Below are 288,358 nucleotides of genomic sequence, written 5' to 3'. Positions count from 1 at the left end.
TGACTAAGAGAAAATATATACAGGCAAATAAACCCCAGATACTATCTCAATATAGCTACACACTCCACTTGGCAAACTTTTATCCCTCTATACACGTGGTGCAGACACAGCCCTCAAGGCGACTCTACTCTTTAATGACTCAATAGAATGGTCGATATCCTACAGGAACATGTAAACTCAGGTGAGCTGAGCTGGCAAACTGAACATAGAGTTTCGTTTATAGCCCTCATTGTGATAGTTAAGGTAGCAAAACCTGAGGTAAAATGCTGCAAAAAATCACCTCTACAATTTAGAGATCAAGTGCACACTATGACACTTGAATCAGCATACAGTCATAGCTTTTTTTAAAATGATACACAAGGAAATATTTTACGTATGTACTAAATGGTTATCCACAATGTCTCAACGTACAACCAAAAGTGAGGCTCTAACCCCAAGTAGTACCAACTATACCCTGGGATTCTCTGTGTCATCCAAAATATCAGTACAGTGCCAGACATCCACACTTCTCACTAAAGGAATGAGAATAAAATGTAACTGAAAAATACAAACACTAAAGAGCAGCAAGTGAATACTGGAACCAGAGGAAGATCTTTTGTCTTGCATGCCTTTGATTCCTTGGAAGTAAAGAAACACAGACCAGCCAAGGGCCAAATATAGCCTACGTGCCTACATAAAAAGACTGCATGCACCGTATTGTACAAAGAAAGCTATTTTTAAAAGAACTATGTGAATGTGGATACCTCTGAGCATGCTTTTCTCTAGGCTTTTTTCACTCTGTCCAATATCAGCAACGAGAAAGCCATTTTTCCCCCTCTGCAGTCAGGTTTAGATTGCTTTCAATTCATTTTCTTATCACTATATTCAGTGGCTGGGTCTTTGATCTGTGCTAGCGTCTAAGATTAGCAAGCTAACAGCATGTCAAAATAATTTTTTACATTGCTTCATCACTCCTGTGAACTGAACCCTGATTTTCATGTATCTGGCCTACATTAGGATGACGGATCTGAGATGACATCCATCGAAGGGGTTCAGTAAAACGTCATGGTGACGGTGGTATATTGCACTAAGTGCAAATCCGTGAAAATGCAGTGTGACTACAAGGAAAGCAGTACACTGTGTTCATAGTTACAGTTAATTTTGTGAATCTTATGTTGTGAATCTTGCATTGCATCTTTACATCTTTTACATATTGACACATTTCTTTTAAAAGTAAGGGGAATCTGCAGAAAGTACAACTTGTTGTAGAATCAAGATTTGTGTTTAATAGTTGTTGATAGCTAGATCAAAAGCCTTGACTATTCCTTCATTTAATGGGTATTTTGTTTCAAAATTTCAGATAATTTATTTAGAAATATTTATCCTCTCAGTTTGGAAATCCAACATTGGACACATAACCTTCTTGTGATCTGTCAAATACTCATGCTGGCATTTACTAGCAAAGCTCCAAAGTCCAGCATTCTCGGGACAGCTAAATGTTTTAACACTAGAACCACAAACATTCCACAAAACCTTCACCTCTGCTGCTCAGACCTGAAACTGATCCAGCTACTCTGGTCCGAATTTCACTCTTTAATTGCTCAGTGACTTTACCACAGCCCAAACTCTGTCCATTCACACACTCTGTCCCGCTGTTGTCCGACTCAGTATTCCAATTATACCGCAACATCCCCGACCCATTCATCCCAGCTATAATTCTTCATGGAGTTGAACTCTACATGCTAAATATTTACTTATAAATTACATCTAGCTGGCTATGGTTCACGATATAGCTGTGTTCATATCAATTATCTATATAAACAATCATACAGAGTATAACAGATGGTCTTAGCAGTCAGTCTAACACAGAAATGCCTTAAACCTGCTTTCTTTTTAATGGCCACAAAGGGAGTGGGGGATGAAAGGGTGGGGGTGGGGATACTGGTGTTGCAAGACTTCTGGTTCTTTATACATTAAGTCTATTGGAAAATATCCCTCGGATTTGACCTCCAGAAACATTTTCATGATTAATTTATGGGTTATGTCATTCATTTTGGGTCATACTGAATAATTTTGTAAATTCTAAGATTCAGAAGGAGGATTATCAGGGGTATGGCCACTGGCTAAAGAGTTGTCAATCACAAGTCCTTAGTCTGTGACCACACCCCCTGATAATCCTCCAATGACAGTTTCACAGTCAGATCTGCTACTCTTTTGTTACATCTGGTTTAAGAACACCAAGATGATGATAGTGAAAACCTGCATCTCAAGGCTTCAAAACAGGAGTTCACAAACCAACAGGTTACATCACAGCTACAACCATTTTTTATACTTTTCAAACAAAATGTCTTCCTAGGGAGCGAGACATATCATAATTGTTGAGCATAGCATTTTTATATTTATTTCTATGTGGGTCAAAATGCTCCAGCTTGGCAGATGTAGGTATAAATGGTCTTTGTTTTTTATCCCACATATTCTAAAATACACTATACAGTGGCTAAGCTCATTTTAGAAGAAGTCATGAAAGAAGAGATTGCCAGAGATTGTCTCATTTTAACAGATCTTAAGTGCAAAATAGCAGTAGAGTTATCGAAATCGACAGAATTGCAATCAGCAAGCGATTATAAATTAACTGTAATGTTCTTAACTATGAGGACTTCGATAAAAGACAGACAGTCATCTCCATATTGGCTTAGCCTAACAGCAGGAAGATAGCTATTCGCTGATAAAGGCTTGCAGTAATAAGAATCTCCATTACAGCAGGCTTTTCTCTCCAGGAGGTTAATGACAATTAGATGTATACTACTGTCCATCCATCTATCACGCGGCATGAAGTCAAACAGTTAACCTTAAGAGCTCTATGAGTGTGTCCTCTTTTTTAAGACACAGAGAAACACAAAATCTCAAAGTCATTTACGTGGTATGGTGTGCAGATCAAGGCAGGCAAATTTGATGGTTATACACATACAGCGATCCTAGGATTGCTGATGTGCACATATAAAAAGTATACATCCCGGGTAATATCTTTTGATGACCAAGGCTTCGTCTTTTCTATGGATTTATGCTGAACTTACATATTCAGCCCTACCAATCTTTTTTTTTTTATTGCAATGAACTGTAATAAGCATCCATAAACACAGCATCTTATACTTGAAGCCAGAACTCTTGTGAACTTCTATTTTGATGCTAATTACATAGGAAGTCTCAGGTTTCTCTGCAGCAGCCAGTCATTATTCCACTCAATACTGCACATCCAAAGGCCATCACTCACAAAAGTCACAACACTCACTAGCAAATTAACTTCCTGATGAACGCAGTCACTGGACAAGCTAATTCACCCGTCATCTAAAGGAATCACAATTTCTCCCCCTCTACTCCTTTCTTTTTTCTTTTTTTTATCTACAATTTCCTCAACTTCCCAGCATCAAACTGGAGCATTCAGCTTCAGACTGTTCCATTTTTTTGGAGCACAGACAAGGTTCGAGGTTCATTACACTTCGAGTAACAGATAGTTAAATGCATGTTATTGTAGTTAATTAAGTACATTTGTATGGTTTTAATTGTTAGACAATTGGCAGAGGGGAAGGAAAATCTGGGGAAATATGAAGAAACATAAAAGATTTGATTGTTCATATTGCTCAGCATCACCCACTTGGGCTGTTGTTTCATATTGCACAATCTGAGATGCAACTCCAGGGCGCAATGCCTATTGAGTGAGAACATATTACAAACCAGCATGGTGGCACACTGTTTACTGAGGAAATTACACATTATGCCGCTGTGTCCCATAAGAAAATTATTCAATTACACTTCCATTGCATTTGTTGATTCGAGTTTGCCTGAAAATGAATCTTAATGGCAGTTGGGAATAAAGCATTAATAGAAGTAAAGAGAGGAAAAAGGAAAAGGAGAAGAAAATGCACAGATGGAGGTCAAGTATCTTTATTTTTATGTTGACTTACAAAATGTGACTAGCGAGGGGAGATTTACAGAGTGGTGAAAGATGTGGAAAAATAAGTGATGCATACACTTGCGGAGGGGGCTAAGGGATGATAAGGAAAGATGGATGGATGATAAGGAAGATGAGCAAAAGTGTGAAAGAGTAAATAAATGGAGGGGGGGCCTTATTGATGATGTTTGTGCTGTGTGACAAGCCATGGAGCTCCTGTTCTCAGCACTTCACTGAAATATTACACTCGACTATGAACTGGATCTGCATCGCTATGGGAATATTAACTATCTCTCAGGTTTTTCAGGAAAGAATTACAGAGTTTTTAGCTTCATGCCTTAAAGCAAGCAAGATGAGCTACTATGCACTTAGAAAACTTTCAGAACTTTTAACATTTTAATGTTTAAACAGTTCTCATTTAAGAATCTAGGTCAAAATAAGGCTGCTGGTTTGGCCACTGAAATGAGATACACAGCAGTTAAAGCTAAGAATGTACTTCACCATTCTTAGTTGTTTTATTATATATGATTTTATTTTTATATCTATCAGCTGCAAAATAACCTGTACAAGAAATGCCTTATCTAGTTTAATAAGGCCCTTTTCTCAAGCTAACAAATAAAGAGTTCACCTGCTATTGCAGACTCTGGAAATAAGTATAACCTTATATTTTGTTGGTAGTGAAAACCTTTGTGGTACACTACGTCCTTCACTAATAATCATTAAGCTGACACAAGCTGATCTTTGGCTACGTCCACACTAGACTGGATAGATTTGAAAACGGCGTTTTCGTCTGAAAACGCTCCGCGTCCACACTAGCGTTTTCAGAGTTGTGTGTCCACATTGTAATGGCCGAAAACGCTTACGTTCCAGTCCTGCGCATGCGTGAAACGTAAGACGATTCGGCCTGCCTCATTTCTGTCTGCCGTTTATTTACTTTCCGGCTCTTTGAAACATTGCGGCAAAATGTCGAGGAAAATCACAGAGTTTTTTAAATGGACTAACAATGAGCTGGAGTTGTTGCTGCGAGTAACACAAAAGTACAAAGTTGCAAAAGCGAGTGAGAATGAAAGAATTTGAAGAAAAGCTATCTGGAGCATGTACAAACTGATATTAATCTTTAATAGGGCTGCCAAAATTGAGAGCAAACAAAACAACTGCTATATAATGCCCTCCGCTATCTTAGTTTAATTGGTCACTTGACTGCATCACATGACTAAAATGTGTCATCGTTTTCAAAAAGCCTCAGTTTTTGCTGTCCACACTGTGACGCGAAAGCACCGTTTCCAAATGTATGCGTTTTCGAGAGCGTTTTCAAAACGCTGCGTTTTCCTTCGGGGAAAACGCCATCTCAGTGTGGACAGGAGGCCAAAACGGAGAGAAAACGATGTGTTTTCAAATGAAAATCCATTAGTGTGGACGTAGCCTTTGTCATCCTAAACCAGGTTTGCCGACTCTCACATTTCTGGCGTGCAACATATGCTTTTGGCCTGCAGCTGTTATGCTGTCTAAACAAATCGCACACCAAATAAGGGGAAGCTACAGAACCACTCCTTTATTTGGAAACTATTAGGTTTGGATTTCCTTTCCCAACCCCACAGGGATTCATGTCTACACCTGGAGAGGGAACCAACGACCTTTTGCTTGTTAGCCAAATGTGTAAGCCACTACACTATTCACACATACTTACTAAAAGTGTGAATTTCTTTATAAAAAAAAAAAAAGTATGGAGGGAGGCCAGGTTGGGGTGCCTGAACAGTGCAATCAAAAGTAAAGAAAAAAATGATTGTTTTTGTTCAGCCAAAGTGATAAGTAGCACAGAAAACATGATTACCATTTCTAATGTGGGACTGGATGGCCTCTAGACACCCGTCCACTCTCTTAACACATACAAACACGCAGAGATTCCCATATATTTGCTAATATTTTTCTGCAACACATAAAAAAAAAAAGACTTATAATATGTAATTTTCATTTAATCAGTTGTTAGAAATACCAACACTGCCAGACTGGCAAATAACTAATATCAGCCTGTCAGTAAATCAGACGGACTAACAGAAATCAGAGGAAACATAGTCCTTGAGCTGAACTGTTCAGCTATGAACAATTCAAACACATGTGTATTCCTTCTGTTTGTTACTTGTTTATAACTAATGTAAAACCTCCTCCAACTTGTGTAAATGAATCAGTATTTATGGTACTTTTATTCTCTGTATCTAAATTTGTCTTTACAATCACTACTTTTGTTACATCCAAAGACTCGAGCCTGCAACCTACAAGTTACTGATCAGCTGCTCTAACCCACAGTCTTTTATTTTTTTACTCAAGTAACCATGTATTATTTTCAGCTGCTCTTCCAGATATAATACACTAGATCTGATCCTTGTAGGGAACCACCAACCACCTGCAAATCCACAGCTGTTTGCAAGATTTTCTTCAACTACAATATGCTGCCACAATGAAAACTTGTCTTTGTGACACAATATACCTTGGTAAGACTAAAAATATACCATTACCACACAATTTTGGATTTGGGGAGGTGAGGTAAGGATTTTAAAAACTTTCTGGGATTGACTGAGGGGCTGATTGCTCCTGAAAACAACTAAATGCTTGTTTAAAACCTGACTGGCTAACCTGAAAAGTTTACCCTGGCACGCTACTGGCTTGAGTGTTGCAGCAATTTACTGTTGTACTTAGTGTAAGTGATTTAGTACCATAGACACGCTGAAATGGCCCAATTTGTTTGGCTTTAAGAGTATACCCACCACTTAAGCCTTGGCTGAACTGTGCATTGTACTGTGAACGTAGCGGTTTGTTGCAGCCTAGGAAATGTTGCAATAAATCCATTCTTCTCCTTCTCGTGGCTCTTGCCCAGATATCTGGATGTTGCTAAGCTTTAACAAACAGGCTCCCTCTGCTATCAGCCCTAGTTATCAGCCCGTCACACTGTATGGGGAAGATAAATCTAGGCAATTAAAATTTAAATTGCTATGTGCAGTGCCGTGACTTCCTTCTTTCTGTGTATCTCCAGATCTCCCTCTCTCTCTCCGGCACTTGGCTGGAGTGGTTCAGACTGCTTATGTCAGGTACAAAAACCAGGTGTAATCCTGGAAACTGCATGTCAAACACAGAAACATCTCACTTGAGAGGAAAGATTTCTATTTAAACCTGAAGCAAGATTTTGGGGTTAAAAACCTAATAAAAATCTAATGACAAAAATGTAACTAAATTGCATAAATAAAATAACTAGTAACACCTCAGTGCAACTAATATTAGATCAAAGATGCTCTGGAGGCAAGAGACTTTTTTTTTTCCCCCAGACAGCTTTTAAAAAGAAGTCCCACAAGGCTCTTCAGTCAACTTAATGGAGCAGTTTTCCCAACTGGCCAGAGTAACCAGCCAGTCCTCATTTGGTTAGAGAAGCTCTGAGACGGGTCAGAGGATGAAAATAGCAATAGCATGTAGGGTAATTCAGTACCTCTGGCAACATCAGAGCAACACCTTTCCCTTTTCTGAAAACCTGGATCACAGCAGTGGAGAGAAGAAAGGTATAAGTGATAGAGACAACAGGGTTTTGAGAACAAAGAAGACAGCTCCATGTGACAAGTGCTCCTTAGTGGTTCTTGTGTAAATGATAGGTTGAGACAACTCACTTGTGTAGGGACATGAGTGAAGGTAACTGCTGGAGCCAAAGACGAAAGGACACTTTTTTTTTTTATCATATCTGAATTTAAGCTACAAAAAACTGACTCGCACTTGTTTTACCTCACCTAATCCAAAGTTTAAAGATGACTGACTGTAATGAGTCCTTCTTTTAAATAGTTTATTATTCATCTCACTCCACTGATTAAATAACTGATTCAATTTGTCACGAATCATCTGCCGGTTGATTTTAGCCCTAGTAATAAAAATCTGAAATCCATAGTTGTTAACAATATTTTAAAGTGAAATATTGTTAAAATCTACCTCCTGGCTGAGTGATATTAGTTGGAAAGCTACAGGGTACAAAACGGATTCCCGACTGTGGTTCATCCTGCTTCCCAAAGCAGATGTGTCTCTATCTAACTCGCTGATCAATTGCAATGGATCTAACACCAGGGGTGCTTTCACTGATATCAGTGCACATATTGACAAGGTGGTGGATCAGCATCGGGAGCCAATTCGGGCACAAGAGTCAACACTATTAAATGGTTGAGGGTCATGCACATGTACTTTGGTGAGGGTATTAGAGTTACTTAGAGTACTTGAATAAATAGGTCTGAATGGTTTTAATGGGTGTGAATTCTGCCTTTTTAAACCAGTCTGCTTTGAAATTGTCTATTTGCTCCTTTGTAAATAGGCCAGAGGAATAAAACCCAAGTTAGATATTACAGCATTTTTAGAACCCATACTCATCTCTCTCTCTCTTTCTCTCTCTCTCTCTCTCACACACACACACACACACACACACACACACATACGCAAACACACAAATTGCCTAAAAGCCTCAGGGAAGGCAAAGCTGCTCCCAGAATTTTCATGCGTCCATTTGCTTTAACTGCTACTCCATCATCACAAAGACAATCTTTGATCTTTGATCCATGACAATGGTTTGGCCTTTCCTTGTCCCTCCTCCTCCACCCTGCCCCTTTACACTGTATCCATCTATGTGGAACAACAACAGTAACATCTCCCTGCCAGAAAATAGCAAATCCAACACAATGCAGTAGCTGTGCCCAGATAATGCAAATGACCAGATAAGAATTAGAGTGATAACCTCACACCCATATGAGCACACACACACACACACACGCACACTACTGCCGGACGGTTTGCATCTTTAAGATAGGTGCACCACACAGGGCCGTGCGAGGCCCACATGAGGCAGAAGATATGAGGATGAGTCTCAGACATGTGGTGGGGCTCTGTTATAATTGAAGATCTTGTCCATCAGCTGGAGGAAGGGCTGAGAGCGCAGGCATGACTCAGCTGCAAAGCCCACGCCCAGGAAGAAAAAGCATATGCAAACACAAGAGATTCATTGAATGAATGGAAGCATGCTGATCAGAAAAGAGACATCCCTCATTTTTCACACATTGCTCTGGCTTCGTGATAAATCCTCATCCAGTTTGCAACAATCCATCTTTCTAATGGTACTACTCTCTTATCCAAACTGCTATGGAAATATAATCCATTATATCAGTTAGGTAGCAGAGGCAACAGTGTGTTTGTACTGCTGTGTATGTGCATGTTCACGTATGTGTCGGATGATGTGTACTCGGTGTGTGTCTTTGTTTGCACAATAAAGCAGAGCAGTAAAGCAGAGCAAATGGTTTCATAAAGGCCACTGTGGTTCAGATCTCTTCCACCTGATTTAGTTTACAGGCGCAGATGATACATACCACCATTACCGTTAATATACAATAAAACGCAGATCATCTAAAGTGGCCCAGAGGAAAATGAATCAAACCTGAAAAACAATTTGAATGTATATTTTCCTTTGTCCACTAATCCTTCAGAGGAGGTCTCTGCACTGCACTATACAGCACTCTTGCCAATCAGTGAGCTACTGAATGCTAATTGAAAACACAGTGTGTGCTTTTTGTCACAGGGGCAAACCTGTCTAGGCGTGACTGCCTGTGTGGTACCCTCAATTTAAACATGCAGAACTCCCAGCTTGAGTTCCCTTATCTTATCAGAGCAAAAAAAAAAAAAAATATAGGAATCGAGCCCACTCCTTCGCAGATATTTCACTCCTGCTAGAAGAGTTCGGGTTAATGTTGTTTTATTTTTTTCTGCTTTGCTGAATAACAATCACTCAAAGCTTTCTGTTCTTAATAAAGTGGTCACACATAAAAGGTCATTATCATGAAAAACTTAAACAAAAAACTAGTAATACTGTCAGCAAAAAAAAAAAGAAAAAGGAAAAACTAAATGAAAATCCAGGCAGTTCAAACAACCTCAGCTACAGAGAGGGGGTTTTCCCATGAGCAAGCAATGCAAAGTTTTACAGGCATAGTTCCTGTATACCAGCTACAGTTGAAAAGAAATGAGTAAAATGAGCCACTACCCGAGACACAAAATCAGTTGTGAAGCTTCCTCTGGCTGTTAGTCCACAGAGACAGAGAGGGGAAAGACCTCCCTGCCTTATAAATAAACAGCACTCTGTCCTGACTTCCTCTGCACTCATGCAAAAGAACCATTACAAAAGCCTGTCTGCAGTGCTGAAACTCATGGCTGACCAATAAACTTGCATAACGATAGGGATAAGCTTGGTTAATCATGTCTGAAAATAAGTTCTGAGAGCAAAGAACACCACAAGTTGGACTGCTGTCAACAAGCTGACAATCTGTCCTCACTTCTGTGATACAGGCACGAGGCCTGGGTAAGACTGAATTAAAAATAAGTTCTAAAATATGAGGTCAAATAATCACTAATTTAATTTAAAATGCGGCAACCACCCAAAAATCACTGTAAAATAACTGAAACATCATAATATTTCAATACTATAACTTTTATTGATTGGGGTGGCTTGCTTCAAAGAACCTACTCAAACACAAAGATTAAACACAAACACAAAGAATTTCAAACTCGTGCAGCTAATCTGTTTGTTTTTGATTTGTTTGTTTTTAATGATCTTATTTCTGTGTTAATCTGTTAATTCTAATAGTCTCTTTTAACCAAAGGAAATATCAAGTTTAGATGCACGAACATTTCTTATCCCATCCATTAGGCTTCATACCAGAGTTACATCACAACTTCCTCCCAGTGGGGTTAACAGTTCCCTTGGTCACTCAGGGGAGTGACAGTGTGTTTGTGTGTGTGTGTGTGTGTGTGTGCGTGCGTGCGTGCGTGCATGCATGTTGTTGGGGAGGTAGGACACATCCCTTCCAGATTCCAACCCCATAGTTCAGCACGTCAACCTCTGCATCCCTACCAAACCGGAAACTGCCCCTCACCCCTATTCCTCCTCCCTGTTCCGGATTATTTTAGGATTACTTTAGAGGCTCAGCCATTAGATGCTGTTTTTCCTCCATATCCATTAAGAGCCTTGTGCCTGCAGCAAGGGGACATGACTGGCAAGGAGGGACTAACAGCCCCCAGCTTTAAATCACAGCAGTCACTCAGATAAAAGAAGAAAGGCACACTGTGGGAACTCACTTATTTATAGCTTATAATAGAATAAAGAGGGCTTCTTAACAAAAATGAGCAGATCTGCCTAATTACCTGCAGTGAAGTTACTGTAAAAAAAAAGTAGCAGTGATGCAAGGTTCAAGAACCTTGTCTGATTACTCCAATATTTGGTCATCAACAAAAAAGCAAGGATTTTTGTTAACATTATTTATCTTCTGACTATAGTTTTAATTGAATAGCAAGTCCTGGCTTTATAAGTACCTAAATAACATCTTCTGCTGCCTAAATAGTTAAATGTTTCAAAACCCAAAGATACAAAATACTAAATGTTGAATGCCTTCAGAAAACAATCAAACAATAAAAAAAAGTTATCAAATTGTACTTCATTTACATGATGTTGATCTAAACATTTCCACAGCCGGTACGCAGCAGAAAACCTATTTTCCCTGAACATTATAACAAGCAAGAAACAAGAAGATGTTATGTTCATTTCCAACTCCATAATTGTATTCTTTGACTCTACAAGCGTACCTTTGCAATATTCACTGTTCAAAATAATCCTTATTCATCCTCTCCTGAGCGAAAATGCAGTGTCTCCATGCATTGAAACATGCTATAATAGCACCCCTTCTCTTCTCTTAGAAGCAACAAGGGGATTGGCTGTCCTTCACAAACAAAAGACTGGAACAGGGCTCATGTGGGGTGCCTGTGCTCACGCCTGAAAGGACCATATTAAGGACATCTCCTCTCACTCTTAATATTAAGATACAAAAATAGAAACATTAATGTCATTTTTTGAACCTTTGTCTATGATCATCCACCATTAATGGGTGGATAGCAATTTTGAACAAACTTATATAACAGAAAAGAGACTATGTGGCAAAATATCTCAAATGTAGCTGCTGTAAAATGCAAGTTAGTTTAAATTCTGGACTGAAATCAGCAATACTTTGCCTTCCGTTCTGACACTTCACTCGTTAAATAAAACAAACTATATTACATTTTACTGTATATATTTCCAGAGGGGCAGATACTAGTGCTGAGTCATCATCCACATTTAAATTATTCATTAAACCTTGAGCCGGATCCGCCCGGTCAGGCTTTCTGATCAATTTCCACGTCTAACTGTGTCGTGAACAGCGTGCCTGCTTTCCTTCCTTCAACCAACAGCAACCAATCATCATGTTTACTTTCAGGCTTTAAACTATCCATCACAATCCGACACCGTGCTAGTGATGTGCAGAAATCTTGAGCCACCCCCATTTCTTTGGGTTTTACTACCAAGGAATCAGACTTTTTAAGTGGTGTAGCACAATAGCTCACCTGGCTTTGTGAAGGTCTTTCAAAGTCTTTTCTAAAAGACTTTTCTAAAAGACTGGCAACTTTTTTCCACTTGTATTTAGGCTAGCCCTTGCACATTATTGTTTGTTACCAGTCAGCAAACACATAATCTGTTCCCATTTCTTTAGTTAGATCTAACAGCTAAAATAATAGTTTGACAGGCATCAAATGAACAGTATCTGAGATTCCTGCCCTTAAGAAATAGGAAAAAATTCAGTAAACTTGACAAGAAGACCTGAAAGATGTGCGTAGACTATTAAATGTTCCTGAAGACTATTTTAAATAATTACAAGCTTACCTAAGGTGGTTCAACATAAAGGTGGTCATACCAAATATTGACTTTAATGTCAGTTAGAACTGTGTTTTTGCATTTTATAGTCCATTTTAGACTGCATTTGCATTCATGTTTGGACATGTCTGAATAAATTGGTGCAACTATCTCCCATTTTCCTAGCAAAAAGAAATGAGGGGTGAATCAAAATTTTTGCACAGTGTTGCAGACAGCTGAAATAAAAGATAACTATGACTATGTTTGAAATGGCTTTATCTTAAAGAAAGTCCATACTATGTTTATATTTGTTTTAAAGAGGCTGTATTGTAGTTCTTAGGTATGTTTTCCTGGATAAATTAAAAATAAATTAATCAATAAAAATAAATCTAAAAACATCTTAAGTTAAAAAAATAAAAAATAAAATAAGATTTAGAGGTGGAAGCAAAGGGTTGATAATAACTTTAACTAGGGTTAAGATTTACAGAAAATAAAACTCTGTGCATGGGTTAACACGCAGAACTCTCACATTCACCCTGTCAAATGTCAGTATGCTGTACTCACTGTGTTGACAGTCTGGGGCGTTAATCTAATTGGAGTGTTTGAGTGTTTTATGTGCTATGTAATGAATGGCAAACACACAACACATCACAGGGGGATGTCCTGCAGAGGAAGCAAATGCCAACATATGGCTTTAATATTCAACAAATGAACAGTCAGATCTTTCACACGAGCACTTTGGTTAAGCCAAATAAGATAGAAATGCAAAATAGACAACAAGCCCACACTTGATTTGCTAAGGGCTGCAGTTAGCCTTAAACAAAGCACAGAAGAGAGCAGAAGTAAGGTGTGAATGGTCTGAAAATTTCCAAAACCAATAATACCTCGCTTTGTTCTTAAACTTTAATCTGTTACACTTCTGCCACTGCGACCGGTGAGTGCTCGAGCACCAGGCACACACAGCTGAAAATGTGCACTTACTGTACAGGGTGGGCCATTTATATGGATACACCGTAATAACATGGGAATGGTTGGTGATATTAAAGTCCTGTTTGTGGCACATTAGTATGTGTGAGGGGGCAAACTCCTCCAGATGGGTGGTGACCATGGTGGCCATTTAGAAGTCGGCCATCTTGGATACAACTTTTGTTTTTTTCAATAGGAAGAGGGTCATGTGACACATCAAACTTATTGGTAATGTCACAAGAAAAATAATGGTGTGCTTGGTTTCAATGTAACTTTATTCTTTCATGAGTTATTTACAAGTTTCTCTTTGTTCACAGCCATTGACATGTCGAAGAGTTTAACACGTGAGGAGCGGATGGAAATTGTGTTGATATCTGGTGAACGCAGTAACTGGGTCATTGCAGCAGATTTCAATGCAAGACACCCTACGAGACCACCCATCTCCCATGCTACAGTTAGCAAACTGCTTGCTAACTTTCATGAAACTGGTTCAGTGTTGGATTTGCCAAAATGTGGACGCAAGAAAACTGTCACTAATGAAGAAACATCAGTGGCTGTCCTAGCTTCACTCAGCAAGAGCCCACAGCGTAGCACTCGCCGCATGTCACTGGAGAGTGGCATTAGTCGAACATCCCTTCGGCGGATATTAGCTACTCACAAATGGCACCCTTACAAACTCCAGCTACTGCAGCATCTCAACGAGGATGACCCAGATCAGCGCACAGAATTTGCAGAATGGGCAAAACAAAAATTGGAACAGGACCCTCAGTTCACGCAGAAGATTTTGTTCAGTGATGAGGCAAACTTTTATGTGAATGGTGAAGTTAACAAACAAAACCACCGCTATTGGTCTGACACTAACCCACATTGGATGGATCCCTCCAAGACTGTTGGAACAACAAAAGTGATGGTTTGGTGTGGTATATGGGGTACAACAATAGTGGGTCCATTCTTCATCAATGGTAACCTCAAGGCCACTGGATATTTGAAATTGCTACATGATGATGTGTTTCCCTCTTTATGCACTGAAGCTGGCACGTTCCCTGAGTTTTTCCAGCAAGATGGTGCACCACCACATTATGGGTGCCAGGTCCGAGCATTCCTAGATGAACAGTTTCCTGGAAAGTGGATTGGTTGTCGTGGCCCAGTTGAATGGCCCCCAAGGTCTCCCGATCTGACCCCCTTAGACTTTATCTTTGGGGTCATCTGAAGGCAATTGTCTATGGTGTGAAGATACGAGATGTGCCGCACCTGAAACTATGGATACTGGATGCCTGTGCTGGCATTTCTCCTGCGGTGTTGCTATCAGTGTGTGAAGAGTGGGAGAAGAGGGTTGCATTGACAATCCAACACAATGGGCAGCTCATTGAACACATTTTATAAGTGGTCAGAAACTTGTAAATAACTCATGAAAGAATAAAGTTATGTTGAAACCAAGCACACCATTGTTTTTCTTGTGACATTACCAATAAATTTGATGTGTCACATGGCCCTCTTCCTATTGAAAAAACAAAAGTTGTATCCAAGATGGCCGACTTCTAAATGGCCACCATGGTCACCACCCATCTTGAGGAGTTTGCCCCTCACATATGCTAATGTGCCACAAACAGGACTTTAATATCACCAACCATTCCCATGTTATTACGGTGTATCCATATAAATGGCCCACCCTGTATATCTAGAATTGCATAAACTCCCATTGTACCCCTTTTTAAAAATTCATGGTCTTATTTTAAACACTGCTGAAGTTAGAACCAGAAGGCATTGATGAAGAACAAAAAGTCAAATCAGCATCCAAGTTTGTGTAGTGGCGGGCTTACTTACACAGTCAGCACTTATTAATGTTTTTGAGAATAAACTTGAAAAGGTGGTTTGTGGTTCACACTGACTCTATGGACCACATTTATGACTGCAAGTCATCTAGTTGACGTGTACATTAAAACCCTGCAGAATTTGCTTTGATGTAATTCATAGTTATAAACTAAAGGTTAAAGAGATGGGATAGATTACATATATGTATTTATTTTAAATAAGAAAAACATCCCATAAGGTATAGAGTATATAGAGTTTCCATAATGCATAATCCCACCAACATTCTGTTTTCCTCTTACAATAAATAAATATATATTCTGAATAAAAAGCTATACTTTGACTACACTTTCTGATGGGTTTCATTTATAAAGCACTACTGTTGAAGCTTTCAAACATCTGCCATTTATTCATATGCACACGCTAACCTCGGCAGAACTGGTTTCAGTTGCCGTGCACCCTTCAATGGAAAGACTTGCTTCCACGTAGAGAGCTATATTCCCCTTTGAGATCTAATCTAATCTAATGATTTGTGTACCCCTTTTATTATTTGTTGTTTTTTGTCTGTTAATTGGGTTCTTGTGAACATTTCTTGCTCTTGGGTCTCCCTTGGAAAAGAGTCTTAATGAGACTAATTGATTAAACAAAGATTAACCTAAATAAATGACCACTGCGGCATTCACTGAAGCGGTCCTCTACCCCACTTAGGTTCGTTATAAATTTGGCAGGTTAAAAACCCATCATCATCTACATTTTCCCCCCTCACAGATACATTTCTTTGACACCTTCTGTTCACAGCTCCACTTGTCTGCCAGACACACAGTTTCACACCCCAAGTTTGAGTTAAAAAAATTTGTCATGTTACACAGCAGGGGGTGTGCTGTGTAGCTTCTTTGAAGCCCTGAAAATGAGAGAAAGTAAGCACATGTTTTTTGAGATCATCGTGCATTTCCAGACTTAAAAAAAATGATCAACACTGACCTTCTGAATGCCCTTAAAAAGCTATTTGCAGTGAGTTTATCTCATGATTAGGTTAGTGTGAAATCAAGATTTTTGTGTGAGGTATGATTTATACCACATTAACATACACTTGTCAGCCAGTAAGAATGACTATTTTTTTATGCTAATGTCATAACAAACAAGCAATAAACACTTTAGCTGTAAAGAACTGAAAAACCCAAGAAACCTTCTGAGTAGTTATTAAAAATGACACTTTCAACTGCACACTATTCAATAACAAGTGAGCCTCAGACAGCTGTAATGACAGTTGTGATTCTTGCTATGTGCAAGCCAGTAACTGACCCAGTGATTCTTGGTAGCTGAATAATTTAGGGAGCATATGCTGCAGTGAAGAGTAAAGGCATGCAGTAAAAAGATTTTTCTAGGACGTTCTACCTTAATCAACAGTTTTGGGCACACAGATGTGTAAAACACAGCGGTGTGACTATCTCTGAACATGTTAGCTAAGTTTGAAGTTTCTTTGCCCTGGGCCATTGCAATGGAATGTGCTCCTAAAACCACATTAAGCCAAAATAGCCAATTAATCAAGTGTATCGTTAAAAGTCAGTATAAAACCCAATGGCAGGAAATCCTGTGTTCCCCATCACATTATGTTGTCTAGCAAGGCATCCTATTGTTTTTCTCATTACTGCGCTCTCATATGCCTTGAGGCATTAGGAACCTGGCATTAAGTAGATGAGAAAATGGAAATGTCTTCTTTTATTCTGGTAGTTTGATTGCACTTCTGAAAAGAAAGGTTCTGTGCAGAATCCCGTTTGTCCTCAGATCCTTGTGAACTCTTAATGAAGCACTTCAAGTTTTCAGTGGCTGTAGTGTTTATGTTCCTGCTTCTCTCAGTCTCTTTGTTTTTGCTTCATATCTCCAGAAGACGCAAAGCAGAGTAGGTAATAATTGCTGTTGTCTCATAACCTTGATAAAAGTACACCTGTCACAAACAGCTCTGTGAAGAGCTGATTTGCTGCACTTGTGCATTTTTCATAGCTGCCATAAAAGGACACTCGTTTTGAAGCTTTATCATTTCTAATGGTGACTAAATAGCCAGTAATGCTGCTGTCTGGATGCAGGCAATTTGCATTCAAGGCAGTGAATGTACAATACAAATCTTGCAACATGCGTATAAAGAATGACTGCCATATTAAAAGTGGATCCTCAATTTATTATTTTTTTGTTATCTGCCCATCAACTAAGAACTAGAAATTTAGAGTTTTATGCGGTACTTTTAGATCTGAAAACTGTACATTTGGGAACACTTGTAAATATTTGAATATTCTCTCAGATCCCCTTAACCAGGGGTAATGTACAAGTACTCAACTTAAATATTTCAGTAGTCGTTCCTTTGCTGGCCAGTGATGGGAGCCAGGCCTCCTTTAATTAATGGAGGAGGAAGCACAGACGACAGGACTGTCAGCAGGGGTGCAAGGGGCTGGAGGCCTCTAACATTCAGCTGTCTGGTTTTATGAAGTTCTTAACAGAGGAAGTTTCCTTTGTCACCCTGAAAACCTTTACCCCCACTTATTGGCTCTTCTGGCAGTCTCAGAAATGTGGGGTGACAGGCAAACATCACCTTCATCCAAAGCTCCTCAGGGACTAGCTAACACATTTACAATGTCTCACATGTACTGACACCTTTGAGCACGTAGGTGCTTAAAGAAACAGAGATACAAAAATACATTTGATTATTAAAATGGAGACGATTAAATAAAATCTTTTTTTTTTTTACTCATAGTTAATCCTTTTCACATTCATATTTTAGTTTTATCTGAGGCCAGGAATATGAGCAGGCTTTTGGTCAATCTAGTCAAATCTGCAACTTTTGTAGTCAGTGCATTGTGTGGGAGCCATGCACAATCTGATGGTGGTGCTACAGCACATGGCAGTGGATCACCAAAGTCAATAGCATCCATCCTTGGGGAAATATAAATCTTTGTACAAAATTTCCTGGCAATTCATCTTAAAGTTCTTTAGATATTTCAGTCTGGACCAAAAAGGTGGACCAGCTGACTAGCAGATAGTGGCATCCATCAAACCAGCCGCTAGCATGGCTAGAGGTTCTCACAAATACAAGCTTCTACTGGGCTGTCCTCAAATGTGACTCCAACATCAATAATCTCAATATTCAACCTTTGAGCGACAAACTGAAAAAAGTGCAACACAACTCAAGAACACAACATAGTATTATTTAAATGGAACTGTCTGCAGCACAAGGTGGTTAAAACCACACACATAACAGGATTTCCAGCAGATAATAGCAATATTTACATGACCAAAATACTGAGACATGTAAACCAGCAGACTCTTATGGAAATTAGCTCAAGTCACACCACACAACTAGTGTGCTCTGGAATTGTAAATGCCATAATTAAATAATATTAATCTAATCAACTTTATTATTTATGAAAACCAGCCCCTGTATGCATGCTGCAAATAAATTATACGTTTAAATAACATGTTTTAGCTCAGTGGTGTACTATTTTGTTTACTACTACCCAACAAAGCCATGACTGACAGCCTGAAGCCCTAAGCAGATTTTTAGTTATCAATCAAAGCTGGGGTTTAACAATGCTGTTTTCTCAAAGGTTGCCTCTATGATTACACAAATTAAATTCCAGCAGGAGAAAAATACATCAGTTCTGCCAGTCAAACAGCCAATCAGCAGTGCCATTCAGTCATCTGGTTAAAAGTAGGCTCATTTAAGCCAGCGAGCCCTATAATGATCTCCCAATAGTGTCATCACTCGTGCTGACATTTAAAGACAATTAAATACCTGCTTCTAAATCCAATATGCTGTTTGGATTAAGTGGGAGCACACTTCTAACAAGGCAGAACTTGGCTATAAACTCTGTAGTCCTTCTCTCTCAAGGATACTATAGAACAGTATGTGTATAATGTGCATGCACATCACACTAATTGGTATTCTACGAATAGTGGGCAAAGTAATTTGGAAAATGATTTGGAATAATAAACCTAATATTTAATTTTGTACCCACTTAAATCTTTTATTTTTTTCCCGACATGAAATGGAACAAAGATAACCCCAGAGAACGGGGTGTAGATCAACATGTATAACGAAAAGGAGGTGTATGTGGGAAAGATGAATGCCATCACACAGTGTCATTTATTATCTCAGAAGCCTGTCTGAAGGTTGCGGTCAGGGAAAATGCTATCTGCTACCACCCCCATATTCCACTGTCAAGGGCAAGTCATTTTGGAAAAACAACTGAAGAATGAGAAAGAGGAAGGAGCAATTCCAGAGGCAAAGAGGAACAGATCAAACTCCACATACATTTAGCCTTAGCTAAGCCAAGTGCAATCCTGAAATACATTTTATAATAAAGCCTACAGCCTTGGCAAGGAAGGTGTTCCAAGGTAGGCACAATAGAAGGTTTCAGGAAATTTGTCTTGTTGCACAAGCCTTTTCATTCAGTTAATGAATACATGATGGAGCACACAAGGGAGGCAAAGACCCAGACCAATGTGAATGCAATGAGCTAGAATATCTAAAACATGGTGGTTAAAGTTTAACCCTGGTTAAAAATAAATAAATTTCTAACGTTAAAAATCTCAGAGGACGATACTCACTAACTTTTTGTTGCTCATTATTTTTTCGTAACAGTAAAACCGAGCAACATTTAGATTTTGGAACGGGTGAAGAACATGTAGATGTTTAGTTACGTTGTAGTTATCTGGATCTTATAAACAGAATTACGCCCTTTTGAATAACCAAGAGTTAGAATTTAAGTTAGATACAGCTTTGCCTATAACTGTGTAATCAGCGCAATTAAACAGTGTCAAGTTCATCCCTGATGGATTATGTACAAAGTGAACAGTATACTGACAATATTTGTTAAAGGATAGGCTATAATAAAGTCAGGAATGCAAAATGTCTGCTCCAGTAGACTTTTTGGTATCAGTTAAGATTAAGTTATCAAATACCTTCTTTGAAAAAAACTGCCACAGGGGAAACTATTCTCTAAAACCCAGCTTTAATACAAATACCCCAACAGGTTACCAACAAATTAATAAGAATTAGCATTTCCAGTAGCTTAAGAAACCTTACTTGTCAAATGTCTAAAGAATTGCCAATCTATAGAGGACTCTCAGTTCAGGCTGCTTTTCTTAAGCTCAACATTTGAGATTTTAGGTGATCTCACATCAACACTGCAACAATAACGCTAGCATCATGGACTCACACATCTTCTTCAACCAAGCAAATCTCAACTAAGAGCAAAGACCACAAGCGCCAGACTGCTGACACCATATGAACTACAATAATTATTGGCATGATGTATGCTCAATAACTCAGGTAAGGAAATCTCATAGCGTTTCTCTTACTGGAAAATGCCACGTCCCAATAAACAGATTTCTGGTACAACAATTATTCTACCCAGTATCAGAATATACAATTTTTTATGTATGTATTTTTAAATGTTGGCCTTTGCCAAAATTACCATAACAGCTACTCTTTACTGATATACCACCCACATCCCTCAATAAAGCAGACATGGTAAATAATTTACATGAGTTTGGGGAACTGTATCCCCAGCATCCAACCACTGTCTTGACATGGCAGGAAAGAGCAGAAACAGAAACAGACACAGCTGAATAAACAGGCAAATATTAAAGTCTTACAAAAGCAGAAGTTTGTCCACCTTATTCCACAGCTCTAATTCTGGCTATAGCACCTGCACTGCACACTCACATAGGACCAGTGATGTAGAAAACCTCTTTGTGGCATGAGTGCAGTTCTTTTAATGATAGAGCTACAGGACAGGAAAATTGGGGATTTTTCTTTTAAGATAACTGGAAGCTTACAAAATAAAAGCTTGAGATTTAAAAATGAGTGTGAAAACACCTTAAAGGCTGGTGACTCCTCTGGAAATAGATTTGGAGGATACCATGATGGAAATTTAAAGAGGAAAATAACACCTTTTGCCCCAGTCAGAGAAAGAAAATTATACATTTTGCACAACACTCAACAGCTGAAAACACCCACATATTCTTCTCAGAAATCAGCAAAGTTATGATAAGAATGCAACACTTGCACAGGGTTTGGTAGGATAACAGCACAGTGTCCAGACTCCAAGTGCGCAATCTGAGCCAAGCATTGTTGGACTCAGCCAAGGTGGGAATGGGTGCGTTCTGAACTCTCTGTTCTCTGTCCAGATGTTTCTTGTTGTCTGGCTAACTTGGGGGGGAACGGGAGGGAATTATTCAGCTCTTTCTCTCACTCACTTTCTAAGCCACCAAGTGCTTATGCTAAGTAGAAAGTAGGAAGTGGTGCATGTCCTCAGAAAAGGAAAGACAAAAAAAAGAAAAATGGAGAAACAGATAGAGACAGATAAATCAACCGTGTCACTGCCAACAGCATTTCACAGCCATGCACACTTTTTGTTTGACTGGGGGGGTTCAAGCAATTTGTCTATCATTCTGTATTCCTAACAAAAGGAACTCATTTTAGTGTTACTTTCATTTGAAACATATATACTGAGGTTTTTGAAAATGTTGTTTATCCTGTTTTGTTGTATAGTCTTGAAAACGACTGCGCTGAACTTATAGGAGCATTACCCCAAATTATTAAAAGCATGATGGTTCTACCTGCAAAACATTTCCAGAGCAAATCTAATATGTGTGCCTCCTAAAAAAGGATCCCTCAGGCAAAACCAGTGGACGAGGCATTAACTAGGATGTGTTCAGCAAAACACAGAGGATCACAGAGAGCAATAACATTTTGGACACAGTGGTAGATGACCCTTTAATGCCAAACCCATAATAACATACAACACATAGGAGGCACCCATAATAATCAAGTGCAAATAAGCTCATTGCCTCAAACGACTGACTCTGATAAACAACAACATAAGTTCCAGTTCAGAAGAACCCTTTAAATCACTGATGTGTAATCTTCAGTGCAAAATTCAACCTAATGTTAGCCAACAATTGTATTTATAACATTAGCTTATAAGCACACAAAACAAGCACAATTTAAGGTTCATTGCTTTTAAACTCTATGGTCCATGGTTCCCTGATTCCCTGTTTTAGCCCTGTGATGGACTGGCAACAAGTTCAGGATGTACTCCAACTTATGCCCAGGACAGCTTGATTGGTTTCATCCTCCACAACCGAGAACTGGATAAGCAGATGGATGGATGATAAAGAATCCAATCCAATCAAGGTTCATATGAATATGATCTGGGTGTCATTTCCAAAGCTGATATCAGAGTATTAATTAGTGTCTGTATCAATAACTGACTTCAGCTAACAACCTGGTTAAGTTCATTGGCTTCTGATTTATAGATGTTAACAAAGGAAAGAAGGGGATCAGTACTAATCAGTGTCTTACTGACTACAGGTAAAGTTACAATGAAAGATAATTTCACAAACCAACACTGAGAATTTGGTTTTGCTTAGTACAAAACCAAATTAGCACAAAGACATTTTTAAGAAAAGCTATTGACAACTAAGGGACCACCACAGTGTAGTTAAGACAAGTCTTTGGAGGGTAAGTTGACCAGATGAGCGGTGTACATCAGTGCGACGGATACGCTCAATTTGACAAGAGAAAGCCACTAAAAAGGTTCCTCTCAATCTGATTCTCTCTAGCTCTGCATTTTTTTGTCCCTTTGTTTTCCCCAGCAGCTTCCGCCATTAATTCCAAATTGTTTAGCCTTCCATCTTCACACTCTGCTGCTTTCATTATGCTAACACCAAACTGGTGGCAGCTTTAATGTTTTCTTTCACCTCTTTAGATGGGATTGAGGACGCTCACCTGCCTTTCTTGCAACTGGCACTTATGAGAAATTGTTTTTTAGAAATATCATCAATCAAAGGACGATAGGGTGACATGTCTGTGTTGCAAAAGCCACAGATATAGTCGATTTTGTTTGAAAGACAGAAGGAGAACCAGTCTCTTTTTTCACCAGCTAAACCATACAGTATGACTATACTTGCGAGAGTGATGATAAATGCAAAAAGAAGTGCGACTTTCAGAAAGCAAAAAAGCAGACATTAAATAAAAAGGCTGGAAACTATAAAACATTATTTCATCATGTTATGCAATGACTAACCATAACCAAAGCAAAGCCCCAGAAGTCTTATTTTGCAGAAGTTTGAATTGCACAAATGCACCACAAATGTCAGTCTGACACAAAATGCATTATCTGCATTAAAGAAAACAACATGCGACTACGGACTAAATATAAATACAAGTAATAACAAACAGCTCTGAGGAATTTATGTGAATGTCGCAACACCTTACAGTCCAACTGTATTCTGTCTCCTTTGGGCCTCGTGTGTTAGTTCCCGTCCCTAAAGCCTCTCTCATATTTCCTGCATTTCCGAAAATGTTATAAATCCCGCAAGATAACTTCAAAGGCAAATCAAAAACTATGGATCAGGTTTTCCTAGCCTTTGTTAAATGTGACAATTACAGTTTCATTTGTATGCAAGGCAGCAGCCCAGTTGTGATACATTAATGTGAAAAAAAGAAAAACACTAAAGAATTTTAGCGTCTCCAAAGGCTGGTTTAAAATGTTCAGAATACAAATGAATGTCTGCTAAAGACAGACATGTTCTACTTTTGCTCTCTCTTTTCCACTGACCAGTGGTTGAACAGTCCAACCTCCAACTGCACAACCTTTTTTATTCCCTTCTGACAAGACTGCCTGTCCTTGAGCATAACACTGGAGGCGTTCTCTTCCTGCGTGATATTATTAGATTTCTCTCTTTAAGCTTGTAATCACCTATCTGACTAATTTCATGTGTGGGAAACTGGACCAAATCCAATAACAAATTTTAATCCGCAGGCCCAGGCTCACACAGTGCAGTTAATTGGCGATGTGTTCATTAGTGCTAAAAAGACCAGTTGATTAGTAGGACAAAAAGATAATATTTAATATCATGGTTATTCCTTATTTTAATCAAGAAAACTGCAAATACTTTGTGAGTACGACTTATATACATATATACAAAAAATACATTTTCATTATTATATAAAGAAAATGGGAGGGGCATTTTATACTTCATGCTTATGAGTATTAACATAAAAGTGATACATAAAGGACTAAGCACTTAATTAAAAAGCAAATCAATTCACTAATCAATCAAGCACAGCCCTAACAGAAATACTGTATGTTCAGCTGATCCTGATAGATAAAAATAAAACTGCGTTTTTGAGAGATTGCAAAGCTGAAATTATGAGTCACGAAGCCATGCAACAGGAAATGATCACTTCCACGCTCTACAGCCCACAACACACTGTTCCACTTTGTTTGCATGATTAACAAGAGACTCAGCTGTGGAGAAGATCAATAAGTTTTATGGGACAGAGTCTAACATTGTAACCCTACCTTTGTGCCCTTCCTGTTCCAGAGCTAATTATGTGATATGATCAATACACATCACTAATGGGTTATTGGCGCTTCTTGTGGCGATTTCTGTGGCAAAGGCCTGAAAAAAAATCCACAGACAGTGCAACTTTTAAACACCTCGACTCTGTTTAGCTGCCACCCAGTGATTGTGTGAAGTGGTAATGAGATGTGTGCCCAAAGCAGGAAGTGGAAAGCAGAGCATCTCCTCAGAAAAAAACCCCAGCATGAAACAGAGCAGGTCCACCTCACAATAACTCAGATAAGATTTCTGGCAATGGTTCTGTTCTGACAGCAGCTCAACATGCAGCAGGCTAATGACACCAACTGACAAAGCAATACAAAAAAGATGTTGCATCTTATATTTCAGTATGCAGTGTGATAAACTCATACAGCATAATGAGACATGTAAAATATCATATATTATAAGTTTTTATTCCCATTCTTTTCCATATGGCAAGACAGACGCCATCAGATTAACAACTAAAGACTTGATTAAAAAAGAGAAAGATCTTCAGTGTCCGGGTTTCATAAGAAGAACTCCAGGGGAGAAATTCAGATATTCAGCCATCTGGCTAACCACTACAGAGGCAGAACTATGGCCTCCTCTTTCTCATTTCTCTGTGGAGTGATGGCGCCCAGCAGAGCATGGCTGGCTCCGAAAAGATTCAGGCGCCATTCCACTGCATGCCCGTGTTAATCACCCCCAACAACCACCATGCAGATGGAGCCTCTTTGGAAATCAGACGGTGACCATAAGGCTGCATGATCTCTTTGTCCATCTCTAGTGGAATGGCAAAACTGGCAATGTGTTGTCTGGGAGGATTTGGCTTCTCAAAGTGAAATGCATCCCTAAAGGTTAGTTAGGTAAGATAATTAGAGAGGATGCCAACAGAATAATTCCTGTCACCATAGGATTCGTTTTCAGACAGAAGGATTTAAGGTAATTTTACTGTCAGTTATAAAAATGCTCTCAACTCTTGGGACTGAAATGCTCTTGACAAGAATTGCGGTAATCTGCCTCTACATGACATCACTTGAGTTCTCCCACTCAGTCAAAGATTAGGTCAACTCGGAGTTCCCCACATAAACGTTGCACTCACAATTCAGACTAAAAGCATTCCCCAAGGAACCCAAAAGAAAGGGAAAAGAGGCATATCATTGTTCCACATTGTTTAGGTGGAGCAGTTTTTCACTGTGGATGACAAAAAACTTAGCAGAAGACTGGCTGACTCATGCTCAAGCAACTACAGAATACCAAATGTCGGAGGTGAAGCATAGCATTGCAGTGCAGTGCTATGAAAGTTTATTACTTTGCATCATGAAGCATTTGGTATACTTTCAACTACTACAGCAAGCTAACAAGGTGGGTTTAAACCATTCTTACCATACCTTCCATGCGGACCCCAAATGAGCTAATCAAAAGGCAAAGAAACTACATTCAAACAGTCAAGAAAAAGATTTATTACAATCCATACCACACAATACGATAAAGCACTGAATTCTAACTTGTAAAAAGCAGGCCTCTGCATTACCGATTTTCTCTGGCTATGTAAAAAGATAGCCCTTTTATAGCCCTATGCTGAAGCATATTAAACAACCATGAGATGCTAATATAGAACTGATATAAAAATCCTCCCATTTCTTATCCACCCACAACACTTCATTTGCCTGTTTGTTAGTCGTGTGATCAATCAAACTGAGCTGCGAGATTAACACATGGTCACATCCCTATAACACACCTATTCTGGTGATTTTAGGACTTTGAAATCAAATACCGCAGCCCCTGATATTTCTGCAGCAGCCTTTCCACTTGAATTGTCACACACACATTGCCCGCATTCAAAAAAGCTGAGTGCTCACAGTTTGCATTTGGATGCATACCATTTCAGCTCTTATAGTTCGGGGGAAGGGGTAATGCTGTGTATCAGTGAAGGACTAAAACTGGACTCTATAGAACAAAATTCTTAATTGAATTTATAACTATAATTACATAATACCGAATAATACCGAATCATGTGCAGTATTTCATCTTTGTGAAGTCCCACCGTATTGTGGTGCAGTGGTTTAAGTGTTGCAGTTATTCCAGGAGCTTTGTTATGAAATTTGCCCCTGGTAGGGTCTTCCTAGGGTAATTGGACCACTGGTGAAGAGCTAGATGGAGAGTGATCCCTATGATAACCTAAAGATCAAGTGACCAATTTACCCTGCCAGATCAGGTATACCAGGTCCCACCAACTGTGTCCCCACCAACCACAGAATGAGCTTTAGGGGTTTGGTGTCTTGGGAGTTCTGGTACCAGTTTGCTATACAAAGACTGGCCTGTGTTCCACTTTGGAGTTCCCCAGGTGAAAAGCGGTGGACAGGATCGGGTATATTTGTAATTCCCCTTCAGTTTGGTGCCTGTATTTTGGGGTTTTCCCCAATGGATGAGAGGACCCCTCCCAACAACTTCAGAGCGCATTTACACCCAATGACAGTTCAGTGCACAGCCTTCTTGGAGTCACTGGGATGAGGTGTTGAGGTTCCACCTGGGGACTCTGGTGGCCCTACTCTGTTGCCCTACTGGGGATCTTTAACATTCACACAGGCAATGACTGACTGACCTGGAAGGGTGTGATTGAGAGAAACAGCCTGCCTGAGTGTTGCCCCAAGCAGTGGAATTTAAGAGTTTGGTGGCGTTATTCAAAAGTGAGAGAGTGAGGGGAGGGTGGATTGCAAGACTGACAAACAAACTGGTGTAATCTGTTGGTGTGAAGAGGGAGCTCAGCATAAAATCCAAGCTGTCAATTTACCTGTGGACCTATGTTCCTACCCTTTCTACCTAGGGCACAACCTCTAGGTAGTTACTGGAAGAAAGAGATCACATATACAATGATGGCTACGATGGCTAGGCTCTCCCTTAGCAATAGGGTGAGTAGCTTGGCCATTCAGAAGGAACTCTGAGTAAAACCGCTACTCCTCCACATCAGAAGGAGACAGGTGGTATGAAGACATGACTAGGGTGCCTCTTAGACACCTCCTGGGTGAGGTATTTTGGGCATGTCCTGCTGGGAGGAGGCAATGAGGAAAACCTAGGACATGCTGGAAAGATTATCTCTTCGATGGCTTGGAAAGCCAGCCCTAGATGAGCTGGAATAGGTAGACCAAAACACAGATAAGCGACAGAAAAAGATGGATAGATGGATGGATAATATTTATTTATGGTTAAGCAATACTTAACTCTAGATTTAAATATTTTAATGTCAGTTTATTCCCTGGAGTGACTTTTAAATGTTTGCGTGTTCTGTAAGTGGCTTCATTACCACATTCTATTACAGCTGCGACTTCAGTACTTGCAGATGTGCCAAGCAGCAACTGCATAAGCAGCAGGCCCACACACTTACAATGTGTATACATGTGACCATTCATTTGCACCTAATGAATATTGACCTCAACTACTATGGCATTTATTCATCTGCTGAATAATGCAAGTACTTAACCGTTTTCCTATTTATGGCTCTCCTATGCTGCTATGCATTATTTCTCACGCAGCACTGCAAGTTGTATGCTTTTACTGCCTCATATTAATTTATTTATGAGAGTCTATAGCATACAGTGAGATGTTATCCAATTAATGACTGTGAAGAAAAGCTCACCTTATGTGTTCCTTTTGTATGACTGTTCGTTTAGCTTTAAGTTATGTTTCAGAAAAATAATAAAGAATCTATCTCACAAAGAAAAAAAACATAATTGAGTTTTTTTTTTCCATCTGTGTCCAGTACTGTGCAAATGTCTTGAGTCACCTCTCATTTCTTCATATTCTGCCTCCAAGAAGCCAGACTTTCTTGCATTTTTTAAGTGGTCTTGATCATTAGTTCTCCAGGCTTTCTGGAGGTTTTTCAAAGTTTGTCTTTGCACACTGGCTGCTTTTTAACTTATATCAATCCAATCTTTGTACCTGACCATTTTCAGATACTTTCGTTATTCGTAAATCCACTAAACGCTGACCTTTCTATTCACTCAATCATAAAAACGGCACGTAAAACAAGCGACAAGGGTTGTAGTTTCAAAGTAAACTATTTTCATATACCTCAGTTGCTCCATTCATTTGCTAAATGTCATGCATTGTTTAAGTCAGCCCTGTAAGAATCCCTTTTGGGCCATTAGTAATATTCAGTTGCTTTTGTTTGTACAGCTGACGCATGGATTAACTTTAAGGCAATACATCTTTGCTAGCACAGAAGAAATTGTCCCAACTTGAAAAGGAACAGCTGGGCTGCAGCAAAATTTTAAATGGTCTCCATTTGTTTTTAAATTTGTTGCTTCTGTTTCCAAGTGAATGCCTGCTTTACAGAACAGCAGCCCAGGGAAATACTCAACAATAAAAACTTCTTTTGCTGAGAATGAGGGATAATCCTAGCATGCGCAAATGTATTGCTGTATTGCTGTCCACTCTGCTATATTGCCTGAAATATATAATACTTTCAGAAGTATTGTCATAGTTTTAAACAACATTTCTATAGTTCTAATATCACCGTTGTTAAACCACAGGTGGTGCAATATTAGTAAAACAACATGGTCGTGACCACACGAGTTCAACCGCCACATATATGAAGAAGAATTACACTTGCAAACGAAGAAAAACGTCCTGGAACTGATTCCATTCTTAATCTGACTTCAGGTTGATAAAATGTCCACATTTGTTAAGCTCCTCACATAATGACTCCTTTATCAAATCTTTCATTCACATTATCTCTGACACTACAGGCACTGGCAAGGGGAAAAAATGACCCATAGACAACACTGTTCTGAACAAATGTAGACGACTGGCTTAAATGTTTCAGTGTTAATGAAATATTTGTGGGAGTGATACTCTTGATAACTCGAAGGATGATTACTCAGCCAGCAATACTATTCTGTGACCCTTAGGTAATCTGTTCACATAATTAAAAACGAGAATGACTGTAATTATTTTCTTTGTTTTGTTTTTATATCCTGCAGCTGCAGCACAAGAATACCTGACAGTCAAAGAAAAAAAAAAAACAAGTCAGGTTAACGTACATCAAAGAGAAGCAACAATTGTTAGTAAAATGCTTTACAGCTTGTCAGTGCAGCACAATTTGGGCTGGTTTAAGTTGGGACGTTAGCTACCACTGTGTCTGTGTCATTCTTATCAGATAAAAAAAAAAGTTACAATATCTAGTTAACTAACAAGAACAACATTTAGGTTCCACAAAAACAACAAGTACACTGGAATCTGTATCCAGTTTTGTGACAGGTTGAGACTAAGGCACGTCCAGTCCCTCCAGGAAATAAATAAAAAAAACAAAATATTATTTATAGGTCAGTCCTGCAAATGTCAGCGCTCAACCCACACAGACGTTAAAATTTTGAGGGGATTTTTGTGACCTCAGGAGTAGGATTACCTTACACAAAGGTTAGAATACACCGGCCCAGACCCATTCTCTCCTTGTCAATCCCATTAGCTTCCAGCAGCACAGTCTCAGCTGTCCAACCCAAGACATATCCCTAATGAGTTCCATTAGCAGTATTACCTGCATCCGGCGAGCGCTGAGGTCATGGGGTCAACAGTAGACCTAACACTGAGATTAAATTACTCCAGAGGGAGAAAAGGGTGGGTGGGTAGGTGTCTACAGTGGTTACTACCCCCCTACCCACTCTGGCCATAAACAGAGATTTCAGAGTAGAAAGTGCACTGACATTTAACATGCTGTTTGGTTCATACACTCCCGTTGATCTCATTTTTAACCACGCAGATCTGAGACAGGGCAATAAGTGTTGTAAGTTTGACCTACAGTGAACAATGAATGTATACTGTAATGACATGACTGATGAAGACAAAATGAAGCAGGATTTGATTAGGGATTTCAATGCAGCTGTCCAGGTTTTGCCATGTCACAGAGAAGGAGCACAGAAAAAGAATAACAGATGCAAAAATGAATGAAGAAAAAGATAAGCAACAAACAGATTGCACAGGAAGTACCAAAATAACAATACCCTAGTCTGATGTACTACAACCTCTTTTATAGCCTTTTACCACTTTTCCTGCCTCATTAAACAGGTATAAAGCAGAAGAATGCAGATATTTTTAGCAAACATTTTTTGGTAAACCCATTGTAGTCTTACAGATTAAGGTACATGTGCAAATCTCAGCACTAAGGAAAGGCTCTTAAAAATAGACATAAGCAACAAATTAGCTTACATATTTTGGATCTCATTACAGATAGCTTTATGTGAATTTCGCATGGTTTCCCCTCTTTTGGCCCAGAGCACTTAAAAAAGAGATACTTATTCTAAAGTGCACCACTTCCTGGTTACAGGAAAGAAAAAAAGAAAAAAAAATCTTGTCTGAAGCTGAAGATCCGACTGCAAAGTCCTGCGTGCAGAAAATAACTGTTTAACACAGCATAGAAGCTGTTTTTTCTCAATGAAAAGTGGCTTTGAATCCTCTTATTTGTGTGAAATTTCATTGGCCGGCATCAGTCTGTGAGCCCCTTAAAAAAAAAAAAAAAAAAAAAAAAAAGGATGTCTTTATACCACAAACCTCTTGTTGTTTACCCCGAGTCTACCTAGTTAGCATCAAACAGCATCTAGAAAAAGATGGCATACAGCTACTGCAGAAAGTTCACAAGGCTAGCCACATACTTTCCAAAGAGCTGTTAGAGACAAAAGAGGACCTACAAGGTGAATGAAAATACAATTTGTCAAGTGGCAAGAAAAACAACTTCAAATAAATGCTAGGCAACTAACACGTTTTCCACATCAGCTTTTATCGCTGTGTCTGTGTTATTTCTAGTTATTTCTAATCCTAGCAGCAAAAACATTTCAGTCAATTTTCTATAGTGTGATTTTTAGAACCGGATGAATGATGCATAACACCAATGTCATGGTAATCCAGGTTTGCAGGAATGGCAGAATTTTAAGAAAAGAATTCAGATCTGATCCGGTTACTTTCCATCAGCAGCCAATATTTCTGGTGGGAGCTGGACAAAGAGGAAGAACCTCAATTATGTTGAGTGGAAGCAGCAGGCTCTGTGTGGGATCTGGAGCCCTGCGGAGTACTGAGAAACTTCAGTGCAGCTCTGCAGGCTCCCCAGCTTCAATACTGATTGAGTCTGAACACAGGTACTGTAACATACTTACAAACATAATAAACAAGTGCACGGTCACACAAGGAAACAAAAGCACAGCAAACACACACATACACACACACACACACACACACACACACACACACACACACACATATATATCCACCTGCTCATCCCATAGGCATTCACAACTAACAAAAAACAAAAGAAAATAAGAAGTGAAGAGAGAACTGCAGAACACTCAAAAGGCTCAGTCTCGTCTTTCAGACACCGCCTGAGGCATTGGATTCTGAATAAGTACACTTTGAGCTCTGAAGCATCTACAGACACCAGCGCTCATTAGCCACCCGTTTACAACCTTGAGGTAAAGGCAAACAAATGCCGAAAAACAGAATTAGGAATTCATTTGACCACATAAATGAAGGTCAGTTTCACAGTTTCCTTTCAAGAACTACTCCACCTCCTCTCCTGTCCACAAAGGGGAAGAAAGACAAAATCAAACAATGTTTAATCCCCCTTGGTTATGCTCTCTTTTGGTATGTAACTCTATAATTGCAAATCTGATAACAGAAATATTAATGAGGTTAGTGCCATGAAGTTTAACCACATACACTAGGAATCAAAATGGACAGTGACAAATTAGTTTCGCAGTGTGTATTTGGTCCTGTATGTTATCAATTAAGTTATCACAAGTGCTCCATTTTTGTTTTAAGAAAACAGTAGGCTGGGAGAAAAGAGGGCTTTGTCCAGTTTTTGCCAGCTTATTGTGAACACCGTCAAAAATATACAGCAATATAGCAAGTGATTTTATTACTGAGAGGTTTTTTTTTTAATTTATTTATAATGTTTACGTTGTAAAGCTCATCCTGTTGCCTATTACCAGAATATATAATTAAGAATTACACAGAATTCGTAGATCTGTGAGTTGAAGATGAAAGCTGGAAAGGCCCTCATATTGTTTTGTTCATTACCAGTACAAAAAAGCAGATATTGAATTTTCCGCTGTATAAAAACAGAGGAAATACTGAAAGCTTTCTAGTTTGCAGTTAAAGTAGTATCAACCAGTGCCATTTCAGCATGCTCAAAGGGTCCGGGCTTACATACACCGCTCTGTCAAGAGCAAAAGATGGAATTTGCAGAAGCGCAATCTAGAAACCAGTGACTACTGTCTGACACACAGCCATGAGCTGGCATCCCATGTGCCTTACTGTGACTTACTGTGTAACTCTTGAGCCACCCCGTCTTTCTTTATATTTTGCTTCCAAGGACTCAGACTTTCTTGTAATTTTATAGTTGTCTTGAGCAATAGCGCTCCAGGATTTCTGAAGGTCTTTTAAAGTTTATCTTTGAACATTGGCTGCTTTTTCATTCATTTTCAGTCCAGCCCTTGTACCTAACCATTTTCATAGGAATGTGTTTTTGTTTGTTAAGCCACTCAGTCACTGAATAATGAATGAATAAAATAAACATAAAGAGGTACCTAACACAAGGGATAAAACAGTATTGTGCCTACAAGCTAGCAAAAAAAAAAAAAAACAATTTCAAATTTTGTCTTTGGTCTTTGTTATTAGCAACCTGTTGCAAAAACACATAATTTGTTCCGACTTCTTCAGTTGAATTTATGAAAAATGCCAAAGATAATAGGTTTGATGTCATTTTTGCACCAATAAGGTGAGTCCCCAAGAGCTATTCGCTGAAAACCTGGCACATCTTAGCGTGCAATGTGGCCTTAAAAAAATTGAGGAACCTAGGCAAAAGATGAAGAGGATAAAAGATCAAGTATCTGCAGCAGATAAAGTCTGAAAGTTACCGCCTTAAGAAAACAAAATCCATCAAAGACACAGGACCTGAGAAATATATCTGCCCCTTCGATTGATCCAGTGTTCATCATCAGAAACGGTTTCAATGGAAGAATAGGTGTCAAGAAACTAATCTTTAAAAAGGGAAGCAGGGAAAAAAAAAGGCTGAAGTAAGACAATTTCTTTACTGGAATAATAAAAAAAAAAATCAGTGGCAACAGGTCTCTGTTTTTGCCTTATATACTTCACATGTTTCAACACATCACTGCACCTGTTTCCCATTTTACTAGCAAAATATGTAAGAAATGAGGGGTGGCTCAAGACTTTTGCAGAGCACTGTACGAGTGGGTCAAATGAAACACACGTTCAGGAAACTTCAAAATGTTCATCTTAAGACCATGAAAGCATCATCAAGTCATAACATACAAGGTAGAAAAGACCACTGAGTGGAATTTCAATTGCAAATTCATTAACTGTCGACATGCCGTGTTTTGAGAAAAAATTATGACCATCGTGTTTCTACCAGGAATTCTCTTTGAGGTCTGCAGAATGCACAAAAGCACCAAGACCACAAACTGGGATCAATGCCAAACTTGAAAAGCATTATTGTGATTAGGCTCTGATAGCAGTAGAAGTAATGGGTCATTAGAAAAAGGAGAAACACATACTTTGTGTCTTTATGTTCTTCTTTCGCCATAAACCACCATTACGATGCATCGACTCTACACCTACTACCATGTGTTGAGGACGTCTTAACTAAATGTTAGAAACTAGTTATATTCACAGACAAAACTCAATTTCAAACCTATCAATCACCGCGTAAGTTTATCCACTGGATACAAGAGAAATTTTGTACCGAGCAAACAATATAATTGCTCTGCTTCATCTCCTCTTCATTTGGTTAAGCCACTAACTGTGTGTTCTCGGTTTTAAAGCACGTGAGCTTTGACCTTTTCCTTATCATAAATCACATACTACTGTTCTGCTGCCAGGATTTTGTTTAACCCAATTTGTCACCGAGGACACCACTTCCACCCTCGCTGCAGATTCACTCAGTGGTACTGGGAGCTCTGGATTAGTGGGCGGATCAAAGCATGCCATCCAAGTCTCTCTCTCTCTCGCCCTTGTAATCACTGAACCCAGTAGCTTCTGGAGGTGATAAGTTAAGGCCGCTGTTGGTTACCAGGCAAAGAGAGGGGGGCGGATAGCGATACCACTAGCATTTATTTTCATTGATTAATATGTAATTCTTTCTTCTGTTAAGTGTTTATTGTCTTAAATGGAAGACAAATAGCTTAAAATGTCCACCACAAGGCGCAGAATCTTACATGACATTCTTGTTTTGTTCAACAGTTGCAAATGATCCCATTTGATAAGCGGGAAACAGAGACAAAAGTGGCATTTTTGCTCCATTTGAAAAATATCTGCCACACTTGCAAATGAATTCCTTGTTGATCTAGCTAACCAATTTATCTTTTCCTGATTAATCAAGGACAAAGAAAGGAGTGTTTACTAGAAAACAGCACCCAACACAGACAGAGCAAAAAAAGCAGACAGACAGACAGTAGACCCACACACACATTCACACATTATTATGACAGAAAGAGGTCACAGAAGGTGTGCCAAGCATATCAGACAAATTTGCTGTCAGTGAGGAATCGCTTCCTAACACAGCTATTAAAGCCCGCAGGTATGACAATAAGAATAATCGAAATATGTCACAGTGCCAGAGCCAAGACTTCTTCACCATGTGCAGCGGAGGCTGTGTGGTATTTCAGTGCAGACATCAGGGTGAATAAAAGTCAATAGACATGTTTGCCACAGAGCACTTCTACTCCACCACTGTGGTCATGTAAACTTCCTGTGGCACCCGACACTTCCTCTTATTGGCTTTGGAAACATGAATGAGCTGAAGTGCAGAGGGAGCTTTACAGAAGCAGAGGCGTGCAATAGCTACAGTTCAAACCTCTAATCTCATTGCCATGAAGTCTTGGGTTTCGTTTGAGTTTAATTACATACACACAGGGATACTTCTCTTTGAGTCTCTTCCAGTTTGCCATTTCCCTTCAACTTGAGACAGGTAAAAATTTAAAAGCAAATAGTGCAGCATCCTTTTAAAACTGCTACCACCAGATAAATGGTGTATACTAAATCATCAACCATGGAAGAGCATCACTCTAACATTCCATAGCTTTTACTTTATTTAGTGTCCTCAATTTTCTCTTCCCTAAGAAGCTTATAATCTTTGCTCACTTCCGCACAGAGTTAGGCTGTCTAGATAACACCCAATTAGCACCCTTGGAAGTGAATGTGAAGATGCTCTAGCTGCCAACTGCATGTCAATTTCATTGGGAGGGGGTGCTGATACTTGCATGACCAGAAATAAAATACTGGGTAGATAAATGTTTAACCTTTTTTGGGGGGGAAAAAAAAAGAAAAAAGAAATGAACGGAATTGGCTTTTAAGTGCTCCTGGAGCCACCAGCAGAACAGCTCATCATCAACCTTGAGACCTATATCATCACATGGATGCAGGTGTGACACTTCCAGAATAAGGTGTTGGTGGGCATAATTGCATTCTTTTCTCCATCTGGGAAAAACTAAATGAAGCTTGCATGTTTTAACACACAGAGCCCCCACAGTATGTGTTTAACTGCTGTGTTATCACAGATACACTGATAGAAATTTTTTTTACTGCGCCAAGGAATGGGCTTGTTGTGACAGGAAGGTTTCTGGTTAAAATCTCTGGATCAGCTGGGGAAATCCAGGCAGAGAAATGTGGTACAAAAAAAAAAGCTTTCCAAACAATCAAGGCAAATCATGGAACATCTCAGTGGGAAGTGGCTACCCAGGGAATCCCAGGGTGTGGATGTGTAGCAGCGTAGTGTATATAAAAGTTTGCCCGGGGGGCGTGTAAATCAAAGCCACCATTTGGTCGTTTAAAATGTATACCGAGGCGGACTCACCTGTGACATCTGGGGTCTGAAATTGATCTCCTTCAGGTCCACTGATCCCGGGGAGAGATTGTGCAACATCTGGCACAACAACACCCCATCACGCAGGGCCTGTGCCAAGTCGAAGACGGCCGACGAGGGCCACACAACCCGGTGGTTCGGGGGCAGGACCTTGCAGTCTATCAACCACCGTCCGCATTGTCTCCACTCCTCCATATCTTGCTCCGAAGTCTCTCCTCGCAAAATAACCTAGTTCTCGAACTGGCTCAGTGCGAGCAGAAAAGCGTTGTTTCACGGCGCACGAGCAGGCACTATGGTTGATTTCCCACCGGCTCCGGGTGTCTTGATCATTCACTATGTACGCAAATCAGGCAATTTCACAACTTTGTATTATTCGCAGTAGGTCAGCGCACTATATCCCCATGTCCAGGCGCATGTCAGCTCCCCTGTCTCCTCAACGTGAAGGCTCGAAAATGACTAAAATAATAACAGGGATCCACTTCGGCACACAGCGACGATGTAAGCAGAAAACGGAGACGTGCTACGTGAATTTTCTCCTCTTCATTCTTAAAAAGTTTCCTACTCAACACATACAATCCAAAGGGCGTAAAAGGTTTACAACAGAGACAAACAAACCAGCTGGATACAGCAGTTTGTCATGTATCGACTTCACTAGTGTTTCACATTTCAGTGAACCAAACACCACGGGCTGCTGTGCAATGTGGGAAAAGCGGCTTTTCAAGTCTCTGTAGACGATGAATAAAAGCACGGAGTCACCAATCGCATTTGCATTTATCGTTTCCTCAGTACTCTAAGCGTCAAAAACAAGGACTTCCACTCAGTCCCAAAGCGAAAGATAAAGAGAAAGGGATAACAGACCAGACTCTCTACAACCCTTGGTTCAATCTCTTTTCACAACAGTCTAAACGTCGCTCTCCAGCAGCGGAAACATGTCCAGTCTGGGAAACAAAAAAGGGGGCATCTGTGTTTACATGTATCCTGTAAATGCAACTTCGCTTCGCGCTTTTACGCACGCCCAAAACAGCGTTATCAGTGTGTCCAGCTTAGCTTTTCTCTGATTTTTGCCTCCCTTCCGCTCACGTCCTTGCTCTCACGTCTCCCTCTCCGTGTTTCCCTCTCGGACAGAGATGTTTAGAGATCCCAGCTGCCGATCGTAGCTGCTCAAATCTGAAAGGAGACCAGGCTTCAGGCTCGGTATTGGCCCAGGAGTTTGAACTTGCCCCTATGTGCTGATTAAGACACGTAAAGTTAAAAGTCGGGTAGTTTGCTTTAGCAGCTCCACTCTTAAAAGAATTTGGGTTTCAGGGAGTATTTTTAAACTAAGCGTTAAGATGCGCCCTCTGATGGGTGAAGCGCACACTGCAAGGGCCATTGGCATAAAGGGGATATATATTTATATATATATACATATATATATATAGAGAGAGAGATAGATAGATAGATAGATAGATAGATAGATAGATAGATAGATAGATAGATTCTTATGTTTGCTGTGTGATCTCTCCACGCAGATGCTTTCCATGTTATTCTGAATGCTTCTGGACTTGTTATTCCAGTGCAGGAATTTCACTGTGCATGAAATCTCTTTTAAGTTTATACCTGGTAGTTGTACTGTAAGTCGAGAGTCTTGAGCAGATCACTAGTAACCTACAGGTTTGAATTTTCAGTCACTGTTCAGATATTGACATCCTTAATTTCTGAACACTATACATTTTTTTTATTATTTCTGATCCCTCACGAGAGTAAGAATGAAAAGCAACTTGACTAATGCTATAACTTTTAATTTGTTCTAATCCAAATCTAGGCGCTTTATGTTTGAGTCTTACCATCTGAACACTTTTATTCTTTATAACAGTAACACAGTTAGTGCCCACACAGAGGTGGACTCTTTCCAAAAACTCTTTGTCTCTCTGAAAAGACTTCTTACAAATATTCCATTAGTTAAAGTGTTACAGTTGGAGTAAAAGTAACATGAAAATAATGAATACATTTAATTTTCACCTAAACAAAATGTATTGTCACTAAATGTCTCACACTAAAGTCTGTTTGGAGCTTATTGTCATGTTGTTGGGCCGATTATTCAATGCAGTCCTTCCACACAAGTACACAATAATAATACATCCATGGGTTTGGGTCAGGGTAGAAGGAGTTTATGCAGAGAAGCCCACATCTCCCTCTCTCTGGCCACCTTCCTGAGTTCATACTGGGAGAACATAGAAGGGTTCCCAAGCCAGCTGAGAGATATGGGTCTGCCATGGAGCCTTCTCCTGGTAGGACATGCCCAAAACACCTCACCCAGGAGACATTCTAGCGGTTCACATATGGTTCCAGCATCTTGGTCAATTGCCGGAACCACATCAACTGTTTCCTTTATTGTCAGGAGCAATTTGCCCCTGGTAGGGTCTTCTAAGACAGAGTAGTCTAGGGTGAGGGGGCAGACTAAGAGTGATCCAGAAAACTGTTTTTACAAGAAGAAAACAAAGGGACATGACTACCCTGCCTGGGAAAGGGTTACACTTTAAGGGAACTAGGCATAAATATGTATATTTATGTCCATAGTAGTGGGGTCTCTCACTCTCTTGCTTAGTTCCTGTGGCTGGTGGTATTGGCTACATTTTTAGACTGTGAATACCGATGCATGAACAAAAGCAGTACCAACGCAGGCTTTTGTGGTGGAGCCATTTTTATAGACAATTAGGTCAGAGCTTTTCAGACAGCATTTCCCCACTTCTCAAGCCAAAAGCACTTAATGCCTTTATATGTTTAATTAGCAATTAAATATACAAGTTGTTTTATAGTGAAATAAAGATAAACAAAAAAGCAAGCTCTTTTGCTTCCCCACACCTCCACAGAATCTAAACATTAACTGAGAGTGGTTAGAGGTCAAAGAGGAAATAATATGTAAACTTTTGGTAAGGAAGTCTGCACTCACTCTAGGGAGCTTATAGAATAGAATAGAATAGAATAGAATAGAATAGAATAGAATAGAATAAACCTTTATTATCCCACGGATGAGAAATTTCGGTGTTAAATTGTGTAAAAGTCGGTATAAAATTAAGTTGTTATCACGCCTTATCACGCCTTGATTTGGGAACTAATAACTAACTAAATGGTAAATGGACTGCATGTGGTTTAATGCTCCTGTAGTTATAGCAGCCATTCAAAGCACCTACGCTACAAGCCACCGTCATCCTTCCAGAAAGCCCTGTTTTATTGCATGCATACAGTGTCATTCAGCTTGACACACATTTTTTAGTGTTCACTGCCTAAGAACACTTCAACATGAAAAGCGGATGAGCTCGGGTTATGTACTTTAGTAAATTAACGTAATTGAGGGAAAAATTTATTGGCTGGATTATTGTCAGTATCCACTAGAGGTGGGAATCACACATTACCTCACAATGGCACACTGATGATATTCTGATGCAGTAATTCTGTGGTATTTGACACTTTGCAAGACAGAAACTCACAGTGTCTGTGTAACTGAAGAAGAAAACATACTCCTAAAAAAGCAAGAGGCTATAATTATCTCTAATTTGCTGCACAAGAGTGTTAGTGTGTGCATATTAACATTATTCTTCAATTTAAATAATGTGTCAGTTTAGTTAATATGATCTTCTTATGTTATGAAGTTATGAAGTAGTTTCTCTGAGTAAATGTCAGGAGAAACCATTAGAAATGTCTGTTTGTTTTATTAAAAATGCTGATTTTTGGTGACCGTGTGTCTATAATCAAAAGAAGAATCAATTTCATACAATGCAGTTTTGCTATTTTTTCATTCCATTAGCCACAGTCTGCAGTCATCCTCAAACAACATCTAGCAGTTTGTAAAAGGGCGACTTCTGATTTTACAAAACAAAAACGGCGGATTAGTTTAAAGTCAAACTACGATTAATTATATTTCTTTATAAAAACCCACACACCTACCACTACAAACCACATTTACCGTGACTGCAAATGCTCAAGGCTGAAAAATGCAGTTGGCTTGTCATAACTTGTTCAGTAATGGGTTACCTGTTGTTTCTGGGAATGCAATAAAATGTGTTTTAAAAGGAGTTCACAGTACTTGGAAACGATCAGATTCTGAACATTGTATTTAAAATCCAGCACAGATGCAAACAAAGACAGCAAATTAAATTTTGAGTAGTCCAGTTTCAGGATCCTGGTAGCATGCATGTTGGCTAACTGTTCCATAACCTTTCACAGTCGACAGACAAAAACTGATTTGCTGGTGGATGTGGCTTTCCTCAGTTTTACAAAGACTGATGGCCTCACCTCCATAAAATGAGACGACATGCTTGCTACTAACCAATCTCATCGGTTCTGTTTCCAGACACAGTGGGCAGCTTTTCTCACCAACAGGGAAGAAAGACAGCAGTTTGTGTGCATAGTAAACCTTTAACCTGGCAAAGAGACAGATGTCCCCCCCTCAAGAACTGTTGGAGTCAAAGCAAATGCAAAATATGGTCATGCATGTTTAAGTTAACAATTCAGTCTTGTACTATGATTTGTCATTTGATATATATTTTGGGTTTGATTTTGCTCCTTTCTTTAATTGGGCAGCTACCTTTCTCATTTCCATATCCTCCCACTCTACCGCAATGTTCCCCAATGTCATCTTCTGTTAATAAAATAATCACAGTTGGTCAATTAATCTCTTAATTGTCACCAACCTCAAAATGCCACCTGTTTCTTGTTAAACCCCCTTTGTCATGTCTCATTACTTTATCAGCTCAGTCATCAGTTCACCTTCCCACCTCCAGATTCCCACAGGGACATAACACATTTAGCCAGTTTGTCTCTGGGCATATATGAGAGAAGCAGAGCAAAACCTGATTTCCGGTGCTCCTTTTGAAATTGAAAGATTTTAAAGATTGCACAGCTGCTGGCCCATACGATCTTAAAATATCCCATATAGAAACCGGGGATGGCTTTGGTTTTCAGAGGGCTTGAGATGACTTTTTTTTTAATACAGCAAATTCTGTGCAAGTGAGCAGTTTAAGGCACTGGAAATGTACCACCAGAGCAAATTATGTTTTCCCTGTTTGTTTAAGAATTTGGAGAAGGTAGTGAATTCTCATAGTATTCTCCCACTGTACTATATATGGTGCCCTGAAAGCAGTAAAGGCTGACATGGACAGAATTTGTACTAACAAAGAGCAGCTAAACAGAATCTTTCACAGAAACCCACTATCTCACACACTTCTTGTCATCTAGCTCCCTGTCACTGAAGAGTAAGGACTTTATAAGCTTCACCTTTCTTCCATCTGCAGCCATGTTTACCTCATAAAGTGACACAAGGGCTCTGACTGTTCACAGATTAATAGAGATATCAAACATTCCCATGGTAGCTGCAGCTCCATAGACTGTATTAAAAAAAACATGGACATATCCACAGAGCCATCACTTATTGGTTAATGAAGTCCAGGAATAGCAAAAATAAAAACATTTGTCACTTAAGTACAGGTAGAAGTACAGATATTTGTGTGAAAAATAATCTGGTAGTACTGATTCAACTTCTTTACTCTTACGTAAAAGTGAAAAAGTAGAGGCTCTAAAATGTACTCAGAGAATAAAAATGTGCAAAACTAACTGAACCTTGAAGTGAGGTTTAGCATGTGGAGGACCCTATGATCGGGTGTAGCAGTGTAGTGTGTGGAAAAGAATTAATTAGACATAAGTTATAATAATTTCTCTTGTGTAATCCAGTAGACTTTTCTTTCTGTACAGGCCATGCTGGTACTGCTCTGAGATTCACTGCTCATCGTGCATTCAGACAACTGAATTTAACAAAATTATAACCCCTACACTGTATAAAGCTAGTGTATCTGTAGAATTCAGTGAGTAAATCACCAGTTTAAAATTGTTAATTTATAACTGTTACCCTGTTACGTTGACCATGAACACTACAGCTGCTCTGAAACAGCAACCATAGATCATCACTGCAAACTTTACCAAAGTCCTGAAAATGAGCCATTGTTGCCTGCACTAAACTGCCTTGTATTTCATTACAATATTTGAATAACAAAATGTTTGTATAAATTTGTTTTGCAAGATGTTCCATGACATGAAAATATATAATTGTCGTCAAAGGTTTTGATATACTCATCATAAGCATGAATGTCATGGTAATTTTTGCTTTTAATAATTTCTTTGAACTGTTATTTTTCTAGAATAGAATAGTTGCACAGGATATATCTTTTATGACTTAACAAAAGAAAAGAACTGAGTGTATAAGTTTAAATGTATGTTGGACTTTATCTAAACCAAAGAGGTTCAAAAGTATACATACAGGCTCAAGTAAATATACATCTTCCCACCTGGTTAAATGTCCCTTAGCAAGCTGCACCTCAACCAGATGGTTTTGGTTACCATGAACAAGTTTGTGGCATAACTCTGGCTGGACATTTGACCACTCATCTTGGCCGAATTGGTAAACTTAATTTAAATTAGTTGGTTTTGCACATTTTCAGGGGGTTGAGGTCAGGCCTTTAGGAAGGACATGCCAGAAGTTTAGTGTTATCCTGCTTCATCCATTACAAAACCAGTTCTGATGTGTGTTTGGAATCGTTGTCCTATTGTTGCTTTAATTAAAGTTGAAGAAGGTATTCTTCTTTCATTATTCCATTCACTTGCTGTATTGTACCATTACCAACGGCATTAAAACAGCACCAAAGGAGGACGCTATCACCACCATGCTTGACAGCTGTTACATTGTTCTTAGATTTGAAAGCTTCACCTTAGTTCTCTACACACACCTCTTGACGCTGTGGCCAAATAGCTCAATCTTTGTCTTGTCTGACCATAAAAATGTTATCCAGAAGGCATTTAGTTGGTCTATGTGGGCAGCTGCAAATTTCAGTCAAGCTTCAAGGTGTTGATTTAAGAATAAGGGCTTCTTTCTTGGTCACCATCTTCTTAGTCCATGGCAATGTAGAACTTGCTTGACTCTGGACACTGTTGCTGGTGTTCCAGTAGTTTCCAGTTCATCACATTGCACTTTTACGATCCCTGATTTGTTACTGAAGATCCTAACCAATTTCCTCTCATCTGAGTGTAACAGTTTGGGACTTCTTCCAGATTTTGGCAAAGTGGTAATACATCCTAAAATAAATCCAAAAGAAATTTAAACTGTTTACCCAGTTCCTGTTTTTTTAAAATAATTAAAGATGTATGCTGTACAACTATTCCGCCCTGGATAAAGAACAGTTAAGAAACCGTTAAAAATCCCAAATTACAATGACATTCATGCCCATGATGAGTGTAAGTAAGCTTCTGACCACAACTGTGAACTTCAGGAACACATCATGTATAGATCAAATATCTTTTTGCTAGATCAAATGAGTGGAAAGGCTCTTTTGCAACAGGATATATGAGCTCAAGGCACACATTCTTCTACATCTTCTATATACAGTGTATGTGCAGACCGCATTTCTAATAAAATAATGCATCACAAGTTTTGCCATCCCCAAGGGAACAGCTATCCTGCTTGAGACATCAGTGTTTGATTAATAGTGAATTAATTGGACATCTTTCACAACTACATAGAGAAACATCTCCTTCTGGTTGCAGACTTTGCACTGATATGGAAAGGCAGGCAAGATGGCCTATGTGGAGGATAAGCCTCAGTAGTACTGTGCCTTTTTGGAGCAAGAAAAGGCTCTGTAAAGATGAGGTTCTGCTGCCCTCTTTAAAACCTGCTATCCGTTCTAAAGAGCAAATATATGTACTCAGTGGACATTTGGAGATTTCATACTTTGTGGTTTTCTGATCTTAGAAGCACTTGATCTTAAAAGCACTTTCTTTGATGTACTTCCTATCTGCAAGAAGCATCAGGAGAAAAGAATATAAGACTGAGTGTTAATGTGAAACACTTTGCTTCACACTATACCATTATACCAGATCTGCATTTAGTAGTTTGCCCCCCATCTTACTTTGCTCAGACAAAGCTTTGTAATCTTGTATGCAACACAGTCCATATAAAAATATATGAGCAACAAAACTGGACGCTGAAAATATCCTTTGTAAAATTAATTCTGTGATGCACAAATGGTCTTTGAGTTTGGCCTTTGGGTTCTGAGCCATGAGATCACTTAACCTTTAAGGACTGTTTGAACAGTTCCATCAGCCTAAAATATGGCCTATAAATCTTTAAGCAGGGCATTTTTTATGTGGAGGATAGTGTTGCTATGCTCTCTCAAATTCCAGAGAGAGAGAAAAAAAGCAAGACAAATGGAGTCCTGGGATTGATTCTGAGAAGAAGAAAAAATGACTTAATTTTGGAGGATTTTTTCAGTTTTACTTCTTAAAGTTCACTTATGGCAATATGTGATCTTTTACAGAGATAGAAGAAAAGAACATATCTAAAATCCCATCCAGACAGATAAATAAAGGTCAGCACATTTCAGTGAAACCTAATGGAACATCCAGTTATGGCTTTTTCTTTTTTGTGTGCGTGTTCCCCATGCATTTCATAACATAACATAACATTTAAGAAAAGCACATGCAGGATATGAAAAAATCATGAAGTGGATGCATGTGCTAGTTAAAGTTGCAGTAATCTAAAAATGCCACAAACAAGCTTGACGTCTGTGTAATAACAGAACAGTCCTTCTCCTTGCACAGGTGCTACTGGAGTACCTTCGAGTAAGGCACGTGAACCTTAGCACCATCATGCTTATCGTGATAGAAAGGACAACGATATAGTGCAAGATAATACATGGCGTGTGAGTTTAATGCAGTGCAGTACTGCAAAAATATCATGCTCGGCAAAATATTTGGCTGGGTAAGTAATGGTTTTGAATAGATTAACTAGAATCATAAAGTTTGTTACAAATTGAAGATATATTACAAAAAAGAGGCTCACACTATAAGAACATCATCTGCTAATTTGCAATTATGGTATATGTCACATTAGCATAAATCGTTTACCAAACAAAAGTGGATGCATATGAAGCTCAATCTGTAAAGTTCATTCAAACTGACATTGACATGAAACCACAATCATTCACTTGTATTAATTTCTACTGGGTTTTCTACAAGGTGATAAAAAGAAGAAGGGTAGGGAAAGAAAAAAAGAAAACAAGACAACCATTAATCAAGCGAACTGTGCAATGTGTTTGTAGAGATGCACGTGTGTGGTCTTCTTAACACTATATTCATGCACTGAGTGATGGCCAGAAGTGGCAGAAATGACTAGTTGTCACTGGAGCTGTGGCATTGATCAATCATGCCCTGAGGTTGCTGAGGGCTGCTGGATGGTATGTTGCATGTGGCATGACAGGAATGCAGGTCACAAAGATCACATCACCCAGCAACATGCACACTGCAAGGACAGCAGGCTGGTGTGGCAGAGAGAAAAAAAGAAAAGAAAAGAAAAGGGTAAATGATGAATGGCCTCACAAACACCACAAACCTCTCCAGCACTAGTACACAACTGATACATACAACTGGAGAACTTAACTTTTTTTTTTTTTTTTACAAAAAGGGATCTGCATTCTTTTAAATCATTTTAGTGGTTTTCTGATTTTTACAAATCAGATAAACGTTCTTGTATGAAATGACAAACTGTACTGATGAATGATGAAAAAAAAATAATGCATAGGAAACAGACTAACACTGTAAAATCAAAAGCAAGGAAAAAAAAGAATAAAGATTAAGATGGCACATGATCGCCATCTACTGGTGAGTTCAATAACTGAGCCACAGGTATACTTTGCACATTTTTTTCTTTTCTTTTTTTTCCTGCCAGTAAGCTTTTCTTTGCTCCCACAGACGTCTCACACAAACCTTCCCAACTCCATATATGCTGTCATTCTGATGTATGTTGAAAGTTGCACTGAGATTTGATGAGTGTAATCTGGTGCAAGCACCAGCTGTTCAAAGTGGGCAGCACTGGGCTTGTGCCAGTTTTGCAAAGCAGCTGGACGGTCAGATGGAAGTAGAGCTAATGTTTTAGGCAGCTTTCTTTCGCTGTTAGCTGTTTCCTGACAATGTTATAAGCATTTCCCATCCACTCTGAAGGGGTTTGTTTTTTGTGGGGAAAAAAAAACCTAACTCAAGAACCCAGGAGACAGAAAAAAAGCCAAGATGCAAACCTCAAGCAAAACACTGATGCCACTGAGGTTTTGCAACCCCAGTGAACCTCAATGAGAGCCATTATCCACAAATAAGGAAAACTTGGAACAGTAGTGAACCTTTCCAGAAATGGTAAATAGACTGGTTCTTATATAGTCCCACCAACCTTTTAGTTAGTAGATAACCTGCGCTACCTCCTGAGTCACAGACAGGAGGCCTAAAGAATATCACAGAACTGCAGACCTCACTTGCTTCAATTAAAGTCAGCGTTCATGATTCAGTAAGAAAGAGACTGGGCAAAAATGGCATTAATGGGAGAGTTCCAAGATGAAAACCACTGCTGAACAAAAAGAACACAAAGGCTCGCTTTACGTTTGCCAAAACACATTTCAATCACCAAGACTTTTGGGAAATTATTCTGTGGATGGACAACACCAAAGTGCAACTATTTGTTAATCTGGTGTGAAACTAACAGCATTTTATACAAAGAACTACAAACACAAAATCAAACATGGTAGAGGTAGTGTGATAGTCTGAAGCTTCTTTGCTGCTTCAGGATCTGGACAGTTTGCTGTAATTTATAGAGAGCAGAATTTATGTTTCTACCACAAAATCCTGAGGGAGAACGTCCAGCCTTCTGTTTGTTCCCTTCAGTGCACCTGGGTTACACAATAGAACAATCCACCTCTGACTGGCTCAATAAAAAAAAAGATTTTCAAGTGGCTTAGTCCAACTTTGAACTTAAATTTGACTGAGTTGCTTTGGTATTACATTAAACAGGTCATTTATGCTTGCAAAAACTCCAACGTGACTGAACTAAAAACAATTCTGCATAGGAAGAGTGAGCTAAAATTCCTCCACAGTGGTGTTACAGACTCATCGCCAGTTATCAGAAATGCTTAACTGCAGTTCTTGCTGCCAAGGGTGGCACAACTTGAGGTTAGGTGCAAATACTTTTTCCAGGTAGGTTTGGATAGATTTTTTTTCCCTTAATAAATACATTCACAATTTAAAAACTGATTTTTGGTTTTACTCTGGTGAACTTTGTCTAATATTAAAAGAAAGAAAATATCAGGAAGCAGACAGGTGTTATTTTCAGGTATTCTGATTTTTAGTTTATATAGAACAAAGAAATATATAAAAAAAACAAAATAGTTACTACAGGAATGGAAGCTGAAAACAAAACAGTATGCAACAACAAGAACTGTTCATATTCCGCGCAATCAACTCTCCATTACATCTTTTTGCCATCACGAAAATCTCTAAAATTTGTTATTAGGGTTTCTGGAAAGCATTTTTTATGGTGTGATTTGTTCATGGGAAATTACATTCCCACTGTTTGGACTGTTCCCCAAAGCAAACTGCAGTGTTTCATAATGTTCCTGGCCTCTGCTGCTCAATTTCACCTTCATACAGAATAAAAATAAGAAAACTGTTGAGACCTGATAATTCATCAGTCTTATGTAACGTGCATTATCCTTGCATGGTACACCTAAATGCATTTAGTGCTAAATTAACCCTTTGTTTACCATGGGCCCATTTTACAGGCATTTTTAAATGATCATACCTCCATTACCGTTTGTGCTGAAAAGAGAAAATTCCAGTGATTTCATAAAGAAGAGTAGAAGAGCTTTATGGGGATATCTGCCTAGATGTTACCATGTGCACTTCACATTACTGTACTTCTCAACCATTTTGGGGGCTTTTAAGAAAATTCAAATGGTTACTGTGTTTCATTTGACAGCCAAAATAAGTCCACCACGCCTGTATAAATCTTGGTCAATACATGGTTAAGAAACAATTTAGTTACAGCACTTAATATTAGTAATATAAATTGAAGTATTTCCAAATCAGCAAAGAAAAAACAAATGTAAAAAAAAATGGGATAATGGTCAATCAAAGACGTTATCGTCTGAAACTGATGTAATGAAATCTACTCTTACCCAAGCAGAATGCCATCTGGCTCTGCTGCAGATTTAGAGTCTGATAAACACCAGAGAGATCGTTATTTAAAATACAGTACAAACATTTTCAATGGGAATTTTTATTTTAAACATAATGAACAGGTAACAAAATAGAGAGGTTTAATATATTTGACAAAATGTCTTTTGGTCATAATAGCAAAAATAAATAAAATCAATACAGTGATCATGAGTCACTGTCTTCTGTGCTAGACTCAGTGAAGCTGGTGTTGGCAGAATCTGAAGAACTGCTGCTGCTGCTGCTGGTGGTGCGATGAGATGGAGTTTGACGGCTTTTCTCTGGATGAAGGGGAGTAAAAGAGGCAACATCATTGATTAAATGCTACAGATAGTGATAGCAGGGAAAATCTATGGGTGATTTGTGCCTTAATGTCAAATGAATTCAAGTGAGCCTGTGCTTGGTACTTACTTTGAAATTTCTTAAACTTCTTACAGAGACATGACTTGACATATTGCTCCAGAGCGCGCAGAGTGGATGGCTTTAGCGTCTCAAAGTCAATCTCGATTTCATCTGGGTTGGTGTTGCACACCGAGGGCTCCCGGCTCTGAATGATGTGCACCACGTGGCCCAGTTTCATGCCAGGTAACCGGTTAATGTCCAGGCTTAGCTGGTGCTTTTCATCATAAGTCATTGGCAAAGATTCATCCTCTGACTCCCATTCATTGCTCCCTTTCCATGAATATCTATCAAAAAGACAAAGCAGTGAAAATCTCTGTTAAAAAGTAATACCACAAAATAAAAAAAAGTTCATGAGCTAAACAAAACATCATACCTAGCACAGGAATTTGATGTACATCTGGAATTCAATACTCCTACATTTTGTCGGCTGTTGTCTTTTTTGTCCTTTTCTTTTTTCTTCTTTGGTTTACTCACAGGGGATTCAGACAGAGCAGCAAGCTGTCCATGAACGGCTTTAAGCTGGGAAGAAAAGTGCCACAAAAATTAGAAGTCTTGTATTCCTGAGAATGATGAATCAGTAGTAAGGTTCAATACACAGTTAACACCCATGCTCCCTGGAAGTAGCCTTCCAGCAGACCTTGGAAAGTTGAACACACAGCAACTTTTGGCTCAGAAACCAGACCGCAGTTTTCAGAATGAGAGCAAACCGTGAAGGTGGTATATTTGGCACAAATGACTTGAACTGTGGATCAAAAAGGCAAGTGTATTGCCAGCCCAGCTTGCCGTTTTGCTCTCTAAAGTATTTAATTCCTCAAAATAAAATGCAATGTAAGGGTTATAGTCGTGGTGGGGTGAAGGAGATTGCACAATGATGTGCACTAGATCACAAAGGAAAATCTAAAAGTAGAAGCAGCTCTGGAAATGGTGCTGAGCTATCCAAGGAGACTACTTCCTTGTGCACAGTGGACAAACTTAAATCAGATATGAGCTTTGTTTTGCTATGCGTTGCACAACTTTTTCATAGCACCTAGTAATAATACATGAGGCAAACATCTGTGCAGCAACCCACCTGATCTGCACCCACCTGTTCTTGCAACTCAGCAAGTCGGGTGGCACGCTCCTCTGCAGACTCTGGTTTCTCCAAACTGCCACCTGCTTGTGAGGTCACTTCCATGTGTTCGTCTGGCATCTTTGCAAACCTTTGCTCGAAAACTCCCTGAAGCAAACAGAGTGAAATAGAAAGCAGAGCAACCAAAACTTTCCCCCTCCCACCCATTTTTAATAATAATATTCTATAAATTCAAACCCACCTGAAGTTTTCTGGCCTTAATAACAACATCATGATGTGCAGGATTGTATTTGTAGCAGTTAGAAAAAATTAACCTAACATCTGCAGCAAACGCTTGTGCATCCTGGTATTCTCCTGCATCCATCTTTTTCTGAAAATAAAAAAGGTATCCAAATAAAGCATGTGTATCAAGGCACATAGCAAATGCATGTATAAAGGCATATAAGCAAACATACTTTAACCGTGCTGAGATCCATGGGGTACTTGATGATGTCGTGATAATCGTGTAGCTGCAGAGCTTCTGCGTCTACAGGCTTGTAAAAAGGCCAGGCATAGGCAGAATGTCTCTTAGAGAGCATTTCCTTCAGGATATGCTTGCAGTACTTCAGCTGTTCACTAAGGCCACAGGGTTCAGTGTTTTGTTGTGATGACTCCTCTTCAAAGTCGCTCTTGGCACGGCTTGAGCTCTCACGCCTCTTCCTGCTTTCTAAAAATAATTAAATTAATTGTTACAATTAGTTCATTTAAACAAACCTTTTTTTCTCTCTCTTATCTGCCCTATTTCCTTCCAGTTATTTCCTGTATTAGCTTAGAGTTTTTAAAGATGTAAAATAATTAAAGCGAAAATGCTAAAACTAATCTATAATCTTATTAAAACTTTAGACTTTTAATAAGTGGATAAGAAGCACACATAGCTGTGAAACTGAAAGTCTGGATTGCCAGGATTTTGGAGAGTAACGGTAAAACCCATCACTCTCCATGAATGCCTGTACCCTCTCATCTCATATTTGGTTATTGCATTACATACAAGGTGTTCAGCATCTCATCAGTGACACCCTCCATGTGCTAGCCTATGCAGTCTGCTGATTTCTTGCGACCGAACATCAAAGTACTAGTTTACTACTAATAAGCAGTCAGTGTTACAAGTTCTTTTAAGTGAGTTACCTGGTGTGCTACTTTTTTTGCCCTTCCCTTTGGCAGCATGAGGAACAATCTCCACTTCATTCTGAGGCATCTGGGCAACTTTTTGCAAGTAAATCTTTTCCAAGGCGAGCGCCATCAGGACAATATCGTCTGTAGGCTGAAGAGGACAGAGGGAATGATTTTATGCATTTTGTAGCTCAACTAAGCCAATTTTGGACACGGTGACATATTGTCCTCTTGCATGCCTTAGAGAATTGGTAATTATGCCATGCTCCGGCATGGCATATATTGCCCAGTGTGAGGACACGCTTAGTATCTGTAAGGGAACAATGGAAGGAATTTGCAATCACAAAGCTCCTCACCTTATTGTATATGTAGCAGTTGGTAAACATGGTGTTGAAGTCTTGCAGGCATTCACTCGCACTCCAATAATAGTTGTTCTCTAGTCGTTTCTTAATGGTTCCCATGTCCATGGGCGATGTTATTATTTTATGATAGTCCTGGTTAAGAGAAAGAGTTGATGTCAGATGAATATAGCATTACATTTTACACTGCCCCACACTGAGGCTTTGCCAAAGTTTGATTAATGGAGAACAATTACACTGCACAATTTCCAGTTTATTCATGTTGGATCTTAATTTAATTAATCTTTTTCTATAAAACTTGATATTAACTAAATGTTAATTACTTTATTAAGACAGAGTCAAATGGCAATAGTGTTTGGAACTTAAGGCAAAAATGGAGGTGGCTAAATCGCGACCAAATTAAAATCACCAAGATTAGCTTTTTTGCACTGTCTGAAGTGAGTCAGATAATCGGGCTGGAATTAACATCAATATATGATTTTTTTTTAACTGTTTGCATTTTTAGATTCAGCACTAAATTGGGTAAATAAATTAGTTACACTTCATACACATTCTTGCTGATGTATTAAAATTTAGGATCAAGGGTATGTCGGCAGGTTTTCGAGTCATTTCTTACTGAAGTATGGCTAAAACTAGGATAAGATGCAAGACAGAGTGACACTGCATTCCATTATCTCTATACTCACTGTGGTATGTGGGTTGTGCGTGAGAATTAGGAACAAAAATAAAAGGGAGGAAAAACAAAAAAATATCTTAGACAACATTATATTAACAGTGAGAGAATATCAAAACGAAAAGAAGATCTAGTAGTTTCAGAAGAGAAGAACAGACAGACCCAGGAGCACAAAGCAAGTTAGCGTATCTGAAAACTAAAAAAAAAAAAAAAAAATATATATATATATATATATATATATATGTCCCTGGGGGAAAAAAACTGCTGGCAGCTACCAGTAAATGTATATTTAACAACAATGGCTAAATAGATCATATAATACAACATAATGCCTACTTAACATCACTTTTGCATAAAGAATGGGGACATTGTGGAATTAAAAAATAAAAAATATTTTCATTATGAGCAAAACTATGACTTACTTGTGCAACTAACTGAAGAAAAGCCCTGCAATCCTGAGGCTGAAGTCATTTTTGTACCATGATTTGTGAAAAACCCATAAAAATGACTTGATGCACTGTAACCCTGTCAGCTGAACATGTGCAAACTACTCACTGGCAGTCCAAGAGCAACTGCATCGACAGGCTGGTAAAAAGGCCAGGCGAACTGGTGCCGCCACAGGGATTTGATCACTATGTTCTGCATATAGTGCAGCTGGTTGGTCCTCCGGCCTGGCTTGTTGGGACTGGTCACCTCGGGAGGTGGGGGATTAACAAGCTGAGGAGGGTCCTGGTTGGTGTCTGTGGACATGATGGCTGCACAAATTCTTCTGGGTTCTGTTATCTTCTGTAAGTCATGTAGTGTTCACCTGACAGCTTGTCACACACTCTGAAAACTATGCATGAAGCAGGCTGGGGAGTCGTCAAACCACACAATGTGGCCTGCTGACATAAAAGAATAGACTGTTATGATCATGTGGTTCTCCAAATATTAAATATAACACTATAAAAAGAGGAAGCGACTGATTACTTCACACCATTGATATAGTTTCAAAAACAGACTATATCTCATATCTTTTGAAGCTTATCACATTCATTTTATTTTATTATTATGTAAAACAATCTGCACATGACTGTATAAAGGCTCTTTCCTTGCATGCTGAAAGGAGGCAGTTGAGGTATTTCAGGCATCTAGTTAGAATGCCTCCTGGGCATACCTAACTGGGAGGAGACCCTGGGGTAGACCCAGAACCTGCTGGAGAGATTATACATCTCATCTGACCTGGGAATGCCTTGGGACCCCCATGGGGAACTGGAAAGAGTGGCTAGGGAGAAGGATGTCTGAATACTGCAACCCGGCTTCAGATGAGCAGAAGACACGGAGGGTGTGTAAAGGTTTAGTGGGCATGCAAACTGAGAAATGTTTTCTTGGCAAATACACTGACAAAATTTAAGAGGCTGTTTCACTGATGGTGTTGGAATCAGCTATGTTTATTTAGCTGTCTAGCAATCTGCCTGCAATTATTCCAATTTTAATATTTAGAGAAGGTGGAGAGATGGAGGTATGCATTGGATAGAAGAGGAATCAAGAGGTGAGAGGTGAAGAAGAAAGTGAAGACAGGGGGAAGTGAGTGGAGATGAGTGTCACGGGTGATTTGTGACAGGAGGACAGCAGCAAAAGTGAAAGCGAAGGTTTAGAGGATGGGAGTGAGACGGGCTATGAAGTATGGTTTGGAGCACTGACAAAAAGGCGGGAGGTCGAGCTGGAGCTGTTAAAGGTGAAGATCTAAGATTTTCATTAGGCCTGACTAGAATGGGCAAGATTAAAAATGAGTACATGAAAGGGTCAGCTTAGACTGAGGTTGCTACAAAGGATGATAAAGATGGAGCTGCTAGGTATGAAGAAAAGAGAAAGACAAGAGAAGAGATTCTTAGATGTAGTGAAGGAGAACACGGAGAGTGTTAGTGTGACAGAGGAGGGTGCTACAGATAGGGTGAAATGAAGGGAGTTGACCCATTGTGGTGACTCTTAAAGGGAGCAGCAGAAAGGAGCAGGTGATTTCGATTTTTTCTTATTTCAGTATTATTTGCAGTTCTAATGCATTTCAATTAATTTTGAGAGAGGCTTTGTTCATTTCAGTTTAGTTTTTAAATAGCTTACAAAACTTTATTCTTCAAATATTATTATATTTTGTTGGTCTAAGTTAACACATATTTCAAGACAAACACATTATTGTGAACGCATCCTTTTCTCAATAAATAAAACCAAACTGGGGAAGACTAAATGCATTTCATGTATTTAACTTTAAGTTTTAGTGAGGTGATATTACTGTTTATCTATTTTAACATTTAAATCTATTTTCCTTTGTTCCAGATCAAATGTTTCTTTAAATCTAATTTTATTTCGTTTGCTCATTTTACTAAACATCGCCACTGGAGAAGGCAGTGAGAGTCTGCATGATCTCAGACGCGGTATAAATCTCAACTTAGCTCATGTAATATCATACCACTAAATACAAGTCAACTAATATAATGCTAACTTAACGGAGTAAGAAGGAAGAATCGGATTGTCAAGTTTTAAATGAGCACGACAGAGTTAAATAATCAGGAGGCCAGCTCTTGGGAACACTAACCAGTCACGTTCAGCACGTTAGCTTCATTTGGCTAGCAGGTTAAGGTAAACCTATATGGGCGCATTGAGAGACAGATATAAGTCGTCACTGCAAATGAGCAATAAAAAAACACCACAGTATCTTGTGCAGTGCCTCCTGGGGTTTGTGTATTACAGTTGGGCCTTGCTCTGCCGCGGTTAACTTACCACTTACAAAGTTTTCATAGGGACGCCAGTCGCTGTTACCTGAACGCTCGCAATTACCTTCAGATAACGGCAACACATACATGTACCACATAACTTGTTTCGCAGAGGATGACGGGAGAGTCACGAGTGTTTACCAACTCGTTTTTTCTTCTTATGAAGGTACTTTGAAATGATAGTTTCTATTTAAGACCGTTCGCGCCGCACCGAAGGCCAAACAGAGAAAAACGTCGAGATACGGTAACTCCTGGCTGCACTTAGACCAGCTGAAAACTTCCACACAAACCTGCTGCGGGCATGGCTTCAAGTAACAAGCTCCCCTTCGTCGAAAGCTTCTGTGACCAATTTTTTAGCCAAAGTTAACAGCGTATACCGCCGCCTGCTGTGTCGGAGGGTGTCGAGAATATAACCAAAATGACCGAAAGTGTAAAGATCCCAAGAGAGGAGAGCGTTGATTTTCTTCTTCTTCTTCTTCCGGCTGCTCCCTTTAGGTGTCGCCACAGTGGATCATCAGCCTCCACCTCACCCTGCGTCTAGCTTCCTCCTCTGCCACACCAACCCTGCATGTCCTCCTTCACTACATCCATGAACCTCTTCTGAGGTCTTCCTCTTTTCCTCCAGCTTGGCAACTCCATCTCCAACATCCTTTGTCCAGTATATCCACTACCCCTTCTCTACACACTGTTCAACTGTCTTCAAGCTGATCAACCTTGCTCTCAGGTACTCATTTCTAATCTTGTTCATTCTGGTAATTCAGAATGAAAATCTCAGCATCTTCACATCTGCCATATCCGGCTCAACCTCCTGTCTTCTTATGAGCGCCACCATCTTCAAACCATACATCATAGCAGGTCTCTTTATGATCTTCTAAACCTTCCCTTTGATTTGTGCTGCTATCCTTCTCATGTTCATCTCCACCATTGCCTGCACACTCCTCTTCACCTCTCTTGTGCACTGATTTAAACTCCCATTTAAACTCATCCACCTTCACTACCTTTATTCTTTGGATTTTCAATGTTACATGTGTTTCCTTCTCATTCACACATATTTAATATGTCTTGCTTCAAACGGACTTAAATGCTCATACCTACACCTTTCCGGACTCTTTTCCACCTGCTCCCTACTCTCTGTACATCATAGTCCACTGACCTCATCAGTCAACCTGTCTATTACCACTGCAAATAAGAAGTGGTTTGGAGCCAATCCCTGATATAATCCCACCCCTCCTTCAAACCCATCTGTCACTCCTATTGCACACCACACCACTGTCTTGTTGTCCTCCTAGATGTCCAGCACCACCTTAACATATTTCTTTGCCGCATTTCATCTCTTGTACCCAATCATATGCCCCATATATTCTCTAGAAACAATGGAACTCCTCCTGACCTTCTCTAAACGTCTTTATCTACAGTTGTTTTTATAATGTTTTATAAAAATGGAAGATATAATAATGAATGACATGCAAAACTCTCTGTTTAATGGATTGTGGCAGTATGCGCGTAAACACGTTGGTTTGCGTCCCGCCGTGAAAACCAAAGAAGAAGAAGAGCGTAACACGCATGCGCAAAGCCACAGCACACCACATTCCCCGCTTCTCTTTCCCTACAGGCAATCATCCAAGAGCAAGTCACTTGCTGTATACGTTCTCCATGATCGTCTGAATACACATACATGGTGTTTTTTATCCTTTAGAGTGTTTACGAGGAGCAACAATCTGACCGTGAAGCTCCATTAATCTGTGAGTATCGTCTTTATGACTGAATCCTCATTGTGTGAATGGAGGGCCCCTCCATGGCACCTCAGCCAGTTTGTCAACAGCACCAGTGCATTTCGAGCAGCGGCGGCTGCATCATCAAATAACCTTTAGCGTCTATATAAAACCACCAGTTTTAAAGTGGCGTTATCGTTGACGGTTAAACATCTGAATAGTGATATAACAGCGTGGCTAGCTGTCGTTCAAATACGATCATAGTCAAGAGTTGAATTTTCCAACCAAGGGAGTCCGTATCGCCCTTTGTTTGATATTCTCTTTTCTCGCACGTTTGTTCCATTTAAACGCGAATTCATGTTAATATATTGCAAACAGATGCCATCTAGTCTTAGCTGAATGCATTTGCGTTTCTGTTTGGTGGTTTTAAGTAGCCACAACGAGGTAATGCAACGCTAGCTAGCTAAAGCTAGCTTAAATGGCTAAACTTGGAGCTAAATGAGAAAGCAGCAACACGAACAAGAGAAAATAGCTGCAGCCTGTACCAACTGGGTTAAATGCGGCGTTTAGCAGAAACTGCAGCTCATATGAGGGGCATAAAACTAAAAGGAAACATGAGCTAAACGGCTGTTAATGTATCAAGGTGGTTTCGTATATACTTTGTGCATTTTTGGCATTATGCAATATATACCATTGTTGTCATGTGAGATGGAGAAAGAGGTTTGCCCTTTCATTGCATTTTAATACCACTATCAGACTAAATATCGACTATATTCAGTCTAAAATTCGTTTTAACTTGACTGTCAGTGAATGTTGCAGTCAGTGCAGGGAGTTATGACCATTAAAAAAAAACTATATATATATAAAAAGGTCTACATTGACTAACTTTAATATCAGGATTTTGGAGACTAGAAAAAAAATTGCATAGTCATCATGTAAATAAATAAATAAACACAAACTAGAAAATTTCTGAAGAAATTTCAAGTGTGCCAGTGTATCTGCTGCTTGAAAACCTATCAGAAACTAAGAATAGTTTTTTCAAACATGTAAGATTTATTGGGTGCATAAAATAGTTGGTTTGAAAAAAGCTCAATGAAAAAACAGCTAGAAACATATGTTGAATGGTCATTTTAATAGCAAAGGAATTGTATAGTATGTCTTATTTTATTTTAGGCGTAAACATTCACAGGCATTTACACAGTAGTAGTATAAATCAAGTTAATGACGCAGTAGTGAAGTTTATAAATACAATCATGTTTTTATCACTTCAGAAAGCGGCTTTAGTATTTTTGAGTTTTTGTTTTGAAAGGCAAGTTTAATTTGGCTAAACTTATTTTAAACCAGTTGTTTGTCAGTCACCAAGTGTCTGAGCGTGAAAGAGACAGTTTGAAAAATGTACTCATATTATCCAGGCTGTCAGTGATAGTGTTCATGCAAACCTCTTGAAAAGTTACTGAGGCTCACTGTTATATCTGTTCATTGGTATTTATAACTGGTATACTGATCAGCACCAGTGGCATAAAGAATATCTTATGGTATTTATTTTTTCCTCTGCTTTAGGATAGTACACAGTAGATGCTAATTTCTTCACCATGGCAACTGAAGACAAGAAACCAGAGACTGACACAAAACCTCCAGTAGCGCCGTCAGCATCTGCCAGCCAAAGCAAGGTTTGAATTTTTGGGACTATTGCTATTCTGTTCCAGCTGTAGCCTTTTAGGGCCAGGAAATAGCCATAGTTGGGATTTATAAGAGAATGTATTTTGTTTAATATAGACTTAGATGAATGTTAGTATATTTGTCACATCTCAGCCAAGAGTTGTTAAATGTTGTATTTCCTTTTCACTTACAGTCGGCACCTGCAAAGCCAAACTACAGCCTGAAGTTCACATTAGCGGGCCACACCAAAGCTGTGTCCTCTGTCAAATTCAGTCCGAGTGGAGAATGGCTCGCCAGCTCATGTGAGTAAAACACCCTACTGGAACTACCTTTTTTTTTTTTTTTTTTCACGACTTAATAATTATCAATAAATTATTGCAGCTTCTTGTTGAGTTTTAAGATTGATGATGTGTTGTTGTTTTTTTTAACCTATGCTGAGTGTGTATTCATTCTGTCTCTACAGCTGCTGATAAACTGATCAAAATCTGGGGCGCGTATGACGGCAAGTTTGAGAAAACCATATCTGGACACAAACTTGTGAGTTTGACTAATTCTCAGCTATACTCCTGCTGTGTTAATGGTTTTGTTTTTTTTATTGGCTGGACTAACGTAGAGCAACTGTAGCATCCTTGATGTTTAGTCAATTGGGATCAGATGTTTGGAGTCGTTACTAAGAGCCAAGCCATGGTTCCATTAGTTCTTACATTGGCCCCATGCTAGCTGTTCTCAGAGCTTCAAGTCCTGATCAGTTCCCATGAATCTGCAGGGTATATCTGATGTGGCCTGGTCCTCTGACTCCAACCTCCTGGTATCTGCATCAGACGACAAAACCCTGAAGATTTGGGACGTCAGCTCGGTAAGATGGGAGACTATTTAAATGATTCTGCTGAAATGTGTGATATAATACTGAACTCTGTTTGCTGCGCATACATTTTAGCAAGCTGCACAGGTATATTATCATCATAGAATATTTGACCAACAGTTTTGGTTATTTTTATTTTAGCTATCCAGCAGTAGGGAGTCTAGTGATGTTATCTGGCATGGGATCTTCTTTCTAGAAGAATCATAAAGATAAATAAGAAAAAGCATGATTAGCTGTGGTAGGCCTGCACAATAAATCCAAAATTTATTGTCATCGCGATATCAGCCTGTGCGATGGGCCCATCGCAAAAGACAGCGTAAACTGCGATAATTGGGTACCTTAAAATGTTTACACACGTGCTTTAAAGAATTTACCAATCAAAGAAACCCCTTTACACATTTGACCAGTCAAATAGAGCCCTTCACGGCATTAACCAATCAAATGGATTAGAGGCCCGCCTCCTACGCAGGTGGGGAGTGAATAACGCTGCAGCAACGAGTCAGAGTTGTAAAGGCTGAGAGCGAAACGCGTGACGAAAACGCTACTGACTATGAACTCGTGCCTAAAAAAAAAAAAAAAATAGTACCTCGCTTATTTGGAGGTACTTTGGATTTGATAAAGACGACGTTCTCCAAACACAGGTACTCTGCAAAACTTGCCGAACACTCGTGGCAACCACCAGAGGAAACACGACTAATCTCCACCATCATCTTCAATACAACCACAGAGAACTGTTTGAAGAGTTCCAGAAAGATAGGGCTAGCCAAACAAAGCTTGCTAATGTTAAGAAAAAGAGCGCAGCAGTCCAACAGCCGTCTCTGTATCAGAGTTTTTCAAGTGGAACTCCTTATGAGAAAACGTCGAAGCGCTACAAAGAAATAACAGAGGCCATTACACATTTTTTGACAAAGACATGATGCCTATAAATACAGTTAGCAGAGAGAGCTTCACCAGTCTGATACATAAAGTGGACCGGAGAAACTGCATCCCCTCACGAAACTACTTTTCCCATGTCGCCATTCCACAAATGTACGAAACATGCCGCAAGACTGTCATGTTTGAACTGAGCCAAGCTGAAAACTACGCAAGCACTACAGTAAAGTTTCCTCTCCAGTTTTGACTTGCATCATAACTACTTGGTGAGTGGTAAAATGATGAACAACTGCATTGAGATAATTTGCAGTATAATTTAAGTTATGTTTATTTAAAACTAATTCTAAGGACCGGGAAGAATGTCTTTCAGAATTCAAGCCTCAGAAAATTTTTTTTATGGGGGCAATGTTTCAGTGTTAAAGTGCACTTTGTTGTTACACTGCTAATACAGCAGCTTTCTTTAAATACAACTGTTGCAGTAAAACGGAAATTATGTATTCGTTTTTTGGGTTTTTTTGCTATTTATTTTATCGCAAGTTATATCGTTATCGCAGTATTGATCACAGTTATCGCACATCGCAGGTTTTCCTAATATCGTGCAGCCCTAAGCTGTGGCACAATTATGAGTATGATCTTGGATGAGTGATTGGCAGGTATCAGCATGGCAACTGAAGAGTAGTGGCACTAACTACAACTATTAGGTTAGCTCATGTAGGTAATTGATTGTCATTTTTTTATATAAATGAAATGTGCACAGCACAAAAAAGTTGGAACATCTAAAAAACATTATTAAGGAAAAATATACAGTCCTATGCAAAACTCTTGAGCCATCCCATATTTGGAGCGAGACTTTCATGTAATTTTTAAAAAGGTCTTGTGTTTTTAGGCTTTCTGAAGGTCATTCAAAATTTTCTTTGAATGACCTTCATAGGATGCTTTTTCACACATTTTCAGTCCAGGCCTTGTTCCTGACCATTTTAGGAAGAATGTTTTTTGCTTTTGTAAAGCCACGTAACTCAAAAGGATGAACCTTTTTTTTTTCTTATATTTAACAGACAACTTTGGAAAAGAACCAATTTTAAATTTTATCTCTATTTATTTATTTTTTACTAAGAGCCTGTCACGAAAGCTGCTAATATGTGCCCATTTCTTTTGTTGAATCTGAGAAATGCCAAATATAAGTTTGATGGGATGAAATAATATTTTTGTACCAACCAGGTGATTTCCCCTAGAACTATTAGCTGAAAACTTGGCATATCTCAGCATGGTGTACAGTGTGTCCTTTACAAAAATGCCCTCCCCGGAGCTCGGACATTATTGAAGCAGTGCAGGATCATTTTGACAGAACAGAATAAAGGGCAGCCAACATCCAAAGAGGAGCATAGGATGTCCTCCAGGAAGCCTGCAGAAATAGTCTTGAAGACTACTTAAAGAAATTACAAGAATGTTTTCCTAAGAGAGTTCAGGCTGCGCTGAATTGGCTTTCATGCTCATCAGAATTGTTTTTACTTTATGTATTGTATTTCCATTTATGATTGCACAGTTTACTGCTCCCCATTTCCCATTTTCTTAGCACAGTATAAAGAAACAAGGGCTGGCTCAAGACTTTTGTATAATACTGTAAGATGAGTATTATAAACACATTGTACTTTAAAATACTCAGCTGATCTTTGTCCACTCCTGTGCAGTAGGCTGAGTCATCCACTGCTCTCTCCCCACATCGCCAGCTTGGTCTTAAGCCTGAATCTGTGAGAGCTGCACCCCAGGCTGACAGCCTGTTCTGACTATGACACAGATATTATGCAGTATTGCTGGTACTGCTAAAAATACTGATTTCATTTTCACAATCAATGTTGAGAATATTTGTTGACTGCTTGAATGCATGAGTTCAACTAAATCTGTGGGGAGGCTTGTTATTCAGGCTCTTGTACCGCAAAAGATCATCTCATGATCATTAGGCTGGACTTACTATTCCTGCTGTCTGAGAGAACAATGCAATCTGTGATTGGTTAACTTGTGGGCAATCTCCCCTTTATTTACTCTACCTGCACATTCTCATTCTGTTACAGGGAGAATTTATCACATGCTCTTTTCAGAAAAGTTCAGAGACATTATGACATGCTTACTTAGTTAGATTTGCTTCTGAATTTCTTTGTAAATTTAGCTGAAGTCATGTGCTGATTTTGTCAGATGATGTTGCGTTTATCAAATTAGGATCTTAGCAGAGCGGCAGATTGGAAATGGCTTGGAAGTTGCTGATTAAAATGTATTAATGGGTTATTTTATATGGGCCTATTTTCTGATAATAGAGTCGGAAAAATATGTAAATGAGAAGACTTTGTTTGGGAGTACTACTTGTAATAGAATCTCAGTGTGTTGGAAATGCGGTGTACTGCTGTAAAAAAGGGGAGATAGTGATTTGGTAAGGCTCGGTCTACATCGCTGCTGTGTCTCTTATCATTATACTTTTATGAAGTATGAAAATGAAATCCATGTAGACTCTTAGGTTCATATCAGTGGTTTCTGCTGATGTTAAAATTGTATCACATTTAAAGCTGCACTTGTAGTGTGGTTTAGTTGAAGATGGTCCTGGATTTTTCAGTGTGGGTGAGAAATTTGACATTTCGACCAATTTTCTCTCTAATCCAGGGGAAGTGCTTAAAAACTCTGAAAGGTCACAGCAACTACGTCTTCTGCTGCAACTTCAACCCCCAGTCCAATCTTATTGTGTCAGGATCGGTGAGTACCAAGCTCTTGGCAAGAAACAAGTCCTACCTAAATGGAAAGCAGATGTTAGACCTTTGCGAAAGCTCTCACTTTGAGCATTAGAAGCAGTTTCTGAGTGGTTTTCCAAAAAATGATTATTTTTTTTCTCTTCCGTTTCTAGTTCGATGAGAGTGTAAGGATATGGGACGTGAAGACTGGGAAATGTCTGAAAACGCTGCCAGCTCATTCTGATCCAGTCTCTGCTGTAAGTTTATTTTTTATAGTTAATTAGACAAATGCTCTGGATTTAATATTAACACTGTATTAAAGGCATGATGGTCTGCCTCGGCTTGCAGGTTCACTTCAACAGAGACGGCTCTCTGATCGTGTCCAGTAGCTACGATGGCCTTTGGTGAGTACTTGGACCCTCCTGAGACTCTCTGGCCACAGTTCAGGGAACATGGGTGCTTTTTAAAAGAACAAGCTTGCCTTTGATAAGAACTGGAAATGCTCCATGTCTGGCATATTTGCTCTGTGCTCGAGCTAAAAAGAATCCCTTATCATCACATTGTAGCTGATGTGGATGACTTTCTAGTCATCCGGTGTGTGATTTTTACACGGAAATGTCTCTCAGTTAATTGTGTTATCTTTCATTCACAGTCGAATCTGGGACACAGCATCGGGACAGTGTTTAAAGACACTGATAGGTAAGATCAGTCACACACGTGTTCCAATTTTTCTCGTTTGATTTGATTTGTTGCAGAATGTGCTAATTAAACGATTGATTAGTGACAGCAAATCTAATTAGTTAGTTTTGTATTGAGGCATGAAAAATGCAATCAGGTTGAAGCTTTGAGTTTTTTTTGGTTTTGTGTTGTTTTTTTAAACGTGTCTTTGTGATCAATGCGTTCTTGTTTTTGTGTTTCTTAGATGACGACAACCCTCCTGTGTCGTTTGTAAAGTTTTCCCCCAATGGGAAATACATCCTGGCTGCTACACTGGATAAGTGAGTATAGACGTTGCTCAGTTTTGTGGCTTTCCTTCACATTATCGCACGACGCTTGCTAATCGGGGGGGGGGGGGTTGCTCGATTGTTGGGGTCTCTCACTGTAAAGCGCCTTGAGGTGAGTGGTGTTGTGATTTGGTGCTATATAAATAAATCTGAATTGACTTCTTAAGGAGCTGGACAGTTTTTCACAAGCACTACTTGGATTTCACCAGCAGGAGGCAGCACAACATCACAGTGAGCTGCTGTCTGTTTATTTGACTGTCGATTTTAAACTTCTGTTTGTATTTTTTATTTTTTTAGCACGCTGAAGCTGTGGGACTACAGCAAAGGAAAGGTAATTGCATTTGAAAGCTGTTGAAAGCCTTGATTATCATTCCATTCTTTTATTCTAACTGCTCTTATTTGTCAGTGTTTATGTATTAAGAGTTCAGACATTTTAAATCATAGATGCACATTCCCAGTAGTGTCCTAGCCTCAGTAATGGTGGCATTTTATTTTGCTTTAAGATGTGAAATGTTTGTTTAGTAATGAATAAAACTGCAGATTTTACAGTTTTGTCATTTTTGATTGTATAATACATACAAATAACTTCTGTTTTTCTAACATTTCAGTGCTTGAAGACATACACGGGCCATAAAAATGAGAAGTACTGCATATTTGCAAATTTCTCTGTCACTGGCGGGAAGGTAAGATCATTTCTTTGAGAAAATGAATGTTTATATTTTGTTTTTATTGGTGCTTTGAGTTTCAGTGTTACTTTAAAGTTACAAAATGGTCCTTTTGAAATCACTTATGTGTGCAAACATAACTCTGAGCCTAAGTACCGCTGCTCTTTTGCAGTGGATCGTGTCGGGCTCAGAAGACAACATGGTTTATATCTGGAACCTGCAGACGAAGGAGATTGTGCAGAAACTCCAGGGCCACACAGGTACTGCAGATCCACTGTGACTGAAAACGCAGATAGAATAGCATTTTTGTATGGGGACTAAAAGTCTAAGGCAGAGTTAGTTGTCTTTTAGAATCACTTTGCATTTATTTAATTAAATATTTGAAGGCGCGGCTCATTTTTAAGACAGAAATTTGCAACTGTGTTTTAAATATTGTGTTCTGGTGCAATCTGTTCTTTTAATTTGTCATTCTTTAAATTTTCTTCCTGTACTCTTTTCAGATGTTGTCATTTCGACTGCCTGCCACCCCACAGAGAACATCATCGCATCTGCGGCTTTAGAAAACGACAAAACCATCAAGCTATGGAAAAGCGACTGCTAAGCCATTTTGGATCTTTTGGGCCACTTGTGTTCCTTTGTTTTTTTTTTATAAATATATATATAATTTTCCTACATTTTATTGTAAGACAGGAGGACTTTTGTTTTCTAACAGAGAGCTCCTGCTGGATTGGAAGAATGAAATTAAACTCCATGAAATGTCATGACATTCAGCCAGGAGAACCAAACCAGACACATCATCCACACACAGTTCTGCAGCTGACGTTATCCCCTCATCAAAGCATGTGCCAGATTTCGATGTCTCATTATGGAAATTTGTGATTGTTTTTTTTTTTCTTTCTCTCCCTCGTTTTACTTTGCAGCAATATTCTGGTGCTTCAGTATTTTATTTTTTTAAACACTGCATTAACCTCGATGTCACTGCCTCATAACAGTCTTCACAAGCACGATTCTAGTCTTGTACAATGAATATAATGGTTATTTGGTCCTTCGTGTTATTTTATTTTCTGCCTTTGTGTAACTCAGTAGTACCATTTACAATCAGTGACTTTAAAGTAAAGAGGTGACAGTATACCTGAGGACAACTACTTAATACTTAAGGTTTTCGGATCTTAAGTGAGTGCTTTATGCCCTAACAAGATATTTTAAAAAACAATTATTTTTTTAGGGCAACAAACCAGAATTTGACATAAGTGCAAACATTGAGAATGTTTAAAATTCTTCAAGATTTGCTACAAAAATCAAAATGACCCTGAATGACCCTTAAAAAAAAGAAGTACTTACTAACACTTGACAGTTCACAACAGTGACCAAATGCAGTTATTGTGTTCCAGTATTTGTACATACAACAACACCACGTGTCGCAGTTTGATTACTTTAGCTGTCTTTGTGTTTTTATGTTCTCTGCTTGACTAGCTGATAGTTCTGCACATGAAGCCAGCAGGCTGCTTTTCCTGTAGTTAACCTGGATTCTATGTAAAATATGTTCGCATCTGACAGCTGTAATTCACATCTGAATAAAAACAGTTTTTGTATGTTTCACCCCGAGTCGTTGACAGTTTTATTTCTGTACACCTTCTAACAAAAATCAACTGGAAACGCTCACTTAAAATTTTTTAATAACCTTTTTTTTCCTGTCCATGAACGAAGAACATCAGAGAACAACCCACAAAGAACAGATGACAAAATTCCATTTTCTTAAAAATAGACAAAATATAATGAAAGAAGATACTCCCATCTTGCAGCGACAGGTTAAAAAATGGCAAAGTAAAAGCGACACAGTTACCAAAGTGCCAAAGCTTACTATTACTCGTCTTACATTTTCAATCTGAAAATTTTCTCTTGCCGTCAAATAAGCTTTTCCACAATGTACATAACAGCCCACAGTGAGAAGGGAAAGAACAGACTACATAAGCAAGGGATAAAATTACCTTTGTACAAAAATAGAGCTTTTTCCAAGTGTTTTTTTTTTTTTTTTAACTACAACATTTTACTGTTTATGCCACAAAGAAAGCAGTGATTGTGTCACATGTTCAGCTTTTCCTGATTACTTTTTTTTCTTTTTGAACATACAATTGCTAAGCAACACATACATTTCAGAGGGTTTCAAATCTTAACCATTTTTTCGCCTCTCTTTCATAGTTTACTAAGGTCCCATAAACTGCTGAGAAGCTGGTTTGTGTTTATAACTGCTGCAATTCTGCTGGTTGATCAGGATTTTTTTTATTAAGGTCAAAATGCAAACAAATCCTCAGGGGGGGAACGAACACCATAAAACGCTTGAAGAACACCTGCCATGAAACCGTTTGGTCTGAATCACTCGTCTCCTTCTTTCAATGTTGGAAATCCTTAAGGAATAGAGCTGTCGATATATATATTTATAAATATATACACATATACATATTAACAAAATATAGCATTCAATGAAGGTAATCATTCTTTGCAGGTGACCATTTCTTTCTTGTCAAGATCAATTTATGGCTTAAGATAGCTGCTGTCACTAATCACAGTAGAAGGAAACATCGGACTCAAAAGAACAGGAGAATAATCGTTTTAACACTTGGGTCACCCGGTTGGAAAACGAGCATTGGATTGTTTTATCATCTGCTTTTCTTGATGAAAATCAGCCTCTAAAAATAGTTTCCCTTGAAAATGTATGAACATTTTTGATTTAACTGACAAACAAGTATGTGTATGTATATATATATATATATATATTTTTTTTTTTTTTTTTTTTTTTTTCAATAGTATAAATACTGTAAGCTCAAGCTGGCAGTCAATACTGTCACATGGATAGGTTGTAATATTCAGGCCACCTCAATGAAAATGGAGAATAAGAATCAAACACAAAGCCAATAGGTCTTTTTGACGTTATTGCTACTTTACTCAGTTTTAATAAGCACAGATACTGAGGTTTTGTCTGAGCCAAAGGAATATTGATGATAGTAATGCGGTTAGAAAGTGCTTTCTTTTGTTAACAACAAAAACAACAACAACGACAACAAAAATTCAAGTTATGTTGCAGCGCTCTTTCTCTTCCACTAGAAGGAGCTCGCAGCTCTTAAACTGCTACTACATCCCTCCCTTTCCTCTTACCCAAACTTCTCCCTCACCCAAAGTAAACCTTGCAGTCCTGCTTGAGGTGTATAGCATCTGACATTTCAGAGCCAGCGTGTATGAACTGACTTTTTGATTTTTTTTCATCGTAAGACAAAAGAGATCATTGGCCATCTGGGGGATCAGTTTCACAGAGGTGGAATGACATTTACAAGTTCTCTCCCAGCGCGTGCTATTTATTATAAAACTAGCACCAAATAATGCTGAAAAACTGACATACGGCCATTTTACAGAATGGTTTGTTTTTGTTTTTTTTCTGAGTCAGAAATCTATGGAGTCTTGATGACCCTCAAACTTCATTATAATTGATTAATGTGCTAATAAACTCAACATCAGTAGCTGACAGCTAAACTAAGCTCCGATTGCTTCCCACGAGTTTCATTTTTCATAAACCAACTGCGAGACTGGATATGATGAAATATACATGAAACACCAGCTGATTAAAAAATTTTTTTTTTATCATTTTAAGCGTGGATTTTATTTCATACGCTTAATTTACTTACATTTTCAGTGCAATTCAGATTTTCATTTATCCATTACTATCAAGCAAATTATTTTCAAAGGGCACACTCTCAAGACTCCATACATTTCCTCAGACCCCATTAAAAATCTGACTTTTATCAAAATGTAATGAAAACACAGTGCTCGGGTTTCTTTTTTTTTCTTTTGTTTCCCAGGTTCAGATAGTGTAAAGGTGCTTATGAAAGAGTAGCAAAGATGCAGATATAGAAAAAAAATCCTATTTAAATCTTTTTAACCGTCATAAGTATTATTATTATCTGCAGTAGCAAAGCTGGTGTTTTTTTTTTTTAAATTTGGTTTTTTACACTTGGTGAGTTTGTTTGAAATCCTGGTGACACCTGCTGTAGTGTGACCTACCACAAAGTTTAGGTTTGAGTACTTTCGCTGGTGTTTATATGTCCTTCTGTTTCTGGGCAGATTTTTGTCATCGAGGGTTACCATGTCAGAATTTGTTTTAGCCCTTACTTATAATGGCCACATTTACTTGAGAGGCTTTGCCTTTTTGCCAGGCCACTGCTGTAAAGAGCAGTTTTCTCTTAATAACTTGCCTGGTTAAATACAAGTTTGAGTTAATTTCAATCAAATGTGAGTAAACCATAGCTAAATAACCTCTAAATATCTTTAAATTAAAAACAAACAAACAAAAAAAAACCCTTGGTATTATTTTCTCCTGTCAGTAAAAATCTTGCAGTGGACCCACATTTGACAAACACATTTCTTTAAAAGATCTCAGATCTGTGGACAATCTTTGGAAATGCAATTGATGCATAGTTTTGCAGCAGCTGCAGCATTTACAGAAAAGCAGAGGAGGGGGGAAAAAAGCAGAATATGGGCATAAAGCATATTTATATACAACATATGTATATATGTGGAAACATGGATATTTAACATTTCAGTTCAACTTATACGACACTTGGTTGTCCAGAGAAGTGCAGAGAGAGCGAGTGTGTGTGTGTGTGTGTGTATGTGTGTGTGTATGTGTGTGTCCCTCTGAGGTGTTAAACAATTGTGGCGTTCCTGATTGGGTCGGGGCCAGAATCCACCTCAGAGGTCAATTACATCGACATCAGCTCTCTGTTTAGAAACCCGACTCCACGGTCATGAGGTTAAGTGCCAAGTAACAAACAAACAAACAAATAATGGCTCCTGCTGCAACAGCAACAAGTACATCTCTCACATACTGTATATGGTCTAATCCTAAATGGGTATCAAGAACCGAAGGTCCGAAGGATGGAGGCAGAGGTAAATTGTGCATTGCTGTCGTTAAAAGTGAAAACTGAAAATAACGTCAATACTGTTTCTGTACAGGTAGATATGAGGTGTTTTGAAAAGCTAATACCCGCTGTGCTGAGCAGAGTGTGGAGGTGTAAATGGTGTGCTGGAATTCACATGAAACGCGAGGTGGAGAGGGTGGAGAATGGACGATAAGGAGCTAAGAGGCTGGCAAAACTAGGACGTTTCCCCACAGTGTGAGTGTGCACAAACTTTCCAGGCGTCCAAGCTTGTCGTGATGAAGGCCAAATGTTTGAATTACTTTCCAAAATATATGTTGTTCCTCCGTGTGCTGGTAGCCTTTCAGAGCATCCAGTGACGCTGTAAAGCTTACAGTTGGGTACTTTAAAACAGCCTGAATGGTCCTGTGTGTAGATTGTACATAACAAACTTTCCCAACTCTCTGTCGAGCAATACGCGAACTGAAGGGTTGATAAGTGGACTACCACAACATCCTCCCCAGTGTTGCACAGTGTTTAGAGTAAGACATGGTTGTATTTGTTGGAATTGGGCAGAGACCTGAGGGTTTTGAGCTCTTGCAACCTTGTTAACCCACCTCTGAATTCTCCAGAAAGCTCACACATTGAAAAAAAAACACAGCTAGTGCAAGACCTGACGTGCTTAGTTGAGTCAGGCAGGAACAGACAAGTTCCTTTAAGCAGACTTATTTCCCCGAACCAGCCCGCCCCTCTTAATTAAGTTCAGTCCTGAAAGACAGTGAGGGCTCAGGTCCAAGTCTAAACAGCCCAAGGCTCTCAAGAGCCCACGATTGTCCCGATCACAACATTGAGTGTCCAATTATGACATCATTACTGTTCAATATATGTATATATATATGTATATATATATATATATATATATATATATATATACATATATATATATATATATATATATATATATATATATATATATATATATATATATATATATATATATGCAAGAGCAACTCTGTCTTTATGTGTTAAAACCTGATCATCTCGGCTTTTTCTTGTCAAGGTGTAGGAAAAGCGATGATGAAAACAATGGCTCAATATGTTTCTTTTGTCCTCTGTCCGTCCTCATTTCAGTCCATTTCAGTCCACTGTTGTCACTCATCTTTTCATATATAATATTTCTTATTCGTATTTATATTTTTTACAAGGTATAAAACAGACCCATGGGCGTGACGGATTCATTGTTTCAAAACATCTAAGCGAGGCGAGGGGTAGAAGGGACGGAGGAGGAGAAAAAGAGGGAGGAAGGGGGAGGTTCTCCATCCAAGGCTGTCTTGTGATTTGTCCCTTGCTGGAGATTTTTTAAAAAAGAAAAAAAAAAAAAAAAGGAAAAAGGCCCCCCTCTTGATCCAAGGCTGATGAGGAGGGTTGGGTGGAGGTAAAGAGGGTTCAACCCCTCACCTCTATTATGTCATTTGATGTGGGGCTTCTAGCATCTCCATAAGGAAGGTGTCAATGGGCGTGTCGCCGATGAGCTTGAAGAAGAACAAGTGCTCTAGACACTTAAGACCGATGGAGCGCAGTGCAGGCAATCGCAGCAACAGCTTAGCAAATCTGTCACAACACAAAACAAGAATTTAGCACAGGATGAAAAGCTGAAATATAGTATAGTATTTCTAAGCTTGCAGTTTCAGGGGCATTAGTTTTGGCATAAATATGCACCTTGTCATAAGCAGGCACTCATCCATCCAGCTGCAAGTTATGATTTAAGAGAACTGGTGATGCTTGCACACACAGGCCTCACATTAAATATAACACTAAGAAAAACCTAACTGTTTTGAGCAAATGGCAAAACTTCAGTGCAAAACTATCACACAATAATAATTTTAATAGTTTTTTATGCAGCTGTAGATGGGTTTCAGCAAACTTTCAAGCTGAAAAACGCCACAAAAAAAGCCACAGATGTGCCAGAAACTGCAATTACTGAAACAACCACTTGAAGCTGATTCCAAAAGCTAACCAGTCCCCATATACCCTCATGATAACATGCCCAACATGTTTGCAACCAAACATGACTCTGGGTCTGTCTTGTTTTTGGTGACCAAAATTGCCATCCCATTAAAAAAACACAATGAATTAGTATCACATAAATGAAGCTTATACTATACGTTAAAACATCATCTACTGTACCAACTCAACTAATACGGTCACATTTGGTTTAAAAAAATCCAGAAATTCTGTCAATGATTCATATACCAATTCACAACATCAATTTTTAATATACAGTCTATGTCAAAACTGATAACACGGTGAACTCAAAGCTACTGATAAAACACATTTCTTGTGTGGATGTACTTCAAGCTTTTTTCTTTGACTTCTACCTCATGAGAGGCTGTCTAGGTTGAGACTTTAAATATTAATAACAGCTGCAGCAATAAACACACTCGTGCTCTTGATTTTCTCAGCACCGCAAACTGGTAATGTAACAATAAGGGCTCGGTGTTTATGATCTTACCTGCCAGGCTGCTCGGGGTATTTCTGTTTGCAGTAGGCCTCTAAAGACGCGTAGACTTTCTCTCTCAGAGCTTCTACTTCGCCTGGGTTGGACAGACCTTTAGAGTCTGCGGAGAGCGGCAGAAAGAACAAAGAAATTCACTACACCACATGGCTAGGCTGTGCTGCTGTTATTTGTACACAACTGGACATTCTTCTTCACTATAAAAAGAAAAAAAAAACCCAAAGAAGTAAACAAGTAGGCGTGAAAAAGCTTTTAAATCTGCACTTGTGCCCAGTGGAAAAACTAGCATACCTCAATATGGAAAAGCATCTCCACATTCTGGGCTAGTCCAATTAAGACCGCAATTCTCAAGCTGCACCAATTTAAGCTTCACTGGACTCATCTTTGATTAACATTTCTGACGAACAAAGCACTGTGAAGTTGACAAACAATGAATGTACATTGGTTGTTAATGGCTGGACCAGATCACACACAGTGTGGGAAAGAAAAGGACTGAGGGCCATTTTGCCTTGCTGTTCCCTCCACCCCCACCACCGTATGTTTTTTTCCAGTCAGTGTAGTCTTGCAAACCCCTAATTAACAAGGAATCAGGCGGAAAAGTGAACAGGGGCCAGTGGGTCTGGGTATGGCCTGAACAAAATGTGAAACACAGAGGATCAGTGTGTCCGGGGTGAGCAGATCCGCAGTGGCCCCAGAGAGATTCAGGGAGCCTCCCTTACTGAGTCACTAAAAACCTGGGTCAGATTCATGGGTTCAGTCTACTTAGATTCCATCTGGATAAGGTTTAAATACAGAACAGCACACTCATAGCAGAAGTGCCTTGGCAAGACACAGGCCTCAATTAAAGAGCGCACTCTTTCTTTGGACCTTTGCGGGGGAATGTAGTAAAATTTACACAAGGTTGTCAAATTACAAAATAAATGAGAATTCATCGATTTCAAGTGAAAATGGTGCTCAAAGAGATTTCCATTACAAGCTGAGATACCAGAGCTGAGACATAAGTGATGCACAACGCAACAGCAAAGCCAAGAGTAGCTGGCGTGATCATATGAGATTCAATCAGTTAAAAATAAAAAAAAGAAAAGAAATTGCACTTCAGGATAATATTCTTTCTTGAATCTAAATACGTTATATTTACTTTTAACAAAAGTCTAGCAGCATTTTGAGACCATTTCCCCAATGTGAAAAGTTGTTCCCACTGGAATTGATTAAAGCCAAATGAAAGCTGAGCCAATGAGGATAAGACACATTTTTCATGTTCTATTTTAAGCCTGCTGTGGGATAAGGTTTAATAATCAAAGTTGAAGAGTTTGTGTTGACTAAGCGTTACGCTTCGAGTCCTCAATGACTCATATTCTATTCCTGCAATGTCTGTGTCGGCTGATTATAGCTAGAAACGGTAGCAGCACCACGCCACATTGCACAAGATCTTTATACTTTTAATAAAAGTTGCATTTCACTGGAATACGCTGATGTTCAGAAAGAAAAAAAAGGCAGTATAAAACAATTGCTCTGAAGGAAGAATTACACAGTGCAGTAGTTTGATGACCCATTTCTCTAAAAGATTTTTAGTCATTTTAGATTACTGAATAATTTTTGGGGGGGTTTAAATGAAAGCTGAAACTAAAAAAAAGAGAAAAAAGAAACAGGAGTTTGCATTGTACAAACAGCAAATGAAAGCTTTTATATAATATACACAATGGTTACCTGGGTTGAAAAGGACAATAGCTCGAAGGCACCCCAGTTCTGTCTTATCCATCTGCATGTCCCTCATCTTTGACACCAACTCTGTCAGCACTCTGCACAAAAGCAACAGGAGACAATCAGAGATGCTACTCAGGTTAAAATACTATGTCAAGAATATTTAATTCTTGGCTAATAGACAATATTTATGTAAAATGAAACTAAACCAGTGGCAGAAAATTAAAGATCACACTTAACTGGATTATTTTTTTTTTTTTGCAAATGACACACTATTAGTGTGATGGATGCAGACCTAAACTTAGAAAAACACATTAAGACAATAACAAAATCGGCTTACTATCACCTCAAGAATATTTCAAGGATAAAAGATCTGATGTCTCAACACGACCTGGAAAAACTAGTCCATGCATTCATCTTTAGCAGGCTTGATTACTGTAACAGCATCTTTACAGGTCTACCTAAAAAATCAGTCAGACAACTACAGCTCATTCAGAACTCTGCTGCTAGAGTCCTCACTAAGACCAAAAAAGTGGACCACATCAGTCCAGCTCTGAGGTCTTTACACTGGCTGCCTGTCCGTCAGAGGATAGACTTTAAAGTTCTGATGCTGGTTTATAAAGCTCTGAATGGTTTAGGACCAAAATACATCAGTGACCTCCTGACCCAGTATGAACCTTCCAGATCCCTCAGGTCATCTGGATCCGGTTTTTTATCAGTTCCCAGAGTCAGAACCAGACACGGAGAAGCTGCATTCAGCTTTTATGCTCCATATATCTGGAACAAACTCCCAGAAAGCCTCAGATCAGCTGAAACACTCAGTTTATTTAAATCCAGGTTGAAGACTCACCTATTCTCAGCTGCATTTGAATAAAGCACCAAATCCACACTTTTAAGCTTAAATTTCAAAACTTACATTTTAACTACTGACTTTATCTACTGTTCTGATTTTATCTACTGTTCTGATTTTATCTACTGTTTTGATTTTTGATTTTAAATACTGTTTTGTTTGTTTGTTTGTTTGTTTGTTTGTTTGCTTGTCTTAATCAATTTTAAATCGTGCTTTTTATTTGTTTTTGTTTTTAATGTCTCTGTAAAGCACTTTGAATCACCTTGTTGTTGAATTGTGCTATATAAATAAACTTGCCTTGCCTTGCCTTGCCTATTCTTGACTGGTGCATTGCAAATACGGTTTAACCACTTTCAAGTTTGCCTCTATTTAAAAACACATGCACACAAGCTTACTCTGAGCCCACACTGGCACAGTTAGATCAGTGGAAAAGTTTACAGCCCTGCAAAGTAATTATATTTAGTACATGGTTTTCATAAAACGAAAGCCGCAGAGTAAACACAATCTGTAATCTAACACCAGTGCTCCCACTGTCTGTGTGTGACATCACGGGTGGGAGTGGTGGCGTGTGGAGTCGCTCGAACTCCTCACCCCACTTTGACTCGGTCACACCCTCTCCCTGGCACTCTTTATTTTCCCTCTCACTCCGTTTCTTTCTGCTCCTCACACCCGGATAGTAAAGTCAATTGTGGCTCTTAGCTCATTCTAATTCAATTTGCTCTAAGGAGGAACAACAGAGCTTAAAAAAAGAGAGAGAGGGAGAGAGAGAGAAAAGGGACTCAAGCGTTTAAGTTGATCAGTCTCTTCATTTGTATGGAGAAGAGACAGTGGACCAGATAAAGAAACATTATCAGTTCTCTGCATCTTAATGCTTGCCACAGTTAATAAAGAGATGGAATATGTCCTGTGGCTGTGAACGCTGATGACTGAGCGCACAGGCTGCTGATCAGAGGTGCAAGAAGGGAGACACAAAGAAAGTACTCAAAGTTTGACTGTGGCTTGACTGAGTCTGATGACAGCACGTGCAGCTGCAAATTCTCTGCTGGCTCCAAAACTGTGCAAGGAAACATGCGCTTCATTTGCAGTTTTTAATTTTCAAAATATAATAACAATCCATGACCAGAACTGTTCAAGAGTAATGTAGTTTAAAAAATATATATTTACAAAAAATCCCAAACCAATACAAACAAAATGTAATATATATTTTGCTTATACATTTGACAAACTTTCCTAAGGGTGGTTCCTGCATCCAGCTGCGCTGTGACTCTATGGTGCATGGATTGTCTATATAAGATATGAGAGGTTCTGTGTGACCCCTGTTGTGTACAGGCGTAAATATTTTATATATTGGAGTCAATCAATTGTGCCTGTGCTGCTTGGTTTTCTGTAAAGCCCACCTGCGGTTTCCAGTATTCTCAATTTTGTGCAATATTTCATTGTTTCGATTAAATATTACATGAAATATTCTACAAGGGGTGGACATTTAATAGAATTTTAATCTCGATCAGAATTTTGTCTTCCCACAATTAAAATAAACACAACTGGGCGACATTTAAAATGCATACTCTGCCAATATAAAACGCAAAGCAAAAGCAATTTAGGCACTCTCTAAATCAGCACTTGATCATGTGTCTGTGTTTGCCAATCACAGCTGGTCCCTGCAGCACAAAGATTGAAGTTGGATATATACAATATATACAAAATATACAACAAAAATCCAATGTCTGGCACAGCAGAAAGCAAGGAGCTTGTCTCTTGAATTGGATCAACATCCGTTATTTGGATTTTGGGGCAAGTGATGTTAAGAACAAATCATAATGGAAGAATGCTGTGAAAGAGTGCTGCTTTGCATTGCAGATGCAACTGAAAATACGCCACAAACTGCAGTATAATTAATGAATTAAGGCCAAGAAAAACAACTACTGATGTAAATTGTCCAAGTGCCAATTAAAGGGAGCCTGTACGACACAACAGCGTGTACATCCAGCTCACAAAGACGCACTGGATTTGTTACAGTTATTATTCCAAATTGGCAATATTTGTGCTGTATCAAAACCTCATGAGATTTCACAGCTGGCAAAGACTTTGCTCTGAGTTTTAGTCTGAGTTTCTAATGCTAACGTGTTGTCAGTAGAGAGACTGACCGATACACTGATGAGCCGATATTATTGGCTGATATTACTCATTAGCCATTATATTGATATCAGTATTTTTAAACAGCCACTAAATAAAAATTTTAAAATATATGAAGAAACAGGAGAACTAACTTTAACCATGTTACAAGATTGATGTGGCATAGTTTGTCCACCAGGGGGCCCTCTACAACTTCTCTAATGCAATGTGTTTAGACCGCCAAATCAGCTGATCTGACAAAAGTTAGGCAGAGAATAAACGACTAATCCAAATGTTTTTGTAACAATGAAACAAGTTTATTTTTAAATTTCTACAACATCTTAGTAAGGACTTATAAATAAATACACCTAACAAATGTTTTGTGTCCCTCAATGTTAAACAAAATATCGGCTGATACTAAATATGAGTATCGGTAAGACTGTAATACTTTTTTAACTCTTTAACTTTTATTAACTTAAAAAATAGGCCACCTTTATAAATCACAATATTATCAAAGCACTACTTTTAGGTTGCATTACATGCTACTCGAGCACACCTTTAGAAAGTGCTACCTAATATATTATTTATAAAGGTTTTTGGTGCAGTTTCTACATGAATTTAGATGTCACTAAGTCCAAGAAAATTTAGTAACCTGTCAAAGATGGCTCCCACTCCGGCACTGTGGGCGCTGTTGCGGTGAACGTGCAGCCCCGTTGCCAGCAGAATCCCGTCTTTAACCGCTATCGAGCGGTGCGAAAATGATGCAATGAGGAGCTCGTTCCAACCTGAGAAAGAGATGAGGAGAGGGACTGAGAAAAAAGTATGAGAAATAAAACCACTCACACTCTCCGAAATCCCCAGTACAAAAGTTCACACAGCATTCGAGCAAAATGAAACTGACAACAAAGGAGGGAATTCCAATGAATCAATTAAGCTGCGCACTAAAAGCATGCAGCTTTCTCAAGCACAGGCATCAGGTTATTACTAAGACATTTGAATCATGCTTTCTAAAGAGACAAGCGTGTAAAAGGGATGAACTGCGCCTGCCATCGCAATAAAGACAACAGGCTTGATGTGCCAAAGCAGGGGGCTCGACACGGAGCGCCGAAGACACAAGACGCTGCCTTCTGAGTGACAGGGCTCCTTTAACTGTTCTGCCTGGCAACACTCGCCTCTTCTCCCCAGAGTTGAGTTGGGTATGAGAGGAGCTGGGATGCTTTTATCTGTGATACAGCAGAACTAAAGCGGTTATTTATAGAAAACCTGAGAGCAGAGACGAGCCGAATAATGTCTCTCTCTCCGCTTTGCTGAAGTCTCTCCATCTTTTTATATGTGCAAAGGATAAGAATGATGGGAGGATTTATTTATTTTATTTGTTTTTTTAGGGTAAGGGATGGGTGCGTTATAGCATTTTTTTTTTCCTGGAGGAGGATTTAGAAAATAATGGTGTAATTTAGAGTGACAGGCAAGCAACAAGGGCAATGTGTTGGGAGAACCCAAAAGACCTTCCTGCATGTGACGTTAGTGACTGTAGCAGAAGTGACAGATGATTCACTCTCCGTTTTACGTCGCTGCTTCTGTGATGCTTGCTTTTCCTCATACAGCAGATGCATGAAGAGACTCTGGGTCTGTCTCTTGCGTCAGTCACATGACCGAGAGGTATCCAAGGTAATGGCCAGAGTAGTTTAGTGTTCTCTTTTTTTCTGACTATATTATTAATGTTCATGGGCATCTGTTGTATCTACAAATGTGACTTATTTAACAATGAAAACAATGTCCTGTGATTCTGTTATTTTTATTTTTGTTTTGTTTAACCCTTGTTGTTTTAAACAGCAGCAATTACTTGCCTTTTTAATACACAGTCAGTGGGCATAATACAATACATCTTACACTGAGTAATCAGTGGTTTGTTGAACCAACAAATTTGATTAAATTTATTCATATAACAATGACCATTGATTCCAACCCATATCCTGTTAATTATATATCATCACTGCCAATCACTGCAAATTGTTTGCTGGTTAGATCATGCAAAATACTTAAGTCAGCTCGACAGACCTGCTCGTAGAAGGATGACCTGGTCATCCAGCGGCAGCTCAGAGAAGTGGGGGATTCTTTTGGCCCACTCAACCAGGGTAAAAAGTTGTTTGTCAGCTGCTTGACAGATATTTGTCACTGGGTCGTTGGGCTGCAGGGGACGAGAGACAAAGATAGAACAGGTTAAAAAAAGTCAGAAAATCAACTACTGTGTGAATTAAATAAGATTGAAATTTTAGCTTTGTGTCTTTTGGCTGAGAGCCTTGTGCTAGGGCATAATTAAGCTACAGTGCTATGAAAACGTATTTCCCCTCCCTTCCTGATTTCTTAGTTCTTTTGCATATTTCTCACACTTGCTACCAATGGTGGTACAACCAGGTATTAGGGTTTAGGGGGAAATTACTTTTTCACATGGTGCAAGGAAGGTTTTGATTTCCTTAACCTTTTAAAGCCAAGCGTATCGTATTTGATACATGTGTTTTTGTGAGTTTTTGAGACTTCTATATCATCAGCGTGACTTTTTTAACCCTATAAAATATAATTGGCATAACACATTTTTAAATGACTAAATTGCAAAAATATGGCTAATGTAGCAAATGTAATACAAATTAAAACTCATACATATGCAGATTAAAATTTGATATATCAAATATTTTTATATATATTTATATAGAGAGATTTTCTATAGATTTCTGGCAGTTATTTCATGGTTCAAGTTTTAAAGGGTTAGTAAATTTAAAATATTGATTTTAAAACTCCATTTGTATTTACTCAGTATATCTTTGTCTAATATTAAAATGTGCGTTATGATCTGAAACATGTAACTGTGACAAAAGTGCAAACAAATAAGAAATCAGTAAGGGGCTTTTTTCATGGCACTGTACCTATAACTACGTAATCACACACACACTGACACCAACATGAGTGCCCGCCGTGAATAATATCTTCTAAAGAGGAGCGAGTACGGCGAAAAAACAAACAGTGATTCTGTCTCAGCTTGTGGAGGAAATACCTGCAGAGAGCTGCCAGTGAAAAAACAACTTTCGCTGAGCTGACTCTTTCTTTGGGGACCTTTTAGCCAAAACACAAATCAGCCTCTCTGACAGCTAGTAGAGCTCAAGAGGCCCTCGAGAGGCTCCACTGACACTTTACTACAGAGCAAGTGGTTAGGAGCTCAAAGGGGACTTTATCATGGCACCAGGAACGGCTTTGTAAAATGTTAAACCAATGTGCTCACAGTAGTGCTTCTAATAATGATTGTGTAATTATGCTGATAATCATGTGACCAAATTCAACTACCAAGAAACCTTCTGTTGTATTATCTGCTGAAAAAAGCTGACATAATATAAAAATTTCAAAAATGTTTTAAGCTTTTAAAACACATTTTGGAAGAAGATAAAACAACTTTGCTTCATGAATTAAGCAAACTGTTCTAGAAACTGCTGGCTAATACATGTTACAGTATATGTTACTATTCTTTCTGTGAAATAACAGTTTTCTTTTGAGTCCTAAATTATTAAATAAAAGTCATGTGAAAAGGAAAGTTTTCATAGGAGTCCTGTGAAAACTAAGTACACCCTATAATTCCCTAGCTTGTAGAACCACATTTGGCAGAAATGACTTCAAGTAACACCTCTCAACATCATCGTGGATGAATTTGGGTCCTTTCTTCACTACGTTGCTGCAGTTCATTAAGAGCATTTGTTTATGCACAGCTCTCTTTAGGTCCCACCACAATATTTCAGTTGGGTTGATATTTGCACAGATTTGTGGGCCAATGCAGCAATTGAAATCTTTTGTTTTTCAGCCAATCTGTTGTGGTCTTGTTGCTGGCCAGTTATATACGACCAAATTTTGGTCATATAACTGGAAGCTCTAGCAGTCAGACAAATGGCCTCACATTTCATCGCGAGTTCATTGTTGACCCAATGACAGAAAGGTCCCCAGGTCAAATCATCATGCCTCCACTTCTTTTCTTGACAGTTGGTATGAGGTGTTGTGTTTGGTTTTCACCAAATGTGATGCCGTGCATTATGGCCAAACACTCTGTCCAAATGGCATTGCTTGGGGTTTTCGTCTCGTGGTTTGTTCAATTGCAACCTCACGGACCTAAGCCATTCTGTCATGTTCTTTGAAGAGTGAAGAGGCCATGCTTGTTCGGTCTTTTGTTATGAACTTCAACATTTAGCACGCTAACTGAGGCCTGTCTGAGATCTTTGTGCAGTGCATCATCTGCCCTTGGGGTGATTTTGCTGGGACGTCTGCTCCCCACTGGGAAGACTGTGGTATTGTGCTAACACGCACCTGAAAGCTCCAGACTGTCAAACTGCCAAAATTGCTTTTATAGAAGTTGTCATAGCTGCACCAAAAGCAAAAAAAAACTTGTCCATTGATAGACAACACAGCATACAAAATTTAATTCCTGAAAACAAACGTTTCCCGCTCACCAAAAAAATGAAAGGGAAAAGAATGTGTGCACCTTTTTAGCTTTAGTCAACAAAATAATAGTATGAGCCTAAATAAATGCATTTCTTTTATTTAGAGCTTCTTTTTTAACATACAAACTGAAGTTGAGGTGAAAACAAAGCCAGATTTGATCCTTATCTGCTAATGTATATCTAATGATAAGTGTGTCCTTTATAGAAGAAGACAACTTCTGCATGCAATGAATGCAAAATTGCAAAGACAAGGACTTGTTCTCCTTAACTGTCCTGTCACATTTGATTCAAAAGTATTGTTCTTTGACCCTTGGGGAGTAGCGGTAGAATACTAATGCAATGCATACATGCTCCATGACTGACTCAGTAAACTGTAACTCCATCTGGGCTTTGGGTTAAAAAAATCCACAACAATACTGCCATTCTCTGACAAGTAATTCACAGCCATCCCAAGAGTACATATGCTACTCTTGATATGCGTATGTGTAAACAAAGGCTTTGTGAACATGCTTTTGTGCATAATTTTAAATCAAGTCAGCATCCCTAAATTCTAAGTAGCTCCACATGAACTCGCCCTCTGACAAAAACAGTTAGCAACTTCTCCCCAACTTCTCCTCCAAATCCCACAGATCGATGCTAAAAGCTAGGAGGATCCTGACATCAACTGCAGCTCTCCAGAGGAGATTAGCTCAAGATGAAGGAGAAAATATCTCTTCACTCACATTCTCCTTTTATAAAACACAGGGCAAAGACTATCCCATCCTCTCCACTACATTCCCTCCCTGCGGTGTGAAACTAACACACTGACTGCAGAGCATCACAAATACGCAGCTCAAATCTGAAAAACTTAAACCAGACACAAAGCCTACACTGTTTTGAAAACTGTAAGTCATCTTGTTTTTTTTTCTTCAGGGAGAGAAAGAAAACAGGCACCTTATGAATATTTCAGCATCTGATCTCCGTGGGAGATGTGGACGCCGCAGCTCAGTACGACAGTTTTCGTGAACTGCGCTTCCTCCCCAAAACATAAACAGATCCGGTTAATTCATTCCAAAGGGCACAGCCCAGCAAAAAACAAATAAAAACCAAAGGGGGCTTCAGCGTGTGCCACAATTGAGCCACCGCTCCCCATAAGAATACAAGTCCCAGGATTCTCGTTAAACATGGCAAGCCTTATGAATGTTGCATGGCTATCTTAGCTGTGTTTACACTGACCTGGTTTCTTTGTCACCGTCTGTGAAGATGACGAGGAGGGGAGCGTACAACTTCCTCAAACAATTCTCGGGCATTACATCTACTGTACTTACTATTCAAGCCAAAGAGAGGACTTTGGGATGTTATCAGCCCCTGATCCATGAAAGGATAACCTCTATAGTTATAAAATAAAATAAAATAAAATAAAATTGTCTTACAGGTCAGGTAGAAAGACTACTTCTTTTTCTTTTAATTTGGATATTAGTGGCAAAAAATGTGGAGGAAAAACAGCAAGAACACCAAAAAACCCACCTGACACAGAGAGTAAGGTCATAAACGTACATTTACTGTTTTTTTGTTTTTGTTTTTTTGGGGGGTCGCTTATTTAGGCATATTTTTTTATACGTCTGCCACAAACAAAACTGTCTTCAATCCAGGGAAATCAAAGTGTTTATAGCAAGACACCCTTCCACTGTTGCGGTCGATTACTAGAGCAACTTGCATTCTTCCCTATGAAATTTTCATGGGGAGACGAAAGATTTACCCTTCAGTGTTTCATTATTGTGCTTGAACCACACTGTACTAGAGTGACAACAGAGAGAAAATTGGGTACTCACACAGATCAGGATAAAAATGAATTACTCAAGTGTCCCACTTTTTAGATTTAAAAAAACAACAACAAAAAAATAGCCTTTCTTCATATGTCATAATTATAGTTAACAGAAAGATAAGACCTTTTATTAAAATTCTCCATAAAGCAATTCAAATATAGTAGAAATAACAGCAAGAAATAACACAAAAAAGAAGGAAAATGGGATGTATAAAATGGAAGTAAACCCTAAGGATTAGTGCATGATAACATTTTCCCCTCTGCCCTTCCTACTTAGAAGAAGACCTCTCTCTCACCGACTAAAGGCATATTACTAACGACTGTTTAACTCCTGTTCTAGGTCAGCATGAGATAAACACACTTTATTCAGCTTGGCCAGACCCCGACCATTAGACAGTGGCGGTGGCCTATTCATGGTGTACACTCATGACCCAGGTCCTGTGATTAATTACAACATGGAGCACTGGTTCTCAATGGAGACCTGGTAGGGGGGAGGCAGGGGAACAGCAATTGGATAGCAGAGGAGTCCTTGTGGTCAGGACAGAATGCATGCCAAGCCTCTGCCAACATTGCAGGCTTCACTTCAATTAAAGGATCCGCTCACTCAAATCAAAAAACAAAATTATATTTCATTTTTTATTCCTCACCATATCCAGCTATACTTAATGTCCTGGTTAAGAGTTTAGGCTTTATATACACTAGTGGCTAAGAATGTTAAATGCCCACCACAGTCCAGGCTACCAATACTTGGTTGGTGGACAAACTGAGTAACACCAGTTGTTGCTAGGCATCTCCTACCAACAGCCAGGAATCCAGTTCACCTTTGTGAGGTTTTCTGCTGCTTTCATCATCATGAAACCATGATGCCAAAATGCCACTTTGATATATATTCACATATATCTTACAGTAGCTTGGTAACATTAAGTGCAAACACAGCTAACATTATGAAAGATTTTTTATGGTTGAAGATAATTAAAGAACAACTTTTGTTTATTCTTCTGGCAACAGTGTTTAGCCTTGTTAGACTCTGTTACACTTTATCTTTTTGCTAAGCCCATTGACTAGTATGATGACTTTGCCTTTGGGGGCAATGGGGGATTTTTCACGGCTTCCAGCGTGAGGATATTGGACTCCCCGTTCTATTAGCCACTCACTGGTCATGAGAGCAGATTAATTTAATTCAGCTGATAAATATTTAAATCTCTGACAATAGCTAATATTCGCGAGATTATATTTCGATAAATACCTTTCCTCTGTCTTGCTTTCAATGCAGACATTTATTTTAATTATTTCCATGCATCGATTAAACTTCGGCTACAAACAGACAACAAAAAGAAACCAAAAAGCTCTTGACCCTTGATGACACTGAATATCTGTGTATTTAACAGGCAGATATCTGTTTGTAGCTTGGAAGGTAAAGCAAGGCGACTACCAATCAAAAGGTTAGTGGTTTGATCTCCAGCTCCTTCACTTCACATGACCAAAGTGTCCTTGGGCAGAATACTGAATCCCAAATTGCCTTTGATACATTCATCAGTGTAATGCATTACATTTAATTTTTAAAACTATTTTCAGCATATTCATATGATTCCAATATGATTTTGCTCAGGAGTTGGCAAAGAATACATTTAAAGCAAGCCTTTAAACTGTGGTTTTCTAATCTGTTCTGGAGGCCCTTAGAAATCTTCCTCTTGGTGTTGGGCAGGCAGCGGGCATCGAGGGACCCAGCGTGGCAGAGCCCAAACACTCAGTGCATTAGTATGTCTGAGCTGCTAGCCGCTCCCCCATGAATCCCTACTCCTCCTTCCTCTCCCTATAATGCCAACGCTCATCTCCTACATTTCCATCTGGCCCCCCGAAAATAGCTCCCATTTACTCACATAACAGCCTTCACATTTCTACCTTTACTTCACAAGACATTTCCTTCCCCCGAAGCAGATGAATCCCAGAAGAAGTCCCCTCTCTCCCCCTCCCTCATTCAGTCTCACTCTCCCATCTCTCCCCCCTCCCCGCCTCCTTTGGTAGGCTTCTGCACAGCTCCTCTGTTTCCCATGTTCCAGCAGAATTCCTGAGAAAGCTGAGGCTTTGTGGTATGCTTTCAGGAACAGTCTGTCTGTTGCATTATTCATCACTCCTAGTCTCCACTGTGTCAAAGACAGCCCACAGTGCCCAGCTGATACTAAGGGGCATATATGAGGAAACACACAGCTGAGTGAAGGAGCTAATAGACCAGGTAAGCTAGTTCCTGAATCCACAAGCCGTAACCTAAAAAGCCCCAAAGGAAATAACAAAGGTATTTATATTTGATATTCAGTAACATCTCTACCATCAGGCAGCAGGTAGATGAGAAAAACAGCCGCAAGCTTTAAAAAACATGGAACTAAAATATTTAATTTATCTGAAACATGGTTGATGTGAAACATTACTATAGCAAGCATATCCACATGCAGGCAAATCTGACTTGACTTATACGTTTGGCACTCTTCACTGCAGAACTGAAATACATGAAGCACTCACACATGGAAAGAATTAAAACAACTTGTGGACAATGGTGGAGCAGCTCCAGTGAGTCTTTTGAAGCATAAATTTCTAAAATATAACTCATAAGCCATAAATCTAAAAGTGAACAGCTCTTTTATACTAACTGCAAACCACTACATTTAGTATTTAGCATGCATATGCAGAGATTTTAAGTTGCCTTTTAACTGAGATTCTTTGTATTTACTGTCCAATACCTAGGAGCTCCTAAGTGAAAGATGTTGGGAAGCTTTCACATTTAAGAAAATGACAGAAGAAAGAAAGAAGTCAGAACAGAGATGTTATGTTTTTCAAGCTTCCACTCAAGTTGTTGAAAACAAACTAAATTGTGAAAAATACTGAGACTGACACAGTGTTAAGCAATAAATGCAATAAAAAAAGACATTTCGACACTAATTTAAACAGTAGAGAAGATCTATAAATGAATCAACCTGTGCTTAATGTTAAGGCATTTTTTATTGACAACTAATTTCCAGCTAATCAGAAATTAATACTTAAGTATGACTAGTATAACTGGTATAACAATGGCGCATATCACTAATTAGTGTGAATGCTGAAAAGCATTCACAGTATTGTTATTCTTAAAGTGACATTCAATAAAAAGTGCCAGTTATTTTAACTTAAATAAATTAGAAAAATGTATTATATCATTAAACAGTGCACGACTGGATGGGTCTCGCTTATTCAAAGAAAACAAGCCTATGGTGTCCATTAACACACACAAGTTGGCTTTGGACCAAGAGAAACTCTGATATGATTGTGACACATCAATCTTTCATGAACTCACTCACTTTAGCCAGACTGCAACAAACCCTTCCTCCTGCTACTGCTTAGTTTGGATAATGTGTTGATTATATTCCATTGCTGGCATGGACGCAGATAGCTGGAAACGGTGGAGTAGTTATATATGTTATGTTTCTTTGAAGTCCACCGACTGGAGCACATGCATAGTTGGTGCACTGTAAACTAAATTCTCTGCGGAAAAGTCCATCAGGTCACAAAAAATAGACGGGCACTCGGATGTCCGTATGGACCCTCACGGTCACGTCTGATGATCAAATTTCTGGCACTTGGACACAAGTGGAACCGAGCAGACTCACAGACATGGAAAGCATAATAAAGGTTTAATCGGTGAGGAAGGAGAAATATTTGAATAAGTTCACATCCTCAAGTTGTGATGAACCCAAACCAGTTAAACTGAGAGATTATTCAATCTGGACATTTGAATGAGTTGGATGAGTTTAGTTTTCTTGAGAACACCATTGGAATACTGAATGTCTTCAGGTGATCGTGACTGAAGCTGTGAAGCCAGCCAAGATGAAACAGTTGACAGATAATCATCCTGTCAAGTGAGTAAAATACTGAGAACGAGAAAAGAACTCAAAACAGTAACCATGTATCAAATGGAGGGACTAAATAGGTGGAAAAACTGACCCACCATCCAAAGTAAGTCTAGATAAATCACTGTGTGTGCTCCTATGAGTGTAAATATATACATAAAATCATATAATCTGAATCTGCATTACACAAAAAAACTCACCGAGTTCGATGGCACACCGAGGTTGGTCTCGATGTAGGTCTCGGTTTTAGGTTCTACTGCTTCCTCGGCTTCTAGGATCTTCTCCACGGGCATGTCCTCATTGGCGCAGCTGGTAGACTCCACCTCGTTCTCATTTTTGTCCTTGGCTCGCTGGCGCTCCTCCTGAACGGCTGCATGTAACAAAACTGGTTTCGGTCACTACTGCTGTTTTACAAGGTCAGTATGTGATCAAAAACACACTTTGAAAGAAAGAAAAATGCAAGCTAATAGGGTTTTGACTGTGAAGCTTAGCAGCTGTTTTGGTTCACATTCACAGTTTGGTTCAATGTGATAAATAAACTGTGCATCGCAAGTCCTGCAACTAGTGAACAAACATCTAGCCTGAGTCTGTTTTCAGTGCTGAATCTTCCCCTTTGATTAATCACTTGAATTCTTGCTGCGTTTGTGAGAATAATTGTCCACACTCGGCTCTACATCGGTAGTGAACTAAATACATATCTGGTGCTTGTTCATGGCTGCTTGCGCTTGCCTGAGTGTGTAATTTAGTGTTCGACATTAAGTGCATCTTGGTAAGCAACTGAATAGTTCATAACTCCGAATGTACTATGCCAGCAAAAACACAGCCGAGAGAGTTCAATCATCAATAATTGCTTCAGCAGTGAGGATAGAAAACAGAAAGACCTTGGGTCTGCATTATGTACAACAAAGCAGCATGGAAATGTCCAAGGACATCGTCCAGTTTCCTTATCAAAGATAAGTCTTCTTTACATAGTGCTCACTGACATACACAGATCATTTCTAGATGAATAAATAACATTTGGCCTGTCACTCTTTCGTTACACCATGAATGGAAGCCAGAACATCTTAACAAAAAAAAAAAAAAAAGTCTCAGCACAAATCAGTGAAGACTTTATCGTGTCTAAAAACACATTCAAACGCAACCGTGCTGGTTCTGTCATCCGATTGGCTTGGCAAGCAGACACAGGAAATGGTTTGTGTGCCGAGCAGACACAGAGACTCACTGCGGCCGAGGCAAGAGAAACCGCACCTCCACCCTCAAGTGAGAATGAAAAAGACGCATGTCTGTGTGTTTTCCGTCTTTTCAAAGGGCTGTAATTCACTTAATTCAAAACACCACCGAAAAAAGTACTGTGGCTTTTTTTTATATGTTTTTCTTCCAGCCATGGATTAATAAAAAGCTCTTGACATAATGTGTTGTGTGATAAAGGGCTGTTGGAAATTTAAAGTCAGCATGCAGGTTTATATACACACACCTGGAGAGCTATACACACACACACACACACACACACACACACACACACAGATATATACACTATCGCACACAATGGGGTTTCAGATCTGACTGAAGATCTGTCTTCTTGAGTTTCCCTTACTCTGGTTTCTATTCCAAGTCCCAAATCAGAGAGGCCGTGGTCTTGTTGTGGGGGGAAAGGAAAGCAGGGGTTGTTAGAGGAGGAGAGGGAAAGGGGCCCCACTTTAGAGGAACTGCTGTCTGGCAGTGGAGGTCAGCTCAAGGGTAGAATACTTGTGTTGGAGTCAGGGAGAGGTGAGGAGGGCTGAAATCATGTTAGCTTTATTCTCCCCTCCTCCTCCTCTACTCTCCTGACTGGGAGAGCATAAATTCATTTAATCCTGTTTTTCTGTGGATTCGCTCAGCCTTTTGGGCTACTGTTGCCATGTTCTCCAACCACAGCCCCCGGGCTGCATGGGGAGGCTTAGGCAGCATTGCAAGTGAGGCAGAAGGCAGTAAATGATAATATCCTTGAAAGGAGTAAAGAGCCCAACAATGACATAAATAAAAACAAGAGGGAGGAGATGGGAGGCCAAGTAAAGGTCAGGAAAAAATGGCCTTAGATAGAATATCCTCCAAAATATACCAATGAAAAGAAGAAACCTATTCTCCTCATTAACTGCATTTTCTTCCGTAACCACCCACAGACACCTGGTTAACACATGCTGCTGTTTTTGCATCCTTAGATCTCTTAGCCATCTCCAAGCATCAAGTAGTGTAATCTATGCACTCTTTTCAGTAAACATGGTTGCCCTGATGAAGAAAGGCAGTGACTGACTTGTTCAACGTGCAAAAGAGTGCTTAACAGCACCGCTGAAAGGGCTAATATTTTTAACACCTAGATGGAGTGTTAAAATTCACACCTCACAGAATGTTTTTCCTCCCCTCAGACAACAAAACCATTTTCAACCCCACTGTAAGCATTCCCTGGAGACGCTTTACTGTGCTGCTCCATAATGAATTACAAAAGCTATCTGTCAATTCAATGTTCACGTTGTGTTGCTGGGTTTCTTGAACTGCTTTGAGCCAATATAGCCATATTAAAAAAAAGAAGAAGCTGAAGATGACATGAGAACTTGATATAAAAACAAGTGCATGGGTGAGGTTTTCTCGTAAGCAGAGTATGCAGCAGACACATGTTTCAAGATGTGCCATTAATCTATTTCTGAAAAAGAAATGCAAAAAAAGGCAAAGTTGAGAACTGATAAAACAGAGGGAATAAAGTGTAGCACACAAACAGATCATCAAAATGATTCTCCTTTGAACAAGGACGATTACGGGCAATAAAGCCGAACCTAGAGTACCCAGGTTCACCCCAAAGTCAAGACAGGTCAGGTTAAAACCTGCAGCTAAAAAATCCATTGGTTTGAAGTGCAACCGAATCCCAGAATCTCAATGAGAATTGAAGAGTCAGTGTTTCTCTAAGTTGTATTATGTATTTGTTTGGGGTGGTTTTTCTCTTTAACACTTGGAAGTACAAGGCAATTATTATCCAAACACAACGACACCAGATAGTCACGTGAAATTGAATAATTAAGTGTTGTAATTATGTTTGTGTAATGTGAATATTAAAAGCCCAACAAGGGATGAGGGTTAAAAATGAGAAATAGCTAGAAACTCTATGTGCAGCACATCGGTTTCTTGCTCCAATTCAGAACTTGATAGTCTTCATTTCATTGTGTGCTATAACAGCAACAACTACCATGTGACTGTGATTCACCTGTTCAGTACTATGGAGTCCTTCTATGCACTTCTGTCAGTGTTTTTACTGTCATTATTGAATGGATCAGAGAGATTAATAATCATTGCCTTATATAAGAACTCACAGATGTCAGCAAATCCCTGGAGGGAAATTGCCAAAATTATTGGAATGGACAGACAAGAAAGTACAAAGAAGTGGAAAATCATGTTTGCTTCAAAAAATCATCAACAACAAAGAATTGGCACCCAAGAGGGTGGAAAAAAAAGTCTTGTGAGTTTATTTGTTCTATGGTGGCTGGCACCACATATAAAACACTGGGGCTCGACCACAAGGCAATTAACACCACGGAAATGAAGCATGAATGATGGCAACGGCGTTAGCTACTTACGTCGGTTATGCCGTAACCCCGACAAAGATTGACTGTAGACGTCTAAATCTGTTAGTCTTAAAGACCAACGTCTGATTTAGAAGAAAAAAGGAGATGGAGCTGAAGATTCTGTTTTCAAGAAAGATGGGATTTGCATTTGCACAGACCCAGTCCATGTTAATAGCCTCTGAAAATGGGAGACTATGGAAAAAAATAAGTGTAATTCCTAAACAGGTAAAAGAACACTTTTGTTAAACCTTTTGAATTAAAGCTCAAAGTCTCTGGTCAAAGTCTGCACTCCCAGTAAAATAAATATCTATTAATGTGTAGGTAATGGTTTCCTTTTAAAATAACATTAACATTGAAAAATGACTGAATAATGGTAGAAACTGAATAATGATCTTAAACTGGGTTCAAATAATAGGCCCTATATTTCGTCCCATGTGGCTGATCGAATCTCTGAATGTTTTCCAAAAGGACAGCATTATATGCACACCATCAGCAGCTTATAACTTTAGGAATGTGGTGCAAATTTTTCATCGTGCTGTGCAATTACAAGACATCATCCAGTTGGAGTACTCTGATTAAACTTCACATATCTTGCAACATAAGTACAGCATCCATCTTTTGCACTGTGTGAAAAATGAGGTGGCTTACAATAACTAGGTAAGCTGTTCCCTACACCACATGTAAATTTCCAAAAATCATTAGAAGGAGAAGAAGACAAAAAAGGATTCCAGGAAATACAGTGGAAACAGAAACTCGCATAGTTTCATAGTTTAACCGAGAATGTTTTTCTTCAGTCTACATTGCTGAAGTCTCCGTGTGGATTGCCTGCTCTCACAAACCCTCATTTGGTTTCCACGCACAGCCATGTTTGATTCATGGCGCTGAACAGATGAATGCATTCTAAAAAACTAATGCTGCAAGCAGAAAATTCTCTCATTTGAGATGCCGGGTTTTCTAAAAATTTGATGCATCTCTAACATATGACGTCAGTTACCCTTGACATCGCTTGCTGGGTGAGATATAGTTGGTCTTAGCAGCTCTGCATCACTTGCCAAGTTTATCAAAGTATTCTATGTTTTCTTTGGCCTATAAGAAGTGGAAACTTTGCAACGAAAAGGAAGGATTACATTTGACATGTCAATGTATTTTATGTAGACAACTTCTAGGGTATTTTGAAAGCTCTGTCGTTAATGAAGTCGTAGCTTAAATGAGTATTTGTGTGCAGTGTTGGGTGTAATGCATTCCAAAGTAATGTGTTACTATAATGAAATTACATTCTTCAGTAACACAGTAATGTAACGTGCTCTTGTACTAAATTCTATCATTAGATTAAAGTTAAAATGACGTTGTTACTAAAAGTTCTTCAGCTATCTACATGGGAGGCAGATAGAAAGGGGGAAACATAAAACATCAAACAAACTTTCTTTTTTTCCTGTGAACTTGTGCTACAATCAGATCATTTCAGTTTGTGTGCTAGAAGCAGAAAAATGGTGAAGTGGTCTTCAGCTTTTGATGAGTGGAGATGGACATTACTGCATTCAGGAAAGAAACAATAGCTTTGTACTACTAACATAACTTCAGCTCTTTGCAAAAATCTGCACAACCAGCATGCTAACGCAAAGCTAGAGCCCAGATATGTGTGCTGACCCCAGCCCAGCAGCCAGGCCCTGAACTTCAACAGGTAACAAAGGCAGTGATGAGCAGTCACGCTTGCAGCGCTGCAGCTTCCTTTTCAGCCTGTGCATTATAGAATTAAAGTAGAATCGCTGTGGCAATTGCTTTGAAGTGTCTTTGGGCTGTTTTTCAACTTTGCTTTGTTTTTTCAGCTTTGTGTTCATACATAAATACTGAAAGAAAGATCGTATGCGTGTCCTTATTAGAATAGGGATTTGTTTTGGTGTAGCTTAAGTTATATCGTTAACTATACTGTTAAGACATTACTGATGAGTAATGTGAAACTGATATATTGAATAAAGCAACAGTTATGTACTGCACTTTCATTTCAAGTAATGACTCCAATACTGTTTGTTCACCAGTGTCAAACGCACCAGCAGTTTGAGTGCAAACCAAATTCAGAATACCCCAAAATTCTGGAATCTCAAAATTCAGTATATTTCTACTCACAGAAATGCCAAAAATACATATCATATGGACTTCTGAATGTACTCACTTCCCCAAAATTGAGCCTTTTAAAAAGAAGATTAATAAAGATAAGGAAATAGGAAAGTGAGACATTATCCTCAACGGTATGTGCTGTACCTTCTCTCTTCATGCCCATGGCTAAACACTTCTGGTAGCGACAGTACTGACAGCGGTTCCTCTGGCGTTTATCAATGACACAGTCTTTGTTGTCACGACAGGTGTAGGTCAGGTCTTTGCGGACAGTCCTTTTGAAGAAACCTTTGCAGCCCTCGCAGCTGTAGACTCCATAGTGTTTACCTGAGGAAAAGGGAAAAGAGATTGTTTTTGCTTAATGTTAGTTTTTGATCTTTTTTTTTGGAAACATAAGGTGACACAGTACACATGGAATTTGCTGAGTTGGCTGTTTTGCTGCTTCTTCATTAGTACACACCTATGACCTTACCAACTACAACACATTCACGGAATTTACTGTGATTTCATTAACATGTTATTTACCATTCTGTGGTTACAATAACACAAACAAATACACAGGAAACACTTTGAAAGAACAAAATAAAAATTATGATCACAGACCCTTCTACTAACCCTTTGGTGATGAAGGAAAAGGAAAAGAGAGGCTCACTAAAGGGAATATGTGAGGGGGGGCATTCTAATATGGTGTTGTCTGACCCTGTTTCTAACAGCTCTTTTTTGTTATTTATGACGGATGGAGTCCATTTGGTTTCTCCAGTGTTGATCAAACTGTTTCTTTGTTAGCTCTCTGCTGGGTCAGACCACCAGAGAAGATAAATAAAGCCCCCGAGCACAGCTAAATGAAGCATGACTTGCTATTAAACATTGTTTTGATTTTCCCCCTTGGGTGCACACAGCACCAATGACGCAGGATGACAGTAAAACTGTTCAATGAATTAGATATCCACCTTTATCCAGAGGCTACAAACTTTTCATGGTTATCCCCAGAAAAAATTTAAACACATGGTTATTTGTTGGCAGTGTGGGAAAAAAAGAGATTTAAGACAACTCTACAAAGATGAGTGCTGTGAGAGTCATTTCCTCGGATAACCCGTGGTTATCTGTTCACCCAGGGTTAATGTTCTTGTGGTTCAGGTGGTTAAGCTAGAAGTTGGCCAAATGATAGCCGATGTTTAAGAAAACTCTGGAGCAAGCTATTGTTCTTTGAGAAGCCAAAAAGGTTATTTACAATCTTTATTTATTGTGCAACCTAAAGTGCTACGTGAGAAAGTTTGATTTGGGACAAAAAAGATTACAGAAATATTAAGGGTTCCAGACTTAAATGGAATTTTATGCCTTTTCTTGTAACACGTTATATTGACTTTGCTATATTGTTATCGTTACAATCTTTCAGAGACTAATCAAAAAATAGCCTTAAACGACCACCCACCCATCTATCTCTCCATCCATCCGTCCATTACTGCTTATCCATGTTTGGGTCAAGGGGCCAGGAGTCTAAGGAGAGACATCCAGGCCTCCTTCTTCCTGGTCCCTGTCTCTGCTCTTCTAGGGAGACTCCAAGGCATTTCCAAGATAGCCGAGAAATGTAATTTGTCTAGTCCCAGGTCTTTCCCAGGACTTCCTCCTGAAACTCTTACTTCAGACATATCCTAGCCACAGTCTCAAAACACCTTAACTGGCTCTTTTTCAAGTGGAGGAGTGGCTGGTATACCCTAATTTCTGCCACTTTGTGCCACAGATGAGGGTAGGAACATAGATCAACTTAAATCTACATAGTAAATCAACTCAGCTCTCTCTTCACCACAAAACAATAGCTAAAACATCTGCAAGGCTCTAGCTGCTACACCAATCCCTTTCTCAGTTTCCTGCTCCACTCTGTACTTACTCATGAACAAGACTCTGAAAAACTTAAAAGTCCTGCATCACCCTAGTGCGACCTGGAGGTCACTGCCCGATGAGGCCAAAAGAACCACATCATCTGCAAAAATTATGACCAGGTAACACTGTCACAAAGAGTAACACTAGCAGATTCCACGTCCATTCAGGCATGAGTCTGACTTAATGCTAGCAATGTGAAGAAAGCTTTGACAATGGTTTTACAGGGGCCACATGGCCAGATGTCTAAAATACTATAGGATATCCTAGAGATCCCATACTCCCATGACACTCCCCAAGAGATGCCCCAAGACATGCGATCGAATACCTCTTCCAAATCCACTAAACACGCTCTGGTTGGGCAAACTCCCATGCACCCTCGAATATCCCGAAGAGGATAAGCAGCTTGTCCAGTGTTCCACGATAAAGACAAAAACCACATTGTTTCTCCTGAACACACCGTAGAATATATGTTGTATCTCTATCTGAATATAATTTGCCAGTGTCTGAACTTTAACTGTGTTGAAATGAAAATAAGGAAACTCCAAAATCTGCCTCTACTTGTCCCACTATTCATTGTACTGACTGCTTCACAGTAGGGATGAATGATGAGTTGCGCATGGTCGCCTTCAGACATAGCGCTTTCTTGTTTCAGTAAAAAAGCGATTCAAGGTTTGGTTTCATCCAATCAAGATGATCTTTTGCCACATGATTTAGGTTCCTTTCATGTGCTTTTTTGCTGCTGCCCTCACATGCTTTTCTTCAGGAGTGGCTTTTTTCTGGCTTCCCTGTCATTTAGCCCAGATTTTTAAAGAATTCTGACGACTGTTGTCTTTCCAGGAAGCTCTCCCACTGCAACAAGCTGCAGTATGTAGTTCTGCCAGAGCACACTGTGGGGCCGTTTTCTGACCGAAGTTCATGTGTGGATCTTCTCCGGAGGTTTCTCCATGTGGTTAGAGCCCAGGCTTGGGCAAGATGCTGTGTAGTCCTGTTTTATTTTAATTGGAAACAGTGCAATGTTATGCCGTCTAAGCTGTTTTGATTTTTTTTTAAATAATCCATCCCATATCAAGTCTCCCTACAATCTTTTAGAAAACTGCATAAAATTCTTAGAAATTTCTGATTGGGAAGTGATTTGTGAACATGTTCAAATAATCACCTAAGTGCTAAGCAGTGCTAAATGGACTTACTTGGAGACGTTTCACCTCTCACCTGGAGTTCTAAATGATTAGTGGGAACTTCCCAGAATTTTAAATACTGTAGTGTAGAGGTGACTCCATTGTGTCTGCTGCACACTGTTGAAGCAGCTGTTAAAATTTTTAGATGCAGGAGATGCAACATTCATTGTTCATCAATCCGTTGATGAACAATGGCATTCCGATCATTCAGACACAAGTTAATTTTGGTTTCCCCATTGACCCCATTGCTTTATTCAGACATACTTCGACTGTGACACAGAGAGCAAACTACGCATTTGTTTTTGCCATTAGTTACTCTTGTCGGCATCAACACAGTCCTACAGTTAGCATTGCCTGCCTATTCATTAATATGACTGCATCCAGTTGGACGTGACTGCACCCAGTTGGGGGCAGACATCAGAAGGCCTATTTTGAGTAACTACATATTTCAGGGTCTTCTCTTGTGTGTTTCTGGTTCTTGTTCCCCTCTACTCTTGTAAACCCCTTCTTATCCCAGAGGTGTAGGGCTCTTATAAACCCATATACTCCAATTTGAAGCTTCTCTCTAAAATGTGTAGTCCAAGAAGCCCCATCCATTTCCACTGACATCCTCCCAAGTGAACTTGGTGTTGCTGTTCACTGCACAGATGTGCTCTGTGAAAGTTTCCAGTTCCTGTGTTTTGATTTTCCCCCTTCGCATACCTACCTTTAAAAACAGTATTCTCCAGTGAAAATAACCTTAGCCATTACCGGTTTTCAAAAAGATTTCTGACAAGGTCAATTCTGACATTGAATTATTTTGATGCAGACAGTCATCACAGTCTGATGTCACTCACCTGAGGAGCGGTCACCGCAGATGGCGCAGATGTGTTTGGTGAGTGACAGAGCTGTGCTCGAGGGCTGGGCAGGCACCTTCATCACGCCGTTGAGGCCCAGTGGAGGCTTTATGTCCTCCGTACTGCTGACAGAGTTCATTGGAGAGTTCAGCTGGAACATCAACACACAGAAACACACACGCCGACAAGTCACAATGCAGCCCGCTAAACTCAAAACATCAAAACATCGCACAAGCACCGTCAAATAAATTACATAAGCTTAAGGTCAAATTCGCCAAGAAGATTATACACAATAAGGACATTACATGAAACTGGAGTCATGTCACTCAGGGAGTACTGAACAATCTGAAATATGCCTTTTGCCAGACAAAAGGCATATTAAGACTACTGATGCGTAATATAGATGGTCAGCAGCCCTAGCAACACCTCTTTTTTCCTCTGTCATTTCTCCCTTTCTCTCTCCTCCCTCCTGTTCCCCTCGTTTTCAGATCTAAATCTGGCGCAGCAGGATCCTGCACCACTCAACCCCAGGAACTCTTTTATTCATGCTCTCAACAAGCCCTGCTGGCTCCAAAATGTTCAGCGCTAGCATAACTCTACTGCAAAATTGAACAGTACAGCAGAATAAAGAGACAGCATTTGTTTTAGCAGCAGCGCAACTGCAGCTCTAAGTCTAACTTCAATAGTTGCCCGTGCCTCGCTCTCTGAAGGAGCTTTGATAAAATTCATTCAAAAATGACCCCTCTTTGCTTTCTGCTGAAAGTGAAAAGCAAGGGGGAGGCTAATTATTATAACAAGCTACACGCTGTTTCCAGAGGAGATAAACGTTAAGGGGAAATATATAAATTATCCACTAAATATACTGGATGGAACAGAAACAAGCCAACTATTAGTGGGAAAAAAATGACTTCATGAAAAAAAGTAAAAGCGCTAGTCTGATTGACTGTGCTAAAACCACAGTAATTTTACATGGGGGTAAGAAAGGGGGAAGGAAAACTGCATATAGTCAGACAAGTAGATTCTCCACAGGCACATTCATAACAGAGGGATGAGAGACAGAACACTATTGGCAGAGCAGAGCCAGATGTGTTTTTATTAAGTTACCACACATGAGAAATGTCTTACAGCACAAACACTTTCTGAGTTAAAATTAAGTTCATACTGTTGCAGAGAAACCCTGTCTATATCTGCTGGGATTAGGAATGACAGAAAAGCCATTTACATCTTATAATGACAAGGCTAACATATTTTGTCACTCTAAAACACACCCTAAGCCGTGTTTACACTCATCTGACAAAAGTACATTAGGAGCATAATGGAAGAACATAGAAAAGTATACATCAGGGCAAACAATGCCCTTTATTAGACGCACAGGACATAAACCAAACAGCCACTGAGTTTATATGCATGTTGGTAAGTGGTTACACAACTACAGTTGTAGCTGTGTAATATCTTTATAACTGGGAATTACAGAATCTCAGGTTTACATTGCTACAGTTCATAGAAATATCACTTAGATTATACATGAAACTAATTAGGATATTAGCTAAAAATGCCTTGAAATAAAAATGGGTATTATTCTGTTTTTATTCAGAGTACACAAGTAAAGGTGGTAGACTTAAAAACTTTCAGGAAAAAAAAAGAAAAGAAATGTTTTAAGTGATTTTTTGCAAACTCACATTTACTGGATACACACGTGTGTCTCGGTGAGCACCAAATGGACTTTTGATACACATATTGTTAAAAGTAAAATCATACTGAAAACGTAAAAGAAACAGACGGGCTGAAAATCAAAGGAGCTGTAGCTGAGATATACTGACTTTTAGTGAAGGGTCAAGCTCCAACAACCCTCCAGTCCAGAGTTCCCATATTTGAACTCATCAGCATGTTTCATAAGATAATAAAGTCAAGGAACAAAGCTCCTCTAGAACCATGGACAATATATCAGTTTAATTTATTTTTATTTTACTATGTATTTTTACAGATCATGTATCATAAAGATAAGGCAGATAAGACATGCATGCAAAAAGACTTTTATATGCAGCTTATATGTAAATATGTAAATAACTACATACTCAAATTGCAAGTACACATGGCCAAGATACTACCTGCACTGCACACAAACTGTATACAAGCCACTGTGGCATTTCACCTTCAAAAGCTTACACACCCTAAAATCTGATCCCTCTTTAATGCTGAAAAAAAATGTTAGCTGTGCCAAATACATACATATTGCTGGAAGCTACAATACACCATGCTTCCATTGAGAGAAATATTCAAGCCCATGGTGATTTGCCATCACATCAAATAGGAAATACTAGATGTCTCCTGCATCATTTTACACATATTTCCAGAGAATTCAGCATGACATATGGGGTGTCATGGGAACTTGGGGAACTGAGTTGAATTTCAAAATTATAGCTTACATAAGTTAGAATGTTTGGCTGTGTGAATGATGGATTAACTTGGGAGGGAGGGATGAGTGAGTTAAAAAGGCTAAACCCCCTTTCACCATAAGGAAATGTTTAGTTTACACCCTGGCACTCACCACTGGTCTGAGCTTCACACTGTATGCACACAAACAAACACACACATACAGAGGCATACACAGACAGCCTCAGTTGGAGAAAAAAAGGTTACCATCCTGCACAGCTTCCTATAGTACTTTAGACATCAAATAAAGGTTAAAAAGGAAACATTGTAGAAAAACACAATACAATGCAGAATTTCAAGGGACACTAAAGGTCAGCAATGCATGCAATTCAATATCTGAATCAACTCCTGGGAGTCAAAGCTGATGTCATTGTTTTCTTCCAGTATAAAGCCACGTGATAGGAGCGTGACGAATCAATGAAGGATATGCAGTGGCTTACAAGATGCAATCAGCCAGAAAAAGTTGGTATAATTTTTGCATCTGGTTTTCAAGCTAAAAAAATGTCAGTGTTCATTGTGTATCTACTTATAGTAGAGCTTATCAAACTTTCAAATACCTCCCTCCCCCCAAAAAAGTTTGCAACGCCAGCCCCACCAATCCATGCAGAATCTTACTAAAATAAATATCTTCAAAACTGCATTTAAAAGAAAAACATCCCGTTTGTTTTCCATCATTAGATGATATTCATTCAGATGAACTTCTTTTCATATCGTTCCCCTGGTTATCCAAGCAAGCCAAAAACCCAACTCCCCACTGTGGTTCAATGCCCCACCAGGGGGCCTGTCACACAGTCTGTGGAACACCATGGTTTAAGGGGTCCTAAAACAAAGACCTAGTGTTGATGCTAGTGGTAAGTGTGAGAAAAAAAATTAAATAGAAAAGACATTAGTTTGGATATAGCCTCAAATTTGCAGGACAAAGAGGGTACAGGGATATACCTGCATCACTTTGGCAGCATGTGAACACACCCACATCTATGCAAGTTTATCCACATGCATGCACAAACCCACATCATGAGGTCTTACCTCAGTTAAACGCCTGAGTCTAGTCCTTTCCCCTGGAGTGCAGCACTAACAGAGCTGTCTTCTTGACTGAGACTGTCTCTATCAAACCCTCTATCTCCCTGACAGAAAAGATTCTTCCCTCTTACAATCTATTTTCAGTGAACCTGCAACTCAATCTCAGCAACACTGCTCCCCAACAGTGGGGTGGGCAGGCTACGGGGGGGCTTTTCTTTTCCTTCTGCCCATGGCAATGGAGACAAGGCAGGGAGATTAAAGTGGCTCAGGACTAGTTCTGGAAATAGAATATATGCACCCGCCCTTACAACACACACACATGTGAACCATTGCAGGGAGGTATGCCAGTTGTGTGTACAGCTCTGGGAAACCCCACTGACAAGCCTCTCCTTAGACACCGAAGAGACACTTTAAGGACAAGAAAGCTTAAAACAGAGGAGGGTCATTTAAAATCCAAGACTTTTTAACGTAACACACGATTCCCTGCAGAACAATGTACAAAACAAAAGAGACCTGAAATGCTCTAACTAAATTACACTTTTTTTTTTTCTCTCTGCGGGTGTTACATAACATGTTGTGGAGGGCATTCCAATGATACATCCAGTACAGTGGGGGTCTGTGTCTGTTTGAGGGTGTCAGATTCTGCACTGAACTGATATGCATGATTATATGTTCTGTGCCACCTGCTGGCTCCAGCATTCTGCTGTAACATTCAAACATTAGGCTAAAGGTGATGAATTAATAGTTCTACAAATATGAATGGAAAAGTGACAGAAAGTATCAGCGGCTGCATGGAAATATATAAAAAACAGCGCATAAAAAGTTATTTATACGTGTTACTTTGGTTTGGAATTACAAAAACACTATGACGCATTATGCCAAACAAGTGTTTTTTTTAAATGTTGGGTCATGATAGCAACAGATATGTGTGGTTCATTACAATGAAGAAAAAAAAAACTAGAGGTGCACCAATCGACTGACCGGGGACCAACACGGGACGATTTCTGACCAGTTAGCCTCCAGTATGGACACTTATGAACTGGTCCATTTTGTGGGTGCAAAACATGCACACAATGGTGCAGGTAAATCTCTCACACACACACACACACACACACGCTTATAGCCACACACTATCATGTTAGTGTGGAAGTTAACCCAAAGTAAACTATGGTACACCACCACAAAAACGCTCAAACCAACAAACCACATACCCGATCATCCCCTGTGCATTTTAAAGAAACTACAAAGGAAAAGTGGCTAAAACTAAAGCTATCCAGAGCTCAAAGTGAGACACAAGCCAGCAAAGTATGTGGTAAGAACAAAGGATGAAAGCAGAAATTTATGGAAACAAGTGAGAAATAGAAAAGATTTGACAATGAAGCACCTGCCCTGTTATCTGTTAAAGGAATAAACGCACTGGAAAATGATTTAAGCACCTGACATTTGCTTTGTTACATAAATCAGTACAAATTGTAGTTTAATAATTCATTTTATTTTGAAAATAAAAATTGGAATTGGCCAATAAAACTGCAATCAGTTCATTTTTAAGCAAAACCAAATTTTTACTATGTGACAGCAGCCAAAAACAGTACATCAAGGCCTTTATTACACTAATTTATACTCTAGTTACAAAGTACAAAAAATCCAATCATGAACCAGTGAAGATATCTCAAAAAATAAATATACTACAAAAAGATAAATGACAATACAATAAATTATAATATTTTATTATTGAAACCATAAACAAAAAAAACAATAGTTCAACAAAATAACGATGAAGGGAAAAAAAGTGTATTAGTGCAGCTCACATTACTCATAATTCATTTTAACAGAAATAACAGAATATTCTTGGCAGCTGAACAGCCCCTGTGAACTATTAATATTCTATGACAATACATGGCGGTGGAAATCTAAAGAAAGGAGCGGCCCCTGAGCGAACACAGGACAAAAGAGAAAGAAGAGTAGAGACAGTAGAGGCCTGTGCTTAAGATGAGCTTAGCTCGATTCAGAGAGTCAGAGCACAGAGTTTGCTCGTAAAGATACTTCAAAAGGAGACATCAAATCTTCGTGCACCACTCCTTAATGCACAATCCTCATGTGGAACTTCAGTTACTTTGCTGTTCAAGGGCACCTTTGTTAATACAGAGAAAGTTATCTTCACTGGGTCTTTTCAAAAACGCCCTTATAGAATTTCTTCATAAGGTTTTCCATTAAAGAGCGGCACAACATGACCAGGAACTGAATGTTCTACTTCACAACCCACTGTTTCCGATCACACTCCTGACACTTGTTTCGCTCCCTCTACTGTGCTTTGCTTAAGAATTATTAATTTTTGTAACTTTAATTTATTTCTGCTTTAAGGCATGAAACTGAAACTATCTGCAGCTACAATGTAAAAGCAAGGAAGTGTGAGTGGACCTGATACAAATCTGCTGTTGACACAAGATGAAGGCTAACCAGCTGTCGACTGAGAGGTGAGGACAGGGGATCAGGTAATGATCTAGCCTAATGATAACCCCGAGTCCCCTTTCACCTCTGACACATTGTGACCATCACTTCCTTCTAAAAGAACACTTATCTTTGGACTCGTGCAAAGCATGGGTGGAATGAGTGAGAACTTTCCTCTCATCACTGTGTTGTGTGTGTGAGCGTTATCTTGACATGCATCAACAGAGACGGGGTATCAGGTTTCACACAGGGAGGATGTGGTGATGGACCCCTCTTCTGTAGCCTGTGGGCTTTAGTCACAGTTAGATAACTTATGAGAGATCTTAAAGACACCTTTTTTGAACACACACAGCTCACATAACAAAAACTAATCAACGGACACATGCACAGCACAGTTCATGCAGTTATTTGTGGAGGAACTCTGGGATCCTCTGCGAATAGGTCCTGTCATGTAACAGCAAATTACATGAGTCATGCTCAGGATGAGGAAACAGGAAGGAAAGGCAAATTCTAGCTATTACAGTATGCACTGTATGACCATCATGATTACATCCAGCACTCTCAGAATTACTGTCAAAAAGACATTTTTTGGCCTATGTAATGGAAAAATGTCCGTATACTTTATGCTTCTAAAGACTGCAGTACATAATGTGTACTTACATTGTACTTACATTAAGCTTTCTAAATACACAGTAATTAAAAAGCACCGTGTTACCATTATATTCACACCTACATAGTCACTGCATTGGCCTATTTCAAAAAGAACAAAAAGTTATAACAGGAAACAATAATGTCACTATTTTTTGAACTGCTTACTTAGCTGAAGCCTTGGTGATTGCACGTGGAAACCTTGTATTTATGGAGGCTTTTAGCATAACAGTGAATAATTAAGTCTCCCTCAAAAGTCTCAGCGAATGAAAGGAATCAATGAAAAATAAAAAAAAGGATCCCTCACTTACACATGGGATCACAACGTGGCCATAATTTATGTATTTTAATAGCTTATTAAGTGAATACATACATTATTTATCAACCATTAATAAAGCCTTTGGTTACAAAATATAAATCCTTCCTAAGTATGTCTTTTTGTAAAATAGCTCCGTGATTATTGTCACTAAGCTCTATTAAAACGCTCTCCCTACTCTCTCCCAGTAGAATTTAGCAGAAGCAGACATTATTCCAGACAGCTTGGAGGTTTCTAACACTCGCCCCATGCTGTGCCATAGCAGATAAAATGAATCATCGCAAGCACTCCCAGCTTGTGTGTGTGTGTGTGTGTGTGTGTGTGTGTGAGTGTTTTGACAGAAACTTTTGTTGCAGTGAAAAAAAGAGGATATTAAGCCTATCAGTGCTGTGGAAGCAGTGAGCCTTGCAGCAGTGAAGCTGGAATACACACAGTAACTTTCAGCTGTTGTCTCACCTCAGAATGGCACTGCTGGGCATGTATTTTGTCTAAGTGTTTTTGGAATCTATTGGAGTTTTTGCACATACAGGGGTGGGTTCACGGCATGAGTGGATCTATGTGTCTATGTGGATATATGAATTTCTGGAGTTACATGCAAGCACAAGCGTGCATTATCATTTTGTCTCCATCTGCATGTGTAAGTGTGACGTTCTGGCCAGGGTGTTTCCTGCATAGAGAAATTGTTGGTGCCACCCAACGATGTTTTAATCAGAGCCACGAGAATTTAGTTTCAATAATTATTTTAATTAATAATCAATTTGATTGAGTTTGCATGAAATTCAGAAGATATATGCAGCATAAAACTTGAATTATTATTTTTTGATTAGTGTGTGACCTAGAATGCAAATACTCTGCATATATACATTTATAATGGCCAATGATAAAATTGTGTTATTCCAAGGGAAAAAAAACAACAACGAAGAAAACAAAAACAAAAAACCCCCACTGTTTTTGCAACCTTTGAATAAACATGTATTTCTAACTGATAAAATGAGCTACATGCTGTAATACTGCCTGACTATTGAAAATTAGAGATGCACTAAATGATCACCCAGCAACTAGAATCATATGTATTTGACAGGCTGTGATGGGCTGATTAATCTCAGATATATAAGATTCTGTGCTAATCCGCCATAGCGTGACATGCACTTGTCCAGAAATGTAACTAAATATAGGAAAATATGTCACAACAACTGCAATTTCTGTGCTAGATGGAAATATGCCGTGCAAAAGACAAAAAATTAAACACAACAATTGAATTATGTAAACTGCGAATGCCAATAATCTAACAATGTAGCATTTCCTATTTCCTCATTTTGATAGCAATGTAAATAAACGTAGGTGACTACAAAGTCTTTTGATTTATTTGAGCTGTTTTCTTTGTTTCAATATTAAAATGACAAGTTTGAATGTATTTTGGATTTTTTTTCTAATCTAGTCAGCAGGTCAGACTTTGGAAATCAAAATCTGGCAAGAAAATTGCAACTGATGCATTTCTACAGAAAATGTATGAATAATGTGCTGCACTTGCACTTGAGTTGTCTGCCATTCAGTATTCCCATATCACACTCTCTGTGAGAAACTATTTCAAAAACTGTACACTGGCATGTCCTCTTTGTTGTAAAGATGGGTCACTATCTTACATTTCACTTCGAGATGGATAAAGACATATTTTTGGTTTCAAGACAGGCACCAGTCCAGAGATTAATGCTCTAGTGATTAGTCTAAGGAGCTTGGAAAGAAAAGCGTCTGGACTTCTTTATGTTGCTTGAAGACGTTTCACCTCTCATCCGAGAAGCTTCTTCAGTTCTAAGGGGTAGAAAGAACTTAGAACTGAAGAAGCTTCTCGGATGAGAGGTGAAACGTCTTCAAGCAACTTAAAGAAGTCCAGACGCTTTTCTTTCCAAGCTCCTTAGACTACGATGACCTGGATGACTGAGAACCTTCACAGACATATGCTCTAGTGATTACATTATCAGCGTAGCTTTTTAGGTGTTTCCTGCTGTGCACCATAAAAATGAACAAAATTATATGTCTTTCATCAAATAACGCATAATCTGGCAGCAATTTAAAGACCATTTCAGTGTAAAACCACCAATGAATTTAGCAGTGTTTTGCAAGTCATTTAGTTATATTTCCATTTTCCACCGTTTGGCGGATAATGTGATGACAAATCCAACTGCTTTTAAATGATGAGTCTTTTACTTGGGTAATAGTATTAGTGTCAGGCAACTGGATTCCCTTTTACTTTCCATGGCCGACAACAAGTAAACAAGTACTTTATTGATGACTGTTTCCGACTGATTAGTTCCCTAATCCTAAACAAGATGTTGGATGATCAACACCAATTCTGCCAGAATGAGGTTTGATACTGAACATCTGACATTTGCAAGATTAAACTAATCTGTTTCAACACTCTTTTCATAGAAAATGTCAGCCTTGCCTTCTTTGTGTAACACATCTTTCATTTTTAGTTATGGATGCTGAAGAAAAGAATTTATTATAGGACTGTAAAGAGTGTATAAATATAAAATGACTAATATCTGTGCATGACTTCAAGTTTTACAGGCGTCTGGGCAGTGACAAAAGTAGAATTAGTCATACAGTAAGTGTCATTACACTTCACAGACATACCACAGTGTACATGTCTGTCCACAGGCTGCATTGAGTTGCTGTAATATCACACCAGCAGATGCAATTAAAGCCCTGAAGGGATTATTTCAAGCTTTAAAATAAAAGTGTGCCCTCAAGGCATTCAAACGACAATGTCTAGAGCCTGCACTATGAGGCTGCACCGTGAAACGTAAGCCTAACGCTAGCATTTCAATCCCTTATAGCGCCTACCTCCTAAATGGCCCAACTCCTATGTGGCCCGACACAAGCAGAACACACAAAGGCCCAAGCTTTATCACACAATCCATCAGCTATTGAAGGCTTGTAAAATAAAAAAGTAATGGAAAAAAATAAGAAAAATAAGATCACTAATAAAAAGCAAACAAAGGAGAGGGGCTTTAACGTAACTCTTTGTCAAACTATTTTCTATAAAATCTGCATTCTCCCCATCAACACAATGCATTAATCATTTGCTTTAATTCCGTCAGAAATGCACTGCATCTTTACCTTTATAGTGCTATGGGAAAAAGTGAGCGCTAAATTGGTTTCAAAGTTTTCCTTAACACATCTAAGCTTTGATTGGCGTTAGAGAGCCTTGATTGCTCCCCTAAGACCTTACACACAGTTCTTTTCTACAGCCATGGAGCCATGATGTCATGCAAAGTCCATCAAAGACCACAGCAGTGGAAGGGACCTTTATTACTCCCACAGAGAAAGGGGCTAAGGTCCACCTCTCTCCTTCACTTGAATGTGCTGTGTTTCGGGCTCCTAGCAACACAAACGCTGAAAAGTGGCACATGACATCACAGCCACCGCTCATTTATAATTTATTAAACGCGTGTTCCATTTCTTGTAAAACATTTACACCTTTTTCACATTTGTGTTTTTGAGTCCAGAAACAGTCGAGCTTAATATGTATTTTGAAAGCCTTACTGTGAGACACTGGTCTGTTGTTGGTTTAGGATTTGCCGCGAGGTTTCAGTGGGAGGACAGAATCCAGAGGGGTACAGACTGGGTCTGGAAAATGGTAGCCAGCCATGGTTCTATGATAAAGAACCCCTTTTTCCCAACAGCCAGACAATTCTCCTCATTGTCACTGCAAGTGTGAACTGTGTTCCAACCACTGCCTATAATCCCTTCCATGTGTTTGGGTAGTTGCGGTGTCTGTGATCGAGGGACGGTCTGTCTTCTCAGTAAGTTCAAGCCTACAGACATAACCACTGATGAGTTTGATACTAAGAAGCACGACTACAGTCTGGCAACACACCCAGAGCATATAGCTCAAAAGATGTCTTGCAGGTTGCAAGACATCTTTTGAGCTATATGCTATATGCTATATGCTCCCTTCATAGAACTCCAGAAAATATGAGTTGACAACCCTGGCAAAACCACGAAATAAAAGACAAAGTATGCATTTCAAATAACACACAATATCTTTTATGTATAGTATGTTTGCTGACAATGCATGGTCCTCTTCACACAGAAAAAGTTCTCAATGGAGAAAAAAAAAGGAGAAAAAACATAACCGCAGTATGTCATTGTGTCTGGATGCTCGGGACAGAGCTGAAGGGGAAGTACTGTTGTTCAAGATGTAAGAACTGGCTGATGATAAAGGACTGTCTCTCTCTTTACATGTGGTTAGCTTTTTTCTGAGGATGTGAGACTCCTGTATGAATAGGACTTTTGTTCATCTTCTCCCAAGCTTTCATCATGTTTTCAATTAAACCTTTGATGTAGAGGATAGTTAAACCTTGCTGCTTTTCATTTATACATTGTTTTTTATTGAAAAATATATAGCTTTTAGGGCAAAGTAGGTAAGCCTGATTACCACCTGACCGTGCATGTCCATCTATAAATCTAATCTTTCTACTGGAAGATGCTGCTGAGTGCAGCTGATGGTCAAATAAGGTATTCTTGTGATTATTGTATTTTATAATACTACATATGCATGTATGATCATTAGAAAGAAAGTACAGTATATGCAGTTTGGTGTGTGTCCACGCCTGTGCATTGTGAGCCGTTAGCTTAGGCAGGGTCTCACACTGGTCTGGGCGGTTAAGTAGTGAAAAAGGCTGAGCTGTGACCTCGTTCCAGTTAACTGCTCCTGACAAAAGCAAGTCAGCCGAGTGTTAAGTGTAAGTGGCATATGCCGTCTGACTCAAATCACGTCTTATCAGAAGTGCCGCGCCTCACGACCACAGGGCAGTGCCATCATCTTTATGCTCTAAGCCACTGCACTTTCAAATCAAACCACTGTTCCCCACCTTTGCTGAGCAGCAGCAAAAAGCCTCAACAATCTCGGTTATGGAATCACTCATAGTTAACCGTTTACGAGGCCACCTGTACAGTTTGGGCTTGGGTGGCATTCGAAATATGTAAAACACAGGTGTCAACAATAACATTTTTGTTTTTCCTTTTTTTATTCTTTAGCATTAATGAAATGAGAATTTTATTTTTAAAGTTTTGCAATATAAATGATAGAGTATGCAGATACACCTTTAGTTAAGCATAATACTTGTGTGTATACTGCTTCTTGTAGACAAACTAATCAAAAAAGTCAGCCAAAATGATATTTTTTCTTGTTATCTAAAGTTATTTAAACATTACAAAAAATTTATTTTCATTATTTTTTGAATAATAAAGAAACAATTAAATCACACCAGTACTGCAACCTTCGGTTTGTTGGACGCATTTGCCCTCACATCAACCGTTTCAACAAATTAACCACTACAGCACTGTAAATACTAAACCAGCTATAATTACTGTAAGTACAGTATTAAAACTGTTGGCACTAACTGAATCAATTGTTACTGGTTCTTGACACAGCTACTAAAAATGGTGGGATTGGCTGTGAGGCGGTACAAAAATACCCCTCTATGCTGACACCACAGGATATTTTTCATGAATGCCATAATGTAAACATATTTTTAAGATTAATGTGTACACCTAAAAAGTTATATCAAAACACTAAAGCACGTGTAAAAGATTCATTGAGACAGAGCAGTTTTTCCCCACAACCTGGTACACTGACAGCTGCTTCAGTATATTTCATGATTTATTTTTAATTTTTCAGGCATCTGATTGGTTTATGATTGAGCTAACTGCTAACTAGCTCTTTTTGTTTCTCTGCTCAGTTGGTTGTTGTGTGGTCCTCAGTGTCATTCAGCTTTCTCAAGTCTCCTGTCCCACAATTGGACAAATTAAAAATCCACCATAGTCTAATATCAGCTCTCCACCCCCACACGTGTGCCTCACTATCATCACAATTTAAATCAGTGAAAAACATTGCAGGTTCAGCTGAACCCACCAAAGTGTTTTGCTAACTAAAAATTTCACCTGCAAATAAAGAATAGCCCTCCAGGACAGAAATGGCAGTGCAGATGAAAGTGTTGGAATCATAAAGTACCCAGGAATAAGAAGGAGAAGGGTGGGGAGAAGGACGGGGGGCTTTCTAGCAATGAAAGATTTTGGCTGCTTTCACAAAGTGCTCCTAATCCACTCTAAACTCCATTACATGTGGGACACTTTCACTAAGAAGGCACAGATAAGCTCAACAATAGCGAGGAGAGCCCATCCAAAAAAAAAGCATCACATTGCTTGCGTACTAAAAAAAAATCAACAAACATAAAGAAGGGCAGCAACCACATTTTGGGGGGAAACTATTTCAATTTTAGATATGGCACCAAACGGAAACTGGGCCACTGTATGCTTTGATGTCTCAATTGTGTGCGTGTGTGTGCGTTTAATAGCAAAGAAACCAAAGCTTATTGATGGAACAAAAATGACAGAGACAGAGAAAAGGGAGAAAATGGAGATGTTGTGACAGAGACAAGGATAGAACAAGACTGGGGAAGTGGACAGCCAAAGAAAAAGGATGGATGAATAGAAAGAGACGAGAGTAAGATATGGCAGGGAAAAAATATGCCTCAGATATAGAAGTAAGAGTGACAGAGCTAAAGTAGTGTGGAATCCCAGTTGAATAGGACTTGATTAACTGTGCCACAGGGTCAGAGCAGGGTCTCTGTCTGCTGGGGCCTGGCTTATGAAAATGATATGTGTGCATATATGTGTGAGTGTGCAAGTTTTGACTGTAATTTGCACTTTTGAAACATGTGACTGCAATTTGCAAGACATGATATACGTAAATGGTTTTTCTGGTTGGCTTAGGGCAGCTGCACTTCTCTGTGATCTGGAAGGGAGCACACAGAAAACCTCCTGAAACCTAGGATGAAGGCTTTCTGGTTTCTTAGAGTATGAAAAATGTAGGATTAATGCATGTTCATTTTACTCTAAACACACTACAGCTTCTTGCTATGAAGCTTTTTTTTCTTGATCTTGTGTAATAAATACAGTCCACACCTCACATTTACAGAGATCTGCTTTTGCCCCTCGCTAAAAATGGACAGTAGCAAAACTTTTGGTCAACAATATCTATATAGAAGAATTAAAAGTCGTAAAAGGTTTCAGTAGGTAAAACTGTGGAAGGGTCATTAACTTAAATTTTTGCCTTTTGTAAGTGCCTCTTGTTGGCCCCAACAAAACAACCAGCTACTAGTAACTCACCTTTTTCCTCATTTATTTCTTTGTTTTTAATTTGAATTACAATTATAGAATATATGAAATCCACTTTATGGATATTGGATATATGGTAATGGATATTTAATTTCCTTCATCACATTTCTTCCAAAAACAGCTAACTTTAAAAAAACATTTGTTAAAACGCACAATAATAAAATTACAAAGTAACTTAATGCATTTTGGAGTAACATCATATTTAAATCTATATGGGGAAACAGGTGGAATTGGTTCTATTAATGTTGTAAATTTGCAATATTGTACTTTGCCTAAAATAAAAAAGCAACCCATGATGTGCATGACTCTCAAACCTCAAATGAAAATGTAATTAAAACTAATGAAAATCAGAATTTGGTCTATAATGAGAGATTACATCAATCTATAGCGCAAAAAAACTGTCAGTTCTTTATTAAAACACAACATATAGACAGCAGTCTAAGTTCTCCAAACCTTTTCCTTTCCCTTTTGATACAAAAATAAACCACACTGTCCCTGCAGTGGTTCTACTGACATTTTGCAGACCACACACCCGTTGACCATTTTGGACAACATTTTGGATGTGAAAATCCTGCTGACAGTGTAAGATGTAGTGAATAAGGTCCCAGTCACACCTGGCTTACAGACTGATCAGTGACCACCTAGCAACCGCTCACCGTGAGGGATAATTTAGCACTCCCTGACCACTTGCAAGTTGCTGAAGGTTGATCAAAAGTTGCTGGGAAGATAAGACCTGCATATTGCTTTCGCCTATAATTTGAATGAAAGTGATGGATCTGTCTACAAACACCGTCCAAGCTCTCCAAGCTGTACTGAAACTGTGAAAAGTGTGACATAAACCAGAAATGAAGACCATTTGCCTTCAAACCAAAAGTTTTGAAACATGTTGGCACAACTTCACAACCCGTTCTTTCGCACTTTCTTAGTAATACTGCTGCTTGGCCAATATTTGGCAAGCTTTTGCAAACAAACATGAGAAACTACAGACATTCATGGAACTCTGCTAGCAATTAAAGCTATCAGTAGGAGGTCTTCGGTCCAGCATCTTCTCTGTGACCAAATTCATCCAGCCAATTCCAGAATCAGAATCAGAAAGACTTTATTTATTCCCAAGGGGCAATTAGTTGGGGAATAAATATATTTTTTGCTAACAACAAATCACATGAGAAACTTCATTACCCCATCTGGGGACATCTCCCCACAGTTTGTCAGATTTATAAACCTTTGGGCTAACCACGAGAGTTCCAGGTTTAAACTATTTCAGGTATTAGAAAGTGCAAGCAACAGCTATGGCTGTGAGTATGAAAGAAATATATCTTTTGGTTTATCAGAAAGTGAGCAGATAACTTAACTACTCTCTATATAATCATCCTTAAAATATATACTTTTAAAAGTGTGAGTCTCTTAACAGGCCTCACCTGGGGGCTAACGCTAGGACCGTAGCCCATGCCAGGCGAGTTCATGGAGTGAGGGCCCATGGGTGAGCTGATGACAGAGAAGGGTGAAGCCAGGCCATTCATTGGAGAGCTCAGCGTACTGATGGGAGAGTGGAGAGGGCCTGAGGGCCCCATGGACGTTGGGCTGAGTAGAGATGGGTGCATTCCACGGTGGGAGGTTGGTGATCCCAAGGGCGAAGAGGTCACCTGGCCTGATGAATCTGTTCAGGAAAAACCCCCCCCAGAAAGATTACACATTTTATCTTGAAGATTCCAATGAGCAAAGAAAATCACTGATAATAAACACGGGTAATTCTTACCATCCCGTCATATTTTCTTATGATAATAAGGTCTTTTGATTTTGCCTTCATAAGATTTTCAAATCAAAATGAGACAGGAAAAACCTGATGCAAGGCTTCGCAATTTGGACCAAAAAGCCACTTTGATAACTAAGTTTTGAATAAACACTCAGATTTCTTCAAAACAACGCTCTCACACTTGGTTTCTCCCAGCCAGGGTCGTTGGCACCGCAAGCCTAGCACATCTGGTAAAGTGTGAAGGCAGTTCTTTAATGTGAGTGCTGTGCAGGAAAATGGACAATTCAGCAAAAAACACTTAAGACAATTAAATTCAACAATCACCAATAGTGGAAAAACCACAAAGTTAGCGGCTGAAGGGTTGTGGGTATGGGCAGAATGTCATGAAAAGCTTGTGTACATGAACCGGGTGTTGGTTTTCTTTACTCTGTTGTTTTTCTCCACCATCATTTTTGATGGATTAACATATCCTGGGAAACTTCCAAGTAATGTACCAACCATAAATGGACATAGTTTCCAGGTCTGAAAAGTGAAGCCAGCGTAGAAGTGCCTTAAACTCATGTAGTTCCAAAAAAGACTTCTGGTTGCTTAGAAGTGTATGGAAAGTGACATTCGGCTTTCTTAATCTGCAACTTCATTAAACACTTTCCTGATGAGTCTCACCTGCTAGTCTCAGGTCAAACTGAACAGAAGATTAAATCCATTTCCCCACTTCTAAGAGTCACAAAGGAGAATAATCCAGGAAAGGCTTGCTAGCTAATGATTTGTCAACCATAAATCATTAGCCAGCGAGTGCACAGTTTCACAATCTCATTCATCCCTAAGTCACCACATCTGGTTTCCAAGATGGCTATGGCCAAAAAGCTGAAATCACAGATTTAAGTGGGACTTCACAAACCAGTAGGTGATGTCCTGGTGGCAAGATACCCCTTTTATACTGTCTATGGTCTTCTCTTTAACAGTCAATCCTGTTCTCAGCTATGTGTATAATGCTTAACACAGAGCAGAGCACACAGTGAAGTAAAGGCAAACGTAGATATACAATGAAACTGAGACAAAGGAAAGAAACAAGTATGACATTAAAAGAAATAAAAGACAGTAGAGACTTATGGATATGGGGGGCCATGGATATGGTAAACACTTAAAAAGACTGTCTATCTTTACAAAGCAGTTCTGCTGCTCTCTCACAGACTGCTTCGTTCTGGTAAACTGAAGTCCTTCCTTGAGGCATCTACGAGGTCAGGGATATACACTGGATTTATATTGCATATAGCTTATGAATGGGGTAGTAGTGGGCTCAGGAAAATGACAAGCATGACCTTGCACCACAGCTGAGGAGAATCCTGCAGTGACTGAGACTGAAGTCAGAATGATAAGGATAAGGTCATGTGTACAAAAGCTCATCTGCGCTCACAGCCCCCCCCCCCCATCAGAGCTACTCTTTATCTTGACTGAGCGACTAATCTTTCCATCAGCTGTCAACAGAGAAGATATGAGACAGGCGAGAACATTAGCAAAGAAGTACTGATATACTGTGCTATGTCACTGAGACTTTGGCAACTTTGTTGTATGTGTACTGATAACAAACCTCCTGTCTCAACTTTCAACACTGCAGTTCAGTCTTGCATACTTTCCATTTATGACTGAGCCTGCCTTTGCTTCCATCATTCTTTTTTATAATCTCACATCCATCGACCCCATTTTTATTCATTAAATGTCCCACAAAGGGACACACCTTTAAGACACACCAGCTTTTTGAACATAAATGTATTCATAGACATTATAATTTGTCAAACAACAGTGGCCTTATCAGTAACTGATTCACATAATTAGTTTTGCAAGCAAAATGCTGAACAATTAAATGTTGCAAAAATGTCCATGAATAATAATAATAATAATAACAATAATGATAATAATAACAATAATGATAATAATAACAATAATGATAATAATAATAATAATGATAATAATAATAATAGTGACATATCTCAGTGTCTCCAAAGACATTCCCTCCTTTTTGTATTTTAACTTACAACAATTTCTCAATCCATTTTTATAGCTGGCATTAGAGAGCTGAGGTTCACATCAGTTTCTCTGATGTCCTTAAATACCCTCCTTTATACCCTGTCCTATTTTGACACTGCAAGTTCGCTCTGTCTGCTCTCTGCAGTGGGAGCATGGACACATGTTATGTAATGAGTTGGAGTGTGGCTTGTCTATCACGCTCCCACATTTCGTACGTGACCAGGTTCCTCTATTTTCTGCACAGTGGAAAAAAGCAGATAGCTAAACTAGTTAAGAGCAGAGATTAGCAACTTTAGTTTCTTTTAGGAATTCTCCCCATCCTTTTTATTGCTACGTAGGCAAAGTAACAGCCATACAAACTCAAATCGTTTAAAAAAAATGCTACAAAATACATTTGCAGGAGCACTGGTTGTAGCAGCACTCTGCACTGAGTACCAGTGCAGTTTTCAGCTGAGTCAAACCAAATACTTCCTGCACATCTTGCTTGACTCAAAAGAACTTCCTGTTAGAAACGACACACACACACACCCACACACACACAGAAACACCCTATCCTTTGGAAAATAAACAAACATCCTTGTTAAAAAATGGGCTAATAACAGCTCTGTATCTAGCTATGTTACTTCAGTGTTGAATCCCATGACTGATACTTCTTGAGCTTCTATCTGTATGATTAGATTTTTTCCTCCAAAAATATGTGCCCACACACACATAGCTCCAAAATAAATAAATAAATAGCTAGCTAGCGCTTTTGGAGTCAGCAATTCCCATAACCCTTCTCCAACTGGGTTTCAATTCAAGCAGATAAAACGAGTGGCGGTATTAGAGTTGCCAATCTGCCATTGTAGCTCTCAGTGGGGGTGGAGGGTAGGGGAGAGTGGGACTCAGCAAACAGAATCCCAGCAAGGCCCCACCTAGAGGGGGGGATGACAGAGACAGGCTGGGAGGTAGATCCGCCTGTTATGTCTCTTTTTTCCCCTCCCATTCATTCTTTATGTCCCTCTTTCTTCCGACAGCTTTTGGAGAAGAGGAAAATCCAAAGCAGAACACTTTTCCCCTCTACTGTTCCCCCTCTTTATGACCAAGCAGCGAACCATGTGGTCACGCTGGATTGTATGTGGATGGTCTTGTTTGGACAAAGCTCCCAGAACATAAAGATTTCTCAATGCGAAATATCTGTGTGTGCGTTTGAGTGTACAGTATGCGTGTGTATGTTTACTCTTGTTGGAGTTGGGTTGCCAGTGTAGGATTACAGCAGGATGAAAAGGACTCTGTCCTAATCCTCCCCGGAGAGGAAAGCAGAAGAGAAAATTAGAGTAGAGGAGACAAGGAGTGGTTGTAAGGACAGAAGAGTGGAGAAGACAAAAAAAACGCAGTAAGGAAGATCCAATGAGAGAAGGGGAATCAAGAAGAAACAAAACAAGAAGAATGACAGAGAAGAAAGGAAAGAAATGACTAGACTGGACAAGAAAAGTAAGCAAGGAGCAAGATGGAAATAAGGTTCCTCTGTACATACACAAGACATGTGCATTTAGGTTTAAATTAAGCTTTGCCAAGTTCTCCTTTGAGATAAAGTTCCGGCTCATACAACAAGATCTCAAATTCCAGTTTCTGTTATCAGTTAACTGTAAATATTGTCATGTGGATACAAAAATACAACTCAAAGAATCTCTGTTAAATCTTCAACCAACACTTTGACTTTAAGCCCTACTAATCAAGGAAAAAGAAGTGGAGAAAAAAAGGAGGGGGGGGGGGCAGCATTGCCACTCCTGCCTGCGTTTCTTCATATAGCCAATTCCATCTTAACCTGTTAAACTTGAAATGGAAATATGCTTCGTGAGCAGTCTTGGAAAAACAACCTCTGGCAGCCGTTTGCACTGTATGCAAGATATGAAATAAACCTGTTCAAAAGATAAGAGTGACTGCAAAGCCAATCACTGAAAAAGGGCAGGGCAGGTAAGAGCTAAAATAAAAATTAAGATAAGATAAGATAAGATTTTATTGATCCCACGACGGGGAAATTTTTGCGTTTCCTCAGCTCAGGTACAGATATCAGAAGGAAATACAAAAAATACAAATAAATACAAACAATGAAAAAATAAGTAAGATAATACACTGTATACAACAGTAGCATACACAGTATGTGATTATGGATATGGGTGTGGAACTATGCAAGACATAAACTATATAGCTTAACATAACTATTGTACCACTACTATTCCTATGTATAGACATGTACACACACACACACATGTACACACTAAATATACATATGTATACATATACATACATATATACCTGCACATGTCCATACACATAGAAGGTCCATTATGCATGAAGTGGTGACCGTGGATGTTCACAGTGTCCAGTGAGTCATGACATCGTGATTGAGGAGTTATAGAGTCTAACTGCTGTTGGGATGAATGATCTGCGAAAGCGCTCCTTCCTGCAGCAAGGGTGTTTCAGTCTCTGACTAAAGGAGCTGCTCAGCACACTCACAAACTCATGCAGTGAGTATGTGAGTGTGAAGCATACTGAAGCATTCACGAAATGAGTGGCAGCTGTCCAGGTTCTCTTAGCGTCAACTTAGAAAAAAGGGTGACTCACAGCTGAAAGCCACTTAGAGCGTTGCCGTCTGCAGGCTCTCCCTGTCAATTTGTCTAAATCGCCGGGCACAAAAAAACAAGTGACAGCTACAAATAAGCAAATTACAGCTTGTTTTGCTGACAGAGACAAAGTTCTCTACTTATCACCTCTCCACTCCATTCAAAAGTCTCCTACATCTAAACAATGCCTCCCTCCCTTTAGCTTTCCTTTCTTGCTCTTTCGTTCTACTGTTGAGTGTTATTACAAGGGGGAAATTTTGCCAATTTATTATCTAGCTGTTACTCACTTGTGTGTTTAAAGATGATAAACGGATGAGAATCAGATAAGAAGGGATAATGAGATGACAGATCAATGCAAAAACAGGAACATGTTGGAAACAACCTGTTTACATTTTTTCTGACAGGTGAGCTGCTGCAGTTGTGATTAATGACCACCCTCTCTCCAGAAAAAAAAATGACACCATCTGTTATCTGCACAACAGCACTGGCGTAAACAGTACAAAGAATTTCTGGTCTGTACAGGATTAAAGTGAGTGGGATGTTAAAAGGGGTGCGATTTAACTGGCGCGGAGATGGGTTTGGTTGCTAGCACACGCTAGACAGCACATTTTATTCATTCGTGTAAGCTAACAAATTGTTTTGTAATTGTAGACAGCAGGGGCAAAATCCCATTCATATAGTCTCATTCTAACAGTCAATATTTTAATTTAATCATCTTTACTTCCATAAATTTAACCACTCCTACTCCTACTCTGGAGAAATCTATAACTTATACTGCACCAAACGAAGTTGCGCTTAAATTTTGGATGGTTGCTCCATTTGCTGGTAGTTGAAATCATGTCTGAGAGGTACAGGTATTCAAATATAAAGAAATCCTAACCATGTGGACCTGTTTGGAACTGTTCAGAGCACCTTGTTGAATTCATGCCACAAAGAGATAAGCCAGTTCTAAATGGTAAAAGGGGGATTAACGCAGTGCTAGCAAGGTTTACCTGATAAAACATCTGATGAGTTTACTTGTCTACGTTGTGTGTACATCTTGGATTTAAACATTTTCAAAGCATCTCAAACAACATGCTGGATCAGTCTGCTTGTTAGCATTAAAGTAAAACAATCAAGCAGGAAAAAACCCTTGCCGTTCAATTTTCAGCAGCTGATGCACATAAGAACTTGTGACAACATGAAAAGATAAGCAACCACTGTTCTCACATAAAGACTACAAATAACTCAGCTGCCTTCAGAGCTAACACCATTGGTTGCATTCCCTAACGAGCCCATGAGATTGTGTTGCCCCTGCCACCAGCAAGGGATGATGCATTATAGATGGAAAGTGCACCACTATAGTTTGAACAATCCTGAGAGCCGATGAAAAGTGTGTCTTTCCTTTCTTTAGACTGCTGTCTCACAAATGACTTCTCTGGCTTCATATGCTTGTCCTCTCAGCGTCTCATTCACCTCACTTCGGAACAACCTGTTTTGTCTAACCTTTTTAAAAACACATTCACAATCATAGCCATGTGCCTATACAGAGGCAGACAGATGCTCATTTTTCATTCCATGCCTAACTCTGCTCCTCTATTATTCATCTACTAGTGCCACAGTGGAGATTTAGTAGAACGCAAGGGCGTGGGATGCTACAAAAACAGAAAGCGAGAACAGATAAATCTCAGTAAATCACATACTTTATGTCCAGTTGCCTTTTAGCTATTAAATCTCTTGAATCATCATCAACAGAATTGACTGTCAGTAGGCAAAAATCATAATGCTCTCTGTTTCTGTGTTTGTGCTCACAAAAGGATGCATACACCACTGCCAATTTTAGTTTAATACCTCTATAGCTTGTGTCCAATCCCATATTCTCTGAAGACTTTGTTCAGTCTTCCAGTGCAGAAAAAAATGCAAAAACAAACAAAAAAATATCCAAATGGGTTTGATGTAGATCCTTTGCACAGACGACGTACTTTCTATACTAACCGTGATTGGCTATGGCTAAGTTGGGGAATGATGGCATAGGTGAGAGACCGGCCAGGAAAAAAATGATCATTTCACAGACCGACTTTGCAATAAACGAAGCAGTCACTTGCACCTACACTGTGGCACTTTAGTAAACTGCAGCTCTAAAGAAAAAACTGGATAAAAGGGTGGCATGTCAACAATAACACGGGCCCTGTTTTTAATGCACCCCTCCACCCCACACCTTCTGTTGATTTGAGGCACCAAGCAGTATTTTTTTCCCCTTTTCTTTCTTTTTTTAAATTCTTCGGAACAACGTTTTAGGACATCGTCTAGGTGAGTCACTTTTGAAAAGCACAGAGCGGCACAGAGCGCAGCCGGAATGAAACACTAGTCATTAGCATTTCTCCGGATGTGTTCAGGAAGAAGAGAGAAGAGGGAAAAAGAGATTCAACTAAATAACCCAGGAGATTCAGTGGGCTGTGGAAAAAAAAAACAGAGCCCAAAATAACATGGGAGTTGGTATTACGGCTTCATTTTTAGAGTTTTTACTGCTGATGTCTCTATTGCCATGACGACAGCGGGCTGATATTTTTCTCAGTCTTCCATAAACCACTTTGTGTATGCGCTTCAAAAACTAGATCATTATTCATTGTTCTTTTTTCTCCATTAAGCTTCACACTTTCTGTGTGTGCGCATGTGTGCTCATTAATTGGGAAATGTCTGTCTACTGTTTTCCACTACATAAACAGACTAATCTGGTGCCTTCAGTTATGTCCAAAGTGTAAATATCTGAGTCTGATATGTTTACTCTGTAGATAGGAGAGAGGAAGTGGGGCTGTGTGTGTGTGTGTGTATGTTTATTGTGTGTAAAAGATGGTGTAGGGAGCGAGCTTGTGATTGGCTGATGAAATATCAACCGGTTATGCATAGAATCGGCGCACACTACTAAAAAAAGGTTTTGTTTTACAAACTTATTATGTTAATAAAATTTCTGAAATTTGGACGGAAAAAAAATCCTATTTGCATTTTCCACTAGTAAACAACCTGTTCTGGCTCTGGAGCATAAAAAATCTGAAAACTTCTGTTTGCAATGATGCAAAAAATGTGGATAAGCGAGGAATTTTCATATATCTAATAAAAAATGTAAGTAAGCAAGTAATTTAAGCTATAAATAAAAGCACTAGCTGTTCATATAGCACTGTGGCGTGGTGGTTAACACTGTTGCTTCACATCAAGAAGGTCCTTGGTTTAAAACAGCATACTCCAGCTTCCTCCGACAGTGCAAAGATGTGGACTTAGATTAATTAGTGATTCTAAATTGCCCAACAATGTGAATGGTTGTCTGTCTCTCTCTATTAGCCCCACGACAGGCTGGTGACTTGGTGTGCCCGCCTCTCACCGTAGGGCAGTTAGGATAAGCTCCACCAATCATTAGTTATTATTAATCTCTGACTCTTTTTCACAGTGTGTCTTTTGTTCTGTCTTCCTCCCTTCACCTCCAACCAGTTTCGGAACATGGCCGCCCCTCCCTGAGCCTGGTTCTGCCGGAGGTTTCTTCTTGTTAAAAGGAAGTTTTTCCTTTCCACTGTCACCAAGTGCTTGCTCAAAGGGGACCTTTTGATTGTTGCTGTTTTCTCTCTATTAGGGGCGACCATGGTTCAGGGGGTTAGGAAGCTCATCTGTACCCGGAAGGTTGCCGGTTCGATCCCCCAGCTCTCTCTGTCCTGGTCGTTGTGTCCTTGGGCAAGACACTTTACCCTACTGATGTTGGCCAGAGGGGCCGATGGCGTGATATAGCAGCCTCGCTTCTGTCAGCCTGCCCCGGGGCAGCTGTGGTTACAACTGTGGTCTGCCTGCACCAGTGTGTGAATGTGAGAATGAATGAATAGTGGAATTGTAAAGTGCTTTGGGTGCCTAGAAAAGTGCTATATAAATGCAATCCATAATTATTATTCTAACGTCTTCACCTTACAATATAAAGCTCCTTCAGGCAAATGTTGTTATTATTTGGCGCCATATATATAAAGGGAAGCAGAAGAGAACGTTAACTAAATAATCACTGGTGAAACTGCATAACAAATAGTTAGTCATTATATTGTAGCTAATTGAAGCAGATTTTTAAAAATATTACTTATTTTCAAATACCAAATATTTTACCCTGAAATAAACCCTCTTTCTTCTGTTGATGTGAACTTCTACAGGTACTTGACCTTGTGTTTTTTCCATTTGCACACTGAGGATTTTGATGACTCAGTGAGTGGGATTGATGCAATAAATGAGTCAATAAATAATAACAGAATTTATGTATTATGTACTTCTTGTAAATCTTAGTGGAAAGCCTTTTAAGCATTTATAGCTTAAAAATAGTTTGGATGGTATTTCTCACACACGCCTGCGTGTTACTTCTTTAACGCTGTCTTACTTTTAGAAACGAGTGGTTGCAGACAAAAGAATGTTATCAGCATCTCTGCTGACTATGAATTTAGAAAGGTGTATTATAGGCTCATTAAATGGGTTTTTGTTCTTAGTCCTGTGTTTCCTGTGGTCTTTGTGCTCATTATACTCCTTGCACAATTAACACTATGCTACAAGATAAAACAAAATACCGTGTTTACATGTTTTTGTTATCTCAGTTTTTATTAGTTAAGTCCTCCATCCTCAATACAGTAAGTGAGGATTGAGGACAGTGCAAGAAGCCACATGGTGATCAAGGAACTAGATGATATGATCAGACAGGCCAGCTGCAACTATACCTCGATCTTTATGACAGTGCTAATCAAAAGTATCCAGACTCTCTTTATACTGTCTGTTTAAGCCCGCATCTGCTGGGATTCATGAACCAACTTGTAGATTAAACAAGAGAGTGTAGGAGCAACAGATAAAGGCCTTAATGTGGGATAAGTGGCAGAAAAGAACCAAAACAGGCCACCCATAATTTCACAGTAGGTGGGCTGCTAACAGCCATCATTTGATACACTGTGTTGATATAACCCGCTTCTTTTTGCCTGCTGAAACAACTGCCCTCATTAAAGACTTAATTCTCTCCCTCCCACCTCCCTTTTACTCTTTTCTGTCTCTCACAGGCTTTATTTTCCTCCCATTTCAGTTCATTTCCCTGATAGCATGTGGATAAAAGAGCCAGCTCCTAGGGCATGCTGGTGCCCTCAGTGACTCTTAAGTGTCTGAAGAGGCCATGAAGCTGTGGCTAGATGTGGCTAGGTGCCAGCTAAGCCACAGATTACTGGCACTATTGCTAACAGTGCCCCGGCTGCCAACACTATGATCTGCTGTTATGGCCTAATTGTTCTCTTTAGCTCTGAGGTGATATACCATCTCTCCCTGGGAGCTCCACGCAGAGCACCAACCAGCTCGTGCACAGAGGTACAGTTGACTGAGGTTGGGCCAAATTCTTATATACAGATCATTTCACACACTGCTTGTAACTTTCTGGTCTAACCTTTAAACAAGGCAGATCTGAAGAGTTTGAAGCAAAGCCAAATGCAAATGGTTGAACAACCTGAGAAATTACAAAAGGAAATGTGAGCATCAAATTTAGTTTAACATATTTTTCACTGGGTAAAGACACACTTTAGAAACCTTGCTCCATGCTTAGAGCCTCATGTGAATGCCACTCACCCTGGTGACTGAGCGCACTTGGAAAGTTGGAAAAGTGTTTTCTTTAACCTACTAATCACCAAGCTTATCCTTCCCATATTGCTTTATTTAAGTATGGAATTACTTGGTGGCTGTTTGTCAACTGCACTGTAAATTCAGTCATGCTCAGTGATTTGCTAGAATGAGAAGGGAAGACTTTCTTTGTAACGTGTCTTCAACTAGGGCCATATAGACACCATAAAGATTTAACCCAAGAAATTCTGAAAAATCAACAGCAACCAGCACCCTCAATTTAATGTAATCTCGCCAATATCATGAGGAAGCAAATCCAGACCACAAAAAAGCAACAAAAAATTTGCACACACAAATCACAAGACTTCATAGGATTATCTACAATTCCATAATCCATATTAGCACCCCCAAAGTAATACTTCTCCACCCCTACTCCAATGACTATGAAGGATGAAAAGTTTTGAATGTTAAAGGGGTTACTTTGTTTTGTTTTTAATGCCTGCACAAGTGCAGGATCATTAATATCTAATCTGGCTGCAAAACTGCTCAAGGTACATGCAGATATGGGACTATTAGCTGGTTACGGATTATAATTTGATGATTAAATATTGAGCTGAAGTTAATTGTATTTGCTTTACTTGAAGAAAGGCAAACACACTGGAAGTACTAACTATAGTAGGTAGCTTTATTTACACACCAAATTCATTTACACACGTTTCTCACTGTGAGGAGAAAACTAGTACACCAAGAGATAGTGAAGAGGGCAACAAATGGAGTAAAAAGGCCAAAGGCACAAAGAATGAAAGCAACATAGCTACTGTGAAGGAAATGTACTCAACAAATGAATGACAGCCAGCATAGTGAATATATCTCACTTGCTGTGCTTTGGTCAGTGGCTTATGTCATAGACGTCAACTGACAATACCAGTTGATCAAAGACATGGCATTGAGCGATAATTACTTCTGCAGCCTGCAGAGCAGCTGTCGGGTGAAGAAGATTACACTGCAACTGATGTTCTTCAGCTCTGTTTGAGTATTCATTACCACAGCAGCTTAGTAAGTCAAAAGAGGTCAGTAATATTCAAGACAGTAAAGACTGACAGGCTTTTTGAATGACCTTAATCAGATAATGTGGAGGTTTTGGAGGCAATTTTTGAAGTTTGCAGACAAAAGATGATGAGAAAACATCACCTTTACCACCTGCTTTATTATATTATAAATCTCTATGATTAAGATTTGCAAAGCAAAAAAAAAAAGAAAGTATCTAAACCTTTTAAGGACATTTAAGGTTTCATGGCCAAGACTGCTATGAATACATGTAACTGGGGAAATACAACACAGCCAGGAAGCTTCTGATTCATTGAACTTCCTCTTTTGTTGAGCCCAGAGATGAATATCACAACACAGGCCCTTATCTGACTTGCTCACTGCCAAAACACACTTGAAGGCGCACGACCGAGTATATACTTACAAACACAAACACAGAGAGATAATGAGCTGACAGCAAAGCACATGACTGAATGCAATTTAGCAACAGCGGGTACAAAGAATCAGATCAATTTTTTTTAAACTTTCATACCTAGCTAGGCACAATTATGCATTCATCATTTCAAACAAGGGTCATGTTTCTGCAAGGTTACGCTTATGAAATAAAATGAAAATGGTTTGTGGAACGACAAAGAAAGAAAAACACTAAAACAAACCTTGAAAATTTTGCATGACATTAATTTAATATATATATATATATATATATATATATATATATATATATATATATATATATATATATATATATATATACACATACTCAGAAAATATTAGAGAACAAAGTGGTTTATTTTTGCGCATAGACTATAAGAGGGGCCTAAAAGCACCAGTGTCAACAATTAAAATAATAAGTGGTTGCTCAATGATGCCGTACAACTACACAAACTAAAGTTATCTGAGGTCTGTGGGGCCAGTATTTCTTTTTAAGAACACTGCAAGCCACACTACAAATAATAAAGTCATATAATTAAACCAACTAAACAGCTGAATGGATTTCTGTATTTCACCTTCAGGCTAGTCAAAAATGAATGAATGAATGAACTTTAACTGATCTTTTTCTGCAATTTCTGAAATAAAAGTCAGCAAAAAGCCATCACAACTAAGTAAATAACGAAGAGCAGTCTTTAAAAGGTTAATACAAACACCGCTAGCAGGGAAAATGTAAATGCAGAAGATTAAAAAAAATTCAGCATTATATGTGGAGGAGTGGAAGTGAAAATGTTAGGTGTGTCTTGTATTTACGGTGGAGTCATAAAGCCATCAGTGACTGATGACTAATTATACCAATTACCAGGACGGCAAAAACAAACTGTCCCTACCCTTTGGTGACATCAGGATGAGGAATTTGTCACTTCCTAACGTGTTTGGAGACAGTGGGCGATTGACGACTTCCATTTGTGTCAAGGAACCACTGAAACACTTCAAAAGCTGAACACTGTGTGTCTAGGCTCTGTTTATGTGGCTGTTTACTCTCTGCAACACCTGGAATTAGCCCAAGGCAGATGTTGACCCACACAGAGCCTTATGTCCACCCTCCCTGCACTCATTTGCCGAGTCAGTATTCAGCCTATAAAAATGGTAATTGTCCTCTTACACAAATCTAGATACAAAAATACAAAAATAGATTGTTCACATTTAGTTCTGAGACACAGAATCAACACCAAAGCTTTATTTCCCGCCCCAGCGGAAAGATTAAATATACTGACTGTATTACAAGCCTTTTAGATGTCTTCCACCCACCTTTTATTTTCTCATTTTTCCCCTTATGATTATTATTCTTTTGTTGTAAGCTGTGAGGTGCTGGTCTGTTTGTAATGAAATCCAAATGGAGAAGGAGCTGGCTCCTGGCCGTAAGCTGGAACTGCCCTACTCCCACCTCCCACTCCTTCTCCTTCTTCCTCTGGGGAACAAGCCAGAGATGAAGGGAATGGGAATGATGGGTAGAGATGGACTGATCGATGGATGAACACATGGAATGAGTGCTAGAGATTCATAAATAGATAACAGAGATTCAAATGGGGGAGGAAAACAAAGTGCGAGAAAGTCTCTCAGAGAAAGCCTAAAACACTGGGGGCCGCTCGGAGGGTGATGGGAAACTATGTGTGTACGTGCTGCAGGAAGAGGCCTCGCAAACTGGGTGGGAACACACGCGCTCCAATAAGACCAGAGGTTGTATGTCCTGAAGAACACGCGTGTGTGTTCTGTCAGTTCTGTCACTGGAGGAGTGTACTTTGGATCAGTGCATTGACTCACCGAAAACAAACACAAAATTCTGCAGGCCAGAGGATCGGAGGCACGCTGTATCCAAGACAAACAAGCAAAATCATGAAAATATAGTTGCATTGACTGAGGCCCAACCTTACCACCCCCACGCCTCCATCCGCCCCCTTCTCTTGCTCTATTGCACACAGACAGTCTGTCCAGTACACACAAAATCAATTACCTTTTGGCCCATTATTAACAAAATAAGTCAGATGGACAACTCAAACAGCTTGTGTCAACAGCGTAACGTTTCTCCCCTGAATGCTTTATTTCCAACCAACAATTAATTCAGCTGCCAAGTTCCAAAAGAGCTGCTTAGTGACACTGCTGGTTCTAAAACTCATATTTTATTTAAGCAAGTGAAAATCTAAACACCGCAAATTTCATGAAAGAGACAATTGTCCTTAAATCAAGGTGAAAGCCAATCTGTTGTCATGGCCATATGCTGTGTTTTTGTCTGCCTATTAGCAAGATTTTGCAAAGACTAATATGCTGAATTTCACTGACATGTTGGAGAGGTGGACCCATTACCCATTACCCACAAAATGATTTCTCTTCAGGTATCCTTAAGATCTGTGTTTTTGCAATGTAGACCTTTGTAATCTGCATCTGCAGCAAGTATTTTCTGCTAGAAAGGAAGGATCACATTTGATTTAAAATGTCTGAGCCTGGAGAGATGATTTTCAGGAAGACGCTAGATCAAACAGGGATATGGCTCATGGCTGAATTACCAGCATGGGCCATTTTTCATGGGGTCAGGAGAAGTTGCAGAAAAAAAAAAGAAGAAAGCACAAACACGGTCAACTGAAGCATCTTGAGCATCTGCAGGTCCTTAAGTGGAGCTGGCATATATGTGGATCAGAGTCTATAGATGCATGTGTCTTACCCCTCCCCAGTGCACATGCTTTCACATTTAATTTTTCCCCATACTTCCTCTCCTCTGTTACTGTTTCCTTCAATTTCTTTCCACATCTTTTATTCTGCCTTTGCTGCTCATCACAGGGACTCCCCAGAGGTGGAGGATAATCCCAGTTCGGAGCAGCAAGTCTTTTATGTCCTGGGAAGACACACTGGTTAGAGTGCTGCCAGTTCTTTTTCCTCTCTACTGATACCTCGATCAGCTTCCAAGCCTTGCTGTCTCCCGCTCTCTCTCTATTTCTTAATGTTTGTGCTTTTGAACATGTTCTTTCATTATAAAACCCATTTCTTTTGCCAGGGATGCGACTACCACTACTAGCCTGTGTTTACACAGCATCAGCAAAACAAAAACACAATGGAGTCGGATGCATCTCGAGGTGTTGGAGAGGAATCTGCCACTGACTGATTCTATGCACTTATGTATGCTCTGCATGTTTTCTAAAGCGCCCAGTCAAGGTTATTTTACAAGAATGTAATAGAAATGACTCTCAAAGCTGTGTTCATGCAACTAGGACTATTATTTACTGTTATCAACTTCAGCAACTCAAGGCCGGTAGCTGCCCTTGGTCACTGAAGATTTATTTGTCATCCACAACTGCCCCAAAAATATATTGTTGCATATTTCAATTGGTATACCATACTCTAGCCGAATTCTTTTCAAATCAAAATCACAAGATATAAAATCACCATTGAATATTTATTTTGGTCCAGGTTACAATGGACTCTAAAAAGTTCATGTTAACTACATAAAAGTCCCCTATAGAGCACTAATCACACAAAGGTTGTTATTTCTCTGCCTTCCTATACATCATTCTTGGAAAGTCCAGAAGATTGTGGCTTTCAAGGAACAATGTAAAAAAATATGCAGCCCAACACCAAAAACAATGTGTAATGTTGATGAAAAAGCCAAAGACCAGCCAAATTTAAGGGGAGTTAAGCTAAAGCAGAACCTCCAATAATGCTTGTATACAATTGCAAGTGCTTCTTTATTTCCAACAGATTCACAGCCCTGCTTAATTTTTCAATTGTAACTTATAAACATAACATTAGTGAACCATGACCTCCATCAAGCAGCCTGTTCAAATTAAGTCTTGTCAGATTGAGTTGGTTACAATGGCGTCAGATATTTAATCAACAGTTTAAGCACAAAAAAGTATAGTTTTTTTTAATGCAAATGTTTTTTCTCCATTTTGGTAAAGAAATACACTTTATATGTTTTCTTTAATACTTGTATCATTAAAGTGAGGTCTTAGTACAGTATTATAAACCGAAGGCTGAAGAGCCAGATTAAACTTACCACATAAATTCACAGGTTGCTGTCGTTTAACGTTATTGAAAAGAAAAAAAAAGTTACTGTGTAAAAGCAGACATCTGATACATAATCTTGACCTTAAGAAAAAATTACAATGACAGGCAATAAACCCTTATAACAAGCTATTTGGTGAAGCACAAAGACTTTTTCAAAGCTTTCAGGAATTTGTTTGCGTTTGGCCAGTGCAAAGAAATCTGAATGGCATCGACTGACAACACTGCAGCAGCTCTTAAGTGACAGTTACTATATGTTTTTTAACCAGGCTTGAAAAAGGAAAATCTTTGTAATAAAATAAAACATATACATGTTGGAAAAGCTAAAACATGTGATCCCTTCGACTAGTCTCAGGTGTACACAGAAACATGGGAAAAGTTTTCAGGCTTTCAGGCAGAAAATGAGTCATTCATCCACTCTTACCACCGAACAATGATCCCTCAGTCCTATCAAAAGGTTCCTTTACTGCATGATACTTTTTTCCGATGATGCAATGATGCAACACAGATTTTCTGTGACATTTGTGCTGGGAAAGTAATTTTCGAGAAGGTCCTTTCCCCATCGCTAAAATCCATATTTCTTCTTGCCTGTGCCTCTCATGGCCTGGATGCCCATGAATTACGTGTTGAGATTGGCTTTGTGACAGAGGCCAAATAAAGTGGGTGTTATGACTGGCATGTAGAACCACTCTTGAGAAAAACAGGTGTCGTTCATTGGCTTACACCAATGTGCCCATAACTGCAGAGCCATGTGATTGGTGGAAGGAAGACACCACTGCTCAGAGAGGAAGCCGCTGATGCCAGGCGTGTTTGTGGGCATGGGGCAGTGGAGGTGAAGGGAGAGAGGGAGGATGAGGAGGGAAGCGGGCGCCGCAAAGAACAGACCACCTGGATTACAGGCCTCAAAGGCCAGCCTGACAGAGTCAATCTGAACAACAGTGAACAGAAGACAGCCAGTCTGCTGACTTCCCCTCTCTTGCATTTTCACTGGCAGTCTGCCAACAAACACATGCTGCCCAGCAAAACTTTCAGAAGAGGCTTCAGCTTGGGTTTTTCCACCAACTTAAAGGGCTTTTTTTTCCCTTTGCCCACTGAAAAGCAAAAGTAAACTGATAGACTCAAAAACACAAGTTGCAATATTTAAAAAAAAACATTTAAAAGAAAACTTCAAGCCCTCATAAGATGCAGAAGCAATGCTCATATTGAGGTAAAAATCCAGCATACTAGGGTTAAGAGGATAAATACATTAGCTGTTGGCAAATACACTGGGAATTACTGGTTGATGGACCAACATTGGCTGACTGGAAGCTTTTAACATACCACTCAACCCTATCACTTACAATTTTTTCTTATTTTTATTAAACAAAATTTAAATACTCACTTATACACCAAGTCTGTAGTACTGCGAAAAGTATTTGTCCCTTCCTAATTTTTTTCCTTATTTTTAATCCATGCAAACAGTGGGGTGGAGTCACTAGTCAGTCGCAGGACCAATCTGGTCTATAAATGAGAAAGCAATTGCCCCCTAAACCTAATAACTGGATGTGCCTGCCTTGGCAGCAAGAACTGCAATCAAGCATTTGGGATAACAGACAATTAGTCTTTCACATTGCTGTGGAGGAATTTCATCCCACTCTTTGTACAATTGTTTTAATTCAACCATATTGGAAGTTTTTCTATCACCACTCTGAAACCTTCATTTGTTTTTGGGTTGTTGTTTTTTAGCGATTCAGAGGTATACTTGCTGGTGTGTTGCAGCAAATCATTCAGGTACATGTTTGACGGTGCGCTTTTAATGAAATGCTGTGTTAGCTTTACACCAGATGTAACGGGAATAAAAAGTCTCGTCGTCGATAGAATATTTTTACATCTTGATGGGAACCACCAATTAACATTTTCATTTTTTTTTTTACCTCTTCTTAATTTCAAGAATTATCAGAATCCAGCAGTGGGTTTTTTGGGGGGCATTTTTGCCGAATCTCTAATTGTTAAATCATGAATTCTGACTTTAACTGAGGCAAGTGAGTCACTTTTTTAGATGTTGTTCTGGGTTCTTTCGTGACCATTGAGACATTCTTTGGTAGGCTGGCCACTCATAGGAAGGTTCACCACTGTTCTCCATTTGTAGATAACGGCTCTCGCTGTAGTTCGCTGGAGTCCCAGAAATGGTTTTGTAAACCTATCCAGACTGACAAATGTCAATGACTTTGTTGCTTACCTGTTTTTGGATTTCTTTAGCTCGTGGCATAATGTGTTGCTTTTTGAGATCTTTTAGCCTACTTCACTTTACCAGACAGGTTCTATGTATGTGATTTCTTGAATCAACACGTCTGTGACTAGTGAAATTGAACTCAGCTTTCCAAGAAACAAATGTGGTTAGCTTTGATTTAACAATAGCGGCAATTGCTTTTCAACGTAGGGCTTGGGCCCTATGTAAATTTGGAGCTTTTTTCCTTTAATAAAGGAAATTGTCATTTAAAATCTCATTTTGTATTTACTCAGGTCATCATTGTCTAATACTAAAATCTGTTTGATTATCTAAAACATGTTAGTGTGACAAGTATGCAAAAAATAAAATGGCACTGTGTATGAGGTCTTAGTGTATTCCTACTGTTTAGTGTCCATGTGGGCTTTCACAAATGAATCAGTCTGTAACTTCTACAGACTTCGCCCTTTACACTACAGACCGAGGCTGGCCTGAACTGACCCAGACAGATACTCCAGTCTAGGCGAAGGCTTTAGATGTGGTGCAAGAGGAGTCATTTCTTCACTTCAATCTATTTTCTTTTCTTCATATTTCTGCCTTTGCTTTGACAAAAATTATTTTTCCTGCCCTCTTGGCACTGCATCCTCCACTGTGAGGTCACTCTGCCATATCTAACAAGGATCCTTAGGGCAACGAGGGTGTGAATTACTCTTTTCTTTATCCTTGTTGCATCCAGAAGTACAACACAGAGGAGGAGACAAAGAAATGAAAACACACAACCTTCAACAGAAGACAAGGGCTCAACCAAGTCAGCAAACTAATGGGAGGAGGTCACTGGCAGATAACTTGCACAAACAGGCACACTCCTCTTTACCACACACACACTGTTTTGCTTGGACTCAAATCCTTGCGATAGGAAATGTTCAGATGCCTGGCTGCCATCTTCTTTCAGCTGAGAAAATGCTGTCCTCTTGCCATTGGAGTGTCAGAGGAGGATAGTGAGGAGGACAAGACTCCCGCGGTTGTATATTGCCTCTGTAGATAAGTTGCACATTTTTCATAAACACACACAGATGCAAACACTCACCAATTAGACGAGCAAGTAGCAGGCCTAAGTTCCAACTCCCCTGATCCCCCTATCTACCCACCAATTGTTTTAAGTCATAAATATGTTACCACACATGCAAACACACTGCAATGATTTGCCATGCATGACAGCACGGGTATGAATACATAAACATAAAAGATACCATGAAGCCATCAACAGATTATTAATTTCAAAAGCCCCACGTACACCCACCCACCCACACACATCGGCTTTTAGAGTTAAATTATAAAAGATGATTTGCCTCGCATATATGCTTCAGCAAGTATCTAAAACACATAGACGAGGAGGATATTAAAAAAGAGCAAAAACAATAATTAATCACTCAATTTATTCAATGGAATTTTAATAGCACATGTCATATTATGTATTTATGTAACTACTAAAAAAGAAAATGTTTTAAATTTTTAACCATTAAGTGGCTACTTTGCTTGGCAAGTGACCTGTAAAGTCAAGAAATCACAAACCGACTTATCTTAAGGCTTGTTAAGCCTCAGCTTTGTTAAACAGAAAAATATAAACAAGGGAGGATGACACCTCATGGAAAAATTGCAGTTCATTCCCCTTTTCTGACAATCACTTGATTAAACTCGAAATGTAACATGTGTTTGCCTATTTTGAAAATAGCAAACTACAGCTCCGCTATACGGCTATGTTACAGAGCGGCATGAAGCAGGATATCTGACAGACAGACAGAGGAACCAATCTGAGTGCTGTGCAGCTCGGCCCGACGCTGATTGATAGCTGGCTGTGGATCCTGAGGGGCATTGAGAGTTTAATCACCCATAACTGCAATTACAGACGAACACGTCAGACTCATAAAGCACTGAAACAAGATGAGCGCCTCCTTCCTCTCCTCCCCTCGGCGCACATCAGCCAAATTCCACTAAAGCTCAAGGAGGAACAAGGGAGCTGAAGGCATAACCTCAGAGAGAGAGACACACACAGAAAATCCCTACCTAGTGCAAAGCATTAGAGAGGAATTGCAGAGCATTAATTAGTACTTTTAATATACTTATATGCTATAAAACAAGTCATTATGCACTCCACTTGTAGTACTGTTACCTTGTTGTCAAAACGAGCGGGTGTGCCATGTTTCTATAGAAGACATCTACTGTAAGGATCTCGAGGAGCCTTGATATACAAGATTCAAAAAGACTTTACCACAGCATCAGTGAACATTAACATATCAAATATGCAAAGCCACATACACACACGTATACCTAAAGCATGCATGTGGATGTGCGTGAGGGCACACACTCCTAATGATCACATAAAAGCTTATAGCACAGCATAAGACAGGCCTTAGGATGGATTAAGATGCACGCCTTTATCAGTGGGTTCCCACAATCCCCCCTAGAATATCTCCGCTCTCTCTTTCTCCCTCACTTTTTTGTTTTTGCTCTTCTCAGTCTTTCCTTTTCCTCCATACCTTAGGGAGATTGCTAGAAGGAAAAATAAAGAAACAGAAACATTCTTCAAATATGTATGTGAATGGACTGGCTGCTGGCAGTGGGTCACTTCCGTTCAAAGCAGCAAACGTCCAAAGTAGTCATATTAATACTGAGGGTAAGATTAAAAGTAGATGAAAAGGACAGGCTCCTTTTGTCACCAGGTCAAATGTTGGGGGGGCTGGGTGGTGTCAGAAGAATAGCTGATGTCATGATGGGAAACCAGAGATGGGAAAGCAGAGGTGGGAAAGGGAAAGCAGATTTTTTCTACAATGGTTTCATAGAACTGCAGGTCTAATAAACACTGTGCGCCTACCTTCTCCACATGTAAGGCTTTTTTCACCCGTCAAGTATCACTTTGCAGCTAACAGCTGCTATAACAGACATTTCTGTAACCTTCCTTACTCTGTCATATGTCAATCAACAGTATACTTAGCTCCCACTGGTTGTTGCTTCAATCGCTTGTGTCAAAGTTCAGAGAACTTTGACAGTTTGAAGTGTCACTGATCTTCCATTATTTGAGCTATGTATCACTGCTATTCTATTTCTCTGTTAACACTCCTTCAAGGAGGGAAAAAAAGGGCTCTTTGGGTCAAATTTTCAAAGAACAATAACTGTCATTAACTACTTCCTCATACTATAAAGCTGTGCAAAATACCCATAATAAGTACCCAGAAGCTAAGGTGACAGCTGGAAACGGACAACAATTTGAAAAACATGAAACCCTTCACAGCTGGTGAGCTAGTACCAGATAATGTCAAACATGAGCCCAGAAATGTACGTCCAGTGTAATGCCAACAGAGGGCCAATTTAGACCTCTCCTCTCTTTTGGAGTGCAGATTAGAGACAAGCTTGAGAGACAACCTTTGAACTCTGGAGTTTACCGGGGGGCACGGCTGGTCACAAGATCAACAGAGCAGTTGATTCATGACACAGTGGCTACATTACAACACACTGCTGTCTGCCACATCTGGTCCCTTTAATAAAGAAGCCTTCTGCCAGGGGCAGTGAAAGTATTCCTTTGTGAACAGAGGAGGAAAACATCCCATCTTCCCCTTGTCATCCCCACTCGCGCAGATCTGAGTGTGTTCCTCTGCTATAGTGAGCGAAACCTTCCCACCTGATTGGCTGCGATCTACTCATCAGCTGCACAATGATGCGAGATAAAGAGGGTGAGCTGCCCTGTGTGTGAAAGGTCAATGCCTCTTGGCGCAGGGGAGCGCACACTATGTAAACAGGACAGGCAGAAGGATCAATCATGTAGAGCGTATTTATTAGTTTAGTTGGCCGAGAAGTACATCCACTGGAACATGATTCAGGACTAATCATATGGAGAAAAAGAGGCAGAGAAAAGGTTCGGGGAAGGAGGGGAAGCGAGATGGAAAGAAGAGGGGGGGAAAGTAAGGATGTAGGGGCAAGTAGAGACTGAAAGCATTTTCCTCCACCTGTCTTTATGCATAAATTCAATTTGCACAACTAAAAAGACTGCAGGGTGGGTAAACACAGAAGAACTTCAATGTCATCTTAGCTGAGCCATATGAACAAATATTGCTTGATAAATTATGATTGCTTCATAAATATAATAATTATATCCACAAGAAGATAGCAAGTGAAAATACATTGATTCAAATTTCTTCACAGCTTATATTTATCACATTTTGATAAATATATATGTTTTCCATTACAGCGCTTCAGCCGAATAGAAAATATGTCATATACGCACACCTTCATGTAGACCTTTTTTGCATGTTAGACTCCACATTTACTGAATTTTAATAATTACTTGACCAACAGATGATATTAGCAAGAGCCTCATCTCCCATCACACCGTGACTGTTGTTTCATCTGTGCGGGAAATGGGTTTTCCCCATTTACTTAGTAAAACCTTTATTGCCAATAATCCAGATGATGGTCTGCCTCACTGCATGCTGTGCTATGTGAAATTTTCCTGGCATCTATCAATATTTGATATGGCACACCCAATAAAAGCAGCAGTGGAGTTTTTACAATCATCCATACTTACTGGACATTTTGAATATTTCTTGGAGCACTGACATGTTTTCTTGTCATTCTTTAAATTCACTCTAATCAGTGACAATTCCTTGGAAATCCACTTATCCACTAACAAATACATGTTAGCAGATAGTATGTGGTTGCACATGTCCTAATATGGACTACTGTAATTCATTATTATCAGGAAGTCCTAAAAACTCCCTGAAAAGCCTTCAGTTAATCCAAAATGCTGCAGCAAGAGTACTGACAGGGACTGACAGGACTCTCCTGTTTTGGCTTCCCTTCATTGGCTTCCTGTTAAATCCAGAATTGAATTCAAAATCCTGCTCCTCACATACAAGGTCTTAAATAATCAGGCCCCATCTTATCTTAATGACCTTGTAGTACCATATCACCCTATTAGAGCACTTCGCTCTCACACTGCAGGCTTACTTGTTGTTCCTAGAGTATTTAAAAGTAGAATGGGAGGGAGAGCCTTCAGCTTTCAGGCCCCTCTTCTGTGGAACCAGCTTCCAGTTTGGATTCGGGAGAGAGACACTATCTCTACTTTTAAGATTAGGCTTAAAACTTTCCTTTTTGCTAAAGCATATAGTTAGGGCTGGATCAGGTGACCCTGAATCCTCCCTTAGTTATGCTGCAATAGGCATAGGCTGTTGGGGGATTCCCATGATGCATTGAGTTTTTCCTTTTCAGTCACCTTTTTCACTCACTATGTGTTAATAGACCTCTCTGCATTAAATCGTACTTGTTATTAATCTCTGTCTCTCTTCCACAGCATGTCTTTATCCTGTTTTTCTTCTCTCGCCCCAACTGGTCGCAGCAGATGGCCGCCCCTCCCTGAGCCTGGTTCTGCCGGAGGTTTCTTCCTGTTAAAAGGGAGTTTTTCCTTCCCACTGTCGCCAAAGTGCTTGCTCATAGGGGGTCATATGATTGTTGGGTTTTTCTCTGTATGTATTATTGTAGGATCTACCTAACAATATAAAGCGCTTTGAGGCGTGTTGTGATTTGGAGTTATATAAATAAAATTGAATTGAAATGAAATTGAAAAAAAATAATATTTTACTGCTGCTGCTGTTTTTGTCTTCAGATCCTGTTGATGTCTGACATAATGAGGCAGAGCTAGAGAAAACACCTGAAAAGCCATAACAGATTATTTGCTCATGTCAGAAGAATTCCATCTTTAGCATGTTTTTTTTAACTTTACAAGGCAAAGTATTTTTTTTGCATATTTTTGGATTCTTTGTTAATTTTACGTTGACACCAGCGAATTTGCAATTGTGTATAAACACCACCGTACATCAGTCTTCCGGGGTTGTTGTTCAAAATTGATTTTAGTACGCCCTGATATAACTAGTATCTAATAAAAGAAATAAGGTAGCCCCGTGATGGATTAGCAAACTGTTCATCATGTTTCCTGCCTTCTGCCCTGTAACTGCAGGGCAGAAGGCAGTTCTGAGCAACAATACACAGTATGGTCAGTAATCTTGTTTTGGACCTGACGATTAAAATTTTAAACAGAAAAACTTCCTTTTATTTTTTATTTACCCTTAGTGTAGTGGATCAAACATGAAGTAAAAAAAAAACTAAATCCTGAAAAGGAAATATTAGCAATAAATGGATCTGAAGACCTCTGCAACCACTGCAAACATGATGTCAGACATGATCTGCCAGATGTTGATTTTAGACTATGATCCTTTTTTAAATTTTCAAGTTTTTTATTTTTTACTAACAGAACTTGCCAATGATCATATTTAAATAATGTAACATGTTATATAGTTAGATATTAACCCTCATTTCACAGAACCCTGCGCTTACTTTTAAAAGTAACGTACAGTATATGTGAAATCTGTTTTTGTGAAAGTACAGAACATGTCAGAAATCTTTTTGTAAACAAGACAGTATAAGTAAAAAGGAGTATATATCTACAGGTTGCATAAGATTTTGTGACACATATTAGGTCATATTCTGAGAAATACAAGATCAATAACACAGTTTCACAACACTGAGCAGGTCAAAGTTAACCTCTCATACTTTCTTCAGATAATATCAATATCTTAAGTCATAATTCATGCAGTGAGATAACAAAGTGCTGTAAAACTGTTAAATACACTTTTTAGCATGCTGCTCAGAGAATAGGGTTGTGCTCATTATGTAACCTGCAGGACTGCTGTGGTTAGGCATTAATGTTTGCACTCCCACATACTAATTGTGTTGCGTTCAAAAATAACCATTACATGGACAGGTAGTCAGAAGCAAAAATGCTTGAATAACAGCAAAACAAAACCGGTGATAATAGACCTATTTGTTTTTCCATAAGCTCTAAATGCTCCTTTAACCCTTGTGACCTCTGGCAAGGCAGATGGAGGCCAGAAAGCACAGCAAGCTGTTGTTGTATTAAACATGATGATGTCTATAGACACTGTCCTCTAAGTACACTTCAGCTCACATTCAACACATCTCCAAGTGTTTATGCTGGTGTATGCATCCGCGCGCACACACCAGCATAAAAATTACACTCCGTGTGCAGCTTTTCTGTGTCTCTCTTTTTTGATACATGTGTTTTTGACACTCAATAGTCTGTTTGGTTGTCTTGTTTCGATTTGCGCGTCATGCCACTGAGCGAAGTCTGAATAATGGAACTGGCGGCGCGCTGGTGTCGGATGAGACAGTGCCACCACAAAACTAGCCCGGCTGTTGTGTAATCATCAGGCTCACACACACGTGCCCCGTCTGTGTATCACAATACATGGAACAGATGGCGGGGAGGGTGTTAAATAAACACAAATACACGCTCATTATCAGCTTGGGTTACAGGCAGCTGCTGCCGCTCGTTTTGCCTTTGACATAGATGTCCTATAAAATCGCATCCCGATGAACACTTCACATAGAAGGGTGAAAACCAAATCACAGCATGGCAACCAAGTCATTTCGGATGCGGCGGGGTATTGGGAGTGGACGGGTGGGGTTAAATAATGCGAGGGCTCAGCTCGTTCTAATCACTCCCCTGAATGGTACACGCTAAAATCTAAAATGCAATCTGCAACAGCTGGCAAAGAGATGAAAGGAACACAACATTGTAAGTACAATAGATACAGTACATCAGCACATCAATGCATGTGTACATGCACATTTGAGTCCAGAGACATAAATACAAGCACACAAAGACACCCTTGCTATACAGCGACTGATCCTGGAAAAAACAAAGCATTAGGCCTGCAGTGCTTTTTCTTTCTGGCACTAAGCTCTTGTTCTGATGCTGAGGAGCTCTTAACTTGACCAGCATTAATAGATGGGCACTAAATGCCCCACATCTTCTAGATTATTTCATAATATGTAGCGCAAAACTGTTGTGTAAATGATTAACTCCTTCTTACTTCAGCCATGAGAGGATAAGATGTGATATGACACCCGTGACACATATTAAGTGTCAGAAAAGGAGAAAAACAAAACAGCAGAACTTACAATGATTGCCTTAATATCCCTTGTCTTGTTTTGACTACCCACCCAAACCCCACCTCCCTATGCCCCTAAAAAACACAAAACAATATTACAGAGAAGACTGGACCGGTGACTGTTTCCAATTTCTGTTCAATGAATGACCTCATTCTTTTCTTCACTACTCTAAATCAAACACAGGCACCTATGAGCACGTGGCACTTGTTTTGGATCTGCTGCATTTTGTTTTTTAAACAGGACCCATTTTAATTTATCTCATTGCGCTGCTTTAGCTTGCCCCTTTCAATCTCCCCACATGTTTGTGAACTTGTTATAGTGATTCATAAAGGTCTGGCTAACTGAACCGCACAGCAAAACCATCTGATAAATAACATCCAATGGTGTGTCAATGCTAAACCATCAAGTTTCAACCCTCACTCTGCAATCTTTCACCGACTCTGCCACCAGCTCTGAATATGACTCTTCCTTTGCCCGTTCTCTGTATAAAGTCATGCCACCACTGCTGCACAACTACACCAGTCAATTAGCTCAATGTCAGTGACTGTAATGGACTTTTGGACGCAATGCCCCCATGGCGTTTGGTGTGCTCTTTCCCCACTGTCCCTACTCCATCACAGTCACATTGACTGACCCGTCTGCACGGGCAGACACCAAAGGTCAACTTTCTGCAACAATGCCCCAGGTCTGCCCTGCACTCACAGCCCAAAGACAGTGGGTAAGAGTATGGCTGTTAATTCAATTTATGGCATTTTAGGTGCACAAAGTCCACGAGCTTGCTTGTTGAGCCATCAACAACAATGACTGAGTAATCTGGCCATAGTGTTTGAGTGTTTACAACATGCATGATTATGTTCCTGCTCTTCTAGTCTCTGCTGAGTACATAACTGAGGGATGGAACTGGGATGTTAATTGTAATAATCTAGCTTTAATACTTTGATTTTGCTCATAATCAAACCAATTACCATGGTCTTCATGAGACTTCATCTCAGTTGTTGTTCTGTTTGTTTGGCAAAACAGGGGCTAAAGCTTTAGTGCTGCTAAAGCCAGTTCCTAGAGGGCCACCAGCTTCTCAGACCAACACCATGTCCCGACAAGACATTTCCATTAGGCACTGCATTACCATCACTCCGTCAATTGCTTTCTCCATGCACCTCAGGAAGTGGCTCTCTGTGGAGAAAGCACGGAGGACTTGCAAACACTTCTCCCTCCACCTTTCACATCCCAGCATGTGCTGGCCTGCATTAGCACACTCGGATGGGCCTGTTGCTGTGCAGTGGGGACATGTGACATTGAGATATCAGAGTTCTGCCACCCTGCCTCCACCCACCATCCTCATACACACACATACAAACAGACATTTTTTTACAGACCTCTCTGGCCTTTCGTTCTCTAACCTACACCCATCAATTCTTGTTTTGCCCTTTGCAGGAGTCCAAGGGCGGAGCCTGCACGAGGTGAGGTGGCAAGTGCTACATTTTTGACCTTCCACTTCATGAGATCGGCTTCATTGACATTCGGATACAAGTGCTCGTTTCCACTGCCTCTCCCTTCCCCCACCACCAAGCCAGCTATAATGCCAAGCATGTCGAATCACTTTAGCATCAAAATACCAACAGTCATCTCCCCCGTCCTCTCTCCCCTGCTAACTCCTTACCCCTCGCTTTCTCTCCCCCAACAACCCTGACTGTCCGTTTTCCTTTCTCTCCCCTCTGTTTATCCTCCTCTGGGGGTGGAGGGGGGGACGCACAGAGTGGGATGATCTGTCGCTGCCACTGCCTTTCCAAAATCCCATTGACAAGGACAGAAGCAATTGACCATAGTGAGCAGAGGAATGGCTAGAACTGCCCCTGACAGCACCGAGTCCCAAGTGCACTCTGAAAGGACACCTGAGCTCCCTCACCACCTCATTGACAAACAGGCCAGTGAACAAACAAGAAGTGAATAAGTCTGCTGTAACATTATGCTGGATCTCATTTTTGTTTATGATGGAGATGTTTGTAATAGACAAAACAGACAAAATGAGAATGTCTACCTCCACAAAGTCAAACTCTACATTGAAACTGCAAAGATACATTACAGGTTATTAAACGCTCCTGCATTCTTGTTACTTTCAATCGTGACCTAAGCCATGTTGGATGTTGCAAGCGAAGGATAGCAACAGGGAAACCATGACTCAGAGAAAAAATAAGACTTTTGACCTCTTCCTTCTGTCTGGCCTCATCCAAATATCTTAGGTTGATCCAGATGCTAAATGGTAGCTTTCAAGATTCTTCATCATCTTAGAAAACAGAGAAAAAACAAAACAGGCGCCACAACAGATGGTATTCCTCAAAATCATGTCTTTTCACTCTCATTGTTTATTATGGTTATCTATCAAACATGGCTTTTTTCCACTGGGAGTAAATATTGTTTGTCCATTGTACTTGCATGATTTATCCAAGCCTGTAACGTATTATTCTGCACATAAAGAACACAATCCTCACTGATTTTTTGAAGAGTATAGTACAGTAAATAATGGCTAAGTGTCCTTTTGTAAATGACACATGCAATTTTCTTGTATCTTGGTGCTCTGATGTTTGTGCATGGTTAGATGAGGCCAGTGCCCCTCAACACTTAGTCAGCCTGTCTAATATAAACAGGGCACTTTGGATCACGCTCAAGAATCCAGAAAAGCTGCACTGCAGGCTGATTCGGAAGTTTCTATCAACTAGCCATAGCAGAGATACAATCAGGAGTGAGATATCTGGGTCAAGATGCACGCATTCATTTATATTCATGCCATTGGTTAATTTGCCCATATATTCCAGAAGAAACCGACGTGCTTGGCTGTCATTAACATACTGTTCTGTGTTAGGCAACGTGGGGCCTCAAGAATGAGAACTTGCTTATTCATGTTTAATTGAAGTTAATAAAAAATGCAGGGTTTCTTTTTTTTTCCTCCATTTTTTTCATGCAGATGCAAAGCCTCACATACTGTACTGTTACTCTCACTCAAGGGGTCAAAATAAATTCCAAGGACAGCTGGCAGGATGAAGTTTCACCTTATCTTCGTAAACTGTCTCTGAGAGAATATATTATCTATAGTCTAAATATAATGCAGCAGTAAATTTAAAAAAAACAACAACAAAAAAACAAGTGCTTTCTGCTCAACTCCTCACGGTTTTTAAATAGGGGGGAAAGGAACAATGGATAAATTTGTATTCCACTGTAAGATTAATTAGGCATTAAATTATTCTGTACTCCTGATAATTTACATTTAAATGCTGCTTCCAGTGCACAACCAAGATTTAAATTTAAACTCCGAGCCTTTGAGAATTTGAGCTCAGGTAATTATTCAAGTTCAACTCCCAGTCCTCAACTCCAGCACCCACATTTCCACTGGGGAGATGACAATGACCGCACCACAGCGACGATATGACAACTCCTGTCCATCCCCCATGTCCACGGCTGCCCACTCTTTTCACTCTCCAATGGGTCTGAGCTGTAACAATGAGATAGCATTTCACTCTGATGGTGCTGCTCTGGGATTAAGGGCTCAGAGAGTTATCAAAGGCTTAGTCACTCTGATTTCTAGTGACCCACCGAGGATGGCTGCGGATGGCATTCAGTACCAGCACAGAGACCTCCACCTCTGCAGATGCATCCTAGCTGCTGTGGCAGCTGGCCACCAGGGGCCATGTCACTTTAGGGAATCCCATGTGACCAGATGGACAGTTATTATGGGTATTTAGTGAATCCTCCTTAGATAAAAGGACTAGCTGAGAGATTATTAGAGAGCAATACAAAAAGAACATGAAGGGCAAATGTGAGGACACACACACACAAAACCCTCCTGTCACAAAAATCAATACATAAATATCAATTATGGTGGAACTGATGGCTCAACTAATTAAGGTGTTAATCATGGGAATTAAATTTAACACCAGAATCTATTTAGCTATCTGGGGAATTTTAGTTTCTTTATATTTTAGTCTTAACATTGTGAAATTTTTCGCTGTACACCAATTGCATTTCATCCATATATTACACACACACACGCACACGCACGCACGCACGCACACGCACACACACACACACACAAACTCAAACATCTAATTAACTCCAAAGTTTGGCAGTTCTTATCGTAGTGAGGACAAACACCAGTGCTCTGGCTGTAAGTAAACCACATACAAGTAAAAACACGCAGAAATTAACTGGGCTTAGCATGAGATGAGTTGTGATTCTTGGAATTTGTGTATTAAAAATACAAAAATAACTTGTCTGTCCCGATGAATGGGGTTCAGGACCCATAAACTGCAGCTTAGTTGCTTCTAGCCCTGTTGGCTTCTGACCTAGCAGGAAGCAGCCGGGGACAGCACTGACTCCAGCCAGCCAATTAGAGAGCAGGGAGCACGAAGCACACTGAGGCTAACGAGCTCCCTCCCTATGACCCTCCTCACCTCTTCAGGACCCCACGATGGGAAATATGAGGAGCCGGGAGCCACTTTAACTAGACGTTAACCCCACTTCCCCACCCCAACCGCTACTCTAAAACCCTGCTGTGTGACCACAAGGTCCACAAACACATGCTGCCTCTCTCCAGAGGCCCTACCACACGGAGTATTTCTGCAGAACTAATTCTAAAAAGCAACACACAGAAAAAACAATGAGCAAGTAAACACATATTTCTTGCATGGAGATGGAGCTGTGTCACTAGCCCTACAGTTTACGCTGGGCTGGTTCTAAGTGGAGGGATAATGAAGCCTCTTTCCATGTAGTCAGAATAGAAAACGGGTTCCAAATGAATTGGCAGGATTTGTGAGGCAGTGAGATAATTCTGAGGCACTGTAATGAAACAGGGCTGCATTAAACACTAATGCTGCTTGGTATTATGTGTAATTGTTACTTATTAAAACATAATCAATAGAGAGTTAGAAATCACAAGATAACAATACACCTGGAGGGTTAATCTCTGCAGGTAGTGCCGGATACTCAGATTGAGTTTCTGGTGCATCAGTCACATCCAGAGCTAATGAAATAACAAGAGAGGGAGCCAGTCGTGATCATCTATGTCCAACATCCCCACCCCCTTTTCTCTCCAGGCAGAATTGGTCCTGTCATTTGGACCCTCCAAACACGGACCATATGCGAGTTCAGCCCTGGCAATCAGACTGCATTGTGGAACAGGCAGCTGAGTTCATCAGGAAAAAATTAGCCCGCCGCTCTACAGGCCTCGCTCCCATTGGCCAGTCACGAGGCCTGCTCCGTTTGAGGGCACCCCAGACATTCCTGCGGATAATCTTTTCCATTCCTCTGCTCAGCTTGGTGAGGACAGACCAAATCACAGCACAAGGCTTGCATTGTGAAGGCCTTTTTCAAAAAGCTCTGTTTTCAATGCTGTCTCTCTTTTACACTTCTCGCTCACCTCATGCACCACATTTCCAAAATAGAAAAAAAAATCCCATCATGACTTCTTGTTCTCATTAAAAAGCAACAGAAAAAAAGTGAAAAGAGGCCCTAAATGATTTGCCTTTTTTCTAACATTATCCTGTGGAAAAGTGAGGTCTTGAATACTACATTTCTCACGGTCCCTTTCCAGTAAAAGTTTGTTTTTGAAAAGCCCAAACAATGTAAAACCACTGAAACCGGAGCCGAGCCACATCAGTGTGCTGCCCGGAGTTCAGCAGATCACTGCTGAATACAGCTCCCCCGGGCGAGGCTCGCAAGCCTTCCCAGAAACCTCCTGCTTGGTCACCCCTACACGCCTCACGCCTCCCACAGCAACTTGTCATTGTGGCTATAGTTGGGCAGCTGGAACATCATGATTGGAGGACAATCACACAATCTAGCGGCACTGGTGAATTTATAGAAACATATTCCATAATTAGACCCACAGATTATTACAGAGTCTATAAACTTAGACTCCAGAGCGGCTAGCCACCCCTCTGCTGCTATGACTTAACAGTTAGGTAACTTTCTCTAGAGGTATCCAGTGCTCTTGGCTGCTTAACACACCACCGATTTACTTTAACAACTCATGCGAGAATAGCAACAAGAAAAGAAACTTCACTCCCCTAACTCCTCCTCTCTTCTCTATTTGCCCCTGAGTCTGACACAGACAAAATAATCTAATGTTACTTGTAACCTGGTATCCTACCAGTCTTAAAATAGCCACAACACAAAGACGTAAAACCTTTAACATACTTCAGTGAGACTACACAACTTATCCAGATGGTCCCAATTGTTCAGAAAACACATCCACCCTCATTATTAAACTCTGACAGTAAAATATGTTGCAATCAATCAAGACAACTCTGCAAAATACACAAAGATGGGGGCGAGGTTGGTAGAATAACTGTGCACCTCATCGTGCTGAAACTTGTCCATATGAAAGTATTTGCCTGTGAAAGAGAGGGTAGTGGGTTCTCATTTTCTCCCCCCTTCACAGATCAGGAAGAGAAAAGAAGACAGTTAAGATTTACTATTGATTTTGAAAAAAATCTAAAAATCAATAATATTTTAAATAAATACACAAACTATGGTTAAAAAACAAAACAAGACGCAGACTCCCTCCATGAACACTTGGCCAGTGAATTTTTGGATATAAAATACCATCTCTTCAAGATTCTACTTTAATAGTTAGCAGTGTAAAATTTTGCAAGAATTCACCTATAATTTATTCAATACTGCCAACACTGTGCAGTCACAGTGACCTTGACCTTTGACCACCAAATTCAAACCCGTTTACCTTTTAGCACATGGTGTACGTTTATGCCAGATGTAATGAAATTCTCTCCATGGCGTTCATGGTTTGCACAAGAGTGTGACAGACATGAGGTGACAGTGACCTTGACTGCTTATGAGGAAAATCTAAGCAGTCACTCAAGAGTTAAAGTGACTGTTTGTTCTAAATTGCATGGCATCATTTAAGAAATACAATAATATGAGAATAGCATGCAGATGGACAACAAAACCCACAAAGCTTAGGTCACAATTTGCACAAGCATTGAGGTATAAATCTTGTATACAACATGAACAGTATTATTCCATTCAAAATTTCACTTCTTTTGAGCTCTTTCAGTGTTTCAAGGACAACAATGTGTCTCATTCTCAAGGGAAAACGTTTACTGCAGTAACAACTACAACAAGACAAAGAAATGAATTAAATCAGTGTAATCTTATTATTAAATTTGATTGCATCTTTTTTTTTTCTTTTGGCTCACTGTCAGATATAATAAGATGATTTAAAATATGGAAAGTCCTAAAGGCAATTTTGATGCAGACTTGAAAGAAACATGCATGGATACTATCTTTGGTTATCACGCACAGATTGTACAACAAGACTGATCAGATTTTGTTGTTAAGCAAAACTTATGATTCAAAGCCTTGAACTTTTTGTTTCGAATTGTGTGTAAAAAGGAAAAAAACACAAATTTACTGATTATAGAACTATTTGAGTTTTTGGACATGAGGTGTTTTCCCTAGCTTTGAAAACGTATCAACAGTGCTCGACTGATTTAGCAGCATGTTTAATAAGATTTACTCGTTATTTTTTAAATCCAATATACCACCTCAATAAATGAATTCCTCAGATGCATCTGAGAGCACTTAAAAAGAAAAAAAGGTGGAAAAAAATCAAACAAAACAGGAAAGAATTATGATTAATTTGCAGTTCAGTGCAAAATGAAACAAAATAATCATAACTCTGAGCTAATTTGTTTCTAAAAGGAAACAGATTTCTTTCAGAAAATGTTTGTATTCTCCAACAACAGAAGGCTAAAAAAAATATGAAGGTTTTGCTTAGGAAAATTGTTTCAGAACTAATAAAAAACCTATAATTTTAGAACGCTTCTACTTTGTGCAGAAGAATCAAACAGATGTTCTCAGAGGTTGTTTGTTTTTTTTATAGTGTATGTTGAAGTGACTTTGTCCTAGCACACAAGTCATGCTCTCATCACAAGGCAGGCAGCTCAGCTGGTAACAGCACTGATAATGCTGAAGGAGGGAGCCTCAGGGATGGAATGATAAATGTATCAGCATTAACCACATGTTCTGCACAGTTTGGACCCCTATTCATTAGCCACATACCAGACAGCTCAGTTCAGAATACCCACTGAAGTCAGCCTCTGCTTGCCTGAGAGGGCCGACTGAGATGGTGGGAGGAAGAGGGCCGTTCTCAGAGCACCTCTGTTAACTTGTCCATCATTGGGGCTCCACATGCAAAGACACCATTAATCATAAAAACCAGACGGAACACTGCCGCCTGAAAGGGTCCCCGAGCCACACCTCAAACCAGAGGTTGTGAGGTGTATACATGTGTATGTGCATCAGGTTTGGAGATGACTTCTTACCTGTTAGATTGCACAGTGTATTCCCTCATATTTTTCCCAAGATCAAACAAAAGAACAAAGAAACATAGTATCAACAAGAAGTTTATCAAGTTGGTGTTACCTGAGGATAGACGGCGGTCATGGAGGGGGCACACACCGCTAAAACAGGAACAAGCGTCACCTGAGCGACCTCGCTGCATCGGAGGAGCTAGAGAGCACTGGGGCTTCAAGAACCCTGTAATTAAAGAAATACAGAGAAATTAAACACAAAGGACAGGAGGAATATGGAGAAGATGATAGAGCAGATTAAACTTTGACATAAAAGTAATTGGGTCACCATCAGAACCAGCATACTGCTCAAAATGTATAGCTTTGTAATCAGGTGTACATCACCCTAAACACCTCTCTTGTGGCACTGAGCCAGCTCACTGCCCATGAGTTTTGTATGTCTGTATCCAGCCTGTGGAGCCTCCACAGAGTGGACAGAACCTGCAGAGCGCTGGCTAGGGCTGGTCTGTGGAAAGGCAAAAGGCTTTTGGGCACAGCACTAAGGTTAGCAGCTCTGTGTGGTCAAAATGCCAGAGTAAGTTGGTGTGCCTGAAGGGGATGGAGGAGGCCGTCGTACTGTCTGTCTCAGGGGTCACAGTGGTCATTTTCAATAGGGAAGCCATTATCTGACACAATGAGGCAACTGAGGAGGCTGTATCCCCTCCAGGCAAGTGCTCACAAGTCACTGACATCATCCAGCAAAGAAAAGATCAACAAACAAATCTAGATTGTTCAAAACAGCAATGTTTGGAGAAATCTGTCCTGAATTATAGAACCCTAATACTATCCCAAAGTCCTCAATTTCATGAATAAGTTAAAACAAAATAGAGAAGAATACAAGAGGTTCATGATGGAGCTTAAAGAACTACAAATCTATTAATATCAAATTACAAAAATGTCCCAGACTGAGTAGCACTAACCTTTATGATTGATGATGATACCATTTTTTATTATTTCTTATAAATGGACTGAAAGTGGCATATGAGTGGTATTTTGCTTCACCTACAACGCAGCCAAAAGGAAAACCTGTGTGTGCAGAGAAGCAGTCGCTCCATCTTTATTGACAGGGTAGCTCAAGCAGATCTTATTGGCATTAGAGGACCTCTGCAAATCCAAACTTTATTCACTCCTTAGGAGGACTTTTGGATTTTCTGCAAACATCAAGAGCAGCAAGCGGAAGAGCCCTCCCCATCGCTGTTGTCTGAGCCCAATAAAGCTCCTTTATTTCCACCATGAAAAACATGTCACTCCAGATGAGCTCAGAGAATGACATTTAAAACAGGCAAAGAGATATTGAATTAGTTCCCCATGATAAGCTGTCTGAGATGCTGATATTTTTTTTCCCTGCTTTTAAGGGTGTGCAAGCATTAGTGTGTACCACGTGGAAGTGCATGTGCAATCATATAGACATGTGAGCAGGTGGGGCTTTCTTATTCGACACATTCATTAGTATTACAGATAATTCAGGGACTGGCAAGATAATTAAAGTCTGGATCAGTCAGAGCAAAGAGACAGACTGAGGTCATCTTGAATATCACAAATTAAATAAAACAGGCAAAGAGGAACACATGAAACTAAAATAAAGCCTGTTTATTCTCATGTCACGCATATCACTTATATCACTGTTTAATGAGCATCATATTGCTATTGTCATCAGATGTTGGAAAATGTCATCTTAAAATAACAGCAAAGAGTCCCGAGCCCCGCTTTATGGGAACCATGAAGATTACAGGCATCTTGGATGAGCATCAATAAAATGTTTGCGATTCAGAAAACAATACCCTAACAGACTCTGTGTGTGTGTCTGTGTGGGTAAGTTCTGATTTGTAAGTGCGCTGTCAATTTAATGGGATTAGTTCAAACCATAATGCAATTAAATCTTTTACTCTTAGCTTGGAAGCCAAGTATGAGTTAAGATCATTTCAATATGATATACCAGATTATAGATTTGTGCAAGCCATCTCATCACCACCCTAACACAGTGACTCAAATCACTTTTATGGCCTTATTAATTACAGATAAGAATATTCTATTGTAGACTATGAAATAAATTAACATGACTTTTCTTTTCTTTCCAAGCTGAATAGAAGGACATCAAAATGAATCAACCACACCATTTTTTAACCAAACATACACACAAGAGTAGTTCTTCAGAAGGAACTGTGTCAGTACTCATGAAGAAGGAGAAGAAGGGTGCAAGAGAGGGGGAGGGAGTGAATCTTGGAACACAATAGTTCTGCCATACTCAACCATATTTTTCCCATCTTTGCCAAATTAAGTTCTTCAAAAACACGACACATTCCTGGTTGAAGAAAGGGGCTGGAGGCCAAACAGTGACACATGGTATAGTGCTCCGAGTAATGTCACTAAACATTAAGGCATTTCCATATGAGCCCTACCTCCCAGTCAAGTTGCACTTTTCCAAAGTCAGGAGTAAACTAAGTAGACAGCAATACCCACCTCCCACAAAAAAAAAGCCTTACTCTGAAAGCAATCCACTGGAATAATGTTCCCACGGGACAAAGTAATGTTAAAGCAATCTGAAATTTCACTACAGAATAAGGAAGAGGTAAAGACAAAAGAGAGACAAATTCGTTTGAAGCTGAAAATGATCTCAACACCTCAGTGTGTATTGTAAAAACACCTACCATATATCAAAAAATGGTTAAAAAAGAAAAGAAAGAAAGAAAGAAAGAAGACACTAAGTTGGAAAAACTAAGTTGGTTACGTTGCTACTGATAAACAACTTGAGTTTAAATCTCAAAAAACATAATTAAAAGGAATGAATCATCAAATGTTTAGTTGGCAGCTGTAAAAATACTTCAAGAATGATACATTTGACAGGAATCCGTCTTTTTTTTCTGTTGGCTCGATAAATCATTTTGAGTGAAGGGCTTTACATTTTAAACCTTGAAGGACATAATGAAAGTGTACGACATGTATGTGCAGGTTCCGGATCTGCTGTCGTAAAAGGTTGGTTGGTACATGTCTCGTCATTAAATCTTCTCCAGCACTGCATCATTATGCCTTAGTTCATATACTCAAGCAGGATCTTGATTACTAAAGTGTTTGATCTTGCACTTCACTTCTAAGTGGCAAGGATCTCATTGGCTTTAATAACTGCATGATCCAATCTTCCAGGGACAAGCTCAAAACCTTCCTTTAACAGCCAATCGGCATTATCCTTTCCAGCCATCATGGGGGATCAGAGCAATGTAAACACGCTGGGAGTTTCCTCATTAAAGACAGCCTGCTAATGAAATCCCATCCAGCATTTACAACCTTGTGCTAATGAAGGCAAGCCTTTGAGATGTTCTGCTAATGAAAGAAGGGCTTTTTATTGATATAAAGCTAATAAAAGAAAGGCTTAATGACAAGGTTCTAATGAAACAAAGGTGTGTAAATGTGGCGTTATAACAAAACCCACTGATAAGGTGAAATCTGCAGCATTTTCATTTAAGCACATTTTTTATTTACTGCAGATAAACCAGTGACTAGGTTTCCAGAATTTACAAGACCTCACAAACTGGGGCCTGTTGAAGAAAATGCATTCAAGCATTTATGAGTTTAAGGGTTCCTAGCTGAATTCTCCTGAAGAATAAGGATTGTTCATGTCCTACAGTATGTTGCCAGGGTGAACAAGCCCAAGGTCAAAGTTCATTGGCCCCCTAATGCATCTCCAAGGTGCAATAAAAAAAGCCCTTCCTTTATGGGACTTCACGGGATAAGATCCTGATAGAGTGCTTGGAAGGATGGGACCGCGGGAGCCATCAACTGTTACTATCATGACTGGCACCTTCAGCTGAAGGAGGCCTCAAACCTCCATGCGCGGAAGAAGGAGATTTCAACTGTTCAATTGTGTTTGCCGACATGTACTTGAGATATGTATTTTACTGAATTCTCTGTGTATAAAATAGCATACAGTTACATTGATATGCTGTTCCAAGTGTCCTCCTGTTTTTTTTTTTGTTTGTCTTGCATCAGTTTATTGATTTTTACTTTTTTTTTTTTTTTACAAAAGCAATACCAGCAATTCAGAAGCCCCACCTTAAGCTAAAAAAAGGGGTTTTTTTCGGTGCTCATGATATAAATGTATTTTTTTTTAATTATTAATTAATCATGAAATTAATTGCCCAGTCTTATGTTAGCACTATGTCAGAGGTTACTGTAACACACTGTGTTTACATTTTAAATGACACACATCAAGCGTAGCTATTTACTTTCATCTGATTTCCATCATCCACCTACATCGCCTCCTTATGCCTGTAGTTACCATTCAATAAAACAAATCCTGTGTACAGATGCAAATCTTTTTTTTTTTCCATCTGTTTGGAGATATAAGACGCAGGATCCATCCACTGATAATCAAACATTTCTTGAGTGCAGCATTCCTCTCAGAAATGACAGGAATGCTGCCCTTATTTGTTGATCATCAGCATGGAAAGCGGCCTGCCTGTCCCTGCGTGTATTTGCTTCATCAGCAAACTGTCTTCCCTCCCACTAGATGAAATCTATTTTGAAGAAGGAAGCCGTACTAAAACATGTCATTAAACTTGCATTTATTTCAGCCAGAGCAAAGTCTGGGCAGATCTATTACGACAAAACAAAGCAAAAAAAAAAAAAAAAAATCAATGATCTCTAGAAGCCATACCTACTTGCTGATAATAGCATGATGCTTGTTCAAAAAATAGCTATGACATATTTTACAAACTTGGAAATAATGCACTTGGTGTTTTTACATGCCTCTCTGTATTGATTACACGCCCTCATTCAGTTTCAGAAACACTACCTCTGGGCTAAAATTTCACCTCAGCTTTGACCACGTTAGACAGGTGTTAAACTTTCCACATTCGTGAGTATGCAAGCGTCCATTTGGGTCCAAGTGAGTAAATTTTAGTGAATCCAGGCTTCTGAGCAGACCTCTGTCTAACCTTTACCGTCTGGTGACTGAACAGGCACTATACATGCGCCTTTTTAGCAGGGCCTCAAGTGGACTTGGGGAGAAAAAACATATAAGAGGAATTCCTACTTCCCTGGAATATAATCCCCCTGTTAGTGAAACCTCAGGGGTCCCTGAGTATCCAAACCAGACAGAGGATAAGGTCAGTGGAAGACCTTATCACACACTTGCAGGATTTGCAGGCCTCTGCTATGTATTTAATTTTTAGCCTAAAAAGTTCCTTTTATCAGTGCTGATTTGGCTTATAAGCAGAGAAACTGAAATCTAAATCAAAAATTTGCAGATTCTGTAGATTAATGACTTGCTCTTCCTTCCGATTATGAGGCTTATTTTAGTCACAATGAACGGTTAAGGCAAAATCTGCTGACACAGACCTGTGAAGACCTTGGCAGGAAGACATAATTTTCAGGTTCAGCCACAACAAGCCAAGATTATTTGTAGCAAAACTACTTTTGGAAGGAAGTTGATTAATCATAACTGAAAAACAACAACAAAGAAAGAAAGGGAAAAAACAAAAACAAAAAAACAGTGACTAAAATCTGCAACACCTTTTTTTTTTTTACTTTTAAGTTGTGAGTCACAAAACCAACTCCTGCTGAGGTCTGGACTGGCAATAAAAAAGTTAACTGGACAGTTTTATTGAATGACTTATTAAGCGACTGTGTTTTGTGAGACCTAAACTGAGGCGCTTTTGAAATGAACAAGAGCACCTTTCTGTAACGGTTCTTAAAAAAAACCAAAAAAAAAAAAAAAACCATGCCTTCCTACTTTGTCTGAAACTGAGTCTGCACTTTCACACAGTCAGGATAATGAAGCTGCTAACTGCCTTGGTGTCACATTCGAAGCTGCAAAGCCTCCACAGAAAAGGTAGAATTGACATGAATGACCTTTTTTAAAACAGTAACATTAGGGCTGTTATTGAGAAGCCTGTCTGTCTACAACCTATAGCCTTTTTCTAGTTTTGATAACTTTTTTTCTCTAAAAACAATTGACGGAAAAAACTTTCACTTAATCAATAGAGAAAGGTAAAATATACAGGTTATTGCATTAGTTGGTGTTGGAATGTTAAGCAACAAAACCAAAAGCAATAATTGACATATTTATTTTTCGTTTCATTTATACATAATTTGGGTACAAGAAATCAAACCCACCACCTCCACCAATACAAGCTGTTGGATGGATTGTTGTTCTCAATATATGTCATATTTTCCTTCCACAAACTTTAATGTTCTGACACAAGAGTTGTGTGACAATTCAACGCAAATGACAGATGGATGTGTTTAGGCATAGCCTCCATTTCACCTGACCACTCAGTAGGGTTTCTAACCAGTTACCATCAGTCCAACAGCTGCTGGTTGCCAGTATATTTGCAGAGGAGTGTGCACTACAATCTACACCACCTTGTTGGCTCTTAAATGTGTTGGACTAGAACACTTTTGCTTTTTTACTTCCATATCGACCTTATAATCACAAGGCATTACATTTGCTAGTCATGCTGACAAGAATGTGCATCAATGTCTGCACATAACTCTCAACCGGAGCTCAACACAACAAGCAGCAACTCTGCTTTACGTTTCTTTACTTGTTGAGCTGAACTCTGCAGGAATAAAGTTAGCAGAAAGCCCCAAAATAAAAGCCATGCATTGTTTGCCAATATATTTATAGAATGACCTGAACTTAACTGACAGCTTCCAACAGGCATGTGCTATTTTCTCTTTCTTTTCTTTCTTTCTTTTTTTTTTGCATAAAACATCCCAAAGCAGTAGTGTTCAGCAGAGAGGACACAAATGCAGCAGTTCATGATCACATCTAAGAGTTCTAGGTTTCACTTAGTGTGATGTGATGAAGCCAGTGGAAGGCCTCTGATGAGCAGACAGACAGAGGGAGGAAGGAAAACTAAAAGAGTGTGGTAAATGAGGTTAGAGGGGAAGAAAAATAAAAGGGAGGGGGGGGGGGGGCGTTTGGTTGGTTCAAAGGCTACTTGTGTACGTCAGAACCTTTCTCCGGGGCAAATAGGGGAACAAGGGCCTCACTGCTGCCCAGCAGCCAGAGTAGCTCCTTGGGCAAACGACTCTAATCAAATTTGTGTGATTGCACTCAGAAAAAGCTGTAAGGGTAAAAGAGGCTCCTTTCACACAGGAACGGACACAAGGAAGCATTTAAAAATCTACTATCCCTCTGCTGATCTTTACAGTAGCCGTTCACATGACGGACTATCTGCCCACACCAGCAGCCCTTGGCAAAGCACACACTGGCCCTTTCTCAGCTGTGAAATATTAGCACCAGAAAGGGAAAGATAAAACTTTGTTTTATGTGCTTCCTCTAATGGATCATGGGTGGAAATTCAGGCCATACTTTGCAGTATTCACCCTGGTCTGCACGGCTTCAGTCTAGCATCAAAAGTGCTATTTTTAGCTATGATTAATAGTTGCAATTGGACACGGTTCTGGCCTAAGTTCAGGGCCTCGATTTTATTTTTCCTTATCATAGTTGACATTTTAGAGTGATCAAAGAAAATTATGTTAGAAAGTAATGTAAAAAAAAATGGCTGAAATTATTCAGATTTGTGTATAAAAAGAATTGAAAAAAAAAAAAAAAGCAGTTCATGGTAATAAAATCGGCGGGACGAGTGGTAAAGGCTGAACCTGTGGGAGCGGACACAAGCTATGTCCGAAGAAGATGTCGTGAGGCACTGCGTTGTGGATTGCATTTAAGGTTTATCATTGAGGCCAACAAATACTATTCTTCAGGTTTAATGTGGACAAGTAAATGTGTGTGTCAATACCCATAGGCATTCAAAAGGTGAAATTCTCTCCACTTTAAAGGTATAAGGAAACAGTTTTGTTTATGAAAGAAAGAACGGTTAGAACTTAAGAGACCTGGTGTTTTATTTTGAAAATCTTTATCCCATGCACTAATTTTTACATTGGTTAATTGTATTTTAGTTCATTTCATAAGAAAGAGTGACTCTCCTTCATTTTATTTTATTTTTTTTTCTTCAGAAATAAATACCTGTTGAGGTACAATTTTTGAGGTACAAAATACAGATTAATTTAATCAGAAGGTATCGGTATAAATTTAGTAATACAACGAACTCAAGCCCAGTTTCATTTTATGATACACTCTAGCTTTTATCATAGTTACGTGGGACCTGGGGTACAATGGTACACAGATGAACATTCTGCAGGGAAAATCTAACGCACCAACAGCTGAACAGAGATGCTCTCTGGCAAAATGAAGGTGTGGTACTGTGTAGCGACCTGTGCCCCACTCACTGTCTGCCTGAGTCTTAGCGGAAGGTCCCAGAACACGCTTCCTGTTAGCTTGCTAAATTGTCTCCACACGCCCACGCTTCCATCTCTACAGGAGCACACAGTCTCCCATTAACCTCCTCCTGTTGCCTCAGCCTAGTACATCTTCAACCCGCATGCTGAGGATGTAAACATGTACAAACAACGATGGTCAAAACAGAAGGAAGGACCTGTGCTGCCACAGACGTCATCTATTCTTCTCTTCTGAACAATATGTTTTATAACTCTGACCCAGATTCAACAATCAAGCTTTACGCTTGCTTAAGTCAAGACTTGCATTAGCATTTTCCCATTCTTGTTATTGGTACTTCCAGTCTTATTTGAGCTGACACAGTCAAATTCTAACCAACTCAACAACAGCGAAAAGCTTAGTGTTTTCATGTCTTCTTTTCACCGGCAAGAAGAAGCTTTTACTTCTGAAATTACTGATAATAGAGGTTAAACATGGACTGTCTCACAAGACTGTGTAAAAAGCCTTTAACAATCCAGAAATTATTATTTCAATTTTTAACAGCCTACAACCAAAAGATTGTACAACGTCCTCACATCTTTTTTCTTAATCATCAGTGAAATAATTTGTTATAAAAGCATTTTTTTTAAAAACACACACACACACACACACACACACACACACACACACACACACACACACACACACACACACACACACACACGGTAATTTGGATGTTTTTAGACCCTCATGAATAAGTACATCAGTTTCAAAAATAAGTTATAGCAACATTTCATAAATACTTCAATAACAAAAAAATACATACATATGTTGAGAAACTGAGTCACCTATGTGAAATACATTAATGTGAAGTAGTACATAATTCAAAACTTGAAACAAAAACATCTGGTGCTCCAGCTGCTCTGCATGGGTGTGCACTAAAAACCTGCATAACAATAAAAAACAGTGAAATTCATAATACAGTAGAATAAGAATTACACAAGGCAGACCACTTGCAAGACAGTTTCAAAAACAAGGATAAAGTGCACTCTTTGTCTAAAATGCTTCTTTAAGCTGGAGCCATTAAATATGAATGGCAAATTTCAAAACCAGCAATACTGATTCCAGATCTTTGACGGCAAAGCTCCATTAGGATCAGATGACTCCAGATTGAAAAAAGAAAAAAAAATACTTGCATAATCCTGTCCAGGCTTTCAATTCAACATTAAATCAGTTCTAAAATACACACTTCTCATTCAGTATCAATATTTCAGAAAGACCCAAGCTGGACTTAGAAAGAATTGGACAGGAAGACAGTGCTTATGGAGAAAAGTCAAGTTTTGGAATGAAGAGTTTGGGCCAAAATAACCAGTGGAGACAACGGGGCTCTCTCCAGTATAAGCCTTCATGCATCAGGTCCGATATTATGGACATACCTTAAGTGTGCTGAACCTTAGGGAAAAGCAAAAATGCACATATACTGGAATTACCAGAAAACTCATAGCAAGTCAAAGTTCTTCATTCATGCATGAATATTATATATAAATATCTAATATATAAGTATATAATAGAGTGTGTGCTCATATATGAACAGTTATATAAACTTTGGAAAGCCTTAATGAAACTGATTTTCCACCAAAGGTTTAAGTAATCCTCTGATCTTTACCAAATACCTGGAAAGGTTCAGTTTTCCAGGAAAGCTCTGGCTAAAGATCTCAACTTGCTCTTTGGATCTTTACACGTGTTATGTAAAAACTTGTGAAATACTATGAGGAACCCAACCTTGCTGAGTCTTTTGTTCAGCAGTCAAATGCTTACTCTCAACTGCAAACAGGTTCATCTTAATGACTTTTATTACATTTTATAGGAATGGTTTGGGTTTTTTTCAACATCTAGAATCCATGACAAATATTGCATTCAAGCCACAAGCACCACAACTGCATGCGATTCATAATTTTTTCTGTGCTTCATCTCTAATTCTACACTTCATTTCAGACTTGGTAGGTCAACCCACTGATTGCACTCCTTTGCTTGTAGATCTCAGCTGACATTAGTGGAGTGTATCCTGGATAGGTCGTGAGGCCATTGCAGGGCTAACAGAACGAGACAGACCGCCAAGCACACTCTAAACCTATTGGCAATTTAGAATCACTAATTAACTCACCATGCATGTCTTTAGACTTTGGAAGGAAGCTGGAGCACATGGGAAATATGCACAATTCACTGACATGTAAAGTGTGTAGTGCTCCATGGGTGAGTAAAACAGCCGAGGCTTGTTATGGGTTGGAGTATTATTCCAAAGCCTGAGTGATCTCTCATGCTCTTCAGGAACAGATGCATGCCACACATTCCAAGAGGCAACCAAATCATTCCAGTTGAGGATATGCCAAGCTGGCTGGAATTACGCTTTCATCCAGATAAGTGTCAGTTTATCCATCAATCTTATCCACCAATCTAAATGGTATTGTTTGAAAAGTAATAAAAACACCACCCCTTTCCTTTTTCTCTTTAAAAGCTTCTGACAGCAATGTTTAGCTTAGCATAGGTAAAACTGACAACACGCACAAAATGTCTACAAATGAATAAGAAAACAAAACTCAATTTGCATGCACGTGCATGACAATCAAATGGAGAACAAGCGTATTGATACTGTTTAAGGGCAGATGGACGTGTACAGTTCGACTTAGTTTTTACAGAGAAAAAGGAGAAAACATGGAGAAAAGTGTGTTTCCAACACACCTGTAGTGACAAAGTCAAATGAAAAAGAAAAAAACTGTTGGTAAAAATTCTAGTAGGCTGTCAAGGACAAGTCATAAATTCAGTAATAACTCTAGGTTGGCGTCACATCTTTTATATGAGAAATGTCTCATTTTTTGAAGTTGGTTTGTTTTAAGTCCATAATCAAGGACAAAGTTGTCAGCTACATTGTTACAAGATATTAACACATCATAAGGAAAAGAGAAGTCACTGGATCAGTCATGTAAAGGAGCAGCTGCCAACACGTGGATGGACCACGAGTTGGGAAATAAAATGAGAGGGAGATAAAATGAGAAAGAAGAGGCAAAAACAAGTGAAAAACGGACAGCGAAAAAACAATGGGAGAGCAAGTCAATGGAAAAAAAGAAAGTGAGAAAGAGAGAAAAAGGGGAGAGACAGGCAGTGGGAGGCATAGAGAACTAGGTCAAGTCACATGACTGGGATTGACTACAGGCAGGATTAAATATCCTACAGCATGTGGTCATTTACACAACAAATGTAGATTTCATTTTATAAATTATTTCTCTTCCATGGGGGAATGAGGCTCAGCATAGCAAGTGTGTAGCTACTCTGTATGCTGGTTGGAAGCGAGGCTTTTCAATGAGCACAAAAACAGAGCATTAAAGACTTGAGCGAGCCGTTCCCTCTGAGACAGGAAACAAAGCGAAAGCCTGCGATAGCATGAAAATGATCATAACAGGAGGGGACACGGTTCCAGCAGGAGACGGTTCCATTGTGACAGGCTAATGGCTGTAACATACACTGCCCATTATCCTGGGTAAATGCAAAGGACAGTGAAATGTTACAAAAACAAAGATGTCACGTATTTTAACCACTTACAGTGTGACAGCAAAAGTGTGCCGGCAAGCCTGAACACTAGGTCTTGAGGAATATATTGATTCATGCTCATATTATCGAAGGCTAAATGCAAAACACACCACATAAACAGCATGGTCCGTTCTAGTGGTGCCTGCATGTATGTGTGTGCAGAAGGAGGCACACCCACCGCAGGTCGGCACAACAGGAACCCAGTCCGGCTGGGTCGAGGTAATTTAACTTTCAAAATAAGAGCAAAGTGATTGCCCACTAGCAAACCAATTGCAGATGCCACAAAAAAGTAATTAAAAAAATGTCAAAACTAGTCATAATCATAATATTTAAGAAGGTTAAGAAGTTAACAGTGGAAATAAAATTGGTGAAATTTTCACTGACCAAAACAGGCTCCAAATTAATAGTATGAGTGAGACATTTATAGAGTAATGCAGGATGGCATGTCGTGAGATGCAAAATGTCACTAGTACCCCATCAACCCGTCATTTCCACCACCATCCATCCACCCTACTCCACTGAGGAAACTGCAGCTGCCAATCAAGCACAGAACTGCAGGCTAAGCTGGTCATAAGCTCAGTCAATCCCCTGAAGCCCAGTATGTGGAATACCAATCATTCATTCACTGTGACTCTGTGGTCGGTTGAGAAGAGGAGATACACAGCGGAAACATAAGTGTGTGTGTGTGTGTGTGCGTGTGTGTGTGCGTGTGTGTGTGTGCGTGTGTGTGTGTGTGTGTGTGTGTGTGGGTGGGTGGGTGTAAGAGAGAGAGAAAAAAGCTGGTCAATGGACTGAAATCTGTCACTTCCTGTCTAACAGGAGATTCTCCATCAAATGAAAGCCAATCAATGTGATGTAATGTAACACCAGTATCCAGACCAGCATGTGCCCCTTTGGCTCTGATCGGTTTGACCCTCAGGTTTTGAGGTCAGAGGCCCAGCGCTGTGCATTTTCTATCAGATCTACAACAACAGCAAATACATGATTCATCTGTGACATATCTGACACAAATATTTGGGGAAGCAGAGGCTCAGGAGACAGAGAAGGGCGTTTCAAAAGGTTGGTGGTTTGATCCATTGGACAGTGTGAATGTTAGAACTTCAAATTGAGTAGAAAAGTGCTTCATAAGTGCCAGCCCATTTAAATTCTCTTTCTAAATAAAGTGAAATGGTACAAAGCGTAATTATCTATTTTTAGATTTTAATGATTTCCAACAAATTAATGAGGAATTTAGCTTTGCTTAAACCTCTTAAACAAAAACTCACTAGTTGTAACAGGGATACTAGAATAGAAAATCAGAGTTTTTTGTTTTTTTGCTTGGATTTTTTTAAAAATAAGACTGCAAGATATAATCTAATATTTTATTTTGACGTTGTTTATGTTTCCACAGCTCTGCACCTCACAGCGTGTACAGCCTTGGAATTTAAGGTTTATAACTAATTACTTACCCCAAATCTAAACAATCATTTGACTTGGTGTATATATTAGAGTCATTTATGATGTAAAAGTAAAACTCTCTGGTTAACCTTAAAAGATTTATTTGCAGTTTTACCGTGTGTGTGTTTTGTATATGTGTTTAAGCACTGGCCCTAAGGTGCACAAAAACGACATCAATAAGAACGAAGCCCTTTTTTGATAGCGTGGGGAGCTCCAGGTTAATAGGTGAGAGGCACCTTTCGGAAGCTACCTAAATGCCATGGATGACATCACTTGCATGTCTACCTGCAGAAACCACAAGATATGATGAGCCAGTGAAGCGCAAGACTGCTCCAAAAATACTAAATCTGCCTTCCAGGGTAAAAACTCTTATCTCAAATAACAATTACTGACCAAGAGAGACAGACCGTCATATTTGTTTAGCGCTGAGCAGCGGTGCCCCCTTTCAAAAACTGGGGTCCAAAGGAGCAAAGTTAATTTGGATCAAAGGATGGGCAAGTGGACAAGCCAAAACAAGGTCATTCTGCAGGACCACACAGAGATGTGTGTAAATACAATGGCCTTAAGGCACGTGGACAATGTTTTCTAGTGTAGCCTGATGTCAAGGTAGTGTGTATATCCAATAATCCTCGGTCCCTCCGGCCGTTAGATTCAAATTTTAAAGAAAGCACAACCCTCTGACTAAACTAACTACATTTCTATTTTTTTCTTCTTTTTACATGTTCCTCCACTATGAAATGATATCAATATTTAAAATAAGTATTAGAATGCACTGTAAGCTAACATCACACAGACACACATTAGTATCATCAACATCAGCATTCCTAGAAGGACGTGCAACTTGTCAGCTCAGCCAGGCAGAAAGATGTAGCTCAGCTGCAGAGTAACGTAGAGGAGAAAAAAGAAGACAAAATCAGCGCAGTGTCCTCACGGAAACACAAATGACTGACAGCGTATTTGCTGTCAGACACCAGATAATAAAGGAAACTAGATCAACATAAAAACAGGCTGAGCGAGATGATTGTAATAGCTGTAACAAATAATTATGATTATTTCCAAGGCCTAAAACTGAGAAAGGTTCAGTCAAAGGCTTTGTTGATTCATTACCTAACTGATTGGAGACTAACTGCTCTGTATTCCCTACATTTCTCCCTTCATCTTTCCTGATGAAGGATGAAATGCCTGTCATTTATCCCCCCTCTTTATAAGTATCTCTTTCTTCCCCTCCACTCACCATCTCTCTTCCTATATCCTCCTTTCTTTCTTTCACTGATCACTGCCCTGTTCCTGCCTGTGCATACTGTAGCTCTCAAGGGGGCCCCGCATAAGTAAGCCCATCAGAAGGAGCCCAACGATGCATCCCTTTTGATCAGCACAGTTGCCACATTAGCATGTACCTCTGTGCTCTCCTCTGCACTCTAAGAGAGCTACCTGCCTGTCAGCACCGCCGACCCACGAGGAGCCTCGCTCAGGTAAGACAGAAGGTGCTTAGAGCCCATCTGAATCTTAATCACTAATGAACACAGGCTTGCTTCACCAGTGATGAGAGGGGAAAGAACCGCTCTTGTGATCTCACCGAGGAGACAGACAAAAGCCTGGTTGTGCATCTGTAATGTACTGTAAGGGCCTCTTAGCTGAACAGAGTACTGCAGACTCTGTGAAAACTAAGTGATATAAAGCAAGTTGAGGCGTTGATTAAATACTAAGGTCTTTCGGGCCGACTTGGGATACTACATCTGAAAGGAAGGCTTGTGAAATCATTCTTCGTATTTTTTATTCAATGACAACAAACCACATAAAGAAAAGAAAAAAAGAAAGAGAAAATGTTTTTCAAGTAACAAAAGCCTGTTTGTGTTTCTGTAATCACACACAGTGGCCCTTTCACAGCTATATCAGAAAAGTATGCTAGTTCGGGTGAGAACAAATCAACACTTTTATTTATATACATATATATGGTTTTTTTTAAGCACTACGAGTTAAAGTTTAAAAAGTGGAGGAATTCTTTTCCTTTTTCCTCAGTTTTTATGAGGAGCTTTGTTTGGCGCGGGTCTGGCCTGAGTCTGGATCCACAGCCGGGTGCCCTCTCACTTCTCTGCCACTTAATTAGCCCAGCTCAGCACAAAGGGGAGTTGGTCACATGGGCCCAATTTGGGCAGCTATAAAGTCTACAAGGGCTCCACATGCATTACTTTGGGAGTATTTACATGCATGCTGCAAGAAGGTAAGAGACTTTGAAGATGCAAAAAAGAAGAAGAGAAAAAAAAAGGACACAGAAGAAGTTAAAAGCAGAAAAAAAATGAAATGAAAGGAGGGGAGCCTTAAATTCCAGGGAATTTTTCCAGATGTTGCACAAATATTCTGCTGAGGCAATCCAGATGTGCTCACTCTGTTTATTCCCTCCTTCTGCTCACTCTTCCAAGGACTTTGCTTTCTTTGCCTGGCCCCTCTCTCTCTTTTTTTTTTCCAGCCCCTCTACCCCTTCCTCCTCCAAGCAGCACACATCTTTGTTCCCTGATAGTCCCTTTTAAGTGAGGGCTTTAATAGCCCCCACGGCACCTTAGCATCCACTAGATCCTGTAATAAACATCCATTCTCATTCTCTACAGTCCATATGTGTGTGAGTGTGTGTGAGTGTGTGTGCGTGTGCGTGTGTCACAGAGACGGAGATTAGCTGTCTCTTTTTAATCGCTCTTTGGATCAATTAACAATTAACTCTGTTACTAACAATAGCTGCGCTGATGAGGAAAAAAGTCATGCACTGAGCGAAGCAGGACCAAAATAAAGGCAACATGCTTCCTGCTTTCTCTTCCCTGACTTCACACTGATCTGTTTTTCTTTTTTCATTTTCACCCTTACCATCACCTCTCCCTTCCCCTCACTTACATACAATCACTGTCATCTCTGCTGAGCATGCTCCTCTCCCACAGAGTGTGACCCAGCCACAACCCCTGACCTTACTTTTCCCAGACAGCACACTGATTCCCATCTGCTCCACATATACCACTTCATGAATCAGCGTTGGGGACTCCACCCGCAGTACATACACGCTGTAGCATCAGTTAATCATCCCGACGGCATACAAAAGCCAACATGCGTAGACTTGTACACAATGAAATGTGCATGCTCAACCACAGGCAGAAACCGCTTTTGGATCCTCAAATATATTTTTTAAAAAGTGGCGAGAATAACACCTTCAGCTCGTCATGAAAAACTGACATGAGTCAATGTATATAGTGAAACATATCTGATATGAAAGTTGAAGACCAAGTGCATGCTTGCGCACACTGACACATCTAAACAGCTGAACACTGCCCTGCCAATAACAACAACTCAATGTTCAGATCAGTTCTGTTTAATCGTCAGCCTTCTCCCGTTTCCAGTTCTGGGCTAAAAACAGAAGAATGCATCCCAAATGATAGTTGAACTTGTCAGAGCCGTTCATGCAGGCAGCTGTCAGCACTTTGGTATGCAGAATGCTGACGACAAAGACACGGCCGGCACCTGCACGCTTGCCTGTCTGTCTGTCTAGTAAACCTGGTTTTTCAACACTCTTCCCCTAAATAGCACAAACAATATTCTAGATTATGTGGGAGAGTGAAAGAGGAAAAAAAAAACCTTACTTCCCTTACTCAGGCAGAGATGTAAAACCATGTATATAATCCATTTACATTATCCTGAATGTTTTCCTTGGTTGCACAATGAGGGGGTTTTAAATAAGCATTTAACTCGGTATTCACTTGATGCGCTTTCTGCATTCATTCATTCTACTTTAGAGTAGCTAAGTAGCCTTGCTCAGTTAAAAAAAGAAATAAGTGCACCAAGCATTGTGGACTCACTGTGGTCAAGATGGGTTTATATTAGAGCAATTTACTATGCGTTTCATGGCTGTCTAGTTATATGCGGCCTTATTGTTTTGTATTAAATGGTTCTACGGTGTGGTTTTATTGCAAGGCCTGTCTGCAAAGCAAATTTCCCAAATGGGACAGTAAAATACTAAAATAGATTATAATAAATACACTGAATATTGAGGCTGAAGGGAGTGAACAGCCACCTAAGTGCTCCTGATGAAATGTCACTTGTAGAAAAATGTTATATTTGAAAGCATGCAGTGCTTTTCAAAAGTGGAATAATTAGCACACTAAATCCATCTGTCTTTATGTGATATTAGCACTGCCCTTTGTGTGTGTGTGTGTGTGTGTGTGTGTATGTGTGTGTGTGTGTGTTTTTTAATCCTTTCTAGATAGACAGCCCTTCCTCCCCCTCCACTCTTAACAGCCTTCCACCTTTGCACCATTTAGTACATTCCTAAAACCAGACGGCTGTAGCATGGTCTGTAACCACAGGTGACAAAACCCTCCAGACTATCTGCACATGTTCATGTCTACATGTGCACATGCACACAGGTGCGTGTTGTTAAGCCAGGAGGCCACAGTCTGGGCGGATGTATGAACATGCTAGACCTGTAGGCGTCAACAAACAGTTAATCGGTCTTTCACTACCGCAGGCGGACGAAAAGCCTACAGAGGGGCCCTGTTATCTCACATGTTATCATTCTGCACTTGTATCTTTCATGCATGAAAAACTGTGGCAATAGTGCGAAAGCTCCGACTTGTTAGACACAAACATATTTAGGCTGCGAGTCTAAATCTGAGCTGACCTTTGTCAATCTTCTTCCATATGCTAATATTCCTCCATATCTTCAAACTCATCAGTAACACCGACTGGAAGGTAGTTCCTGTAATAGATCTACTGTTTATCATAATTGCAGTCACAGCCTTTAATCTTCCAGGCAGATTTAAAGGGCCTCTGCAGAAGTTGTGCCCAAATCCAATTCTTTTATTCTAAGGTGGGCATGAAAGTCGAACAGAACTTCCTAATGCCTGGTATTTTGAGAGCTCACAGTTATAGGATGAGGAACTACTCTAGCTGGACAGCAGGTTCAACTATCCTCAATTCAAGCAGGAAAGACTCCAAGGAAAAGAAAAACAAAAAGAACTAAAAAAATAATAAACTACAGATTTCTGTAAGTAACTGGCAAAACAAGACTGGCAATATAAAATCACTTTTATTTTTTAAGATTTATTCAATTCAATGGAATTCAATTTTTACATATTTATATATTATATTTCAAAATTTTTGTTTTTATATATTTATAGCGCACCAAACCACAACAACATTTGCATCAAGGCTCTTTATATTGTAAGGTAATGACCCTACAATAACACAAAGAAAATAGAGTGCTGTAATCTTCATATTTAGAGAAACTGAACAGGATGGCAGTTAATGCAAATGTGGACATTTGGAGTGTGTGGCAACTGGGAGCAAATGTATAGGGTATAGTAATCAATACAGGGAAAAAAGAACAGTCTTGCTCATGGCTACTGTAAAACTGCCACTATCAACAATATAATCATTTTCTGCAATTGAGGCTGTTGTGAACAGCAAGCACAGTCATTTAGCTGATATGAGGACATTCATTGTTTCCAGTGACCACTGCTAATTTCCCAAACAAATGGCCAATAAAACCCATAATGTCATATTTGTCAAGTAAGCAGAAGCGTTTGTTCTGATACAATAGCACAAATTATTAATGAGTAGGTCTCGTAATATGATTGTACAATGTGGCATCATAGTGCTTCGATTAGTGCTAATGATGCAAATCCAAAAAGTAATACAATGTTCCATCAATTCCCCCTAAAATTTAGGATAAATCCTAATAAAAGTTGGTCGAAAAGATGCTTGAGCTCCTAAGGTGAAGAACTGTTAAAATAAAAAGGGCTTATGAGGAGTTAACGAGTTTTCTAGACAGGGCAGAAAATAAGCTTCAGAACTTTTCTTTTGTTGTGGGAATATTACAATACTTGATAATACATTTTTTTCTGATTAACACTGGGATAACATTAAATCTATGAGGTCCCCCGAAAATGTGTAGACGGCAGAAACACAGCGTTAGAGAAGTGAGTCACTGGCTATTATAAGGTACCCGTGTTTGCACCCATGGGCCACTATGCCTTATTCTGTCTGGGTCTATTTTATATTATGACTATTCGCATACAAGTTAATTTTCCAGGTTCAAAAGCTTCTCCGTGTGTTCAAAGCAAGCACATACAGATTCTCTGTCTCTCTCAGAAAAAGAAGAAATTACTAAATTTGAAGTTTGAGTTTGAGCTTGTCTCAGATTTGACACTGTGAGTCCAGCTTGGCTCATTTCATTTCATGGCAGTACTACCTGGCTGGGAATAGAACAAAAAACTGAGGGACAAAGTTTGTGATTCAAATTAAAATCTGGGGATCATTCTTTTATGTGTGAATATATACATATAAATTATATCCAAACACATATATTTGTGAATTGATATTTATTCAGTGGGAGTCACATTACTGCAGTGACTGCGACTGTTATTTACAACTGCACCTTTCTCTTTTCACTACTATCACTGGCACTGTTTCTCCAACACATGAGCCGTGTGTGGAGTGAAGCTGATAAAAGACAGAGGAAGTGAAATTACATTAATCAAGTTAACAAAAACTCATTATGTAATCCTAAGTGTAACAAAAGTGTTACTCCCATTTTAAAGAGAGTGAGATAGAGGGAGAAGCCCGGCGAGGAAAGAGTCATCGTCTGAGCTTTTCAGTTGTGTCAACTCAGTTAACCTCAATCTGCAAGCATAAAAAGAAATGCCGCCATGAAATATTTCCAAACTGTTTTCAGCCTTTTGTTATCGTCACCCTCCATGCTGTACTAGCTCACCTGCACCTACTGCTGATGTACAGCTTTGTAGGCCCAAACTTTTGGAAATCAGGATCAGACCAATATCTATCTATATTCTATATTTAATTCAAACATAAGACTGATGCATCATAAATGCAAATGCACACTATATATTTTTTAACAAGACATAATGTAGAATAATATGTTTGGGGTAGTTTCAGTCAGTAGCACAAGGTTCAGAGGACAGTAGTGTGGAGTCAGCTGGTAGCTTCATGAAATGTTGTGTTACTAATATTGTTAAGTATTTTGTGAAATAAACTGCCTGAAAGTAATGGTTATATCGCCAGTTTCAATTTTAAGACTACAGCTTAAGATCCTAGATGCTCAAAGAGCACCAGTTGATACATACATTTATGTCTTCACTCTGTAAAAAATCAGATTGCAGCAAAAATCCCAGCTATTCCTGTTATTGCTAGTGATGCTGACAAGACCAGCATTAAAAAGAGAGTGTAGTAAACTTAAAAGTAAATAAACTTAAGAAATAAAAATTAAAAATAATTAAAAACAAACTTAAAACCATCACCTATGCATATAACATATGCAAATACAGCATTTGAACATTAGGCTTAAAATAAACAAGCCGAACCAGGCGATCCCAAGCACAAGAAAGTAGATAGCGGAGGAGGCCGATGTCAGTCAAGATATGCATTTGATGGTGCACAGGTGAGAATGGACATAACTCTCACTCTTTGCTCTCAAAACTGCTGCCTTGTCTTGCACCCAAACATCCGCCCACTGACACAGAGTCATACTTGCACATACAGAACATAACCAGGGCGTTTCGCATGCTCTGGGATTTCCATGGCCTTGCGCCCAGCAGTGCATGAAAGTCCACCCCCATGGTATCTGGCAAGGTGACAGACACGGTAACAGGGTTGGTGATGGTGTTGGTGAGGAGAGAGGAGAAAGGAGAGCGTGGGACACGCTGGGACACCTTTCACTGCTCGTGACCTCCAAAAGAAACTGCGATGGAGCAGCATGAGACAATCTTAATCACCTTACTCCGTTTCTGCTGTGGCAGCCTGTGTGTACATATTATACATACCAACGCATGTGGGACATGTTTGAAAAAGACTGCGCAAATACATTTGGTTATTGATCAATTAACAAATGAATGGTAATACACCCATCCAACTACATAAAAAGCAAAGATCTGTAGGAAAAAAGGTATAAATGAAACTCAACAAATTAAGCAATTTGTTAAAAAATAAATAAATAAAAATTCTGTGGTTCTCATTGGGGCCAATTACTAGTGGCTTGAGGAATAGCAAGTGGGCACGAGGAAGTATAATGACACGGAGGAGCACAGCATATCTAGGATTCTCTCCTTTCGTCCTCACTCCCGAGCGAATACTCATCAAAGCATGTGTGCTCATAGCATAATTAATAAACACATCATAACCGCTAAACAGCCAAGTTATTTTCATGCATTACTGCAATCGCAGAAGCAGAGTCGACAGTTGTTTTCATTACTGCAAATATGCCAACTTGAGGGATGCGCAGAAGAGGACAGGGTAGTTAGCTTCTGACAGCCTCCCGTTTTCTCGTAGCATCTTAATTTCATAACAGAAGCCTAACATCCAGCGCTCTTTTTGTTATTCCTTCTTTTAATTGTTTCTGTCTCGGCCTGCATTGACTTTCTCGTCCTTTTCCTATTCTTTTTTGCGATGCACAGAGAAAAGAGAGTTTTGGCTTGAGTAGGGCAAACCGACCTTGCTCTCAATTCGAATTATGAGTGTGATCTGGTCAAATCCCCACAGAGACTCCGTTTCCACTTCAAAAGAGTGGCTGTACGCACCCTGAATAATGCCAGCCCACAGAAAAGCCATTCAGACACTCTCAGGACCTGCAATAAACCCCGAGACCAGTTGAGCTCACAAGATCGCAATACAGAACACATAAGTGCTCACAGCAACGACCAAGTTTCTGAACATCTAAAGTGTGGCTGTAAATGATGAAGTAGATTTAATCAACAACAATTAAGCAGTTAGTGGCTGCATGAATAATATATAAGAAATATTCTCCCATTCAAGCACCTAAAATATGTGCTTTTTTTCTACTGCTTTTATATATATATATATTTTGACCTTTCTGCTCTTTGATTGAGTAGAACATTTAAGCAGTGGGTCAAAGTCACCTTGGGCTCTGAGCATTTGTGGCACTCGTCTATTAGTATTTTATAAATAGACTCATCCTTAGTTGATCTAAGATCCTATAAAAAAGATAGGAATATAAAAAAAATGAAGAAAAGGATACTCAAAAAAGAAAGGTGAAGAAAATAAAGAAAAACTACACGCTACTGTCTTTAAAATTTTTAAAGGCCGGATCAAATGCCAAAGGCAAATTCTTTAAATGATCAAGTATATGGGGAGCAAAGGTCAAGGTCTGTGGTGCAAAGTTCAGTGTGGCCACAATCAATAAAGACCTCCTGTGAGCAAGGAGCTTCTTACACAAATAATTAACGAGCCTTTGAATCATTCCATGATTTGTGCATTAGAAAGGCTCCAAGCACTTTCTTATTCGTACTATGTTTAGAACATAAACAAGTGTGGGCTGCAGAATAGAGATGGAGAGAAAAGCATGACAGACTAAATATGCACGGTTTTATCTGAAGCCAGTGTGGCTTCTTAGTCATGAAATATAATTACTGATCAGCACAGATGTTCCTTTAAAAAAAAAACAAAAACAAAAAAAACACTTTCTGGTCTACATGTGTTTGGTGCACTCATAATTGAACATAAATCTATTTTTTCCTCTCATATAGTTAGGTTTGGATGATGGCATGGGTGATGGGTGGGAAAGTGAAGGGCGGGCACGTAGAAGGTGAGCACATTTTCTTTGATTTGCTTGAGTAAGAGGCCTTGTGGGTGAGACTGGGAGAGGAGAAAAAGAGAAAGGAGCTGGAGAGAGAGAGATGTCACTTTAAGCCATTAAGTCTTGCAATAAAACCCCTCCAATAAAAATGACAGCTGCAGCCCCTTTTTCCTCAAAAGGGGAGCAAAAGCATCACATCAGGAACAAAAAACTGGACGGCCGTAAAAGACAAACTTGGCCAAATGCTTTTGGCAGTGTAATTCCATCAGCCCACTCCCACTCCCACCACCACTACCACACACACACACACACACACACACACATCCTTCCAGACGCACAGCTTCTTGCAGTATTCGCTTTGTTCCTGAGTTACTGCCAGAAAAGGAATGTAGCCTTCAGAACCCCCACCCCGCCTCCTCATCAACCACTACCACCGCAAATCTCACTTTTTCATCAAACACCATGAACTTCATTGATTGTGCACATCTGTGACTTTGTATGATGGGGGTACCTTATGTTCCCTCAAACAGAAAGCACCAAAGAGTTTAGCTCCATTGAACTCGGGAAAAACAACAAACACCTCTTCAGCAGGACTAGAGTGAGCAATCAGACGCTTTGCAATAGTGTTAAGCTTAGTTTGTGCTCGCCACCATGTAATGTGATTACAGCTCACTTTGGTGCCACTTTGGCTGGCCAGATATCTCCCAATTTTTGAACCCTCGTGTGCAGAAAAGGTGGCGCAAAGGCAACGGTGCATGAGTTGTGGAGGGAGAGCGCTGCAACAGCTGGAAGAGATGAGACTTTTTTTGTAGAAAACTGTTGAAAACCTAAAGATGTGCGTGTGTCTGAATGATGTACTTCATATTGTTACTCTCTCTATTGTGATTCCAACGATGCAGTAGTGTATTATTGTTAGCAGTGACACCTATTAATTAGGAAAAGAATGCAGCTAGTCAAGTCCATCCCAAATGTAAACGTGTGCACTGTGATCAAAGCATCACGCAACCATGGCTTTAAATAAAGGTTATCAAATTTAGTCCCATTAATGACCACACAGGGAAATTAGGATTTTACATCAACATAGTTTAGGAATATGCTTGTGTTTGTTGGGAATGTATGCCCAGGTAGCCTTGTTTGAAATACAGGTCTGACTGAACTTTTTTTCAGTTCTACACCATCGCTACCATACAGACAGTAATTTGACTACCATGTCTGAATAAAACAAAGTTTCATTATAAAAAGTAACACCCTGCACCTTACATGCAACGTCTATCACCAAACTTTTTTTTTTTTTAAATTCTGCATCTGCTTGAAGCACGACTCACTATACAGGCAACATCTAAAATGAAGCGGGCCAAAAATTGTTTAAAAAATTGATCTGAGTGATCTGAGAGGCAGATTAAAATTAGCAAAAGGGAGATGGAACTTTATCGCTGTCTTATTCACAAAGAGTCACCACACTTTGTGAACAGCTCCCACGATCTCCTCCCGGGATCAAACCAGGAATCTTTCACTTGTTAGGTAAATGTGAAAACCACAAACTTCTATACTTGTCAATTAGTTTTGTTTTATTTTTATTAAATCCATTATTTTATTAAAGACTTTTTTCTGTTTGAAAACAGATGAAATCATATATACATTTGCTGTTTTTAAATCACGTCTTAAAACATACCTATTTACCCTGGCTTTCAGCACAGCAGGACTTGTTGATGTCTCTTATTACGTTTCTTATTAATTATATTATTTTTAATTTTAAGATATTCTACATGTAATTTTAACTGTTTTCTCTTTGTTTTCTCTTTGTAGCACTTTGAACAACACTGCTGGATGTAAAGTGCGTTATAAATAAAGATGCTATGCTATGCTATATATTTGATGCATCAAATACACAATTAATTATAAATATGGCTCTACATTTCTTACAGTAGTCTGTGACTTACTGTAATCAGGACAATTTTATTTAATTGTCCAAATGTGCCTCTGAATGCACTACACTGTGAATAACATAATCTACACCACCTTCTCATTTTCGACCACTGATATAATTAATGATAAACAAAAGTCAATATGACCAATAATAGCCGGGCACACACAACATTTAGCTGGTGAGGTTTCATTAAGAAAAACTTCCTAGATGTTGACATATTAGCCATGAAATAATCAACCAAACAGACACTCAATACTTATGGAGCAAATGACTTGGAGGGGAAAAAAGACTTGAATTTGGCATGGTTAAAAACCTCTCCTTTCCTTTCACAGGAAAAATGTTTATTTCACTGACAGACTCTAAGCCCAGTAATTCTCGGACAAAAGGACACATTCTCCTTTTAATGTCATCCGTTCAGTCGCCACAGTTTATTGCCAGATATGAATGGAGGATGGTAGACAGTGGGATTAGGCAGCGCATGAGCATCCAGTACTGAGCATACGGTGCCAAAGAGAGGTGTCGTCATCACAGCCAACAAGCGATCTATAATTGTAAAATGTAGTGTGTGTCATCTGAAACAGTATCACAATTTCTAATGCGGTATGACAGATAATTACCCGGGTAAGCGGTTAATCAATAAATTCAAGGACTTTGCAGATAACGGCGTCCTTGAATTAACAATCAGGGCTCAAGTGGACCTTTGATAGAGCAAGTGCAAAAATAAACGGCAATTTAAGGACACACAGATTAAGACTATAGGCGATGAAGAAGTTGCTGATACAGCACGTAGAGCAGCTTGAAGGGAAAGATGTGGGCCAACTCTGATGGGAAAGTGTCGAGCCTTACACCAACCAGATACCACAGACTTTCAGATACCACTTTGTTTTCCATATACGCTCCACGGACCACTCTGGTGCTCAATTAGGTAAAGTGAAACTTGAATCACTTTCAGCATGGACACACAATACACTTGCACCTGTAATAACAGCCTGTCAGTGTGTGTCACACTGGCGGTTTAGCGTATTTCTGAGAAGCCACATAAAGGGCGCTGTGGCAACAGTGTCAGCAAGCGAGGCCTGTAACTGAAGAAAGCCGCCCAGTGCCTCAGAAGTCCCTGTGAATCTCCTTGGTGCATACAGGCAGCTGATGATATATGTCAAGGTGTAACACGATGCCCCCATGAAAGTGCAGTAGACACAATAAAAAGGGCTTGCCTACAGCTCTGTGCCCGTCTGGAACAGGGGACAAGGGTCTGTTTCACTCACTTTGACAAACTTACAGTAGCAGTCATAATTAATGATTTACGTTGTTCCATGTCTTTAAGCTGGAAAAATGTAAATGACCCAAATATTTAAACCTTAGATCTAAACAAAAACACAGGCACTTATTAAAAATATGTTGCATCAGCTACTAGAAATTATTACTACTGTGTAAATACCCTGTTCTCCTTTACTTTCTGGAAAATTAATGTGACTAATGTGACATTTGTCACATACAGTACCCTTCACAAACTGAGATCTTAAGTGGAAAATTCACCTCCTTTAAAAAATACAAACAAAACTATACTCACAGGTTCCCACACCTGTGTCACCTGTGTGTGCCTGGCCTCAGGTTGCCAGTAGTTCTTTTACCTGAACAGTGTGCTAGGAGATGTCAGGCAATTTTAGGAGAGTTTTAAGCTCAGGAGCCAAGTTTTATACTGCCTGTTTAAACCACAAGTACAAACGGAAGTCAATTTAGCCGCGAGGTAAACCAAGTCACGTTTTTTTGTTTTCCTTTATGTTTTATTAAGGGCTGCCACTTTAACACAACGCACCACTAGACTTCCACAACGCAAAAGCGAGGCATATGCTGCTTTAAGGATGGTAACATAAGTTTAAAAAAACATAAACAAATAAATACATTGCCCGTCCTTTAAAAGGTGCATGTGTCTGTTACGCGTATAATTTATCAATACCTGCTTGCGGGCGTAGTTTAAAGCTTCACCTCGGTGTGCATTTTTTCCCCTCATGAAACTTACAAAAGTGTCGACGGCCAAAGTCAAAGCGCAAAGTTTTCTTGCTTCTTTTTTTCTTTCTAGAGTTGATTTCACAGCAGCGCACGCGAGGAATGCGCGCTCTACAGCGAGCGTTGTCATCTGTATCACAGCCAAATGTCATCAGCTCAAACGGCTGAATTATAAGCGCAACATCGCGAGGATAAGTCTGCTTTGACTCAAAGATAAACTACAAGTCCGCGTCGAAGGTAAAATTCTGTACAGCCACGGCCGCTCCGCCGCGTCAACAGCCCCAAACGTGTTGATGCATTTTGGCAACTCGCTCCACGCGCTGTCAAAAGACAGAAAAGGGGGCAAAAATATCAGAAAAAGACAAAAAGACGCAGAGCGAAGACACGTTGCACACTAATATACGGACTCAAGTGCGATCACAAAACTACCGCGTTCATATTAAAACGAGGCAATGTCATTAAACAAACAAACTTACCCAATGACAAGAATGGTTTGGTTTCCATGTCTGACTCGTAGGTTAGCTCATGCCAGCTGAAACCACCGCGTTTGGGAGTTTTCTGTTTTTTTCTACAGGCGGGCGGCTGCTCGAATAGACCAGACCAGACCAGGGCGCTGCTGCTGCTGCTGCTGTTGACTTCTCCAAGAAGACAGAATTTGCTCAAAGCGGTAAAAGTGACAGATCGATGTGTGATGGTCTCCGAAGATAACCTAATGTCTCTACCTCTGTTTGCTCACTCAGCTGCTGCGCTCACACTCCTTTCCTCTCCCTCTCGCGCTCGGTGTACAACTCCAACTACTGGATCTGCACTGCAAAAGGGACCTGCGCAGGGGGTACTCCCACAAACGTAGACCGGGCTGCAGCGACACGGAGAGAAACTGGAGGCTCGCTGCGTGAACTTTGAAATGAGCAGCGCGTAAAGAAGGGTGGACGAGACCGCACGGCGCAGTCCATCCCGAATATGAAAGTTTTCGAAATCAAGTGGAATCAGTTCAGCAGCTGAGTAGCAGCTACTTACTTTTTCCACCGCTTATCTCTTGTTATTTTAACCTGGTCACACGTGTTGAACCTCGGCTATTGGCTCAGCAGACACATTTTTCAACCGCATTTACTCACTGCCGAGGGCAACACGAAATGAAAACACGAAAAGCACATTAAGCTACACAACCGGGACTGGGATTTTCGTGGAATTGTATCCAATCTAAGTCCCATCTCATATGTGCTTTTATAGATTTAAGTCACTTTTTTGGAACTCTGGTAGGAGGACAGTTGACATTCTTCTTTCAATGTTCTGCGCATTCAAATGGTGAATGAAAAAGTCACCAAAGCCATACATTTCTTCCGCTGCCACTAGATACTCAACAAATCAATTTTTAACCAGTGAAAAAAAGGAAACCGAGTATTATTACACACTCCAACTCTTAACAATGAGTTATTATATTTATACATCGTGAAGGCCAATAACAAAAAAGGGCAAGGAAAGACTTCTCACTACTTCCCTCAACTCCTTCCACTGTACATCTGGTCATATTTATTAAATTCCTACTCTAGCTTTCCAACAAGGAAAAATTAGAAAGGACAAAATATGGATTTATCACAGATACAAAAAAGTTTAGGTTAGATTCACAGAATCCCCTCTAGGCTGTAGCTTTACAGCAAGCGGTAGCACACTCATTTGCATAACCCTCACTGCATTAGCTCAATGTGCAGTCTAGATCATTCCTCTGTTATTGTTCTCGGTGCCATATCTGTGCAGTGCCAGTGGATTCATGTCACATCCACCTTGTGTGCTCCTCCTCCCCCTCAACATTCACACATGAACCAGGAACATGTTTCAGGAGGGTGAAAAATGTCCTTTCTTTGGCACAGATTGAAAGGGGGGAGTAGCTCAGATGCAAGCTTTGCATTTTCCCTTATGCGGTGCATATTGGAGCGGTGGAATGTAGGCATACGCCTCCTGCAGCCATCCTCTAGGCCTCTGTGATGAGCCTGCTCCTGTTACAAACTTGAAGGTGTTCGCCACGTTTGTACTGAGGCAAGATACATAATTAATGCAATGCATGGCACATCAAAGATCAAAGACAGTTGTGCAAAAAAAAAAGGGAGAGGGAAATTAAGTCTGACTGGGCACTGATTCGAGGTGTGTTTGTGCACGTGTGTGAAAGAGAACGTCTATGTTTCTGTGTAGGTGTACAGTGGCATGGGTGGGGTGTCTGTGTGTGGGGGTGGTGGTGGTGGGGGACTACCCAGAAGATTGTCCATTGTGTTTGTGTGAATTTTTCTATCATCTTTCTTCCACATTATGCAAACACAGCTCCATCTGATTATTGATAACTGCTGAGGATGTTAAGTGAGTTGACGCGCTGGGTGAACGCGCACCAGAAGGGGCTGGAGAGAGCAATTGGGCATCCTGTTTGTACTTAGCTGAGTAGACAGTTTTGCCTTGGGCTTTCACTGTGTAATATAAGACAGACATAACATGATCCTTTTAAACACCTCGATCAGGCTGGGTTCTCTCATCTTCCCGCTAGAGCAGGCTATTTAATCCTCAGCTTGGGCTGTGATTAATAGCACTTTGACCCTTAACCTTCATCCATATAAATTTTCTGGAGGCTGTTGTGGCTCTTCCAAAGTTGTCACACCTCTCCTCCTAGAGGCCTGGAGTATACACTTTCTCTAAATATCTCTTGGTTTAGTTCTTGCTTCTTGCCTTCTGCTTTTGTTTCTCCGCTTTATGCAATGTGTGTTTGGACCTCAGGGGATGAGAGACCACCACTGATATGATACACTCTGCTGTGGTTGCTTTGACAGCCCCCCCTCCTCTTTCCCACTCCCTTGAAATGAGTGATAAATGAGACAAGGTCTCCTTTATAGTATGACCATTCACAACAAACTCATCCATAAAAGTTATTATGGCATCCTTTAGTGACAGTGACAATGGATACCAAAAACTGAAGATTGTACAGATATATACAGATTTTTTTAAAATCTCAAAAATGATTAATGCTGAGAAACATTTCAGCATCAGATCCTGAAGGTCTGAAAGGAACTAAATATTTTAAGACTAGTGAAATAAATAAACAAAAAACTAAACCAAGGTTGTTAACAAAATAAAAGAAAGCAAGCTGCCACACAAAAAGTAGAATTTGTTCTTATCTGGAGGACGTGTGACTTCTCTTTTTTAAAAGTGTGACTTCACTTAAAAGTGACCAATTGATTGAAGATGGGGGGGGGGGGGGGTGTCTACGAGGAACACAAAAGCATTTTAGATCATTAGCCTGTTTGCTGAGGTGTTCAGCATTGTCCGCCCCAAGGGAAGGTCTTGATCGTCACAGCCCCGGGTTCACATTCCTTAACCCTCGGGGTCAGGGCTTTGTCTGAGGATAGCACTGAGGCAACTTCCCCTGCGGAAATCAACAAGAGCAGCTGACACACTGAAGGCTGGAGACACTCACAGAGACAGGAAGAAGTACCACTACACACAAAGAAGCAAGTACATGGTCAATCTTGCCTATTTTCTCTTAAAAAATGAGACAAATTTTAAGGAAATGTGTAAAAGGATAACAGCAGAGTGTGTGCATGTTTGAAGGCATTACATTCAGTGCACATATCCATCCTTTTACCATAATTTCTGTACAGTTCAAACAAAAAAGGAGTCATGCTTGTGATGTGTTGTGTACACAAGACATATATCATTACGTTTACCTTCATTTGTACCAGGATTACAGTTGGACATTGTGTGTGTGTGTGTGTATGATAGCAGCGATGTTGATTCAGCAATTTCATAATGCACTTTTCCTTTCAAATCACAAATGAAAACATAAACCTATTTTGAAACAATCGTTGGGTTGCAGTCGTACGTCTGCAGTGCTCATTTCATCCCATATATACATTGCCAGTTTTCAACACTCTATTTTCATTTCATTGGGGTAGATAAAAGCTTTGTGGATATCGGCCCATCAAATCAAACTGATAGATGGAATGAATCTAGGCATACGTCCAAGAAATGGTAGTTTGAAGAAAAAAACCCCCAGTATTTTCTTAAATTATTACAGCACATTCTGCTAAGGGCTGTTATCAATACTAAACATTACATCAGCTCTATCACTGTTTTACCATGCTGGGTTTTGAATGCTGCCACAGGCAGATGAAACTCCCTCAATGGAACAGTCTGAAGCTCAGACATGCATCATTCTTTAATATCATATTAAAGTGAAATTGGCTACATTTAAACAGACATGATGATAAATCTCATATGCAGTTGGCCGAAACAGGTTTTATCTTGGAGGGGAGAATCACCTTCCCTGAAGAGCATCATCTTCTCACCTGCGATTGAATCCAGCATTATTGCATGATGATGGAGCTACTGTGCTCCTGGAGCCGACAGATTGAGAGGTTAAATTATGGCTGTGCAAAGGGTTGAAGGTGTAGTCAAACATTTCTTTCTTTTCTTTTTTTTTTAACCATCCCCTTCTTCCTCTGTAATGGTGTGGATGAGGATGATCGAAGTAAGAAAATAGATGCGTTAGATTTTATTTTCAGTGATGAGGTTTAATTATTTTCCAATAAATATAAAAAATATCAATTTATTTTGACAGAATAAGCCATATTTTCGTTCCTTCTCCCCTTAGTCAAAGATGCATGAACTGTCACCTGCAGGATGTCCCATTTCTACCAGTAATCCATCCAAAACAGAGAACCCGTCTGTCTTTTGTGCACAGAAACTAAGAAGTGTGGGTAAAAAAGTATCTGCACAGACTCATAAAGCAGATCTGACAGCCATCTAGATCAGCAGTTATTTCAACTATATTATCCATCACATCTTTTTGTTGTTTGCAGCATTAATATGTTCACTGAACTGTTTTTTTAAAGGATTTTTTTCAACGCAATGCTGCCATTTTGTTTCGCAAAGCTTGGCTGCTTCGTGTTGCATTGTTGCCAGTCCTGCTTCCTAATCCTGCTTTGATTTGCAGCATTGTAACTTGAAATCAGAGCATGTCCTGCAACAAAGCATAGGTCCCACACAGTTTGAATAATTTGGAGGTGGCATTCGATTAGCTGGATAACAGTGTTTTTAATACTTGTATCTTTAAAAAAATCTTTGTGACAAATAACTTCTTTAACATGCTGCAGCTGCCGTGTGGGGTAACTGAATACACCGATTGGGACACATTACAATCTAAAAATAACAATTAAGTGGAATGAATAAATATTTAGCTCTAAAGCTAGGATTTACATTTTACATCAAATTATTTAATATGGCTATAACCCTCTTCGAAACTCTTATGTGTTCTAAGTGACTTCCTTTCCAGTCAGCACAGTACAGCTGACTGAGAGTGTGACTCTGTTGGACTTCAGCTGGGTAAACACTCCCTACTGAGGCCAGAGATCTTGTGTACACACAGGGCACAGCACACATTCAGCAAGGGGGGGGGGGGGGGGGGGGGGGGGGGGGGCCTCACAGCGCTGTGAGGATGGATGGTATAACAAGGCCAGAGTCCATGTGGGCAGAACAGTCAAAATATGACGAGAGACCACCCCATCTGCTGAAACCATTAAGCCCCGATGAACAGATACAGGCTTTGGTTGGGGTCTAGATGTGTCTGCTCCACACCTATTGCCTGCTTATACATGCCTGTTTACAAAGATGCAAAATGCACACATCACATGTTGAGAGATTCTCAGACTCCCAGTCAAGGAAATTGACTCAATGGTGCTTGAAAGAGAGTCATTTCACTGAAAGCAACATTAGAATGAAGTGGAGTAATAGGACCCCTCTTCTCTGGCTTCCTGCACGCTCACCTTCAGACCAGTTCCGTCAGTTGCAGCTAATAATAAACCCCTGTGAGTCAACTGTGGTGGATGTGACACCGATAATACATTTTTATTTGCTAAAATCAAAGTCATTTTTCATGGGTTTGAAAGGAAACCTGTGGAGATAAGCCTCAGTGTTAGTGTGTGGGTAGTCCAGTTAGCCAACTGATGCTAGCCATCTATCTATCTATCTATCTATCTATCTATCTATCTATCTATCTATCTATCTATCTATCTATCTATCTATCTATCTATCTATCTATCTATCTATCTATCTATCTATCTATCTATCTATCTATCTATCTATCTATCTATCTATCTATCTATCTATCTATCTATCTATCTATGCAAAACTGGTACAACGAGATTAAAGAGCAACAAAAAAGGGTGTAATGTCTAGGTAAAAAGATGCTGTTATGGGAGAGGAATCCTGTGTCTCCTCATTGGTCTCCTTTGGCACTGATGCAACAGTAACTCTAGTTGCAAAATAATGAAATGGGAGGGACAGCTCAGTCTCAGAAATGCCCCAACCAAGTGCGCCAAGGCAAACATACCAAGAGACATGCAAGCAGCTTCTTCTCAGTAAGTCGCTGTCTATTCTCCTTTCTTTTTTCCTTTTGAAGTACACAGAAAAGAATCATTATCTCTCTTCAGTATAATTCTAAGATAAAATGATATGACACAATGATAATAATAGAATACATATACTGCAAGTAAACGATATTGTCCAAAATATCAGTATGCTTTACACACCCACAAACAAAGCAGCAAGATCTCAGGATCTTTTTAGATAACACACTTAAGACTAAGACATACGACTTTTTTCTTGGAAATTATTACGTTTAAACATATTTCTCAAAATTAAAATGACATTTATGTCTAAACTTATAAACTAAGTTACATAAAGGCAACTGTTTTTACATGCAGTAAGAAAAGAAAAACAAATAGTACCTATTTATAGAGAGTAACTGTATTGTAGAGATTTTGTTGTAGGAACAAACTTCCACATTCCATAGACAAACATCAAGAAGCATGCAAGAGACACACAAAAAATGCAATATTTCATTTACACAATTAGCAGTTCCCTCAGTGCAATTTTTTACATACAATTATACAGATTTATTTCAATGGTATGTTGAGGGGCAGCCACTTTCTTTCCTATAATGTCCAGTCATAGGTAAAATGTAAGTTATTACTCGATACATCACAGGGTAATTTGCTGGAAAACTCTTCTTCTTCATCCATACACTTGCATATATATGAACACTACATTGGCATTTTGTCTGCATGTGTCACTACAGTAATCTAACAAAAAATTTAATTGGTAGCTATAAGCCGGAGGCCATGACTCTGACTAACCGGTTAATTTACACAGTTCTTGCTTGTGCAAAAGCCTTTTTTTTCTTCCCTGAAGGAATTCTGGCATTCTTCAAAAGTCACGGAGACCATAAGCCAATCAGTATAGCTGGCTTTCATTACTCTAGCTACACACACACCAAAAAATCCTTAAAAGTATCATTGTAACATTAAAAATTAAGAACATCATGAGTCTTTGGTAAAAGTAAGAGTGACTCAGCAAAGAACAAGTTATTTTACTCAGTGGCAATATAGTGAATTTAAAGTTTCAAAAGTCAAAAAAGAAAACAAGAAACAATCACATTTTTCAAGACTTTTCATTTAAAAACAGCTTTATCTTGTCAGCTGACTACTGGAGAGCTGCTCTTCCTTCACACATTATCTGCCTGTGAACTGTGAGCCTAGGCGATGTTTGTGTGTGCGTGTGTGTGTGTGTGTGTGTGTCTGGGCCACACTCTCGTTGTGATTTACAGCTCCTCTCACACTCTCCCCTTCTGTCTGCTGGTCAACTGCCACAGTAAAGGCAACTACAATGAACGGCTATGAAGAACCATAAATCTGGACACTTCCTACCACTGTCTCCCATTTCAAGGGGAAGCCTGTCCTGTTGCAAACATGATTAACCCTCTTCCTCTTTGTCCACAACCCCTTGCACACAGCTTCCAAACTCTGTCTCCTTTTCCCCCAAAAAGAGGCCCTGTTGCAGGGAAAAGCAGGGCCTCCTTCACACCTCTGAGGCGAGGAACCCTCCAGATTTGCCATTCCTTCCCCATGCAGGAAATAACCATTAATGTTAGACTATGGCTGTCAGATGTTAAAACTGAGAAAAAAGAAACCTAAATGTATAAATTGTTTTAACAGCAAAACAGTAAAAGTATTCATAGAAGGATGAAAATGGTCCCCGAAAGGCTCATAGGCTAAACTTTACATAATGCTTCAGACCTGTAAACACTGTGGGTAAATAAATAGTTACAAATAATGTGAAGACAAACAAAACAAAACAGTTAATCTGAGGAGTTACAGCATTCCTCCCCTGCAATATGCTAGGTATAAAAGCTAAAGCCTTTAAAAAAACTTTTCTCCCAATGACAATTTAAGAAAAAAGTTTTCAAAGGGATTTAGAACCAGAGGACTTCTTCAAGATGAGTGAAACGATATTCCCAGCATGCCAATTTGCAGCTTAGCAAGGCAGTTTGCTTGGTGCAGGGAGGTTTTCAGAGCCAGAATAAAGACGTGTTGTCATTGAGCTGCCCGAATACATCTATGAAATTTCAGATGAAAAAGGGAGGAGGGTGTGCTGTCAGCAGCAAACGGGTCCTTCAGTGAACTGGGGCAGCAGACCATAGCCTGAGCCTCCAGCTGAAGTCCCAGCCTGTACAGTCTACCCATGCCCAGAGGAGACACACACACAAATGAAGCACATACTCATAATAATCATCCCTGAGTGCACAAAAGGACACAGACAGGCTAACTATACGACCACCTGCCTACTCACACCCACACACATACACATAAAGACACACATGCACGTTCAAATGTACGCATACCCACATGCGCAATCATTAATAATGTAGAAGCACACACAGATGCTTGATCTCCTTGCTGTCAGTCAGGCTTTTTTATATTGGGTTCCAGCTGAGGACACTGATGTAACGTTCTTTGAAAAACTTTATATGGCCAATCAAGCTGTGGCTGTCAAATGTCTTTGAATTCTGGTCTATTAAAAAAAGTGTCAAAATATTACAGTGGTATGGCTTGTTGGCTGGTAATAATTAACTGATTGTGGAAGATTTGATATACATTAGTTGCATTAAACAAATGCCTCTATCAACCTGCATGGCTACACTGAATACAATCATCAGTACAAGAACTATGTTCAGCTGTTCCCTTATTCATAAGAGGACACCACAGCAGGTACCTCCACATGTTTGATTTGGCAGATTTGTTTTTTATATGCCAGATGCTCTTCTTGACAGAATCCCAAAGGGATTTGTATTTCCTCCTGGGATCAAACTGGGAATCTTTCACTTATTAGGTGAATGTGTAAACCACTCCATTATGGAGTCACTGAAATCACCAGTTTAATAGTATCACATTTTTAACTAGCATGTGCTAATGTTTAACATTTAACGTGATGCACATTTTCTAGAGGATTTCAACAAAAATCTTTTATATCGAGATGTATCTTTTTATAACACAGCCTAAATAAATGGTTGTTTGTACTATTTCCTGTATATATTAAGTGTCTGTCTACCTGCTTAACAGAAATTTTAGACTGCAATAGGGCATCATAAGAAAGCATATGTACTATGAACTTTACGTCTTGTAAGTTCAAAATATTTTATTTGAATCACATTCAGGATAACATCTGCAGCCCGAATCAATATAGGAAATCCTGTCGATACTACTGTAGATATTGTATACAGACTGCACAAGACTAAACAGTTATGAGGCAACTATTCTACAACATCCAAGTATGACCTCCAGCAAAAAAAGTTCAACAATTAACGAGTCTAATGCATTAAGTATTCCTAAATCTATTTCCTATGCATTTATTCTTTTTAACCTTGTTGCAGTGTGATATTTAAAATCTGTTTTGTAAAGTGATTGAATTTTTATAATATATTATTTTGGTAATATTCCACAACTACTACACTACAACTGTAATGCCAAAGAGTTAACGCTATCATTCCACAGATTTATTCATTTATTTTGTGAAAAGTTTAAAAGAAAAAAAAAAGCTAAGTACGATGATGGTGATAATGAAAAAAAGGTAAGAATAAACAAACAACAACGCAGTCCCTGTAAGTGTTTCTATTGACTTCACAGGACTTTGACATCATATAAAAAGCTGCAGAGCCTGAATGTCCTTTAACAAATCCATTACTCCAGGTTTTGAGAGCAAAAACATTATCAGCATGCCAAAGCAGAAAGCAAACATCCAAGCATTAGAGATTCAGTGTATGACGGACATCCTGATGACTAATTCTCATGTCCTTTTTTTCCATTATAAATAAGGCCCAGTGTGGTTAGGTGTGGGTGGTAGAGTCATGCTCCTCTGCTGTCTAAATTTTTGATCAGAAATTAGCTCACGCCCCCTCTTTCCCACCTTTCCTTTGCTAACAGGAAAAACACTGATGTCATGAGCCCATTAGCCATGTAATGATTTACACTCAAAGGGCCCAAGAATGAGATGCCACCTGCTCACATGCTCTTTTTGCCCCCCCTGAATTGCAATACCTCACCACCTACGTCTGAAAGTGTGATGAGGTCATTATGTCATTATTCCGATAATGCCGTCAATGAAGTCCCAGCCCCAGTAACAACACCTGTTTGATGCACCCCATGGGGACATATACAGCAAACAGCTGGCATCTTTTCTTTACTTTCTCTCAGATGGGGTGGGGGTGGGGTCAAAATAAATAAATGACAGAGTAACAGTGTTTATGCAAATCTCATTTCACATGCGTCTTGTGTCCTGCCATGCTTGCTTGGCAGCTCACAGCTGAGATTGCAGGGCAAGTGACAGCGCATAGGCTTAATATGAGTGATTTCCTCTGTAATGATAATGCGATTGTGCACACTATTTGTGGCAGGCACAAAGGGGCACATTAATAAGAGACGGTTGGAGTTAATGTGCAAGCGATCAGGCACACAGAGTACATATATTAAAACATGTGTTTTACTTCAAGGGCAGAGAACAGCCTGCTGTATTATTCTGATTCTTACCCCCTATTGTTTGTCTTGTTCGCCTCTCACTCTCTCGCTCTACAAGAACTGTCATGTGCAGGACTTCCAGTATATTATAAATGAAGTGTACAGTAACGCTTTTGGAAAGATTCTGGTTAAAACAGCTGTTTAGTGCTGAATCTGGAACCAATGTTAATGGTACGGTAAGTAAAACAGTGCAATCTTATGTGATTGTAAGCCCTTTGTAGAATTACTTCTGCCCTTCTATTCATCCGCAACTCACGCTACAGCTACAAAATCAAAGACAGGTTTTAGAAAAGTAAAATTCCCTGACAAAGGTCACATAACAAAATAATATTGGCCAAGATATGAATGGATTTGGTTAAGAATTTACAGCTAAGCATTCTTTGGTCTGATTTTACCTTACCATTAAAGTTCCTGGTATTTCAGTGAAAGTAAACTCAATTGTAAAGAAGTGGATTAAATGAATATCAAAAAGCACTTGTGTACCATGTCTCACTGAAGAGCCAGACACAACCTCAACATCAAAGCGTCACCCGTTATGCTTCCACTTGTTGGACAGATACCTCTACTCTGACAGCACTGCTGTCATTTACATAGCACACCAGAGAGACAGAATCAAAAGCAGACACATCAAAAAGCTGCCAAGAGTTTTTTTTCCCTCCCATCATTTCATTTCTGCCTTTCCAACCTCGCTCTCCTCACCCCAACTCCTAATCATCAGCCAAGCAGATTAGCATGTCACTGCTGGGTATCCAGTTCTCCTTCAGAGGGGCCCCTAGATTTTTTTTCTCTCTCTCTTTCTCTCTTTTATTCTGGGCGAATCAGCCACTTCATCGGAGTATGAGGGAGTCACCAGTTAGCTAACTTCATTGTACAGATGGGGTCAGGGACAGGTCAGCTCCCAGGCTTATCCAGAAAGGATGGGCTCTGGCCTGGCTTTGCCCTGTGGTCTGTAGTCCCTCACTACCACCAAACTCCTAGCCTGTTCTTATCTTCAGCTCTCCCTCCTCCCCACTCTGCACCCTCAGGACCTGAGACGCTTTGGAGGTCAGCAGCCTATTTGCGAGGACACTTGGCTCTTCACAGGGGGTGAGATATCCTTTACAAGAGCTCCTGTCATCTGGACAGTGAGTAATGAAGCCAACTTGGTGACAAGTACTGATGAGCAGCCCCGGGCTGGTTTGGGATCCATTGCTCCACAGCTAATGAAACCACTGGTGGTTGTGACTACCCGACTCCTGTCGTGGCAAATTTCTTCTGGGGGGTCACTTTTAGAGTCTAAGGTCACAAACACGTCAGCTTTTATTTATTAATAAAGCTCAGGTTCATGCAGATACCAGCAACAAGTAGCTTCTGGGGCTATAGAAACACTGGGTTCCCATGGTTTGATACCTCATTGGCATCCAGACAAAGACTGGTGATGAATGGCCCCAAAAGGGCTAATAAAACATTAACATAGACAGTTAGTCTGATGGGAACAGCATGATGGATTAAAAGATGACTCCTCAGTTTGTGTGAAGCAAATGTCTTTCTTGTTATTTTGCTATACAGGGGGAAAGCAGCACAATACGAGCTTTGACAAAAACCACACACAAAAAAAAGCAACAACAAAACAACATTAATAAAAACAACCTGTAGTCATGTTGAGGTCTCGTTATTTAACGTGTTTTTTGGCTGTGTAGCCGATGGATGCTGGAAAAAAATGACAACTTGAGGTGCAAAGCTGGACACAAAGCGGTCCTGCTCCACCTCTGGCATCAAGTCAGTTGGAGCAGAAACATTCATTATTCACAAGCTCCATGCTTGCATTATGTAATGTGATAGGTCATTCCCAACACTTTATATGAAGCAGTTTAAACTGAAAGCAAATATGGGCTGCCACAGAACGGAGTTTTATAAAGTAAACCAATTCCACTGGTGAAAAAATGAATACTGCATGTTGTGCCTTTCTCCAGAACTTCATCTTATTTACCACCCCCCCCCCCCCCCCCCCCCCAAACATGCATTTTAAATCAGATATTCTATTTTTCATTAAAAGATACAAAAACAAAATGAAAACATCTATTTTTATGATGGTGATATTTCAATTATCTTCATACTTTAGAAATTACTACACTACATGAAGTTTACCATCTAAACGGTATACTTTTCACAAGGTAATCCTTTTTAAAAACTTCAAATGGGATGATGTGAAAGTGTAAATCCAGCTCTGCGAGAAGCTTAAATAACCTTATGTAACCCAAAGGAGGAAGACAAACTTTGGCCTATACTCACAGCTTGCTTTAGACCAACATTTTCAATTAACTGCACTGTAAAAATGAGGCTATAAAATTAATTGTCGGAGTACCAATGTATATAAAGGGGAATTTTGTACACAAGGCAACTAAATGTCTTGAGTAGTTACAAGCAAGAAAAAGATCGCACACAGTTACACTGAATGCAAAATTATTTAAACATCTGCCGTCAGCAGATTTAGCCAGGTGACATATGTGGCTAAAGGTCCGTTAGGAGCTGTAGAAGCCAGAACTGAGGCACCTGCACAGAACTGATTTCAAAGGAGATGGACTAAACGTTCAGTCTGCGTATAAATATCCCTCCCAGGTGTTCTTTTCTACTCAGTGTTTTCTCATAATGTGATTTATCAGAGATGGGATTTTAGTGTTTTGTGTCTTTGGTGTTGAGGGCTTATTCTTTAATGTACCACCTTCTAAATATATCTGGTTTTCTAAAGAGGGGAAGAAAAAACAGCACACTCTATCCTCTTCCCTTCCTCCCCACTCTCAACCTGAAGCGCTTATAGCTCCGCATCAGGGATGAGAGAGAATATTTAATTTCAAAAGATTAAAAAAAGTGTCAGACCCTGTGCTGCGCATGCAGCCAGGGAGGCCATGGATTGCTGCTGTCTCCCTTGTGTTCGCCTGCTGTGAGCTCATGGGAGGGAGTCGGACTTATTCTTTTGTTTTGCTTTTGTTTGTATGGAAACAATTAAATTAGTCAGAGACAGACTGTAGAGATATTCTGCGGGGCTGGAGTCCTTTGTAGTCCTTTTGCTATACCAACAACCGTATTTGTTTAATTTATTCTCATTTTCTTGCTTTGTTGAACTATATGTGCTAAAAAAAATATATGTACAGAATGACTTACTTTAGAGGATGCTTTACCAGTTTATTGTTTGGAATATTTATCTATTCTGTAGGCACTTTCTGTAAATGCATAATAACTCAAATCCTCGGAAGCCTGTCTTTGCCTTGACATCCCATTCTCCACCCATCTAAGGCATACAGAAAGAAACAAATGCACAGTATTAATTGTATCAGCCACATGGTTCAACCCTGACCTCTTACACTCTAAATATCTCATTGCCTATTTCAGATTCTTCGAATAGACAATGTAATGCTCAGAAATATAAAAGCTGAAGTTTTTACATCACATTTCCTTTGTTCTTATGTTTTGAAAGAATAGTAAGAAATGGAAAAAAAGAAGATTAGCCATAATACAGAGGAACAATAACTCAAGCACAAGGACTTTCGGACAAAAGCTAATCATGTTTTCTGTGGTAGGATCCAGAGAAGGAACACATGGCAGAATTTTAACCCATCTTCTTTCTCCTGTTGTCCTCTTTCTAAAGATTGTGCTACAGCGTGGGGGTGAAGAGAATATAGACCTTATATAGTTTTGAATTCCCATACAGTTTGAGTCAGGCTTTTGTTTGCCCACCACAGAGTGTCTGCTCATTGTTGGCAAGTAGCATCCTATAAAGTAGGTTTTTCAAAAACAGAGCAGCCATGCAGAAAGAAGTGTTTTATTCAATATTCTGCAAAGGGAAGACACCCAAACCACACAACAAACATATGTAAAATTTCTCTAAAGTGTGACAGTGGACATATAAATGGTTGGTAAGCCTGCGCGAATGAATAGTAAAGAGACGAAGCAGTGTGTGGAGAGATGGAGGACTCATGAAACTCACATATAGTACAGCATACATAAAGCAAAGGTGCAAAAAAGGAGAATTTTCTGTATTTCTGTCTTACATCCCCTCATGAAAATAGGTCTGCTTTTCAAATACCGAAGATAGAAAATGCCATAATATCTATATGTTCATACATACAGGGACTGTGTTTCTGTAGAGTAGAAAAAAACTTCATGTAGCTCTTATGATAATACATTGATGCATTAGTCAATGTTAAATCATAATAACACAGACATCCTGAAACATAGGTGTTGCTGTTCAAGCAACCAATGTGAAATATTCCTATAACCAATATATTGGTTAAAACTGGAAAGACCCCAGAGATACTGAGGAGTATCAGAGAAGTAAATAATAAGTGATTTACCGAACAGATTTAAACGAGTGGGTCATCCAACATAATGGCACACCCACCATGGTCGCTTTTATCCCCCACTTTTATTTTCTCATCAATGACTGAACAGTTATAGGGTGGAGGTGTTCATGCTCAAAAAGCAGTGACCATAACTCCATCCATCCACACAGTCCTGATCCCAGCACAGTCGGAAGAGCAACAAGAAGACATGTAGAGGCTTTGTGCATAATTACTGCCGAGATGAATGTTCTGTCTGCACCCAACTGCTCCCGTCCATTTTTCTTTCTGATGAATGAGGAAAGGAGACGGCACCCTGTCATCTGCTGCGTTGCTACTGGCAGCAACAGTAAATCTCCCACTCAAAGTCACCCTTGCTTCAGGATATCAAGGGGAGGTGTGTAGTGGGAAGGAAAGGGGGATGTTAAGAAATAGATAGGTGATACCCCCCACCCTTCCTCCTAAACACATGCATACAGACACATGCCCTACACTGCTGTAAATTCAACCCAAACTGCAAACTTTCATACTTTCCTATTGTTTGTAGCTCTTTTAAGTGATGAATTGTGATTGTGATGCAAAACTCATACAGTATTTATCAAAAAAACTCTGAATCATTCCAGAATATGACATTTAAAGGCAAAGTGATGGCAGCTGAATGTTTCACAAAACTACTCCCAAATTGCTAAAGATACTCCTGCACCACAGTATATTTGTGTCTTTTATGAAGCATCTTACCCGCTGAGAAAACAGAAGCTCTTTGAAAATCAGTGTTGTCAACATTACCATTCAGAACCGGAATAAAATTTATTGCAGTTTTGTTAGCTATATAGTTATTTTATTGGATGTCTTTCTTTGCCATAAGTACAATCTGCAAGATAACTTGGCAGGATTGTCACATGTTCTGAAAACCTTTGAATTTTTTAGACCTATTTTGTGGTCCCATAATTAATAAAATGTATTAAAAAACAACCAAGTGTTCCAGGGAATAATTTAAACTTTATTAGTTTTGTTAAAAAGCGATCTAAGAATTAGGCAACAATTGTCCGTGGATCAGATGAAATTAGAATGACAAGATGGGCATTTACAGGCAAAATGCCCAGCTGTGAAGGGCTGCTGCAAATAGGACAAATAAGCAAATAAGATAAACAAAACAAAACAAAACAAACTCTTTTGTTTAGTAATTATTTTGAACAAATAGAGTCCAAGAATAAAAATAAGGAGCTGACAATGACCATAATGCTTTGTTTAGCTAGCAATAATACATAGGTCTTAGGTTTACTTACTTAGGTTTCTAGGCTTACTAGGTTGTTTTGCCTGGTAGGTTATTATGGGATTGCTCAGTTCAGAATATTGATGCTGTTATTGTCAAAAAAATAGAAAGCAAAGTTTTTGGTTTCATGGACTCAATGCAGCTTCTTTAGGCTGATAGTAGCCCAAAGACAAATACTTTTGTCTTTGGGCTACTATCAGTAATGGGACATAAAGGAAGTCCAATCTAGCAGGAAACTGTGCTGCACTTTCAATAGTGAGCAAATTTAAATCAGATCTGCAATATATATATAACTTGTGTTACATTGTTGTAATTGTCATTTAAGTGTTTCTCTGCATTACTTTCAGTTTGAGATCAAAGGCTATTTAATGTTGATATTGCAATACCAATTTGATTCAAAAGAAAGAGATATAGGTAGTCATCTTCTCTTGTTATCAACTTTAGACGCAGTTGCAGCCTGAACTAACCTATATGTTAACATTAACTAACCTAGATTGTATATATTGAATATACAATGCTGTGCAAATATTGTAGTTACTGAAAGAAGGGATATATTAAAAAATAATGGCAGGAGTAGCTGAGATTTATTAATATCAACAGCAAAAACAACAACAAAAAACATTACTCATAGCGATATTTAGTGTTTATATTTGTGCCAGCTATGCTTGGTTTTTCAAATTCAGTAGGTTTCAATAATGTCCAAGAACCGGATGCTCCAGTAGTTTTGAGAAAAGCACAACTTGCTTATTAAATGTGGACAGTCTAAAAATCCTTCACTGTTTGGGATTAAAGAGCAGATGGTCTTAAAAATGTCAGTGGTTTTTGAACTGTTAGGTCATGATAACTCGAGATCTCGGATACTTTTTCCTAATTAATTTGGGATTTGACTTATCCAAGGGGACTCTATCCATAATCATCCTAAATGTGATCCCATAACTCAATCATTCTCCCTTCTTCTCCATTCGTGTTTGCCCAGCCAGTAACCTCCTGAAAACAGGTAATCCACACTCTTTAAACCCCATAATTCCCTGGATGAGGTACAACTTTCAACAGGTTAAAGTCACTAAATTTTTCACTTTATAAACACTAGAGACATCAAGTGATTAGTTTAATACAACACTGGCTATTTCATTTGCATCACAGTGAGGATTACAGCATGAGCATTAGCAGTGAATGAAAAGTAGTGACGCAGCAATAAACTGCCACTTTTTTTGATCCATTGTTGACTTTTTTGAGGGCACTATATGTTGAATACATTGACATTGGACAGACAAAACCAGTCACTGTAAATATTATGCACCACATAATAAAAAGAAAGTGATTTTAGGTAGGGTATACCCAGAGGCTGTGTAAAGTATGTAGCTGGGGGAAAGAAGGAATACCCAGATCCAAAGCTGGGTCCATGCATTTTGGTCTCTTTGAAGGCTTTTTTCTCTCTTTGCGCTCTCTCGTTGTGCCTCTGCCTCCCAACTCTCCTTTGATAGATGTTTGTTCTGTGTGGCTTTGACTATGAAAAAAAAAGCTTTGTATGAAGGTGGCAGGACATTAAAGTCTGAAAAATGTTTCATGTACTGTATTTCTTTCACTGAGACTAACTCTGTGTATCTTAGACGGTGACCTAGCAGTGCCTCAGACGCAGTGAGGATGTTTTTGTTGTGGAAATTGGAGTGTGAAAAGGTGGGACAGAGGGTTACCACAATGGGCTTTGTTTATGTTTTGTTGTTGCTTCGCGTTTTTGTCACTTTGAGTTGCTCCTTTACTCATGTTCATTTTCCATCCTGCAAATACAGAAAGTCTTCTCTCCCACCTCTTTCTTCCCTCTCTTTCTCCCTACTCATTTCAGCTTTGCTTCACTTCTCAGGAAATAACCTTCTATTGCCTTTTCTAGTCCCAGAGGACTGAGAGATAGAATCCCTCCTCGGTCTAGGGAGTTCTGTGAAGATAGTGTAACAGTCTTTTCTCACAGTTACAGCTCCAGGCTCTGCGAGGAAGCCTCTGCTCGTCCTCCCCGCCTTCCCTTCCACCTCCTCCCTCCCTTCCTCTTTCTAACTTTCTCTTTGCAAGATTGGAGCAGTTCTCAACAAGGTGTGATAGTTTATGAGAGGCAGTGGTGCAGAAGAGGTGAGACTGGCAGTTACCAGCTGCTAAAAATCCCATTTCATGCTTCCCATCGTAGCCGGTGTTGCTCCTGCATACTGGATATGACTCCGACCAGCTTGCCAAAGCTTTTCCAAAACTATAAAAGACTTTAAATTCCTGTCCCTCATGCATACAGAAGCAAAGATAACAGCAAAATCTATGATTTTCACTTTAGCCAAAAGTGCCTTAGTGTTTTAGTATGCCCACCACTTGGATGTAAAGACCAAAATGCCTCCATATCTCAGTATTGTCATGAACCCTTAAGTGAAATTATTATTCTTTACAGCTTGCAAAGAAAAGCGTCTGGACTTCTTTAAGTTGCTTGAAGACGTTTCACCTCTCATCCGAGAAGCTTCTTCAGTTCTAAGGTCAAATAGCCGAGAGTCCCAGATTTAAACCACGTGGGAGTATCCCCCCAAAGAGGGACAAAGGACCCCCTGGTGATCCTCTAATCACATGAGCCAAGGTGTGAAAGCGGGTGTGGGACCTAATCAGCCAGGGTTTCGGGTGTGCTCATTGTGAAACCTGGCCCCACCTTGTCATGTGAATTCCTGAGGTCAGATGGCCCAAGATGTGAGTGGGCATTAAGGCGTCTGGGAAGGGAACTCAAAACTGGATTATAGATGGCAGACAGTTGGTGTCGTAAACCACCGCCTCTGTTCAAAGATGGTCGCTCACAGTGGACATAGATGGCCTCTTTCACTCCTCTTTCAAACCATCTGTCCTCTCTGTCCAAAATGTGAACATTGGCATCCTCAAAAGAGTGTCCTTTATCCTTAAGATGCAGATGGACTGCTGAGTCTTGTCCTGTGGAGGTGGCTCTTCTATGTTGTGCCATGCGCTTGTGAAGTGGCTGTTTGGTCTCTCCAATGTAGAGGTCTGGGCATTCCTCGTTGCACTGTACAGCATACACCACGTTGTTAAGTCTGTGTTTTGCAATGTTATCAGCCACTTATAACATTGCGAAACACCTTGCTACCATCCTTGCACCTCTCGTGGGGAACACCCCACATCACATCAAGAACTCCACCGACTTCACTGACAATGTCCAGAAACTTACCCTGGGCCCAGATGAAACCATGGTGTCCTTTGATGTAGTCTCTCTCTTCACTTGCATACCCACCACGGAGGCAGTGGAGACTGTCAGAAAACGACTACAAGAAGACAGCTCCTTGGAAGACAGGACCAACTTCACACCTGATCAGATCTGCACACTGTTAGACCTCTGCCTTACCACAACATACTTCAAATACAACGAAGGCTTCTACAGACAAAAACATGGCTGTGCCATGGGCTCCCCCGTGTCACCTATTGTAGCCAACCTTTACATGGAGGAAGTGGAAAGGAAGGCTCTTGGCTCTTTCAAAGGAAGAGTACCCAGCCACTGGTACAGATATGTAGATGACACCTGGGTCAAAATCAAGACACAAGAAGTGGAATCCTTCACTGCGCACATTAACGCCGTGGATAAAAACATCAAGTTCACCAGGGAAGACACAAAGGATAACTGTTTGCCTTTCCTGGACTGCGCTGTGCACATTGAAGAGAATGGCAACCTCAACATCGAAGTTTACCGGAAGCCCACACACACGGACCAGTACCTCCTTTTTGACTCCCATCACCCGCTGGAACACAAACTTGGAGTAATCAGGACCCTACACCACCGGGCAGAACATGTTCCCTCTAAGTCTGAGGGAAAAAAGAAGGAACACACACACGTAAAGGAAGCACTCAAAACATGCGGTTATCCTAATTGGGCGTTCATAAAGTCAGCAAAGAGGCACAAAAAAGAAAATCAGACACCAGCAAGGGAGGATAAGAAAGACAGACGCAACAACGTTGTCATCCCCTATGTAGCCGGTGTATCAGAGAAACTCAGGAGAGTTTTCTCCAAGCACGACATCCCAGTGTACTTCAGACCCAGCAACACACTCAGACAGAAACTGGTTCACCCGAAAGACAAAACTCCAAAACACAGACTTAACAACGTGGTGTATGCTGTACAGTGCAACGAGGAATGCCCAGACCTCTACATTGGAGAGACCAAACAGCCACTTCACAAGCGCATGGCACAACATAGAAGAGCCACCTCCACAGGACAAGACTCAGCAGTCCATCTGCATCTTAAGGATAAAGGACACTCTTTTGAGGATGCCAATGTTCACATTTTGGACAGAGAGGACAGATGGTTTGAAAGAGGAGTGAAAGAGGCCATCTATGTCCACTGTGAGCGACCATCTTTGAACAGAGGCGGTGGTTTACGACACCAACTGTCTGCCATCTATAATCCAGTTTTGAGTTCCCTTCCCAGACGCCTTAATGCCCACTCACATCTTGGGCCATCTGACCTCAGGAATTCACATGACAAGGTGGGGCCAGGTTTCACAATGAGCACACCCGAAACCCTGGCTGATTAGGTCCCACACCCGCTTTCACACCTTGGCTCATGTGATTAGAGGATCACCAGGGGGTCCTTTGTCCCTCTTTGGGGGGATACTCCCACTTGGTTTAAATCTGGGACTCTCGGCTATTTGACCTTAGAACTGAAGAAGCTTCTTGGATGAGAGGTGAAACGTCTTCAAGCAACTTAAAGAAGTCCAGATGCTTTTCTTTGCAAACTCCTTTGACTACGATGACCTGGATGACTGAGAACCTTCACAGACATATTCTTTACAGCATGTAGCCATCATGCTATACAGAATGAACTAGTTACTTCCTAAAAGAACATTTCTTTTGGTTGTTTTTATTAAAATACCTTGAAAAATATAATACAAATTGAACTAAAATTTTGTAACTATCTATGTTGACCAAAGGATAAAATTGACTAAATGCCTTTGGAATACCTAACCTTTTCTCACTGGCATGACATCGAATATGCACAGTTTGGCCTTCAGGGTACACCTCAGTGCCTTAAAACACTAGATGAGATTATATTAGACACTAGAAGCAAACAGTCCTGTGCAAAGGCTGACAAAAACATATTAGAAGACAGGATGGTTGGAAGAGGGTTGTAAATCATAAGACTGTAACCCAGGAGAATTTGGTATGTGTTCTCTTTGGGAGCATTGCTCTAAGACTTGTTTACTTAGTGTTTAGTTCCATTTTCACTGTTTGGTTTGGTTTAGGCATCAAAACTACTAATCCGTGTGTGTGAAAAAAATAAAAATTGCGACCATAAGGTTACTGTCTTTCACACTCAAAACCTCATAGCCCCTACTTTCTGAAAAAACAAAAAAACAAAAAAACAAAAAACAAACGAACACTAGGGTTAAATGTGCATTTTTTCCTGCACATACTGCACCATGCAACACAGCAAAGAACACACCAACAAACAAAATAGCAAGTTTAAGCTTACATTTTGATCTTTCTTATCACTAAAGTAGGTTAGCTAACATAATATGATGATTTAACAAGAAAAACATATATTTTATAGTAGCATGACTTTATCTAAATGACTAAAACAGACTCAGATCCATTCAGGTACATCTTCATATGGGTAGGAACCAGCTGACAGAAAGTGGCATTGAATAGCCAACTAATAGCTGCAAATGGCGGTGCATGGTGGTTCAGCTAAGTATAGAATTAGGTGCATGTGGGTGTTTAGCATGTATTTGACTTTTAATAGTCCGTGACTCGTAGCGGATAGGTGTTTATTTAACCTTATCATTGTCATCCACTCAGGTGTGCACAGGATGGATTTCACAATGGAAACAAGCCCTTTTCCTTCTCAGAAATAAGCCCCATGCTCTAAAAACAACTTTTCATAGGCAGTGTTATTTGAACAGATTATAAAAGTACTGTAGTTATGTAACACATTTAACTTATTTTAAAGTCAGTTTGCAGAACTGTTTTCTCTTTCTCTTTTGCTGTCTCTCTTTCTATTTTATTTTTTGTTTTTGTAAAACCACAGAGTACAACCCCAGATGACATGAAAGAGATAATAAAATGCAGCAGTGTTTTTGAAAAGAAAAAGCATTGTGTTGAATGAATGACTGATTAAATCCTTGTTAGAATCTTCCTTTTAATGTTAAAATAGACATGAGACAGCTCAGTTCCAACAAGGACTTGTTTATTTTCCAACTAGGACATAAGAAATTCAACGATTCGCTTAGGCCATTTTAACCTAATACTAATGGTAATGGAAATAATAATTCTGGAGCTTACAAATACTTTCATAGCAGTTCTGAATTCACTTACAGTACTTTTAACATTCTGTTTTGACATTTTCTTGCGAGGAAAAATGAGAGAGGCAGGCAGTTACTTAAAAATAAAGGAAATTGATTAAATAGTTGTATAACTGCACTTGATAACTCAGGAAAATGGTTTACTTTTGGTTATGTGATGTGTAATTTAGGAATTAGCCTTTGTCGCTTTGTTCATACTGTGTCAAAACCTCGTTGGAGGTGTGATTCAAACCTGAGCATTCAAATGTCAAGAATGACAAGCTGCAAACAACAACCAAGAGAAGCAAAATGGCAAAAAAAACAAACCTTTGTAATTTTTAACTGATCTTATGGGTGAAATCATCAACATTCTAACTAAGTACCATTTTCATAACTATACAATAAGCTGATTATTTTATTGTTTTATCAGTCTTTTAAAGCTTTAGTGTGCACCACAGTCCAGTGTGATACCTTGAAATATCTTTTGTCTCACCAACAATCCACAAATCCATCCATCTCTCTTACAGCTATGGAGATGCTATCCGAAATGCAGAGAGACAGACAACCCAACACTCATATCCTCATTTATGGTGAATTCAGTATGCCCAATTAACATAGCGAGCATGTCTTTCGACTGTGGGAAGAAACCTCCGTAGGCAGAGGGAGAACATGCAAACTTGACACAGAAAGGTCTCAGGCAAACAGGAGATTTGAACTCGAAGCCATCTAGCCATAAGGTGACAGTGCATGATAAATGACTTAAATCAACAAGATAAATCACAAATTGTAATAATGAACGAATGAATAATGATGAAATCAAGCTAATATACACAAAAATATAAGATGTAAAATGGATAGCTTTTAGTCAGTTTTATACAATAAAATAAACAAACAGATTTGTTAAACAGAACAAACAGATAAAAGAATACCCTCTCTACATTAAAATTAGAATCCAATCCAATCCAGTTTTATTTATAAAGCACTTTAAGATACCCAGGACAGGACCAAAGTGCTGTACAGAAAATAAGTTAAAAACAATAGAATAACAGAAAACAGCAAAATAAATAAATAAAACACATAATACATAAAAATTAAAACAGCCCTATATTAAAAAACAAGATAAAACGGCATAGAATCAACTAAAAACAACTAAAATAAAACTAAAAATAAAAACCAACATCTCACATGGTGTCAAAGGCCAGGGTAAAGAGGTGGATTTCCAGGAGTAATTTAAAAACAGGTACGGAATAAGCTTGTCTAATCTCTAAAGGGAGACTGTTCCACAGTTTTGGAGCTGCTACAGCAAAAGAACGATATCCTCTAAGTTGATGCTCAGTCCTGGGTACATTCAGGAGCAGCTGATCAGCTTACCTGAGAGAGTTGGTGGGCGTATAAGGCTGTAGCAGCTCAGAGAGCTAAGATGGGGCTAGGCCATGGAGAGCTTTAAAAACAAATAAAAGAATTTTAAAATGAATCCTAAAAGAAATGGGCAGGCAGTGAAGTGAAGTTAAATAGGGGAAATGTGCTCAAACTTTCGAGTGCCAGTTAAAAGATGAGCTGTGGCATTTTGCACCCTCTGTAGATGAGTAATGTATGATGCACTAACCCCTATATAAAGTGCATTAATGTTATCCAGCTGAGTGCTAACAAAGGTGTGGATAACGGTATAAAAGATCTGGTAGTCATCAGCATAAAAGTGGAATACAATGCCGTGTTTTCTCAGTATAGAACCAAGAGGGAGCAGATATAAAGAAAAGAGGAGGGGGCCGAGAACTGAGCCCTGTGGGACCCCACACAAGAGAGGAGCACAGGACGACACATGGTCACAGAGACTGACACAAAAAGTTTGCCCCGCCAAGTAGGACCTGAACCACTCCAGTGCTGTGCCCCTAATGCCCACCCAGTGCTCCAAACAAGAGAGTAAAATGGCATGATCCACTGTATCAAATGTAGCTGTCAAATCTAAAAGCACAAGAACAACACAGTCCCCAGCATCAGTAGCTAAAAATATGTCATTAAAAACTTTTAAAAGGGATGATTCAGTGCTATGAAAGGGTTTAAAACCAGAAAATCTAAAACATTTTTCTTTTCAGGAAGGTCATTAATTGGCTGTGAACTATCTTTTCAAGAATTTTGGAAAGAAAAGCTCAAACTGTGGTTTACCAGCTCAAGAACCAAAGGTCCAGCTTCTGGTAACACCTCTTTTAAGAGTCGAGGCTTAAAACGACCAACAGTCTCCTTTAAAAAGAACAGAGTCACCGGCTCAAACCTGTCAAAGATAGCAGAGCAGGAAGCAGAGACTGAGGGGTCATGAGCACAAGGAGAGATTTGAGCCCTGGTGGAGGAGACCTTCTTAATAAAAAAGTGTAAAAAATTCACAGGCTTCAGACGAGGGCTCAATACAGTCAGTATGTGGTGCACTAAGAACAGAGTTAATAGTTTTAAATAAAACATGCGGGTTGTGACAGTTTGACAGAATAATGTCAGATAAGTGTTTTCTTTTGGCATCTTTTACAGTTTTTTGATATTGACGCCAACAGTCCTTTAGCATCTGAAATGACACTTGTAGTTTGTCCTTTTTCCACTTGCGCTCAGCTCAACGGCACTCGCATCTGACAGCTCGGGAATGAGGGCTAAAACACCCTTTAAGGAATCCCAGGTGGATCTTTTTTTTATTTAAAGATGGAGCATTCAAGGTTTACTGTTTTCTTCACTACAGAAATATGTGGCGTAATCACAGCAAGATTTACAGAAAACCAGGCTGTGAATGTCTGTGAGTCTGCCAGAAGTTTCAAAAACACCTCCAAAATATTCTCCCAGAAGAACCCCACAATGGCATCACATAGAAGCTTTTTACGTTGGCGTTTTTGAGTGAAACTGCAATCAAAAACGATTGCACAAAATGTACCTGCCATGAGAAAAGTCAACTGCTTTTCAGAGAACATTAGATAAAACTACAGTTTTATTTTATAACTTTATAGTGAATATAAAGCCAAAGATCAAGTCTTTTAGAATAATGTGCCCTGGGAAAAACAAATCAACGTTGTTGTTCACAGTAGCGGCACACATTTTTGTTGCAGACCAAAGACAACTTTTCAGGAGATGAACTTCATACCAACTGTCAGACATGGTTGTGGAAATGTTATGGTTTTTGGGGATGGTTTGCTGGGACTAGGCGGTTTGTTGTCATTGATCCAAGTATGAATCCTACACCATATCAAAGAGTGCTTGAAGATGACGCAAGGCTGAGTGAAGTGAAGTAGAAGTGGATGGTCAATAAATAGATGGAAAATGAAGAAAACGAAATGGCCTTAAAACATCTTAAAGCATCTCAATGAATTTAGCATAAATTCATGTTTTTCTATCTTTACAGTATTACAGTAGAGACTGGATCAGTCCAAAGCAAATTACTTCCAAACTAGAGTATTTTTTGTCTGGATTACTTCATTATTATACAACATTTTTTGAGTATCCTTCTACATTTTGTATGATTCCAGAGCATAGTGTCCACAATATCAACTCTGCAGCACAAAATCCTCATAGACTGTGACAACAACAATAACAACATCCCCCAGACTTTTGGACAGTAGCTGCACTCATTCACATCTCCTACACACTTGAACAACGCCTGTTGTGTTTTCTTGACACATAACAAGCATTAGCTGAAGCTCAGTGGGATTCTTAGACAACAAAGTTCTGTGCTTTGGTGGTTGATTTATGATGTGATTGTATGTTTCAAAAACCTGCGGCATGGTCACATCAGTGTTGGTGTCATCCCACTCATTTTGTCTGACAATGCAGGACGCAGGCCAGGCACGCCTTGGCAAGGTGCCTGAAGGACAATCAGCAAGAAGCATGGAAATTGTATTTTCATTGTTTACAGGATAATTCAAGACCTCAGGGGTGGGGTCTTAGAGTTTGTTTTCGTCTTTTCCCCCTTTTTGTTTATGGAGCATAAATATTATATGATTATCAAAAATTAAAGAGGACAAATTTGGGCTTTAAGCATAAAATTCAATAAAATGCAAATAAAGGATGAACATAATCCTGGGGGTAGGTGACAAAAAAGTATTTATTTTCAAAAGTAAAAAAAAAAAATGCATTAGCAGGGTGAAAAAAACAGTACAGGATATTCATTTTTTCCCCTCCCCTCACCAGCATCACACTTACGTGTGAATAACGTTTGGATGCACCCGGAGTCCTTGATGGATTCTTCTTCCTATAACATTATATGAGCTATGTCTGTCTTTCACCATCTGAAGTGAAAATACTGGCTTCATTGTGTCTGTGGTCTAGACTATACAAAATATATGTACACTGTAATATTTAGCAAAGTGTTGTTTCAGTCAAGGTGCATCAAACAGATATTTTCTGCTAAGCAGCAGAGCATTTCACAGGGATAAAATTATGAGGAGAGATACAGAAAGAGTTCTTTACCAACAGAGCTGGCATAAATCAAACACACATTTATAAGACAGTTAATATGGGAATAGAAATGAGCTATGAGAAACAATTTTGGCTCCAAATAAACGCTGATGTTGCTCTGTAACAGCTTGATATGCAAATTCATTCGTTAACCAGTTTGCCATTTTAACCAAAAGATGATAAATGACAGCGTTGTTTTCTTCTTTCTGTTGCAACCAAGTTGCCAAGAGAATAGATAATGCAGACTTGAAATGGCTGGAGGTGTGTTCATACAGGACGTGTTTTACAGTGACTTAGCTAACAGAGACCCCAGCAAGTCAATGATATTTGGTGACGTCAAGCCAAATGGCCAACAAGACACCTCTGATGCAAAGTGAGCAATCCTGAGATAAATAATCAATGAGAGTGCAAGATATCATTTATTGACATATAGCAGTCAACGAGGCAACTGGACACGGGAATGTAGGGAAGCGACCATCTGTCAGCTCCAAAGTGATTCATGCAGATAAATAGGCAAAATAGGCAAATAGGCATCCAAATAATTCTATTGAAGTCTTCCAATCACTTCCATGAGAACAGGTGTATAAAATCAAGCATCCAGGGATGCAGAGTGTTTCTACAAACATTTCTAAAAGAATGGGTAGCTCTCATCTCTCAGTTAACTTCAGCTTGGTTCCATGATAGAATGTCACCTATTGAGTTGTGAAGTTTCCTTGCTACTAAAAATACCACAGTCAACTGTTAGTGGTATTACAACAAATTTGAAGCAGTTGAGAACAACAAAAGCTCAGCCATGAAATGGTACAGCAGGCGACATAAAATCACAGAGTGGAGTCAGCGGCTGCTGAGGATAGCGTGCATAGGTTGTCAGCTTTCTGCAGATTCAGTTGCTACAGACCAATAAATTTCATGTGGCCTTCAAATTAGCTCAAGGGCAGTGTGTACAGAGTTTCATGGAATGGGTTTGTGTCTGAGCAGGTACATCTTAGCCTTACATCACCAAGCCCAATGCAAAGGACTGGACTCTAAAGCATTGGAAATATGTTATCTGGAGGGACGCCGTCTGGCTATGTCTGCCAATCTGATGGATGAGTCTTGGTTTGGCGGTTGCAAGGAGAACAGTAGTAGTCTGACTGCACTGTGCCAAGTGTAAAGTTTGGTGAAGCGGGGGATTATGGTGTGGGGTGGTTTTTCAGAAACTGGGCTCTGCCCCTTGTTCCACTGAAAGAAACTCTTTATGCTTCATCATACCAAGACAGTTTGGACAGCTTTTCCCATTCCAGCATGACATTGCACCAGTACACAAAAACGCACAACCTGATCTTTGGGATGAATTAGAGTAAAGACTGTGAGTCAAGCCTTCTCATCCAACATCTGACCTCACAAATGTACTTCTGGAAGAATCGTCAAAAATTCCCATAAACACATTCCTAACCCTTGTGGAAAACCTTTCTAGAGGAGTTGAAGCTGTTATACCTGCAAGAGGTGAGCTGACATCATATTAAATCTATGGATTAAGAATGCAACTCAAACTTATAGTTGTGCAAAGGCAGATAAGCGAATGCTTTTTAAAAAAATAGTGCATATTGAATTGTTCATTCTACTGAGTGTGGTAAAACAAATTCTTTTTATGCTGTCAAAGAGAAACTACCAGCTGAAATTAGTCACTAATGAGAAGTTAATAGGCCTTGGCTTTGTCAAGTTAAAAGACACTGTAGAATGTTCAGCACCACTTATTAAAAGATTTAAGTGAGTGTGTACAGAACTCATTGAGTCTATACTTTTCACCGTGTGTGGATTAGAGAAAACTCAGACTTGTGCATCCAATTCTTTTTTGTAAGTTTTAGGGTTTTTCTTCTTTTTTTTTTTTTTAAAAAGTCATTAAAGATGCATGCTGCACAGTCACTGTCCCTAGAAAAAGAACTTAAAGTTCAAAGAATGTACAGTGGTCCCTCGCTATAACGCGGTTCACCTTTCACAGCCTCGCTGTTTCGCAGATTTTTTTTGTGTTCAATTTTGCATGCTTTTTTTTTTTTTTTTTAACAGCGCATTGTGTTCTGCGTCCTGATTTGCTGTTGACCATTGTCAATCAATCTCCTCCGTGCCGTGTCTCCTGTACAGTACAGAATGCGTTCAGCTTGTCAAATTTACATAAATCTTCAATCACTAGCAGTGTGACTCTGAAGTGCTGTACTGTATGTTTGTAAGTTGTCTCCCCAATAAACACAACACTGTCCACGAAAGGTTTGGCACCGTTAAAGGCACCTGTGGTAGCACCCAAAAGGCAGAGGAAGATGCTAACCACCGCACAAAAAGTTGGACTTCTGGACATGCTAAAGGAAGGTAGAAGTTACCGTATTTTTCGGACCATAAGGCACACCAGATTATAAGGCGCATTAAGTGAAACAAAACAGTCAGATAAGTCAAACTTTACTCAACTCATTCTTCTTGCTTCCTCCACTTCCGTACCATTGATTCATTAATGTGGAACATGGCATTATGTTATGTGGAACATGGGAATAGAGCAGCTGCCAGAGAATTCTCTGGCAGCTGCCCTATTCCCATGTTCTGGACCTGAAAACAGGGTTTGATCTTTGGTTTCATTCTATAATACTGGACTTATTTTTCTACGAAGGTTTGAACTTTGAGAGTGTTTAAACAAGAGAGAAAACTGTGACAATGTTCATGTCTGTCTGAGAAAAGTGTATAAAGTGTGTAGTGAGGGGTTTTACAGCCTTAAAACATCTATAATAACTGTAAAAAATAAAGCTGACTACTTCGTGGATTTCACCTATCGCGGGTTATTTTTAGAACATAACTCCCGCGATAAACGAGGGACCACTGTATTACAAGCCGAAGATTACCATGACATTCATGCCCATGACTAAGTGTATGTAACCTTTTGACCACAACTGTAATTACTATAGTCCACCAAATATTTAAGTATCTTGATGTGCAGTGATCCTTTGTACATGATCATGCGTATCGTTAGACTCAAACAGGGGACTGAAATACATTTGGAGAGTCTTGCCTGTTTTGACCTCCTAGCCTTGTGCCCTTTGCCACCCCCGTCCACCAAGTCAAGCAGAACAAAATAAACAGCAAACATACCCCATGACCACAAGTTAGCGCTTCGCTGCTCTATTCACAAAACCCCCACTAGCACCGCCTAGTTAAAAAAGCCACACTTCCACCCCAAAAACACACTCCCACATAGAATCAACCACAGACACACATTTGTAAAAGTTGCGAGCAAGTACCATCCTCTGTGGAACGTGTCAGAACTGAATCCTTTCACCATACGTTGCCATATACTATTTTAAGATAACAATCATCTTATTGTGGCTTCCGTCCATAAAAAGGTTCAAAAAGCTGTACAGGACGTTCTGTAACTCTTTAGAGCCTGAAAGTAAATTGCTGGGTCCAATTCTACAAAAAAATAAATAGTTAATGCTTGTGGAAAGTATAAACAAGGAGAACACAGCCAGACATCAGAAAATTAGACTGTAATTGTAGTCTAGGTTACAGATGATAGATAGTAACAAATGCTTAGATGCAGTGTTTATTTAAGGAAGCATAAGCAAACCTAAAGAGTAATGTCACCCAAGGTAACATCTTTCATTGTTTTAGCCACAATGGTTTGTTTATGGTTAAATAACCATTTGTTTACTGAAGACTCTGACCTTTATCTGCAGGCTCACTTATGCACTCATCTCTATTATGCATGCGTGTGTGTGTGTGTATGTGTGTTTGCATGCATTTTTGTCTTCTACTTCTTAGCCATCAAAGTGCCATCACAGTGTTCTTACACTGAATATTCACAAAGGGCAGCAAAAAAAATGCTATTAATAAAACTGTTTTTAAGCATGTTTTACTTCCTCTGTTCAGGTTTTGTTATAATAAGCAGGAGGTTTACACTTTAAATTAAGCAGTAGTTAAACAGCAGTGTCAGCCTCTCGTGGCACCCGGCACGCAGGATGTTGAAAGTGTAAAATAACAAGCTGGCAGAGGAAATACGAGTAAATAGAGTGTGTGACTGTTGCACAACAGCATGCAGCCATGCAGAGTGCTAGAGACAGCGGTTTCACTTCAGCTCGCCTCCTTTTGTGGAAATCCAGCAGGAGTGGCTAAAACTTGGGCTCTGTGATTAAAGCTGAAATGCACAAGAAACATATATATTTTTTAACTGCTTGGTTAAACGTTTAGATTCTGAATTTGAAAGAAAAAGTTACTTATAGTAAGGTCCTTGCTGGTTACACCAAACAGACCTTCGGCTTGTTTTTTTCTCTATTTTTACTTGCTCTGAACATTTTGTTTTTCTGTGGCACAAGTCACACTTTCCATAGCTCTATTTCCGTCTATGGGTTAAAGTGCAGTGCAGACAAAAGAAAGAAACCACTCAGTTGGCTAACATCCTGTTTTCTCAAATGTGCCTGCCACTTCTAGACTAGAACCAAATAAAGTATATACTGTTTATACATGTGTACATGTGAGGGTAATTAAACAGAATGCACCACTGAGAGTCTTTAAGCCATTATGTGTGTTTTTGTACAGGTAAAATGTTATGTTATTATTATATAATAAAGAACATTTTCAAGTTTTTCCAAGTCAAAGTGTGAATGTTTCCCTCACATCAGAACTTGTCTTATTCCTACTTAGAAAAGGTGTACAGGTCATTTAGTGGTATAATGTGCTTCTGTGGATAACACCTCTAAGGACTTGTAAGGCTACAGTGCTTTCACAAAGCTGAGAAATGAATGTGATACTTCATGCAAAAGATAATGCTCCTGTTTCCAAGGAAGATGTCAAGATGTCGAGTGTTGTATAGTGCCCTCAGTTATCTAATCATCTACACATAAGTCCACAGCAGAGCTATTGAATAAGAATAGCAGCAGTGTGTTCGCGATCCTACCAGTGCTGCCTCGATCATTTGTTTAATAGCACTGTTTTTCTATTAATTAGCCGTCCGTTACATTGCTGGTGAAATTAATGAAGTTCTGATTTAAAAATGCAAACGCTTGTGGATTATAGGGCAGGTTGTGACATAGCAGCATAGCAACAAGGACATATGACAAATCAGATTTTTCTTGATGATAACGCCCTATGAAACCACCTGAGCAGACAGTAATGAATTTTTGCGTCACTTCATTATTCCCTTTATCAGTTCTGTATTTTTCTTTCCTCTTTGCATTTCCTTCTCTTCTCCGTAACACATCTCAGAAAACGATTCCCTGAAAATGAGCAATACTGCTAATTTAAACATCTGTGCAGCACTATAAAAAAGTATAACCTATAAATATGTCTATTCAACTGTTTGCTTTTTCACTCATTTTTGGTACAGCCCTTACATCTGATCATTTTTAGAGTATTGTTTTCTTTAAATTGTATCTTAATGGTGGAGGCTCTGTGATGCTTTGGGGCTGCATTTCAGCCAGTGGTGTAAATTTATGCAATTATGAATGCAGAAACATCTGGAAATAATCTTTTATTACAATTACAATTACAAAAATACAAGAGGAATAAAGGCAGTCATACCAAATACTGACTTTTAAGCTTGCTTGAACATAACATGTCAAAACTGTGTGTTGTGTTATGCTGCTGGCTACAAAGCAAATTGCCCCTTGGGGATAATAAAGTTTATCTTGATCTTGATCTTGATAAACCAGTGTGCGATATTAGAAAGGCTACATGCATTTTTCTTTAGCAGTCTATATTTAGCCCCCTAGTGGCTTAATAGTGTTTATATGGGAGAAAATAATCACCATATTTTTGGGGTTGTTGGCTGAGTCACAAGAACACAATAAGGGAGAACAGTCTGTTTCAAACCTTTTGAAAGTTCTGTAACTTTAATCATATCTATAACTTAAACCAATGGATAATCTTTATTGTGACATTCCCACATCATAAATGGATTAAAAGATCAATTTTTAAAAAATGTAGACATGATATCTTACATTTGCTCTAGTCCCGCTACACATACATCGATTGTATAATATAGGTGATAAATTATATTTATCAGGAGAGAGAAAAGTTGCTTATGAAATAACTCCTGTAGTCAGAAGTGATAAGACTTGTGTTCCAAAAACTGGTAACAATCAAAAACCCAAAGACATATGTCCTTGGGGGTGCAATGACAGAAAAGGGAGAAAACATCACCTCTTCACATCATTTCACATTTAATGCCAAACCAGACAGACTACTCTACATTTTGTTAAAATATATATATGCAAAATATTAGTAAAGATAACCTAAAATATAATTGCTAAATTAAAGGGAAATGTCCTCATGAACCTTTAATTGCATCAATGACACGAGTTATACTGAAAAATAAATCCTCTGTTAACTCTAATGTAAGACCCAAGCCTTCACCAAGCCTTCTAACAAATTACACTATGCAGTCAAGCTCTGACTTCTTACGATATCATATGATCAAACACTGAGATGTTGCCTGTCTTTGTCAAGGCATTGCCTGTCACTGTTAGGCCATGTGGTTTTGTTGACTGTGCTTTCTGAGGAATGCCGATAAGGCTCGGCGGTGTGATCCCTTGAGCTGGGAGGACTCGGCACATAAGCAGAGATCCATCAGAACATATGTGAAGTGGACTTGTGGCTGATTGAGGTCCTGATATTCCCTCCTCTGGTCCTCATTAGAGAGAGGAATGGGGGGAAGGCAGGGGGGTTCTTTGCCAGAGGGACTATGGCATAATGAGAATAGGGCTAGAATAAGGGCTGCTGCTATTCTTATTCAATAGCTCTGCTGTGGACTTATGTGTAGATGATTAGATAACTGAGGGCACTAGACAACACTCGAGTTTTTATATCTATCTATAAAATACATATATATATGTAATAAAGCTGTCTTGTAGGGGACCTTACATTCTGGTATTTGGTGTGCTTTAGAATTGGAAATCTGAGAAAGTTTTTCATTCATTTTGTGAAACACAGACTCTTTTCGCGTTTCTGCCAATGTTACCTGTCATAGTCTATATTTGTAAGAATCTTCTAATATGATTAGAAATTAAAGTAGCAGTTCAGATTTGTGGCGATGAATATTTGATTACAGTTAAAGGACTTAGTTAGACAACTTAGCTTCAGATAAACCAAATGGGTAAAGTAAGCAAAAAGTTAACAGTGATGCTCTAATTGTGCTGAACTTTCCTGGTTCACATTCCTAACAAAAAATGAACATATTTTAAATAATGTTTGATTGCAGTAAGTAAAGTTTATATTTAAATAATTTTATATTTATATTTAATCAGCAGGGTGGTGTTAGCACTGTTGCCTTACAGTAAGAAGATCCTGAGTTCAGTTCCACAATCAGGCCAGGGTCTTTCTGTGTGGAGTTTGCATGTTCTCCCTGTTTTCGCCTTTGTTTCTCCGGCTTCTTCCCAGTCCAAAGACATGCAGTTAGTGGGGATAGGTTAATTGGAAACACTAAATTACCCCTAGGTGTGAATGTGAGTGTGACTGGTTGTCTCCTGTCTATGTGTTAGCCCTGCAACAGACCGGCGACCTGTCCAGCGTGTACCCCGCCGCTCGCCCTAAGACAGCTGGGATAGGCTCCAGCGCCCCCCGCGACTCTGAAAAAAAGTATAATGCATTTCTGGGAGATCACTCCAGAGTCTTTGTGGAACAGGAGCGGAGACACAACCTCCTTTTGAAATAAGCTTTGACCACGGGATGGTCAAGAGTGATTAGTAAATGGATATGCATATCTACCTCAATATGCTGGTGCAAGACCATTGACACTTTAAATAAAAATAGAGCCAGTGCAGTAGAAATACAGACATTTAACATCTATTTGTTTAAAAAGCATCCACATGAAGTAGTTTGAAATCCTTTCACTGACAGACCAGCCTAGAAGTAAACACAGTGTGGTGAGTGATGGAGACTTCCTCTGTATAGCCCAGAAAATGTGATGTAACACATTGAAGGTGAAAAGTGGAAAAGCTCTGGCTAAAGTACAATCAATATTACACTGAAGAGCGGTCACAACCTTTGGTTAATTTTATTAGATGTTCTTTTAACTGAGGTGGTCCTTTCTTAAGAGATGTGGACATTTGGTATAACTGCATAATTTGTCTTGTAAACTTGAAGGAATTACATATAAAAATGGGAACTGAATTTAGTAAATTTATACTTCTTACTGGCAAACTAAATCTGTATGTGTAACAAACATTTTCTACCTTTTTTATGTTGGGAACAATAAACAATTTGCTCCTGTAGCTGTTGTCAAAATTGCCCTGACATGATGATCTGAGATATCTACAGAATAATGGAGCAGGACAAGCCCAGTCTCCAGCTCACAGCAAATGGAAAAAAGTAACCAGATGGCCCAATATACATGTTTCATTTATTAACTAAAACCTAGTCCATGTTCCGAGTGTTTTTTCTCTCTCACACAAACAAAATGGCAGAGATTAATCTTCTAATGACCACTCCACTGAATTTTGCAACACAGAAATAGGTTGTTATTTTCCTAGGGCTGTAGGTTTACTGAGGAGCCAGGTGGCAGCTGATAAGCATGCCTGTTTTTTTTTTTTTTCCAAAGACAAATGTTACTGAATGTGCATATTATTACTTATTTGTTGGTTTTCTTATGAAATAATATCTTTTTTTTCTTACCTTTAAATCACTCTTACAATGGGGATTATGCATTTATTCCATACTGAAGCAGCAGTTTGTCACTGTCATAATTTTCCTCTGTGTTTTATCTCTGTTTGTAGACCTCAGTCAATTATTGTCACAGTTTCCACCATTCCTTCCTCTTCACACCCTCTTCACGACAATATATGTGGTGTTCTCTGTGAATGATCTAAACTCAGTAAAGAGTTGAGATCATCAGCTTCATGAACCAGGTAGGAGGAGAGGTATAACTGTGCTATATAGGCATTCAATATTCATGGTTTAAGAGGCCAGACTATTCGCAGTCATTAGTGCACTTACTGCCTCTCTGCCATCTCACTCGGCAGCTCATCATAGAGCCAGTAACTCAAGACATGTTCTCGTGCAATAAATATGAGCCCAACCCCAGTTCTAACAATCCCTTCACCTTACACAAACCGCCACCTCTTCAAGTTCTTTAAAAATGAAAAAGGTGCTATGAGTCTTATTAAGATGTGAGAATTTTGAATGAGATAAATAAATATTATAAACTCCTCCTGAGGGCTACAAGATATATCTAAGAGTAAGTTTGTACCATGTCTGCACAATATTGTTGCTATAGAAACATTGTGTATTTACTTTCCCTACTGCATGCAGCACGGAGGCAAGCCTGGACATTTCTGAGAGTGAGAGCCAGGTATCAGCCTCCTATTGCAATTTATTACCTTAAGGGGGAGAAACTTCTACAACCTCGAGCAAAGCACAGAACTTTGCAAAATGTGCCCGAAAAGTGTTCCCATTAAATGTGGAAACAACAAAGTTCTTTCAAAACAGCTTTGAGTACAACCAGGGTACAAAGGAGGAGGTACTAGCAGCTGGTGATGTGTGACCCAAATATAAACAAATGACTCAGCCAAGCATCGATAGCTGCACTCACTAGTTGGACTCCATAAGACAGGAAGAGCAACAAGAACAGCAAATGGAAAATACAGATGTGGTTATATGATGGAAAACCAATGGTTAAAAAGTTCAACCTAAGGTGGAACATTTGAGGAAGAAAATATTTTTCACTTTTATTTATAGTAATTATTATGAGTCACATGGTTAAGTTTCTTAGGTTATTGTTAAGCACTTATTTTATACTTTTACTTAACATTTCCAGGAAAAACACAATCTAGACTACACTTGTTTTTATTTTTAGCTTATCCACTTATCACTTGTCACTGCAAGGTAAGAAAATAGATAAAACATTGTTCAGCATATATCATTGATCTTTCTGAGTAAACTTCAATAGTCCCTTCCTCCTCCTCAACCATCAGAGTCTCTGTTAGACCCAATTTCTAGATGATCACTCAAAGAAGTGTTCTGATCAATCTCTCTATAATGGAGCACATAAAAAAACAGGAATTAATTAAAATTCACAGATACTGGTACTCGGTGTTTAAATGCATTTGATTAAAAACAAAAAACAAAAACAACAACAACAACAAAAATCCAAAACGCAGCTTCTTTCTCAAGCAACAATATACAAAAGAAGTAGAAAACTATATTTCAGCAGAATATATAGCTTTGAGTATATTAAAGTCAAATTTTAATCACTACATTGTTGGTTGCACAGATGCTTTTTTGTGTTTTAAAGAAATGGATATACTTGTAAATGAATGAGCATGCTTGATGGTTACTGCAAATTATTTATATCGACAGTCCTTTTATTCTGACCTCTTCACCAGCTGTCTTTTATCTGAATAAATAAACGTGGTTAAAAAAAAAATAAAGAAAAGATTTATGCTTCAAAGCAAAAGATTAATTTCTGGCTTTGGATTAGGCATTGCAAAATTTATGTCCTGAGATGAAGCTCAGATGTTTCTTTCTGCCACTATTTTATAACCGTACTCCTTAATGATTAATATTTAATTGCTGCCAGTAAAGTAAATCTTAGGTTTCTACTTTTTTTTTTCCATCTGAAGCTCAAGTTGAAGTCCTGAGCCCTTTCAGTAACCAACTGTCCGTCTCTGTGCTATTCTCTTCCTCTCCTTTGTTTGTTGTCTGGTTTAGGAGTGCTCCATGACACCATTTGTCTCCATAACAAGTTTTAGTGAACAGCGCTTTGGTGGGCCCACCTGCAAGAACCCTGGTGCTGGTCGCTGCTCACCACAGGCCTCCTTGGAGTACCCACAAAGGAGGAGGCAATTAAGGTCTGAGGAAGGAGCAATAAATCTCCATAAACTTCAGCTAGCCACTCTCCCCCTACTTTCGCTGGACACTCAGATAATGCATCTCTGCCACTAAAGCCCCCATATGGACTTGAGAGGAGATGAGGAAATTTCCCACAGCTAAACAGCTCCTTCTCAAAGTCTTTCATTGGAGATAAGCCCATAATTCACATTGGAGAAATTTTGGACAATGTTGATATGATGCGCTGCTGAAAATATTCAAGATTTTATTGTTCAGCGATACTAGCTTTTTTTTTCTGGTTTGGGAAACTTAACCTATTTATTGGGCTGCCAATAAACCTTAGTGTTTAAATCTAAGCACCAAAGTCAATCACTTTATAAAAAAAAGCAAGCTAACTGTGTAGAGGCTGGAGGTGGGTAATACGAAACTGCCCTCTGTCATGACAGTTTCATGATAGATGGCAAGCTAGGACAGATTTATGGGTAACAGAAATATTTTTGGTCCAGAGACCATTTTTACAGCATGTCTATGACATGAAACCACTTTTTATGTAAATATCTAGAAAATATTATTTAGCAGTGCAGTTGAGAGGAAAACTCTCTGGTCTCACTAATCAGACAGGACGTGCAGCGGAAAACATCCCTCTTGAGAAGGAAATGCCTGCTTCCTCTTTATCATATTCTTAAGGACATGCTCCTCTGCAAAGCTGCTGATGTATGGTTTTATGACCACCACCTACGGACAAATAGGTAATGTGTGAGTGCTTATGTGCAACTGTTAGATAAAGAATAGAAAGAGGCACACAGAGAGACAGAATGGTGCAATTTATAGCTGTTTTTTCCCCAAAAGAATTTAATTAAAAGAAAAGATTGAATCTTTTTGAATATATTTCGCTATTGATGAACACAGTATCCAACAAAAGTAAATTTACAGCAACGTACTAACATTATAAGAACTGTATGCAAGTCTTTGTTTTTTCTTGGCATGTACTTAAATGCCTTTGTATGTACCATGTATACCAGGCAAGCAAATAACTCTTATTGGCTAATGGCTTTAACTCTACTCTGTCTGTAGCCAGATTTCAGAAAAACAATCTTGTCAGACTGTTTCTTCATTATTCTGTGGAAAGGACAGCATAGTTAAGTTTGGAGTCTCTTTTCTCCCACTGGACTACTTATTTTTAGGAATGATGACCATACATGGTCAGCTCTCATGGGTTTCCATTCTTTATCAAGAAGTGTAGTTTCTCCATCTTACTCAAACACCTCTATCAGGGGTTTCTCAATGATAAAAACACCTTTAATGTAGGTAACATTTAATGATTTCACAATTCATATTATTTTCAATTAGCTTAGTGCTTATTTTGATACTGATGTTTAGCAAAGAATTTCAAAAGGCAATAAACAGTCTTAAATCACTTATCACTAATCATTTAAATCACTAAGGACATCATCATTAAGGGGAAATTGGCATTGTTTTCATCCTCTTTACTGGTTGCATATAATGCGCAAAGCAGCCACTACAGGCACAAAAGTTTCTGCTTGGTGAGTGCTGAAGGGGATACATGTTCTCAATGGTAACTTTCCTTATAAAGTCGAATATCGCCCATGTGAGTTGACCAGACTTCATAAAGTTTGTGTGTTGAAGCAAACATAGGAACTGGCTATTTTATGACTGGTCACTTTCAGTGACAAACAATGTCATTGATTAAAGACTATATGGTGGTAGGGCTGTCCTCATTTTCCAAATACAAAAAACAAACAAAAACTGGCACAATTGGCTCTGATAACCTCATGTAGGCTACTGACAAAAAACTCCCCCCAAATTATGGAAAAAAACAAAAAACAAATTACTATTTATATTTCACAACAGTTGTCCACAAAAATAACTAACCTGCCTTGGTTTCTATATTAGTTTTCACACATCTATTATGTGTGAATTATGGTTGCTAAGTCTGTTTCCATTTTTCCGTTTACACTAACTCCTCCACTATACTCTACTACTGAAAAATAGACATTTCTAAATTCTCTTTATGAAAGACGAAGCTCTGCTTTTTCCCTGATTTAATTTATTCATCCTTTTTATTTTCTATATCGAATGTGGGACCTAAAATACAAGCCAGTATTCCTCTAGGCAAGCAAGTCTCAGTCACATGCCTTATTAAAAAATATTATTGAAGCCCTTGTTAATAATCAGTATTGCACTGCACTTTTAATAGAGCTCTTAAAAGCATTTGACTTAGCAAGCCATGACATTTTATTGGAAGAAAATATTCTCAGTTTGTTTGAATGAAATGTTCTTTAAATGGTTTCATGATCACTTTTCTGATCACAAAGTTCCCTCGCCACATTTACAGTTAGTCCACAGGGATGTATTGTTGGGCCTCCTTTAAACAATAAATGTTTAAAAATCTCTGCCACACAGTTTAAATTTTCATGCAGATGATATTATTTTATATATTTGAACTGGCCCTTGCAAATCTAAATCTGTTTTTGATACATTTCAAAATTCTCTGCTATTTATACATTAGGTATTGTTCACACATATTTGTTTTATGATTTAGTATGGAAATCAGCCTAATAACAAATTTTGATTAACAATAAACAAAAATAAAAATAAGTAAAACTATTACATAAATTGGACACATAGACATACTCTTTAATTTAGAGAATCCAGGTAGAAGTGTAAAAATGCAATTCTTAAAATATCAACGACCTTCTTTTTCATTTTCAATCAATATAAAATTAAATATCATCTATGAACTTAACCTAACCAAAACAACATTGTTTAGAGAGATGCTGAAAATGGTTACTATTTGAACAAAACCCTTGCAAATTAACAAAGTGATGAAACTGCATCCTCACTTTGAGTGACTTCATATAAGTGAAAACTGTTACTGAAGTTTTGTTAATAGCTCTTTCAGCATTTGCTGCTGATTGATATGTAAAAGGTGTCGACTTGATATGTGAACCATCGTTCCCCTCTGCCTTCAAGATAAACAAGCTACCTGTCTGGCACAATTCACATAACACACATCTGAGGGGGGGAAAAAAACTGCTGTGTGTGTGTGTGCATGTGCATATTCTACCTTTCAGTGACCTGGAGATGCACTGTTTCTGTGCACTGGTAAAACCACATGTGGAGGTGGCAGTACAGCTCATTCGATCCCTACACCTCTGTGCTGTTCTTTTTTCCTCCTGCCTATTTCTTCTCTTCGGTGGTGTGATATCATTTTACCGGGTCACCAGATTTCCCAAAGTCACACTGGGGCCATGTTGCTCACCTTTTGACTTTTTTACCTCTTGAACTTAGAGAAATTTCCTTTGATATAGGTTAAGACTGCCAGCTGTCATTCTCACCTCCCACTTATTAAAGACTGAAACGATGTGCAGTAGAAGGTGTGCAGTTTAGTGAAAGTAAAGAGGCAAGCAACAGAAGAAAACTGATAAGCATCGAGCTGTACTTGTAGAGCAGCTCATCTAACATTAATGGCAGAGTAATTGCTTTGTAACAGTAACACTTACTAGGCCATCAATAATGACCAGGGAGGTGAGTGTAGAGTTACTTGGTCGGGATAAGGGTCCATTGTGCCTGAGCTGAAGCCACAGGATAAGCTGAATGAGCCTGCAGTTATGTCGGACAAATATTTATACAGTATAATGTTACTAGAACATTCTAACTAGAGGAGACAAGAATAGGCAGGGTGATTGAAAAGTCAGCTACACATGTACTCCAATTCTACTTTATCTAAGGATCTACTTTTGGATCACTCACTGATCAAAGTTCAGGAAATGCATTAATGAATGTGATCCCTAAAACTTAAAGAGTATTTCTTTTTAGGGTACTGTGAGAAGCAGAGTTCTCGAAAGCTTTTATACTGTTCAGTTATACTGTTAGGTACGTCACCATGCACTCAGCTGACAATTTATGTGATTTGTTAAAACTGAGAAGATAAGAGCACTTGCCATCAACCAAAGTCAGTACACATAATGAATACTTTATTGTAGTACTACACATCATGTGTTAAGTTCCCAACAGCACAAACTCCACCGAGGACTGAAGACAGGTGTATTTAGTGGTTTTCAATTATCTGCAAAGAGCTGGTCTTTTTGTTTAAGTAGGCTAAGTTCATGTCTAAGTATATAATTTTAAACTATTAGAAAACCCAAACATATTCTGTGAGTAGTTTTTGGTTTTGATCTATTGCTTTTAGTCAATGAAAAAATTTTGTTTATCGAACAAAAAAGAACTCGTACACTTTTACTGCATTCTCAAGCCAGTATTCCCAGAACACACAAAAACACTGTGTATGCACAACATTTTTATTAGGCCCATCATGCTGCAACAGACTGAAGTAATACTATAATAAGGAGCTCCAACTTGAACTTGGCTGTTTCAGCAAAAGATTCATGCCCCTCTACTGCCGGAGTAGTGGTAAAGTAGTAAAAACAAGAAAACAGTGTTCAAAACACTGTCATGGTCAGTATTTAGTCTTGATATGTCTTCTACTTAACATGCCGTGGAGATGTTGGGTCAATGTGTTCATCAGAGCCAGCCACAACCACTGACCACTGCACAGCTGCAGGATGCATGCATCCAGCAATGGAAAAGCAGTTCTGAACAGCAGATCCGGGCATGTGCAGCCCATTACCAGGTGGGTGACTGCTTGTATTATGTGAGTGTCGTGCACTTCATGAAAACATCTTCATTACTAATTCTTCTTATGCCTTTTCATTTTATTTTTTGTCCATCTGTCCAAAAATAAGCACACTTGCTTTTGTTGGTATCAGTTTCTTTTAGGTAAAAATGTTTCACATCAATCTTTATAACATGGTATGGGAACATTTAGAGTGGATGAAAGAATGCAACAAAAATATATAAAAGAAAGTCTACATGAAAAGATTTTGTTCAATAATGTCTCCTGGAAACCCGAGTTGGATGAGCAATTAAGAAAATGAATAGAGAAATAGATGAATAGTGTCTAAAAAATTTTTGGCCACTACAACACAGCCCATGTTGGTCATTCAGCAGTAATATATCTTTAACTCACTTTAGGGTACGCTTATTTGATTTATGTCAGATGACGGCACATATAAAATAGTATTGATACTGGTTGAAATCACCTGTTTTAGTATTACCACAGTGACTAATATAAAGAAATGTATCAAAATGGATTTGTTATTTGTGACACTCAAAGCTGAGGTAAACAGCCTATTTTTGTATGAAATTAGTCTGAGAAGTAGATAAACTTGTGCACCTTGTCAGGGCTCTGTTTTCAGGCTTTAAAATCATGGGTCTCTTCAGATCAGAGAAGACAATAAGTATATTAAAGAGTGAAATAAAATGGAAATAAAATGTGCTGGTGCAACGTATTAAGCAAGGCACTGTGTTTTTTTGTTTGCCAAACGTTAGGAAAAAAGAAGAGGGAGCTGGATATTTGTCTGGACTACAAACAGTACTACATTTACAGTCTGTTCATGTCTCTGCTAAATAACCTTGAATTCAGCATTCATGTAAAGGAACAGCATCAATTTTAAATGCCAGTTGAAATCCTCAGAATTATGCCAAATTCTGTTGAAATGGAGACGTGTCTTGGAGATGTTGTGAAGAAACTTCCTATATTTATTATTCAAAATGTTTTCAGAAACCAGTACTATGGTTATGTGGATAACCATTTTCATGCAAAATAACATCCTTTGTAAACCCACTTGAGTACTGAGTGATTATGATATAGAGCTGTGGCATACAATATTTGCACCCAATAGGACTTCAGAAAGTACAACTATGTGTAGCCTAGTAAATAAATTGTACTCTAGGAGAGCATGAAAAATGGCCTAATTAGCCTAATTCTTTCTGTAATGAAATCAAAGAAGTGTGTCTTTCTTTCGAAAAATTGGAAGTTAAGACAAATACACCAACTTGGGTTTTGAGGTTATATTAAGTTGCCATGTGACCTTACACGCCACTCTTCTCACTGCCAAAACAGCCCTCTGAACATCCACAGCTGTTGAAGCCCTCTCTTTGAACTTGCAGCAGGAGGCCTCAAGCACCCCCTGGCCCTAAGCTATCCCGCCTCCCCACCAACTTTGCAGTTTGTAACCATAGCCTGACGTGGACTTTTAAGAGGGCTCAAGCCTCCCACGGCAGCTGCTCGGCTGGTAAATGGATCCACATACTGTAGGCAGATCACCTGAGAGCTCCAGGGGTAGATCACTGGAGAGCTGCTCATGTGTCCTGCTGCCTGCTCTGTTTGCAAAGAACCACAGAGAAAAATACACGGAGGACCCATGAGACTGACCAGAAATGAAAACTACATACTTTAAAGGCCAACTGTTGTATTTAACAGACACTGCTCTACAAGGTGTATTGTAAAACTGAGAATAAAAGTATGTATCATTGAGAAGAGAAGTATGGTGCAGAAAACCAAGCAAACAAATAATAAAAAACCCCAAAATAAATAAACAAACAAACTGTGTACTTAAGGGATAAATGCGTGGAAAGTAGGTGGTATCTACTAGTGTATAACACGCATTAACATTTATGTTAAAAATATCTGACTGCATGTGTAACTGACTTTTATTTATATTTTTCTTTTTTGCCCCTAATTTTAAGCATCACTGTTCTTTTTTCAGCAATATTAAAAAAATAGAACACATAACAAACCAAAACAAGGAGTACTTTTTCCAGGTGATTTTTTTTCTTTTGAAAAAAGGAACAAGTAGTTTTTATTTTAGGCCATTTTTTTTTAAATTTATTTGTTTTTAAATGTGTGTTATTTTCACTGTAAAATAATATTGCTCATTTACTATTATTCCCTATTTATCCCCAGATATCCCCAAATAATTTTATACAGTGCAATAAAAAGCTGTAGTATTATTTATATTCATATCATGGATTATGTCATTAGTATAACAGCTTTCCTTTAATGTAAATTTTCACTGACACTCTAATAAGAAATAGATGTCAAATAGAAAAAGGCTGGGTCACTGGTACAGTGACAGCTGGAGCCCGCTATATGGGACATATAGTCATTAATGAGCAGTGACTAATTGCTTCATTACTCTTTGGGATTACAGTGAATTTCTATGGGATTTTTTAACATTCCCACTTCAAACAGTAATCATGCCTCTTCTTTTCTCTCACTTGGGTGTGCACTGCTTCCACCATTCAGTTTGTCACCCATGAGACCATGTTATGAATTAGAAAAACCTGTTTCCCACACCTTCGGGATGCCATTAAAATATAACAACCTTGAAAATATTATTAATAATATTGGATGTCTGCAGAAAGTTACATTTATATGTTGCTTGCGGAAAGAGTCAAAGTCTGTGCAGAAAGTCTGTTTAGACTGGGTTAGTGACTGCTAGGACAAAGTCTATGTTAATGACCTTATCTCTGTTTACAGCTGAAAAAAACTGTACATATAATTCATTACTGCCTTTTTCTTATGAGTAGTGACCCTAGTTGATAGAAACATTCCAAAGTAACCAAGGACACTGTCTAATTTGTCACAATTCATATTAAAAGAAATAACCAAAAGAGACAAAAAGACAGAAGCTGTAAATCAGCAGTAAATAATGCCCTCATCAGACTGATTGACAGGGTTCACTGTTTGTCCTTCACATTGCTTCATGGCTATTACTATATATTGCTGTCAGCTTGGAATTATATTCTATTTTTGCTTTGGTCAACTTGCAGTAACTCCTTATAATCACAGCATGAGCAAGAGCCTTCTATTACTTCAGCAGAACTAGAGACAGTATGCTTTATCACAGCTGTGATGGCTCATCATAGATCAATATTATCTTGTCAAAGATAACACTATTCTTCAGAGAGAATCTTTACTTAGCATCTTTATTCTGTAAAAGAAAAAAAAGTGAGCTTTTAGTTGGTTGCAGAATGTGAACCATGTGAACAGTCAATTTCTAGTAAGACCTACCCTGCATTTCTTTTTTTTTCTTCCCAGAAAAAAAGACAGAAAGAAAAAAAATCTGATATACACTGTTTTCCTTCTTCAAAGCCACTGTGATATCTCACTATTGGATACATTGCTATGACAGTTTACATTTGCATTCATGGTCATGGGCTTTGAAGATCCTCTTTGTCAAATTTATTGACAATGACTGTACTGGGTGCATTGTTATAGTGTTTTTTGCATTCATAAATACACATTTATATCAAGCTCAGGGTGATTTGCAATAACTTTGATCATTCTTGTTATCATTTGGAACCAAACTCAACAGTGAAACGCATATAGTACTTTGATTTATGACATCAATTTAAGCCTCAGCTATACAGATGTCATTTTGCTAACAAGCTACACCAGAATGTTGAGCAGGGTAAACATTATATCTACAACATATTACTATTTTCAATGTAATCATGTTTACAGGCTGTTATCACTGCTGTTGTACTTTTGTGTAACTGGTGTTTTTTTCTTTTTTTTTTATGAAAAAAAAAAAAAGAAAAGCTTTGCGAGGTGCGCCTCAGAAAATCATTAACAGGCTAACTGCAATGTTGAGGTGCTGTGGCAAGCTAGCTGCTCTAACCCTCTCTAACCTGCCTTAGCTTTTGCCACATGCTTTCATTTTTTAAAATATTTTGAATAGTTATGTAAGCTAGCAGGTGCACACTGATGTATTTTGGTTTATTTATTTTACTAAGATTATCTTGATTGTCACTCTACAGATGTGATAGTGTTACTAGACATGCTGAAGACAAATAACTATAATGTTCTTTTGGTTTGATTTTTGAAATGGTATAATATTTTCATTCACCACAGTCAGGTTTTCTTTAATGCACAGACCACATATTTATCTTCAAACAAGTAAGTACAAATTTCCTTTGAGGTGAGGTTAGTGTGAAAGGAAGGAGGGAGTGTGGGGCAGACTGAGGCTGCAAGGCAGCAATCACACAAAACACATTTGGAGATCATTATAGAGCCAGTCATGCTGAGTGACTCCAACAGACTGAAACACTGCTTACAGTGTTTAAAGTGGATTTGATGAAAGCTTTCATTCAGTCCAGCTCATTAGTTTGAGCCTTGGATTGTACACATTCTGAGATTACTCACTGTGGGCCTGCGCTGAGCCGCCAATGCCAGAGGGTTTACTTTTCATTTATTTCTACATAAATAACTCAGTAGAAACACAAATCTAAAGCAGAACACCTAATATGTTCAGAAAGCATAGCACATGTCCTCAACATCACTGCTGTTTGAAAAGCAATATGTGGGTAGCATTTTAGGCAACTCTAGCGAAAAAAAAAAGCAAAAAAAAAGCTTTCACTGCCAATGTTTCACCAAGCCTATATTAGAAATAATTTAAAAATGTGTAATAATTTGAGCAATCCTATTGAAAAGAATATTGTTAACCTGCTGGTTATTCACACAAGTTGAAGACTTGTAGCCGACCATATGGCAACCATTGGCTACTAGGCAAAAATGTGTATTCCCCAATCAGCTGCAAGCGGTTGCTTTGCTAAAGCGCTGTTCACGTGGGGTGAGAGACCTGTCAGTGACCCTCTGGTCACCACCACCTTGGGAAAAAATTGTTTTCCGCAACTAGCAAGTGGATATTGGAGTTGCTGGTTGTTGTGGTTGCCGATAGCAGCATGGAAGGCGCTAACATGACTGCAAACACTCACAAGCTATTTACCTTCAAAGTAAAAGCTATGCTTTCTGAAATGTATTTTGTTGCAGGGGAAGAATGAAAGGCACCGCTTTTACTTTGAAGGTAAGCTGTCACTGTTTTTGGTCTGAGGGTAAATGGTGAGTATTTGCAAAATTCTGACTAAAGCAAAGATTTTTGGTTCAACTTTTGCTTGTCAGTAATAAACAAATATCCACTTGGAAATTCTCTTTAAACATTTCCACATGCAGAACTAAAGTATCAAAAATACCTTAGGGCAGTGGTACCTTTAAATACAGACTTTGAGTATTTGGCCCATAGCTGGTTAGTTGACTACCTCTGTCTCTGATTCCTGTACACAGAACTGCATCACTGTGCTATAAGAAACACATTTTCTACCATTACCTTTAATAGAATTGAAAAGCCTTAACACAAAAGGGTCTGTCCTAGAAAAACATGGCTCCCAGTGTTTCTGAGAATCTATTGAAATTGTGAATGTAGGCATACTCTGAGTGTACAGGGTTGTTTTGAGTTACTTTAATCCTTATAGATAAGTGGACCAATGAAGAACAGGACTGTAAATTGAATATAGAGTCTCGATCAAAAGTTTAAGACCACTTGAAAAATGGCAAAAAATCAATAATATTTTGCATGGCTGGATCTTGAAGGTTCCAAATAGAGCTTCAACATGCAGCAAGAAGCAATGTGCTGTGCATAAGCATGCAGTTTATTGAACACAACACTTAAACTGAAACAGGCTGTTTTAGAGCTGATCAAAAGTTTAGGACCACACCTCCAAATAACCCATACCCCATTGTGTACTGTAGCTTTGTCCTGTTGAAAAACCCAGTCGTTACCACACAGACAAGGGCCCTCAGTCATCAGGGATGCTCTCTGCAACATCTGGACATAGCCAGCAGCCGTTTGACGCCCCTACACCTCCTGAAGCTCCATTGTTCCACCGAAGGAAAAAGGACCCCAGACCATTACGGTGCCCCATCCACTGTGGCACGTAGAAAACATCTCAGGTGGGATCTGCTTGTCATGCCAGTAACGTTGGAAACCATCAGGACCATCAAGGTTACTTTTTTTTCTCACCAGAGAATAAGACTTTTTTTCCACCTTTCAGTGTCCCATGTTTGGTGCTCTTTTGCAAAGTCCAAACGGTCAGTTCTGTGGCTTTCAAGGAGACGAGACCTTTGAAGACGTTTTCTGTTTGTGAAGCCCTTCAGTCTCAGATGCCATCTGATGGTTATTGGGCTGCAGTCGGCACCGGTAACATCCTTAATTTGGGTAGAGGACTGTCTGGTGTCTTGACGGACAGCCAGTTGGATCCTACGGCTTAGTGCTGGTGAAATTTTTTGGGGTCTTCCACTTGACTTTTTTGTTCCATAAGCCTCAGGATCATTTAAGAAATTCCAAATGAATGTCTTACTGGGTCCCACCTCAGCAGTGATGGCGCACTGCAAGAGACCCTGCTTATGCAATTCAACAACCAACCACGTTCAAAAAGGAAAATTTTTTTTGCCTTTGCCATCAGAACGTCATGACAGTGAATCCACATTTTTGGATAGATTTGGTCTTTTAAAGGCATGTGGTCCTAAACCTTTGATTTACAGCCTGTTTAAGTGTTGTTTTCAATAAATTGCATGCTCAAAAAATGTTTTGTCTCACTCCCATTTATTCTTGTTGCAAGTTGAAACATTACTTGGAAGCTTGTTAAGACTCAACCATGCACCTTAAACATTTGATCGGGACTGTATTTAGGTTTTGGACTGTTTTGGAATGTTGATTGGATAAAATAAGGTGTGCTGTTGGCTCTGGAAGTAAGATTGGCAATTTTAATATTTTCTAATGTGCACTTAAACCAACATATTAATTCATGTTAATGTTCTCTAAAGATAGTTAAAAAAGGAATTTGTTGAAGATTGGATTACACAACACTACTACTGAATTAACTGAATTCAATTTTTAAATCTGATGGCTGGCAGTGAGGCTATACGCTGGGAAATTAATCTCACTGCAAGGTCGACATTTAGCTGATGCTCTTATTTAAATGTTAAAGATTGGAGCCATATTTCTCTTTTGTTCTTGTCTCCTTGATGCCTTGAAGCCTGTGTCCGAAAGCATTCATGCGCATGGAATGATGCAGTCATTCACCAACATGGCCCTAGGCCCTTACAGACGGAAGACAGAACAGGCTCCTGTCTGACTCAGCTCAGGTCCACACAGTGGGCTGTCAAAAACCATCATCTTCATACACTCCTGCAATCAATACCTTACAGCCTCCTGACAGAGTGTGTTAGTGCAACACACTCCTGTTTATTTCGTACTCTTAACCACAAAGAGGCTCAGTAAAAGGATAGCGTGGCAAAGGATATAAGAGGGAACAATAACGTTTTTAGTGACAACGCAATGTCTGTTCATTCCTACTTTATTGGCAACAGTGACAAAAGACAAATCAGAGGGTTTTGCAACAGCAAAGTGTTGAAGTTATTTCACAAATTCCCACAGTTTGGAATTATTTAATGCTTTTTGTCCATGGCGCCACATAAATGGAACATTTATTTTCTCTTGCCTGCTAAAGTTGCAAGCAGGGATATTTTGCAAATGTTACAAGTTGTTGCAACAATTCTTGCTCAAAGTCTGTGATTTATAGCTCAGAACCTGAATGCTTAAGCCTTTCCAAAAAGTTTTGACATAGGGCTCAACTTAGGAAGCTCTGGACGAGTCTATACAATAATGCTATTTATGCTACAGCACAGTGCTTCTTGAGCTTTAACTGTACATCAATGTACACTCGCAAGAGAAGAAACACATTAAAAGCAGTGAAGTTAAATATGCTTTAATTCAATTACGTTTATGCATTTTTTTGTTGCTTATTGTGAACGAAAAACTACACCAAATAAAATCAGCTGAACTTTAAAAACCTTGACTTTAGAGTGTTGAAATATCTATCTCTGGAGGACTGTTAGTGCTGAGGCACTGTTGAACATTTTCACATATTTAAAGTTAGCAGTAAGTTGATGTAATTAAAGCAGAGCTTTGGCTGATGAATAGCTACAGTGTCCTCATCTCAAAACATTACTTTCAGAATTTGCAAATGCAAAACTGAAGTATATTCATTTTGTTAAAGATGCACCAGGGAAGCCAGAAATGAGAATGAAGATTTTTGACCTTTCGCCTACAGTACAAATGTCTCTATGGAAATTATATGTATGAGGCAATCAAAAGTACCGCCATGGAGTTTAGTCTGTATAGTGTAGCCTGCTGTCAAAGTTACCATATCTGTTGCAACATCAGCTACTTGTGTTCCAGGGCTACAAGCCAGCTTGCCCTTAAAACACACACATACAGTGAGATGCACACACATACACACAGACACACAGGAACACACACAGACACACTTGCAAAATCAATAATCTTCAGTCTCACTTGACAAACAAGCACACCAGAGCCTCTCTGTGGTACAAGGGTTTTCCATCCTGCCAAGTCTTGGTTCCAAAACTTGTGTATAAAGTTGTATCTTCTTTTTTTTAGATGTTAAAAATCCAAAAGTTTGCTTACAGACTTGTGCCCAAACTCAGCTTTGTTCCACAAACACGAATAGAGTACAGATATACTGTAGTAGCTCAAGTCAGACTTTCACCTTTGAACTACAAAGACTGTGTAGGGCTCAGTGCCAAAACAAATACATTCTGTCATTTATAATTACTTTCAAATCATTATAAAATCCTGCTAGAGGTTTTAATGACTTTGAAAGTTTTTGTTGAAATAGTGGTCAGAATTATAATTAGGGCCGGGTCACATCAGATTTATCAACAAACTTAAGACAAGAATTTCGATAAGGAATGCATACTACACATAGACATGCGTGCACAAAAAATGAAACGAGAAGAAAAGAGTAGTATTGATATGCCAAGCACAACTCTGCATAGCAAAAGAAACTCTATTATTGCTAATACACTGTGATGTGTGATATATAAAACTTCTGCTTGACTCACCCATGCTAACATCCAGAGAGAAGGGGTCCATAGTGAGCTGTCTCTGCCAGACAGACTAGAATTCCGTCTTCCACTCTCAGGTGATAACTTGTTCTGGAGATCAGACAAGGTCTATGTATGTCAGACTGTTCTCCCAACAAACTCTTTTTTAAATCTTTTTTTTTTTTTTCCTGGCTAGCTCACTTGTAAAGAATGGACAGTCCCCTGATGCAGATCAATCTGTTTAGAACTCTCCATTCTGGGCATTAGGAAATCCTGGCTTTCTTTGGGTCTAAAGCAATCGAAAGAGAGCAGTGCATGGCTAAACTCCTAAACAGGACTTTCTCATGCTTGCTGGTACCTTCCAGGACAATGCCACTGGTGATAGGGGTTTGTTTTTACTATTTTTTATGCTTCAACACCACTTTGTGCTGCGCATGCCATCATACAAGAACACAATAATGAATATTATCAGGGCTTCACACACTGGTGGTGCATGCTAATTTGTATATATATAAAACCATCCCGGTACTACAAAATGCAAAATCCAAAATGCAAAAAAAAAGAAAAGGAAAAACGAAATCCCCCCAATGAACAATTAACAAAGACTCAAATAAATTAATAAAAAAAAGTTTTCAAATATTGCTCATATTCAGTTTCACATCAAAAGCTACACCATATATGGAAAAATAAAATTTCCACCATTAAGGCAATGGACAGGTCATTTGTCAAACAAGTTTGCAGTCTTGGAATGATATGTAACATCATTCCATCATATAAATTGTGACACAAGGCCATGGACATGTATGAGCCTATTTGATGTTTAGACATCTCAGGGTTAGCAGTTCAGTCCCTGAACTGTAATGGCCCAGTTCAATGAGTTTATTGTGTCTTTCTAGAGTTCTTGTTCATTGTTACCGTGTTCATTTTCAGAACTAGATTATACTCTAAATCAAGGTAGTTGTCATTTGGGTCATGTTCATTCCCAGCAGTCACTTAATCCATAATGAATTTGCTTTTAATATTTGAGATTCTTGCTATGTCAAAACCTATTCGCTCTCAACATCCATAGAGGTGTACAGTTAGATCCACCTTTTTACCACTGTACACCATTACAATTGATTTTAAATCAAACAATCAATATGTGACTGAAGTCCAGACTTTTAACTTTTATTCAAGGGATTTTACAAAAATGTTGCAATGTAATGAAGTTTAGGCATTACATAAATTATTCACAATTCCCACATTTTTTAAGGCTCAAAATTAATTGGATACACTACCATAATTTTAATTGTTGGGATTGTTTTAATATATGGATGAAAATCCTTTGCAGTCAATGAAAATGCTCTAATTTCTGTTAGGACTTTCCTACAGCTACCATTAGTTTCTGCTTGTTTGTAGGTCTTTCTGCATTAAGTTTTTCTATGTAATATGAAATTGAAAATCATGCTCCACAGGCTGAAATCAGATGGCTGACATGGCCACTGGAGAATATACAATCTCTATGACTTAAGAAACCCCACATTTACCCCCTTCTCCATGCTTTTTGGTTCCTATCATTCTGCTACAAGTTATTCTCACTTTCATCCTCCCAAGTAATTTTTAGATGGATACAGGTTCTGTGAAAAAAAAAAAAAAAAAAAAAAAAAAAAAAAAAAAAAAAGATGGATACAGGTTCTGTGAAGATTATGTGTGTGTGTGTGTGTGTGTTTTCTTGTCAATTGTCAAGTCTAATATTGTTCATTTTGTTCTTAAGTGTAATCAGTGGTTTGCCCTGACATCTCTTTGCGCTTCATTTTTAAAATTGCAGTTAAAAATCTATATAATTCAGCACTTAAGATGTTATTTCTGCTTCATTTCTCATGAAAAAACAAGTCAGGAAGCTTCACCTATAATACTGCTAATTAGTCAATTGTGCGATTGTCAGCAATTGTCAGTAATTGGCCAAAAGTGTTTTTAAGCAATTTAATCCTAGGTGGCAGTAATTAAAAACATTTTGTGATATTCACATATTCACAAATGTCCTATACTTGTTGTCAGTCAAAGTATAGATGAATATATTCACCATGCAGGGAAATAACAATTCTTCACTTAAAAATAATACAGTTTAAGTATAAAATATTTCATGTATATTCACTTTTAATGCATTTTCAATATCTCCCCTTGCTCCATCCAACACTGCAATATCAAGAACTCATTCTTTAATACTGATAATGTTTGCCTTTACTATACCTTATGTCAAATAATTTCTCTGCTCTTTCATCAAAAGTATATAATTATCTTATAGCTGCTGCTATCAGCTCTCCTAATATTTTTTTGTAAATTCTTTGCATCCACACTACTGAAGATGCTCCGTATATAATATCTTTGTCTGTCGATTTTTTAAAATGAAACTTACCTAGTAAAATACATATGTGCATGTGGCACCTATGCTAATGATCCAAACCCTGGAACCAGCACCTCCTTGCAAACTGCCGCAGTTATTTTGCTGAAATACAAATTGCAAAAAATAGAATTTCATTGAGAATAAATATCTGAACATTTTTGGAATAGGAATACCAAAACTTCTATTACATAACATTAAAAAACAAAACAAAAGTTTGAGCACACAATAACTGTCATAGTCTGGCCTAAAGAATAAAATCAAAAGTACTCTACTACTTTATATTTTTGGACTATATCAATATCATAAACCAAATTAACTAACCTGTGTCTTTTCTGCAAATTACCGGGCAGCCAGTTATTAATTCACCCCATTGGGTGAACTGTCGTGAAAAAAAAAACAAAAAAAAAAACAAAACAAAACCCTGATTCCTGATTCTACTAAACCATGCACTAACTTTTGATAATTTATTTCATGCCATCCTGTGGTTGATGTGCTATATATTACCTTACCTTTAACGCCCACATTCTGACCTACAGCTTGACTTGGAGGTCACAACCCCTTTGCACGGTCACCGGGTAAATATTTCCTTCCTGATTCAGCAAAGCATACTCAGCTGGGTGGGACAGACTGGCTTTGGATTCCAGGGGCTGAGCCAGACAGACTTGTTTGAGGAAAAAACACAAAACAAAACAAAAAAGATGATAAAAGAAGTAGTAAAGGCTGGTTGGTTGTTTTCTTAATGTACCAAGGAGTGGGATGATTGGCCCAAGGAAGATCTCTGTATGTCAATCGTCTTAAAAAGCAAGGTCCATGCTGCTTCAATTAATTTCTGGCCTTGAGGGATTCTTGACCATTGCTTGGGGCTCCAGAAGTACACACACACCACATGTGAATGTAGGAAATTTGAAACTGTTTAAACAAATCAGTGAAGAATATCAGTTACTTTGGATCCTGCTGTCATTCAGTCTCTTACCCTGCTGCACAGGCATTTGTCTCCACTTGATTGACTATGTTGTCATTTGCAAAAGTAGGAAGAAAGAGAGAGACATTTCTCAATGTATTAAGACAAAGTACTTGCACATTATTTCTCCTAGCATAAAACCACGCTGCAAAATTATTGCAATCACATGTAGCTGGCTTTTAAGTTGAATACAGCTAATAAGTTATTGGCTGTCTGTAGGACCTCTGACATATGTGTGAGTGCATGTGGATCTGTCTAGCAGACATGCACGTGTAAAACACAGATGGTCAGATGTAATAAACATGGCCAGTGTTTTTGGCTCACATAAAGGGCATGGCGCTGGGGTTTTATTTCATCACAGCCTTGGGGCATTAATGTGTTCATCCAGACTCTCAAGTGGTCTTTATGAGGGAGAGGAGGGAAGCCTGTTTCCACCTTGTTTGAAATCTTTTTTTTAAAACAGGGTGTGGCAATAGGGAAGTGCTGGAATAACGGAGGCCATGGGGAGCAGGGAGGGAATTAAGGTGGCTTCCTATTGGTGCCGGATGTTTGAATAGGGCAATATGACAGCAAGGGCTTTGTGACAGAGGCCTGTTTAGAACCTCAGTTGAGCAGGCTGCACTGTGAAGCAAGTAACCACATCTGTTTTCACTCAAAACAATCAGAGACCAGCACTGCAGGCAGCTTGTGGCTGTTATTAAAGGCTTTCTGGGGCCTGCTGAGGGACGGCCTAGACGCAGTGATTTATCCACTCTTTGGTGAGTGGATGAAGACAGAGTGTGATGTATATGGACATGGAATTCCAATCAGTGAATCTTGCCAGGACACCTACCCTGAAAGCATGATGAATTGAGGCTGTCTTCTGCAACAGTATGAAACTGGTTCTCACATTCTGGATTAGAGAACAGATTTCACTATTAATGGCTGTATGTCAAGATTGTTTTCTGTCATTGCCCATAGTGTCTTACATGGTTCAAATCCAAAGATATGAAGGGTAGGTCGGCAAATCTTTTGACATTCGCTGCTTACTTATTGTTATAAAAGCAACAGAGTGTAAAACTTGCCTTGTGGGGCAGTGTTGCCTTATACATGTGGCCTGATGTGTACAAGGCGACACTGCCAGGCTGTGGCTTACTCAGCAGTCTAAAGTTTTTCAAAGCTTGAATAAACAGCTTTGTCTCAGCAAATTACCTTTCAGTTGTCTCTTTTAGACATTTGAAGGTAAAACTCATGGAAACCTAAAAAAAAAGATTCTGTGCATTTCCTTAAGACCCGGTCTAGTTCATTGGAATCCCAAAGTGGGCTTTTAAATAATTTGAGGAGAGCCCTCTGGAAGCTGAATAATTCACAGCAGCATGATGAAGTCTCTAGCCAGCTGGGTGTTCCATTAGTAGACTCACTACTCGACAGCTCTATTGCACAGCAGTTCTAGCAGAGGGACGGAGTGCTGGGGAGATGAGTGTGTCTCTGTGAGGGGAGTGCAGGAGAGGGAGGAGGGGGATCATCCCATCCTCACTCTGCCCACTTCAATTACATCAGCCACAGGCTCCACACATCAGAATCAGGCACCGTCTGCCTCTTTTGCTTCAGACAAGTTTGTCTCCACCACACCCAGCACGTGCCAGCCATTCAGCATTTGCTAACCAACCTCAAAGGACCCCAGTGCTGGGCATGTGAGGAGAAGAAGAGGGTGGGGGGGTGGGGGGGTGTAGTAGTGGTGGTGGAGAAAGGTTTGCCCACTGAGCACTTCACAGTGCTGAGTCTTGACATCTAATTCTTCTTGCTATAGAACCCAAATAGAAAGTTTTAGGTGTGAAATGGCTGCTGAAGTCAGTAGACCTGTTCTCGTCCAGGTAGTCGCCATCACTGGGAACAGTTCTTTGGGACAGACTGTTGAAAAATGCTGCTGTGGCATCATTACCAGCTTAGCTCATATAAACTGTGCTGCCAGAGGGAGGTATTAAAACGAATGGACATAGCAGATCAAACTCGCTAGCTGTGAGTAAAATCTACTTTCCTCTGAGGCATCAAGGAAAATAGGATTTTCTGCTGGGGATATCTGCCTGGTTACTGTCTCTCCCACATGCCAATTATCTGTGAGCTGGTAACCATGGTTTGAAATGTGATTCAGACATTTACCTCTCAGTGAGTTGCTATACCATACAGGTACACACGCATTGCCAGAATTCCGCATTATTTCTTATAAGACCCCGTGGTGCCCTATAGTCATCCTTGTGTTCTGAGGATGGTTAGTCTATCCATTCAAGATATCACTCAGATTAACCTTGCCTGCATTCCCAAGGCCCGTCTCCTTGTCTATACATAAACCCTGTCAACTCTTCCCTGAGTGACAGAGTATGCAGCCTTACCTTGTGCTGCCAACCACCCTCATTCATAACATCATCACCTTCACTTGGCCATGTCACTCCTCTTGTGGGAGAAGGATATCCTCCACCCTTCCTCTCAAGGACAGCTGGGTAATGGTCCTCATCCTGACTTCTAGCTGGGATGCAATCACCTGTCGTTCTTGTTCTGTACGGCACAACCCAGAAGAGAAAGACAATACAAAGGGGAATAAATAGTAGAGTTTTATTGAAGGGAGGCATATGCATTGCAGGGAACTGCAGTTTAGGTTTGACATTACATTAATTATCATTCCAGATGCTTATGTATCAGTACTCTCATTTTATTGTACCTTGTTTGTTTTTTTAAAATTATTTTTCCCTTACATGTTTTTTTCTAACAGAGTGAAGTGGTAAAAGATGTTTTATACTGTTTCTTTATTATAAAGAAGACATTGTTGCTTATACTTTTTTTTTAAATATAAAAAAATGTTTAATTGATATTTTATTTCAAGGAAATAAATAAAACTATTGCTTGTTGCTTATACTTTTATTCTAACTGTGGGACTTGGAAAAACTCTAAAGCTTGGTGCAGCTTTCACTTGCTACTAGTTACTATTTAGTTACTGTAAAAAGTTTGAATTAAAATGAGCCTCACTGAACCACAGAATAAAACTTTTCAGTAGTTGCCTCAAGCTTATATACCAGGCATGCTGCATGCTACCTGCCAAGCATAAAGCCGAGATCAAAAGAAGCCAGTGTCTAATGATGGTATTCAAAACCTTAGCAAGATGTAGAGATCAAAAGATTATTCCTAGAAGGAAGAGTAGGTATATAGTGGACTTTAAATAATCACATGCCAGAGAAGGCATATCTGTGTTCCTCTGTGTGGTGTATGTGCAGAGAAACAAGTACAAGTTTTATATTGTACATTTATCTATAAAACAAAATTGCACTTACAGAATACACAGTTTTTTTTCTTTACATCGTTCTTTATTTTTTGTTTTAGTTTTGTTTTAGTACCTTTTCTGGTGATGGGTAGTTGATGCCAGACATGGATTCTATAGTTTAATGGTTTATCACTATTTACCAGTAAATTGAAACAATACAGACCATCACCATACAGATCTTCCTCTTTAAGCTGAGGACTCCTGCGTTGTGTAAGTCTAGACTAGACTCTGATTAAAATTTAACATCTGCCAAAGTTCTGTGAATCTTTCATTTTCCTCTGGGGCACAGCGTGATGAGTCTAGTGAACACTAATGAACATATAATGAGCTGCAAATAGCTCTCCAAATGGTCTGGTTCCTACACTGCATCCTGTGTCCCTAGATTCATCTCAGCTAAAAAAAAAAAAAAAGTCAAAACAAGTAAATAAGATTACTTCATCTGATCACAAGCAGAGTGACAGGTGAAAGGTAGACAATGGTATGATAATAATACCCAAGATACTCAAGATTTATGACATAATGTTATATACCAAACAATCCTAATTTGGATATGACTGAATTTGTTCTCTTTTGTGACTGCAAACCTCTTGGCTTATAAAGCAAAAACAAACAAACAAAAAAACAGAATATAAAAAGAATGTAATTCCTTAAATCTTCATTAATCACAATGATGACAACATATCGATAACTAAGAGTGCTTTACCCTTTTGAGACCGCGTCTAAAATCTCGTAATCCATCACCAGCTTGCTGTATTCCAAATTCCCAAATAGTCAGCTCTTGCATATGACGCAAGCGGCTTTTTTAAAGGGTTTGGACTCCCTCCAGCACTAGGCAGAGAGTGAAAATGACAGAGGGATAACAAAATGTAGAACAGGGATAAAGAAAATTGCTTTAATTCATGTGTTACCTTCTTCAGAAGCCTACCTAAATCTTCTGTCTGTTAATAAGAAACACTGACGTAATGCTGACTGCTGGTGGAATATCATTTCCTCATTTCCATCAAAAATCTTTTACATGCAACCCCAATTTTTAAGCTCTTGCTTTTGAATGAAATGTCAAGTGTAGGCCTTAGCCAAAGGACCTCGCCCTCAGAGCCGCTACTGACCAGCAAGAATTCAACAATTCTCCTATCTATACACGCAGTGTCTATTATATACTACATAACAAAGGAACGTAAAGAAGTCCTCACTTCTTTCTTCTGTGTGTGTGTGTGCCACACACACACACACACACACACACACACACACACACACACACACACACACACACACACACACACACACACACACACACACACACACACACACACTTTCATTTAGTTTTAATCTGCACAAAAGAGCTTCCAAAAGGTCTTCCTCAGCCAGTCATTATGATTGTCAGTAACGGTGAGTATGTGACTGCTAATTCAGCACTTTCCCTGTCAGCAGCAGCATGTGACTTTTCACATTATTTTCCAGTGACTATATAAACCACTGCATGCCAGAAATAGGGTACCTGTCATGTGATGGCAGAAGCCAATTCAAATACTGCCCATGCATCATCATCACTTGTGAAGATGCTCGACGCATACCCATGCAGCAGATTTTCCACAATAAATTGTGTCCTGTGGCCCTACTCTACTCATGTCAAGCTGTTGAAAACCTTAATGAAGCTATTGTATCTGTCAGGTGGTTGTTTATGTGAGTATGAGGGCACTCTGCCAAGTTATGTGATGCTGTTAATGTTTGCGTTAGTGCCTGTTACATTATCTGTAAGTCTTGTATGATTAAACTGTGGTGCATTCAGGTAGGTACACTTGTGTTACCTTATTTTGATGAATGTGTTTAGGAACCTGGACTGATCTTGGATGGGTAAGGGCCCCTTGATTTTCTCTGTGCCTGCTCACATTGTGATTTATGCTTATACAGCTGGGGTAGGGACCCACATATTAGCTCTTTAAATAGGCCCCAAAGGCTTAAGGGTGTCACCGGAAATATACAACACTCACCCTCTTTGATTTAAGTTTTTTTCTTCCCTTCGGTAAATTTTCACATTTTTTTTTAGAATCCTGAAAATGATCACTGTACTATTTCAGTCCCCTTAGTTTTACTTTCATTTACGTCCATGGACAAAATGAAAACTGAGCAAGACATGCATGAAGAGTAAAGAATGAATTCAAACGCAGCATTTTCCCTTAGGGTAAAAAAAAGAAAAGAAAAAAGTTTTGATTGATTGGAGAAAACCGAGAAAACTGGCAGCAGACTAAAATACCCATCTCTGTGGGACCCAGAGAGTGTTCTTTAATCTTCCCATGAATCAAACATAAATTGCTCTCTGCAGTGGTTTAGGTGCATCAGACTGAAGACAAACATGTACCGTGTATTTTCTTGTTTTATCAAATTTCTGTATATTTGTGTTAAATGTGCACTAAACTCACTAAAAACCTGCCAATTGCCTCTCTAACTATATCACGTTTCCAGTTTCAGTAGAAATGCTCCATTTTCCATTTTCATTTTTGTTACTTTTCTTTATCTTTTTGTCTATCAGTCATTCAGTAAGCAAATCCTGTGTTATTAGAAGGATGATTTACAAAAACTGGTAATTTTTATCTACAATTGCAACTATATTCAAAATTTGTGTTTTGAAGTTCTGTGCACATAAAGAGTGGAAAAGGAATGATTTTAACAGACACAACATCCTGTCATATAGGCCAACATGAAGAGGGTTAAAAAGATGAAGGTGATGAAAGGGGAAATAAATAAAATGAAATAATTATGATATTTTTTTCTTTTACACACTATTTTGTCCTTGTTGATTTTGATCATTCACACCACAAGCCCTTATGAGTACTCTGCCCAAAGCAAAAATCAAAACAACTGGGACCAAACGGAGCAGTTGAGCAGATCACAAAAATCTACCAAAAGTGTGTAAACAGACAGGAAGTGAGGGCTTTCCTGTAGTGTAAAACTGAAAGTTCTGGAAACAGTGCAACATGGATATTCCATTTGCACACATGCTGCAAGCACATGATGCAAGCACAAAACAATCTGTAGTTTATACTGTGGGCTTTTAGGGCATGCTCGTAACAGAGGAAAGTAAGTAAATCCTGCTTGAAATTGCTTTTGATTTTCTCTTGATAAGTAAATTGTTACATTACTCAACCTATGCCTCCCTCTTTTCTGTTCTCTTTTCTTATTTCTCTCTGTTTTCTTTCAATTTCCTGCTGTACTCCTCACAGTCTATTTTTCACTTTAACCTCCATCCATTCTGGTTACAGCAACCAACCTGAAAGCTGCTGATAAAGTCATCATCATTCTCCTTTACCCGTTCCCTCCCTCTGATACCCCTTGACAGCTCTTCTCTTCCTATAGTAAATGTTTGCTTTCCCAGCAAATGTGCACAGACTGTTGGGAAGCTGACAGCCACCCTCTTGTGTGGCAAATGCCCCCTGAAGAGTTGCACTTACAAGCACTGGTATCAAATACATAAGACATTATTCAGATGAGGGCGTGGGGTGCCGTGGGATTGCATTCAAAAATTACATCCTGCAGAGACTCTTAAGGAGGAGCGTGGATAATGAACATTCACAGACATCTAGACTGTGCCTGTAGCACTGTGGTGTGTCTCTGCCAATCCTGTACAGCTGTGTTTTTGCATGCATGACTGAGTGAATTGTTGTCCTGCCCTGAAAATGTTGTGCAAGTGGTAAGTGAATATCTGAAATGCTCCAAAAATGAAATCAGTGCCTGTACCAGACATGAAAGGAATGCTTAACTCTGTATACTTACATCAAGTTATGTTGTCAACAACTATTTTGATAAGAGGCAACATGACATACAATACAAGCTCCTTGTTTAAGGTGAGAAGTCTCTTTCTATCAGTCCAGTAGTCTTTTTGATATTCTAGCTTTTCCGTCTTTGTCAAACATGATGTTATTTTTCATGCCAAAAAGCAAAAACTAACATTATTAACATTATTTCTCAGACTGCACGTCCTCCATTCCACTCCTCGACACTTCTCTCATCTTAGTCACTCTTACTAGAGATGTAAGTGTAAGGGGCTAGTAAAGGATTAGGCGAACTTTCACAACATGGCACCATGTGACAAGATATAAAACTTTTTTCTTTATTTGCACAGAGATGCAAAGAGAATGTAATTGTTTAAACAACTAAATCAACACATATTTGTAAAGGATGCAATTTTTAAAGTCCACCTCTCCCCATGATTTGTATATTCCAGCTGTGTACCATACCTGTTTCATGTGTCGAAAGTAAAAATAAATCACATGCTATTATTTGTTGTATGAGTAGTTGCAGTTCTCTGTGTGTTCTCTGGTTTCTGTGTTTAGGCCTCGGTCTATTTGTATTTCCTTGCCTGGTGCATTTTTAAGCGTTAGTTTAAAATAGTGCCCTTTGCTTATGACCAGTTTTAAGTTGAACGTTAGTTTTCTTTTGTGCCTAACTTTTATTTATTTACTGTCTCTCCCCAGCCTCCATGCTTGTAATTGTTTCAATTGTTTCCTCTGGTGTCCTTTTCCCTTTTAGGCTATAGACTTGTGTTTCTCTCATGTATTTACTAGTTTGTCTTTGTTCCTGTGACTCATGGTTGCTTACCTAGCCTGATCATTTAGTAATCTTCTTGGTGTTTCCTTTGCAATAGTGGAATTTTTTGCCTAAGCTCACTTTAAGTTACTTTTTTTCGTTAGTGTCCCGTCTTTATCACTGCCTGTTACAGTATTTGCAAATTAATCACTCAATTTTGATGACAGGTCTTTTTCAAGTTTTTTTCTTTACAGTGTGTAAAATGTCACTGCTACAGTAGATGTCGGTAGATGGCAGACTGCAGTCAACAGAATTCTCTTCTTGTCCTTCTTAATTCAAGTGAATAATCCTAGCTACAGTGCCCACTGTAGGACCAATAACTCTGACCACTGTTCATCTGTATTGAGTGTAGGCTGTCAGTTCACTGTTTAGATCATTGCTGAGGTTATCTTGAATTTTTCTGTCGGTAAGCACTGCTGGTTTTGCTGGTTTTTGTTAGCTGTTGTTACGAAGCATTAGTGAAACTTTCTTTGAAGTGGATCTAACATAGCTGGACGCTTAGCGAGTAAAACTTCATACTATGTGTGAATGGAATCAAACTGTTTATGAGAGTACATACTTAAAAAATGGTAATCTTTAAAATAAAAATAACTCCTAAAGTGTACTATACATCTGGCGAGTCTCCAGTCACGTAGATAAAATGTGATTAGGCAGAATAGCGATATCCATCTTGGCCACTGTACTCAACATGGCACAGTGCAGCATGGAGGTTCTATAAACTAGCACCCAAATCTGTGTGCTTTTAATGGTTTTAATTCATGGCTTATATTTATTAGAATGCATTCATTGTTGGATGTAATTATACACCAATGGATGTATGTTATTGTACATATTTTTTTCTATTAAGTAACCTTGAAAACTTTATGACTCTGCCTATAATATTATTTAAAATGATAAATTGAATGAGGGTATTTAACTGTGCAGTCCAGGGTTTTAATAAATGAACTGAACAATTAAGATTCAAGGCAGCAATAGCTAGAAATGCTTTACTAACTCTGATGAGCGTGGTGTTAATTAAAACAAAACAAAATAAAACAAAACTAAACTAAAAATAAAAAAACAAAAGCAAAACAGCTGAATTATTTACCCAACATGGCAATTTGTTATCTTAGTACAAATCAAAAATGGTTTGTTTGCTTTTACATATGATGACAGTGAAATTGTTTTTTTTTCATCTGTTTTTACATGTAACTTTAAAATGAATAGCATCATCATTTTCTTCAGTTTCTCCACTCGCCCACTTCCCCACTCATTCATTTACATTAATTGTACATTAATTGTACATTAATTGTGATATTCTGTACAATTCCTTTGTGCAACAGAAGCCAGGCTGAATAAATAAGGTGCAGTGCTAAAAAAAAAGAGAGTATCCTTTACTTTCTCAACCTGTATTGTGCCTGTGTTATAATTACTTGTTTATGAATATTTACTAACACATCAAGTTTTTCATCTGCAAAGTCAAACCTGGTTGGTGCAGTAATGTAGCTAACATAATCAATACTGAAATCTTTTTTTTCTATATCATTGTTGCTCTTGTATGATGCACATAGCTTAAATCTCTCTTATAACATTTGCTATTCACATGAAGAGAGAAAAAACGATAGAGAGAGAGAGAGAGAGAGAGAGTGAGAGCGCCCGCTGCCTTCTTCCTTCAGATTCAGTATTGATTTGAATCAATATGACATATGCGGCAGAATCACTTTTCCATTCATCACAGCAGTGGATAAGAGTAATGCCAAACTCACCACAATTGATCACACTGGCAGAAGGAAAAAGAGCATGGCAAAGCACATCTCAAGTGCACTGCATACCACAGGCTGAGTCTTTGTAATATGATAGATGGCTTTAAGGATGAATTAAACAACAAGAATGGAACTAATGCACATAATCGTTATGGGATATGACAAAGATATGTATGCTATAAAAAATAGATTTATTAGGTTGATGTTACTTTGCATTTTTTTATTTTTATGATCAAAATATGCTTTCATTTTCCGGAAGTGTAAAATTTTACTTTGATTTGCAAAGACTCATTCTATACGTAGGCTTCTTGCTTTTTGGTTTGTATTGACTTCAGTCATCTAAACAGAAGGATGAGGTTTCTGTGGTACTGGCAGAGTAAAATAAAGGGGTAAAGGGGAACTGCCTGTCCAAAAGCCAAGGTAAAAAAAAATAAATAAATAAATGGAAAAACGTGTGTTTCCAAGAAGAGGCCCACTTCAGAATGTGGCCATGTAGCCTCAGGAATTACATGAAGTTGAGGTTAAAAAAAAAAAAAAAAAAAGAGAGAGAAAAAGAAAGAAAATGCATATGGAAAATGGATGTGCTTAAAGGGACAGAACTAAAATGATGTTTTACATCAAAAGTCGTTTTTGCATTGATCCTATTCTACTATTTAACTTGAAACTTATCAGATATATATTATTTGTAAATGAGCTCATAGCTCGAAAATATCTACAGTATATGACAGAAAACTGAGCAGAGTGAAACAGAGATATAAGGAGTCGGGACAAGAGTCGCCGCTGCACCCAAGGGGGCCGGATGTTGAATCCTTTGGGAGGGCCAGTGTCTTTGATGAACACTGATTCTGGCAGATCTGTACTCGTGTTGTCTTATGCAGATTGTTCTGCTGTACCTTTATATGGCTATCACAGTTGTTTCATCTTATTTATTGCCTTTCCCTGTTTATTTGCACATGAAACAATCCTTACTAAGACACGCACAATTTATTGAAACATAGTAGCTGGAGTCTGAATGTCTTCTTGTGAGCCAAAGAAGTCAATCAAAAGTCAAATGTCAGTAGATAATTTCATCTGTAAATTCAGTTGAATGTTTTTAGTTCTGTTTCTCTGGTGAACTGTCTGTTTGAAAGTTGAATATTGGCAGACCATACGATACAAGCTTCAGTACTTGCACTCGTGGTCTATCGGCACATATGGAAATCAGGGCAAAAGCAGGCCAGATAGAGCCTGGGATCTTTAACCGCTCATTTGGGGAGATAATAGATTCACAAGAGAGTCCTTAATGTTTAGGCGAACCCAGGGCTTATTTGTGCCTTCTGTAACAAGGCAGTAGCAATAAGAAAAACATAGCTTTTGTAGCAGCATGAAAGACTGAAAAAAGAAAACATGAAATGACTGCAGAAAAAGGCTTCAACTATTAACTAGTGGCCCCCTAACTGTGGATTTCTGTCTTCTAAGAGCAAAGCAAACAATATTGCATGAAGGCACTGTGGCAAGTTCACTACACTAGAGTCTACATGTAGTCTTTCATAATAGATATCCAATCGCACAATCATTGCGCAACTCATAATTTATGTTTCGGACCTAAGTTATATTACAGTCACCCTGTCGTTGCCTTTATAACACTCTCTCATTTTATTATCATTGCATGTTCTTCTCCACTCTTCCAGCATTCTGGCACATATGTGCTTACTGTGATGATAGTGTGCAGATGACTGGGCCGACCCTTCACCTTATCATATTAGGGTCATGAAGCCTAAACTTGAACCTGCTTACTTCACAGCATTTGGCTTGCAGCCACCTCAGATTAACCCAACAGCCTGCTGATTTATTTTTAAGTGACAGCGTATACAAGCAAAAATCTGCTTTTTTTCAGTGCAAAATGTCATGTTCATAGTAAAAGAAAGGATTAAACCTTACAATTTCCCTCAAACTGCAGTAGGTTTCAAGGTTGCCTTGCAGTGAAACTACTGAAAATAAAGTACTCTGCTACTGGAAAGAGTTACAGAAGTACTTACAGTCCTTACGACAGTACTTACACCATTTTCATTGTGTATAACGTCACTGGACAATAGGACAATGACTCTTCTCTCTCAATATCCATTTATCTCCATAAATTTTCTCTATTTAGTATACTGGACAACAGATAAAATCTTGCTTCTCTCAAAACAGTATAAAAAACTAGTATTTGATTGATTCACATAAAAATGTTACCTGTTGATTCATATTTTTCAAACTGTAACTTATTGGTGTTAGTCACATGCATGACCACTGAGCTCACAAATGAATCAGGCTAAGCAATTAAAAAAGTATGACTTGGAATATATTGGGAATTATATATTTGTACATATTTATTTATACTTGTGGCCTGGTGCTACCCTTGATTAAAATCATAACTTTTTTTTCTTTCTTTCCCACAGTAATGTGGTTTGGAGGCCCGTATGATTTTTTTTTTCTTTCTCACAAAAAGAGACATTTATAGGAAGTGCTGCGTGTGCCCTTGGTATATCAAGGCATCTCCTGTGGCTATGTACAAAGTCTAAAATGTAACTGACCGTTTAAGCTGTTACAGTGTTTTAAGGATATCTGCATGTCAAAAATAACACTCACTATGTAAAAATAAATAATAAACAATCAGAAATGTTGCATGCTCATTTACACTTTCCCAGCTAAAAGATAGCTAATGTTACGCAAAAGAAAGATTTTTGAACTATTGTCTTTAGGCTTCCACACTGGCCTCCAGGTACCATGTTGTTTTTTTCTTTCTCATTTTTTTGAAAGCTGATGTAATGAGACCAAGGACATTATCATAATGCAGAGTCTATGAACTAAGGACCCCTTATATATGAGCTTTTTGTCAATCGCAACAACAACAACAACAACAACAACAACACATAAACTAAAGCACATGTTTTGTTTTGCTCTATCCATTTTATTGAACATACTTAACAAAATCTATTATATTGGAGAAGACTTGAAACTAGAAAATTAAACCATAAAGTCACATAGAACATTTTTTGAAGTAATAAATCAACAAAGCAGTAGAGTGATTTCTATGTTTTTATAACCAGAGAAGTCACTGTATTTTGGCCATTAGAAAGAATGCAGGTTTAAATCACTCCAGGATATACATTATCTATGATACTTATTTTGTATAAATCTTGCTCGATCCAACAAATAAATAAATAAACATGTCTAGTCTGTAATTGTGTTCCCTGGTAAAATATGTTTTAGGCTGCAGAAGTAATGGTGAGTAACTCACATAATATTTAAACTTGATGATACAATTCAATTTAATTTCAATTAAATTAAACTTTAAGCACATTTTTATTTGTGTTTACAAAAACACTCATCCCAGTGACAATCCACTTTGAGCAAGTACCTGCTGACAGAGGGGAGGAAGACCTCTGTTTTAATAGCAAGACATCACTAGCAGAGCCAGGCTCAGGTATCAGGAATCATTTGTTGTGATCCTCTTCATTCATAGGCAAAGCATATTGCAGAGGTTCCCAAAGTGTGGGGCCCCCGCAGAGCCGTTGCAGGGGGGGGGGGGGGGGGGGGGGGGGGGGGCGTAGTATGAAAAAAAAAGAAAAGAATGCTTGGACACTGCTAGTATAATGGACAGGTTTTTGACCAAGTGCCAAGGTAGGTCTCCCCTGCAGAATACGTTTTCCCTACGTCGGGAGCACGCGCTGGGCTGTTCAAATCAGGGACAAACAGTGTCCCACATTTTTGATTTTTAGTTCACAAACACTTGTATAATAACTAACTACTCCGGACCTTTTAGAGATGTTAGCTCTTTATACAGTAAAGTTACAGCGGGATACAAGTAATATCAGGCTGATCCTGCCACGATTTGTTCCCCCGGTTCAAATCACAGACAAACAGTATCCCACAGTTGTTTATGTTTTTGGACCCATTTTGCACAGAGAGGCATTTTTTTGAAAAATGTATTGATAGCAATGTTGAATATTATCACACAGGAAAAAAACTACACGTAAAATAATTACACCATGACCCCTCTGCCTTTCTAAATGGAGGGACAGTAACTGCGTGTGTATATGTAAGCGTGTAAAAACTGAAGATAGTCAAATTAACAGTAACTGTATTTTTCTCTATCCGCCATTGTAGAAATTCATGTAGTGTAAACAATAACGTGGCGCACAGCTTGACGTGAAAAAAGCACATACCTTTGACGTTGCGTGAAGAACTCCGTATTCCTCGTCCACACATAAACGCAAAAATTGAGTTTTAAAACATCTCCATTTTTGGTGATTTGAAACGCCGTTTACGTGTGGACGAAAGGCCCAAATGCATAGAAACAGCTACATTTTCAAAAATACCCGTGTAGGTGTGGACGTAGCGTAAAAGAGTTAGTAGTTTATTTTATTACTACCTGTAATTTATTGCAGTTTACTTTTATTTGTTTAATTGTTTACTAAATGTTTGAGGTGTGAAATAAACCGCAATGGAGTTTGAAAACAAAATATGGGTGTGTGTGTTTAGGTGGTGGGGGGGCATGAAGATTTTTCTTGTAAAACAAAGGGGGGCCTAACAAAAAAAGTTTGGGAACCACTGGCATATTGCAAAGCTGCATGTCACGGTTCAAAAAGTAGAGAGAAACAAAATCTTAGCTTATTTGGAAATATTCCAAAGGTTTCTGGCTTTAGTCCAGAGATGATCAAAAACATCTTCTGTTTGCACCTTTATGAATACCTCAGTTTAATTTGTTTCAAAAATGAAATTAAGTATTTTCTCACAGCTTAAGTTTTAAGTCTGCATTCAACAAGTTTAAATGAAAAATTTAAATTAACCCACAAACCAAAACCTTTACCAAAAATAGTGGCATTTGCTCACTAATAGATTTCTAATAGATTTATAAACAAATGGATGATTATCCCTTTTCACATTACAATACAATCAGTGCAAGACATTTAAGTACAATAGCTCTTAAAGACAGCCTGATAAATGAAGGAATCACTGAGAAACTCAACAACTTCAAAACCCTGTCAGAGCTTCTTTGTCTTATTCTAGCGTTTATCAGATCTTATTGCCAAGAAAGAGAGGAAGATAACATAGCACAGACTGAAATGAAGCAACCACACCATAAGAATACCTACGATCTGCAGGGCTTAGACCCCCTGCTGCTCACAGTTTATTTTATTGTACTGTAGTTGAGAGCAGATTTGCATTTTGCTCCAATCAATTAAAAAGAGGAGGATAGGTTTTCCTCACATTCAGCATTGCTTTTAAATGTGTGGTTGATCTCATACCCAAAGGGAAGTTACCATTATTATACAAAGAATCATCCTTTAAACACATCTTTGATCTTCACTCTTCATTCCCACAAAGAATGCTTTAGCAGTCACAATAAATTAACATGAGACTAAAAAAAATCAGACACTGATCGAACCAAATTCAAAAGTGGTATTAGATTTTAATTACAGGGAAACCTTTATAGTTGTATTAAAACATGCTTATATATGGAGCATGATTTGATGGGAGGTATTTCCCCCTTACTGGTCTACATTTCTTTGGATCGAATTATTTTTATCGATATGCAAATGAAGTTTAAAAGCAGAGAGGGTGTCTGCTGTTCCACAGAAGACGACCTGCAAGAGGGAGGCTCTGTCTCTGCCACTCTACTTTTAAAAACTCTAGGAACCACAAGCAAGCCAGCAGTCTGAGAGCAAAGAGCTCAATTGGGACAATATGGTATTACGAGGTCTTTAAGATATGATGGGGCCTGATTATTCAAAACCTTGAAAATGAGAAGAAGGATTTTAAATTCCGTTTTTATTTTAACAGGTAGTCACTGACGAGAAGCTAATATGGGTGAATATAGATACAGTTAATTAGAAACTGACAAAAAAAAAACTGAAAAAAGGGCCTAAAATATTAAACTGTGACAGAGCTATGAGGTTGTAAGCACCTCTGGCAGAACATAAATAGCATAACATGTAGCTTTAATGGTAAAGATGGCAATCATCAGCAAACTTCCACTGCAACATTATTTCACATTGATGGAAAACACAGATACTACATCATTACTGCTTCTGAGCAAACCCCACTTTCCACTCAAGTACCATCTCTGTGAGTGAGACAAAGAGGGTTTTGTGCACAAAGCTGCCCTGCTGCCAAAGACAATACAATGTGGAAGCTGTACCTGTCTGCACTCTTCCTGACTTGTGGAAAGTGGCATTTATTTACAAGATAGGACTGGTCTTGGATCACTTTAGGTAATATGATTAATGCACCCACAGGCTTCACTTGTAATAATTAAAGGCTTGAACTGTAGCTAGGCTCTGGCTCCTGGCTATATTGTGAAGAGAAAAGAGAAGCATTTATGTGGCTCTGTGACTCAAACTGTGTGCAATGAAAGAGCCAACTGTGCTGAAGAGTGTTGAAGGGCATGAATTCACATGTGCTCTCTTAGAAGCACATTCATATATCATATTCAAAGGCCTACACATGAGGAGATTGCATTCTAAATCAGACATGCATATGCACATGTTTTAGCACACTCTCATACAGTAAAAACAGCTGTGCTTTCTGCAGAGGTGGACTTTCTATCTTGATAATAATGCTTTGTTTTTAGCTTGACATCTGTGCAGTTGAAGATAAACCAGGATTGGGGTAGTTCTACATGAACACTTTTACAGTAGCACACACATAAACAGTAGATACAGAAATAACCCGTAATATAAAGAGACCTATAAAATCCATACTTTTAGCGGTGAGAAACTGATTCTTGACTGGAATCTGTTTGACAGACAGTTAACTTGGCTCGAAAGATTATTGCCTGTGAGTGGAAATACTCCTCTGCGTCATAACATTTACCTCAAGTCATCATCAGGCAGATGAAGGCACAATAGCTGGCAGTGTATCTTGCTCTCTGTGCTGTGCCCTACTCTGTTATTAAAGATCATTAAACAGGCAAATATGACAGATGATGAGGAAGACAGCGCAGCAAAGCCCACCCCAAAAAGAAGCCTTTTAAAATCCCATCTATTTTTTGCCCACTCCACAAAACCAATTTCTGCTGCAGTATTAAGCTGTCAGTTGTAAGTGTGGCGCCACAGACTCACAGTCAGGCCCCAAAATATGGGGTCCAGAGGAGGGGAAGGGGGGTGTTGGGAAGCGGGATAGACTGTGGGTGAGTGTGTTAAAGTAAGCTCATGGTGCCATTTGCTTTATGTCTTGCTGGGAATGGAAATGTGAACATGTCGCAATAAGTCACTCATAATTTTTACAGCACTCTCCTATTGATACTTTTCCCACATGTCCCTTAGATTTATAGTGCCGCTACATGTTTTTCAAAATCCTATGTTCTCAGCTGGCAAAGAAGCTGCTGCCTATCAATCCTTACATAAATAAATAAAAAACAACTGTAATGAGGCCTCTATTTATAATTCCTTATTTTTATGCCCTTCTCCTTGTCTCCCCTCTCTCAGCAACATTCTTTTACCAAATTACTGTCCTCCCTCCAGCTTTCTGCCATCTTCTTTGGTGTTAATCAGCCAAAGAAAAGCTTTGACTAATGGGCTGGGGGAGATTACCATCAGGCTATCACAAATTCAAGAGACAGAAATGAACATACATACACATATAAATTGACAAACCCTGTGATGAAACTGTGTTTTGATCTGTTGCCTTAGTGCTTAATGTTTGACTGGAGTTATGCACATGAAGGAAAGGAAAGAACACATCATTAAGAGAAAACATTGTTTGATATTAGCAGAATATGGAATAACAACCTCCATGTTGAAAGCATTACCATTTTTCTTAATGCTTATATCTCTTATACTGAGCATGCACTCTAGTGAGCAATTTTTGAAAGTGTAAATATTAACAACAACATTATACCATATATAACAAATTTTCAACAATACAAAACAGCAGCTGGTGTACAATGATTAATTTTTAGTTTTCCAAAATGTCATAGTTACAGTTATAGCGTCATGGTGTTGAGTTAGACAATAATTGGTAAAGAGAGCCATCTTGTGAACATCTGCATGAAGTGCCTGGTTTGGTTAATCATATCAATGTATGCCAAATGAAGAATATAGTTACACCTGGGAGAAAATTGCATTGTCAGGTGTGGAGAATAAATACAGCACATTGTTAAACATCGGTTTGGAGAACAAAATTACATTCAGTTACAAAGATGCACTCAAGCATATAGCTGGTATGTTTCTTTACCGATACCAATCTCTTGCAATGTGTTCTTGCAATTTCTGTGGGGACAACTCACCTTTAAGAAAACAGTAGCCATTAAAAATATGAAATGTATTCACTTTAATGTTGGTATAGGTAAAACAGGGTACAGAGATGAAGTATGCCTCGAAGCTTAGTTAGCTATAGTAGACTTGCACCCTCTAGTGGTTGCAACAAAAACCACTGTTGGTAGCATTTTGTTTGACTGACAACTACATCAATAATATTAACTTCATTTACGACATACTTTTCAAGACAGATATGTTGTTGAAAAATGGTCCATCGTACAATGAAAGTTTTTCTTACTATCAAATATGATAAAAATTCAGCCTATCCTGTTACATGCCATATTTGAGAAGCCACTAAAACAAACCTAAACTAAAATAAACAAACAATAAAAACACATTGCATAAGACAATTAGTAGCAATTTTTGAATGGTATATAGGTCAATTTCACAATATTATGAAATAAAACAATTTTTAGGGGCAAAAATGCTATTTTCACTGAAATTTTATCCTGTCACAGGCTGGGTCTCTGACCCAGCATTTTGAGTTTATTCTGTATCTTTGAATCTCTTCTGTTAGTATTTTAGGTGCCAAGCTGGTGTTATTATGTCTATGTTTCCATGTTTTCCAGTTTTATTTTGAAAGAGTCTTGTGTTCTTTTGTCATTGTGCTTAGTTTCACTTCCCTGTGATGTCATTATGTTTAATTTCAGTCAGCTGTTTCCCCATGTGTTCTCACTTCCCCTGATCACCTCATGTGCATTTAAGTCCTCTGTTTTCTGTGTTTCATTGTCAGGTCGTCTGTTATACTTACCATAGTCTCCACAGTCTTTGTCATAGTTTCACAGTGTTTCATAGTTTTTCTTAGTTTCATATTACTGCTGACTTCCAGCCAAATAAAGGCTCGGTTTTTGTTCTACCTGCAACTCCACTCTCCGCATCTGCTTCTAGGTACTGTTCACAACACATTGGCGTACCCCGCCATGACACATCCTGCATTGTGCAAATATGACAGAATGTACACCTTACCCCCCTAATCCATTTTCTTTAATTTTGTGACTAAGACTTTTATGTTGAAAAGTATTCTACTATTCCACAGTATTCTTATACTATTGTGAAGTATAACTAAAAACTATTCAGAAATTGTCACAAGTTACCTTTTGTGATGTGAATTTTTTTTAATTTGTCTGCTTAGATAGTCGAGTTTAGAGGAGGACTTGATTTTTTTTCATATTTTAATTACCCATTACTCAGGCATTTTTTAAAATGTATCGTTTATTTTGACAATTCAGACATAAGACATTAATACTGTTCAAAACAATTTTATTAGGAAAATACATGATTTTTTTCCTTAATTTACATTATTTTGTTTACTGAGATCACAAATAAAAAAATCACTGAATGTGGAAGAAAAAGCAAAATGAGAAAAGCTAATGCAATATTGTGTGGCAGTTAGATTTCAGGTAGAGGGACTTTGAATGTTTACTGCATGAGGGCTAAGGCTGAATTTCATTTTCTCTTTACCTGAAGGGGCAAAGTATTAAAATTACCCCACAAAGCCAAAGGAAGTAGTACACTGTATAATGAAGAGTCTGCAGTTATATTTTAGGCACAAGAAACTTCTTTATAAAACTTCTTACCTAGAAGAATAGAGAAGGTTATATTAAACTAAGAAGTGACGGTCTAATCAGTTCTTAATCAGTGACCAATCAGTTCTCCTGAAAAGAAAAAAAAAGTGCAAACATTCCTGGAAGATTCCTAGTATGTCATGGATAGTAAGATAGTCTAAAGACAGTCTGTAAAGTCCTTGTCTTTTCCTGGTGAGCATCAGTACAAAAAAATGTTTTCTTAGAAACAAATTTATTCTTTGAAAAAAAAAAAAGTACCATAAGACTTAATATATCTCCTAAAACAGGGCACCTATTTGTAGTTGCTGACCTCAAATTTGCGAGTACAGCTTACATTTGGATTATGTTTTTATATTTAGTCCTTAAACTTAATCTTAGATCATTAAACACCACTAATGCAGCATCCGGAGGGAAAAAAAAAACATCTATGCACTTTCAAATATTCATTTATTGTAATTTGTTAGACTCTCCTTGTCTTAATGACAGAGTTTTACTACTGAAAAGTCTGTTAATGTACACAGTCTGGATTTTACTGGCCTTCCGTCCTGGCTTCAAATACTTTATTTGACTTTATTGCAGTACTAATGGTCTCCCAGGTTCCACCTCTTTGGCTGCAGCAGCTGTGTTTCTTTCAGTCTGTATTATGTGCTTAACTTCTTCCTATATCTTTTTATTATTATAGTTCTATCTTTCATTGTAAAATCAATTTCTCTGATGCTGGTAGCCCTTTCCAAACTCCACCTCTTTATGAATGCATTTGTGGGTAGATTGGGAGACACTGGGTTTGCTTATGAAGTTGATAAGCACACTATCACATGACCTCTTAACCTGATTGGTGATGTTAGGTAAAGGAGGATAAGGAAAATATATTTTAGGTATGTTGAACTCGTGTGACTGTTAAAGCCTCAGACCTGGGATCACATATTGTAATTTTTTGTAACTGTTGTTGGACGACAAAAAATTTGTCTTTTTTAGTTATGTTTTTGCACCACCATTTTTCATGATTGACTTCAATCACTTTTTTGTTTGTTCAGATTATATGCTAAACTTAAAGTTTTTGGCTCCTACTTCATAACAAGGTTATTATCCAGCTTGGGAGTATACATTTAAATTGATAATGACAAGCTGAAACACAATGCGAAGAGAAAAAAAAAGTGAAAGTATGAACATATTGTACCTTACCAGTGTTGGGCAAGTTACTTTGAAAAAGTAATTAATTATAGCTACTTCTTCAAAAAAGTAACTGAGTTAGTAACTGAGTTACAAGATTCTAAAAGTAATTAATTACTTGAAAAGTAACTATTGCGTTACTTAAATTTTTTTTTTAAGCCTCTGGGTATAATTGGCCATTTTTAACCACTTTTGAGTTTCCCTCTACATTTCACCTTTAAAAACTATTTACTTTGCCTTGTTTGGTATCATCCTTTTCAGCACAACCTCACATGTCTGAATTTATAGTTATGTTTTTATTTTGACATACTGCATTAACACAATTGATCTAAAATCAGACAAAAAACATAAAATCCGAGTAAGTTATATTTTTTACTGTAACAACCACAAACATGTTTAATAAATCATATTTCATAACTTTAAATGCAAATATAAATTGTCAATTTTAAAATCATACGCACAAGTTTTGCAAACAACAAAGTTATTTGCAGCCATTTACTTTTTTTTAAAATAACCATTTCAGACTATTTGCATAACAATCAGCTGTTCTGCATTCAATAAGATGCCACACAAATTATTTGTGCCACTCAAAAAAAATAATTTCTGTCCACTATAAAGGAGAACATCACAGCCTGATACCTGCAGGTCTGACAGCAGCAGGTGTATCACTCTCCTGTTCTCTACCTGGAGACAGCAGTCGCCTCATTGTTCTGACACACAACACAAAACTATCCACAACACTACACACTAACTACACAAGACAACACATTAACTACACACTCCAAACACGCTAAACGTCACAAATCTCTCACATCTCAAAACTCTCTCTCTCTCTCTCTCTCTCCCCGTTACTCCTAAAACTTCCCCCTCATCCTAAACAACCAAATGTCATGTTGCCATATCATTTTTTGATTGGTCGACATGGTGCATTTTTTCACCAACACGAACGGGCTGTTTTTTGTTTGGTCATAAGCAGAGAGTGGAGTGCTTGCTAGCGCTGTCCTTAGACAGTAAACGTGACGAAACTATTGAGGAAAAAACGCCGCGTATATATTGTTTATCATGACTCTGGTTTAACGTGGCCTATGAACACAATTTAAAAACTATATCACCTTGTTGCTTTGTCTTGAAGTGGTCATGTGATTGGCTTACCCCGACTACTTTATTCTTCCTCAGTCAAACAGCAGCACTCATGCGATTGTTTTGCCCACTTAGCAACAGGTGTTGTGCCAAAAAGTGATCGTCTGCCAGAAAGTGATTGCCGACCGCGGGAGCGCGCAGCTGCTTAAAGCTGTAGCGCCCAGATTACTTACAGCTACTTCCGTGCAACTGATATAAGATGCGGTAAGCTGAACACAGCTTCAAGCGTCTGTTTGTTGAAAAATAGTAACGGACCGCGCCGCATTTTCTTGTTAGTAACGGTAACGGCGTTGTAACGATAGGAATAGTAATTAGTTAGATTACTCGTTACTGAAAAAAGTAACGCCGTTACTTGTAACGCCGTTATTCCCATCACTGTACCTTACACAATATGAGTACTCTTATCGATCATAATAAACACAAACTGATGTTTTAACTACTGGATAAATCACAAAATGAACCCCTGGCACTTGTAGTGTTACAATGCACACTGAATGATTGTGTTAGATTGCACAAGGTTTAACTGCATAGCAATCAAAATGTAAATGCTGCTGACATTTACTGAATATTTAATTCCCTAAATCACTGCAAAGGTGACCAATGATGCTTTTGCTCTCAATGTCAGCAAATAACAAATACAACCACAATTACACACCATACATGGTTAAAAAGGGTTGTGGAAACCAGGTACTAATTAAAATCTACAGTACAACAAATTCAATAAAATCAGAAACCATAATAGCAAATCTAGTGATGAATGTCAGATAAAGATAAATTGTTTTTCATTATAAATTCCTGTATTGTCAATTAGGGGAGGTTCTCTGGCTATTCAAAGCTTTATATTGTCATTTAGCTTAAACATTTTATTGCTGATACATTTAAACAGGAAAAGAATAATGGTTGCAGAGTAAGTACATATGTTTCCATACAAGTGACAATTACTTCCCGCAATAATTACTATGGGAACAAATCAAGAATCCAGCTGATAATATAGTGGTGGATTGACTTAAGCATGGACAACCACTTTTTCAAAACATGAACTGAGCCCACCCTACAATTTTCTTTTTCTAGAAATCACTCAAAAGAAGTGCATTCACACACATGACTTGGCATCATATGTGTTTCCTCCTGCACACCCTTCCTTGTGTGGATGTGTGGGCACCTCTAAAGTAAAAGTGTGTGACATTTGGGGAAGGATAACTATAGAAAGTATCCCAAACCTTTTTTTCTGTCTAAATTGTTCAGTGTTTATAAAAAACAACTTTCCCTGCCCTGTTGTTCTGAAACCCCATATAAACATATAAGGTACATTTGCTATTGTTTGGCTCCAGAAAACCTTAAAATAATATTAAAGAAAAAGGTCTTAAGGCAAGAGTATGTGCAAAAAAGAAAATGTGCCAGTTATTAAGAAAAATCTTAATGAAAGGAAAGAAGAAAAAGAAAAACCTCAGGCAACTCTGTCAACTAAAATAAAAAATTCAGCCTCACTGCAAGCTGCCATCTTCTCTTTCCTTTCCTGCTCAATTCCCAATATTCATGCCTTCCTATCTTTACCTGCATGGACTCTTGCACAAGTAGGGAAGGTATGATCCTTCCAAGAAATCTAAAAAGATATGTGTCCTTATTAAAATACTAGTAGCAAGCACAACAATTTTAGTGAACATTTTTTATGAATGCATTTATGTGTATGTTCTTTCAGTGACAATGCATGCTTAAATAGTTGTTACATCTAGACAAGGCCATTGTAAGATGCTTTAAATGCTCATTATTTAAATACACCTCTTACACTACAATGTTATCAAAAATATGAATATTTCCATGCTGAATGTTTTAAGCAGTTTCATATTTTTCACAGTACAAAACCAATACAATAATACCATTCAATTTCTCACTCTCTCTTAACCTGACAAGTTGACATGCACACTGCGGTGCCCACAAAACCCTGCTTTCTCTCACACAATCAATCACTCACGTAGTCATGGTGCTGTATCTTGCTGTCATGCTACAGCATTGTTCCAGTTTTATTCTATTGTTATCTTTTCATAAGGATCCATCCTCAGCGTTTCTGCAATTTTCCCATTTGACATATTTTTCTACATTTTATATCAAAGTCGAAATTGCAGTGCAATGACAACATTAGAACATCATATCCACACCTGCTACAAAATGCACACAGTTAGAAGGAAGCATGATTTAACTCATGGTCATTAAGATACTAAAATGGGTGGAGGCTGAAAATTTGGCCTAATTGAAGCAGTAATAATTTTGGCAATCACTGCTTGAATCAGGCCTGTTCCCTGTTCTGCTTTTTAGAAGATAAACAATACCTGGCTAAATCCAGTGACATGTGAATAGTATAACATCTAAATATTTACAGCGCAATAGAAGTGGTTTAAAAGATAGGAAGGTGTAGTTTGAGTTTACAGTGCTACAGTGTACCAGTCATAAACTGAAATGCCTGCGTAAAATACATTTCTCGTAAAATAGGTTGCTCCTATGGCAACGTCTTAAGTTACAAGGCACCTTGTGACTTTCTTTTTAAACAGCTGAATCGCTTGTATGTCTGTTGTTGTGCAGCTGTAACATCTATGCTTGTGTGGGCTGAACAGAAAAAAAAATCTTTTAATAAAATAGATACAGATCAGTGTCATTGTGTTGGTGTATTTTGCTGATTGACCTTGGAGGTTTACTTTCAGGTAGAACTGTAAGAGTGAAAACTGAGGTTTATCATTGTGATAGAAGCTGAGCACGGAAACTTCAGCACAGCAGCCATGTATCAAAAATATGACTGACACAAAGACTTCCTTAGAGCTTAATCACAACCTTTTTTTTCAAAGAAAGAAACATAAAGGTGGCATTCTTTGAGTTATAGAGCATGTGCCAGAATTTGACATTTATTATTCTAATATATGACGTTTATTTTTCTATCCACTGTTATATAGGATTATTTATCATGTACCTAAAAGCTGCAATAAACAATGATTGATGCATTCTGGTGTAATGACAGTGTATTCTGTCTCATCCAACAGTGTCGTGTCAAACCAGAGAAAGCATTTACTCTAATCTCTCCTATTTTGCATGACACAAATTGATGAGGACATCAACACATTTTGTGCTCTTGACAGAAAATTACAAGCAGAAAACAGTTCAGAATGGACCAAATTAGGTATTTTTACCCTCAGCTGGTCTTTCTTAGAAAGAAATATTGCAAGCATAATCATATTAAGCAGCAAGTTAAACAGCTTTTTTCTGCAAACTAATAGGGAAACTTGGAGCCAGCTGCAGAAATATTTACAAAAGGTAAAATGTAATGCAAAAAACTGAATTGATTTTAACTGACAAATTCAGTCTGCAGGCACAGTAGATGGCAATGTTGCTCTATCTTTGCTGAAACAGGCTAGAGCTCTTGAGACAGGGGTAAAATTCCAGTGGGCAGTAGATGGCAGTCTAGCTTCATTACTCTGTTGGATGGTTGATTTTGAAGACACTCTAGGGAATAAGGAGAAATCCATCGTCAGACAAACAGGAAGACAATGGCAAAATGAAAATAATGACTTGACCAGAGATGGCAGTCTTGCCACAGGGTTGGCTCAGACTAAGGAGAATCTGAGGAATGAATGGAAACAATGGGGTGTCAGAAGGATAAAATGGGAATGAAGGTTGGAGGTCGGACAGAAGGGCAGATTGTGTGAACGACAGAGATTAAAGGGGCTGGAACACATGAGACGGAGTGGATAGGAACAGACAGCTAGTTTCATACAGATGAGGATGCAGTGAGGGATGGGTGGGCAAATTTGTAGGCTCCTACCATGGCCTTGGACCACTTTTTTCATAGACTTGCAAGTGAATTCAATGTAATTAAGTTGTTAATGCCTGTTGATAACATTGTGAATGTCACACAAATATGATCCTACAACCTATGAGACTTTTGTCCAGGTGGCATGCTAAATTATTTAACAAAAACAAACCAGTCACTGTGCAAATGTGCAATAAATAGCTACAGTATGCTCGTCATCCACACGCCAGCACCCCCTGTTTCTTCCTGCATGCCACCTCCACACTCACTTTGAGTAGATTTCATGCACACTAATGCATAATGTTTTCGTGTACATTATAAATCATTTGCATGCAGACAGTGGACAGAGGACAAAAAAAACAAGAGGCTAAAAGCAATGATAACTTGCTCAGCTTGTTTTTCATGATGTGACTCGCATGAATTACTAAGCCCCTGGCACCTATTTCATTTCCAAGAATGGAACATACTGGCAGCATTGTGCAATTAACCAAATGACCCCTTAATCATGTCATCTTGCTGTCTGTATATCACTGACAGAAACAGGCAAATCTGACTGTTCATTTCAGCCTTATCACCCAAAGCAAAATATAATGGAAACCTAATGAAGTGTATAAAATGTTCTTATATTCTAGGCCGTTGTATTAAGCATAAGCATGTCCTAAATAGAGATAGTCCTATGTTCATCACCATTGTGAGAGAAATAAAACAAATGAAACATCAAACATCAGCAATTCAGGGTTGCAAATGAATCCTTGTGATGTATATTTTTGTTATAATATAGATAATCACTTTCCCCACAATGAATTGTAGTTAAACAATGGCAATAAATACACATTGATGAAGGAAGTAGCCTTCTTGTTTGTGTGCACAGTGTCCTAAAGCTGGTCATTAATTTTCATTAAGTGCTGTCAGTAAGGACCATTAACCAGGCTAGAGAATAATCACCTCCCTAGAGAGCTGACCTGTTTATGGCACAGGTAAGGGTTAATAGAAACAGTCCACCTTGGTGACACAACACTCATAATGCACACACCATGGTAAGCATTCTCTAATCATTCATTTTCATTTAGGCTATTCACTTTGCATTATCAAAGGAAAACACCTCTCTGAAGGGCCAAACACTTTTGGCAATTTATTTCTCGATTATGACACTGTAGTACCACTTTGGATGGTGAATTTCCTTATGAAATTTAAGACTCACTAATCAAATATTCTTTTCCAAAAGGGGAGATAAGCTCAAGTTGCTCAATTCTCAATTTGAGTAAATAAATATTGCATAGCTCTCTTTACTCCATCATGTATCAAACAGACTGGAGGTCGAGGCAGATCACCCACTTTAGATGTGCTGTGTGTTTTCTGTATTTGCTACCCAACTAAATGGTGTAATGAACTTCCAGATCATACTGTATGTTTACTAAGTTAACTAAGTAAAATAAATTATTATTCTAGCAGAATCAGCTAGTTTCTTTCAGGCAAATAAATGCCTTTAGTCATACAGTATGCTCTCTTTCTGGCTCATCAAACAAGAGATTTTCATTATTCTGTTTAAAACCAACAAAAAACTTAAAGACTAAATAGAAAAAATAATTAAGTGAATAGCACGTTAACCCTTAAGCACTGCATTGGATTTCCATAAGCAAACACCCTTAAAAAAGTTAGCTACCTAGAATCTGGGAAAATCACTATTTAATAAATGTTGTTTCTCCTTAAAACTAATCCAAAAATTAGCTCGTAGACATTAATACAAACAAACAACAACAAAAAAGATTTTCATGGATGGATTTCATGGAGTGTAATGTAGTGTAAGGTTTAGGATTTTAAGGCTTTACAAAGTCTTGATCAGATACATTACCTTTTAAACATTTTAGAAATGTAAGGGTTATATCACTTTTTATTTTCTTTACAAATCAAACTTTTTCCCCTCCAAATGTTAGTTACACTTTAAAAATGTATTTACATTTGTCTGTGTTTTTATGATTTTTTTTCAATCATTATTTTTGTTTCTGCACTGAGTTAGAAAAAGATGACTCATATTCGTGTACATTATTCATTCATCCATTATTATCATCCACTAGAGTTTAAAAACATTTGACTACTAAATCTGATGACAGCAGTGGAGTTATATTGCAATGCTTACATTGCTGTCAATCAAACCACGCCCACTCAGTCCTAATGAAGAGGAATGACTGATATTATGTGTGTTCTATTAAGTGTAAACCCAAGTTTTGCTTGTGTCAGTCATAAAAAAGCATGTTAACTAACACTAACCCAGATGCCCAGCTATAATTCATGTGAATTCCTAGAGATGAAAACAGCTCCTCTTTGTACTTTTATCTCTGTTGTCTGTCCCTGATGATAATACATGCAGCAGCATGCAGTCAAAGTGTGATAGAGCTCAAGTGCAGCATTATCAGCATGCAGGTTTCACAAGAGAACTTTGCTATCATGATAAAGCAGCTATCATTACAACCAATCAGCTTTTTATCTCAACAAAGTTGGGGTTGATTAGAATAATAGCCCACTTGACAGCTGGGATCTTTATAGTTGCAGAAAATTCAGAGACCGGATCTGAAGGATTATATTTGCTACTTTCTTCTCACTAGTCTGTGCATGGATTATCATGTGTATATGACATGCTCTCCAAGTAATTTGGTGAGGGTTGAAAAATGGATTTAGGATTAGATCGTCTAAATCTGCTCCATATCTGCCATATGGAGGCTATGTCTATCCATTATCCATCAATGTGTCAAAGACTGTGCAAGGGAGCATTTGTCCATAGAAGGCCAGCCAATTGGTTTGATACAGGTGAAAAGTGATGTATGATTGCCTTAGCAAAGCTATCACTCTCAGTCTGCCAGATGGCTTTGGCCTAGGGACATCACAACCATATTAGACCTTTATTTCTTCATACTCTAAGGGTTTCACCTCTGTGTTACTATCTTAGTCTGGCCTTACTTGTTGATAAGTGACCTCCCTGGCGTCATTCCTTATTTGAGCAAACTAACATTGGCACAATCCTCTCCTGCTCCATGGTTAATGGCAAGTTATCCCCATAGCGGCGAAACATTAAAAAAGTGACTGGAATGCAATCATGTCTGGAGGGAGAAGCAGAGAAGAGCTGGGACTGGCTGAAATGAAGACTGCAATGACCTTTGTCAGTATCTCTGCAGAATACATGACATGTGTGGATGCCCTATTGTGTTTAGGTACACGTAGTGGGTGAAAAAATAAAACAGAATTCTGGAAGACTATTTTGAATAAAATGAAAATAAACAAACAAAAATATTATAAATTAAAGACAGAGTACATTCTGTACACATTGCCAGACAATTTAGATTAACCATTTTCCATATTACAAAACACAAATGTTGGGTAACATTGGGTTGTTACTGAAAGTATGGAGCTATTCATCACCAACCTTAATGTAGCTGTTATTACCAAAAAAATGATGCAATACATAAATTACCAAAGACAGGATTGAAGGCTAATAATATAAATTCCACTCAAATTAATACAAAAATACTATATATACTAGCTGTGATTGAAAAGTGGTAGACATGTTACTGACAAGGAACATTTTTGTGGACATAACATTGCACTGCCAGCTGAGGAATGCATATGTATTACTTGCTCAGCATCTTTCTCAGTGGTGTTGCTGTTGAAACTAGTTTTACTCAACAGACTGTTTCGATTCCTTCATCAGCTGATGCAAATGCTTGACCTACCTCTGCCTCACTTACTGGACTTGCAACTGAATCTAACATCTGTTTCAGGTGCTCTGTCATATATAGATTCTAATTTAATAATCTCTTTTTGTATGTCCTGTCTAATTTATTTATTTATTTATGTTCTGTCTAATATCCTATTTTAGCATTGCACTAGCTTTCTGAAATATTTTATCCTGTGCTAGTTTATTTATTTTACTGAGCCATTTGGTCTTATCTTGCTTTGTGTTATCTAATCTTATCTTAAAGAGGTGATTTATATACTGTAAATTCCAATGATGGCAGGAGGCAACACAGTAAAGCTGTTTTGAAAAGCAAAGTACCATGCGCTTGAGAATTGTAGAGGATACTTTCGGTTTAACCCTGAATACTATCTGCCACGAACGTGTTTTAGCACTTACCAGGGCACATTGCTGTGGTAAGTTTTGCTGGAGGACTAACTATCTCTGGCAGGTTCGCACAAAATAATAACATAGGACTTTCACTCAGAGTATTTAAAGGTCACACAAATTCATACAGCTATGTTTGGTATTAGGATATACTGTAGCTTACATATGGTAAAGCACTTTCCCTATCATCCTGGCACTGTTATAACTCCAGGGGTGTTGCTTTTAGCCTGTACAATCTATTTTAACACTTCTGACTTTTCTAACATTACTTTTTCCTGTTCCATTTTAAAATATGCCGCTCTCCTGCCAGTTGATTGTGTGCAATTGGTCTATCCTGCCAACACCGTCTCTTTTGTCTCAGTGCCCTCATAGCTAAATTGGAAAACCCTGGGTTGACTTATCAAGTTGATAAGACCACTTAGAGGAATTGCCAATGTTAAGGAAGGTGAAGCTAGACTAGACAAAGATATTCTGGGCATGTCAAAGTTGCTTCATAGTATAGGGCCCAGATATAACTCTGTAGGTATTCCAGACAGGAAAAGCCACTGATTATGCATGGTTTTTAGAGTGTAAGAACTATTGCCACTAAAACGTGTAGGTGTGGTTGATCTGGCAAAAAAGTTGAGTCATCAGATTAGCTCTGTCACTGGCCGGTGTACAGGTGACAGGTTGGAAAAAATATAGGGGATGGGGATTATATTTGAACCAGTGATCTGCAACCAAAAACACCTTAAGCACCTTTTTCAAATTGAAGCTAGAAACAAGATGACAGCTTGGCATTTTTGTTTTAGGAAGAAATAATTATCCAAAAGTTTGTACAGTATTAGCATGTGCCAAGGTTCAATTAATTATTAGTTGTTTCCACTTCAGGGGTTTATACCAACAGATGGCCATCCATTTATATTTATGAAGCTTCTACTTATCACATGCTTAAGTTGGAACTGAATCATTATCATAACAGAGTTCCCCTATTAACACACAAATACATGATTATAATGCATATTAACAAATTTCTTTGATTTCTTGACTTTTGAGAAGGAACCCCAGGTATCTTCTAAATTTTCAGAGCCACTAATTCTATAATGTTGAAAATTGCAATGGTTGGAAAATAAATTGAAATGAAATTTTAAATGAAATACTGTGTGGCATTTACAATTATACAATTCAGAAAAAACAATTACGCAGTTGATGTGTTGTGTTTGGCCAACCACGAACAAATCCTATGTATGCTATGAAGCACATTGCTTCCAGTCCAGCATGGCAGGTGGCATTAATGCAGAAGATGACTCTCTCTAAATCAGAAAACTTAAGCACTGCAAGCTATATCCAAGACATTCCTATACTTCCCCTTAAGCTGAGAGGAATTAGTTTTTGATTATAGAAACTATATGTATTTTTTTTTCTTTAATTAGATGGGATTGTGTAAGTGTTTGTGTGTGTGTGTGTGTGTGTGTGTGTGTGTGTGTGTGCAGCTGTATTCAAGCAGCGATTTAGTAGTGAAGTTTGCATGCAACTTTTAGGAATATCACTTCTGATGTAATTTTAGCAAAATGGGAATGCTATTTACTCTAAACAAGTAGTCCTAGGTCCTGCGTGATGTGTGATCACTACAACAACTGATGTCAAAGTGGCTATGTCCATCTTTTATATGCAGTCTACAATCTCAGTCTTTCCTTGTGATAAGATAAGGAGACTTTGAGTATTTCAAAAAGTGTCTCTTATTCTCTTCAGGGATATACACTTTTGAAGTTGACTAGAAAGAAAGTGCATATTAGAAAAATTAGCCTTGGTCTCAAAAGGTTCCAAATTTAAACTGAGAATTGAGGTCTTCTTTTTTAAATCATGATCTGACAAATGCCACTATTTGTTCTCTTTGAGTCTGACATTACCCACGACTTTCAAATTATTAACTGAAGCATTCTGAGTGATTATTTTCTCACTTATTTTTCACTTTGTCATCATAATATGAAAAAGGTGTTTGGCCACTTATTCTAATTAAGAGCAACACATCATCATTACACACAGTAACAGATTTTAACAATGAATGATTAATTAAACCACAAACTTCTCAAAATGTTGACTTTAAAAAGACTTGAAAACAAATTAAAAAAAATATTTATGAAAAAAATTGCAAATTGATATCACTGATGTGCAAATGACCATCAACGACTGACCCACAATGTAATCAACCCATTAGCTCAACAGAGAGGAAAAAAATGCACACCTCTCCCTGGGGAATTAAGTGGGATTAGTTATTTACATTTTTTCACATGCTCCCCTCTTCTTGCTGTGTGTAATTACTGTCTACTTTTCAGATTGACATTGCGACCACTGTGACCGTAAAAGGGATAAACCTTTAGTTATTTAACAAAAGATGTCAATAGGCTCACGTTCATCTAATGTAAGTATAACTCATTTTCTTGTAATAGCCATCATTTTCCTCAGCAGCACAGCTTCACCTCAGGCCACCTCACACTGAATCACTCTGAACTGTTTTTTCTTTCAATAAAATTAAACGACATTGTCATCTTTTAGATGTTTTATGCTCTGTGAGCTTGATTGAATCACACCTCGGTGGCCACAAACACATGCTTATCTTTTTTCAGCTCAGTGAAATGGGCTATCATTTTACCCCTGTGTGGTTCGTCAAAGTTGCCATTTCTCACCTTAAGGTCTGAATTCTTTATCTGTCTTAGGGGAACGTTAAAGCAGGCAGACCATAGAATTGCCTCTTTGTTGTGTACATTGGATTTGTGTTTGAACAAGATGTAATGACACTGTCTGCTAGTTGCTATGGTGCCAGAAACAGACCACAGTGCATTTTTTTGTAACTGTCTGAGAGCTTTTTGTAGTCCTTGTCTATTCTTTTCTTCCTTTCCTCTTCACTTTTGTTTCTTCGTCCTTGCTTGTATCTGTAATAACTTTGTTGCACCAATGATCTCAAAGCTTGATGCTTATTTAATGGTGTGAAAGCATAGCAGATGTGGTAAGCTACTATTATAAAGATATAAAAGATATAAAAAGATATAAAATGGTCTGGGACTAAAATCACAAAGAATGTCAGTGTGTTTAAATGAATATTGACATGTTTAACATGAAAAATCAGGCTTACTAAAGACAATTCAACCAGTCACAGGTTTGCCAATCTAAGACAAGTATGCACGTACAAAAATGAATTTAAAGCTTAAAAATTCACCCCACTACTCGTCTCAGAGCTGTGAACTGTGTTCCTGTCAATAATACCTGGATGACAGCTGTCAAAAAGCGGAAAACATGCCTCAGTTTTGAATTTGCAAACGCTGTCCTGGTTGAGCAGAGCTTTTTCACCGCTTTTTTCTTTTCTCTTTCTTTTACTCTTGTTTGGCGTCACCGGTGAATTAGACTTACACACCTGACAGTAGAAAAACACAGCTCTAAATAAAAAAACCAAAAAAACAAAGCTTTTTTTTAGGTGCTTTTGCTTTGGCTTAGGACCCTGGACCTTGTAATGTTTTCACTTTGAACTGATAAAACTAGGTAGGCCTATTTTTTTTTTTTTTTTTTTAAATCAGTTTCTTTTTGAGCCCGTTGAAGTAGGAGGTAAACAGTGAAGCAGAATCATTTTAATGGTATAAAACAATACTTAACAAGAACATTATAGAGAGATATCAGCAGTATGTTTGTTTGCTTCTTTGAAGTTGTTGCACTTGTGGCTGACTTGTTTCATTAAAACATCCGTAAATCCCCCACTCCTGCCACACTAAATAGCTTAGCTTATACAGCTTGAAGCAATTGCTTAGTTGGTCGCCTTTCAAGTTTAACGTTATTAATTTACCCACAATGCCCTAGGAATTAGTCCCACTTAAGATAGTCTCGAACAAGGCAATTTTGTTGGATCAGAGTCATAATAAAAGGCTGTTCTTCTTAAATACTTCAGACATAAAAAAGCAATTACAATGAATGTAGTATTTTCGCTCACCTATGTCAGTAGAGCTGTGTCCTTCAGCATGCCAAGTGATATCTTCCTGTGACGGGAGGCTTTTTATACAGACTGAAACCTCAATCATGCTTGTCTCAGAATAAACCACAGTGGCCATGTTTACTGCAGTAAAAGGCTGTTTCACCAGCTGCAGCAGTATGGCTCTGCAATGTCTTTTTAATAGCTTCTGGTTAACAGTGGAGTTCTGTGGAACAAAAGCTATATAAAGCTGTGCTTACACGGGCAGTACTTGTTAGTAGGATAAATTTATTGTTGGCTTGGATTCTTCAGGGTATGTCAGTGATAAAAACACAAAATCTGCTTCTTTTATCTCAAGAACAGAGCAACAGAACAGAGCAAAAGACACTGTCAGACCTGAAAATGGCGTCCACTAACAGAGAAATAATGACATTTTATTGAAGCAATGGGAGCTGTCAGATCTATGAGTGTGTGACAAAGGCAAGATGGAGACCATGGCGATCAATACTTTAGTCTATATGAAGCAATAGGCATTAAATACTCCTCTTTCTGGTCCCCAAGGAAAAGAGCAAACATATCAATCAAAACCCAATCACCCACGCTGACTCTATACACAGAAACCTTGTGGCTATACATCACCTGTCCATTGAGATTGAACTTTTTTTCTTTTTTTTAAAAAATAATACCTTATTTATGAATCAGATATTTATGCTTTGCTTGTTAATGACTGAATGACTTTAGTGAAGGGTTAGGCTCACAGAGGGAAGGAAGTACGGATTCAGTAGGGAGGATTCTGGCCTCCCTCTGTGGACAAGTTTATGAGAAGAGATCTTGCAAATGACTGTTGACAGAGCAGGGGGCATTCATCAAGAAAACAAGCCACATGAGCACCGAGACCAGAGTTAGGGCTGGAATGAATCTCATAGAAACAAATCTAATCTAAGCTCTGCCAGAGAACCCATTTATAATGTTAAGATCACAACACAAATACACAGGGAGGACTTTAAAGGGGAGGGAACAAAGAGAGTGAGAGACTGAGGCAGAAAGGTAACAGGTGTATAAATAATTGTAGAAACTTTGTAGCTGTAGACTATAGCCTTTTTGAGGCATTACTCTGCCCCATTGTTAGAGGAGAAAAAAGTAACTTTGGTATTAAAAGGTTGCTGGCAGGGAATCCTAGTGGGAATTGGGAGTAATGTGTGCTACTACTTCTTATGAACAAAAAGTTTAAGAAGAGTGTTTTGTTTTGTCCACACAAACAGTGTTTTTGTTTACTACCTGACACTTTTCCAGATGTGCCTCTGTGAAACTGTTTCCCCAAAACACATGACAACATGGGAGGATCTGCATTTGGTGCTCCCACTGCACTTTTTCAATCTTATAGGGCTAATGGATAAAGCATTAATGATGTTTCCACGCTAATGTTAGTAAAAAGGTTGACTGGATTTATCCTGTGCTCATGGTTACACATATAAAAAGTCTGCATTTTTTTGAAGCACAAACTAATGTGTTTGCTCTCTCAGTATTTATCAAACAAGCTGTGCATACCATTTAGATCAACACAGAAACACTGGTTAACCCTGAGTCGTAAGTTATAGTAGTGGTTGCACGCTGAAATTATTTCTGGGAGACAGGGATGTCAATAGGCATATCTGAATCACATCAGATATGGAGTCTGAGCAGATGCTTACTTTTCCCATCTAACAATAGGCCAAGCACTCTCTGCACTGTGGCTATGAAAAGCTTATCTTAGTTATTATCATCTTTGGCAGGAAGCGTTCAACAGCAGATTTTTGTGCTGGCTAATAGACACATTTGTTAAACCACAGAGTGACACAGGCAATATACAGTAAATATGCTTTCACAATAATTATAAAACACCCTTTGTGCTTTTTTATACTATTTGTGATTCTCTTTAATAGAACAACATTTTTACACTTTTTGACAAATTTACAACAGTACAGCGGTTGTGGAGTCTGGGATATATCTGGTATCATACAGTAGGTCAGAGGTGGGCAGTTCATTTTCCCAAGGGGCCGTATGAAAAACTAGGACTGTTGTTAAGGGCCACATCAATAAGCTTATGAGGAGATAAAGTTAATATTGACAAGAACAACTTATGTTACTTATTAGTTTGGTCCTGGTCCTCCACAAAAGTCCCAGTTTCTTATGTTGCCTCCCCCTGTGGCAGATAGTAATCAACCAAGTGAGCTAAACTTTAATCACTTGAACTAACTCAGGACTTTACTAATATGCCATATTCCAATTGTAATCTCATAATAACGTGCGTCCTCTGAATCCTGATAAGCTTTCACATAGTAGTCCAAAAAAAGCCAGCTGCAAGGGGAAACAAATGTTGAAAGCTTTGTAAAACAACAAATAAATTTCAGTTTAAATGTAAAAGAACTAAAAGAACTAAATGAACAATGTTAAATCCTGTGGATTTCACGTAAATTGACTTTTTTTTCTTCTTCTTCTTAGATTGTTACTACGGGCAGTTTAGATCAAGACATTTTTACCATTTATTCTTGTTCTCTACTGATGAGAATTGGCAATCATGTAATAATCCACTTACAAGCATGGAAGCTTGGCTCACAGCAGACTCAGCACCAGTTTTCACTTCAGAGGCCATGACAACCTCAGGCTGCTATATCATGATCTCTCCCAGGCCAAACGTAGAGCTCTCATCTTAGAGCTTCCTGTGTAATCCCAGATCAAAGGTCCCAAAGAAACGAACGGGAATGGATTCTCTGCTCTAACAAGCACACTTTCTCAGATGGAAGAAATTGAACCCATTTTTTTCTTTATCTTCCTTCTGCAGGTTAGCTCACTCAGTGCACTGAAAGATAGAGCTTGTCATGATGTGGGCCTTGCTTGTAGCAAAACACACAGGAAGATAGGCTGCAACGTCTCTCCGGACATTTGATGTCTGTTTTCAGCCCCCTGTTTTCATGCTCCCCAGAGTTAACAACTGATGACAAGCAAAATAGTTGGCAGTAAATTCAAGCAGAATAAGGTGTCAAACCAGTAGGTTACAACAAAGATGATGACTTTATTCATATGTATTAAATCCTAACTAATAGCACACAGCAAAACACAGTTTTCTATCAGTGTCTTTTTGTTTAGAACATCCTACCCATAGGGGCCATGGGAATTATCTCTCAAGCCTGGAGGCAGCCAAATGGGTAAAGGCATAATCTTTTTAAATTTGCCCCAAAGTCCACAATGAGAGGACACTGGTGGGAATAGGTGGCCAAACAAAATATGACTTTAAACTGGTAAGCAGTTTTCTCTACCAATGTGAGATATTACCTTTTTTTGTTATCATGCTTATTTCCTTTATCCTGCTTATACTTCACTTTTTTACTTTTAAAACTTCTGACATATTGTGCTGTTTATGGTGATTTAACACATTTTCAAGCAAGTTTTTTTTAATGCATTTTGTGTGCAATTAAATTCTGCTCTCATCAATACCAGCTGAAGTAGTCTTGGTGCCTTAACATAACCAAGCAGGGAGTGAAAGCAAAAACAAAAACAAAAACAAAAAAAAACACAATAGAAGAAAAAGTGAAAATACACGTGCAGAAACAAAACTCCCTATGAAGGACACAAAGTGTGCTCTTTTGGTTGATAGTCTCTTCATTAATACCACCTCCATGACTTCTGCCTCATTATAAAGATTTATCTGTCTTTAAAACAGAAGCATTTGTTTTCAGTGTCCAAAATTGCTTTGGTCAGTATATCAGTGCACCTGTACCAAAGGAGAGATGGCAGTGCCTTTGACAAAATGACCATATTTGACACCTAGGGAATGAGAAAGAATTTGGTACCAAAATTCAATAGTTGCCTGTTGAATGCCTGTCTGGCTTGCTGACTATCAGGAAAACAGAACGAGACAAAAACTGAGAGGCTTACTGAGATAGAGGCAAGTGAGAAGGGAAGATCACAGAATGAAAATCTGGCCAATGCTCAGAGTCTCTGTTTCATGCTCCGGAGCCTTTGAAAATCAGAAGGGCTGACTGGCAGCTAGATCTAAAATGATGGAGGGGGTATACGAGGACAAAAAGAAAGATGGATCCAGACAAATCTAAAAAGCAAACACTGTTACTGTTTTTCATGTTTCCTTCACTACCACTGCAAAAAAAGAAAAAGAACAAAAATGGCAACTGATAAAAGACAAAAAACCCCAAAAACAAATAACACACACACACACACACGCACACTATAGTCCATGTCAAATATGATGGTGACACGACTTTAAAGTGTTTCAGTTATGTGAACTCCACTCCATTATTTATTTATTTTTTAGAAGTAATTCTACATTAATAATGCATGTGCTCTGAACGTTGCATGTTCCTACCCAGTACAAATTTAGTACTCATAAAAAAAGGGGAAATTATTTTCTGCGTTGGGTGGGTAGATGCAAGGGCAAATTAGCACCCCTCCTGAAAATTTTACACTATAAAACATCTTTACCTCAGCAGGTGGTATGCCTTCCACTGGGCTGCTAACAACTTTCAGAAACACAGTGGGAACCCTAACATTATAAACAAATTGGTGGATATATTGTAGCATATCAGAGTGCCAGTTTAGGTAATGAATGTGATACCAAGTTTTAAGTGTTTTACATACGAAGCTTTGATTTCTGCAACATGACAGTTTGATGGAGAACACAATCATGCTTTTTCAGAAATGTAGAAAATGCAGCCCAAGGCTTTTTTTGTGTGTTTGTGTGTGTGTGTCATATATATATTTTACACCTGTTTGGGAATGGATATCTTCTCATGGTTAATACAGATACCAACTGTATTAACTGACTCTTTGACTCTATGATTGCAAATCACTCCACTTGCATGTGTTAATGCATTGCTTGTCATCACTCTTCTGTGTGTGTTCAGATAGCGTGAATATGCTTAAGGCGCTTTTGCACTGGTTACCATATTCTCCCTAAGTGTGAAATGTGTGGCAAAAATTATGGGTTCTACTTTAGGCAGTTGTAAGACATAAATAATGAGAACTAGCACAAAGAAAAGGAGCTTTTTGACTCTATACCTTGAAAGAAGTCTCTCAAACTCGACCACAACATATGCCATTTGTGTGCCCTCCAAAACAATTTCTGTCATGGTTCAGAAGGGATGACCCAAATGCAACTTCGAGAAAGAAAACAAAATGAACAATCGAAAAACAAAAAAACAAAGCAAACTTTTACATTTAAAAAAAGAATTTCAAAAAAATAGTTGAACATTAACATCAGTTTGGGTTGAAGACCAACGACTAGCACAACATACTCTAACAAAATCAAAAGGGAAGAGAGGATGATGCACACAAATTTTTATAAGTGATAAAACGCAGGTAGTGGAAAATATGCAGCTGAAAGCAAAAAACCAAAGGTGAAGACAATAAAAGTAGGGCAGACAATCATTAAGAAGACAGGAGATTATGTCGGGCAGTAAAACTAAAACAAGCCACGTGAGAAAACTTAACTTGAAAAAAAAAAACAAAAACAAACCATGAAGTAACTCCAAGGCAATCAACCAAAAACTGGAAAAAAAAACATACAAACTGAGTATGAAGGACTGAAGACATTACAACAAAGACGGCATGGGTAATTAAAGAAATAAAAACACAAACTGGCATCAAACAACATTAAATTTTTAAATTAGTGTAATAAAGCTGTTATAGGATATGGCAACATAAGTTTAGGAAACTATTGTTTTTTGGAGTTAAAATAACTGCTGTCATGAGATTAGGGGACTGTCTTTGTGACTGATACAATAATAAACATTCTGTGCATGTTATTAAACAACACTCATGTATGCAGTCAATGACAAAACATTAGTGACAGGTAGTCATGGCCACCACTTTAACTCAAGTTTGATGGATTGCCATCATGAGAACATTTTGCATAAATTCGACTGACTTTGGTTGACCTCTGACCATGAACTTACTCCGCCTAAACTTTTTTTCTAATTTTGTATTTTTTGTTGAAATGTCTTGACAACTAATACCACCAACTACCACCAACTGCTCTTAGAACTAAAGAAGCTTTCTGGATGAGAGGCGAAACTTCCAGATGCTTTTCTTTCCAAGCTCCTTGGACCACGATGACCCAGATGACTGAGAACCTTCACAGATGACACCGAATAGATGTGTTGGCATGCATGACTTGAAGGGCTTGTTTCAGTAATTGCTGATAAATTTTTTCTTTTCTACACTATTTCCTCTCATTTTATTGGAAAGGTATGATTTATGATAATCATACATGAATGCAAGTCGTCAAGGTAATCATTGATTTCATCATTTTAATTTAATAGAATGAAGCAGAATACATATTTCAACCAACAGTTAAGATTTAACAATGTTTAAAAGCAGTGTGTGGGTTGAAACTAGGGTTGAAAATAGCAAGAGCAATAAAACAGACACTTGCAGAAGAAATACATCATTGTTCTACGTCTAAGTAAATAAGCTTTAGGATGTATTTCTTATATAAACAATTTCTCTATTGTCCTTTTCCCTCTAACTACACACTGTGTTGTAACCATTTGTGATTCGTGTTTTATATGAAATGGGAGTACTTTAAATTGGGTTCTTTAGTTGAAGCCAAAGGAGTATTTTCAACAATTTATTGGACAGACCCTTACCTGACCATAATCTAGTGTAGACAGACAGGAAAGTAGGGAGAGAGAGGGGAAGACATGCAGCAAAGGGCTGCGGGCCAGACTTGAACTCGGGCCTGCTGCTCTCTGGCCATACAAAATATAGTCGCCTGCTCACCCACTGAGCTAAACCAGCACCCAGAATGTGTGTGTGTGTTTTGTTTTGTTTTTTGAAAAAACAAACATACAAAAACAAATGAAGGAACAGTTGTAAAACATACAGTAAGGCTGAAATGGTTAAAATAAAGCCAGGTTAGAAATATACACTACCAGTCAAAAGTTTGGATGCACCTTCTCATTTAATGGTTTGTCTTTATTTTGCCTACTTTCTACATTGTAGATACATACTAATTCGTGAAAGTAGACTCCCTTTGTTGACAGCGCTGCAAACCCTTGGCCTCTCAATGAGCTTCATGATGTAGTCACCTGAAATGGTTTTCACTTCACAGGTGTGCCTTGTCAGGGTTCATTTGTGCAATTGCTTGTCTTCTTAATGGGGTGGAAGTTGTGTTGTGCAGAAGTCAGGTTGGTACACAGCTGACAGTCCTATTTGACAACTGTTAGAATTCATATTATGGCAAGAACCAATCAGCAAAGTAAAGAGAAAGGACAGTGCATCATTACTTTAAGAACTGAAGATCAGTTAGTTCGAAAAATTGCTAAAACTTTGAATTTGCCCTCAAGTGCAGTCACAGAAACCATCAAACTGGCTCACACGAGGACCGGAAAGGAAGCTCAAGAGTCACTTCTGCTGCTAAGGATAAATTCATCCGAGTCACCAGCCTCTGACATTGCAAGTTAACACCTCAGATTAGAGCCCAGATAAATGCCACACAGAATTCCAGTAGCAGATGCATCTCTTCATCAACTTTTCAGAGGAGACTGTGAGAATCAGACCTTTATGGTCAAATAGCTGCTAAGAAATCAGTATAAAAGAAAAGCAACTAGCAGAAGAGAATTGTTTGGGCCAAGAAACACAAGGGATGGACATTAGACCACTGGAAATCTGTGCTGTGGTCTGATGAGTCCAAATTTGAGATTTTTGGTTCCACTCTGTGTTATGCAGAAAAGGTGACTGGATAGTCTCTGCATGGATGGTTCCCAACGTGACGCATGGAGGAGAAGGTGTGATAATGTGGGGATGCTTTGCAGGTGACACTGTTAGGGATTTATGCAAAACTTAAGGCACACTCAACTAGCATGGCTGCCACAGCATAGTTCTAAACCAGTTAATCTCTCTAGGTCTCTAGTTCCTGAAAATCTACATATTTTTTTAATTTTTTTCCCTCATATTTATATGCAGTGACTCATATTCTGAGTTTTGTAGTCCTCCCTATTACAACAAACAGACCTATCATTTAATGAGATTAAAAAAAATGCCCAAACCAGCTGGAACTGAATTACAGCCCTTGTAAACATTTTGTATCATTTATTAGTCCTTCCACTTTATTTGATTTTAGTATAGTTGCAAAAATGTCACCCTCTGGGACATGTTGTTATTGCAGACATTAATATACTCTCACACACAGTATAGTCTGATGTGGAAATACAAGTCCGTTCTTAGTGATCATTCCTGCTGTTGCAGTAAAGCATATCATCATGAAATACATGGCAACATGCAGAGAATTTCATAAAACATCCTGCCTGCAATGGAAGTGAGGTATATGCAAACACTATTTAGGGTACACAGTGTAAATAACTACTGCAGACCAGGGTTGGGGTAGAGCATGTGGACATTCACCCATGAGTGGCGATTTAATTGAGATCATTATACAATATTGATAAAAAATGTTATTTAAAAAAATAAATCTCAAGTCAGACCTTGAAAGCAAAGGACTGTGTTCCATTACAAGGGCCCCATGAGTCCCAACTAATCATGAGCAAACATCAAATGTCAGTTTTTAATTATAACTGAATCATTCATTAAGTCAATGAATTTATAAAACACACAGCACAATCCTCCAAAAAACGCTTAATCACAACTGAACTCAAGCATTTGTGATAACTGGCAATGAGTCATTCAGATTGCTATAGAGAAATTTGGTCCCACTCTTCTTTGCAGAATTGTTTTAATTTAGCCTCATTTGAGTGTTGTCTAGCATGAATGACATGTTTTAATTTCATCTCAATTGGATTTAAGTCCAGTCTTTGATTAAGCCAGTCCTTCATCTTGTTTTTTTTAGGTGCTCAGAGGTGGACTTGCTAGTGTTTCCGATCATTGTCCTGTTGCATAACCCAAGTGTGCTTGAGCTTCAGGAGACAAACTGATGGCAGACATTCTCCGTACAGATTTTCTGGTAGATAGCAGAATTCATGTTACCATCAACTACAGCAAGTCATCCAGGCCCTGAAGCAGCAAAGCACCCTTAGACCGTCACAGGCATGTGTGACTATTGGTATGATGTTGTTCTTGGTGTGTTAGTTTTATACCATATATATAGACAGAAGATGGAAGATATGCAAAAAACTCTCAAAGTTTGAGGATCTTGAAGAAGTTTTTTTTTTTTGGCAAATGTGAGACAAGCCTCTGTGCTCCTTTCTTTAGCTGATGCTGATTTGATGACTTAACAAGGGGGATGCATAAATAAGTAAATAAATTTAAAAAGTACATAAATACATAAATTAAAAAATAAATTAAAACAAAATCACGATTGGGGGCAAATACTTGTTCACAGCATTTTATATATGGAAACAATTCAACAGCTAGCACTGCTATTTAGTCATTCTGCAAATATATTGCATTAAATATGCCTGAATGCAGCTCTAGCTCAGTGGAAAACATGAACCCAAAACCTCTGAACTGTTCTCATTTTTGTACCATATGTATCGAGCTACCTTAGATAATCATTTCCAGCAAGTGCCAGCTGGTTAGAGACGAAACTGACCCAGTTATATGGTAGGAATAAAGCAATGCAGACTAAGCTGTGTCATTTCTACAGATGTTTGACTTCAACATGCTCATCTAAATATCCATTACTGTACTCTTTCATTATTTAACAAAAAATTATAATAAAAAAATCCTTCTCTTTAATCTTTTATTAGATGATGCATCCTGAGACACACATCTCTTTCGATTAAATTACTCACTTTGCAATCTCAGAAATTTGGATATAATATCACAAGTGGTGAAGAGGAAATAAATATGATCCAGGGGAAAAAAAACTGACATGATAAATGTTTTTCTCATAAAAGCAAGCACAAATTGATATAACATTTTCAGAAGGAGCAAAAAAGGGTAAATTGGAAATTCAAACTAACTCAGACTGATACGTGTTACATTTTAGATAAGAGCACATATGTTAACTGCCAAAAGAAATAAGTATAACAGAGAGCAAGTTGAAGGGATCTGTTGAATTTCAAGATAAATAAAAGCACTGTACTAGAGGCATCGACAGCAGGAGACAAATGTGTGTAAAGGCATTAGCCGAATGACCTTCAATGGCATGCCCCAGCTAGCCACAACATGGATTCCAAGATGGCCTTAAGAGAAAGGGTGACTAGTTTTCCTTGACCTTGGGCTGTAACACATATGAAATAACACTGGACTGTGAGGATTAACCTCTTATTCTCGGTTTTCTTCATGATGTCTGTCCCTCCTCACCTGTCGTCTTTTCACTTGATTCATTGATTTAGCCCTGCAGGTAAGATGAAAGTGTTGTGGTGGCAAGATGAAGCACTTGCTGAGGGGGATGGACATGAATGCTGCTAAGAAGCAGAAATTACAGCTTGTTATACAATTTGAAGGTAGTATGGCCTAAAGGATAAAAAAAGAGTACAGCTCTGATTGGGAGGTCAACAGCTCAAATCCATGAATCACCTAAGGAAAATGAATGGAGAACACTTTTCCCATGGTCAACAGCCACTGTTAAGAAAGGTACTCAAAGGGACTTCACTGGCTGTGAACATCACATGAGAGGGTAAATTTCCAGATATAATGTTGTCAGTAATCTAAGTGCTATATGCAGGGATGGCTGTCTGTCATTAATTTTCTGTCCTCGCTCTGGAAATTCTGAATAGAAATCTATATACAGACATTTTTAGCCAGACATCACATAATTCCACATGTATTGATGGACACTATGAGTACTTAAGTGCTGAAAAAAAAAACACAATTGAGAGTGGTCTACTATTACAAGGATGTAGCTGTTTACTTTCTATCTCTGAATTAGGAAATGAAAGTAGGCAGCAACTCCAAAAGTGTGCACAGTCATTGGTAATTCAGTTACTAGTTTTCCAACATAAGTCACAGTTGTGGGATTCACTCTTTCCTATGAATGGGAAAAGAGCCTATAAGAAAAATAAGCACATAAACTAGCGTTTAGCATGTTTAGCATGTCTAGCGTGTTGTTTTTGACTGATAAAATGTCAGAGCAAAATATGTGTCTAATTAACATATTGCAAATCTAACAGTCCGACATCAGATATGGCAACTAATGTAGTGTAAGATATGATTCTTTAAGCAATTCCATCGTGAAAAATTTATAAGAACACAAAAAATCAAGTTTTATTAGTAATCTGTTGAGATGGTAGAATTCTTGAAATTGTATTTATTATTTGTCAGGAGTGTTTCAAATATGAGTTACTAGACTGAGACAGCTGCAGCTCCTCCTGTACAGCAAACCTCTAGCAAGTTTTGGAACAGCATTTCTCATGATTTGTAAACAAGGAGTGAATTACTGTAACTTCAATTAGCTTGCAGCGAGGAAGCTAACTGAAGTGGTTTACATTTATGAAAACTGGAAACATTTAAACCATGCCAAATTGATTTTCTATATGAATCATCTTGAAAAGTCCTTTGGAATCTCAGTGTACCTTACCATGTTTATGTGTTCTGGTTTGAATGAGTTCTGTTTTTGTGTGTTTTAACTACTCTTCTGTTAGAAAACATACACTTGCCACATAGTACCTCTCAGTTTGGAACTCCCCTCTGGTGCTCCTTAGAGTGAAAAACCTCTGATCAAAAGTAAAGATTGTTTTTTTCTCTTCCTCATTGTGTAAATAATGTTGTACATGATCAGTGCATGACAATAATTGTGCAAGTTCAGCCATCAGCGGTGGGATTTCTGCATTAATTTCAGGGAACATTTAATGAGGTGTGGAAAAAACAAAAATGAAAATAAACAAGAGAATCGTAGAAGGCACACAAACAGAAAACAATTACAGATCGTCACTTAATCATGCCCCAAGCATGGATGAAAGTTGACAATAATTACAATGTCACAAAACCAGCAAGGAATTGCTTCAATCAGTCAATCCACATGGAACCAATTTATTTATGTGAATATAGATCATTTACAGAGTTGATATTTGGTGCTTCAGCTATATATACACAAACAAACACCAGGCTGCACACAGCAGGATGAGAGTGACGATAAAATGCCTGAACTGCAATGTATGCATTCCTTAGCTATTTTATGAAACGTATGCCCCCGTGCGTCCATATTTCACTGAGGTCCCTTTACACGGGGGATATACAGGGTAATGAACTGAGAAACATCCACCTGACCATCAACCAGGCCTCACAGACACATCACTATGTAATAATAAATGTAATAATATTCCACATTGCAAGTTGAATAACAGGATCTCAGCTATCTAAAATTCCACAGGTATGAGTGTAGCAAGTATTGCATGAATTTAATAATCCTTTTTAATCAGTCAAGGAGCCCACTCTTGGTGGCTACTGTGACACATAGCTGAAGTAACTGTGATCAGACTGTGGGCAGTTTTTTTCTTTCTTTTTTTTTTTTTTTTTTTTACAGGCTACAGATAAAATAGCATTGTTATTTAATTCTATGGGAAGAGATTGAGTTTATACTGGCAGACTTATGAAAACCATCACCCATGACATTTTACTATTTTTTCCACAGTAAGAAATATCTTTGCACGAATCAATATGGTGTTAATATGAATTTGTTTGTTTATGGAGAGGAACAATCAGAGTTATTGTGGCAGCAGTGTGACACTTACATTTTTGGGCAGGTGAATGTTGAGCTTGCCGGGAACTGACACAAAATAAGATATATCCTAGGCTGTTCAGCTGGCCACCAGTCTGCTAAATACCTGGATGATTTCAGACAGGTCGATTGTTTGATGCATTTCTACTTATTTCAAGCTTGACCGTGATGTTTCTTTTTGAGAGCAGGTTAAATTTATTTGACAGTCCTGCATATAATTTCAAGAGACAACATTACTATATAAAATGCATGGCATTAGTATAATATTGTAAAACACACAGACTTTAGTAGCGGTATTTTTTAGCTAGCTTTTTTCCCCATGTACCATTGGAGTTCATGAATCTGCTGGTACTCTTAAGTTGCCTTTCATACAGATGTGCTAATACTCATTTATAATCACAGTAGGTTTTATACTCCTGAGTTGCACTAGAATGGCCCTATAGCCATGAACTCAGACCACATAACTTCCACTTTTTTGCATAATTGGTACATTGTTGTATTTTATCCTCACCATTTAGCAATCTCATAATGCCTTGACTTTTAAAAACCCATAATTCAGATGAAAGATTGAGTGACTCACAGCCAAGCAGAGCTGTTTTCTCCAATGGCCTTTTGAAATTCAGCCAAGCAAAATCTCAGTTAATTAGAAGTGAACAAAGAAGAGGGAGTGAAGGGAGAACACTGAGGTTGACAGCGGTTTTCTTGCCCTGGAAGAAACAATGATCTGTTGTGGGTGGTGGTTCTTTGGCACTGAAGAAAAAATGAATGATAACACAAAGTGATAGAAAGTCTGATAATGTGAAGTACCCTGTGATCATCAGTCAGTAGTGGTTTCATAGATTCTTTATGATAATGGAGCCAGATGGTGCAAAGCCAGTTTTGCATGGTCCAGTAATCTTCAGCAGTGGAATCTGTATTGCATATTTGACACTGCAAAGAGCTGTTGCTTTGCATGGCTTACACTATTTAATAAGTACTAAATTGAATCTACAATAATTAATACAAACACACACATTAAAACACAAATTACCATGCCAGCTTTATATTTTACTTATATTATGATTATCGGTGATGTTAGGGGAGGGTGTGGACAGTATCTAACAAAGAGAACACATCAAGTGTCTCGCCAATTATCAAAGCATTATTCATGTATGTGTTATCAGATTTTCCTGTGGTCGTTGTATTATCTGTTTAATTCCTGAAGTCGTATGCTTTCTTAGTCCCATGTGAATCTGCCAGGTTTTTTTTATCTGTAAAGAAAAATTGACTGCAAATTACATACCACATTTTGCTAGTCACACCATCTGATAATCACAGACCTGTGTTTGCATTCCCTTATTCTTAATATTTCTTGATGATATCTTAGATTTATGCCCCCCTTCCCTTTCTCTTCTCAGTCAAGAATTATTGAGGTTGCTGTAGAAATAATTAATGAGAGTGACGATAGCATTTTGAGTGGAAATTTAGGCTCATCTAGCGCCTCAGTATGGAGGCTATTAAAGGAAGGGGCAAACCCAAGCCCATAAAAAGAATAATCTTATGAAAGCTCATGACATGGACTGGATGAAATAGTAAGTATATTTCTAAATCATCAAGAGTTTTGATAAATGTATTTTCAGTTTCTCTTAGCGTGGACAACACTGAATATTCCAGCCTGAAAAGTCAGGGTTGTGATAAACCATAGATGTCTATGTTTAGCATCGTGAGCAAAGAGTATATTCTGGCTTCTCCAGTGTGTGTGAAGAGAGGAATAAACCTGACACAACTCTAAAGTGTCCCGCTTTTGAAACATGTTTGTGACTGTCAAATTAAAGCAGATCGTTCTTTGAAAGACACGCCGTTTCATGCCCTTGATGCGAATAGACAAGCTGTTCCATAGGAATTGTAGCTCAAATGTCAATGCTGATAGTCTTTCTTCAACACAAATGGAAACATTACTTTTGGCTTTACGGGAATGAATTGTCAAAGTGTCTGCTTGAGTGCATTGCTCTGAATCTCATCAAATACTTGGCACCGTTTCGTTTCTCCAGAAGAAGACTGGCTACAAACCATACTGTTTTGGAAACTCATTACTGTTTTTTGTTTTTGGTTTTTTTTTCCCAGGGGAAGCAACAGCTTAGTGTCTCCTCTATTGTCTCTGGAATAATGACACAGTTGGCTGCCTGGACTCAAAGACAACATTCACCTTCAGCTTGGCTTTGAAGGGATAGACATTTATCTCCATCAGTATCCACAAAGCTCCTGTGCTTATTCAAACATTTCCTTAATTAGGCTTATATGAGAGGTCATTCCTCTTTCTATGCCGCTTAAAGAAGAGAATCGTTGACATAAAAAGAGGCAAAAAGCAAATCACATCTATTATCTTTGTTAAGTCACATAAATTCATGATATTTCATGCTGCGCCATATCTGGAACGCTACATGAAATTAAACTGTAGATATATACTCACTGGTTATTTGATCATTGTTCATTATCAGCAGTATTCTGCAAAGTCCAAATCATCTTCCTTTCATTGTAAGCTGCACTCATCCCAGATAAAGAAGTTTAAATTTTAGTGTATTAAGTCTTTATGACTAGCATTCATTTATGGCCTACAGGGATCACGCCACTTATGCCCAAGAAAACTTGCTTTAGGCATAAGTTGTGAGCAAAACCATTTTCCTCCTCCAGCAGCCCAGGTCAAAGAGCTTTCATGTTAATTAATGGAAGAAAAATGCTGTCACTATAGCATCTGTTCGTCTTCTCTGTTAATGTGGTAACTCGTAACAACCTAACTAAACTTGGATGCCAAATAGTCAATCCATTACACACTTTGAGGGGGCAATTATAATGTGGTATGGCTATTATTCTTGACTGACTATTGAGGGAATGAGGGAATGAAAATACATTTATACACATTATTTTTTTTGTTACGAGCAAAAACCTGTACGTGTACCAGCCAAGTATGGTGACCGTCAAGTTACATACAAGGGTTATATGTTGACTGTGATACGTCTTGACGTATTTATATTGATGTATTGTTAATTTATTTCGATCATGTAAACAATATAAAGGTACATTTAGCAAAGAAAAGAAGAGAGAAAAAAATACTATACAAAATAAAGTTAATACATTTCAATATTTCTTCTGTTCTGATTCAGTTACATATCGAAAGGGAGTGGAAAGAAGTATACTTATTTAATCCCACCCCTTTGCAATAAAGCCAAACACAAACAGAGAAAGCAACAGCAGGGGGGTGATAAAATTAAAATAAAGTATATGGAAATCACAAGAATTGGGATTAATAATATATATGTTTTTAAAATGTCTAAATGTTAATAATCACTCTATATGTGATGATGTTTATGTAAAGTTTTGATCAGATCAGCCCACTCATTAAGAAGGAGTTAGGGTGTGTACAGACATACATACCTTATATTAAGATCTCAGCCTTGTTACTTAAGGATGAATCATCTTTCATCCATCCAAACAAACAGAAATGTATTTTCTTGGTGCATTACACTAAGCGCTGAATAAGAATATGACCTATAAGGTGGCTAGTTCCTTGTTGAGTCTATGCGATTGACTATATTTATAAAATATGTTGTCAGTTCTATACTAAAAATATGATACATTAAAACCCTGCTGACTTTCAGTTTCTCTCAGCCAAATATCATTAGGCCCAAAATCCTGATCAGCAAACTCTTAGAGCTCTAACCCATAAATCTATCTTAAGAAGACAGTGATTTCCCCATTTTCATTCAGAAAGACCCACTATTAGAGCTCAAGAAATGGAACAGTGCTTGAACTAGCTTATCTTTGCTAGATTTTGTAAGTCAAAAAGTGGAAGTGGAACTTGAGGCAAAAAGAAAGACAACCAAGCAACTGCAAAAGCAACACTCGGACACAGATACTGGACTCTTGACAATTTTGAAACTTTCATGACAACATAGCTCCATTCAGACTGATGGTAGTGTGCTGGTGTACATATATATATATAGAGCAGTGACTCCCAAGCTAAGCGAGTGGCTCCAGCAGATCCCGGGAACAACATCTCTGAGATCTCTGTCCAGAAGAGCGCAGAAGAGGACCCGAGCTTGAAGGATTGACCGCCCACAGAGGCGAGTGGGGAATTTTTATATATATATATATATATATATATATATAGCCTTGTGACCACAGTGGAATCCATCTTTAACAACTATTTTTGGAGGAAAATGCAGACTGTGATCTTATGTGATCTCAAAATTTCTTTTCTTTTTAGTTTACTTTTATTTAACTCAAATAATCACTTTCCACAGTCTGCAGCTCTCATTGCAGTGAAATTCTTAACAAGCAGTTTTATGCTATCTTGTTAATACTGATAATACAGAGAACATATGCAATATGGACATTACCTTTTGACTTACAAAATACATTGTCAATGCTATATTAAAAAACAAAACAAAACAAAACAAAACAAACAAACAAAAAGATACATTAAAACCCTGCTTACTTTTAGTTTCCCCTGGGAAAATGCTGTTCCAATGTCTTTACAAGGCCCAAAACTCCAATCAGGTCTTTGAGTTCCTGCCCATAAATCTAGTTTAAGAAGACAGTGATTTTGCCATTTTCATTCAGAAAGACCCACCATTAGAGCTCAGGAAATGGAACAGTGCTTGAACTGGCATATCTTTGATAGATCCTGTTAGTCAAAAAGTACTTTAACATGAGTCATTAGACTGTGTGACAGGTGCAGTCAATACTGAGCCAACATCATTCACCTGTAACTGGAAGCCCTTTTCTGTGGCACTAATCTGGCTGGATCAAACATGGAGGTGTCTTGCTTCATCAGTCTCCTCTGTAACTCTGTCAAGGGTTCTGTCCATTTATGTGAGAAAAGAGAAAAAGTGAAGAGAGGAAGCTGGTAAAGACCAGGAAATCAGCAGAGAGGCTTTTGATGCCCCAATGCTTAATTTCCTCTCATTAGTCTGATCCCGAATCCGGAACACAGAAGCAGCACTTGCCCACTGACAGCTAATCAACTCCTCATTCATATCAAATGTCAAATCAAGGCTTAAAATCCAGGTTCCTCATCTATTTAATATTATGGCCAGATTTGTCTCTAGCTCAAACAAGCGAATACTCATATCAGACCTCTATCAAATACGTCATTAAAAAGTGAACCCATAACCCCTTAATAAAAATGAAATGAATAATCTAATCTGCAGATATAAGTTTTGCCTGAGCTGAAGGAAAGGAAGGCAAGATAAAATTTCATTCCTTGGCCAAACAAAATAGAGCAAACAGTTCCTCTACAGGCATAGCTTCTGTTTGCACATCATTAATCAAGAGGCAGAAAAAAAATGAGGTTGCTTCTTTTATATACCACACATAATGTGTGGGAGCGTGCAGAACTCTGTCTTTGCTCACTGGGTGTATAGCGTGTATACGTGCAGAGAAATTCCCAAATAGGTTCTCACTGTGTGCATTTACAAAGTACATTTTTAGAACCTGTGGAGATAGGGGAAGAAAAAAGATGATGTTGAATCAAAAATTCAGCAGAATCCACGTCTTTTGTTCTTTGCTGAAAAATAACATATCAAAGAACAGCACGGGCCACATGGTGACATTTTTATGAGTGTTGCGCTGACTCGGCTGAACTCTCCCTCTGAGAGACTGATGAGAAGGAATGGCCGTGTGGAGGAAGCGATTGGGTGCATACATAGCTGCCGTTATCATTTGAATCCTGTACTGCTGAGTCTGTAACTTCAGTCCCCTGCATGGATGGGGAAATGACCTGATGGTAGTTCCCTGTAACTCCATATGACTCCCTAAACTCTCTCTCAACACAAACTATCACAACCTTTTGACCTTCTGAACACAGAGTCGTAAGACAGAAAATACTCTGCAACAACAGCTGCATTGTCTTTTGACCTATTGTGTCTGATCCATGATGCTTTCAAGAAACACAGCAGGAGGACATCTTTGGAAGTCTCCAGTCCCATCTGCTCAGAGATGCCAAATTGGCTAGGGTTTGTGCGGCAGATAGGAGGAACTTATCACGTAAAGTTGTTCTGGGCATCGTGCCTGTCAGTGATTCAGTATTTTTGGCACGGCCTTTTAACACTCATGTGTGGAGGGAAAAATGCCCTCCGCGTGAGGGAAAGCGAGACCAAAATGTGTGAAAGTAATCCGAGGTTTCTTAATCGCTCTGACCAGCAATTTCAAATGTCCTGCTCACGCCAAGACTTCCTATGAGTAAACACACATGACAGTTACTACATTTAAGGGAAAACTGGGGCTTTCCAAAATGCTCTGATAGCAGTTAGTGTGGGCCAAATCCATATTTATAAGCGGCAGCCAGGCGACATTCTTTGCCCTCAGCAGGCTGTGCAGAGCAGTAAATTGAATTCTGCCATGCAGCTCTCGCTGACAGAATGCTGAATAAGTGAGAGGATCTGTATTTTAGCGAAATGCATGACTGGTGGCCCGCATACACATTAGAATAAAAATGATATGTTGGGTGGAAAACTCTCATGGCACTTGACAGACACTGGAACTCCACAATAGAAGCTATTTTAAAACTGGACATGCCAGAAAAACCTTTTTTTAGATTGTCAGTAAAAGGTTAGGATAAATAGTATTATTTAGTTTTGGAGATGCTGACTTTGTAATATTCCACAAAATACTGGAAGGCATCCAGGAAAGGTTAGTGGATTGTAAATAAATATTTTATTTACTCCATTTTCTAATTTAGTCAAAGCTTCACATATTGAATTTATTGTAGTCTGGGAAACATCAAACGATTCCTTTGGGCGTTTTGTGTACTGCATTTAGCAGCCTTTTCTTCCACCCATGTCATTCCATTGTTTTCTCCTATGAATTAAAATCTTTGATTCTATTGCAATGTGTCTTATTACACATAATTAATAGCAGCAGAAGCATCATTTATTAAAGCAATGACATAACTATTTTAACCAAAAACTACAGCTTCAAAAAGATTTCAGTGATCTCATTTGTAATATAACAAACTGGATATCAACTTTCCTTTTCTACTCTGGCCACTTCAAGTGCTTTTAATAACAAAACAACCAATTGCTTCGCATTAGACACATATATACAGCCAACCCGTTCTCACTCCCAAATCGTAACATTTTACGCTAGGTGACAAATCGTCAACATATTACGTTTTCGGGCACCCAAGGCGTTCCTACGTCACGACATCGGAAAACTGCGGACACATGAGAACCGTTTGGACTCAATCTACACATCTTCGCTTTTTCCCTTAAAATCGCTTTAGAAAACACTATTTCACCTCATTAAAGTGCTGGTTAAGGTTAGGAATAAGGTTATGGTTAGGTTTAGCGATAAGGTTAGGTTTAGGCTTAGGTATACGGTTATGGTTAGGTTTAGGCATAAGGTTATGGTTAGGTTTAGGGATAAGGTTAGGTTTAGGCGTAGGGATACGGTTATGGTTAAGGTTAGGAATAAGGTTATGGTTAGGCATAAGGTTATGGTTAAGGTTAGGCATAAGGTTATGGTTAGGCTTAGTGATAAGGTTACGTTTAGGGCTGCAGTACAGGGCTGGAAACCGCCGCGTACCATAACAACGTGGAAGGTCACCTTTCGCGTTCCTCAGGAACGCCGCAGGACGTGACAAAACGTCGGGATGTTACGCCTCGGGAGTGAGAACGGGCTCATACAGCAGGGGCAATTTGGAGTTCAGGAACTTGCTCAAGGACACTTCAACATATGGACTCAACAAATGGATCTTCCATTTATTAGATGAACTGCTCTGCCTCTATTCTCATTCCTCCTTTTACTTGCTTTGGTATTTGGTAACTTTGGTATGGTCTTTTGTTTACGCGCTAGTAAGTTTGACCTCCGCTCAAAAGCAAATGGGAAACTGTTGTGCATGTCCCTGAATAGCTTTGGTTTTACTTAGCTGGTAATACAACTTTTTAAACTTGCTTCTTTTGTGATCCGTGATGAAATAGCAATTTGAAAATGCTATTCATGTCTGTGATTTATGTAACATGGGTGAATAGTACAAGCTAAACTAAATTCTAAGCTACAGATGTGCAAGCTAAAAACTTTTAATCACTTGCCTGTTTCTGTGCGTGGGCAGTAGCATTGCTTTTTCGATTAAAAGATGATTTAGTGTTTACTGTATTAGCAATAAATAGGGTGTATTTGGGCAGGCTTGCCCCTAGATCCCGTAATTAAAGCCAGATGCCACTGTTGCCACTACACAGCAAAAGCTGCAAATTTGTCCTTTAAAAATTGAATGAATAAACAGAAAATTGAAAGTATCTGGGCACTGTTTAGATAGAGCCGTTTTGTGTGTAAAAAAAAGAAAGAAAAGAAATTGTTGGCACTCATGGATTTTCTTGCCCTGCTAATGGAGTTCCTGGGGATTCCCAAGGCAGCGTTGTGTCAGCTGCAAGAAGCACCTGACTATAGTGTGAACAAGGAAAGACCACCAACACACACAGTGCTTTGCATCAAAACACAAGTGGTGGCATGTATACATTGTATGTAACTATTTTGCTGTTTTGCTACCTGTTTTAGCAAAAACAGTACAGTTTTATCACTATACATATATTTAATATTACCACTAATAATACTTGCATCCCAAAAAGGCATTTAAAGTGGTCACTTCCTTCTGCATCACCCTTATTTACCAAAGCAGAGGTTCTCCCAGTATTAAAGAAAGCCTTCAGTTCAATAAATCAGAACATAGAGAACATACAGAAATATTGTAAGTAGATGTTTTGTTCATTGTCCCAGTTTAAAACTTTCTAGTTGCCAACTTGGGATTCTTCAGTGTCTTCTCCTTGTTCTGCCACCATGACTTGATTCCCGTGTTAAAATGCAAAGCTGCATCCTCCCTGCTGTTTTATTTCTGAACCCATTTATTTATTTATTTATTTATTTGCGATACTACTGTAGCATTGACTTAGAAAGAAAAGGCATCCATGCAAGAACACCCACAGAACTTGCAAAAAAAGTGTCAGCTTGCTTGTGGATATGGATGATAGAACTCATTTTGAAAACACTGCCTTTTGTCTAAAAAAACCCCAATATCTAAAAGACATGAATGACACAGTCGTATTTAATTCAATTTGACTTTTCATGCATTGTTGGTGGGCAAATCCTCTCCCTCTGTGGTAGTTGTTTTCTATCACATGTCAGAGGGGTTATCAGTCAGTCTCTTCTTGCTTTTGATATTTTTGTTTAACCTTTATTCATTTTTTGTTTTGTTTTAACCAATCTGAATTTATGCACTTATATGTTAGACCTTCCAATATTCCAACCCACACATGGATGTCATCGTGGAAAGGAATATACATTTTTTAGATAGTACTTTTCATCATATAGCACAAAGAAAAAAATCATGCAGGCTGGTACTTGAAAATAGAGCAGAGCAGATTAAAAGAATAGTTGATGTTATAACTCTGGAATAGATTTCTTTTAGGTTTGACTTTAAAGTAATAGGGAAGATTAAAGTGAGTGAGAGAGAGGCAGAGCGAGGGAGCAAGAGGGACACCACTCAAATGTCAAGCGTGAAGCTGTAATATCAAAAGAATTATGTGTGTGTGTGTGTGTTTGTGTGTGTGTATGTATATATTCTGAGTATTCAGTCACATGATTCCAATAAAAAAGTATTGCATCCCTGAGATTATTGCACTTTTTGAGTCCTGCAGACTTTGAAGATACATTTTTTTCTTCTTAAAATTTGTATTTTAAATTGACTAGAATCTGTCTGTATTTAGAGGTTTTTAGTTTACTGATATAGATTGATTAATGGGTAACTTTTTGTGGAATGAAACCTTTGCCCTTGGTTGTGAAGTATTGCTTATGTCTCGGGGTGTGAACCTAATCTACTGAGACTTTTCCAAGCAGACAACAGATCAATACAATTTGATTCAGTCCTGGCGTCTGCTGGATGATGTGGTGCAATATGATACAGCTTGGTACAATACAATGTAATATTATTGTATTTGTAGTAACACGATACCTTGCAAGAAGAAATTCTAATTTGTCTACACTCTAGTATTTCATAATAAATGAAAATGACTTCTCTTTCACTTTTTTTCGCCTAGCAGTAACGTTTCTACTTATAATTGTACCATTTGTTGCTTGCGCATACTGTAGATACATCTATACAGCATCAGTGTGTCAGTATGTGTATATGAACAGCTCAAAAGACCAGTAGTTCACCATTATTTAGAAGAAAAAAAAATACTCAGGCGCTTCATGTATTTAATTTGCTATCCTTACCATTAATTCTTAGTTACACAAAAATGAAGGTGGCACAACTGATAACAAACAAACAAACAAATACAATAATTTCTATAGGATCTATTAATCACGTAGAACTTCCAGGGTATATAAAATAAACAAAAGTCCAGTAAGAATTATAAGAAAATGACAAGAAAACACAGGTCACTAGTCCACCAATTCAATAATATAATATTATATTATATTATATTATATTATATAATATAAATGCATATTTTGGGACATTACATATGACTGCATTAGGATCGGTGCCAGCCCCATTTAAGTAATTTCAACCTTGGAACAACGGCTGTGCTTTGTAAAAATAGGACTGATGTAGCTACAGATAAACATTGGAAATCTGGGAGAAACAGAATGCAGCAACTTGATGCATTTTCAGTTAGATGATATTTAATTGCAAAGATAATTTACCACATCAGGTGAATTTGATTAGAAGCTCAGTGTTAAACAGCAAGTTGTTTGAACATTAAATCAGTGTTACCTAAGCATGAAATATCTCATCAGATCTGTTCCAGTATGGTCTAAATAAAATGGATCAGTTAAACATGGAATTTTTACTGTTTATATTCTCAACCACATAATTTCTCGTGGCGATAACACGACCATATGCATCAACAGTTTACTGTTGTGTTAAAGTGCCTCACAGTTAAATCTGTTCTTGAGTCATACCTGGCCTTGAGGACTGTGTGTGCTTGAATCTGCATGTGAACGATTAGATAGCTGTGCAAAATGCGCTCAATCCAACTTGGTGTTAATTGTGAATTGGCCTGTTGGAAATTTTGTGCTCTATTTCTGTTGAGCTCATGGGGGCTTTAATTTCATGATGCGTGATTTTAATGTGAATACAGTGTATGCAGTCATGCATCCAACCACAGATACCCTTCATACACAGCCTCACGTTCAAACACAGACGCGCATGCACAAGCACACACCGAGTGAGATATTACTCAATGTTACTCAAATTGGATTCTTGACTGGACAAAATCTCAGTCCATGTGAGTCACTGTTGAATTTTTGAATTCAGAAGATGATGATTTGCAGAGTTCTAGAAATCTTACTCAGAATACCTGCAGGCAGAGTCAGACTGAACTGAAACAAGAAGAAACTTTCCAAGTTGTTTTGCGACTTCACCATGTTGCATTAGTGTCAATATGCTGAAAATTGGTGAGGAGAGTAGATTACAGTCCAGCAATGTTCCTTTCTATATAACAAACTAGATTCTAAACTGAGGCTGGATGAATTGTGGTGCTGACTTGTCTCATAGATGTTTTTGACGCAAGACAGGTAGAAGCAAATGATAAGTTTCCAGCTGAGTAAGAGTTACAAAAGGGCTCTTAGTGACAACAGTGATGACATCCTCTCACTCCACATTTAGTCCATTTCGCAAATCCAGATATAGCATATTATGTACTACTTATCCAGATTAGACCTAAGAAGTCTCACATAACATAATACTATATAATTTCTAAATCCTCTTTTGTGCTAAACCAATACTACTCATCATCAGTACATTGTGCATTTGTGTATTTGTATATATAGGCTTTTGTTATTTATTTATATATAAATACTTAAAAGAGACTGTTGCTGTAAATTTTGGTTTGAGAACAAATACACGCTGAATGTCAAATTATTAAGGAATTACAAAAGTGTTAACCCAGTAAGTTTCTATCACTGTCTGCACAAATATTTTGTTTCCACCCTAATAGCAGCATAGGCAAAATATATGCAAAGTGTGACAAAATTAAACAACAAACACCAGAAAACAATCTATACATTTGATTTTTGTTTCAAAACGATTTCTTTGTGAGATGCAGAGATGAGAAATGAATGGTACCTGTATGTGTGGATCACCTGGTCAAGAATTCAAAGCAGCAATTAAACAGAAGGGCTGCCACATCCATTCTAGTAGTAAACAAGCTTTACTGGGTTGTACTGCAAATCAGAGTAGCAGAACCATCATTTGTTTTCTTAACAAACAGTTTAAGGGATTTTTGACCAAGAAGCAGGTGATGGACTGCTGCATTGTATGATCTAGTCTCCTTAATCACCTAACTGCAGAGTGTTGGAAAAGCATACAATTAGTGGGGAGGAACTAGTGGGAACTCATCCAAGACTCCTGGTAGTATTTCAGGTGACAACTTCATGAAGCTGACTGAGAAAATGACAGTTATTATAAAAGCAAAAATAAGCAGAAAAAACAGGTTTTGATTTGTTAAAGCATTTGTGGTTACTATAGTCTATTCCAAATGTACTGTACTGTGAATAAATCTCACAGTCCTGATGTCCTCAGTATGGTTTTACAATATAAAAATTTAGATTTTGCTCTGTGATTGCCATCTTGATATGTTTGATGGATATGTGATGCTACAGCATGAATTTGGGACTGATTAGATGCCTTCTTGATGATACCATGTGATTGATAATAATCTAAACATCTAAATTTATAGTATAAAAAAAAAACTAGTGATCAAATTCTGAAACTCATGACACCCAATTTTCTCCAAAACCACAGAATTCTGAATGATTGGAAACTGACATTAGTATTCTGCTACAATGCCTCAGGGAGATCTAAATGAGTTTTGGTGCACCACAGAAAAGATTCTCATCAATCTTGGAATGGGGAAGATTCAGTTTTATGTAACATGTGGGGGCATTTTAATTCTGATGGGAAGAAGGGAATGATTGCCTCATATTAAACAATGTGAGTTTGTCACTACCTGACAAGCTTGGCACTCTAAAGGGATGAGAATGCTGGCAAATCAGCTGATTATACAGAATCCTCCCTCTCAGTAGGAGCTGCTAATTCTGACGCCTGCATGCACAAAATCATTAATCAATGAACGCTTCCAATTATGCAGGAGACAGCCCATTCATTCATACTGTGCTTTCAGTTTCTCACCCATTTCAACACCACAGATGAAGTGTGGAAAAAAGAAAAGTGATTGGGGGGAGGGAAAAGAAGAAGTGGGGAAAAAAGAGAAAAAACACTGTGCAGGGTGTGCTTTTCAGAATATGGATTTGCAAAGCCAATTCTCATAATTCTATAATTTATTCCAAGTCCACTTGAAACTTGAAAAACTTGAAAGAAAAAAAGTACTTGAATTGAAATCTGAAATCATTAAAATTTTTTAATTAAATATTTAATATTCATTAGTAGCGTTATTCTTATTATTTATAATTACAAGTACACTCACTAGGCCCTTTATTAATTACACCTTGTTAGTGCCTAGTTGGATCCCCTTTTGTTATCAGAACTGCCTTAATTTCTCATGGTGTAGATTCAACAAGGTCCTGGAAATATTCCTCAGAGATTTTGGTCCATATACACATCATACCATAATGCAGCTGGCGGAGACTTGCTGGCTGTATGTCCATGATGCAATTTTTTTCATTCCACTATATCCCAAAGGTTCTCTCTTAGCCTGAGACATGGTCACTGCGGATGCCATTTGACTACAATGAATTGTTCTGATCGAGACCCCAGTTTTGGTTTATTGATTTGAACACTGTGATGATGGCCATGTCACAAAGGTAATTCCTGTTGGAATAAGCCATCACAGG

At 38.8% G+C, this 288,358-nt stretch overlaps 4 protein-coding genes across 16 annotated transcripts in view; 1 reads left to right on the top strand and 3 right to left on the bottom strand.

Moving 5' to 3' along the window:
- vav2 (vav 2 guanine nucleotide exchange factor) overlaps positions 1-37,940 on the bottom strand; it is a 195,574-nt gene extending 157,634 nt beyond the window's left edge. For all 10 annotated transcript variants that reach the window (XM_063478847.1, XM_063478842.1, XM_063478844.1 and 7 more), the window contains exon 1: positions 36,664-37,940. In XM_063478847.1, the coding sequence (XP_063334917.1) occupies positions 36,664-36,867 (204 nt within the window). In that variant the 5' untranslated portion in view covers positions 36,868-37,940. The remainder of the gene's footprint in view (positions 1-36,663) is intronic.
- A 9,973-nt stretch (positions 37,941-47,913) lies between these two features.
- LOC134630981 (bromodomain-containing protein 3-like) lies at positions 47,914-55,415 on the bottom strand. Its single transcript, XM_063478853.1, has 9 exons — positions 52,937-55,415; positions 51,706-51,843; positions 51,365-51,500; positions 50,656-50,906; positions 50,442-50,570; positions 50,201-50,347; positions 49,505-49,650; positions 49,141-49,415; positions 47,914-49,010 (listed from the first exon to the last, which is right to left on the bottom strand). The coding sequence occupies exons 1-9, from the start codon at positions 53,129-53,131 to the stop codon at positions 48,898-48,900; spliced, it is 1,530 nt and encodes a 509-aa protein (XP_063334923.1). The 5' UTR covers positions 53,132-55,415; the 3' UTR covers positions 47,914-48,897.
- Positions 55,416-56,695: 1,280 nt separating this feature from the next.
- On the top strand, positions 56,696-66,225 carry wdr5 (WD repeat domain 5). Its single transcript, XM_063478841.1, has 14 exons — positions 56,696-56,873; positions 58,404-58,513; positions 58,696-58,804; positions 58,966-59,039; positions 59,269-59,358; positions 62,887-62,976; positions 63,125-63,208; positions 63,300-63,355; positions 63,604-63,650; positions 63,874-63,949; positions 64,253-64,286; positions 64,564-64,638; positions 64,793-64,880; positions 65,121-66,225. Exons 2-14 carry the CDS (start codon positions 58,436-58,438, stop codon positions 65,219-65,221), a joined length of 1,002 nt encoding a protein of 333 aa, XP_063334911.1. The 5' UTR covers positions 56,696-56,873; positions 58,404-58,435; the 3' UTR covers positions 65,222-66,225.
- A 4,307-nt stretch (positions 66,226-70,532) lies between these two features.
- rxraa (retinoid X receptor, alpha a) lies at positions 70,533-174,145 on the bottom strand. 4 transcript variants are annotated; one of them, XM_063478837.1, is made up of 11 exons: positions 173,833-174,145; positions 146,667-146,780; positions 111,925-112,163; positions 96,457-96,607; positions 92,712-92,891; positions 87,063-87,247; positions 78,764-78,893; positions 77,358-77,490; positions 73,750-73,841; positions 72,040-72,145; positions 70,533-71,138 (listed from the first exon to the last, which is right to left on the bottom strand). In XM_063478837.1, exons 1-11 carry the CDS (start codon positions 173,858-173,860, stop codon positions 70,991-70,993), a joined length of 1,506 nt encoding a protein of 501 aa, XP_063334907.1. In that variant the 5' UTR covers positions 173,861-174,145; the 3' UTR covers positions 70,533-70,990. The 4 variants fall into 4 exon arrangements, with proteins under 4 accessions (XP_063334907.1, XP_063334908.1, XP_065327628.1 ...); XM_063478838.1 differs by having other exon boundaries at positions 87,063-87,232; XM_065471556.1 differs by lacking the exon at positions 173,833-174,145 and adding an exon at positions 173,370-173,473.
- Positions 174,146-288,358: the final 114,213 nt, after the last annotated feature.

Source organism: Pelmatolapia mariae, linkage group LG7 (genome assembly GCF_036321145.2).
Source record: "Pelmatolapia mariae isolate MD_Pm_ZW linkage group LG7, Pm_UMD_F_2, whole genome shotgun sequence".
Classification (NCBI taxonomy): domain Eukaryota; kingdom Metazoa; phylum Chordata; class Actinopteri; order Cichliformes; family Cichlidae; genus Pelmatolapia; species Pelmatolapia mariae.
The sequence above is the reverse complement of the archived record's forward strand: the minus strand, read 5'-3'. Positions and strand labels throughout refer to the sequence as shown.

Coding starts and splice junctions, on each gene's coding strand:
- LOC134630981 (XM_063478853.1), bottom strand. CDS start 53,131: ATGTCCACAGACACCAACCAGGACCCTCCTCAGCTTGTTAATCCCCCA. Junction 51,501..51,705: donor ACTGCTACATATACAATAAG/GTGAGGAGCTTT, acceptor TGTCCTCTTCAG/CCTACAGACGATATTGTCCT. Junction 49,416..49,504: donor ACATCAAATTCCTGTGCTAG/GTATGATGTTTT, acceptor TCTTTTTGATAG/ATATTCATGGAAAGGGAGCA.
- wdr5 (XM_063478841.1), top strand. CDS start 58,436: ATGGCAACTGAAGACAAGAAACCAGAGACTGACACAAAACCTCCAGTA. Junction 63,209..63,299: donor ATTCTGATCCAGTCTCTGCT/GTAAGTTTATTT, acceptor CTCGGCTTGCAG/GTTCACTTCAACAGAGACGG. Junction 63,950..64,252: donor CTGGCTGCTACACTGGATAA/GTGAGTATAGAC, acceptor TTATTTTTTTAG/CACGCTGAAGCTGTGGGACT.
- rxraa (XM_063478837.1), bottom strand. CDS start 173,860: ATGGAAACCAAACCATTCTTGTCATTGG. Junction 112,164..146,666: donor TGACCGCCGTCTATCCTCAG/GTAACACCAACT, acceptor TTTCCTGAACAG/ATTCATCAGGCCAGGTGACC. Junction 73,842..77,357: donor GTGGGAGCCATCTTTGACAG/GTTACTAAATTT, acceptor GCTTTTGTGCAG/AGTGCTGACAGAGTTGGTGT.